This window comes from Equus caballus, chromosome 26 (genome assembly GCF_041296265.1).
Source record: "Equus caballus isolate H_3958 breed thoroughbred chromosome 26, TB-T2T, whole genome shotgun sequence".
In the NCBI taxonomy this organism is placed as follows: Eukaryota; Metazoa; Chordata; class Mammalia; order Perissodactyla; family Equidae; genus Equus; species Equus caballus.
The window spans coordinates 30,147,275-30,391,067 of record NC_091709.1 but is presented as its reverse complement, the minus strand read 5'-3'; the positions used below and the strand labels follow the sequence as shown (position 1 = coordinate 30,391,067).

Here is a 243,793-nt window from a genome sequence, read left to right as displayed (position 1 = left end):
AAGACTAAACTCTTGACACCTAATTTTAGTTCAGTGGAATCTGTTCTTCTCAAATTGATAATTTTTAAGTAAAGTATATGGGAATCATATGTACAATACATCAGCTGTGGACTGTCATATTGTCATCCAACCTAACTAATAACATCCCAGGAATTTGAGACTATTTGTATGTAGGGAAAAAATTTCTAAAAACACAAAAACATACTGTATAATAGTTTTATTTTTCTCATTTTACTATTTTTACATTTTATGCACAAATATTTTTTATCTGAGTAAAAATAGAAAATGACTGTCTTATGTAAAATTACAAAAAAAATAAAAACCACAAAGAAATACATAATTGTTATTATGACAGTATAAGTGTCTTTATTTAAAGAGTAAAAATGTATGCAAAAATCCTCCTCCCTTTTACAAAAGATTGAGAATATTTTTTTCTGGCAATAAGTGAAATATCACTGAAATATCAATATTTTTACATCCTCTAGATATGAAGACATTAAGTTAGTCACAGGTTGTTTTGCAATTATGAATTTTAAAACAATTTCTGTGCTATTTCAAAGATACACTAGTTCTTTTTAAAAGGCAGTAGCATAAAATGATGAATATGGAAAACAGCGGACCGCACCAAAAATATTTGGAGGCACAACTCTTTAAGAAATATACTTGAGTTTCACCATTAATCAAGGGAGAAAAACAACTAAACAATTCTTCCTAATTAATTGACATGGATTGATAAAAAATGAATGTGATAAGTCAACTTATGTGAAGATCAAGCACACATAGCAATTCTGCCTACTGTTTGATTTTCTGATGCCAACACAAATTTCCAAACTTCAGGCTAGCAAAATATGCATGAAAGTTGGCTCAATGAGAACCTTATGTGGAAAACAAGCTTCAAAAGAAAAATGAGTATTTTGTTTTGTACTTACACAGTACAAAAGATGACCAATACTTCTTCCTTTGAATTTACTGTAAATTCTCCTACAGAAAATTCATTCACAAAAAAGAGCAAAGAATGAGTAGCATGAAGTATATTACTCTTTCACCACACAAGTTATCTTTCAGTAAAAGAAAAGACTACTTGGCTTTCTGATGACTGTAACTTCAACAAGGACAATGGAAATAGTTTATATATAAGTTGAGGAAAGTAACAGAAGTTTCCCAAATCAACTGGGGAAATTAGTCTCACTACTTTACCTCTGTTATGGTGCTTAAAATGATGGCGAGAGGCAAAGATAAAAGAAACAGCACCTGGTCGTGTATGAGAACTGTCTCTGTTCAAATTACAAAGAGAAATAAAATAAAAACTACCAAAGAAAGAAAATGGATAGAACATGTTTTTTTAAAAAAAGCATCTGTGGAATGGTTAAAAGAGAAAAATAATAGTTAGATTTCAGAGATCTAAAAGAAATGTGGGTGTTACTTGCCGTAAAAATGTATATACATGTAATTAAGACATAAAGGAAGTCTGTCAACCTTGGCAAAAGTTTAACGTAAGTATCTCCCCAAAAACATTTTAAATCAAAGTCAACAATTCTAAGCTCTTGATAATATACTAGAAGAGTATACTCTGTTATTTTTTAAAACTATAAGCAACTTGAATACTCCCCAGGCCCTAAGAGGATGGTGCAAAACCTTCTTTTTAGCTATTTGTTATCTGAAACAAGAGTTTCTATATTTATTTCATATGCTATCCTACTCAAATATTCTTGTAATCACAGCGCCCAAATTAAACTAATAATATGTCAGTCTATTCTGTAAGTAGTTATAAATAGGTAAAAATGGAAGTTACAAATTTTATTCTTTTCGTGTATCTACTACACGGTCTTAAAGGACAATACAATATAAACAAACTACATTCCACGTGTAGTCCTCTAACACCGCACTTAAAATGATGATTTGAGGTTACCAGGAAAGGAGAGCAGAGATCCCTCCTCTCCCTGTTCCTAAGACCCTGCCTCCCGTGGTTCATCTCACACCACTACTCAGCATTCGGAGAGCCACTGCCAACGCCACCCTGCCTGCACCACCACGGCCCTTTCCTCCTCATTAGTCAAAAGCCTGAACTGAGCTCTTAGAAAGGTGTTTTGGGGGATGGATTTAGAGGAAATGATGAGGGAGAAGGTGCATAAAGTAATATTTGAGAATCAGTCTCTGCTGTAAAAGAATTAAAAGCTATTTGCCAATATCTCATATCATGATTTATGCATAATACCTTAAAACAAACAACAAAAAGAAAAAAGCAAGCAAGCAAGTGAGCAATCAAGCAAAAAAGAAAGACACTTCAAGCCATTTCTGCTTAGTGTTAGCTTGTGGTTAAGAGTTTCATATATATAGAATTATTTAATTTTTAAAGAGTTTTTCAAATGAGCTATTACCTTTTGAAGTAGCTTTCCTTTTCAATATCATTATGTCTTCCCAGGTATGTGTGTATATATAATAGTCAATTAGATACGTATATAGACATTTGTATATTCACACATACATAACATTCAAAAGGAAAAAATTAAATAAATGTGAAATTTTGTTTTAAAAGACTGCCTATACCAGAGGTCAAAATTTCCCTTTAAAACTATTTGCAAGTGATTTTCTAATGTAAAGTACTGCTGACTGATTTAAAGTCTTCATTTCATCAGAAGCACAATGATTATATACGCTGCTTTGCATAATAAACTGACACGATAGGGTAATTAAAAAAAAAAAAAAAAAAAAAGGAAGCCATACCAAACCAAACTAAAACCAAACTTGTTTTCTGGCTGAGGTAAACCTTTTCAGTTTTTTAAATCTCTGACAGGAAAAACAGAGATCATTTCAGAAATTTTCTAATAGTTTATTAGAATTAAATGCCTCTCAAAATAATTTAAATTCTTGTCCTGACATTACGAATACTCTGTACAGAAAGTCCTTAAAATTGGCTTGAGTTAAGCCAGACTTAAACCTGGATCTCCTTCTTCAGCACTGCTCTTCTGCCACTGACTTCTTACTGTCCTTTGCTTGCAAAGAGATAAATTACTTTAATAACTTGATACTCTTAGTTTAGTAATTTATTAATATTATAATTTTATTCGATATATTTTAGCTCTGCTTGATTAGATGAAACAGGCACACATCTTTAGCTGTGAGAAGCTCCATTTACTGGTTCTGTGTAAAGCAACATCTAAAGCAGCAGAGAGGGGAAACAGTTATATTTTCAAAAATACAGTAGTCCCCCCTTATCCGCAGTTCAGTTACCAGCGGTCAGTTGTAGTCTGAAAATATTAGATGAAAAATTCCAGAAATAATCAATTCATAAGTTTTAAATTGTGCGCTGTTCTGAGTAGCATGATGAAATCCCACGCCGTCCCACTCTGTCCCGCCCAGGACGTGAATCATGCCTGTGTCCAGCGCATCCACGCTGGACATGCTACCTGCTCATGATTGGTAGCGTCTAGACTATCGTGCTATTGCAGTGCTTGTGTTCATCACCCTTATTTTACTTAATAATGGCCCCAAAGTGCAAGAGCAGTGATGCCGGCAATTCGGATATACCACAGAGAAGTTATTGTTGTTAATCTCTTACCATGCCTAACTTATAAATTAAACTTCATCATAGGTTTGTATGTAGAGGAAAAAACATAGTACGACTAGGGTTCGGTGCTATCCTTGATGTTTCAGGCATCCACTGGGGGGCTTGGAACGCATCCTCTGTGTATAAGGAGGGACTACTGTAGTTAAGCCAGACTGTTTCCTGTAGAGACTTCATTTATTTTTCATCCTCAGATGCTACTGGTGATTTTTGGTAGGGCTAGACAATAATACTGACCAGTTTAGCTTTCCTGACTGTTAACAAACTATCCCACAATGAACCTGCCTTCACGCTGAAGACATTGTGGTGATCCTATAATATATACATATTCTAAAATATATGCTCAAAGTAAAAAGATCCAAATTCACAAGAGTATGAAATATTTATAAAAAATCATGCATCAGATTGTACAGTCTAGAAATAAAAGAAGATTCAAATTCAGTAATAAAGGTAAGAGCAATACTTGCTCTAATATTTAAGAAAGACCTCAAATTCCCAGAAGGTCCTGGGCTCAATTATCCTTTTCTGTTTGCAGAGAAGCAGTAGCCAGGGCTACGGCTGTGACCGGCTGAGCAATTCCATGGAGCTGCATCTTTGCAAGTTTCTTCTGTTCACATTCTGTGACCAAACGGTTCAACTCTGCTGCACTGTATCCAATAAGAGTCTTCAAGTCACAGACAAACTTGTACACAAATCTCTTGCCTTGAACTTTACAAATCATGTCCCCATCATAGTAATACCTTTAAAAAGAGAAAAAAATATTAGGACTGTATAAAAAAAATAAATCTGGGCTTCTTACAATATTTCACAGACTCTTCCATAAGCATAAGCCTAGTAGAGTATTGCATCTACCATGACAGCAATTAACATTGGAGTTATATAGAATATTTAATGTTACTACCCATAGAAACTTGAAGAAATTATTTACTAAAACTTTGATGCTCAGTACTTCAAAACTTTATATACTAAATTTTCAAAGCATATTTCCAAAAATTATGATAAAACACTGATTTAAAAACAAACATTATTAAAAAAAAAAAACCAAAAAACCCTGGGACCAGTAACAGAACCTAAGAACAAGGGCTTAGACAGAATGCCAAGATGCAAAATCTAGCATCTTGACTGTATTACCTTTGTGACCACAGGAAAGCCACATTTTCTCCAGCTTTTATTCCTCATCTATAAAATGAGGTTAAAAAAGTACTTACCCTCATAGAATTGTTAAGGATTAAAAGGATTATCTTTGACAAGTGCATGTAGCACACAATGACTGGCACATAGCCTCTATAAAATATAAGCTATGCTAATAACCCATATAACATGAAGAAGTTTTTAGTATACATATTCTATGGATTGTTGGAATGTCTACTTCTTTTCTGTCTTGCACAAAATCCTTTATTACGTCTTCACTTTTATCATTCTAATATGTAAAGACTTTCCTTTCAGGGGAATTCTCCAAACCCAATAGAGAGCCTCAAAAGTATTAAGCAAAAGGGCTAGAAGGGAGACAGGATACAGAAAAACAGGAACAGGACATCACAAAGAAACAATGCTCCCAAACCTACATAGGCCAATCTGGGGAAATCACTCTAGAAGTCACTCTAGAAGTTTACTGCTGCTTTCTATGGAGATGGAAATAGAGTTGCATTTATATTCACTTTGGAAAACAGACTTTATTTACCGCTATGCACTGCCAATTCCAATAAGAGGAAAAAAACCTAAGTCAAGACTTTTCTGGGCTGGCAGATTGTGAAGCCTTTATTTTAAAATTGCACCACCCATGTGCACCCATTTGACAATGAGGAATTACAAAAGGAACAACTATCTGCAAAAGCACAAGTGGTGTAAACCACCACATTTAACAGGACTTTATTAGAAAAGTCACTCGGTTTAATCAGGAGTCCGTTAAGGAAAAGATGAACACATATGCAAGAAATCACAACATCTTTCCCTAATTCCAGAGCAGCAAAAGTACAATAGTTACGTTCACTTCCCAGTAAGAGAGAACACAATGAACGTAGTCTTGTGTTTCTTTTTGTGCCAATTACATTAATCTAGAACTTAGACTTCAGCCCACAAACTACCAATCGCTTGTCATGCAGTTTAAAATGCTACTAGAATTTCAATTTCTTAAGAAATTTCTACATAATATGTAAGGCTGTAACAAATAGACACGATAAAAAAAGGAAAATGAAGATTTTATATTTCAAGGAGGAAAATGAAGTTGGTATAATCTGATGTTCTTTGGTGACAAGTGATAAAGAATACACACAGTAAGTTTTAACTTCACTTAATACTTCCTTCAATCTAATAAATGCATCCATACAACCAGATACAACAGCATTCATTGTATTTGTTCCTTCCTTAAAATGAAGAAGTAGAAACGTACACAATACCTGCATTTTCATGGATATGATTTCTTTTCTTCCCTCTTTTATTTGAAACTTGTATTTTTTTTAACCTTTTATCGTGAAATATATTACACAAACAGAAAGGACACAAAAGTGAACAGCTTAGTGATTTATTACAAAGTAAAATTTGCCTGTTAACTATGATTCAGGTCAGGAAACAGAACGCTGCCAGAGCCCCAGAATCCCTCCACAGCCCCTAATTGTCATCCCTCCCACGCTCTAAAAGGTAAACACAATCTTGTTTCATGATTGTAATATCACCGCTTTTATGTATATTCTTATCACCCAAACATGCAGACTTAAATGCCGTAATTTAGTTTTCCTGTTTTTGAACTTTATAAATGCACTCATACAGTATATCTTTTTTGGGGTCTGGATTCCTTCACTGAACATTATGTTTGTGAGGTTCACCTATATCAGAGCATTTTCATGGACACATATCATTTTCTTGCATACCACAATTTATTTATTCACTCTACTTTTGATAGATATTTGGGTCGTTTCTGGTTTTTAGATGTTACAAATGCTGGTTATGAGCATGAATGTGGACATATGCATACATTTTTATTTGGTAAATATTTAGGAGAGAAACTGCTGGGCTACAGGTTATAGTTTACATTTCTACCAAAAGAGCAGAGGCATTCCCACTGCTCCATATCCTCACCAACCTTTGGCACTGTCAACTATTTTCATTTTAGCCATTCTGGGGTGTGTGTTGTGCCATTTTATTGTGGTTTTAAATTGCATTTCCCTGGTTACTAATAAGGTTGTGTACTTTTGCATATATTCACTGGCCATTTGGATAAATCTCTAGTCTGAAGTGTGTATTTAAGTCTCTTACCTATTTTTCCTATATTTCTTATTGATTTGTAAGAGTTCTTCAGATATGCTAAATATGAGTCTTATGTCAGATATTTGTGACTTGCCTTTTACTCTCTTGATGATGGCTTCTGATGATCAGACGTTTTTACTTTAAATGTAGTCTGATTTACTGACTACTTCTGTTAGGGTTAGAACTTCTGATTCTGTTTAATACTTTTCCTCACCTACCAAAGCAATGGAGGTATTCCTAGATGCTTCCCTATTTTACTTCGCACATTTAGAGCTACAAGTTACATGGAACTGACTTTTAGTATGCTATGAGGAGAGGGTAAACTTTCACTTTTTCCCATAGGGATAGTCAATTGTCCCAGCAACAGTGAGTGAAAAGCAGGTCTTTTCCTCCTATGTCTTCTCCCCACTGCCATCTTTTAATCAGTGCTCTTATATTCTTGGTTCTATCTGGGCTATCTATTCTAATCCATGGTCTACTTGTCTATCCTAAGCAAATGGTACACTGTCTTATGGTTGTAGCTTTACAGCCAGTCTCAATATCCTGTGGAGCAAGTCTTTCCACTTCGTCAATCTTCAGGTGTCCTCGTTATCATGGTACTTTATATTCCTATTTAAATTTTACAATTATCTCATCAAGTTCTAAGAAAAAACTTATTCAGACAGTTACTGCATTGAAATTTACATCAATTTGGGGAGAACTGACAATTATTAATTCTAATAATTCATCTGTAATTTTGAGGGGTCTTCTATGTACATAATCATATCAACTGTCCAAAATGACAGTTTTAATTCTGATTATATGAAAAGGATCTTCAGACAGTTGGCCAAAGTGGGATTGATAAAGTGATAAGCTCATTGAAAATAAAACATTTTAGTTCCTTATGGAACCTAAGGAAAACAAAAGGTCATTCTGGAAAAGAAAAATAAGCATGGTAAACTATGTAGTAGTATTTACATGGCCACGATCCTGCAACAATGAATACTGATCTAACCAAATTTTCCATATAATTAAAGCAGGATGGGAAGAGAGTGTGTGTGTGTGTAGCGATGAGTAGGAAATCATAATCTCAGTGTGAAATTCATACACAATGTCCAAGTAAAACAGCAGTAGCAGTAAAAGTACGCTCTTTAGAAATACAGAGGTAAATTACAGGACTATTTTACTACAATCACTCTTCAAAAAAATAGACACAATTCCATGACATTCCTCTATGTCCTACTTCTTGATACTTAAATGCACATACTGAATTTCTGTCACTGCAGCAAGAATAATTTCTGATAGTAATTATTTCAAAAAAATTTCATGCTACTTATGGGAAATTACAAATAACTTTATTCTATTCCAATTCTACCAATGTAAAGGCTGGATATTCAGATTTATCAGATGGCAGGGGAAGAAAAAAGAGGGAATATGTCAACATTTTGCACCTAGTTATAAAAACAGACAATATCTGCATATTTATTAAAATTTACACTTACTCAATTCACCTATGCAAAGGACAGCATCTTTATTTGTTAAAAATGATAGAAACCTCAAAGATTAAACATGTTGGTTTTAAACAGAGTAGCATATGCTTTTATAATCAGATAAACACAATCCTAGAATACTCTTTTTAAAAAAAAGTCTACGTTCCTCAAAATTATTACCAAAGATCTTTTTAAAAAGTTATTTTTAACTTTTTTTTTTCCTGCCTTTTTTTTCTCCCCAAATTCCCCCAGTACATAGTTGCATATTTTCGTTGTGGATCCTTCTAGTTGCGGCACATGGGACCCCGCCTCAGCATGGCCTAATGAGTGGTGCTGTGTCCGCACCCAGGATCCAAACCAGCAAAATCCCAGGCCGTCAAAGGGGAGCACGCAAACTTAACCACTCGGCCACAGGGCTGGCCCTATTTTTAACATGTGTGGAAATTTTACTTTTTTATATATAAAGAAAACAACATCTTATGAACAAGTGAAGTATTTTAATATCATTACATAATAATGTTTACACTCAGAAGTCATTTTAAAGGCTTGGTATTAAAAAATAAATACATGCTTACCTTAACGCACGACTGAGTTTCTCATAGTTCATAGTAGGTTTATTCTTACGTTGTCCCCATTTCTGTGCAACCAGTTCAGGCTGATTGAGCTTAAACTCGCCTTCATCACCAACCCAAGAAATGCAGTCTCGAGCATCTTTGTCAGTAAGAAGTTCTAACAAAAACTGCCATAGTTGGATTTGGCCATTGTTTCCTAAATTGAGAAGAACAAATGACAAGCATTGACCACAGAGCTACAGATTAACAGAGGGCAAAAGACCACAAACAGGTTCTCTGCTTCACATCTCAGCCATGCTGAAAACACAAACATTTTTTTAAAAAATGCTATCTAAGCACTGCCAGAGAAATCCTCCATACTCACATTTTCATACATTGAAATAAAACAAAATATATATAGGGCTGGCCTGGTGGAATAGTGGTTGGGTTCCGTGTGCGCCATCTCAGCAGCCTGGGGTTTATGGGTTCAAATGTCGGGCATGGACCTACACCACTCATCAAGCAATGCTGTGGCGGCGAGCCACATACAAAATAGAGGAAGACTGGCACAGATGTTAGCTCATGGCCAATCATCCTCAAGCAAAAAAAAAAGAGGAGGATTGGCAGCAGATGTTGGCTTAGGGCCAATCTTCCTCACTGCCCCCAAAACACCACAATATATATATAATTTGACAAATTTTATAAATACCAAATGATAACACAAAAATACCTGTTCTGTTCCCAGGTGAACTTCTATCTTCTCCTGAAATCCTTGGAGCTCTTTGTATTTTAGCTGCCTTTGCACTACTATTTATAACTTTAAGGGTAGTTGGTGTAGCAGACTGCACTGATGCTGGAATAATTTGCACAGCTGCAAAGAAAGACAAGGGAAAAACATTTTCTTTCCAATATAAGCAGTGAAAAGATACTGAAAGACATAAAATGCAGTTAGTTTAATGCCCCTCTAATTAGAGGCCTCATTTCAAAAAAGCTTTAATCCACAACAGTTTTGAATGAAATTACAAGAAAAGTTCAGAGGATGAGGTATAATATTTGCATGATGGTTTGTGAATCTTAGTGAACAAGAGTTAGTCTCTTTATTTTGAAATAACTTGGTGGTGAATATACATTGACAGCTATAAAAACATCTACTTTTAAAATATTTGTTCATAAAAAATGGTTTATCAAATGTTGGAAAAAATGTGAACAAATGAGGACTCACATTCCACTAGTGATGAGAGTACAAACTCCTATCACCACTTTGAGGGCAGCTCTGGTAACACCTAGTAAGGCTGGAAAGGCAGAGACCTACGATACAACTGGAGAATCTCACCCAAATTCTTACAAACCCTCACTCATCAGTGTTCACAAAGTTTAAAAGATAACATACAGCAGTGAAGCAGTGAAAGTAAACGAAATCGAGCTGTAAGTTTCAACATGTGTAAGGTCTCCTAATAGTTAAACAAAAAAATTGTTGAACAAAAATTGTTAAATTATTAAACAAAAACTATTAAAAATTCACCCAAAAAGTTAAACATGTGCAAAACAATGCTATAAAGTGTTTATGGTTACACAATTGGTAAAAATATAAAATATGCATAGAATAATAAACATCAAATTCAGGATACTCATTTAAAATGGGATCTACAACAGGTAACCGTGATACATAAAGTTTTAATTCTTATGGTGTACACAGATGTTGGTTATACTTTATCTCATTGTGTATCTAAAACACTTCATGAAAAATTTAAAAGTTAGTCTTCCTTTTTACTACCTTGCAGTACTAAATAAAGAAAACACTTCTTATTGATAAATGGGCCACATATTATGGGCATGAATACTCACGTTGATCAATCGTAACTATCTCATTCATCTGTTGTTCTTGGCTTGCCAATACATCTGAAGAACACACACAAAAATTTTTGTTTTCATTTAAAACCAGAAATGCAAACCCCAATCCAGTAAAACTCAACTTAATAAACATGATCCTTTTAAAAGAAACTCTACAATTAAAACCAAACCAAACAACCAAACAAACAAAAAAGCAAAACATTAAACAATTGAAACTTAGTGGCATAATAACCTAAAAAATATCTGATAGTTACTTTATAAAGAAAAGATATTTTTAAGAGAAGAAACAGAGCTAAAGCTCCAATTTCTTTTACTCTTCAGAAAAGTTATTCAGAGAACCATGGTTTTCTAAATATAAATATCTGTATCTAAATCTATTTATCTATTTATAAAACCATGTAAAAAATGGAAATCTTCAGGATCAGCTCAAAGATGAGAATATACACCACACTGAAATTATTTAGATATTCATTCTTCACCAAAAAGGCTCCCTCAAGACGATCTGAGAGATCTCCATAATTTACTAATCTGTTCTAACAACTAACTTTTGAATTAAACTCCTTTAACTTTATAATGCTGCTTCTTAAAGATGGGTAAATTTTCAATAAAATTGTAGCTGTCCTAAAAGTCACAATTGAAGTAAATAATTTAACATGTCTACAAATATAGCTCTCACCCTAAGAGTTACACTGTAAAAAGTCCTAAAATAACCTTTTAGAGAGCATTCATTACTCATCTGCTGCTATTCCCTACTCAAATGCTCTTCTTTACCTCTTAAACAAGAGTAACAGTTCGCAGTGTATATGACTTCAGCCTACTTAGTGCCCATCATAAACTGGATGCTTCTCTCTTGAGAAGCAGTATCTGTGTACTGAGTGAGGCCTGGGCTCCCAACACAGTATACTTAGGTGCCATGCCATGATCCAGTTCCAGGTGCAGAGAGCTGGAAAGGGCTGGGAAACTAAAAAGAGGTCTGAATCCCACCCCTGAGATGGCAGCTTTCTTTGGGGGTCCCAAGTTTGGGGGTTTAAACAATTATATGGGATTAGACTCAGATCTGGATTCTGATCTCAGTACTTACCTACTGGCTGTGTGACTTTGGTAACTTATTCAACCAACTTGAACATTAATTTCTTCCATGTTTAAATGAGATATCCTCACCTACCACCTCATAAGGTTGTTATGAGGATTAAAGGAAAATGTTTTCAAGAAGCACAACGCCCGAAACATAGTTTAACTTTTCTGTAAATTGAAGATGCTACTGTTTTATCCAGATTCCCAGTTCTGAGCATTCTCCCCACCAAAGAGTTGCCTCTCTTGAAAAAAAATCCACGTCTTATGATTGTGGTAGATTTTCCCCAAAATTTTATAGAAGTACCTTGAAGAGGCAAAGAGCTTTTGAAATTGAAATTGCTCCATTTATGACTACAAATGAACCCAAGTGCCCTAGCCTAAAAAAAGGCAAAAGAGAGTCACCATCACCCAGCACAGGTGTTACCAACCTGGAGGATCAGCTTCTCAGCCCTGATTCTCAGAATGGAGTTTGGTCTCTTTCCTGGGAACACTCAAGATAGACGGTAGAACACAGAAAGACAGAGGTTTTCGAAAGCTTGGTGCAAGACCATATAGGCATTTTAAATATCACATTGCTCTGTAGCCTTCACATCCTAGCCATGCACAAGGGAAGCAGAGTCCTGAGAGGCAAAGCTCTGGGATACGGAGCCATTTTATGAAGAAACTTTAGACACTAAGGATATAGGGCAACTCTTTTTCCTAAAGAAAACCCTCAGCAAACTGAAAGCTTTGCATCTTTGGTGACAGAAGACATACTCACGCCAAGGGCATCATAGAGCTGGTAGTACACAAACACTGCCTAATTAGCCTCCCCATGTATTGCAAGACGTGGATGAAGTTTCAAGACGAGAGGAAGTGCAGGGAGGTAGCGGCTCAGGTGGGCAATCTAACACAAATATCTCAAGGAGCAGCTCTACCTGTTCTGAACTGCTTCTCCTTGATAGATCATTAAAGAGGAATAGATAACAGATGTTGGGTTAATAAGTGCCTTTCAGAGATACGCTGTAGACTTCACTCCACAGGAAGGGCCAGAGAACTGGACTGTGCCCAAAGGAGCCTGTTCTGAGAAGTGAAGCTTGTGAGTTATAGAAAGCCTGCCAGAAATAGCTTCACACGTCATCCTACCCATGCCCAAATTCTGAAGTGAGCGTTACATTCCCACACCATATGGGATTCCCTTGCTAGGGCAGAGCAAAGAACCAAGGCTGGATAAGCAAGGAATTCCCTGAGACTCCTATCTAAGGCTGTGGGGCTCTGCTATTTTGGAAAACACTACAATTCCAGAGCAGAGCTTTTCTGAAGAAGACCCATTCTACTGCAAGGAAATGGAAGGGTACATAGATTCCTCTGCCTCCTATCCGAAGAAAAGTCTCTCAACGAGCTTTCAAGTTTGAGAAGCACTAGGAGAAACAGAGACAACCACGACAAAGTGCTGACCTGGGAGAAACAGCAAAAACCATGAATTTGAGAAAAACTAAACTGTAGTCTCAGCACTGTCCTTGTTCTATTCTTAAGAGTTCCTACAAGAAAATGTTTCCGTAAACATGGCTGACATGTTCAGAACCTGAAACAATTCAGAATTTGCCTTACTCATCTGGAAAGCTCTGCAGAGAAGAAAGCCTGTAAAATCAAGGACAAATGTTCAACCAAAATACTCAACTTATTTAACTAATAAGAACTGAAACTGGAAATAAACCCTGTAAATGTAATGAATGTCCTGAGTCTTTCCGTGTCATACTTTTCTTCCCCCTAATATTTAAGAGAACCAATACAAGAGAGAAACTATAGATATAAACAGTGAAGGAAAGCCTCTCTCTAGAGCTCATTTCTTATTCAACAGCAGAGAACGCACCCTGGATGAAAACTCTAATTATTCTATGACTGTGAAGAGCTGTCCCCTTAATGGGCACATAGTAGAATGAAATGCTACCAGTTACATTTTCATCCGTAACTGTTGCAAAAACAGTGTCCTATTAACAAACTTGAATAATAAGCGATTTTGGCTAGCATTTCTGATCAGTAAAACAGTGTTAGGGAATGGGTTACTGCTAAGATATTTTAACAGACAGTCGCTGAAATATAACATGGGTTAAAATTCAAACAAAATAATCTACATTTATTTGAGCGCTTTTTGTTGGAGAGCCAAGTAGTTTCTAATTTCTATACATAGTAACTTAATCATAATAATAATGTCTACAGAGCAACATGGAAACATTTATAACCAGCAGCTTCCAATTCAAACTGGTGGGGTGCATACTTAGACTTCTCCTTTCTCCTTAAGACTCCATTCAATTAAAAGAGATTTAGTCTCACTAACAATGAAGAGAATGAAAGGGAAGCCATTTATGAATAATCTTAAATTTCTAAAAGATAAGCAGTAAACGGAAGAATTGATTGATGAAACAGAAGTCAACAATCAGACTATGTGAATAGAACTAAGTGTAGGGCATAGCATCTTATACTTAAGAACTTGGATTCTAGCGTTAGCCTGTGCTTAGAACCTGGCCCTGCCACTCCCTACCTCTGTGAGCTTGTGGGGCTCCCTAAGCCTCCATTTCCTATCTAAAAAATAAGGAAAGTAATGATGTGCCGCATTAGTACAGACATTGAATGAGATAACACATATCAAGCTCTCAACACAGTCTTATAGTTTATAGATGTTAATTATTGTTATTATCAATGAATGATTAAGATGAAAACAAAGCTATAAAGAAATAAACTTAAGTTATAATGTAAAGAAATATAATAAACTCCAATTTCATACATTTTCGAAGAAGCTCCAGATGACTCCAGAGAATTTCTCCCCGAGGTACCCGCTGAAAAAAATCTTCTTGGTTGAGACTACATAACTCTCTTCCCGAAATGTTGAGTGTGCTGAGGTCTATATCAGTCATACTGAATTCCTTCATTACCCAGACCACCCAGTGCAGCACTTGGTCTGTGGACCACTGTATGGGATCTAAAAAGAAAAATGTTACCGTCAGTCTTGTTCCATCTTAGCTATTACATACATTTACAGTTAACTTAATACACACGCACCCAGATAAGATCCAGACAGGTTTTTCTCCCCACAAGTGAAGTGAATAAACTCATTATACGAAGTAAAAAGATTTTTATGCTCTATTTTCTCCTGAGCTTCTTTTCAACTTCTTAATCCAAACTTTTGATGGATTCGCTTGGTTCCCTATCAGCTAGTCTGGAATTTTATCAAGAAAAACAAAACACAAAACTGCTCTCGAGTGGGCCAAATGGAAAATATGTGACTACCTTGGAGAGAACAAAGTAAATTATCCAACTTTAAAAAATTATTTTGTAGCAGTGTATGATTTGGTGCATTGAAAAAAATATAAGGGGTTTCTGGGGAGCTAGATTTATTCTCCAAAATGTGAACAATGTACTCTTTCCTCCTTTTTGCTTCTTGTAAAAAGCTGGTTACTCCTGCATTTACCCTTATGGTGGCACTTATAATACAACATGCTAATTGCCTATTTTCTCAGCTGTCTTCCCTCATAAGACATTAAGGTCCAAATAGAAGGGCCATGTCTTATAAACCACCCCATCTTCAGAGCCTACAACAGTGCCTTGTGCATACAGTTGTTGAATCTATAAAAGGGGAATCCAAATAATATCATTTCCTCATTTTTTATTATCTAATTGAATTCACAAATGCAAAAGAAAGCCAAAATGTATAAATATTTCATCGTTGTATCCCTGGCACCTAACAGTGCACTCTACCCATAGAAGTCTAATAAATACTAGCTGAATTGATTTTGGAGAACACGGAGAAGATGATCTATGGAGATGATCTATCCAGACAGTATTGGTAATATGCCCCCAAGATGCAAGCTGATATTCAGCAAGAAAATAAGTGGAAAAAATAATTTTAGGCTCTTATGAAGAGCCAATTTAGAGTAAAAATATAAGAATACAGGACTGACAGTCACATAATTTATTTTTTTCACAAAGAGGTTACAGGAGGAGGATTCTGAGAAGATGGCAGCAAAGATTTTTAATTTCTCTGAATGCACACATTAAAAAACTAGTGAGAGCAAAACCAAAAATCCATAAACATTTATCATAAAGCCAGGTGACAAGATATCCCCATGGAACCCAAAATATACATGAGTGAACACAAAGCAATAGCAGCACAAGACCTCCAGGGATCAGCATCTGTGCAGGAGAAAGCAAAGGGGAAGCAAAGGGACATCTGACCTACTCTCCATCCTGAGCACAGGAAAACCTGAGCACAGCCACGAAGTATTCACTGAGAGCACAACAGCCCACCCTGAAAGGTGCAGCTCAAAGCAGTTTTGAGCAGTCCGACAGCCGCTAAGTACAGAACTCCACGGTAAGGTGTAAGCGCCTGGAGCAGGGTAGCATCTGCGAGTTCTTCAGACTGAGCCCAGGATCACTTCAGGAGAGTGCAACACAATAAGGAGAAACTGGTGGGAGTGGAATCAAAATTGAGTAGCACAGGAACACCAAGGAGAAGGAAAGAGAAGGTCCAGATAAAAGTAAGGGAACCGACACGAACTGAGAAAGCAAGCGCCTCTATTTTTGAATACTATTTGCAAATAGCAGAAGAAGTGGTTCTGGAAAGTCAGAAAAGCTACCCTGAACCACACTTGCCTTTAAAAGTTCACATAAGTTCATTTTACATAGACATGAACAAAAAAGTATCAAGATCAAAAAAAGTTAGAGAAAAATACAATTAGTCTGATTCGTTTTCTTAATATCAGGACTCTGGCTTAACACAACTAATTGGCCAGGCATGTTGCTTCCTGCTTCTTTTCTCTAAGACCCTAGTAAAATGACAGTAAAGGAATCTTAAAAGATGTAAACTCATAGGACCACAATTTTAGAAATGAGAGAAATGGATGGGAAATTTCAACTAATTTTTGAAGACAATAAGCAGAGTGAAAATCAAGCAGAGTAGGAAAAGCCGTGACCCAAAAAATGACTACCCTCCTTGATAGTGAGAGCGTCCTTGCCTGCAGGACCTCCTTACTGGCTCAGACCGTGGTGGTTCCAGGTAGCAGGGGAGGTTTAAGTGGAAAATGAGGGGAGTGATTTGAAGTATGGTATGGTTAGAACCTCCAGGCTCCAGGGCCTCTCCCTCATTCTCAGGAGCCAATTGAATAGGAGCATCCCTACACATGAGGGGACATCAGGAGCACTGTAGATCAGGGAGAGACAGGAAGCAGATACTGAGAGAACAGATCCCAGTAATAAAGTCTACAAACTGAAGAGTGAGACCCTGTCCACGTCCCCTTTCCACCTCCTGAATGCAGCATTCACATACACGTCGACCCCGAATCCTCACCCAAGCTTCTACTCCCAACAGGCGTTTGGCCAATTCTTCAGGGAACTTGAAGAGAGTCAGGAAAAAGATCTATACATACTGACGCTTGAACATCTTTTAATGAAATGACCAATACCCCATTTTGCCAGTGTAGTGTCAACAAACTCCTTCCAGAACGTCAAACTAATTAGCTTTAAAATTATTCACTCTTAAATATGAAGAGATGGTCAATAATCAGATATTTGAGAGACTAAAAACAAACCACTGAACAAACACAAATAAACAGGAAAATAAAACCTGGAGGAAGAAAAATAATGCAGTAACAAACTGAAAAAAAAAAAAATTACTCCCTCCATCAACATACTTGGAGAAGTAAGAGAAAACATGATATCCATAATATAAGATCAGAATGCCATGGAAAACAAACAACCAAAAATAAAGAGTCCTTGTAAATCGAAAATAGAAATAAGATAGATTGTAATATAAAGACAAGAAAATTTGGCAAAAGTAGTACAAACAGATATAGAGATGAAAAACAGGGAGGAAAAGAAAAAAGATGTAGAGGATCAACCCAGGAGATTCAACAGGAATTCTAGAAAAAGAACACAGAAACACAGAAGGTAATTAACAAAACAACAGAGGAAAAATTCCCAGAACTAAAAGTTACAATTGTCTAGATCAGCACTGTCCAACAGAAATACAATGCAGGTCAACATGGAATTTTTAAAGTTTCTAATAGCTACATTAAAAAAGAGATGAAATTCATTTTCATAGTAATTTCATTTAACTTAATATGTCCGAATGTTATCATTTCAACATGTAATCAATATAAAAAAATTAAAAGATTTTACGTTTTTCTCTTTTTAAATTGGGTATGTGACATTTACACCACACCTCAATTCAGACCAGGCACATTTCAAGTGCTCACAGGGGACTCTTGGCTGCTGCACTGGGCAGTGCAGGGCTAGACTGAAATGCTACACTATAAACCATAAATCCAGAGCAAATGAAAAAGATGCCACTAAACCAAGATAAAGACCAGAGATAAAAAGATGATCTTAACAGCTTCCAGAAAGAAAAAGACAGAATATACAAAGGAACTAGAATCAGAATGCCCCCTGAACTTCTCTAAAACAAAATGGAACAGGGTCATCAAAATTTTGAGGAAAAATGATTTTTCAATTCAATTTTATACCAAAGCTATCAATCAGAGAGAGAAGAATAGAGACAATTTCAGATATGTAAAGTTTCTTCCCCTCCCAAAAAAGAAAAAAATCTATTTATTTCCTAGGTGCCCTTTCTCAAGAAACCTGTAAGACAGAATGAGAGAATAATGAGTAAATGGAAATAAACTAAGAAAAAGGAAAATAAGAGATCCAGGAAATAGGGGACCCAGCACTGGAGGGAAAGTCAAGGATGCCGTAGGATGACAGCTCTGCAGCAGATCTAGAAAAGATCCAATACAGAGATATTTGAGAACTTGCAAAAAACTAATGACAGGCATAAAACAGACTGACGGAAATGGGAGAGAGTAAGTCTTGGTATACACAGAAAACTACACAACTAAAAAACAAGTCAACCTGAACTTCAGGCAAACTAAAAGTTGTATAAATGAAAGCATGGTCACATAAGAAAGAAATTCTCATAATGTACACAATGATTAATGACTTAAAAGTTACATAACAATACTAACAAAATGGAGAAAGATAAGGTTTTATTTTGCTTTTGTAGGGTAGAGAAGTATAAGAGAACTAAACCTCATCTGCTGTAACAGGAAGTCAATAACGATTAAAAGCAGTAAAGCAAAAAGTGGCTGCAAGTGGGGAACAGGACCGAAGAAAGGAAAGTCATGTTAGAGAATCACTGTTTTCCCTAAGACTTACTTTAAACCAGACTTGAAAAATGAAAAATAAAAACAAATAATCTCAGCATATCCATGTTCTCCATATTATTATTTAATAAAGGACAGGAACAAATATTTTTACTTTAATTTTACTTTTCATCAGTTTTAACATTTCCTATAGCTCATCTCTTTGACCAGACTTCTAACTACTATAAATTCATTAATTTGAGTTTCATCTACAGTCGTTTAATGTGAAATAGTTAAAAAAAAACTAAAACCAAAGGTTTTATATATATATATATAAAATATGTATTATATATACATCATATAAACTATATATATATACATATATATATATATATATATGAAGAGGTAGTTGTAAGCCGTCAAGATATAAATTGATGTGGGTAAAGTGAACTTTAAGGAAATCCCCAACGCGGATCAATATTTCAGAGATTTAAAGTAGTATGACCAGTTAACCATTTCAATTTTGCACAGAATTAAAAAATTAGCAAATAATTACCCTTAGGTGCAGAAATAGAAATCTGAAACAATAGTTTCCTAAGAAAATATCAATCACTTTTAAAACTTTCTAGTAGGTAACAACTCATGACAATAACTCATCAATGATTTTTAAAAAGTCTTCCTATATCTAAATAAAACTCAAATGTCTTAAAAGAGCTTCATTCTAAGTAAATAACATTCTTGGTAGGAACTTTGAGTCAGAGTTTATCATCTTGCTATCTACAATTCACTTTTATATACTACTTTCCATAAAAGATTCTACTACTGAAGAATTCTTGTTGAAAGTCTAGCAAACTCTATAAAACATTATTTCAAACATTTTTATGTTTCTTTCCTCCTCAGAATTTCTCCTCTCAAGAGACAATTCCCAATTTGCTAACACTAAGGTCAAGTATACCATCCAGACTAGCTTCTGTATGTCAAAAATAAATAACTGAATATTTTCAACCATCCTATCTCTGAGTAATGGCTAGATCTCATCATCCTTCAAACTGGGCTCTTGTATCTTGTTATGCTCCAATTCACAACCCCTCTCTTTGCTTTTTTCATCTCCTTCTACTAGTTAGTTCCAGACCATTTATCTACAAATACACTCAGGTCACCACCAACTCTTGAAACCTCAATATTATTTATTCCCCCAGCCTCTTCTCACTTGCCTCCCCCGCAAAGTTAATAGTAAATCTTCTCCATTTCTATAATGTCTATTTATCTCTTATAATTCAGCTTTGTCTCTCCAATTCTACAGTTACTTTTATCTAAATCTACCAATGAGCCTCTGATCAGCAAACAGACACTTCTCAGTTGGCATTCTTTGACTTTCTCAGCAGCATCAAGACTCTTTCTCAATTTCAGTGACACTATATATGGCTCTCATTTTCCTTCTATCCCTTCAGCTATTCCACGTCTTCCTTCCTTCTCCTCAACTCTAAATGTTGACAAGGTCCAGGAACCAGTCTTTAATGCTGTATTCTTTCCCATCTGATCGCTCCATCAGAGACTGCATATACTTTTATGGCTTCAATATAAATTCAGTGTGACTGAGTCCCAGATAACATCTTTATCTCCAGTCCGAATCTTGTGCATCTGAAGCTACTTTCTGCTACCTCCAGCTGAATAAGTACTATCACTTTAAAATCAAGTACTATCAACACTTTCCCTTGAAAAATTTTCCCAATACCAGACCTTCCTACCCCCCCCACTAAGCTTTGGAAGGCACAGATGTCTTTCCTGTGCACCATGGAAGGCCCAGCATTTAACATGGTGCCTGGCAAATGAGGGTCACGAAATATGTAATGAAGATGTAACCAGTTCCTCTCAATGTTATGATTGCCCTAGTCACCCAAGCTCGAGAAGTTAGATCAATACTTGGATAGACCCTCTCTACCCGCATACAATCCATCAATCATCTCTTCCTTTCTACTCCCACAGAAATCGTCTAGTTTAGGCTAACCTAGACATTATTACCTAGTCACACCTAAACTACAATAATACACTCCTGTTTTCCCTTCACTCAGTCTCTATTTGCTCCAACTTATGCCATATACCACATATATTCACTTTGAATTGTCACTTCCATCAATCAAAAACAGTTCTATAATGCTACAGTAACTCCTTTACCCACTAAATCTTCTCACTACTCATGCATACACCCACTTCTCAGCTTTGCACCTATGCTTCCTGTCTGGAATGTGCTTCTCTGCCCAGCAGTGTCTTTGTTTACAATAAATCCTTTTCTAATTTTTCCCCAAGCCACTATGATTCCTTTGAGATTCTAATAGCATGTTTCCTCTATGCCAGTTACCGACAACTTAAAAACATGTTACCTTTATGGCAGTTATCTCTTTTCATCTATCTTCTTTCTCTTCAACTACACTGTGAACACCCTAAGGGTATAAATTTTTTTTTATACATGTCTTTGTATTCCTAGCACCCAGGACGGTATTTATCCATTATGTGTTATGGTCCAAAAGAAAAAAAATTAAAATACAGAAAATCAACATTCTTCCTAAAAATTCTACATTTAAAAAAGATTATAACTTATTCACCCCAGTGTCTTCTATGTTAAGCTTAATTCCTATTATTCTACCTAACATGTAATTATATATTTTATTACCCCAGTGTCTTCTATGTTAAGCTTAATTCTTATTATTCTACCTAACATGTAATTATGTATTTTATTACCATAGGGTATCCCAAGGCGTTCTTGCTCTTTCCTATAACCTTCCAGTGCGGCCGCCCATCTTGTCACTTGTTCTGAGGTTTCATCTGAAATGGTTGTGATGTGTTTTGTGCCATCAAGAGTTATCACTTGAGCTTCCTCAACAAGATGTGCTTCAGCTTCAGCATGGTGGGCATCTGGATCAATAACTACTTCAACTGTTTCCGCAGGTTTAACAATTTCAAGGATGTTTAGCTTTGGTTCAATTCCTTAACAGTGAAAAAAAAAAAATCTAAATGAAAACACAAAGTCACTAACAAATAAAATTTAGTTTATTTTATATGTTCTCAAATGGTAGAGCAAAACTCCATTTTAAATATGTTTAGCAATGTGTCTAGAGAATTTAACAGATTCCTATTAAATGATAAAAACAATTCAACAGAACTTTGCTAGATTAGATAACAGTGCTGTATCAATATTAATTTCCTGATTTTGATAACTATACTGTGGTCATGTAAAAGAACTGTTTTTAGAAAACAAACACTGATATATTTAGGCATGTCTGCAACTTATTCTTAAACAGGTCAAAAAAAATAATATGGGGGTGAGAGAGAGAAAGAATAAACAAATGTAATAAAAGTTAACATTTGAGGAATCTGGGCAAAGGGTATCCAGAAATTCTTTTACTACTCTTGCAACTCCTAAGTCAAAAGAATTTAAAAGCACCACCACACACACACACACCCCACCTACAAACATTAGGAAAACAGTGCTAATATGGAGTATAAATGCGTACCTACCCACCTTGAGAATCTTAAAGAGTACATCTAAGCAAATTAAAATTATTTACTGACTGCTTTTCTTTTTAAAGGACAAAGTACGTTTTAAAAATGAATAGACACTGAGTTTGTTAAATTCATAGCATTAAATTCTGATTTCCATTTTCAATTGAATGAAGAAAAATCCAAATCCTTAAGATATTCAAAATAGAATAAACTAGCCCCTTATGAAATAATCTCAGACACTTCTGCTAAAATGACAGCTCTAAGAAACTATCATACTACTTAACACCTACTGTTTCCTCATTGATTCTGTTACAATCTATATCAAAATTTAATCAAAGTGCACTTGAAAGAAAAAACAAAATTCAACTTCAATCTCTCATGAAAACCAGTATTACAAGAAAACGTACACTATCATTCATTAGATAGTGTAAACAGAAGTCACTTTTTTCAAATACACGAGAAAAAAAATCAGATTTTTTGAAAAACATTTTTCCTGAGATTTATCCCCTAATCCTCCACTTAAATTTCATCAAGTCGTTTCTTCTTAAACACATCTACATTGAGAGATCAGTAGGCTTTTAAAGATAAAAACAAAGATTTTCTTTCTTATTCCCAACAGTAGTCAATCCTGGGGAAATCAAGGATCAGAAGTAGAACACTACCGTTTTCATAGTCTGAAGAAAACTTTGGTTTGTGAAACATAATTGTAAGCAATATAATACGTTCAGAGATTAAAATTAGTCTAAAACTTTGGTCAAAAATCCCAACAAGCCACATTGAAAAAAACAAATTCAACACACCAAAAACGGTTTCTTAATTTTCCTTCTAACTTTTGTACTTACAGAAGACTAGTAAAATACTGTCATGGATGCGGCTGACTGCGTCACTCAGCATCCTTTGCAAATTCCTTTCTCTGTGCTAAACTGCAGACACTAGAATTCCTTGCAGCTAGAGTTGCAGATGTGATTTAGGCTCTAGAATCACTGGCATGAGCCTTCTATTTGGAAACGAATTAAGAGGGGACAAGCAGGCACATGGCATTCATTTTTTGGCTACTGTGGATCAGTGAAAAGGCGACACGGTTCCAAGCTGACAGCTATAGTGGTGGCTTCCAGATTTGGTGTTTTCCAGATCAGAGCAGGGCAGCAGCTTCCTTGGCAATCCAGTTCTGCAGTGTGGCAGAGGCATTCTGAGAAAGTCAATTAGAATCCCTACTTCCAGCCCTCTCTGTGATCCTGTTATTTACTAGCCTGCAATATATCCCCTTCCTGATTAAACTACGTAGAATGCTTCACCCTGACAGATAAAATAGTTAAAGCAAAAGAATTTGGCTATGACATCACATTAGATAACTTAGACAACCATCTAAAACGTATAAAATTGAATTCCCATATTACAAAAACAGGAGCTAAATTTTTAAATAACTACACCAAAGTAACTTACCTTGGTAAGAAATTACCTGTACACTAAGCTGTACAGTTCCATCTGTCTTTACTCCTTGGTCAAACAAACTTCGTTCTGGATCCAGCTAAACATGCATAAAATGAATAACAATATTTTAGCTCAATCATTGACTTAATATAAATGGATGTATCAAACAGGACTTAATTACAGAGACATACTAATTAAATTATCAGAACACATTGAATTATCCAAGTTGTCATGTCATTTACTTCTTTGCCAAAACTGAAAATATTTTAACCACTGTGGTAATAATTAAGGACAATATATATAACAGAATTGAAGTGGTGGTTTTCTCTAGCTCTGGAGTCTAATTTAGGATTTTAAATAATGCCAAAAGGCAACTGTTTATTCTGTATAAGTATTTAAAGCAGAAGATAATGCAATTTATGTGTCATCAATAAGCAAGGACGTTTAATGAAGACAATTTATATAAATTTATTAACATAATTCTTGCCATATCTCCCTTGTAACCAACGATACACATTTAAGATCAGGGTTAACTTTAAATCTCTGATCACAAAGTTAATAAAGTTAAAGGACTTATGACTTTACTACCTGACCTAACTATGAATATCTTTAATCATAATTCTATATCCTTTCCATATCAGTGCTTTATTCCTTCCTATCTCCTTACAGTGCATGCATTTCACACAATGGCAAATTGATGACAAAAAGTAATTTCAATCTCCAGACATTTTCTGTCACCAGTTTAAAAATAGGCTTCCATTGCAATTATCTTGAATAACGTATATCTCTGTGTGCCTGCATATCATACAGCTGGAGGTACAAAGCTCCTCCCACTCTCATTCCCAAGAATTCAGTCAATACTGTACTCACAGTGCAAACACATTTTCTAATATTAAAAATGGTGTACTTACAAAGCCTAAAATCTTAAGTGACCATGCATCTAACTTCAACAGGGACAAGAGAAACTGTGTAACCCAGCAGATAAGTCAAAGACGGCAGTTTCACTCCTTAACATAATAGTCTCTACTTGACATTTTGTTAAAAATTCCCTTCATATCGAGATTTCTCCCCTTTCTCGTAGATACTGGTATTATCCACTAGAAGCTATGGCAAGTGTAATTCTGAAAGTGAGCTCGCAGGAAGTGAGTACACCAGCAAGCTCAGTAAGAGCTGGCTCAAGGACAAAACTCAAGCATGGTATTTGATCTTGGGTCACACTCCTCAAAGAAGTGCACTCAGCTCTTCTTCCATCAGCCTTCAAGTCAGCATTCGTCTGAAAATGCAAAAGCATTACCACAAGCAACAAGCATTCTGACTCCAAATGTATATTTGCATTAACTGACATGGAGAACAGAAGTTGCTAGCCTCATATCCTTTTTGAGGAGAGGACAGTTGACAGGCAGGAATGCAAAATGCCTTGGATTCAAGGCTAGCTCTGAATTCTGCGATACTATGAATTATGCATATTTCCATTTATTGAGAACCTATGATAGGCTGGGTACTTTTCAGGTCATGCTTTCATTTTGGTTAGATCATGTATTATAAAAGCAGCAACAAATGTTAAGAGCTGAAAAACAAGTCAGAGACCAAGTCCAGATTCCTCTCTGTTTTATATATGAGAAAAAACAGGTAAAGTCCAGTGACACTGAGTTACTCAATACTGTACCAACTTTCCTAAAAGTCTGCCTCAAACGAGTGAAGAATTTTGGAGTCACACGGGCCTGGGTTCAAATTCCAAGGCACTCTTTTATAGCTATGCACTGGGCAAATCAAAATCTTTAAATCTCAGTTTCTGCATCTGCACAATGTGATTAAGAATATGTTGACTCAAAGACTGATGTGAAGATTAAATGAGATAATTTGAGAGTGCTCTGCAATTTTTTTTTCATTCAACGTAAACTGCCCACATAGCTCTAGTTCACTCATTTTTAATGGCTGCCTTGAATTTCAATCTACTGAATTTATTTATCTAACTCCCTGTTTTGAGAGCATTTGAGTTATTTTCACTTTCAGTCCAATAATGCAATGCACATCTGAGATGTATACCTTTGCTCACCCAAGTGAGTATTTCCATAAGAACAATTCATTGAGGTGGAACTGCTAGGTATTTCACATTCAACATTAAGAGACATTATTAAATGCTAGATTACCTTCCAAAAAGATTGTGCTAATTTATCCTCTCACTGCTGAGAGAAGAAAAACCTTAAATCCTAAAATTATAAGAGTATTAGACCTACTCACATTCTCTAGTTTTAGAAGAACAATTCTCCCCCACCCCCAACATTTACTAGACTCACTGAAAGGGAAAGATAAAAGTATAGTTAAATGGCAACTAAAATGCACAAATTTCATTAAAGCATTTCAACTTATTCTACATCAAAATCTTCTTTAAAAATAGTAGACATGATGATTTGAATTTTTTTTAAACTAAGGCGAAAGTTGTATAATATGTGGAATAGCTATCCCAAGGCAGGGAGGGGGAGAAGTAAAGAATAAAGCCAACGAAACAATCGAAAAGATGACACACTACACATTAGTGTAAGTTAGTATTAAAAAACGGGATAAAACTCTAGTCCTCACTCAGATGTTCAAGGACGGTCTGGAGAACTATCTGAGCAATCCCATCTGGCCTACTACCTTTATACACAAAAATACTACCTTTCTTGAAAGAACACTGTAAAACATGACTATAAACACGCTGCAAACATAATATAGGGTTACAATACCACCACAGGTAAAATCTTGCTACAATAAACTCCAAGAGTTATATACACCGGCATTTAAATTCTTATCTAAAATTTACTGCTGGAGCAAATAAAGATGGAAAGGAATGTAAAAATCATTTGGTTAAATGATACCTTTTTGCAGATGAGGAAACTGATGCACAAATAAGTTAAAAACTAGTTATAAATAGGGTGTGAGAACACACTTCTTCAGTCTCCAAGGTCAATTTGCTTCCCACTACTCTATGTCTAAGCTCTGATTCAAATTTATTTAAACTTCTCATTTTATATTTGTGAAAGTAAAAAAAAAAAAAAAAAACAATGTTTGATTTAGTACTCAATCTTTTAAATATAATTTTAAATGGAGGAAATTGTGCTGAAAGAATTCTTTTTATTTCTAAATGCCTAACTTTATAATAATACAGGTCAAATCTAGTTATAGAGACAAAGGCCAACAAAAAAACCTTTCTACTGCAGCCTTAAATGCTGAAATATAAATCCCCCCCCCCAAAAAATTACCTGAATATCTTGCAGGCAAATTTCATGAGCATCCAAAGAACACTGCAGTCTTGGTTCTAGTAGTTTCTTTAAATTGCCTATTGGCTCATTGATGTCTATGGCCTGGCTTACACATTCAGCTGGGGTGTAGGTTTGTTCTACAATGCTAAATGTTAAAGGATATAATGGTTAACAATTACATCTTTACCCTGGACATTACAGTAACAATAGGCTCAAAACAAAATTTAATACCGAAACACATTTCTGGTCTTTGAAACTCCTTTCTGTAATGATACTGTTCATAGTGGTAGGCTCATTAACAACTAGTGTTGCCAAACTGAATACTGAATTGCACAGTGAAATGCTAGCTCGAAATTTAAAGCACCCTTGCAAATATATCTCATTACACATATATGCATGTCTGTATGTATATATAAATATGCATATATAATACTTAAGGGGAAACATTTGCATTTATGTTATATTTTCAAGTTATTTTTAAGAATTTTAGGCCCAGAAGGAAAGATAAAAAGTCTCCTCAAAATGTGTATGCCATCTCTACTAGTTAATTTTTGTTCTCAACATAAACACAACTTAATAAATGTAAAGTATAAGCTATCAAAATATAAGACACATAAAATACTTTCCATTTAATTTAACCTGAAAACTATATATATAATCAACATAGCTCCACATTAAAAAAAAATTATAATCTTCCTTTACAACTCTCGTAGGGCTCTTTTGCATTGTTACTTCATACTATGAATTCTATGGAACCACAAGTTCCTTGAGGATAAAATCTTTGCTAAGAATTCTACATATCTTTTATAAATCCTTTTTTGGGGCAAAATAGAAGACAGACACCAAGTAATGTTTGCTGAACTGGTAAATCTGGAATTCAATTAAGTTTCATGACATATTTAAGTATGATTTAAATCTCATCTGCAGCTGTCAAAAACAGTGTATATTTAAAAATTTAAGTTTCATTTTCACATAAATTCTAAATATAATGCAATATATACATGATATTCAATGACTATATAGCCCAAATTCCTTCTAAAACTTTTAGAATTTATAAAATAGACCATTCCTGATTAAAAGCACAAGATTATTTTTTAAAAATAGTAAACTATTATTATTATCATTAGTTAAGGTAAAATAATTGGGTCTTTTGGCTAAGTAAGGATTTTTACCCAATTCTTCAGCTATAACACAGTGGGCTATATTTTCCTTTTTTTGTAACAATGATTCTTTAAAAGTTAGATGTCACTGTAAGACAGATTTTTAAAGATCTCTTTTACATGATCTCAACACTTAAGACATTTTAATATTTTGCCGCCACCATTTAAACCTTGGGAGACTTCCTACAAAAATCAGAATTACCAATATCTCTTGAAAAAATGTGGATGATCTCACATCACTGGACCTAAATTCCTACACAGCAACAATCTGCTACAGCTGGACAACAATACCTGCTCCCTTTACACAGCTACTCTCCAGGTCAACATGGTAACTATCAATCTCTTACACGGGACATGAAACACCAGCAAAAGTTTTCTGTAAGGGGCCAAACAGTAAAAACTTTAGGCTTTGTGGACCATTTGTGTTTGTGTGTATATAAAAATAAATATATGCACGTCAGGCTCCAACATGGCCCAAATGACCCTCAACTCCTCACATTTACCCCTTTTATAGTTCCCTCCCAAGTTGTACAAAGGTTGGACTGTATGACTAAAAGACTAAGGTGCAGAAGCAATGTGTTGCTTCTTAGATTAGGTCATTTAAAAAGACACTGTGGCTTCCATCGTGGTGAGCGCACTCTCTCAGGCTGTCTGCTTTAGGGGAAGCCAGCTGCCACACCAAGAGCAGGCTACAGAGAAGTCCACGTGGTGAGGAAGTGAGTGGTCCTGCCTCCAGTCTCAAGAGTGATCTTGGAAACTGATATGCTAACCCCTGTCTACTCTTCCGATGACAGGAGCCCAGACTGACAGCTTAACCGCAAGCTCATGAATATCTTGAGCCGGAACCTCCAGCTAAACTGCTCCCAGGTTCCCGATTCTGAGAAACTGTGCAATAATGAATGTTTGGTGCTTTAAGCTGCTTAGTTTTGAGGTAATTTGTTACATATATACATACATACATAAATGTATGCATATACACACACAGACAAATATATATAGATATATATGAAAATGAAGAGAGGCATGCAATCTTTTTATTGTTTCTTCTACTGGAAAAAATAGAATCGAACATGTTGAAAAACTGTATTAAAAATTTAAGGTCTCTCAGGCAGTCATGTCAAGACATTTTAGACCTTTTCTGTCTGGAAAATGTTCCTGTGCCAGGGCACGGTGGCAGAGGACAGGACAGAGGACAACTAAAATGGGGTTTGTCTTTTCAGCTAGAGCCAGACCTCTCCTCTGAGCAGAAGAGGTGGCAGGAGCAACACAGCCTGAGGGCAGAGAACCAACTGGCATAAAGTCTCAATCATGCAAGACGAGTAAGTTCTAAAGATCTGTTGTACAACACTGTGTCTATAGTTAACAATATTGTATTGTACACTTAAAAATTTGTTGAGGGTAGATCTCGTGTTAAGTATTCTTACCACAATAAAATAAAATTAAAAAAAAATTCAAGTTCTTAAATCTCAGTTGCACTCTCAACACTCAGCATCTTCTGCAACCTTAGCAATCTCGTCCATTCCCACCATAGCTGTTCTAAACCTGTTACTCTGTGGAAGTTCTCGACTACTCTTTAGTCCTTTTTACTTTCAGCACATGATCTCATTTCCTGCTTTACAGAGTAAAGTAGGACCATTAGCCATGACCTTCCTTGACCTTCTTGACTCCCAGATCTCTACTTTTACCCATATTCTCTCCTTGGATTCTGAACTCGTTTACCAGTGCCCTCCTTCCTTAATGGAGTAAGTAATATTCTATTACTATTCCAAGAACTAGCACCTTTCACTACTCATATGCTTACGACAGTGCACAAAATTATTCATATACCTGTGTGTCTCCTCAAATACAATGTGGCCTCTCCAAGGGCAAAGTTACTGTCTCATTTACTCATATACACCTGACAGTTACCAGTTCACAGCAGTTACTTATAGATATTTGTTAAATTTGTTCAGGTTGTAAATTAAACTCTTTCTGAAATAAAAGCAACCAGCATTGACAAAAGGAAAAAAGAATCCAATCGGGAGGAGGGCAACAAAAGGAGTAATAGGGTATTTGTGTACAGTGATGTATGGACTAGTCTTTGGGTGGTGAACATGATATAGTCTACACAGAAATCAAAATATACTGACATATACCTGAAATTTATGTAATGTTATAAACCAATGTTACCTCAATTAAAAAAAAAGAATATTACAATAGTGAAACAACTGGGGATTTTTAAATTATGGTAAAGCTATCTTATAGAATATTTTATACAACCAATAAAATGATTATAAAACTAAAAAAGAAAAAAGAAAATAACAAACCAAAAAAAAAAAAAATCCACAGGGCTGGCCCTGCGGCCAAGTGGTTAAGTTTAGCATGCTTCACTTCAGCGGCCCAGCTTCTGACCTCCACCACTCATCATTGGCCAAGTTGTGGCCGTGACCCACAAACAAGGAAGCCTGGCACAGATGTTAGCTCAGGGCAAATCTCCTCCTACCAAAAAAGAAGGATCCACAGTGTCCTAGGGGAAAATACCATCATAATCAATTGCTTGATCATTATCAGCTCTGCTTATTACTATCTTTAGTTTAAAACTATCTTCCCCTCCCAGCTATACCCATTACATCACAGGAAAAATGGAATATGTTATCCCCCAAAATGCTGAGGTCAGTTGAAATAAAAAAAAAAAAAACAGGCCCCAAAAGAACTCTGGCTTGACTCTTAAATTTTAATTAGGTGTGTTGATAATAATAAAAAGTGGTAAATTCAGAAAACACCAACCTCTCTTCTGTGCACTCTGGTTTCTCTGTTCCATCAATCTCAATTTCTATCAGCTCCTCCGCTTCTCTTTTAGTCATGGTTGAAGTATTTCAAAAGCTCAGCCCTGCAAGAGTTAAACGGTAAGACATTCTGAAACTATCTACATCAAGAGAAATACTACACAAGAAGTAGAGACCCTATTCAAAGAAATGCAGGGGGTAAGTAGAAGAGAAGGAAGTAATCCTCACATATAAAAGAAAATCCACAAATGATATTTATAAACTATTTTTTATTTAAATGGTGTTTATTAACTTGACATGGCTTCTTCATCATTCCCTTGGATTTACTGGGATGTTTTTTGGCCCAATCTCAGCCAATAAATTAACTCAAGTGACTTCAAAATCAAGTGAAAGGTATGTCACCTATATTACAGCAACTGTCTTAATAACGGATTTAAATCTGCAGCTTAAAAATCAACAAAAAGATGAACTACAATTGTTCAGCTAACAGCTGTACTTTGTCAGCAGAATTTACTGCACACCACTGTAGTGACAGTGTGATAGACATTAAAGTTAATCCTAGCTGCAGTTTGTGTTACAAATCACGTATCTTATAAATGCTAGTACAATGTTCTAAAAGAGTGAAATAACGTAACAAAATCATTATAGATATGCACATTATTTCCCTGATTACACACTGGAATTTTTTAATGATTTTTTTCAGATGTGGTTTTGTACATTTTACACGAACGATTACTTCAGTTTTTAATTCTCTGATGCAAAATGATTATCTGCTACATTAAACTACCATTGATTTTTGTACCATTGATATACTCTGTACCATTTGTACAAAAATACTGTAATTTAAAAAGTGCTAAGTAAGGCATACACTAGCTGCATATATTGGTATTTCTTTGTGGCCATTTCTGAGCTGTTAATGCTTCAAGTTCCAGGGTGTTACAACCTCCCTGTAGGTCAGTGAATTTGTCTTTGGACTCCATATATAGTCTCAGTTCAGAGGAGAGTTTCCTAAGTTTACCACCACATCTCAAAAAGCACTTCAAAGTGCCTTTGACTCTTTGACTTACATGGAACAGTCTTCTAAATTAAGTATTCTAATATTTGCAGAAGAGTCTGTGCTCCCACTTAAGATCTGACAAAATGAAGAATTCAAACATTCATTCCTATTAATAATAGCCATTATTTATTGAGTGCCAGGCACTGCATTCAAATGCTTTACGTAGAACAGCTTTATTTTGAGTCCACGCTCACATGAAAACTATCCAGAGGTTAGTGAGGCGAAACTGCCTGCGGCCCCACATTACACTTTACATGTACCAACTGAAGAACACATTATTCCAGGTGGGGTTGAGCCATGGTGTGTTGAAAGACTGGCTCTACATTGCATGTATATGCTAGTGTAACAGCCACCCCCATCTCTTACTTGGAAAACTGCAACAGCCTCCTCCTAAAATGTTTTCCTATCTGTGCCCTTGCCCCTGTGCTACAGTCTATTCTCAGTCAATATAACAAGTGTGATCCTTTTTGAAACTGAAGTTACACCATAGCACTCCTTTAATTGATACCAATCAGTAAAATCTAAAGACTTCACAACCGACATGATCTACTCCCCATCCCCCCTCATTATTGTTCTGACTCCCTTTCCCACCTCGGCCTCCTTGCCCATCCTTGCAGCTTCCTGCCCTGCGGCCTTTGCTCTTGCTGTTCTGCCTGCCTGGTACCTGCTTCCCCCAGAAGTCCTCCTGGCTGAATCCCTCACCTCCCTGAAGTCTCTGCTCAAATCTCATCTCAATGAAGCATGCCCTGCCCACCCCCATTTAATTCTGTAATCTGCCTCTTCTTTACCCCTTTATTCTTTCTTCTTGTCCATAGCACTGTCCTCTAACATACTATATCAGTAATTTACTATATTTATTGTCTTTCTTCCTCTACTGGACCATCATCAAAGTACAAAGAACAAAATTGTTTGAAAGTGGCCCCAGGAACTCAAGTTGGTTTGTCTGGACCAGGAACTTCCCCTAGCTTCTTGAAGTGGAAGGGGCTTTGCCAGGTCTCAACTTCTCAAGGGACCAAAGTCTCCATGGTAGGCACCATAACGATCCAGAACCTGTGAATATGTTAAATTACACAGCAAAGGGGAATTAAGACTACTAATCAGCTGAGCTTAAAACACACCGCTTATCTTGGCTCATCCAGGTGGGTCCAGTGAAATCACATGGGTCCTTGAAAGTGGAAAATCTGAAGAGATCTAGAGTGATTCAAAGGGAGAAGAACTAGCCAGCTATGACTGGTTTTGAAGATTAAGAAAAGGAGCCACAAGCTAAGGAATGCAGGAAGCCTCTAGAAGTTAGGAAAGAAAAAGAAACACTCTCTCCTAGAGCCTCAGAAGAAATGCAGCTCCGCCAACATCTGACTTTAGCTCAGAAAGACCCATTTCAGACTTCTGACTTCAAAAACTGTAAAATCAATTAATGTTTTTAAGCCACTAAATTTGTAGTAATTTGCTACAGTAGCACCGGGAGACTAATACAGGCTTCTTTCCCACTTTGTAAAGGAAAGGGCTGTAACCCTCCTCAGATCCAACATCTCCAACTGCTGGGGAGGTGGTTTTCTGACAACTTAGTCTATAAATAGCTAGCATCCAAAATCTAGACTGCCTGGTACAAAAATGGTCTGATTTTTCCCACATTATTAAGGTTGCTCTCACATCACTTAAGAAAATCGTAAATCACTCAAAATCATAAAACCTGTTCTGTACAGAAAAATGTGAGAAACAGAATAAGGTTTCTCAGCACACAAAATAAGTTTTTAACAGCACTTAAAAAGACCATTTATGTTCTATTTTCAGGGCCTCCAAGGAGGTCTACTCCCATCTCCACAACCAACTTTTTAAAACAGATTAGAAAACAAGTGAATTTCCTGGGAACTTTGGAAAAATAGAAAAGCATATGAGAAAGCAACCAGTGGCTGAGAAAAGACCCTAAAGGCTCATTAGTAGAGATGATACCTGTGACTCCCTCAACATAAGCACTAAAACAGGGAGTTGTTAAAAAGAAATTTATCCTGTGATCGTCCCAAAAAGTCAGAGATTAGTCCCTGGAATGTGCCAAATAAAGAAAAAAATGACCTGCATGTACTTTTGGAAAAAACCACGTTACTCAGAAAGTCTCTGAATTGATCTTCCTTTCTTTCTGTTCTCTAAATTTAGCCCAGAGAAGCAATGAAGACTTGGGAAATTGTCCAAATCTTTGATATCACTGCTGGAGTGGGTCTCAGCTCTTTTTCTGGAACCAATTCTCCAGGATTTTACATCAATACTTAAGAAAACGGAGAGCAAAGATTACTTGGAGCCTTTCCACCTAAAGGCTGCCCCCGACACCCTGGTTTCTCCTAGATTACACCTAACCTAGGGTTCAGAATGCTTCGCAAAATGAATACAAACTAAACTTAAATTTAACTAAAAATTCCAGGAAGGGGTACTGTTCTTTAAAATACAGTTATGTTTAACACTCTCTGTTGGAGCCGCAGATAAATCTGAGGATTATTTTTCTTCACTGAACACATTAGCAGCTTACAGTTTAGGACAATAAACGACAATAAATGAATAAAGGATAAACAAATATAAGTGTAATCTAGGAATCCCTGCCTGATCAACCGCACATTTTCTCAAGCTAAGATACTTTTTAACCCCTGAGGAAATTAAAAGACTTTTTTTTTTTTAAATAAAGTGAATAGTTAAAAAGTAAAGCACATGCATCTGCGTGTGCGTGTATACACAGAAAGTGAGAGAGAAAAAGCAAATGTAAAGAAAGGCTGGTGACCCCACCGGGTGAATAATTTCATGTTTTGTTTCGTTTTTTACAATTTTCTTGTAGACTTGAAGTTTTATAAATAAAAGCCGGAAGGAGGAGATTAAAGTCAACAGCTTTAATTTAGCATTCAGCCTCCACACGCTCTCGAGACTCGCCTTAATTTAACATCTAACTCATCACTGATTTTCTTACCTCTCATTACACACGGTCGTCTATGCAATCCAAGTAAAACTGACAGACGTCCCCTACTGTCAGAATACGTCTAAAAATAAACAAGCTTGGAGAGCCTGGACCAAACCCTAGGGGAGAGAGGTTACCCCTTAAAGTAGTGGCCGAAGAGCTGACCAGCCTCTTCTGAAGTTTAAGGACCACACGGGACCTAAGGGTGTTATCACTGCCCAGTTCTTCACTTCGCTATAGTGAACGCTTCTCAATCTTTGCTCCTCCCACGAATCAGACCTACTGCATTTCTAAATTACTACTCATCCTCTTGCAACGCAGTATTAGGCGGTGTCCTCCCTGCCGTTAACCTAATCGAGCTGGGATCCCCAAATAAAAGCACGCACAAACGGCTTATTTTCCAGTACACAAAAAACTAAAAAAGTTGGCAAGCTACATTAACCGGTCGTTTCCCCCTTGTCGTACTTCCTCGTTTTTAAAAGAAATCCAAGGGACACCATATATCTTAATAACTGGCTTTGATACAACTGTGCGATAATTCCAGAAGGACAACTGGACTGGAAGTGAGAGCGACCGCTGAGGTGGCAAGAAGATTGGTTTTGCATCTTGCTCTGAAATCCCGGGGGCGTCAGGATCACATCCCGACCGCGGCGACTGCGGACCCCGGAGAGTCGAGGCGGGGACAGTGCGCGAAGGGAGCGGCGAGAGGCGACTCAAGCAGCCCGGGCCCCAGGGGCGCGCGGCTTCCCAGCGCCCCGCGCCGCGCGCCCCCCGCCCCTCCCCTCGGCTCCCCGCACTGCCTCCCCCGCCCCTCCCCGCCCGGCTCCCTCAAGTCTCCACGAACGGAAATGGGAGTCACAGCGCCGGGGACCAGCGGAAACAAAACACAGAGGCGGCCGCGGGGGGGCCGCTGTGGGGGAGAAGGCCCCGGAACGAAGCCGGCCCCCGCGGGCCCGCGCTCCCCTCCTCCCCCGCGGCCGCACTCACCCGCTCCGGAATCGGCCCTGTCGCCCCCGCCCGCGCTCCAGAGCCGGCTGAGGAAAGCGGCGGCGCGGGCTCCACGTGCAGTGTCTCTTCCGGTAAGGCCTGTAGCTCCCGCGACTCGAAGTGTTGAAGCCCCTGGGCCCTTCCCGCGGAATCGGCGCGGAGAAACTCCAACCCCCCTCCCGCCTCCCAGGCACCCCCGGGTCCGGGACTACAACTCCCAGCAGGTTGCGCGAAACGAACGCCCGACGCAACGGGGGCTCACGAGGCACAAAGGAGCATAACGCCCCAATCCGCTTTGTTTTACACTCTGTCACTTTGCACCAACATACGCCTCAACAATCCCAAGGAACAGGACGCTAACTCCGGGCGGGGGTGAAGGGGGAGACTGAACTAGGGGTAAGGCCAGTCCTAGTGCGCATGCGTTCAAAACAAGGTTTCCGGGAGGGAAAAAGACAGTAGGTCAAGTTAGGCGAAGGAAAGATGGCGGAGGCGTCGACAGGAGACCCGGAAGGACTTACCCTCCACTTCCTCCTCCTGTTTGGTTTCTGTCTCACCTAGAGCCGTCCGGTCGCAGACTCTCTCCGAGACGCTTCCTGTCCGGTGAGTGTCGACCGACTGAAACGGCGACCCATAATGCATTGCGGGGTCGGGTAGGCGGGTGGGGGCGGAGCCAGGGCCGGAAGTAGAACCGTGGCAGCGGCGGTGGCTGTAGCAGCTCGGGACTGAGTGCAAGGTGACTGGGAGAGAGACTAGACTAGCTTGGTTGGCCTTTTGGGACTCCAGTTCTGGTTTTGTTCACGGGGCCTTAGCTCAGCCCTTGAGGAGGAGAGGGCGGCCCTGTGTCCCGGGCACCTTCACGGCCTGGCCCGGGTCACTGCTGCCCTCGGCGCTTCGGCCTTGAACTTGCGTAGACTCAATATAGATAGAGCCCTGGTAATACCCGCCCTGAGGGCACGCCGAGGTGGCGCGGGAGGCGGGGGTCCGAGGGTTCGTTGGCACGCAGCCCGGCTGGAGCAGCCCAAGGTCATGCCCGCGGGGCAGGTCTGCAGCCAGGCCTGTGCAACCGGGGCGCGCGGGAGGTTGTTCTGTTTCAAGGAGAACATGCACCAGAAGATGGAAAAGGGTGATCGTCATCTTAGAAGTTTGTAACCTACCTAAAAGTGTTGGTATTTCTATAACTCGGTTAGGCAGCCTCATTTTACACTCTTTCACTTCCTTGCACCATCATACATCTCAAAAACCCTGAGGAACAGGACGCCGACTGGGGGGCAGAGCAGGATAGGGGGTTGCTTGAACTGGGGGAGAGACCAGAGGGCACAAGCGGACACAGCAAAGTTTCCAGGAGGGAAAAAGCCTGGGCAGATTGTGGATTAACTTTAGGATTGTGCAGTGAACAGGCAGCGAAAGGACTGCCCTTTGGCTGGTGTGTCATCACTGCAAAGGGGAGAGCCATGCTGCCTGTCACCACAAGGCGTCTGCGCAGGCCGTACCCTCTTTTGCTGTTGTCTTCCCCTATCTTTCTTTTTATGTCAGATCCGTATCATAGGCTCTGGTGGCGCACCCCACAGTGTCACTCGAATAGAGCACTTATCAGAGTTGGTATTTTACACCTATTTGTGTAATCACGTGTGTTGTGCGGACTAGTGGACAGTCCACACTCACTAGATATTTAATCAGTGGGAAAAAAAATGAAAGAATAAAGGAAAAGGAACAAGCTTTGGTAGAGATTGTGTGTTCATATTTTAGACGAGTTGAGTTTGAGGGCCCTGAAAGATTTATGAAGGGCTGAAAGCTGTTGAGTGTATAGGTTGAGAGCTCAGGAAGAAGACCAAAATTAGAGACGTGATTTGGGGATCATTAATACTTAGGTGATGGAATTCCAAAAAATGAACATGGATTTTTCTCATGTCGCAGAAGGAATAACATGATTTTTGCAGTCCTTTAGACTTAGAGCAAATTAACTGTGAGAATATGAGCAATTTAATAACCTTTTTTAGACACAGTTTTATTAATTGTAAAGGAAGGATAAGAATGCTTTCTAATTCTTAACAATATTGCCATAAGGATATGAGAGAATATATATGGAAGTACTTTGCAAAATACCTACGGCTGAACAAATGTTAGGTGGTGACCTTATTGCTAAGTGTTAAGTGTGTCCTTAAGTTGCCAGAAGAGAAAAATATACATTGTGTTGCACAGCTTTAAAAATGTTTGTGTCCAGTCAAATTCTACTGTGTAACTTGGACCAGGTACTTAGCTCTAAGCCTCAGTTTCTGTATTTGTAAAATGGGAATGATAGTAGCAGTTTAAGGTCATTTGTTGTATGCTTGGAGTCTTTTCTCAAGTATTTTTCTCTAATGGGATGTGAGTGATATTTGTTGGCTTCTTTAATTTCTTCGCATAGTTTGCTTTCATCCTGGCAGGTGAAGGGTATTTTGTTGATTGTGGGATTTCTTGTGGTAGTTTTTATGTCCTTTTCCAGGGCTTCTCCTTGGCACTATTGACATTTTGGACCAGATAACTCTTTGGGTGTCTTCAGACATTGCCAAGTATCGGCAGGGGATACCCCCACCCCGTTTGAGAACCGCTGTGCTGCTCAACTGTCTTCTAGCTTAGTGCTTCCTGTAGTAAGGGGCCATTTTTTCCCCCAACCCTTGTAGATACTTCTAAGAATACAATAAAAATGAATTACTGGAAAAATTAGATTAAGGCCAAATAATGAAGACTCACAAAATAACTGTGATTGTTTATTATTCAGATAAAAATTACTCTGTCAAATTGCTGTAATTTGACTTAATTATAATTTAATTTAATCTAAATGCTTATTCCCAATTTTTGTGTTACTATAGACCAGTAACATAATTTGTATATTACTGCTGGTCCACAGACCACACTTTGAGCTGTAGTATTATAACTTAATAGAAGTCCAGTGTCAGTATGATGATGATTATTGTTATTGTTATTGTTAGGTAATTTGAGGGGGGTGCAGGTTGTGAGAATCGGTAAGCATGTCAGGTTTTTCACTTTATCTGTCAGGTTCAGAAATTTTACCAGGCTTTATTGAGGTGTGAATCTTACATCACCATTTCAACATCGGGTTTGTTACCTTTCTGTTTAATAGGCTCGGTGTTTCTTAATCTGAGGAAGTTTCTTCTAATTACTTATGGCCTCCTTTTCTATTCCTTTTCTTTTGGAATTCCTGTTTGCATATATTTGTTCTAATTTGGGGTGTTTTTTGCAGCCTTTCGAGACATTAAATGAGGTTTCAACTGAGATGATCCTCTACTTTATCTACGGAAATCTTTTAGTTAGAAAAATCATGTATTTTAGCTTCAGGAAGTCTAAGGACTTGGAATTTTTAATGTGTTTAAAATTCAGACTTTCATTTCCATGAATTTTATGTCACTAACTAGGTGGTACTGCTTGATTTTCCCTCTCTTGTTGGTGGCCTGCTGTGGCTGGTTGCTCTTTTTCCTTGGGGGTTCTTTTGGACCTAGATTTGGTTGTTAACGGTATTCATGAATGCCTGGAATCCTGCAGCTGTAACAGGCAGAGCAGTTTCTCCCCCTGTGGGCCTGTGAAATAGAAACCTCCAGGCTATCAATCATGGCTGAGGCAACTGTCTCCAGTCTCCCTGCCCAGCTCCCTTTTGACCTTTTGAAGGGGTCAGGGAAACCTGGCACATTAATTTGGGGGCCAGTGTCGTTCTTTTCCTGCTGTGGGTGGGCAATTTTCTAACATCCTAGCTCAGCTGTTTCCTCTGGTCCAAGACTAAGTTCACGGAGAAGAAACACCCCCTCCCAGATTTTGTGCTTTCTTGCTGCGTTAACCCTAGTGGAGCTGCACAGGGGCCTGGTTCTTCCTAACTATTCCTAGATCCCAGGGCCTTTTGGTTAAGAAGCAAAAAACTTGCAGTGGGGAGTGGAGACAGGAAGGGAGCTATGGTCAGGTGACTGTTCTTAGCATTCACTGAGCTCTGGTATGATTTAAGTTCTGTAGCAATTAGTAGAATTAGATTCCCACTATGTGATATATTTAGAGAGATGTTACAATTATATGTATGTTAAAGTATGTTAACATCCTGCCGCTTGTTTTCAGTACCAGAATCACCATGATTCTTCGGAGGCTTTTCAGGTTGTCCTCTGTCGTTCAGTCTGCAATCTCAGTCCATTTGAGGAGGAACATTGGTGTTACAGCAGTGGCGTTTAAGGAACTCGATCCTATACAGAAACTCTTCGTGGACAAGATTAGAGAATACAGAACTAAGAGACAGTAAGTGAATAGATAATAAAACATGGTGTAAATATAAATATTCAAAGTATGTAAGTTTTGAAATGGTAATAAAAAAAGTACTTGGTATTTGAAGGTGTCTAAGACCGTCACTGAGCTAATCCTTGACATTGAGGTTCATCAGGTGCTCCAAAAGAAGATAAGGATCTTGATTTTTTTTTTTTTTTAAGTCCCAAATTTTATCTTCCTTATATGGGTTCCAAGGGAGAATCCCATTAAATCTATTGTCATTTTTGGGGCCGGCCTGATGGCGCAGCGGTTAAGTTCGCACGTTCCGCTTTGGGAGCCCGGGGTTCGCCGTTCGGATCCCGGGTGCGGACATGGCACCGCTTGGCACACCATCCTGTGGTAGGCGTCCCACGTATAAAGTGGAGGAGGATGGGCTTGGATGTTCGCTCAGGGCCGGTCTTCCTCAGCAAAAAGAGGAAGATTGGCAGCAGTTAGCTCAGGGCTAATCTTCCTCAAAAAAATAAATAAGTAAATAAATCTATTGTCATTTTAGATATATCCTTATTATAATGTCATTTATTATAAACCAGTGTCAATTCATAGAAGTACATAGGACCTTGGAAATCATTTAGGAACTATATTTGAAAAAACTAACTCTCTTAGACATTGATTAGCCTAGGATCATAAAACTATTTGGGAGAAAAACACATAATCAAAATATTCTCACTCTCTATTTAGTACCCTTTCTGTGACATCATGATTTGGGGAAATGTATAAACAAAGCATTTGTTTCTTTAATGCTGTATCCGTAGGTATATATTTCTGAGAATATCAAAGGAGGAAAGACTCTGAAATGGCATAAAGCAAGTCCAGGAAAACGTGATTATAGAATCACAGAGTTTTGGACCTTAGCCATCATCAAGTTGAACCTTCAAATCTTTGGGAAAGTGGTGTACATCAATTCCTAGTTCCATTTTCTTTTATTTAGTTGTCTACTATGTGCAAAGCACTGGGCTATTAACAGTGGGCCACAAAGGAAGAAACCACACTGCATTTCCACAATACTCTTAAAATCTGATAGGGGTAGAAAGCTTGTAAACAAGTAAATATGATGTAAGGTAAAATGAGTTAGATGCTAATAAGCTAGTGACCGATTCAGTGTTTGAGGAGTTCATAGGAAGCAATGCTCCTTTGTAGCTGGAGGCATTTTGGAAGGTGGCTTGGAAGAGTGAATGTTTTGTCTTGGCTTTGAAGGCATTGTTTGAGGTCATTCATCCCACTTGAGAATCTCATGGACAGCTATGGATCATCATCCCAGTTTTTTTAAAAAGTGGAGAATTTACTCACAAGATTTTGCTTATAGCTTGGTTCTCAAACCCACAGAAGGCCATCAGTAGACACCCACACCCAGGGGTCTACCCCAGGTTATGACCAATGGGTGTGAAGGTTGGACAGATAAATGGGGTTGGAAGGAGGATGTGTTTTAGGAGGAAAGAATGGTGTGAGCTAGGGCATGAAAACTAGAAAGCACAAAGTATCTTTGGGAAATTGTGTCATGCTGTTTCCCAGGACTTTAGGGTGTATGAGGAGGGTAGGGAGCAGTAAGGATAGAATGGGATTAGAATGAGAGATTATGGAAGGCCTTGATTATAGACTGGGCACTTAAGATATGATGATAGGCATTTGTGATAAAGGTTTTTGAGCAGGATGGTGGGGTGGAACAAGATTACTCTGTATTGGGAGGGCAATTTTAATCACAGTGTGTTGGGAAAATTGGAATGAGAAGAGAGGGAACACAGACATGTTAGGAAAATATAATAATCAAGCATTGATTCATGAGAACCTTGTGTTTAGATCATTGGGAATATTAAAGTGACAGAGTCAAGACATTGAGAGACTAAGAACTGGTCTTTATTACCTGGTATAGAGGCAGAGGAGAGGGAACAGTTAAAGAACACTGAGACTTTTGAGACTGGGCAACTAACAAAAAAGGTTTTGTCATCACCAAAACTAAGGAGGGAGAGAGTGAAGGGATTAAAATGAAGACTTTGTTATGAAACTCTCACAGCAACCTTATAGATGTTATCTCTGGTTTATATATGAGAAAACCAAGGCTAAAAGGTTAGAATTTGCCTAAAATCACACTATTCAGTAAGCAGATGTGCAGAACTGGTTGAGGATTTTGAGTGTCTTCTATCTGGAGGTGCTGTGGCATCATCGTGTTTCACTTTAATTGTCCTTAAAAACCTGTGCAGTAGGGCCGGCCCGGTGGCGCAGCGGTTAAGTTCGCACATTCCACTTCTCTGCAGCCCGGGGTTCACCTGTTTGGATCCTGGGTGTGAACATGGCACTGCTTGGCAAACGCCATGCTGTGGTAGGCGTCCCACGTATAAAGTAGAGGAAGATGGGCATGAATGTTAGCTCAGGGCCAGTCTTCCTCAGCAAAAAGAGGAGGATTGGCAGTAGTTAGCTCAGGGATAATCTTCCTCAAAAAAAAAAAAAAACCTGTGCAATGCAAAGTTAATCCTTAGGTGTACCCTGAATCTTAGGAGTCTGTGGTTCATTCATTTGTGCGAACAGCGTAAAGTGTTCTGAGTATGCACTCGGGACTGGAATCCAGCTCTGCCACTTACTAGCGTTAGCTTTATGACCTTGGGCAGGTTATTTAACTCTCTACCTCAGTTTCCTTATGTAAAATGGGGTGATAACATGAGTACCTGTTTCATAGGATGTTATAAGATTAAGTGATTCAAGAAATTAGCATGCCTAGATTATTTTAAGTGAAATAAACAACTGTCCCTTGAGTGTCTACTGTGTTCTGGTCACCATGCTAGAGCCTGGGGATATAGTAATAAACGAGATGGGCTGGGAGACTTATATTCAGTTGAGAAGGTAGATGATTTCTGGCTCTGTTTGATCGTAAGAGTACATATTAAAGTTGTAACAGCCATCATCTGTCAGTAACCAGTATGTTGTTGAGACTGGCTAGATCTCCTCACAGCGGTTTCTAAAGCTTGTAGATCCCAGAGCTGGAAGACTGTCATTAAAGTATCTGGTTGAAGGCTCTGTCTAGAACTGTACTGTATATTTTAGTAGCTATTATCCACTCATGACTATTCAAATTCTAATTAATTACAATTAAGTATAAATAAAAATTTAGTTCCTTTGTCACCTTAGCCACATTTCTAGTGCATAATGGGCAGATATGGCTAGTGGCTACCATACCAGACAGCACAGATATAGAGCATTTCTGTCATCACAGAAAGTTCTACTGCACATGCTGATCTAGAATAAAATTGGGTCCATGACAAGAAACATCATAAGCAAGTTCTTAAGTTAGAGCTTCTCTGTATTCTTTGTGGAAATTCTTCAGTGTAAGTAAGACCCTATGCTTTTATCATAGGCGTATGTGAAAATATTATTACCCTTGATGGAATTTTCACTTGTAAATTTTTTGTTTATTGTTCATTGGTAGGCAGCCAGTAACATGACAAACACAGAAGAATTTGTGCAAAGAATTAATTAGATCTACTTGGCCCCATTGCTGGTCCATGATGCTATGTTTATCCTCCCAAAGCACAATTCTGATTTTGTCATTTTATGGCTCAGTAACTAAAATACGAACTCCTGGGCTTAACATTCCAGGCCTCCTCTGATCTGGGTCCTGCTGGCCTTTCCATCTAGACTTTTTAGTATTCCCCACATAGAGCCAGCCGATGCTTTTCCACCTCCACATCTCTGCTTTTTCAGTCTTAGAATGTCTGAAAATCTGACCCAAAGGCAAGATTTGTCACAAGTGCCACCTTTTTAAAATAAATTTTTCCTAATTAGCTCAGCCAAAGTGCTCTCTCAGTTTGAGTAGCTTTTTAAATATCTTTGAAGTTTATCACATAACTCTTACAGCATAAATATTTATAAACATGTTATTTCTTTCTTCAAAATGGCAAAACCTCTGAGGATAGGAAATAATTTGTTTCTTTGTTAGGTCCCTATTATCGAAACTTAAAGTCACTGAGCTCTTTTAAACACCATTTGGTGGTGGCTGATTTAAATCAGACAATAGTAGACAACACTTACTGAGTGCTCACTGTGTGCCAGGCATGATGCTAAGTGGTACATGTGCATTGTCTCTATAATTCTCTTAACACCGCCGTTAGGTAGGACCTTCAGTTTTAGACGTGGAAACTAGAGTTTAGAGGGGTTCATGCCTTGCTCTGGTTTATGCGGTTGCTGAATTGTAGAGCTAAGGTTCAAACAGGAGCAGGCATCGACTCCAGAGCCTACAGATTTAGCCATTATAATTTGTTGCAGCTTAGACCCTGAGAGATTCTGACTGAATAAGTATCCTTAATACTAACAAACCTTGAACATTAAAGGTTTGTTTGAAGTTGCCTCATTTATGTGAAACCTCATCATATTAAAATAGTTTGAATTGAAATTCAAGTGGAAATACTCATTTTCTTTCAGAAGTCTATTTTTCCTACGTGAATACCTTTAAAAGCTATTGAAGCTTGATAGTGAAAAGTAATTTTGTTTTTGTAAACTAGTGCATGAAATGAGTTTTTACTTGCTCATTTATACAACAGGACATCAGGAGGACCTGTTGATATTGGTCCAGAGTATCAGCAAGATCTGGAGAGGGAGCTTTTTAAGCTTAAGCAAATGTATGGTAAAGCAGACATGAACACGTTCCCTAACTTCAAATTTGAAGGTAAGTCCCTTTTAATTATGGATTCATTCTTGTGGGAAATCATTTTAAGTGAAGAATATTTATACTTAACTTGGATTGTTTAGAGGATTAAATGACAATTACATGTGAATTTTTTAGGACAGTGATGTGTGATGGGAAGCTGTGGGATCAGTGTTTGCCCTTGGTATAGGAGCTCACATAACATAGAGGTGAAATGGTAGGGGTCTGAAATCAAACTCCCTGATCTTTTTTGGGGGAGGTGAGGAAGATTGGCCCTGAGCTAACATTTGTGGCAGTCTTCCTCCATTTTGTATGTGGGTCACCACCACAGCATGGCTTGATGAGTGGATCTGAACCCGCAAACCCCTGGCGGCTGAAGCGGAGTGCACTGAACTTAACCACTATGCAACCAGGCTGGCCCCTCAAACTCCCTGATTTTGAATCCTGGCAATATCACTTACAAGCTGTGTGATCTTGAGTAGTTAACTGGTGCCTGTTTCCCACCTGATGTTTAGGGAGAATTATCATATCTTCCTCATATGGTTGTTACCGTTGAATGACTATATATGTAAGGTCAATTAATAGAAAGCCGGGCTCACAGTAAGTGCTGAGTAAATCTTTAGCAATTGTTAAATTTCCACATAGATGTTTAAAAATAGTAGATATTCACTAAAAAACAAAAATCAGAAGATTGATGAGTTAAATAATGAAACCTTCTGGATAATGCATTTTATTGCAGTATGTCTAAGCTTGAACCTTTTTTTCCTCTTCTTAGATCCCAAATTTGAAGTCTTCGACAAACCCCAGTCCTGAAGAAATAATGTAAAATTTCTCTGGTAATTTGTCCTAGAGTAGTTGTACTGCTGACTGGAAGTATCAGAATAAACATAAATTTCACAACTGTCAAATGTTGTTTTAATTCTGATTCCAAATAAGTCATTTGGTGATGTTGAGTGTATGCTTGAGTGTATTGAATTCTGTGGGTTAGCATTTTAGTTTTTGTTTTTTTGGTGAGGAAGATTGGCCCTGAGCTAACATCTGTACCACCAAAGTGGAGCATACAAACCTAACTGCTATGCCAGTGGGCCAACCCCAGGTTAGCCCTGTTTTTAAATCCTCCCATTTGATTATAACTAAGTGGGTGGAGGCCTTGGACAAATTGGGTACAACTTACCCCTAACCTGCCAGGCTCCTCTCAGTGTGCGGGGATATCCTTTTAGTTATGGAAACTTACTGCCTGAGGGGAGCCATCCTGACCTAGGAAATGTTTGCTGAGGAGGGATGTTACACGCACTCCCAGAATTTGAAGAAATGGTTTATAAATTCTTTATCATAGCTTTTTCAGGAAACTCAAGCGTAATTTTGAATATGTACAAAAACATCCATTGTGTTTTAACTTCCGTCTCCTCAAAAGGTAAATGCTTTTACCCCAGTAACCCAGGTCCCTCCTCCTCCCTTGCAGTTTATGATCAGGGTCTGTTACAGAGCTGTGCAGATAGAGGAGAGTTCTGTACAGGAACTTCCTTTAAGAGTCAGCTGTACAGTGGTGTTTTGCCCAAGTGTTGGAAGATCCAGCAGATAAGTGGCATAGCAGGCACATCAAAATTTCAGTAACTGTAGATGGCTTTCAAGGCAATTATTTCTTTAAAAAAGAAAAACAGCTGTGCCTTTTTATATCTGACAATATCTGACTTGTCTCAGTAAATACGGGTCTTAAACCTTTAAAGATTTTCTTTAAAAATGTGAAGTCAAAAAACACCCACCTTATTGGTTTAGCTCACTTCAAAAGAGGAGTAGATTTTCACTACGGCATGCATCCTAGCTGAAGTCAAACCTTCCGAGGAAGACCTTTTTCACAAGATCCACAACTATTTCCTAATGGTACAAGTATGATTAAACTAGTAAGATGTGTAGAGATGGACCTGGGGAGGGAAAAGTAGGAGGAGGAAACGGCCCAATTCTCTTCAAAAGAAGCCACGTGGAACTACTTTATTTAAGTAATTGTAGGCGTTGCAACAGTTCGATTTAATTGCGGCACTGCTTAAAGGTAATGGAAGAAGTCTGGCGCTCAGGTCCTTTCTCTGACCTCCCCTCAAACAGCTGTACTCCACCTGTGGCAGGCGGCAGCGAGACTGCCCTGCCCGGCCAGGGAGAGAAGGGACTGACGCTTTCAGTGCATGCTTCATCTTCCTTTCTCTTTCCCTCCCTCCTGCACTCAGAGTTCAGTTCAATTTTACCTTTCATAATCTCACACCTATTTTCTCATCTCGATTTTTTTTATCTGTCTCCCAACTGTTTGGAGTTTGCTGGAATATTCCGGTCTCTTCTATCATTATGTAGACAAAAGGATTCCATTTGTGACTGACTGCAAGAGTACTGCATTAATTACCCTACTCCCGTGCCCTACATCATGGGGCTATGCATTTATAGCTAAATTTTGGCCAGGGAAGTGCTCTCTTCTTTCCAGCTGAACGCTGCAGTGAATCCTTGAGTCGTGGATATTAACTAAGGCTTCACCTTCCTCTTTCTGATGAGACCACGCCAACTCTGCAAACTCCAGCCTGTATCTGTCACCTCATCCTACCAGTGCACTGCTCTCCTGCACTGGCCATTTGGGCCACCTTATATGTTTATTACAAATGACCTCAACCTTCTAGGCTTTTTGCTGTTTAAAATGGCGTTTTTCTCCCTTGCTTGGTGTTGTGGGCTGAATTGTGTTCCCCTAATATTCATACTTCAACACCCTAACCCCCAGAACCTCACAATGTGATGGTATTTGGTGATAGAACCTTTAAAGGGGGTTAAGTTAAAATGAGGCCGTTAAGGTGGGCCAGAACCCAGTCTGACTGGTGTCCTTATGAAAGAAGAAATTGGAGTTCAGGAAAGGTACAGAGAAGTGGAAAGTTACTTTAAGGGGCTGTTACTTATCTAGTGCTACCTTTAATAATAATAACCCAAGAGGGCTTCCGTTCTAGGCAATTTTTACTTATTTAAATCCATTTAGTGTAGGATTTTTTGTTCGTTTTTGGCTACTACTATTTCTCTGCCCTTGGTGTAGCAGATCTATAAGTGTGGCTCTCTCTGGTTAGGTGCTGTATGTATGAGTCTTGGGGACGGGGGGTGGTCTGTGAGCTGGGAGGTCTCCCCATTGTACACATTACCTTAAATGGGAGGTCCATTCTAACTCCATCTCTTCCACACTCCCCTCAGCTCCCACCTCAGTGGTACAGTCCACAGTCTCAGGTTTTAGATGTTTGCTCTCGGAAGACACTGGCCAGAAGGCTCAAGGCCAACTATTTTCAACGACGCCTACTTGACCACACGGGGCTCACACATCCTTGCCCTAAGAAATGGGAAAATAGGTGCTTCACTATTCCCCTGCTGTCTTCCTTGATATCTTTTTCCAGCTCTCTTTCACCATGCTCAAATAGTTTCTTGGCAAATGCCTTCAATTTTTGCAAGTGATTCTTTAAAATTCTCTTGCCTTGAGGATGAGTTGGGGAATAGAACTCATCACAGCTTTGACAAACTAATTCTCTTTCACAGTTTGGACAATTCATTCTCTCTCTCCCTTCCTCCCCACCCCCAATCTGTCCATACACACTTCTGTTTATATGGACTTTGTGTGGTGGGGTAGAGAGGAGAGGACTGGGGTAACAATTTAAGGGTAGAACCACTGTCTCTTCATGAACGTTGAGGGGGGTGTTTGAACCCAAATTATTTATGGTTTCTTTAGAAAGCAGAGTACTTGTGTTCAGTCATCAGCCAACAAAGAGTCCCAGTCAACATTCTATTACTTGAATATATCGTATCTTTGTGTATAAAACTTTTTCTCATTCTCTTTACTAAATGGTATCCTAAAACTTAGAAAAATAAAGTTTCTTGACCTATAGCAACTTCAATATAATTCACAATAGTTAAATATTCGGAAGGAAAGTGACTTTGAGAATGAAAAGCTAAATGGCAGGGGCAACTGTAGGAATCCAACTTAGAAACTTAGATCTTAGAAAATCTCAATTTTTACCCCATCTTGAGGAAACACTTATAAGTAGCACATTCAGTGTTGAAAACATCATAAAATGGAGCTTTAAAACAGTCTGCTCTCAATCTTAGGGACATTAAATAGGTCCTTTGTTGACACAACCATTCACTTGTTTTGAGAGCATTTTCCTAGTAGAGTATAAAGACATTTTATACTCTAACATGTCTTAACTAGTACCTTTTTTTCAAGCTTGGTCAAATAAAAATATGGCATGTATTTAAACGTAATAAACAAGATTAAATAGAAAATATCAACAAATAAAAGTTTACAGTTTACCTTGAAATTCTTGACCAGTTATTGCTACTAAAAGTGTCACAAACTATTGTAGAACAAGAAACAAAGGATAGAAAATTAAATTTTAAAACTTGAAAGCTGGAAAAATATTTTGAGATCTTTTTGAGAACTATGTGGAAATGGACACCTAATAACTAAAAGGAATAGATAGGATAAGAGAAAAATAATTTCTATCTAGCCTTAATTGAGGGAGCAATCATTTGTGTAACTTTGCATAATAAATGAACTAGATTGTGATAACATTGCAGAATACAATATTTTATTAATATTGTCGATGAAAATAACCCATAACCAATCTATAAATGAAAATTTGGGAGAGTTTATTCTGAGCTAAAATCTGAGGACCTTGGCCCAGGGCCTTTCTTCCCGAAGGAAGAAAGGGCACCAAAGAAGTGAGGTATACAGAGTGGTTATATACCCCCAAACAGGGTGTTTCATGTAGCATTGAAATGTCCCTCCCACAATAGTCACAAGATTGCCCTGTCGGCACAGCACTTGATGGACACAGCAGGTAGTGGGTCTCCTATCTCAAAGGGTGTAGCAGGAGGCAAGCCTATTGCCTCGAGCTGGGTGGTCGTGCAGGTGAGCTCAGCAATCAGTTCGTAGCCTAAAGAAAGATGCTTAATCCTTAAGGAGATGCCAACATAGGGAGGGGGAGGGAAGTCGCACCTTTATCTCAAGGGCCTTTGTTCTTGCCATAGGGAATGTCTAAAGCAGATATACAATGCATGCTCAACGGTCTCGGTCAGGCCCTTTTGGAAAGACAAGGTCAAGCCGAATTTGTTTATACCAAATGGCTTCCTCATATACTCCAATATATCCTATTACTTTGCCATTTTTATTTGTCAATATTTTTAGCTAAATCTATGGAGAAATCTTATCAATAAATATTCTTTAAATTGTCCTTTCACAAGTGCTCTTTTGATTTTTAAAAATTCATTCAGCATTTATCAGATACCAACTACACATTAGATACTGTTAAATGCTTTGGGGCTTATAAAGATGTATAAAACATGGTTCTTTTCTCAAAGCGCTTCCAGATTGGTAGTGACACCAGATATGTACATACAAAACTGTATGATAGAATAAAAACCAAGTGCCATAAAAAGATAAAGTGCTATGGAAATTCAGAGAAGAAAGAAACTTCTTCCAGCAGGAGGAATAGAGGAAAGCTTCATAGAGATGGTGGGCTTTGAGCTGCCCCTTAAAGAGTGAATAGAATTTACATATCTTGTAATTAGGAGAATCAGCATTCCAGTGGAGGGAGCATTATAAGTAAATGTATAGACAAAAAATGAGTTGTTGAGATAAAATGAGCTTAGTTCAGTTTGATGGATGCATAAGGCAACCAACGAGGAATAGTGGGACATGTGGCTGAACGGGTAGGTGCTGACAATATGACAAGATGTGTATGGGTTGTGGGGAGGCCTTGAATTCCAGGCTAAGGAGTTTAGACCTCTGTAATAGACTATGTAAAGGAAAAGAGTGAAAGGTTTTTTAGCAAGGGGAAAGGAGAAAATGGAGAAGGGAGTTGACATTGTTCAAGAGGGTAATCTGGCAGTAACTCACTGCTAGGGTTGGGGAAAGGACAGTCCAGAGGGCAAAGGGGCCTTTAGCACAGGAGAGATTGAAACTGAGAGAGGAAGGGCCCAGAAGACAAAGGTGTGATAGTAACAAAAACCTAAGATAAAAGGATTAAGGTAGTGACAATCATCAAATGTGCCAATGAAAGATGGAGTCAATGAATAAATGGGAGGTTAAAGATGGGGAGATTTAGAGGTAGAAAGAGTGGTAATGGTAGGGATAGAATTTAAATGTATTCATCATGGTTAGCTTTAATCTTTTGAAAAATAAGATTAGAGAGTTGGGCATCTGTGGAGGGGAAAGTGGATGAGAATGGGATGGGCCACCATGGTGTTTAAACTGGTTACAGGGGAAAGAGAAGAGGGAAAAATGGTACAGGCTGTGAGACTAGGGAGCGAGGGATGGGCCAGGGATTTCTGAGGATGAAGGGAAGGCGTGGTAGGAGAGAGGAATTTGAGAATTTAAAAGGAAGGAATGTTGAGGGCAGAGAGAAAACATCTCGTGTGAGACATCCTGGATCAGAGGGACCTGGGTCACATAGACCCCAATTCCTCACTTAGCTCTGAGAACTTGGGAGTCACTGACTCTTGGAGTCTGTTTCCCCTGGAAAATGATGACACTGCCCACTTTATAATATCATTGAGATAAGTGAGATTTTATATACCCTCACCCCATCCAGCCCCACCTCTGACTTATATAAAGTGTTCAATAAACAGTTTTGACTTTTTTCAGAGCATTTTTTTCAGCGTTTGAGAGGTTGGCAGGCATCCAGGCTGAGAGACGATGCGATTCTAATCTTCCACCACTAAAGAGCCAGGCTTGTGGCTACAGATGGTAAGAGGGTGTAGTTTCCTGGGTTTTATTGAACAACAATAGCTGGATGACTCTTCCTCTGCACCATTAAGTGGGGCTAAAAAACTGAACCAGTTCAGCAATTTTTATTAAAGTAGACTTTAATCAAACAAAACCACCTGTGAGATGAAGGAAGTTCTTTGCAAAGTTGTATTGAAAAGCAATCAATTGTTCCAGATTTAGTTAGGTTAAACCCCCAACTAAAAATAAATTAAATCTAGTTACAATAGTAACAATAATAATGAAAACAAAACTTGCTATTAAAGATTCTAGAGGCCCTAATCCTTACACAACACAATTTCACTGTAGGGAAATAAAATCAAAATGCCCCATAAATTATAGTGGGATTTTACCAATTGTTAGTGTTCAAGTCCCTTAAATAAAAAGCAAATAGAAACACAAGTCCAGACACAGGTGGATATGCTTTTAATAAGTGGAAAATGAGTGCTCAATGCCATATCTTTTGTGTAGGAGAAAGCATTCTTCACACAATGATTTCTATTTAGCCATATACAATATTTTAAGGTAATGTATAATAGATATTTGACACAAAGAAAGTGTTAACACTGCAAAAGATGAATCCTGCTGTGATAGCTTAGAAGCTTTTCATCTATTGGTAAAGCTAAGGCACTACGTATTTTCCTCACAATATGGCTTTGCATCATTTCAATTGAAGTAGCTGATCTTGTGTGCTGGCAGGTATGCCTGAAGAGGCATCTTTAAGACCCACATATCCCCTTGGCATTGGGCAATGCAAGAGGAAAGTATTCTTCAAACCAAAGCAAATCAAAGCACAGGCAACATTTAGCCTAATTTCTTACAAAAGCTTATAGATAGGTGTTTTTTTCAAGCTTCACCACCAGGAGTTGGGAAACCGTGTGGGCCAGATCCTGTCTGTGCCTGCTGTTTTTGTAAATGAAGTTCTACTGGAACACAAACATGCCATTTGTTTATTATTGTCTATGGCTGCTTTCATGCTACAATGGCAGAGTTGAGTGGTTCTAACAAGGACCGTATGGCTTAAAATATCAACTCTGGCCTTTATAGAAAATGTTTGAGGTTTGGTGAGAAGCACTGAATGCCACAGACAAGTTGGCCAGTCTGACAACAGGCTTCTTCCCAGTGATCTGCTGTCCAGCCACGTGGTAGACACTCGGTGAGTGTTTAATCCACTTGTTTATCCAGTGAATCCTGGGATTTGCTTTGCCTAGTTGGGCAAAAAGAGCCGACTCCTTTAAAAGCAGCTTAACCACGTTCAAAGTTGTCTAAGGTAGTGAGTGACTTTTTCATCCAGATTTGCCTAGAACTGGAAATGCACTAGCCAAATTTTGTTTTTAATATGAATTGAATAATCAGAATAAGTTATAGATGATTATGCTTTTAACACTGCCTAATTGCTCTTCCTATTAAGTAGATCATTGGAATTTTCACTCTGTAACACTAGTTGGAGGCTTTTGTGATTAATCAGTTGAGAAACCAGAAGATTAAACCCATTTTTCATTTCCATCACCATTTCTCCTGTGCCCTTTATGTCTCAAGGCGGGCACCAGGTGCAGGGAGCCACAGTGAGCTCTTTGATCTTATGTGACTTGTCAGACAACCACTTCTCCCCTCTGGATCCCTGGCTTTGTGATAAGCAGGATTGGCCAACCATTGGCCATAACGGCAAGGGACTCGGTCCAGCTCAGAATTTCACTGCACAAATTCTAGATTCCGAGAGATGTGCAGTTACCATCACACAGGGAAAGGTATCTCCAGTGTTACGGGTGTAAGCTCCAGGGGCGAGTTGTGACATCAAGGTCCCGCAAAGGGGTCTTAGGGGAAGGAAAGAGCAATAAGCGGTTCTGGGGGTAAAATAAGACACTTGGGTTTGAGTTTGACTCTCAAAATTATGTTTAATGAAGAAATCAGTGAGACACACCAGGTGAGTGAGCTCTGGTCATTAGGTGTTTTTCTTCATGTTGCTTTTGGTTCTTGGAAATGAAAGTAAACATGAAATGCAAATCCTTAGGGTTAAGACCCACTCAGCTACTCCCCTTCTGTGGATATATTAGTGAAAAATGAGCAGCAAAATAAGGATTATATTAGGGGAGAAAAGAGGATTCTGGTAGAAATGAGACTGAGGTTCTTTCTGCATCTGTCAGTATTTTCTGAACGCTCCAACCCAGACTCCTGCACAGAGGGGACAGGCACTTTATATTTTCATGCTCTGTGGGTTAATTTCACAATCAGTTTCATAGATTTTACTAATTTTCTCTAGAAGTTAGGATATTTAACATTTCACAAACCACAGAATATTACACAGTATTTTGATTCTTTTAACTTAGTCCAGACACAAAAAGCCAGACTGTATTTTAGGTGCTGACAGAACTATTTGTTTAAAATAACCATTTCAAGTGATTTAGTGGTCATAAAAATCATAGTGAAATACCAGTTTCATCTCCTTATGTACCTCTTTGCAAATGTAAGACAAAGCAGAGTTTTATAATCTTTTAATAACCTGTGCAACAACTGTGGTTTTGGTGTATCTCAAAGGTGGGATTCTTTTAAATTATAAATGATTTTGTGTGCTTGAAATCCTGGGAAAAGAAAGAAAAAGCAAGTTTAAGTAGAATATATTAATTCATATTTAAAGAAATATATATAAACCTTATGAGTATAAAGCTACATCCACTATGAGCATCTTACAGGTACAAACCAGCATATATTTAACTAAATCTATTTTATGGGGAATTAAATAATTAAATGCTAGGAGACAAGGTCTTTGAAACTTTGCCTAAAGAGTAAAGAAGGAGGAGTGGGAATCAGAGTAGGAGAAGGCTTATTCGCTAGGGGTTTGCTCCTGGCATCTAGTGGGCAGAGGTCAGGTGTGCCGCTAAACATTCTACAATGCTCGGGACAGGCCCCTACAACAAAGAATTATGCAAAATTGTAAGAATTCAATATGTAAGGATGATAAGAAATTGTCATTTCTTATATAAATTCTTGGAAATATAAGGAAATGTCAGCAGTGCCAAGGTAATGAAACCTTGCTCTAGGGCAAAACTAGAATTGGAGACTACCTCTCAGCTGATGAGGGCAACTGAGAGGAAGGCAAAGAAAAAGCAAAAAGCTTTTGTTCTTCCAACTCAGCCACAAAGTGTGTTACTGTTTGGTGGGATGAAATTATTTCATTCCCCACTCAAATAGTACTTTCCACAAATTGTAGGAACAAACGTGGAGTTACACATTGTTTGTCTGCTAATTAAATAATAGTATGATTTCAGTGTAGTAAACTACAAAATAAAGTGACTTCTGTGATAGAGTCTAGACTAGACAATTTTTTAAAAATCAATTTTTAAAAATTTTTTTTGGTGAGGAAGATTTGGCCCTGAGCTAACACCTGTTGCCAATCTTCCTCTATTTGGCATGTGGGACACCACCACAGCATGCCTTGACGAGCAGTAGGTAGGTCCACTCCTGGGATCCAGGCCCATGAACCCTGGCCACTGAAGTAGAGCGCATGAATTTAACTGCTACGCCACTGGGCTGGCCTCTAAAACAAATCAAATTTTGACAGAAAAAACTCTATGGAGCAGTAAGTGGGTCTTAAACCTAGTGTCCTTTAGAATTACTTAAGTGTTTAAAATACTGATGTCCACCCCCCGACCCCCACCCCAAGCTCTACTGAAAGGAAATCTAAGAGGATTCCTGCCACAGAGTACTAAGAAATTCAGAAAAGCAGCGCTCCATTTCTCAAGAAAGGGCTTAGACCTCTAAAAACATTGGAAACCTCCCTCTACATGCACCCCACCCCCCACATTCCTGAAAAATAATCCAGGTTGAATATCTATCCAAAGAGCTACAAAATCTGAGTGATGATAGTATTTACTGCTTCACTATACTTCTTACAAATACAAAAGTACATGAGTCTAAATGTCTAAATTATGCTCCCTAAACCATCTGAGATAGATAATTATTGCATGGCTTTAAGGATTTCTGAAACGCTCATTTCAACAACAGCAGAGGATATTCCACATCCCTAAATTCTCCAAGTGCTTGGAATAACCGAAGGAGAGTGCTGGAACCACGGATCTGCTAAAAGCGATCTGCTCGGACAAGCTGACGAGAATCAAGGTACCTGAGTCCCAGCTTGGCCACTGTGGTCCCTCGTGTTTTAATTTCCTCATCTATAAAATGGAGCTGATAATAATAGATGCACAGAACCTGACTAATAATAGAAAGCATCACAAGAGGAAAGAATGGTGTGGTAAGCCCCACTGCCCTACATCTGCTGAGCAGCTTTATCATGCCGTCCCAGACAGGATCGAAGCTAACGTGAACTGAGCTCCTTCTAAAGACCAGCAGCAGACACTAGTACAAAGTACATTAAAAGTGAAAATCCATCCTTTCCGTACAATTACTTCATTTCCCTGCCATATTCCCTAAACACGTCCGTTCTATAAATATGCTTTAAAAATACTCACATTTTCACTCATTGCAGTGGCTTTCGATGCAGAACTACTCTTCCTGTTTGTGGAATACAAAAGACAATATTTACTACATTATCACCTCCAATTCTGAAACACATATCCTGTTTTAGTTAATGTTGCCTCCATACATTTTCTCAGCAGGAAGATGAACATTCCTCTTAGCCAGGTAGAAAAAAAGCCAGCAATACTAACTGAATTTCTTATAGACAATATTCACAGGGAAAGCCACGCAACCAAGTTTCAGCATGTATGAAGCTCTGCATATTTAATTGTAGCCTAGGGCTAGAATACTAAATATTTTTGTGGAACATGCAAACCAGAGACTTAATTAACTTTTAATTTAATGTTTTGAAAGTTTGATGATTATAATCTCAAAAGTCACTTTTTCCATGGGAAAAAAGTTTCATGTGGTTCCAGTCATCTGTTATGGGCTGAACTGTGTCCCCCTCAAAAATTCATATGTTGAAGTCCCAACCACCAGTACCTCAGAATGTGACTGTATTTGGAGACAGGGTCTTTAAAGAAGTAATGAAATTAAAACAACGTCATTAGCGTGGGTCCTAATCCAATATGACCGGTGTCCTCATAAGAAGAGGAAATCTGGACACAAGCATAAAGGGAAGGTGATATGAAGACAGGGAGAAGATGCCTGCCATCTATAAGCCAAGGAGAGAGGCCTGGAACAGCCCCTTCTCTCACAGCCCTCAGAAGGAAGCAACCCTGCCATCACCTTGATCCTGGACTTCCGGCCTCCAGAGCTGTGAGAAAATAAATTTGTTGTTTAAGCCACCCAGTCTGTGGCACTTTGTTACGCCATTTTTAGCAAACTAATATGATAGCCAATTCTTTTTCCAACAAATTTTTAGGGCCATGGATTTGACAAATGGGAGGAGATACATCTAGGAATAAAGATATTACCTCCCAGATGACTGTCTGGGTTAACAGAGACACTGTGATTGGAGGGAAGAATAACTTCCCTTCCACAGTAACGCCAACCTTTCCCCACATGTAAGATGATGTCTCTCCTCTGCTCAAAACCCTCCAATTACTTTCCATCCTTCTCATTAAAAGTGGAAATCCTCACAATTGTCTGGAGTATGAGGTGGGGTAGCTATATTGTCACGCTACCCTGCTTTTCTGAACTCACCCCCTTTGCTACTGCTAGTCCTGATAACTCAGACCTCAGCCTGGACTTGTACTGGGATACTATGAGGCTCAGACACCAGTGTTGAGCAGCAAGTCTGGGAACAGGAAATCAATGGCAGCTAAGTCTTCAAAAGACTTAGATGACAAAGTATCTGAAGCCATGGCAGCTGAAAGTAGAAAGGAACGTCCATAGCCTCAAAGCTGGGTCTGCCATTTCCATACATTTCCGTAGATACACAGTCACAAATCAAGTGCACATAAAGTGGGGACTTTGGTGATGACATCCAGATTTCATGCACCTAAATTTCCTAATGACCCCTAAATTTCTAACTCTAGTTAAGATGTTTCCCCAAACTCCAGATTCATATATTCTGTTACTTACTGATTATCTCTACTTGGAAGCCTAATAGGCATCTCAAATATTAAAATTCCAAAGCCCTGCAGACCTCTCCACCTACCCCCACCACCATTCCCAAACCTACTCCTCCTGAAATCTTTCACACGTCAGTAAATGGTAACTGCATCCTTCTCATAACTTTGAAGCCATCTTTGATTTCTCTCTTCTCACAACCCATATCCAGTCAATCAGAAAACTGTTAAAAATACATCCAGAATCCTATCACTTCTCAACATCTCCAAGACTACCACTTTGGAACCAGCCACCATTTTCACTTGCCTAGATTATTGATTGGTTTCCTAACTGGTCTCTTTGCTTCCTCTACCTTTTGTCACCTTATAGTTTATTCTCAACAGAGCAGCCAATGTGAGCTTTAAAGAATTAAGTAAGATGATTCTACTCCTCTCAAAGTCCTCCAATGACCCCATCTTACTCAGAACCAAAGGCAAACTCCTCACAACTGCCTAGAAGAGGCTCTGTGTGATCTGCCCCTGATATCTTTGTGCACTCATCTCTTCCCTGTGTGTCCTCACTCTGTTCAGCCACACTGGTCCCCTTGATGTTCTTCAGATACTCCAGGCATGCTTGCCTCAAGACCTTTCCATTTGTTCTCTCCCCTCGGCTTGAACACTCTTCTCATGGATATCTGAATGACTTGCTCCCTCAGCTCCTTCAGGTCTTTCTCAAATGTCACCTCATCAGTGAGGCCCTCCCTAACCACCCTATTTAAAAGGACAATCACCACTCCTACTCTGTGCATTCTCTAGTCTCTCACCTGCTTAATTTTTCTCCATAATACCCATCACAATCTGACATACTGTAGAGTTTACGTCTGTGTTTACTTTCTACCTTTCTCTACCAGAATGTAAGCTCCATGAGGTACAGGGTTTTTTGGCCTGTTTTGTTCACTGCTGTATCATCAGTCCCTAGGACAGTGTTAGGCACAAAATCAGTGTTCAGTTAACTGTAAAAATGATGGTTAAGTAAAACTTTATTTGAAAATGTTCAATTTAGCAAAATATGGCAAATATATATTTTTTAAGTAATACTATGGAAATGCCCATGAAGTCAAATTAGTAACTATATTTCTTCTCTAGGTAATTAAACATCATCAACAAGGCATGAAGTGGGATGTATTTCTTGATGAACTTGAGTAACTTCCCATAGGATAAAACCTTTACAAATAACCCAACTTCTCACTTTTGACTTTAAACAGATAATTAACAGAAAATTAGCTGATATTGGGGGAAATTAGAGAGAAAGGCATGCATTTTAAGAAAATATACTTACTGGAAGGAGGTTTCTTCTACAAAAGAATAAGTATATATCATTAATGCAGTAGTTAATATGGTATGATACAGATTCATATAAAAGTGAGTTTTGGCTTAATTCCTCTTTCTCAATCTTGATTCTCACTCACCGACATTTGTACCTTGTAAATCAAGGGTTGGCAAACTTTTTCTGTAAATGACCACATGCCAAATATTTTAGGCTTTGTGGGCCAAGAGGTAAAATCAAGGACATTAGGTAGGTACTTATATAACAAGAGAGAAAACAAATTTGCAAACATTTTTATTGATAAAAATCAAAAGATAATAATAATCAAAGACTTGTAGTACAGGTCTACTAATTAGAAGAAGAGAATTCTTTTGCGGGGGATAGCATTTCTTTTAATTGGTGTTCTAAGTTCCTGTTCCCTATTATCAAACAAGATTGCAGATGTTCATCTGTAAAAACCGTTCTTAGCCTGTGGCCCATAGAAAAACAGGCGGCAGCCCAGCTTTGGTCCACGGGTCACAGTTTGCCAACACCTATCCGAAATGCAAGTCCAAGAAAATGGTTCTCGGATAAATCTTCTGCCAGAGGAAAATGGGAGTAACATTCGCAACTAGTGAACCACGAATATTCAAGTCAAATCTTTAATTAATTCAGTATTTTAAAAAAGATTTGTTTACCAAGTCTTCATTAAAAATACTCAGGTATTCTTTGCAAGTATAGATAAACATGACAAGAATTTTATCTGTCTGGGCTTTCACTGGTGACCAGCAGGGGGCCTCAGCCCAATTCCATTCATAAAAGTACACGGGAGGAGACTGGAAGGTTGGAGCGCCATGCGAAAGAACAGCTGTTAATTCACAGAGCAGTTATTCTTCACTACTGTAGGGAACATCCTTGAAACCATGTTCGTGGAAACATTTTATGACATTTAATACCTATTTATAGAAAGCCCTTTAAATTTGTCTTATTTTGGTATAAAATATTTTTTAAACCTAAATTCCAAAATTAATGTTCACTGTAAAACAGAAAGTCTAAAATCTGTTTGTCCTGTAAGTTTATTTATTATTTCATTACAAAATTCTGCTTTATACACTATTCCAAAGGGCCTTGATAGAGTTCTGCAGCTTATGAGCTCTCAGATAATTTTAAAAACTGAGAGTGAAGAAATGCATTAAGAGAATAAAACAGATTATTTTTTACTCTCACTCATTTAGATCAAACCTATTGCATCACCACATGGGGGTCTGGAGTTACAAGAGGTCTAAATTTGAAGAACTAAAAGTCTCGTTTAGAAGCAACTCTAATGCAATAGGATTGTAGTTTTTACAGAACAATTCTTTTCTAAATACAGTTGTGCTAAATTTGACATTCAACATTTCACTGTTCTACACTGAAAAAACATTTCACAGATTTATTTCAATGAGATTTCTTATAAATCTTATAAATCTTGAGAGACACAACCCCTAACTTAAAAGGGTCTTAAATATATGTCAATATGCTATAAATACCCGTCCACGGTGAATATCTCAGAACCACTGCACTGTGCCACTCAGGGTCCCCCTCACTTATCCTGTGGTGTTTCCCGGAATGCTGCAATGAGGCAGCTCTACCTTTCCTCCCTATGTTTGCAGGTGCTTCATGACTTCCCTCATGTCATCTTGGACATTTTCTGTTGCAGAAAAATCACTGAAAAATATTCTCCAGAGTTTCTTACAACTCCTGAAGAGAAGTGGTGCCTCATAAGAAAACTCTGTATCTACAGGGAGTTGTCTAAAAAAGAAGGGTGAAACTCACTTACTTGAAAAATAGCCTTTCCTCTGAGCATAGCACACGCCAAGGCCACAGACGGAAATCACTAAGGCCACAACTACTACGGCTGCTATGATGCCACTTATGTTGAGATCATCTGGAATGCAAAATAAAATATGCAAGAATTCATGTCAGCAGATGCACAGATGCGGTCATTAAATTGAGAAAGTTCAAAAAAGCTCCCCTTTGCAGTTATATCACAAACGTGGATGGTTTCATGCTTTTGAAGCCAGTTCAACTAATGTCCTTCCAGGACATGGTTCAAAATAGATTGAGAATATTAACAGAACTAAGTTTTGCAAGAAACTTAAATTTTAAAAAGTCCTATGATCCGGAAATAAAATGTATGGTACTGTCCTACATTCATTTGGAGATGTGATAATTCATACAGTTAAATATCAAGTTGAAAGTGACCTTTGAAGTTCAACCAGTTCAAGTACTACTACCACACCCCCCCAAATTTTACTTAAAATTCTTCTATAACATCATCTGTGTCAATTTCACAGATATGGAAAACTCATTCAGCCCCAAAGAAAGCTCATGCCATTGCTGTTCTATAAAACTATCAGAAACATCTTCCTTCTTGAATTTAAATGGGCTTGTGTGTGTGTGTAATACACACATCTACATACTCACATACATATAAGCCATTAAACTGTCATCTCATTAAGGTAAAAGTGAATTAAACCCCCTCCCCAAGGCTTTTTCTTGTTGCTATTGAGTCATCTCTCCTCAAACCTAATACAAATGGATCTTTTTTTTTTTGAGGAAGATTAGCCCTGAGCTAACTGCTGCTAATCCTCCTCATTTTGCTGAGGAAGATTGGCCCTGAGCTAACATCCATGCCCATCTTCCTCTACTTTCTATGTGGGATGCCTACCACAGCTGGCATGCTAAGCAGTGCCATGTCTGCACCCGGGATCCGAACTGGTGAACCCCGGGCCACCGAAGTGGAATATGTGAACTTAACCACTGTGCCACTGGGCTGGCCCCCAAATGGACTTTTTGGACCCAAGTTTGAAATCACTACCATGTTCCCAACTTGGGAAGTTTTTTCGGCTACTGATTCTGTTGCCCAAAAGTTAGATTATTAACCTTCCAAGGTTAACATTTCTGCAGTTGAGAACTGCATCAAAAATACTCTCGTTTGGGGCCAGTCCCATGGCCAAGTGGTTAAGTTTTCGCGCTCCACTTCAGTGGCCCAAGGTTCTGCCGGTTTAGATTCTTGGCGCCGACATGGCACTGCTCATCAGGCCATGCTGAGGCGGCATCCCACATGCCACAACTAGAAGGACCCACAACTTAAATATGCAACTATGTACTGGGGGGCTTTGGGGAGAGAAAGGAAAAATAAAATCTTTAAAAAAAAATTGTTTGAGTCATTAATAAAATGAGGAACATGACCTTGTTAGGAAGAAAACTATGTAACAGGCTATGAGACACCTCTTTTCACATGATGCAATTTATTAGCATGCTCTGGGTGACGATGTATGGTGAATCTATCTAAACATTTAATTTGGGTCACTTTTCTCCCTCTTGTCCAAAAGGATTTCAGGAGCCACACTCTTCTGTCATCTAGATACTTCATCTGTATTGATTAACACGTAAATTACCTGCACTTCCTCTATTTTGTATGTGGGATGATGCCACAGCATGGCTTACTGAGTGGTGTGTAGGTCCGTGCCCAGGATCCAAACCAGAACCCCAGGCCACTGAAGCGGGAAGTGAGCACTACGCCACCAGGCAGGCCCCAATGACCTGCCCTTTTTAAAGGAGCCATTCCTCAAAGGGTTCTTGTTTTTCAAAGCAGGTGTTAATTAGCATATGCTTAAATAACTTGGAGAAAATATTAGGTGGCATTTTCTCAACAGTAATTTTAGATATTTTAAAGCAGCGCTCATTTTAAGATTTTTAAAGAAATATTATTTGTCTGCTTATCAGAAAACTTTCTGGTCTTAGAATCCTTTCCTAATGCTAAATGTTATTAATTTTCTCAGATACCTCTGAAATGTTAACTAATTTTTTTAAAAAGAAACTGGATAAATCTTTTGAAAGGCTAAGTAACTTGACCAGAGCAGGCAACGTTGATCATCGGTTGGTATAAACTCAGTTCATATTTGTTTGGGCATTGAGAGGTCAATGAGATCCAGCTATTTTTTTTTTTTTCACTTGGATAAAATATAGCAGAGAGGGAAAAAATCCACAATAATCAAATCTAAGGCAAAATTAAATTAATAACTAAATGAAACTCCTGAGACCAAACGGTGCCTACTATTTTCTTTGTAGTAGTCAATGAATTTGACATCTACAAAGGGTTCAACCTAAGAGCTGTTATCTGACAAAAACTGTCCTGTGCTTTGTCAATGAATCTGACATCTATGAAGGATTCAACGTAAAGGCAAATTCTGACATAAAACTTTCTTATCCTGTAAGTGCTAAGTCATAGCATAAATTTTATTTTATTTTATTTTCTTCAATGAAATGGAAGATAGAAGACTTGTGAGTTGGAGGTAAGTTGTTTTCATCTCATTTGCAATTGACTGTAAGATACGGAGCAAATCATATAACCACCTTATGCCTCACTAAAGAGAAAATGCAACAACATGTAAGAAAATATTTTGTATTCTTTCTTTGGGAAAAAAAAAAAAAAGAAAGGCCACCATAAAAGGAAGATGTCATTATTCTAATTGAGAGAAAGGAACCAAACGGCTAAAATGCTAAGTGTGAGTGGGGTCTTCGGGAGTTTACAATGAGGCAGCTTGTGAATAATTAGCAAATCCAGGATTTACCGTCTATACTTCTATAATGACTTCTCAGAACAGTTAATAGATGCTGCTTTTCGTTACAAATTATTAGTGATGATTCACAAAGAAAACTGGACAAGAGATTTCATGAATTCTTATGTATTTCAAAAGATGTAAATTCCAAACCAAGGGTATGAAACACCTGGGATCAACAGATGGGCATTAAACAAACTAATTTTAACTTTTAAGCTAACTTACACCAGAAAGAGTAGATATGTGAAAATCATTTTCAAAATGAAATTCAAAACACAAACTATTAAATTTTATCTGTTATGTATTTATTTACTGCTTGCTAGGAAAAATGTAACTAGTATGTCAAATCCATGACGTCACGGATATTATTTCTTAAGATGATGTTAAATTAGGCATTGAAATTAAACATGTCCATTTAAAAAAATAGTAATAGTGCAGGTTACAGTAAAAACCATGAGGCTAATGGGGCTGGCCCAGTGGTGCAGCGGTTAAGTTCACACGTTCCGCTTCAGCAGCCCAGGGTTCGCTGGTTCGGATCCCAGGTGCGGACACACGCACCACTTGTCAAGCCATGCTGTGGCAGGCATCCCACAAAAAATAGAGGAAGATGGGCATGGATGTTAGCTCAGGCCTAATCTTCTTCAAAGGTAAAAAAATTAAAACTAAATAATTAAAAAAAGAAGAAAAGAAAACCATGAGGCTAGTATGTGAATGAAGTTAAGAAAACACCATATGAAGGCATTAATTTTAAAACATGTTTTGATGAATTTTTCTAATGATAACTCCAAAAAAGCACTGAGAAGGATATTTTTTGATATTTTAAGTAAATGTTTATGTTTGACTATAAATGTCAACACTTGAATGAATTTGGTGGATAATTTGCATCCCTGAATTTAAAAAAGGCCTGAAATTCCTTTCTGAGAGAATTGGATGACGACGTAAGGAGATGGAAAGACATTCCATGTACATGGATTGGAAGAATAAACATAGTTAAAATGTCCGTTCTACCTAAAGCAATCTACAGATTCAATGCCATCCCAATCAGAATCCCAATGACATTCTTTACAGAATTAGAACAAAGAATCCTAAAATTCATATGGGGCAACAAAAGACCCCGAATTGCTAAAGCAATCCTGAGAAAAAAGAACAAAATGGGAGGCATCACAATCCCTGACTTTAAAACATACTACAAAGCTACAATAATCAAAACAGCATGGTACGGGTACAAAAACAGGTGCACAGATCAATGGAACAAAATTGAAAGCCCAGAAATAAAACCACACATCTATGGACAGCTTATCTTTGACAAAGGAGCTGAGGGCATACAATGGAGAAAAGAAAGTCTCTTCAACAAATGGTGCTGGGAAAACTGGAAAGCCACATGTAAAAGAATGAAAATTGACCATTCTTTTTCACCATTCACCAAAATAAACTCAAAATGGATTAAAGACCTAAAGGTGAGACCTGAAACCATAAGGCTTCTGGAAGAAAACGTAGGCAGTACACTCTTTGACATCAGTATTAAAAGGATCTTTTCAGACACCATGCCTTCTCAGAGAAGGGAAACAATAGAAAGAATAAACAAATGGGACTTCATCAGATTAAAGAGCTTCTTCAAGGCAAATGAAAACAGGATTGAAACAAAAAAACAACCCACTAACTGGGAAAAAATATTTGCAAGTCATATATCTGACAAAGGCTTAATATCCTTAATATATAAAGAACTCTCACAATTCAATCACAAAACATCAAACAACCCAATCAAAAAATGGGCTGGAGACATGAACAGACATTTCTCCAAAGAAGATATACTGATGGCCAATAGGCACATGAAAAGATGCTCATCATCGCTGATCATCAGGGAAATGCAAATCAAAACTACACTAAGATATCACCTTACACCCGTTAGAATGACAAAAAATATCTAAAACTAATAGCAACAAATATTGGAGAGGTTGCGGAGAAAAAGGAACCCTCATACACTGCTGGTGGGAATGCAAACTGGTGCAGCCACTATGGAAAACAGTATGGAGATTCCTCAAAAAACTAAAAGTAGAACTACCATACGATCCAGCCATCCCACTACTGGGTATTTATCCAAAGAGCCTGAAGTCAGCAATCCCAAAAGTCCTGTGCACCCCAATGTTTATTGCAGCACTGTTTACAATAGCCAAGACGTGGAAGCAACCTAAGTGCCCATCAACAGACGAATGGATAAAGAAGATGTGGTACATATATACAATGGAATACTACTCAGCTGCAAAACAGAACAAAATCATTCCATTTGCAATAACATGGATGGACCTTGAGAGAATTATGTTAAGTGAAATAAGCCAGCAAGAGAAAGATAATCTGTGTATGACTCCACTCATATGAGGAATTTAAAACTATGGACCAAGAACAGTTTAGTGGATACCAGGGGAAAGGTGGGGTGGGGGGTGGGCACAAAGGGTGAAGTGGTGCACCTACAACATGACTGACAAACATTAATGTACAATTGAAATTTCACAAGATTGTAACCTATCAATAACTCAATTAAAAAAAAAAAAAGGCCTGAAATTCAAAATTACTTGTGGAAATTCGACTATACTATTGAACATCTTATACTTTAGGATATCCTGACGTCTAATAAGATTGTATTTTCTTAAAAAATAATGCTAAGAGTTTAACTGTACCTAAACAATACAAATTAGTGTGCACATAGCTGCATATCTCTAAGTGCACTGAAAAATGAATTTCTGACGCCAGAAAGCTGAGGACAAGCTTCTGAACCCAGGAGAGCCCTCAGTATTCTGCTTCAGGGTATGGTCCTCCTGAGTGATATTTAAGCCCTTGGGTACCATCTCTAGCTATCCCTCTGTATCACACAACCATTTTCAAAACACACAGTTTTCACACAAGGAAGAAAAAACAAACTATTAAAAATAAAATGAGGGGCCAGCTCGGTGGTGCAGCAATTGAGTTTACACATTCCGCTTTGGTGGCCCGGGGTTCGCAGGTTCGGATCCCAGGTGCGGACATGGCACCGCTTGTCAAGCCATGCTGTGGCAGGCGTCCCACATATAAAGTAGAGGAAGATGGGCACAGATGTTAGCTCAGGGCCAGTCTTCCTCAGCAAAAAGAGGAGGATTGGTGGCAGATGTTAGCTCAGGGCTAATCTTCCTCAAAAAATAAAATAAAACAAAATGAAAAAGAAAATTTGCTCTGAAACACATAAACTGAAAAGATTCTTGAGCACTAATTTTATTGGATTCTAAGAAGCTTATTTGTGAAATATAATATATGGCAGCTATGTTCTACAGCAAATTGGACCCATAACTATATTCAACATTTTTTTGAGAGCCTACTCTGAGATAAGTGTAAGCACAGTGTTTCAGGGGATTGAAAAAATTATCAACAACGGATAACAACAACTAAAATAGCTACCACTTATATACTCTTCACAATACACCAGTGTCATTCTAACATTCTCAAATATTGATTATTTTAATCTTCCTAAAGACCCTATGAAGCTGGCACATTACCACTTCCATTTTGGGGACACTGAGGCACAGAGGCTAAATAATTTGCCAAAGAGTATGTAACCAGAAGTGGAGGAGCCAGAATTTGAACCCCCATACTGAATCCTTGACCCTGAGCAACTTACAAGACTCTTAACATTTGTTTGAAAGAAAGATGGCTTTGATGTGCATATTTTATAAACAATTATCTGAAAAATTTAAAAATTTGTAAAATACGATGCTAACTATTCTCGGCTTGTTTGGGAGATGGATTAAAAACAGCATCTTTACCCTTTGCAATACATTATGTCAAGGTAATTTTAAACATGCCGTCCCGTTTATCCTTCAAATCACTCAGCCCTCTCTCACCCCTTGTTCCTCTACCCCAAATACCGGCATGCTCTAATTGCAAACCATTTGTTCGTCCCAATATTTCATTCTTACCTACTTGCATTCGTTTCCCAGGACACTTGCGATGTCCAACAGAATTACGGGCTTCACAGGAGTATTCTCCGCTGTCCATTTTTGAAACAGTATTAAATTGCTATTTGTGGAAGAAAAATATGTATATTTTTAAGCAATAAATCTACAAGTAGACTCCTAAAAGAATCATGTCTGTTGCATTTTAGCATTAAATTGGTCTTTCCTTTTTAATGACTTAGGACTTTTTATCTTCATTGTGAATTCAAAAATCTGTCACGCTTTTCAGGAGTCGATAGCTAGGCTTCCTTTTAATTTGACAGAGAAAGACTTAAATATATATGGAGAATTATCTTTTTTTGTGTGATACTGAGAAAGTAGTATGGTCAGGCAGGCCGTGGGCATTTTTGAAAGCTTATAGAACACGGCATTATCAACTATTCTTGGTATTTCTAATTCCTAGGAAATGCCATTTGTAAATGAAGGCCTCCTTGGCCTTAAATGGCTAATGCAATTTTCTGTCTCAGTGAGTTCACTGTAGCAGCCAACAATGAACCCTTCCTTTAAAGAGCCAGAGCTACTACCAGGAAGAAGCTTAGGGCCTGGGAAGATCTTACTCAATTTATAGGATTATAAATTCTATCAGTTACAAAATATTTGAAAGTTCTGAAAAGATGAAGTCTAACCCTTGCTCCTTCTACTCCCTGCCAAAGCAACTGAAAGCTAAGACTTTCATATAACAGGCCTCATAATTGTTAATAGTAGTTTTATCCCCTTGGAGAATTTGTGGAAGGAAGGAAAGAAGGAAGGAAAGAGGGAAGGAGGGATGGATGGAGGATGGAAGGAAGGAAGGAACGAACAAACAAATGAAGGAGAGAAGGAGGGCTGGATTTATGAATGGAGGATGAAAGGAAAGAAGAAAGGAAGGAAGGAAGGAAGGAAGGATGGAAGGATGGATGGATGGATGGATAGAGGAAGGAAGGAAGGAGGAAAAGGGGGATGGATGGAGGATGGAAGGAACGAAGAAAGGAAGGAGGGATGGATGGATGAATGGAGGATGAAAGGGAGGGAGGGAATGCAGTGGGTCCTGGATACCTTAAAGGATCAGTGCTGAGGGTGACAGGTATGCTCAGAATCATTCTTTCACTACCCCCCTGTCATACCCTCAATACAGCAGTGGTCACTGCCGACAGCATCCATGAGGCCATGAACCTCTAAGGAGCACCTCCTTATGGTCATGAATCCTCCCTCACTTTTCATTACTTACTGCCTACATCCCCCTTCTTTCTGTATACTTCAACATCGTAGGATAGAAAGGTTTTCCTTGTGTATTTTTCACTTTACGGAATCATCTGTCACTGTCCCCAGAGCCAGACTACTTAAAAAATATTCACCATGAACTCAAGGCCAAGGTTATGTATAAACAACAAGTTAGACTAAAAGCAAAAATGATCTTCCGGCACATTATAACTGGTAATTAAAAGGAAGTCATTGTCATCCATACACTGGAGTCTTTTTTCGTTGCTTATTTCTCAGAAAATAAACCATCCTAGTTCTGCCCTTGTGCATCCCCTTGACATCACAAGATATTTCAAGGGCTGAGGTTAACTGAGGAAATGAATCCCTATCATTTCAGACTTGCCTTGGGGCTTTTATCACCTGCTCTGAGAAAAAATAAATTTGAAAAGTAAATATAGCCAAGTGTGACGGCAGGTTTTCTGCCCAATTTCTCAGTGTAAAATCACTTGGACCTGGTGACTGAGCTTGGTGACGGTGGAACGTGGCCTTCCTCAAGGAGCAGCCACTCCTATTGGTAAGCTTTATGATTTACCAGAGGATCTAGTTTTTAACATTGTTGTGTGCTTGTAGATTGAAGGAATGAAAAGAAACATTATACCCTCCTTTTAAAATTCATAAAAATTATTATTATTCACACACCTTTCAGATTTTTTTATAAGAGTTGTTGTAGTGATTCTGCATTATTGGAAATCAGACATTTTTAAACTGACATGTTATATTACTTTGATTGAAAAAAAAGCTTAATGATCTTCCTTTATACTTCCACCTCTACCCTGAAAAGTCACAGATGAAGAAGTAAAAATACTTTGATTTTTAAATGTCATTAACTTTAAAGAGCTTATTTATAGGTTCCCTTCAGTATTCCTAGAAAGGCTTGTCAATCAGGCTATTTTAAGGGGAAAACAATCAGAAAATCTGGATCTACCTAAAGTAATGGATACTCAAGGCACAGAGTCAATTGCTGATCATCTAGTCACGGAAGAGCTCAATGACACAGACATCCTATCACAGGGTGGCGATTGTCACTATTCTGACACGGCTGGCACTGGGGTCAGGGCATCCTCAAGAGAGCTTTTGTGCATTTCTCTGATATTGTAAATATAAAGGTTTGAGGTTTTTTAAAGATTTCAATTTATTTAAAATAAAAATTAAAAAAAGCAGTTTACCCATTTCTCCCACCCCTCCCCACCTCACAATATAAATGTGAGACTCCTCTTAGTACCTTCCCAGGCCAGGAAGGCAGCTGTAGTGAACTGCCTGATCATCGTCATGTATCAGACTTGGCCAGTGTGCAAACCTTTGTGTGCTCAGCCCCCTGGTTCTCTGTATTGTCTTCCCATCTCCTACAGCAGCCTTTTCCATCACTTCTCCGTGCATGTACTGCCATCTTTCCTGCTGCCCCCTTCTCTCCACTTAACAAGTAGTGGTATCAGTCCTCATTTCTCATCATTTTAGTTCTAATAATTTTTTTCCTCCAAATGCAGGACAGTCATTAGCCCATGCCTGAAATGACTTACCAGAGTTCCAGATTTTGTATTCATTGAGTATGAGCTGTTGGTGCTTTGGGAGCCAACTTTTGAATTCCCTACCAAACGGATGCCATCCTTAAACCACGTGTATTCAGGAGCTGGATTCCCTTCTTTGTCTTGACATCGTAGCTCTACCACAGTTCCACTCAGAGCAGAATGGGGTACTTCACATGATGGAACTGCTGGAGCCACTGAAGGATGGAAGTCAAACAGGATTGGTTATTTGTAAGCTAAACAGGGATTTTAATAGCCAGGTAAAGATGGACTTATTGGACACCTGTGATAGAGACTGGCTACTTGCTCAGGAGATCCATTTCCTTTCTTCATGAGCGTACTACTAGAGCACATTTGCCAGCCCCCTTGTAGCCAGATGGGGTCATAGGCATAAATTCCGGTCGACAGAATGTGGGTAAAAGTGATATACGCCATTTCCAGGCCTGACTCATAAAAGCCTCCTGCATGAGTCTCATTCATTCACACCCCTTGCCACTTCCTCCTACCAAGCAAGTGTCAACACCCACGGTGACCTCAGAAAGCCACGTACTGAAGATGCCAAACTTACATTAGGTTGGGTTTCTAATGATTTTGTGAAGTAAAGCAATATTGCTCCACCACTACCATCTCTGCCTCAACTATTCAGACTTTGTTTACATGAGAAAGAATCTTCTATCATGTTAAGCCACCCACTGAGAGTTCCGAGCTTTTCTGTTACAACAGCAAGCATTCCTCCATCAGCTCCTACAACAGCTATTCTTTTTCAGATAAAAAATCTTTACTTTTGGGGCTGGCCCGGTGGCCGAGTGGTTAAGTTCGCGCACTCCGCTGCAGGCGGCCCAGTGTTTCGTTGGTTCGAATCCTGGGCGCGGACATGGCACTGCTCATCAGACCACGCTGAGGCAGTGTCACACATGCCTAGAAGGACCCACAACGAAGAATACACAACTATGTACCGGGGGGCTTTGGGGAGAAAAAGGAAAAAATAAAAAAAATCTTTAAAAAAAAAAATCTTTACTTTGTTCTTCACCAATGGTTTTAATGTTTTATTACTAACTGTATTCAAAAGAAGTCAAATCTGAACACATTTTTCAGGCCCAGTATTCAAACTAAAATCTCATTATGCCTAGAACTGGTCAAGTTAGAGAATACCTGAGTTAGGGTTATTCTGGTCCCAGGAATTTGTAAAGTAAATCACACTTTACCAGGTGACTTGAATCCAGGAAAACCCAGAATTCCAAGTGGTAGGGAGAATTCCAAGATGGTCTCCCAAGTTCCCCAGCCCTGGTGTATACACACTTTCTCTCAGTTATTCAATCAAACACTAACGAAGGTAACTACTCTGAAGGGATTTTGGAGACATAATTGAGGTCCCAAATCCATTGTCTTTAAGGATAAGGAGATTACACAGATGAGTCTGACTTATCACATGACTCTTTTAAAAGTAGTTTTCTCACATAGATACGGAGAACAGACTGGTGGTTACCAGAGAGGAAGAGAGTTGGGAGTAGAGGTAACGGAGTAAAGGGGCACATATGTACGGTGACATACGGAAACTAGACTTTCGGTGGTGAACAAAAAGCTATCCATACAGAAGTCAAAATATAATGATGTACAGCTGAAATTTATGTTATAAACCGATGTGACCTCAATAAAAATTTTAAAGTGTTAGCTTGAGGTTGGGGGGGGTGATGAGAGGCTAGGAAATAAGAGAACTTTCTGAGGTGACGGAAATGTTCTGTATCTTGTTTTAGTGATGGTTACATAGGTACATACAACTGTCAAGACTCATTGAACTGAACATTTTTGATCTGTACATTTTATTGTATGTAAAAAAAAAAAGAAAAAGCATGTGAAAAGATATGTACTTTTTAAATTCACAGTGTCACAGAGGCGGCCCTCAGAGGCAACGAATGAATTAGAAGAGTTACTAATATTGTTGATACAGAATGAATTTTTAAAATGTGTACCACTTAGTCTAATGATGATTCAAGCAGTTTGTTTAGAGATAAAAGGAAAAACTTCAGAGATATAAAGGAAAAGTAGAGTGAGTACAATGCAGAGATTTTACTAGTCATGGTCGGCTTAATGTATTCAAATTTACAAACCATTTTCATAATATAAAAATGAGTAATGGATCACTTAATAAAATCTATTAAAAAATTTAAAAATAAAATAAAAGTAGTTTTCTCTGGTTGGTCACAGAAGGGAAAATCAGAGATTCAAAGCACAAGATGGATTTGACAGGCTTTTCTTGGATCGCAGATGGAGAGAGCCACATGGCAAGGAATGGGGTGGCTCTAGGAGTTGAATGTGGTCCTTACTTCATAGCCAGCATGGAATGGTGACCTCAGTTCTACCACCACATAGAACTGAAATGTGCCAACAACAAGAATGAGCTTGGCAGTGGGTTTTTCCCCAGAGGCTCCAGACAAGATCTCAGCCCAGCTGACACCTTGGTTTCAGCCCTGTGATATCCTGGGCAGAGAACCCAGCCATGTCGGGCTGGACTTCTGATCTACAGAACCGTGAGGTAATAAACAGGTGATGTTTTAAGCTGCTAACTTTGTGATCATTTGTTAGGTAGCAAAAAAAGACTAATACAATAGCTGAATCTCCTGCAAGTTTTTCTGAATTAAATTTCTTCCATGTTAGTGCGTCACTAGTATTTTAGAAAGAGCCTGGACTATATAGAAAAATGAAGAGGAGTTATTTTATTCTCTTTGCTTCGTAGTTTATACTAACACCTATGGAGAAGAAAAGATCATGTTCCTCCACTAATTGTCATCATGAGCTGTTAATATCCATCAGTGATTCTCATAGTAACTAAATATATTGGCTTTCAAGTTAACCCCATCAGGATCCAAATCCTAGTCCAGACACTTCCCTGCTATGTAGCCTCGGGAAAATGCTGTAGCTTCTATTTCTTCATCTGTAAAAATCAGGTTGTCTGTGAAGATTTAAAATTACGTATGTGAAAGAGCCTAACACATAGTAGCTGCACAACAAATGCTAATACTTTCTTCATCAAATAAATTCTAATACTTCCCCTGGCCTACTTTTTTGTTTTATTCCTTTTCCATCATCTCATGCTATACTGTTTTATATGGTAGCAGGAATACTACATATGCTGCATGCTATTAAAAATAAACTCTTGGGGAAAATGCTCCTATGTACAGTGTAGGACCATTAAGATTTGCCCCAATCTTAAATGAAAAGAGATTTTGTCATAATGAATTAGTAGTAGCAAAATTTCAGCAGCCAATGAGGTGAAGGGGAGAAATAGCCGAGACCTTGCAGGAAAGGTGGTGAGGGTGGTCTCCGTCACTTTACCCACTGGGGCCCTGAGTTGCCTCACTGTCCCAGGGCGGGGTGATGGGGATCAGGGTGGGGAACGGTCATTACACATATACAACCACATCACCTAGTACTTCTAGAGTGACCGTATCCTCTTCCAGATTTTGGCCTTGCTCAGATGGGGCGCTAACTTCACAACGATATTTCCCAGCATCATTTCTTGTAACATTTTTGATCCGTATACTGAAATCTATCATCTCAGCTCGTTCTTTAAAATCACCTTGTAGAAAAAGAAGACAATGATGTTAATCATAATACAAATAACTTTCTCTACACTACCTTCCTCGTCACTTCATTCAATAACAAATGCATTTATTTTCCTATTAATAAACTCAATTAAAAAACAAAAGTTGTATATGGGTGCTGCTATTTCAAATTTCTTTTTTTTAGAACATACTGTTCACAAAACAACATTCAGTTCCATATTCCCATATTTTATTTTAAAGAATTCAACCCCCTTCCTGCCTCAGCCCTTTCTAGTCTGCTTATAAAAATATTCCCATCTTCAAAAGATACTGGAAAGCCCAGTTTAATTAGCCAGAACAGTAACTTTAAATATGGTGGCGCAAATGATACTGCCACAAAAGAAAAGATGAAGGGGTCTTAAAAACGTTCTTTTGGTTAGTTTTTGATAGTTATATGTACAGAATTAAAATAGTTTTTTGTATAACATTAGGTGCCAGATTGGCATTGTAGAAAATTCAAGTAAAGACAGCTATGCAGAGGGATATTTTAAATTTTCTATGAACTTTAAATACTTATTCACTTGTTTAATTCTTTAAAATTAAAGTAATACATAGTATTTTAAAATAATACATTCATTATACATGTTAAATTATATCTCCAACTTTTAAAGGATTTATAATGTAAGATTTCAAGCATACACAAAATTAGAGAGTATAGTAAAATGAACCTCAACATACTCATCACCCAGCTATAACAGTTATCAATGCATGGCCTATCTTACATCATCTGTACCTCTAACCACTGGATAATTTTGAATCAGATCCCAGACATCATAGCCTTTCGTCTATCATTATCAGCACTTTAAATTAAAAGCTCATTACCTATTCAACAGGAAGAATAGGGAGTAGAAAGAAATGTATAACAAATAAAAAATAAAAAAAGAAAGCACTGGCTAAAGGTAGTTGTATTTTCCATCCCATGAAGTCTTAACTCCCCAAGCTTCTCAGTGATGGCCCAGCTTTCCAGATGGAGACATGGAAATAAGGTGACGTTATTAAAACTGAGCAGTGACCCTCCATCCCAATCCCTCACCATCTTTTCTTCCTTTCTCTCAAGATTTTAATCTAGTAGGCCAGAAGGAACATTTGCACTTTACATCCTTTAAGACTGAGTTGAGAAACGAAGGGTCCAGGGCCTCAGTGGAGCTCACCTACTTCCGTTCTCTGTCCTCTGTTTCTGTGATTGCTGTGCTCTAGGTCTCAGTTACCGCTGGTTTCATCTCACACTTAGAAAAACACGGTTTTAGTAATCAGCCATGTCCTGTTCTCATTTGTAAATTAAAGGATCCAGGCTGTACTTGTGTTCTCTTGCTCTCACCTCATCAAGTCTACAGCTTCTTACCTTGAAGAGCCTGTTGATAGTAGACAAAGGAGACACTCCGCCCCAGTTTCTTCCACTCTAATCTGGAGGAAATGGTCTTCTTTGGATATTTACAGGCTAAAATAACCTCTAGGAACAATAATAAAAATAATTGGTCTTCTAATTGTCCCTATGAATTTATATTTTACTTAATTAAAAAGTTTTAAACATCCTTAAGTTATTCCTTTATATTTCCATTCACTCATCCATTCGTTCATAAATTACCTCAATAGGTACCATGTTGGCTTAACCCAAAGATGAATTAAAAGCATTATAACTCTTCCACATAATAATTGTGTGACACTATGCTACTTTTCCTAGTTCTTGAGCCTCAAGTTATCATCTGTAAAATGAGATAGTATCTCATAGAGTTGTTGTGAGTCTTCAAATACAATAACACAGGCAAAGCACATATGCTTGGCCATAGTAAGTACTTTAAAAATAGCAGCTATGATTAATTATCTTATTCTTCCCAGTCTCAGTGTTCAAGGAGTTTACAGTCTGGTAGAAGAGGTAAATGAGATAATATAATTTCAGTCCAAGGTGATGTGTGCCAGGTGGAGGTAGGCAGAGGGTGTTTCATACTTAGTGCCTAAGAAAGGCCCTTAGTCCAGCCCTGACCTTGCTGTGGAACCCAAAAATGTTCCCTCAACATGCTACATTCTCACTCAGATCCCTTCTTTGCTAACCCTCTCTATGAATACATTACTACAAACCCAATGTGGTGTTCAAATAAATCATTGATTCCTACCCCTTAACTCTATCCAGATAAATTATTAAAAGATTTAACCTTAACATCAAGTTTAACTGTCTCAATGGAGCTAGCTAAGGTCACTTAATTACAGGAAATTTACTGCAGTTACATCACTAAAGAATTCCTGGTCCCTCCGAAGGAACCCCTCTTGTAATTGTCCAAACAAGATGACTGAGGGGGGAAAATCCAGTGTCTGTTGGCCTGCTGCTTCTAGTTGCCAAAGGGAAGCCCCCAGTTCTAAATATTTTAAAAGTATGTTTCAGCCAGGCTCTCAAGAGTATCAACTTCATATTTCTGAGACTTTGTTTTTCTCCACAATGCATATTGTTTGACCTAAAAAGCACAGTATCTTTGACTAGCATAGAAATTATGTTAAAATCCTTTCCATACCTCTGATTTTGATGTTAAGCAGATTTAATGTCATTTTTAAAAAGAATTCAGGATATTAGATGGTATGGTAGATTAGAGAGCAATACTTATAATATTATCCTAGATTTTACTAAAAATATACATAGTCATAGACAAAAAGCCTATATGAATATGTATGAAAATATTAACCCAGTGATCCTTTCTGTGTGATCAAATTATGATTTTTCTTTTGTTATATGTAGTTTCTAATTTTTTTTTAGTTCCACAGATAATGCTATAAATACAGAAACAGAATAAAAGATAACGGAAAATAAAAGTAGGACAGAAAAAAGGAAGGCAAGGAAAAAAAAAGAAACAAAAGTTGTTTTCAAGGATGTCTAAAGTTTTTAAAGCAGGTTTTAAGAGACATCATTTTATAGACGTGTTTACAATTATGCTCCAAAGATAAATGTGTGCTGAGGGACTTGTCTGAGGAAACATGGTTCTGTTCTGTTGATTAAGGAGAATGGGTGGTGACCTTCCGGAGTCTTGAGTTTTAGATAGGTTTCCTTCCCGTATTTTGTGGAGTTTCCAACAATTAAACACACACCCACACTCACATTTAGCCCACACTCCTAGGTCTTCAGAATAAATTTATATTCAAATAATCACATTGTTTCATACAATTAACTAGACACACACGCGCCTGCGCCCCTTTTGGTGAATTTTTCCTGATTTCTGTACTCATTGCTCTGAAAAATCTCCGGAGAAATTATATTTGAAAATGTAACCAATGGTTTTTCCAATTGTCGTGACTGCACTCCAGCCTCCCTCTCATTGACTATGTAAAATGTGGAGAAATGTTCCAGCCAAATCGTCCGAAATATATTGAGTACTGACTGTGTGTCTGGCATTGCTCTAGAGCTATATCAGTGAGCAAGACAAAGACCCTGCCCTTTGGGATCTTACAATTTGCAGAGGGAGTCAGGCACACAAGAAACATCATAAAGTGAGTTATGTAGAACTCTGGGAGGCGATGAGCACTATGGAAACAAGAGTAGGGCAAAGTATAGGAGGTTTGGGAGTGCTGGAGGATGGGGGTGCAATTTTAAATAATACAGTAGTCAGAGTTCACTTCATTTAGAAGGTAACATTTGACCAAAGACTTAAAAGAGGGAAATAGAATTCCCTAGAATTTGAATTTAGCATTCGACTTTAGAATTCGCCATGTGGTTCTCTGGGAGAGTTCCAAGGGAATTGCCACTGCCTAGATCCTAAGGTGCTCACACCTTGACCTCTAGAACTGTGAGAAACAGTAAGCCTCCTGCACTTACAGGGTCAACTCTGAGGATACGGAACCAAGTGAAGTTAGAAGCTAACTACCAGGGACTCTCCACACTCTTTTCAGCCAAAATTTGACACTCCTGGCCAGCATGATCCTGCATCTAGCCCTCAGGGTTATTATGCCATAATACAGTAGTTTATAGCACAAGCTTTGGAGTTAGACAGCTGCCATTTACCAGGTGTGTGATACTGGGTGAATTACTTAACTTTTTTTGAACATTATATTCACACCTGTAAAATGAAAAAAAAAAAAGGGAAACCAGTACTCATCTCACAAAGTTGTTGTAAAGATTAAATGAGATAATGTATTTATATACTTGGGTGCACATGGTACTTTGTATATAGTACATGCTCCATAAATAGTCATTATTACTTTCACCCACGAGGACCTTCTCTTAGTTGCAGTTGTAAGCTTGCCTTGACATGATAGAAATTCACACTTCATATATCACAAATTTACCTAAAAATCACACAACTTTGAACTAAAATGTTACCTCTGTTTGAGACAGCAAAGAATATAATATAGATATAAATCATATTTTCTCAAAACAAGGCATATTAAAACAGAGAAATGCACTAAATTTTTCTATTAAAATGATTATTTCACTGCCAAAAATGTTTCACTTGGATTTATAAAAGATAATTGTTTGTCTAGAAAAAGTATTAGCAATAACTATTTTTGCCTGTAGCAAAATAGTCACTTTAGGAATCACGTAGATAGAATCACTGTAAATTTTAAGTTTTTAGGATTCTGAATTGTTGACTCTCTTTTGATTTTACTCCCCGTGCTCAAGTTAAAAATCATCAAAATATACATAACACAAAAAGAAAATTGATACAACCAAAGTAGTTCTGAAGAATCATCAGAAATTATTTCTGTGGAGAAAAGCATGCTATCAAACTCTGATTTATAGCTTTCAGGGTTGGACACTCTCTGCATAAAGCTGCTCATATTATTTATAAGCCTGGCAGAGCTGCCCTCATTTCAGCCTCATTCTGCTTTTGACATCACTATGGGAAGTGATGGAAAACAGCAGTACTGAAAAGAAGGAATTAATTCACGATTTGTTGACATCAGACAGACAAGAGACAAAAAATTGAATGAACTAGGTAGAACACACATACACATATACACAAATCATAAAATATTTTAGACTTTAACTAAAATTAAGTTACTGCATAAAATATCCTAAAATTAAAATATTCAAGAAGATAGAAATTTATCTTTGCTTTATAGAGAAGCAAGTTGGAATGATTGGGGCACACACAAAATAGAATCAAAATGCAACTCTTAATTAAAAGGAGAAGCAAAACAAAAAAATAGAAAATACTTATTTGAGAGTAAGATTAACATTTGATTGTAATAAATTATAGAAGGATTTTCCACATTAAAAATAAAACATGCGTTAAAAGTCATGTAAATGGTATAGGGTTTTAGTTTGGAGTGATGGAAATGTTTTGAAACTAGACAGAGGAGGTGGTTGCACGGTATTGTGAATATACGAAATGCCACTGAATTGTTCACTTTAATATGGTGGATTTTATGTTATGTGAGTTTCACCTCAATAAATTTTTTAAAAAGTAATGTAAGACTAAAGAACATAACATTGGCATCCTAATTCAGATATCATGGCATAGGGCCTGGGGGAAGGGATGTGTATCCATGGAAACCAGCTGGACCCCATCATAAGAACCTCCAGGAAAGTAACAAGTAGGAGAAATTAAATTCACTTCTTTTGTTCTTCAGGGACATCCTGACCCTTCTTTTCCTCTCACTGTGCTCACTCTTCCGGCCTTTCCCGTCACCTTATTGGCATCTCATCCAGCCTGTTAACCCTCGCTATAAGAGCTCCATAATCCTGAATTGCCCCCAATCATTAATTTCCTCTTCTCACCTCTCCCCACTTAAAACTAATCATGATAAAGAGTGTTTTCTTACCTTAATCATGTAAAATATTAGGACTTAAAAGAAGCTGATTAACCTAAATAGTTACTTAAGTGATTTGTTTTTAAGTGATTTGTTGTTTTTGAATGACGGGCTGATTTTCTATTATAGCATATTTTTACTGAGCAAGTGTGTATAACACTATGCGCCAGGTATTATTGAAAGAACTGGTGAAATACTTATTTATTTCATTCCCCCCACCCCAGTCGTCTTCTTTATTCTTTTTCTCCTTTCTTCAAACCCATCTCTCTCCAACTCCAGAACTTAAGATATTCTTGAAGAAGAGAGATCAGACATTTGGGACTTGCCTTAAATGTTTGCAATCTCTGGCCTAAACAAGCATCGCATTTAAGACATTGTAATTCTTCTGGTTGCCTGGTAATATTATTGTGTTCTAGATAAAAGATCCTTCAGAAAAGTAGTAGATGGTCAATATTTGAAGTAAGCTTATAAAAGCCCTTATAAATTTTTTTTTGGTTATTAGATCCTTTTCAAAAAATGTTAATTGTAGTAAAATACACATAACTTAAAATTTACCGTCTTAACTTTTAACTGTACCATACACTAGTGTTAAGTATATTCACGTTGTTGTGAAACTAATCTCTTGAACTTTTTCATCTTGTAAAACTGAAACTTTACCCCCATTAAATATCAAATCCCCCTGATAAATATATTTTGTTGTTGATGTTTTGGTGTTCTTTCCCTTATAAATATTTTTAGGAAGCCATAAAATGGCACCCCCAAATGGGCTATATGAACGTCATCTTAAATACGTAGAGTGGGGTTTGCAGTGTTCCTTTCCATTTACCATATCTAGCTGGCTGCAAACTTTGCAAGATCTCCATCTCCCAGTTTCATAAACTAGATTTGCTTTGTTGCAGATAATTTACTTAATAAGAGACCTGTGTACATCAGGTCTTTCATTGAATGTCCCCAAATTTCTGCTGAGGAGGTAAAGAAAGAGTTCTCAAGGTGCAAACAGAAGGGAGCAGCATTTCAGGCTAAGGAATTAGTGAGAGCCAGAGGCTCTTGACAAATAGAAAGATAACATAACCCACCATCCTCGTGAGTCATTTAAATACTATAACCCATGAAAATCAGTAAGGCACTCTACCTTGATACTCTATTGCTGTGACTACTTGCTGGTCTTTGGGGGCAGAGAATCCATAGGCCTTATGATCTGAAAGATTAAAACAGAGAGGACAATTAAAACAGTACAAAAGGTCATTTTTAAATATTTGAAAGGGATGCAATATTAAAGAATATTGGCCTAAAGTATGGTGACAGTTTTACACAATTCATAGCAAATGTTTTAAAATATCAAAATAAAAAACCCAAGCCAAACCATATAAGTTTCTTCTATTTTCTGTACTTTGGTTTTGGCCTTTAAGCATTTCCTAAAGCAGAACCCATGAATCTATTAGGGCCCCACTACAGATAACACACTCTGAGACGGCTGATGGTGAAACAAGAGCTTAAGTCCTCAATTCAGCTTAATATGCAATCTACTATCACAGGCTATTGTCCTCCAAATAAAAGCTAATTATTGTTAGTGCCTTATTCAAGGGTATAAATTGCTTTCAGAACTTAGCCCTGACTATACCTATATCATACAGAAATGAGTCATTATGATTATTGTGGCTAACGTGATCTGATAGTTACATGGTGATGATGATGATAATGATGGTGACATCATCATCATTCCCATAAACTTATATAGAAAGTTTCATTTAAAAATTGAATCAGTGTGTTCTGCTTCAGCGGCCCCAGTTTGGTTCCCTGGTGTGGAACCACACCACTTGTCTGTCAGTAGCCATGCTGTGGCAGTGGCTCACATAGAAGATCTAGAAGGACTTAAACTTGAATATACAACTATGCACTGGGGCTTTGGGGAAGGGAAAAAAAAAAGAGGAAGATTGGCAATAGATGTTAGCTCAGAGTGAATCTTTCCCAGCAATAAATAAATAAATAAACAAACAAATAAATAAATGCAGGTGCATTGACTTAAAAAAGTACTTGTATATATTTAAAAAAAATTTATAAAATTCAATATTCAAAACAATCTGGTGTGGTAGGCATTATTTGGATTTAAACAAGAAAGTAACAGAATCAGGAATTAAAACTTTCCAATTCAATCTTTGATATGTATCACTTTGTGATACTTCATTTTACAGAGTCATTCTTAGAGTTCAGTTTAATGACCATGTTTAAAAATAATGTAAATCACTTCCTATCAGTATACAACTCTGAAATATAAACGCTACAAGGGCAATCTTTTGCCTATTGTATTCTCCGACATGGCTCGAACACCTAGAACAGTGCCTGGCGTAAAGCAAGGTATAATAAATATTTGTTGAACAAATGAATGAGACCACTCCTTGCTGTATACTAATGAGAAGAATCCAGTAAATGGAGTCAGATCAAACTGCTACTAATGAAGAGTTCCTGAAGGCAAGCAATTCTTTTGGCGAGACATTATAAATATATAATATTGGATTGATATTGATTATATCAAAATCAGAATAATGCAAAGCATTCTTGCTGGTCATCTTGAGTAAACAATTTAGGCAAAACAATTCAAGCGCCGTCCTTCATTATTCACCCAAGAAATCATATATGAAATAACCTAAGACCAAGTTAAACTGATCATAACAATCTACAGGTTATTTCTTGAAGACACATTTCTACAATTTACTAGAAAGGCTATTTCTTTGCTCACACTACCATCGTCTTTATATGATTTACTGACCCTGTTTTCACCAAGACAAAAATGGCCTCTCTGTTGCCATATTCAATGGACACTTTTCAGTCTTTATCTTATTTAATCTCTCTATGACATCTGACTCTGTAGACTTTCGTGGATTCTGTGATATAACTCTCTTCTAGTCTTCATAAGGTCTCCCCCTGGGTTCTTCTTCTCCTTGTTCTGTCCATCCATCCATCCACCTAGAAACTGCTTTTCTGACTCAATTAACTCCTTTCTATATAATCCTTTATACTCTCATTGACTCAACTATCATTTAATTTGCTAAAAAGTTCTAAATTTGTTCCTCCAGCTCTAATCTCTCTCCTGAGATTAAATTGATAGACTCCTCTTTCTGCTGGGTATATAAATATATCTCCATTTCCTATGAGCACCACACACTCATGGTAAAACTGAACTCTGCTTACCCCCAAACTTGGTTTTCTTTGTACAATTCCCATCATAGTGAAAGGTACTACAATCCACATGATCACTCTTGCCAGAAAATCAGGCACTGCCCGAGAAGTAGCCATCCTCGTCTACTTAATAACTCATCATTTTCCAACTACTGACAGAATTCTGTGCCATCCACAACAATGTTCTGTAGTATTTGCCCTTTCCCCTCCTTGTCCTCCCCTACCGTCATGTAGCCAAGTGTTCTTTGCCTCAGGGAGGGGATGTGGGTAGCCAAAACCAGAGAGAAAAGCAGAGCACTTCCTGACTTTCCATATTTAGAAACCCGGTCATGCAGGAAATGGAAAGGACTCATAGCTTAGGCAAACATTTGAGAGAAACCATCATGAGTAAAATATACCTTTTCCCCAGACTTAGGGTAGAGAAGAGGAAGTGAGTTGGAGAACATGAAACTTAGTGGGCTCTTGAGAAAGAACAACAATAGTTAACATTTATTAAGAACTTAGGTATTAGGCAATATTCCCAGTACTTAACAAGTATTTAACTCTCACAACAATTCTCTGTGGTAGGGTACCATTTTTATCTACATTTTTCAGTTGGGGAAACTGAGGCACAGAGAGGGTAAGAAACTTGGCCAAGGTTATACAAGTAGCCAGTGGTGGAGCTGGGATTTGAACTCATCTAGTCTATACCCAAAGCTTACATTGTTTACTACTGTACTGTGTTGGGCCCCACATCACATTCCCACCAAGCTGCACTATGAGGAAGGACTGCAGATTAACAAAGATGCCAGGTGCAAAGGCCCACTGGTCTAAGGAAGATGGGATAGGTTGAGAAATTGGTGGCTAAAATGAAGGCAAAAGACTGGCTCTGAAGCATAACAACAAGGTAGAAGCTAAGAAACTGTGATTAGAGAAGTAGGACCCCAAGGTAATCTCAGAAGGAAGGCTCTAGACAAGAGTTTTTCAATGTTGACACAATTGATGTTTGGGACTCGATCATTCTTTGTTGTGAGAGGCTGTCCTGTGCATTGTAGGATGCTTTGCAGTATCCTTGGCTTCTATCCACTAGATGCTAATAGCATCCCCACCGTATCCTCCCCTCACCAAAGTCATGACAACCAAAAATGTTTCTAGATATTGCCAAATGTCCCTGAGGGTAGGAGTGGGGAACTCATACCTGGTTGAGAACCACTGCTCTAGACTTACAGCTAGGCTGGTTTGGAGAGCCAGGAATAGAAATAAACAAACTACAGGAGAGCAAAGAACCATGAGTTCAAGGATTTTGAGAGTTCCTATGAGATCAGAATTTCTTAACCATGAAATAATTTATTACATTTCATGGAAGAAGAGAAAAATCCTTCATATGACATGGGATTTTTAAAAATTTATTCATCTATATGTACATTGACATGTAAATTAGTCTTCCACTGTGCCAGACTTTATCACTCCTAAGGAATACAAGCTATTCTGGATAATTTTTTTTCCTTTCTGTCTCCCTAGACAGAAAATCTAATTGTGACATTAAAAATCTGAAAACTCGGGGGCTGGCCCCATGGCAGAGTGGTTCGTTTGGCATACTTTGCTTCAACGGCCTGGGTTCGTGGGTTCGGACCCCAAGTGCAGACCTACACGAGTCATCAGCCATGCTGTGTCAGCAACCCATATACAAGATAGAGGAAGACTGGCACAGATGTTAGCTCAGGGCTAATCTTCCTTAAGCAAAAAAAGAGAAAAGTTGGCAGCAGATGTTAACTCAGGGCAAGTCTTCCTCAGCAAAAAAAATTCTATAGGACTCAAATGTCTAACATTGTTAGCTTCTCTGTCTAACATCGTTCAACTGTTTAGGTTCTATATCTTTAAATCATGAACATCTTCATTTGGGAAATTGGCAGACCTGGTGTCCACGTGAATAATGTAAGACTGAACTGATTCTTTTATTGACAGCTGTAAAAATATTTATATAATACAGTGACCCATGTGGCTCAGTCATAGAGAGGTGTCAAGGCCACCAAAGGATAATTTTAAAATAACTCTTTTGTTTGTATATTTCAAAAACCACAAAAGGGTCCAAGTAATTTTTTTAAACATTCATTTTCCCTTTTCCATACTCTTCTGTCACACACCAGAGTATGTCCCATATTCCTCTGAACCCCATCCCCACCCCTCATGCCTTTCTTTTCCAGCTCCTCCTCATCTTCTTCCCCAACTTTATTTTGTAGAGTCCAAAGGTAGGGCCAGATCTTCAGAGAGCAGAGGTAGGGAAGAGACTAAGCTGACTAAGCCAGAATCCTCTTAAGCGGAGCTGGAGAAAAGACAGGCCCTCGTATGTCCTTGTGCATTACACCTACATTTAAATGACACAATTGCTGAGCGTTTGCCAACGATTCTGATTCTAAACCATGACTCTGTGAAACCTTCAAAGCACACTTTGAAAAAGTCTCTTTTCTCCTTTAGCAATGTGTAAATTAGTGCCCGCAGAGAAGTTGTGATTATGACTGGTGTTTCTTGTGATTTTTGAACTATTTTAGTACACTTTTTAGACAAAACAATGAAGACACATACTCCCTAGAAACGAGTTAAGGGGAAAATCTGGGCAAAATAGGAAAAGATAATCTTTGTTCCCTCCACATCATCATATCTTTGAACTTTTCAAACACCACACCGCCTACTGAAAATGTTTATTTTCTTCAGGATGCTGGGGCCATCTTTCGTTTGAGGCAAGCATTAACGTAATCTGAAACTGGAAAATTTAGGACTTGGTTGAATCATTTCCCCTTTTCTCAATTTCAGATTTCTACTTGCTAAAACTTTTCTTGAGAAAGATTTCTTAAATTTTCAAAAATCACTTTAAAATGTTCCATGGAAAATAACAGCCATTATCTGCAGGAATTTTATTATTTTCCTCATAACTTTTATATGTATATATCTGAATAGAAAAAAAAGTCAATTCAGAAAATATAAATTCGCAAAAGTATGAAGGTAAAAAAATTATAAATAGAATTAATTTTAATAAATTAGTAAGTCAGTAGTATTCCCTGGTAGCTGAATATTTATTCTTGTGATTTTAAGCACCTTCTCCTTCTGGCTTTGTTGCTTCCTCTAATTCGGTTTACTTCGAGGTTTGCTTTTGATTAAGGAAAAAAATTTAAAATGTGTGGTGACTTATGATGAACTTATTTAAACAGAAAATTCTGAATCTTAAAAAAAAAATTATTTATTGTAAGATTTATACCTTGTTTCAGCCTTTCTAGTCTTGGAATTCAGTTTTATTGTTTTTTTTAACTTGCACCCAGTAACTCTTCTTATGAAAACAAAATGTTGGATTTTGTATCAACATTTCCCTAACAGATGTTAGGAATAGTCCCTGTTGGCTGCTTTCTTGAACTGATTTTTATTTTTTGGTCACTTTTCCAGAACAAGTTAAATAGAAAAATAAACAAAAAATTGTGTGTGTAGGTCCACTGGTTGAGGTCAACGATTGTTTCAAAGTTAGCTACAAAACAGCTTTAACAGTTATGGATGTGTTCCAAAATCGCTGGCAGAAGTTCATAAAATGAGGTTAAGAGATAATTATTTCCACAACTACTAACAACTCCAAATCAAGTAATTCCTAGTCAGGCGACATCTTTTGTGTTTCTTTTCTCCCCAATTGTAAGAAGAAAAGCTCTTATATTGTCTTTCATTCTTCTATAATAACCTGGTTGGACTAAGAATAAATACTTACGTTATACTACCACAATTTTAAAATTTACTTTAAAAGTGCTATTTAAATTAACACTGTTAGTTGAAAACATGATTAGGAAAATTGACATGTTATAGAGGTTTTTTGTCTGTTTTAAGGGTACTTTACAGAGAGTACCATGCATAAAAGCAAGTTATAAAATCTGCAGATATAAATTATTTTAAAAGTTTTCAAGAATAAAAATTAATAGCCATGTGGTTTTGATAATCACTGATATCTAATTATTATACTAACAAATATAAAAAAGATGTGTAGGGCTAGCAGTAACAAATAAAATAATACCATCCAATATTTACTATTAATAAATATTTATATGGATAGGAAATAACCCAATGAGGTAAGAATTAGGAGATGGATGATATGCTCATCTATCTCACTGTCATTCAACCATAGTAGGTCTAGAGAGTAGGGAGGGGGAAGGGGAAAAGGAAAGAGGAGGGAAGAGGGACAGAGAAGTGGGGAGGAAGGGAGAGGGAGAGACAGACAAAGAAACAGACAGATATGCCCTTCTAGTCTCTCAAATTGGACATCCTGGCCCTTCCTCTTAATGAGACATTGATATCCTATTTTTAGAGAAAGAGAAGCCACACCAAAATGCAAGAGGAAGTAAAAGATGTGCTTGACTTTAGAGCTCCCCGTGGCTGATGTCCTGGTGAGTTAATGATGACCTAAAGAATTTAAGGATGATTTTGACTATGAATAAATTTTCCCCTTAAGAACCTAGCATCTAAGTAAGATGTGACACCACTGTGTTAATATCCTCATTTGACAGATGCGACTATTGAGAGAGGTTAAGTAGCTTGCTCAAAGTCACAACGCTAGAAACCAGGGAAGCCAAGATGTGCATCTACATCTAGTTAGTCTGGCTCCACAGACACCCCCGGCCCCCACTCCACATTTTCAAATCACCACAGGGCTTTGTGAGAAAGCAGTACCAAACACAATACTGTCAGACACTCTGCAGATGGCTTCACATCCATTTTCAATCTTTAGGCTTGTAAAAGTATTATTCGGACCGTATGTAACAAACCACCATTTTAACAGAGAAAGTGTTAATGGGCAAATGTTTATGGTGAATGAACTAATTTGAATAAACTTTGTATATTTATTATCTACTGCACAAAAATTTTGTGCCCCCTCCCCTTTTCTGTTTTTTTACTCATTTGAGTACAAGAAGTATGACTGGTGTTTCAGAACTGAGTATAAACTTGTTTTCATATAAGTTATATGCATTAGGAAATTTAGGGAAAATTTCAGGGCATTCTGTTACCCAAACAATTGAACAATTAAATTTTTCAGGTGATATTAAAGTAAATCAATTTTCGTATGGTAAAATAAATTCTTAAAACTTTCAAAGAAATGTCCTTCAAGCACATCTTCAAATGTTTAATGGTGGCCAATGGCATCAGAAAGCCATCAATGGCTGAATTTCTCATCAAATACTCCCCACTAGGACATGAAAGAAGCCATTTTAGGATTCTGAGATCTTTCTTCGATATGCTCCAAGTGACAATCGAGCCAAACACAATTTGTTAACCAATGGCATTAACCATAGATTTTAGATGCATGACAACAGTTGACTCAAATCCAGTAGACTCTCAAGACAAGAGGAAAAACATCATCTTCAAAATTGATGTCAATAAGAATCACATACTTAATGGAAGGCATGGTTCTTGACCATTCTATGCTATAATTGACTCTCCCTAAGATTAAGGTGCCAGGAAATGATGGCCCTAAAACTTTATTAGTGTAAAATAAGAAATAGTTACTAAAGATGTCAAATATCAAAATAGAACACATGGTGTAATGACAAAGAGCATTAAAATGGGAGAGGCGAAGAGTAACAAACTTGACTCTCTCTCCTCACTAATTGACCCATGTGGTCTGGGTTGGGTCTCTGGCACATCCTTATAGCAGAGCTGGTGCATCAGGTTTTGAGAGCTTGATGACATTTTAATTTACAATTATTCATTGCCATTTAATCTAAAATTGTAGTTCCTAACTCCTAAACTTCAATATGGTATTTCAAGATTAAAAGTCCAGAACCACCAAAAGTATTTGAGTTAACATTTCTCAGCAGAAATGAACATGCTAATATAATTGTCACATAAATAATTTTTTTAAAAAAACTGGATTGTTTATCTTTTTATTGTCTAGTCATAAAGGGTCTTTTTCTTTTTTTTTTTAAAGATTTTATTTTGTTCCTTTTTCTCCCCAAAGCCCCCCGGTACATAGCTGTATATTCTTAGTTGTGGGTCCTTCTAGTTGTGGCATGTGGGATGCTGCCTCAGCGTGGCTTGATGTCCGCGCCCAGGATTTGAACCGACGGAAACACTGGGCCACCACAGCGGAGCGTGGGAACTTAACCACTTGACCACATAAATAATTTTTGAGAACAGGTATTGTAAATCATTTCTCCAGAGTTTTGGTCAGCTCTGGGCAAACAGTTAAAACCAAGTTTCTGAATCTGGGTTCTGAACTCTGGTTCTGAATCACCAAGGTACGCAAATCTGGGAATCGCTGCACAAAATGTCCAAACAGCTGATACACACACAGAATACTTAGTGGCTGTTTGGATCAGGACATAGTGAAATGGTTATTCTGCGGTCATCTGATACTTATAGATCCACTTAAGTAACATATGTGAGAAGACAGCACTCTACCATCTACTGACCTCTCTCTACCCCCAACCCTAGTTTCTTTATATATTCAGAGTTTTATTTCTCTGCCTTGCTGAGTGAATCTCAGGAATCACTACAACAGTTCAATGCATCAAATGTTTTCATTTTTTAAAACCACGAAAATGCAGTTATGAATACAAATGGTGTTTTATAGGGATTCACATAAAAAGTATCAAAAAGATTCTCTAATATCACCAATCTGTTAAGTTTATAATCTGCAAATGAAGTTATCTTTGCATTTCTCAAACGAAGACAGAGCACTACTGTTTTAGATCGTTTCCTGAATTAGAAGATTTATAAAATAGAATGAGTAGGCACATAAAGGGAGGCAGACTGACCACGACTTTAAGGAGGCTCAAGCTTTGGGGCCCTCACTTGCATGGGCACCTCCCAAGGCCCTGGGGATGAGGTGGCGAGAGCCTAGCAATGTGTGCACATTTGGTACAATTTGCAAGAATGAGACTTTTTTTGTATAATTTTTCTTAATGATGGCTCTAGCAATCCATCCCTGAACACAATCATGGGCTTTTCCTTATTACTGAGTTTATTTAGCTTTCTAGATTTGATCACCCACAACAAAGAAAGTGGTCTCTACAGTCTGTTTTCTGATAGCTCAACCTTTCAAATACTAAAGATTTTATATGACCAACCACTGAGCACACACTCTCTCTCAAACTTCAATTCTTAAAATATGAGAGTTGTATGAATTTTACTTTTCAACTCTCCTGCTGGATGATGATTCAAAAAACTTTAGCCCTTACGTTTCATACGTGTGTTATTAATTCAACTCTATTACCATAAAATACTTCCAGAAGAGATTTGAGAATGAATCTTGGCTTATTGTTGCTTCATGTTTCCTTTGATTAGTCTTCAGGAAGCCAAAGGAACAAGAAGCATTTATTTTGAAGGGTAGAGCATGGAAACAATGGTTTGGCATTGCTTAACTGTCATATTTTATAACTGTCAGGCAAGATTGCTCAGAATTAGTTACCCTGATTTCTCAGGTACCCTGCATCCAGGAACAATAATTTCCCTTTTCTTTTGATCAAGACAGTTCTCCAGGGGCCGGCCCCGTGGCCGAGTGGTTAAGTTCGTGCGCTCTGCTGCAGGCGGTCCAGTGTTTCGTCAGTTGGAATCCTGGGCGCGGACATGGCACTGCTCATCCAGCCACGCTGAGGCAGCGTCCCACATGCCACAACTAGAAGGACCCACAACTAAGAATATACAACTATGTACCGGGGGGCTTTGGGGAGAAAAAGGAACAAAATAAAATCTTTAAAAAAAAAAAAAGACAGTTCTCTGACTCACTCTTTTATTTCAAAACTAGTCCTACACATCCAGCTGTGAGCTAACACCAAAATGCACTTCTCAGGGTCAATCAACTAGAACAGCAAAAGAAATGGTCTAATGAACATCTGTGTTATGGACTGAATGTTTATGCCTCAAGAGTCATATGTTGAAATGCCAACTCCCAATGTGATGGTATTAGGAGGTGGGGCTTTTGGGAGGTGATTAACTCATGAAGATGGAGCCCTAAGGAATGGGATTAGTGGATTAGTGCCCTATAAAACAGACTCCAAAGAGCTCTCTCGTCCTCTTCACCATGCAAGGACACACTGAGAAACTGGTCGTCTGCAACCAGGAAGCCGGCTCTCACCAGCCACTGAAACTGCCTTGATCTCTGACTTCCAGCCTCTGGAACTGTGAGAAATAAATGTTTGCTGTTTGAACCACCAAGTCTATGGTATTTTTGTTATAGCAGTCTGAACTGACTAAGACAAACTACGTACATTCAAATCAGTGGGGCCCTCAGAGCTGCATCTTAGAATGGTCAGGAAATAAATATGTGCTATTAGAGATGCAATTTTTGAAACTTATTCAGATCAAGTATCATAAAGATGGACAAAGGTATTTGTGTCTAAATATGGTATGCAAGAGTCTAATGGTTATAACATAACTTAGGCAAAATGCCTGTTTGATATCCTACGTAGCATGGGATACTAGGTTTGGGACAGAATCAATCAGATATTTTGAAACTATGTAGAGTCAGTCTTAGCATTTCAGTTTTTGATGAGGCGGTATCAGAACTGACTTCTCACCCATTGGGATGAACAGCTCAATGGCATTGCAGCACCACCGCTGCCATTTTCAACAGCTTGCTTTTTGACTATCATCTAAAATCAAACAAAAAGCAACATTAAAGTCCAGATGGGTGAGGAAAGGGTATTCAGTTATAACTGAGACCTAACTCTTTGTCACAGATGGGAATAGAATCTTTCTAATCAAAAGACACCGACACCTCCTTAACGAAGTCTACACTGATCGCCTTATTCAATATCACAACCCCACCTTCATCTGACCTTTTCCCTTCTAAATTCCTGATTCCCTTAATCTTACGTTGATTTTTTCCTTTTTCCATAGCAGTTATCCATCTTTTAACCCACTATATAAAATACTTATGCATTGAGGGCACAGGCCTTTATCTTCTTTACCTACATTCCAGGGGCCATGAGTAATGCTTGGTATATAGTCGATACTCAATAAATATTCGCCAAATGAATGGAGATTGTTAATTTATGAAGAAAATGAAAATGGAATATAAAGAGCTATGCTTAATATTTTAAGTGAAGGGATGAGCTGCACAAGATTAAACAACAAAGAGTTTTGAAGCAGCCAATCTGAAACTAAAAACATTGAGTCTATCAAAACATCACTGTGTAGAATCAATTTTCACATTTTTCGGCAACAAAAAATTCAACATATGAGTATACTTGATGCTAAAAATAATGAATCAACTCCTAAAATATCTTTCTGAGTAGTTACCTAAAATGTGATTTTAAATGCTGTAAATCACTGTTATTTATTTTTTTTTTAGGTATGCTCTTTTGGTGAGGAAGATTGGCCCCAAGCTAACATCGGTTGCCAATTTTCCTCTTTTTTTCCCTCCCCAAAGCCCCAGTACATGGTTGTATATCCTAGTTGTAAGTCATTCTAGTTCTTCCATGTGGGATGCCACCACAGCATGGCCTGATGAACGGTGTGTAGGTCCACATGCAGGATCTGAACTGGAGAAGCCCAGGCCACCAAAGTGGAGTGCTCAAACTAACCCACTCAGCCACGGGGCTGGCCCCTAAATCACTGTTCTTATTCTAAAAATTTCTTTGCAATTTAAAAGTAAAAATAAATTTAATAAAAAATTCTAATTTTAATAACACAATGTAAAAAGTTTTATTTTTTAAACTAAAATTATTTTCTTCTAAAAGTTTTGACATATAATTTAAAAATAGCATTATGGTGGTTAATTTTGTGTCAACTTGCCTGGGCCACATTGCCCAGCTTTGTGGTCAAACATTATTCTAGATGTTTCTGTGAGGGTATTTTTGGATGAGATTAACATGTAAGCTGGCGGACTTTGAGTAAAGCAGATTGCTCTCCATAACATGGGTGAGCCTCACCCAATCAGTAGAAGTCCTGAACAGAACAAAAGACTGACCTCCCCAGGGCAAGAGGGAATTCTGCTAGCAGACAGCCTTCAGACCTGAACAGCAGCATCGGCTCTTCCTGAGTCTCCAGCTTACTGGCTCACTCTGCAGATTTTGGACTTGCCTGCCTTCTTAATTGCATGAGCCAATTCCTTAAAGTAAATCTTTATATATATCTATACACACACACACACACACACACACACACATCCTATTGATTCTGTTTCTCTGGAGAACTCTAATACAAGCATCATAATGAATAACAGGAATAAATTAATTTGGGGCTGTCTAATATAAGTGTGCTGTGTATCTCAGGAACTCCTTTTGGAAGTTCAGCAATACACTATAATTTTAAAAAATGTTCCATAGTCGATTATGTTCTGAGAAAGCTCATCTAGAGCAACCTTACATAGTCAATCACTCCCCTTTAAACCTTAACAAACACCCTTCTCAGAGCCACGTCTATATGCTCAAGGACAAGGACAAGTTTACCTAGTCTTCCTTATCCTTTTACACAGTCTTCACTTGGAGACAAGGTGTGAGCAAGAGTGGGAGCTCTGTCTCTTCTTGATTGAAATTCTTTCCAATTTTCAAGACCTCTCTTAAGTCTCAGCACCTCTAGGAAGTTCTCCTGTGAAAGCCCTAAGTAACACTTGACTGCTCATGGAACTTTCCTTTCCAATGCACTTTGAGAAATTTAAATATCACTTTATGATCTGTCACGTTTGGTGGGTCTTGTGACACCACTCCTTCCTGGTTCTTTTCTCTGATACTCCCTTCCTGTCTCCTCTCAATCAGATTGGCCATTGACTTTTAGCATGTTATAGAATGGTCAGGGTTCCACAGTCAAAAAGGTTTGAGAAACAGGTTTAACAAGTTAAAGTTCTCTATTGCAGGATTTATTAGAGCCTTTAACAGGAAGGAGCATTATGACTCTCCAAGTGGGAAATACAGTTTAGAGCATGAAACACCGGGGAAGAATAAGAGAGAAAAAGTCCAAGAGGAAATCATGTAGAATGAGAAGAGGCAATCAGAGAAAGAAGAGAAACTAAGACAGAATGATGTCACAGAAGGCAAGGATGGGCAGACTTTCAAGGAGGGAGTATCGACAATGTTTGATGTTCCAGGGTGGTCAAGTAAGGTTTTCACTTACAGTAAGCCGAGAATTTAGGAACTAGTAAATTATTGGTGATACAATGATAGCGATTTCAGAAGCATGGGAAATGGGCAGTTTGCAGTGGGCTGAATGGTCAGTAAAAAAATGGAGAAAATAAATATAAACCACCAGTTCAAGAAGTTTGGCTACAGAATCATGGTGGGTTTTTTCCTTCTCGAAATTGTAGAAACTTGAATATGTCAATAGCCTGTGATGAGAGAGCTAGTAATGAAAATAAGTTGAAGAAATACGAGATAGGGGATGGCCGCTGAAGCAAAGGACCCAAGGAGACTAAAGAATAGCATCATGAGCACAGGTCAGGCATTAGCTTTTGACACGAGAGACTCCTCTCCCTTTGATTCAGGAGGGAAATAGCTAAGGATGAATATAGATGTGGATAAGCTTGTAATTCATCTGCCTCACTCCTACATGACTTAGCTTCTTAAAATACAACCTGATCCTATTTACCTTCCTTCAGAGCTTCCCCTTGCCTTCAGGATGAATTCCAAATTCCTTCAAATGGCCTCTCAGAACTGGCTCTTGTCTTTCCAGTCTCCCCCTCAATCACTGCCCCCCAAAAACCCTACGTTCAAGTCACCCACCATAGGGCTCCCACTCCCCTGGGCTCCTTGCACTCTCCATTCTCTCTGCCTGGAATCCCCTCCCTCCAACACTCCCCTGACAAATGGTGAACTTCTAGTTATAGGTCAACACCCACTCAAATGTCAGGAAAGGTAAAGCCTTTTCTGGCCCCTTCTGTCCTTCTCTGCATAGTCATCCCTTCCTCTAACTAACACAGCTCTTTTTATAAGTATTTTTTTTAATTACAAACTATCTTTTGCATATCTGATTCTTCCAATGGATAGTGTTAGGAACATGACATTAGGAACCGTTTGACACATATTTGTATCTACATCATGCTTAACGCACCATAGGAGATAACTAAATGTCTGTTGTCAACAAGACTGAACATGTTTTGTCTTCAAATCAGATGTATAAACTTCTTTTGCTATATTTTATACATAGTGTAGACCATATTTATATGTAATATAAAATATGTTTTAAATATAGTATAAACTATATGTTTTTAATCAAGCACAACACCTGCCATATTAGACCCACAGATAATACTAACTAGTTGAATTAAAATAAAGTATTAAGCTTTAGTTATATTTCAACATTTCTTTGATAATATTAAAAGTTTATAGCCTCTTTGCATGAAAATCTAAAAGTAATTTTGACACTGCATAACTCTAAACTATGCTCACCTTAAACCATATATGAAAGAAAAAGGCACTTAAACGTATTTTAATGAAATGTGCATACACATGCATACAGTTATTCTGCAGTGCATTCTGTAGAGTCATTATATTTTAACATTGTTTCCCATTTAATTTTCTTCTCTCATATTACTAAAAATGGGCCTTGGAAAGGGAAAAACTGGTTCCCTAAAAATAAAATATGTAATGAATTTCCTGTCTTTGACTGCCACAAACTGAAGAATTTAGTGCAATAATGAAATACCTGTAATTTCCATTCATTTATTTTAATTCATTCATTTTCAACACTATCAGAATCTCTTTTTATAATGTTTTTGATGCCTCCTTTACTATTCTGAAACAAAATTTATACATAATACAATATTTTATATATTTATATGTATATATACGTAGAATTTGGAGAATTAAATATAATGTTCCTCTAATTTTTTATTTTTTAAAGATTGGCACCTGAGCTAACAACTGTTGCCGATCTTTCTTTTTTTCTCTTCTCCCCAAAGCCCCCCAGTACATAGTTGCACATTTTAGTCTTGGGCTCTTCTAGTTGTGGCATGTGGGACGCTGCCTCAACGTGGCATGAGGAGTGGTGCCATGTCTGCGCCCAGGATCTGAACCAGCGAAACCCTGGACCGAGAAGCAGAGTGCGTAAACCCAACCACTTGGCCACGGGGCCGGCCCCCAATGTTCCTTTAATATTAAAGAGAAATAAAAGGAAAATAATTTATGGCAAAATAATATTTTAATTCATAAATACTTGTACATAAGTACACTAGAAGAAAGAGTGAAGAAATCAGATATTAATCTACACTTAAAATGTTAACAACATTATTTATAATAGCCAAGATACGGAGACAACCTAAGTGCCTATTAATAAATGAATAGAAAAGAAACTGTGGTATATACACACAATGGAATATTATTCAGCCATAAAAAAGAATGAAATCGTGCCATCTGTGACAACATGGATGGACCTCGAGGGCCTTATGCTAAGAGAAATAAGTCAGATAGAGAAAGCCAAATACAGTATGATCTCTCTTATATACGGAATCTAAAAAAAAAATTTAAAAAAAACAAGCTCAGAGAGTTATAAAGTTCACATTTATATGAATATGCGATGGGACTTGGGAAAGTCATGAAGGATGAAAGATGAGGGACACGGGGAAATTCTTTATTCTGCAACATTGTCGGCACACATGTTTATCAGCCTGGTCCCTGCCCAGCAAATGGACAGCACCCCACCCATCACTAACTCAATCAAATAGGTCGCTCAGAACTCAGTAATATCCCTCCTGTTGGTAGTTCCTGACAGAACTCCTTGAACACATTCTCAGCTAACAGAAACTTGAAACTTTTGTTTTATAAACTCAGCGTGTTCTCCACACAGACAGCTGATGTAACAAAACTATATAGTTAATTTTTAAGAGTAAAACCTATGATCTATCTTATGTTCCATTGGTGGTAATTGTTCTCACAAAAAAACTACAAAAGAGGTATTGGAGAGGACACAGGATTTATTCAAGACCTTTTTTGTTTGGAAGCGTTTCAATCCTATTATTCTCTATTTTACCTCTTTTGATTTTGAATTATTCACTGCTCCAAATCAAAGCCCAATATAATTCTTCCTACTCACAATATGCTGTATTGCAAAGGATAACATTTTCAGCTAAGAAAGATTTGTCTAATTTTGATAAGTTTAACAGAGATAATTGTTGTCTCTTAAGTGTCCTTATCTGTCAAGAATAGTATGCCTAAAGGTATTTTATTTTTTCAGGCACGTACTACCACACTTTAAATTATCTTAAAGCTGGCTGCTAAATCTTTAATAAAAATCTTTGAGAAGACAAACATATTGTGAAGTCATAACCCAGTTTTCTCCACCTTCAAAGATATAACACAGAGACTCATATTAATTAAGCTATAAGTGCCTGAAACCTAATTAAGAATCCTGGACTCAACATCTTGAGAGTCCCAAATACTTTCCCACTGATCCTGTTCCCATGGAAACTAAAGTCAGGAAGTAGTAAAAGACAAAAGAAATTACAAAACGGTACCAAACAAATTAGCCAGAAAAGTTATCCTTTATTTCAAAATAAAGGAAAAAACATCCTTGTATCCTACTATCAGATAGCGCATAGCAATTGAAAAAAACACATATACAAAATTTAGGAAATGCATGATATATAAAAATATTTATTTTTGCTTAAGACAACACTAGTATTTTTCTTTTAATATTAACTTTTAGAAAAAAGGCCAGAAAATTATGGGGACGTTTTCTATTTCCCTTTTAAATGATCTGTGATGCTGTCGGGGTGACTAAATTCAACAACACATCTCTGACAATAGTGGATGTGCTCATGTTTGGATACTTTTCCCATTTCGTTCAACAGTATTTTCAGATCATGAGATATTTATTACAGGCTTATGGCTTACCCTTCAGGTTAACTCTGCTTTGAATTCAATTCCAGTTGTGAATGCGCAAGACATTCATAAATGTTGAGATGACCACACTGCAAATACGCTAAATGTCAGAAAGTATTTTACGTACACATTAAGATATTTAAACGGTTGACCACATTCTAAACAGAACATTCAAATTATTTTCTTATTATGACAGAAGAAATTAGTCATCCTTGCAGTGTCCCTGCCCGATACTGTACGCTAATGCTAAATCTATATATAATGATACACAGGCCCCCTCTCACTCTCCCTGTGAACTTTTATGCTAAAGTAACACTAGAAAAGAGTACCTTCATTTCCCCTAAAATCTCCCCAGCCTTCTACCTTTTCTTCCACTTTCCAGTAAGGCTATTGTCTCCCATAGAGGAAAAAATGGGATTGGGAGCCAGCAGTTCGAACTTCTTCAAGTCCTCCCTCTGAGTATGCTTAAAAATATTCCAATTCTGTTTCTCATTTTAAAAACTGTGATAAAAATAGTTCTAGGTACCGCACAGGGATGTTCACATGAGAATTAAGTAATATAATTCCTGGGAAAGTATTCTGTCAATCATAAAGCTCCATTCAAATGCTAATTTTGTTTTTTCTTTACTTTTTAATCCCTCAGGTTGCCTTACTTCACTCTGATCTTTCTCTTCAGCTTCCTGGGCTCCAGATAACAACTGATTTGGCAAAATTCCTCCCTGCTCCCTGGATGCTGGTTCTCTTTGTTGCCTATTATTTCCCAGAGTGCTTTTTCTTCATTGTCTCCGCTCTTTTATATTCTTTAACTGGACATGTTCTTCAGTGTTCAATCCTTTGCCCCCCACTAATCTACCCCCATGTAGCCTTCCAGAGTGAGAATGTTTTTCTTCCACTGTGAATCTACTTTTCCATTTTTAGAACATTCACTTAAATTCAAGGGACAGATATAGAGGATTTACACTTCTTATCCTCTTTCCAATGGTTTGTAGAGACATTTTTAGTTGGATATTTTGTTGCTTCCTGAAATGGAGAAAATAATCATTCCTTTTCAATGTAAATACCGTTTCTCTGGTTCTTGACGTTTACAACACTTGGAAGTATTGTTTTGATTTCTCTGATGTCCCCCATATTTAATCGACCACTAAATCTAATCAATTTCTATTTTCAAAGTCTTCTGGATTTAACTCTTCCTAAACAATTTTGACAGCTGCCACCTAAATCCTAGACCCTATTACCTAATATTTGGGCTATCCTCACCTCTCCTCCTAAGTTTATCCTATATGTAGTGGGGTCAAAATTATTGTTTACCTCAAATACCGTTTTTTGGTATATTGCTTCACTCTTCAAAACTTCCAGCAACTTCCTGTTGCTTACTGCATCGAACAGAAATTTTAAACATAATGTACAATCAACGCCATGAATACCAAGCCATTTTTGGAGCCTATTTCTTTCTCCTTTTCAAAACAAACTCTGTGTTCTAACTAATAAGAACTCTAAAAGAGGCAGTTTAGAACTGAAACGTGTTCACAACTCCATATAAAATAATTTTATCATCACAGGCTAAGTATGGTACATTTTTTTCCCATTCAAAAACAGAAAATGTTAAATTATAAAGAACAGTAATCATCATTAAATCAAACCCCCTCATTTTACAAACAAGGAAAATAAGAGCTGAACAAAAAGTAGTTTTCTAAAGCCATATCATTATTAAGAGCAGAACTGACACAATCTCAGTGCTTCAGATCTCAAGCTCCATTTTATTTCTGTCATACTTTTTGCTTCTTTGTGAACAAACTTGCCTTTTATGGTTTAAAGTTTAAGGCGGACCTTTGAACATCTAGTACAGGCATTTCATATGGACATTTAACCTATGAATTCAATAACGGGCCACTGTCAAATACACATCAGAAATATAATTTATAAAATTAATCAATTTAAAAAGTGAAGGCGATTCTGCCCACCATCCCAATCAGTGTAAACAGGTCCCTGAGTCACCCTGTCAGGGAAGATGTAATTGATATTCTTTCAGGTAAAAGATGGGAATCCATTGTCCTCTGAAAAGAAACATTTATATTCACCACACTCACTGGTGACATAACTTTGCTCTACAAAAGAAGTATTTCTGTATCCCACTTCCAAAATTATTTGTCCTTTTATTTTCTAATAATTAGGAATAAATTTCCTCAGACATTCTAGCTCATATGATGACAAAGGCTCGTCTTGACTGGTCTCATCATTATTCAGCAGATTTTGGGATCTCACCGCTTAAGATTAAATAATTGAATGTGTAAAATGGTAAAAGCGAGAGAAAGATGATTTGTCTGTTCAAATAATTAGGACTCTAAATATAAATTCTATTAGAGAGCTGTAATGCAATCTTGCTTCCCCTCTAAGAGGTGACGGAATGGGAGGTGAAGCGAAATTCCTTCCTCTTTTAGCATCTCCATTCTCTTGCTCATGAATTCATAGTGTATTTGGGGCAAGGATTCTCTGGCATAGAAATAGCTTCTGACATAAATGACTACCTTGATAGCGTGCAGAAGCTGCTGACACAGGTTTTAGACTACTTCTAAATGCCTTTATTTCTTCCATTCTTCCCCCACAACCAGAGTCTTCTTTAGAGAATCCTTAAAGCTTTGGGGTCTTCAGGGTTGAAGGAACCATGGGAAATTAAATCACACAAAGAATTCATTTGGAACTTGATATTAAATTATTAATGACATGGATTTGAACATTAAGTGGATATTTTAGAAAGTATGAACAATTGTGAAACGTACTTGAGCTGATATGTCAAAAGCTGGATATGCCCTTACCCTGTAAGAAGGCTGCAAGTTTTCTCTTTGGTTGTTTACAAGAGCCAGAGGGTTGACAAGAAAGGCTTGATTGAATGAGGCTCCATTCAATAAGTGCAAAAGAAAAATTTTAGGGGCCAGCCTGGTGGTGTAGTGGTTAAGTGCACACGTTCTGCTTCGGCGGCATGGAATTCGCCGGTTCAGATCCCGGGTGCAGACGTGGCACGGCATGGCGAGCCATGCTGTGGCAGGCTTCCCACATATAAAGTAGAGGAACATGGGCACGGATGTTAGCTCAGGGCCAGTCTTCCTCAGCAAAAAGAGGAGGATTAGCAGCAGTTAGCTCAGGGCTAATCTTCCTTGGAAACAAACAAACAAACAAAAACACATACACAAAAAAGAAATTTTAAATTTTTAGCAATTTAATGAACTCTTTTTCACATTTACCTTTTCCTGCTATCAGTCTACGAATGTGATGTGCATTCATCTAATGGGTACTTTCACATTTTAGGGAATAAAATATTAAAGTCCCTTTCAAAAGAAATGAACTGAAACGTCCACGCTACATCATGAAGAAAAATGTAACTGTTACGCTGTGGATTTACTAATGGACTTTGCTGTTTAACCCAGGATCTTGGAGTTGCAGTTAATGACAGGGTGTTTGTTTGTTTTAAGGCATTCTATTTTTCTGTTAGTGTGAGACAGACTAAACAGATTAAAAAGGGGGCTATTCAAATGGCATTTGGGTTTCTTACACCAACCACCCTAGCTAAGGCGTAGAGTTTGAGAGAACAGATATTATTTCAAATAGACTCACTTTGGTCTATATATTCTCTCTTTAAGCCAGTTGACTCTAAGGTGGAATGTACAAGAAAACCCAGAGGGATCAAGACAAGAAATATTAAAATTTCTATATATTTAGCACATTCTTCTCTTTTTTCTGTTTCTATAGGTTTAAATAGTTTTTTATGAAAAAATTTTCAAATATACACAAATGTAGAGAGAACAGAACAATAAACCCCATATATTCATTATCTGGATTCAACAACTATAAAGATTTGGCTACATTGAATTCATCTATCCATTTTGTTGTTGAGGAATTTTAAAGCAAATCATATACGTCAAACAATTTTCTTTATTATCTTAGTACGTATCAATACAAATTAAAGACAAATATCTATATCAGAACTAATAAAATTACAAATAATTTCTTAGTAATAAATAAATAATAATAAATAAATAAATAATTCCTTAATATCCAGCCATAGTCAAGCTCCCCTGATGTCGTATTTGAATCAGGATCTGCATCTCAGCATTACATCTGCTTCTTAGATTTTTTGTCTTGTTTTTTTTTTAATCCAGAGCTAACCTGCCCTTTCCTCCCTTCCCGTTTTATTTTTTCATTTTGTGCCATTGACTTGTTGTAGCAACCTGGTCAGTTATTCTGTAAAATAACCACCTTCTGAGTTTGTCTGGGTGCAGCCTTGTGGTGTCATTTATTCTGTGCCTCTACTTCCTGTGAAAAGAAGTTAGCTTGCCAAGAGGCTTGATTCAATGTGAAGGTCAATGTGTTCTTCTTTTTTTTTGGAGGGCTGGGCAAGAATACTACATGGGGAATACTATGTGCTTCCTATTGTCCCACACAACGTTTGGTTGTCCTGCTTTTAATGATGCTAAGATTAATCAGTGGTTTCAGATGATAACAGACTAATCCTTCCATTGTAAAGTTCCCCAGCAACATTTTCTCTAAGGTTTTTACCCATTAATAATCATATCCTGAACCAATTACACGTTGCAAGATGATGATTATTAGATTCTATTATTTTTTCCATTATCTTTGCACATTTATTCACTTGAATTCTATGCAGAAATTTTCCTTATCAATTAAGGCTATGTGATTACACATACAAACATAACGGAAAGCAAGTTAAAGGCTTAATTCTTTATGTTGATTGCCAAATATCAGAGTAAGAGCAATTGACTTAGCAGGTTCTAATGGTGACCAAAGACTGGTGACCAGTATTTTATTTTATTTTATTGACTTTCTCTCTCTTTTTAGTATCTGCATAATTAATACATTTAAAAAATATGTTCAATATCTTTACATCAATTGCATCCAATAATTTTTCATTTTTGATTCTCAAATTTCCTCCAATTTGGCCAAAGGGAGGCTTTTAATGCTGATTCCTGTCATTCAGATACAAACCCATTATCTTTGAGAGCTAATGTGCTTTCTGGTACAACAAAATGTCCCAGGCTCATCTGACATATGCCCAACCCTAAACATGGGATCAGATGTTCCTCCTAAGATCCCTACTCACTGCTAGTGTGAACGGTATTTAGAGATCAGAATCTGTATGCTCACTTTTATGGGGTTGTAGGATAGATTATATTATTATACCCAACTACAGTCATGCACTGCATAATGACATTTCGGTCAATGACAGACCATATATACAACGGTGGTACCTATAAGATTAGTACCATATGGCCTAGGTGTGTAGTAGACTATACCATCTAGGTTTGTATAAGTACAATCTATGATGTTTGGACAACGATGAAATCACCTAACAATACATTTCTCAGAACGTGATCCCATTGTTAAGCGATGCAGGACTGTACTCATTCCCTTCCCACTTATAATCACATGATTTCCAGGGTATCCTGGCAGGCGGAATAGACTTCCCCACCCCAGGTCCAGGTTTGGCCATGAGATGTGCTTTGACCAGTGGACATATACCATGTTGAGTGGAAGCTTTAAGAGCTGTTACATAGTTTAGTTGTGCCTCTTGCGTTTCCCTTGGCCACAAAGACTGTCCCAAACAGGGCCAGCTCCTTCAGCCTTGGGGCCTGGAATGAGAAGACATGTAGAACAGAAATTTGGCAGCTGACCTGGAGCCACCAAAATGGAATTCAAGCAAAAGATAACGTTATGATGATAAACTACTGAGATTTTTTAAGGTTATTTGTTACTTGATTAAAGCTGACTGATACAGCTTGTGATTTTATCTAGGCCTTTTTTAGTGGACAGAGATAGGAAATATATAGTTTGGGAAAGAAAAAAGCATCATGAGTTAATACTGATATTTCCATTTTGAACATAACATTATAGGACTTTAACTTAACTTTTTTTAAACATTATACCTGTATCTCTTTTTTCCTATGCTAAAAATCTTCATATCTATATTAACATAATTACCGATTTGCATTATTCTGTAATATGAAGTAGTTTCAAAATAAAACTGCTATTTTAAATTACTTTAGTTTAAAATATATTTGCAACTTTAATTAAAATATATTCCACTATTCAGTGGAATATTATGTTCTAAGCTCAAGATTAGAATAATTTTTTCCTCTGTGTGATTACATCACTGATTTGATATATGGTAGGTTCATTTCTTTCCATTTGTTTTTAATTTTTAGACAGGCTGTTCTAGTGAATTTTATCCTTTAAACAGAAGCTTTAAGTTTTCAAAATCAAATCTATGTAATAAGTTATCAAGAGAAATCTGTTCCATTCCTGTCCCTTCCTCCCATTGTGAATAGTTTCATTTAACCTCCCAGTGTTTGTTTCTTACACAAATTGTCGCTTGCTACATTATACTGTTCCGCATCATGCTTCTTTCACTTGATATATCCATACACGGAGATCGCCCTCATTCTTTTTTAGGGCTACATGGCATACTACTCTGTTATTAATTCAGCCAATCCCCTACTGATGGGTATTTGATTGTTTTCAATCTTTTTTATAATATATAATTTTGAAATAAATAATACTGTGCATAAATCACATCCTGTTTTTGCAAGTTCAGCTTTGGAACAGGCTCTCAGGAGTAGGGTTGATGAGTCAAAGGGTAGATAGGTAATTTTTCCGCATATTGCTGAACTCCCCTTCATGGCAGATATATTCAGATATACACACCCCATCAGCACTGTCTGAGAGCACCTGTTTCCATCCAACTTCAATAACAGAGCGTGCCGATAAGTTATGTGTTTTTGCTAATCTGGTAGGGGAGAGATGTTATTTTTGTGGTGGTTTAATTTGTATTTCCAGTTGTGTTGAACAGAGCTTCATATTTGAAGAACCATTTAAATTTTTCTTCTGAGAACTCTCTGGGGCTTTTACATGTGTGTGCGTCATTTTTCTACTTTGTTCTTTATATTTTTATTTTCTTTCCATTTTTAGGGGCTCTTTGTATATCAGTGACAATCCTCTTTGGGTGAGACCTAAATTGCAAATATCTTCCCCCAATGAGTCCTTTATTTTTCGATTTGTTTATAGTGTTTTATTTCTCCCATGCAGATGCTCTTTTGAGCACTCATGCTTTCCTTTTTTTGTCACTGGGGGGGTGAGGTATGGTTTTATTTATTTATTTACTTACATTTAGATCTCTGATCCATTCGGAATTTATCCTCATGTACACTGTCAGGTTCAGATCCATTTTCCCTCAAATGGCTACCCAATTGTTGTAATAATATTTATTAAGCTTTCTCTATGGTTTGAGATGCTACCATTTTATAGATAGATCCATATAGTATATAGAGATTATCTATCTACCTACTTACCTATCTATCTATCTATCTTCTGTCTGTCTATCTATATTAAATTTCCAAATGAACTTGGGCCAATTTCTGGACTTTGTATTCTGTTCTACTGGTCTGTTGGTCCATTCATGTACCAATCCCACAGTGTTTTATTATGGAGCCTTTATCAAATGCTGTAATGTAGGGCTACCACCACCTCATTTCTGCCCAGGGGTATTATTACTTATTTATTTTTCCATTATCTCCTTTGTTTGATATTTATTTTCTGATTCATAATTAATGTAATATATTGACATAGAAATACACGTATATAATTTATAACCAAAAACTTATGTTGGGGCATATGCTCTTTTTAAAAGAAGTAGGATATGTAATCAGAAAAGTTTGAAGACCAGTGCTCCAGACAGTGATTTTTTAACGTTCCGGCATCCTCAGAGCTGTTTCTGGGGAAGTAGCACAACAGAGCTGAGATTCTTAAGATGTATCTAATCTTGGCATTTGCCTAATGCTGAACTTGGAGATGATACCCTTGGACCAGACAATGAGTCACCTGGATTCTGGGGAAATTTTTTCAGTACTAATGAGCAGGCGTCAAGATCCCACAAGAAGTCATAATTGCTGGACAGAAATGCCTAGGAAAACCATCTTTGGTTTGGAAATAAAGCTCACTTTATTAGGGCCCTGTCCTCTCTCCTCTCTCTTAATAAACTTTGTCCTACTGTGGTACATGGATTGCTAATGTATCAATTGAGTGGCAAAGAGACTGGACCATGAGGGGAATGTCTGGAATCCTCTGCTCCAGAGAGTACTCTGATAACGCTCTAACATCTTACGTTGTCTTTTATCTCAGGCAAATGTGAGGAGGTATTGTTTGATTCCTCTGAGGTTTTTTGGGGGGGAGGACGGAGTGTTTTCCCATGTTAGAATTTTCTCCAGAGTTGGTACTTTTTTTTTTTTGAGGAAGATTAGCCCTGAGCTAACATTCACCACCAACTGTCCTCTTTTTCCTGAGGAAGATTGACCCTCAGCTAACATCTGTGCCCATCTTCCTCTATTTTATATGTGGGACGCCTGCCACAGCATGCATGATAAGCGATGCATAAGTCCGTGCCCAGCATCCAAACTGGTGAACCCCGGAGCACAGGAACTTAACAGCCATGTCATCCCCAATTCCTCTGAGTTTTTAATTCATGCTTACTCGTTCAAGAGCGATTTACGTGTTTTTACAATACAAGGAGACATCAGGCAATCAGCAAAATTTCTAAAAGGCTGAACAGTCTCTAGATTTCCTTGTAACTCTAAACTCCAGGGAGACCATGGTTAAAAAAGGGGAGGAGGGAAGTCTAGCAGCAGTAACATTATGCATTTATTAGGGACTATTAATTTTACATGTGTCCTTGGATTTTTATTATTAAAAAGTTAAGTAATTTTTATGAAGCTAAGAAACAAACATTAAAATCCATTACTTACTCTATTTAACTAATTATTAAAGAACTACTATGTGCCAGGCACTACGCTAGGTGCTAGGGACACAAGGATGTGTTGTTTCTGCCCTCAACAAACTCACAATCCAGAGAGATGTACGTGTGAAAAATGCAAACAGTATAGCCCAGCCAATGCCATAAAAGACCCAGGAAGATATCAAAAGCACCAGGATTATAATCTGTGGTAGACTTCAGCTTTGAGAAGTGGACGAGCGGGAAAGGCTTAGGAGAAGAAGGAGGGGATTTTGGACTTAGACCTTCACGGAGGAATTGCGTTCGGCCACGTGCAGAACATTTCAACAATGAGGACAACAACAACAGAGAAGATGGAGGTTGAGAAGGAGCAACATTGTATCTAGGTAAAATGGTGAAGACGTTCACTCTTTTGCATGCGCACACACACACACGCTTATGACACAGAAGAACCTGACATGTTCTGGGTCCAAAAGCATTATATGAAACCAAAGTATAAGGGTCCCATGGCTCCAATCAGCTTATGCAGATTTTTATCATATTTTTACAACATAGCTGGCTGCATGTTTAGATCATTGGACAAACAGACACTTGAGTTATTGTTTATTCCATTGTGGCCATTCTACTTCTGATTAGAATCCATTCCTATTTTAGAGCATTCTTTAGACATGAACACAATTCTCCCTTTTAAAATTTAGCACTTTCCCAGTAGTTCAACATGTTCTCTTTTTATTTGCGGTCACTACTATTCCTTTGGTCTCCTTTAAAAATAGACCAGCTTGCACTTGTCTGTAAATCCTAGCTGGTCCTAATGTCCCTGTCTTCTCTGAGTGTTGGCTCTTACGCTCTTCTTTGGACTTTTTCATTGGTCTCAGTTGGAATTTTTCCCTGCCTAGATTTGTTCTCTGGTTTGGGAGTTTATTTCCCTCCATTTTATTATACCACTTTGCTTCACTACTTACTTTTGGTGGTTTGAACTAGAAAGTCGCCCCTTAATGCCTTTTGGCATAGGGTCTTAGAGGCCTTGGCAAGATGTTGTCATGAGTCCTATTTGTGAGACCTAGCTTTCAGTTGTGGCTTAATTACTAGTAAAAATAAATGTTTGTAGGGAGGTGCAGAATACTATGTATAATATGATCTGATTTGTTGGAAGGGGTGGGACAGTAAGCACAGTAAATTTTGATGTTTATTCTTAAAGAAACAATACAGGTAGCTTCATATGCTGGAACTATATTTTTCCCCTCAATTTTTCTGGAACTATATGAAACTTAAGAATGAGAAGGCAAAATGGATTAAGGGGCACACATGTATGGGGACGGATGGAAACTAGACTTTGTGGTGAACACGATGCAGTCTATGCAGAAGCCAAAATATAATGAAGCACATCTGAAATTTACACAATGTTGTAAACCAATGTGACCTCAATAAAATAATTTTTAAAAAAAGAGTGGGCTACCTGTGAGGAGTGGAATAGAAGTCAGGAGGGCTGGAAAGGAGACTTATTTTTTCATTTTATAACCTTTCTGTGCAGTTTGAATTTACCATCTACATATATTATTTTTAAACATGTAAGTGAAGGCATTTTAACAATGATCTATTTCTGCCTTTGATTCTGTCCACAATAAAGTATTTACCAAGTTTTTACAGTGTGAGCAAAGCTAAAATTAAAAACAGCAGGTGACTGTTTGGACAAAATGAGAGCGAGCACACTAGAAACGCCTCACAGAGAGAAGAAAGACCAGGCTGGGCTTCTACACTCTTCACAGATATAACAAGAAGTATGTCCCAAACTGCCCCTGTGAGAAATTTCAAAAACTAAAACAAAACAGAAAATCCAACAAAACAAATAAAAACTTGATGGCAGTGACCTAAGAAATCAAAAAGAGAGAAGGAAAAAACTCTTCCATTAAGAATGAAAACTCCATAAATAAACAAACAAATAAATAAACAAGAACGAAAACTCCTGTCCGTTAGGCTCACAAGGATTCTTGCTCAGGACTTCTTGAGCCAAGATAGCGGAGAGCTAAGCGTGTAGCTCTGGAGATACTTTCATGGCACTAGGTCCAACACAGCTCTTTGCTTCTCTGCTTATAAAATGCAGGAACAATTCAACTGCAGAGCATTTCCCATTCACTCACTGGCCTCAAGACCCAGAGAGTGGGGTTTTGTGGTTCTGTCAGCAGGCATTCGTTTGAGCACACGCATTCTCTCATTCTCTCTCTCACACATACACACACACTCACACTTAGTAACACAGAAGGCCACTCTTCTCTCCATCAAATCAAATCCAATTACTCCCCTAAGGGTGGCAACACAAGGAAGCTCTGGAAACACTTAAAACAATACTGAAGGAAGACAAACCCAGGGGGTGGGAAAAAAGAGTAATATTGAAAGAAGATAAATAGTAACCAAAAGAGCTATTGTTTTACGTTTATATGTTGGGAGTTGAACAGAAAACTGGAAACACTTGCAGCTTACATGATTAAAAAAAAAATCCTTTAGGGTCCGGCCCTGTGGCCTAGTGATTAAACTTCCTTGTGCTCCACTTTAGTGGCCCAGGTTGGCGGGTTTGGTTCCCAGGCACGGACCTACTCCACTCATCAGCCACACTGTGGAGGCATCACATACACAAAATAGAGGAAGATTGGCACTGATGTTAGCGCAGGGCTAATCTTCCTCAACAACAAAAAAAGAAAAAAGAAAAGAAGGAAGGAAGGAAGGAAAGAAGGAAAACAAAATCCTTAAAAACCAGAGTAATTTTTCTCAAATCTCTGATTAAATTTAATTAACTACATTTCAAATATAGAACAATTTTCTGTAGGTGTATGAATATGTTTAATTACATATGTCTGTGTATATATATATACTTCAATAAAATATATAAGGAAGTGATTGCCTGGACCACTCCAATTGCATCTAACTGGTCTCCCCACTTCAACTTTGCACCCACCCCATTCTGCCTATTCCCCATTCTCCATCCACTGTGTTCTCTTTTTAAAATGCAAATCTGATTGATAGTCAGTGTTTAAAAGCCTTCAATGACTGCTCCTTGCCTTTAGGATAAATTCAAAATTTATATTTCCCACAAGGCTCTCCACCACCTGGTGGCTGCCTTTTGCCCTCCCCTATCCTCCGCGCTCTGACCATAGGAACTTCTTCCATCCCTTCATGCTCTTCCTGCTTGTTCTTGCCCAAGTACATCTGTGCACGCTGTTCCCTCCATCTGAAATGGTCTCCTCCATCCTCTGTATTTGCCTACTAGCACATCCTTTTCATATAGATGGATAGACATAGATGTATGTATATTTTGTAACAAAACTTTAAAAAGCACATTTTAAAATAAATTCTTAATGTACTAAAAGTAAATAAAACAGTCTATTTAAACTACTATAATACTTATAAAACAACCTATTATTTGTCTTTGGATGTGACTCTTGCAAATGTGGAAAATCCATTTTAAGTGATCATATGAATGTTTAACTCCACTGCCCCCCAATTTTAACAGTACCAGTTTTCTAAGTGTGTTATACATGTGAACACATTTAATTATCTTTAAACATCTATGAAGTAAGTACTATTATCGGGATTATCACCATAACATGGTGTAACATGGGTAAACTGACACATGCAGAAGTCAAAGAACTTGTATAAGGTCACACAGCTAGTACGTGAGCACAGAGTTCAGCATCAAAGTACATGTTCTTTATCACAACACTATGCAATCTGAAACACAATCAATAAAAAGTACAGTTCTATATCACTATGAATTATAGTTTAAAGGTAAAAGTTATGGTTGCCCCATGGGATCTAGAACGTTCTTGGCCAGAACACTGATTACACTGTTGCTGTGCACATCCTACCTTTGGTTGGTGTGGTAGGCAGAATAAAGACCCCCAAAGATGTCCACATATTAATCCCAGGAACCTATAAACATATTACCTTACATGGTAAATAGGAATCAAGGTTGTAGACGGAATTAAAGTTGGTAACCAGCTGACCTTGAGATGGGTAGATTATCCTGGATAATGGAGGTGAGTCCTATATGATTACAAGTGTCCTTATAAGTGGAAGAGGGAGTTAGAAGAGAGAGAGCCAGAGATAAGGTAGCCAGGCATTGTTGGCTTTGAATCTGGAGTAATGGGGCAGTGGCTCGCCTCTAAAAGCTGAAAAAGACATGAAACAGATTCTCTGCTAGAACTTCCAGAAGGAACACTGCCCTTCCTATACCTTGATTTTAGCCCAGTGAGACCTATTTCAGACTTCTGGCCTCTAGAACTTTAAGATAATAAATCTGTGTTGTATTAAATTTGAGTTAATTTGTTACTGCAGCAATAGGAAACTAATACAGTTAGGTTGTTTTTCTAAGTTCTGGCCTTGTTAAGAGTAACACCTTCCAAGAAACAGTGCCCAGTTTTAAGTTTTCTCTTTCTGCTTTTGCCAAAGAAAGCACTTGACTCAGATTCTGATTCCACTTTCTCATCCTCACCCTCATCTTTCTCAAAATATCAATCTGGCAATACATCAATCAGCTATGCTGGAGTATGGACTCAGCAGGGCTGTCATTATATTGCTGTGGGATGAAAAGAAATGTTATTTTAAATAAGGGCCTTTAAACATTTCTGCCGGCCTGACTTCAATAAACAGCTCTTGCCTCTATAGTCCAAAACATCTTCTCCACCAAAAAGGCCCACAGGAGGAAACCAATGTGATGGAACTGTGGGTAGAGCAAACACATAAACTCACATGGGCTCTTCTCATTAAACTGCTCGTGTGGAAGGATAAATGAGTGTTCTCAGTCATAGGAAACTCACTGTTCTCTTTATGCTGACGTTTTTGTTTTTGACTTTTTCCTTCTTAAGGTAATTTCTGTCACAGTCTTCAAATGGTTATCAGGTCTACCAGCAAGGCCAATTTGACCTTTATGCTCAGCAGATAACTGAGACCATACCAGGATGTAACCAGTTCTTTTCATCAAATTGATTATGATACTTTGTTTTAACAATGTTTACACAGGGCAGAATTCCTGCCTCTGGTTACCTGGAGTGCCGCTTTGGGTTAGAGGCAGAAACTTGTGATTCTGCAGAAGCTCCAGAACTCCTCCACAGCCCTTATCAGTTGATGAGAGATGACAGACTCAGATCAAGTTGCCTGGCTTGGGTTCCAGTCCAGATCTGAGGACCAGCTCCTACCAGCCATGTAGTGTCAAGAACAGCACACCACTCTCATTCACATCCAACTCCTTGGTTTAAATGTCACCTCAGAGAAATCTGACACTTCATTTACTTACAATAAGTTAGGGCTTCAAGATTTATATTACAATCATTAATGCTATCCATACATATCTACCTACTCTACTTCATCCCCTTCCACCTAATTGATAGGTAAATATTTACACCTACTATTAACCAAGCACTTTGCTCAGCAGTGGACATCCAATGGTGAGCAAACATCAATTCTAGAGGGAAAGAAAAATATAATTCAACTAAACACACACATAAATGTCCACATATCAACAGGTACACTGAAATCATAGTTTAAATAATGCCACCAACAAAAGGCAATCCTCCAGACTATTAAGAAAGAAATAAAGAATGTTGATAAATGGAAATAAAACGAAAGAATGAAATAATCGGGGCAAAAGAGCGGTACAGTTACACTTGAGATGAATATTAAGAAGATGAGTATGTAACTAGAGCATAAGAAATCCACCATCTTTTCTTGAATGAAGACAGCAAGAAGGGTTAAGCACGCAGATAGAAAAATAAGGAGATAAGTGAAGGCAAGTTATCTATGGAACAAACTCTCAGATCTTCAAATCCAAGTTCCATCTCTTTCCAGCCTAGGTAAGTGAGCTCAGACACGTAATTTAGCTTTCCTGAGCTTTGTGGTCACTATCTGCAAGCTGAAGATATGTTCTGTTTTGTGTATTTGTTGAGAACTTAGAAAGAGAGAAAATACAAGAAAGTCCTTAGAACAGTGTCTGATACATACACAAGCCTTCAATACACTGGTTTTGGATCTGAACATGAAATTTGAGTGGATAAATCACAAATAGGACAGTGGAGTGAAACTTAGCCTTGAAGAACATTCTTGTTTTTCAACAACACCCTAATAGCAATAAGCATACCTAATGTCCAGACCTCGGTTGCCAACACCATTCTCCAAAAAAAGGAACCAGGGCTCCTCAGAGATATGGCTGATTCTAGGACTAGAGCCGGAAACATGCAAGATCAGTTTGGAGCATTTTATAGTGCCAAAAAGTAAGGAAGCACTGAAAACAAACAACAAAATCAGACACACACACATATATAAAATGATGGGGATATGTCAATGGGACAGAGGAACCACTGAAAGAAAGCCCAATGGTCAAAGCTGGAACAATCTGTGCAGTAAACTAAATAAAATAGTATTGGACTATAATCCAAAGTATAAAATAAATATCCATTAGCCCATACTGTTATAAAAATGGATGGATGAATGAATGAATGATTGGGGAGGGAGAGACAGACACAGCTCCTAAGCAGAAGAATTCCAAATAATTTATAGAGATACTACACCTTCCAGGAGCTGGAACATAACTCTTCTTCCTTAAGTGTGGTTTGGACATAGTGACTTCCTTCCAAAAAATACAGAATGAAAAGGGGAAAGAAAGGATAACCTGTGGAGAAACCTGCCATACATTACTTCAGCCAGGCGATGAAGATTAACATCAACAGTGATGGGTCATGTTCACAGTAGGTCCCCTTAACATGATGTGATGAAAATAGCCCTTTACACCTCTGTGATCTTCCTCTCAACAAATCCATAAGCCCAATCTAGTTGGAAGAAAAACATCAGAGAAATACCAATGGAGGGTATTCTACAAAATGCTTCATCAGTACTCCTCAAACCCGCCAAGGTAATAGAAGACAAGAGAAGTCTGAGAAACTGTCACAGTCTAAGAGGAGTGACGACTAAGTGTAATGTGGTGTCCTGGATGGGATCCTAAACAGAAAAGGACATGAGGTAAGAATGAAGGAGGGGCTGGCCCCGTGGCTGAGTGGTTAAGTTCGCGCGCTCTGCTGCAGGCGGCCCAGTGTTTCGTTGGTTCGAATCCTGGGCGCGGACATGGCACTGCTCATCAGACCACACTGAGGCAGCGTCCCACATGCCACAACTAGAAGAACCCACAACGAAGAATGCACAACTATGTACCGGGGGGCTTTGGGGAGAAAAAGGAAAAAAATAAAAAAAAAAATCTTTAAAAAAAATAAAAAAAGAATGAAGGAAATATGAATAAAGTGTAGATTTGACTTAATAATAACGTATCAATATTGCTTCATCAATATTGGTTCATTGGTGACAAATGTATCATACTAATGTAAAATATTAACAATAGGGGAAAGTGGGCATGGTGTATATAGGAACCCTCTATACCATCCTCACAATTTTTCTTTAAATTAAACTATTCTAAAATCAAAAAGTTTATTTAAAAAAAGAAAAGAAAATGTTCTTGCACTGCTAGACCTTTTGGCATACCAGAAACAATATAGAAAAGATCCATACACTCTTCCAAATTAATCCCCCATAGGAGTCAGAGTTAGAAGCGTGTTACATTTACCCAAAGCTCAAAGAAGAGGTTCTTCTGCTCGTTCATTGTAGCCTCAGTTTACCTCTTGGTTGTTTCTTGGCTACAATTTCAAATTTAGGGTGTATTGTTTCTATTTTGATTACTGAAAAGGAATAGCAGAGTGAGACCATATTCTCTGTTTTTAATTAGTGACAATTAAAAGGTCAGACTACACTAAGGTCAGACTTTTGTATTTGAAATTTAGGATTATCAATGGAATACACAACTTTCCTGGGAGTTTTGCTACAATTCCTCCAGCCTGCTCTTTTGTTGCCTTTCAGCACTAGTGTATTTTTTTCCCCTGTGTTGGACATGATACCAAATGATATTTCAAAACTGCATAATGGTTTTATTGTGAAACCTTGCCTTCTTGGTTTGATTTTCTATAATATAGGTCAGCAATGCCCCCTCACTGAGACAACTCGCACCTTCCTCCCCCACCAAGGGACAAAGCTCACATCACGTTGAGCTGAGCAATACTCACTTCGGCAATGAGAGCGTGAGAAAAAGTCACTGGATTATAGTATTAGGCACTCATCTGGCTATTTTAAGTATTTTATTATAAGAACTTGAACAGCAACAATAATGACCCACACAATTTAAAAAAAGGAAAGAAAAACGAAAAAAAAAGGAAAACCGAAAGAAAAAGGACTTCATTGCTTAAATGCTTAAGTTCTATTGTAATTTCCTCCATTTTCCTAAAAAGTTAACTCGAAGAAAAGAAAATAATAGGACACGTCCTCAGGATTTTAAATCTCCTAAGTCCAGAATCCGTGAAAATCCTGTTTAGAACCATCCCGTGAAATTGGCTTTAGGACGACGTCGTTGTCGTCGTCCCCGCTACTCGATCATTCAGCTTCTGCATCTTTCTAGCAATTATCCCGTCGGACGTCCCCTGAGGACACAGCAGCTGGCTAGAGTCCTCAGACCAGACTTCTCTAACTGAATGTAGATGTGCAGGTGGAGAGGATAAAAGTAATTCTGCCTCAGCAGCCGCGAATTCCCCCCATCCCCCGCCCCACAAGTGCACTGCATATTGTCGGCACAACTGGGACCCTCAGAAGCCAAGAAAACTCTTAACACGGCCCCTCCTCTGGTACTTAGAGTGTGGCCGGCGCCTGCCTCCGAGTGATGCCATCTTGGGATCTCAGCATCTTATAAGTAGTTAGTGAGTTCTGCATTCTGTTCACGTCCCTGTGTCTTTGAAAACTTAACCCAACTTTGCAAGAAGATGAGAACCTACTGGTGTGGACCCTTAATTGTCTCTAACTAGAATTGACAAAATCAGACGCTCTTTCCAATAAACCAAAGACACCAGCCTCCCGCCCTCGAGCCTGCCCGCACCCGGGTTCGCTGGGTGCCAGGTCCAAAGCCCCGCGGCAGACCCTCAGCCCAGAGACCCTCAGACAGCCCTGCACGAGCGCCGCGTCCAGGGGCTGGAGGTCAGGGAGCTGGTCCCAGTAGGAGTGAGCGGGAGGGTGGAGGTACTCCAGCAACTTACAGCCCAGGGCGACCACCAGGTAGCGCAGCAGTAGCAGCAGGAGGCGGTGGCGGCTTCTCCTCGCCATCTTCCCAGGGTCTCGAGGGTCCCGGCGGCTGGAGCGCCGGAGGCCAGGCGGGGTCCCCTGAACTTCTGGGGCGGGAGAGGAGAGACTCGTGCAGGGGAGGGGAAGGGCGGGGCGGGGCGGACTCTGATGGGGTGTCAGTTTCCCCTTCCAGGGGCGGCTTCTCAGCTGGCAGCCTGGAGGCAGGTCTGGCCTAGCCGGGGGCTTGAGGGGGGATTTGGGTTGTTCTTTTTTGCTGGGGGGGGGGGGGGGGGTTCGGAGGTAAGAGGGGGCGGGTCGTGGTAGCCGGATGAGATGTCAGCTGGGTCCTAACGAGTGGGCAGCAGAAGGCGAGCAGCGGAAGGGAAGCCCCGGCTGGGCGTCCCCCCGCCCCCGCGCCGTTGGGATTGATCGGCTTTGTGTCTGGTCGGGCGCGGGGGCTGCCAGCTGTCCCCACGGCGAGGAGCCCCGGGCGGGAGGCGCGGGCCGCTGGGAGGGGTGGGGGGGGGGGCGCTGTGGAGGGGGGAACTCCGCTTGCCTTGCTCCAACTCCTCGCTTCCCCTCCTTGGCACAAAACTTCTTTCTGGGTTTTCAGTCAAGGGGTGGAGATTTTTGGAAAATTTCTGGCCAGCGGGCGAAGCTGCGGGGGAGGCGCTCTGGGGAGATGGGGTTCGCCGGTTCCGTCTTGGACGCAAAGGGGAAAAAAAAGCAATCAAGACTTGTGCTGGAAGGCGGGTCTCCCGATTTTAGCAATCGCCTTGGCCCTTCCTCAGTGTAAGCTTTTTGCTCCTTGGAGAGCTGAGGTGTGTTTTGTGTTCTTTGCTTTTCACGTGTCGGAGTTGGAAGTTCATCTCACGGTGTGAAATATTTATCATGTTTCTTTCCAGTTACATAACTGCCGCCTGTGGAGTTTTCCACATGTTAAAACTCTACAGCTGCCCTTTGTCAGGTTTATTTTTGGTCTACTGTGCTTTTAAAAGGGAAACCCATTATGAACGCTCTGTTGCGTGCTTTAAAATTGACTCGCACTTATATCGCACACACTGCAAAGGCTAAACAGGCCATTTTTATATTTGCTCCTGGGGACCAAAAACGGCTGGTGCGTTCAAGAGTATTGACAGGTCTGGAAAAAGGCCATTTCCAAGAGAATGAATTATTATACATCTCTCCCTCTTTTTTTAAAGATAGAATAATGGATAAAGTTCTGTATAGAAGGCTTCAATTTAGTGGCGTGCAAAAGAATAATTTAGCTAGCTCAGTGGACAAAGGAGATCAGAGTTTAGATATGCAGAGCTATGGGGAATGGGACATCCCTGCGGTTTCCTTGGTGACAGTGATGGAAGCTTAATACCTATGGTGGGGAGAGGGGCAGAGGAAGCTGGGAGCCCAGAAAGAAACTCAAAATGGCAAAAATGTTATAGTTCATACTCCAGTCGAGCAGGGAGAAGGGACACAGATATAACAAGAGGCTTATGTGCCAGTTTTTCTGGGCTCTGGCAAGAAAGGTTTAATTTTCAAAAGAAAAGTTGTTGGCATCTCTTTTCTCATCCTTGCCACAATATATGTCTTTTCTGATCCTCCGTAAAGAAACACACAAAAAAGGCATTTTTTAAAAATTACTCTATGTCATCCTGTGGGAATAATTGATTCACTCAGTTATTTATTTGTCAACCAGTCAATGCATTTGTCAAATAGCTACAATGTGCCGGCTGCTGGTGGACAACGATGAACACGATCAAGTGTCTGCGGTTAATGAGCTCACAGTCTTGAGGAGAGGGAGAGTGAGTCCCATGTGGAAAGACCTCTAATACCATGTGGTAATGGGAGGACAGAAAATAATCACGGCAGTTTTTTGTTGAGTGCTTCCTCAGTGCTGGAATCTGAATTGTGCAATAACTAACCCCCAACAACTCTGTAAGGGAGAAAATGTTATCTATCATTCCCACTTTACAGATGAGAAAACTAGGCTGAGAGATGCTAAATAGCTTGTTTGAGGTCAAGGATAAGGGGATGTTCCTGTGTTGGGGGTGGGTGCAAGGCTGGCTTTATTAGGCATTGAAAAATGAGTCAAAGTTTGAAAGGAAGGAAATAAAGGAAAGTCATTCTAGGTACAGCAAAGAGCATGATCAAAAGCTGGGAGATATAAATTATGGCTTGTTTAGGAAAAGTAACTTTCCACAGTGCTACAGTACATATCGAGTTGGTGCAGGGGAAGTGACAGAAACTGAAAAGGGGGTTGGATTGTGAGGGTCATTTCACTGTCAAACTATGAACTCCAACCTTATTCTGTAGATAAAGAGCTTTTTGAAAACACTAGGGTATGATATGAAAAAATACATAGTTTAGAACTGTGCAGTCCAGTATGGTAGTCTCTGGAGCCATGTGGCTATATAAATTTGAATTCTGTTAAATTGGCAATTTAATTCTCCAGTCACATTAGCTGCATTTGAAGTTCTCAATTGCCACATGGGAGTGCCTACCCTACTGGGCAAGGCAGATATAGAGCATTTCTATCATCACAGAAAGTTCTACAAAACGTTGTTGCCTTAGAATGATGACTCATTTGGAAATGTAGAGAATGGATTAGAGATAAGAGAATCAGAATATTAGACAAGTCTGAAAACTATTGCAATGTTCTGAGAAAGAGATGAAGCATGAAGTAAATGATCACAGAAGGATAAGTGAAGAAGCAGGTAGAGTCAAATGAATTTCCCAAATGTGGTTGGCAGGATTATATCATCAATTAGAGGTAGAGATGAGGAAGGGGAGAGGTTGTAGGTAACTGAGATTGCTAGCCTGGGTGGATGTGTGTGATGATTAGAAGATCATCACTAATGAAATGAAAAACATAGGGAGCATGCATAGTTCCAGCAGGTTTGGGATGAGTTGACTGAGAGTTGTCAGCTGAGATGACCAGCAGACTGTTAGAAAGATTGGGCTAGAGCTCAGGAAACCCTCAGAATTGACTAAAGAAATAAATGTAAACATCCTCAACATCTCCTAGAACAGTGGTCTCCAAGATTGTTTGCTCCTCAGAATCCCCTAGAGATCCTTAAATGTGATTCTGTGTTTAAAATTATGTTAAAATTGTGAGTCTCAGAAGTTTCAATATCAGGGCCACCTGGGAAGCTGTATTCCTAATAAGCACCCTGGTTGACTCAGATGTAATTAGTTTATGGACTATTTGAAGACCTTTCTAGAAGATAGGAGAAGCCATGAGAGTGAATGAATGAGATCAATCAGAAAAAGAAGTGAATATTTATCTAGAGATAAATCTCAGGAAATAAATCCAATAAGAGGTAGGAAGAAGACCAACGCAAAAAAAGTGAATCTAGACACAGACCTTACACTTTTCACAAAACTTAACTCAAAATGGATCATAGACCTAAATGTAAAACACAAAACTATAGAACTCCTAGAAGATAACATACAAGAAAATCTAGGTGATCTTAGTTTTGGTGATGATTTTTTAGATACACCAAAGGCATGATCCACGAAAGAAAGAATTGGTAAACTGGACTTCATTAAAATTGAAAACTTCTGCTCTGTGAAGGACAATTTCAAGAGAATTAAAGGACAAGCCACAGAGTAAGGGAAAATATTTGCAAAAAACATGTCTGATAAAAGACCGTTATCCAAAATATATAAAGAACCCTTAAAACTCAACAATAAGAAAATAAACCTGATTTTAAAATGGGCCAAAGACCTTAACAGACACTACACCAAAGAAGATATACAAATGGCAAATAAGCATATGAAAAGATGCTCCACATCGTATGTCATCAGGGAAATGCAAATTAAAACAACACTGAGATGCCACTACACACCTATTAGAATGATCAAAATCCAGAACACCACCAACAACAACATCACCAAATGCTGGTGAGGATGTGGAGCAAAAGGAACTCTCATTCCTTGCTGAGGGGAATGCAGAATGGTACAGCTACTTTGGAAGATGGTTTGGCAGTTTCTTACAAAACTAAACATACTCTTAGACTATATGATCTCTTTCTACCCTCAGCACTTCTGACACTAAATGTATGGATTTTTTTTTTCTCTCACCCAACCAATTCTTCCAGTTTCCAGACACCGAGTAGGTATTTTACAATTGAATTCAATTCTGATGCTAACTACCCAGAATTAGTGCATCCCTCACAGGTTAAGGGCTTAGTCCTACAACTCTGCCTTTGTTTCAGACACCACTCACAAGTATTAGGGACCCAGGTTACCCACACTTCTGTCCGACTTGGCTACAAAGTTGGAGGTGCCCACAACTCCCTCCTTAGGCTTGATAATTTGCTAGAATGGCTCACAGAATTCAGGCGAACACTTTACTTACTGTTACTTGTTTATTATAAAGGATATGACTAACAGCTAGATGAAGAGGTGCATAGGGTGAGGTCTGGAAGGGTCCTGAGCACAGGAGCTTCTGTCCCCATGGAGTTGGGGTGTGCCACCATTGCAGCATATGGATACACCCACCAACCGGGAAGGTGTCTGAACCCCATAGTTTAGGGGGTTTTATGGAGGCTTCATTAGGTAGGCATGATTGATGAAATCATTGGTCATTGGTGATTGATTCAACCTCCAGCCTCTCTCTTGCCTTCCTGAAGGGAGGTGGAGGGTTTGGAGGGGGTGGGGCTGAAAGTTTCAATCCTCTAATCGTACCTTGGTGTTTCTGGTGACCAGCACCAACCTGCAGCTATCCAGGGGCCCTCAGCCACCAGTCATTTCATTAGCATGCAAAAGACATTCATCACTCTGTAGATTCCAGGGGTCTTAGTAGCTCCTGGGTCATGAACCTGGGACTAAGACCAAATATTATAAAAAAACATGATCCTACTACCCCATCAGTGAAGAAATTGCAAGGATTTCAGGAACTCTGTGCAAGGATGCAGGGATGAAGACCAAATATATATCTCTTATGATATCACAATATCATACCTTATAATCCAGAAATCATGATTCTTGGTATTTACCCAAAGGAGTCAAAAACTTATGTTCACATAAAAACCTGCTCACAGATTTTAACAGCAACTTTATTCATAATTGCCAAAACTTGGAACCAACCAATGTCCTTCAGTAGGTGAATAGATAAATAAATTGTGGTACATCTCAAAGATGGATATTCAGAGATGAACATAAATGAAGCCATGAAAAGACTTGGAGGAACCTTAAATGCACATTACTAACTGAAAGAAGCCAATCTGAAAAGGCTGCATACTGTGTGATTCCAACTATATGACATTCTGGAAAAGTCAACACTAGGGAGGCGGTAAAAAGGATCAGTGGTTGCCAGGATTAGGGGAGAGGGAGGAAAGAATAGGCAGGGCACAGAGGATTTTTAGGGCAGTGAAACTGCTCTGTTTGCTACTACAATGGTAGATACATGTCTATACATTTGTCCAAACCCACAGAATGTGCAACACGAAGAGTGAATTCAATGGTAAACTGTGGACTCTGGACGATAATGTGTCAATGTAGGTCTATCAGTTGTAACAACTGAACCAATCTGGGGGGGATGCTGATAACGAGGAAAGCCGTGCATGGGTGGGGACAGGGAGAATATGGGAAATCTCTGTACCTTCTGCTTAATTTTACTATCAACCTAAAACTGCTCTAAAAAATAAAGTCTACTAACTAAATTAAAGCAAACCAACGAAAGAGAAGACCTTGAGAAAAAACACAAAGCAGTCAAAAAAGTATGAGAGGAACCAGGAGAGAATCAAGAGTCAAAGGTGGAGGTGTTTACACTGTCAAATGCTAAAAAGAGGATTGAGAATTGTCTCCTGCATTTAGTAATTATGAGAGCATTGACCACGTGGAAAATAGACAAAGCAAGTCTCCAAAACTTGTGGAAAACATTTACGGACTTGTGTTCTATATGTAATAAAATACAAAATTAATGCACAAGATGAAAACAAATAATGACCTGATTACAAACAGCAGCAGCAGGATGCTGAAAGGACTAGCAATAGTTAATACTGCTTCATTAATGATATGGAGAGTTCGTTTCATTATTGTTCTGCTTATAAGAATCCCCACCTCAGGGAGCATGGGGCAACTTGTAGGGAGGAATGAGGAGAAAATACCATGGGGGTCCCTCTAGACTCTGCTCCATTCTCCGTGAGCCTACTGCCCCTCCCCGACCCCCATGTGTCATAATCACCTTCACTGACACTATAAGCAGTTTTGTCAGGTGAACATAAATGGGGACTTGGTGTTTTAGGACATCTCACCATTTTTCATTCTTTCCACTTACTCTAATTCTCCCCCCACCCCCGCTTTTTCTCCCAGAATCCCCCTAGTACATAGTTGTATATTTTAGCTGTGGGTCCTTCTAACTGTGGCATGTGGGACGCCGCCTCAGTGTGACCTGATGAGCAGTGCCATGTCCACGCCCAGGATCCGAACCAGTGAAATCCTGGCCCGCCAAAGCGAAGTGCACTAACTTAACCACTTGGCCATGGGGCCAGCCCCATACTTACTCTAATTCTGAATTCAAAGTAACGTTGAGGAGGTGTTGAGGCACATTTCCTAAAACAAGCAATGAAGCGAAGGGCTGGGTTTAAATTGACTGACTTCTCACAACATCTCAGATTTGGTATTTCTGTGTTGGATGGGTTATTTTTCCTCATGGGTGTGGAGATGGTGCTGGAAAGTGCGCCCACACTCTGCAATTTAGAGAAAAGAGAAAAAAGTCTGCCGTTTCCAAAACCACGTAAATTCCCAAGTGTCTCTCATATAAATTTTAAACTCCTTGGATAGAATTTAAGGTCTTTAACTAATGAGATCCTCGTGACTTATCCCTCATCATTGCCTCCTCAGATCATTTTCTGGAATAAGTCTGATTTCAACATTCCATTCTGATATACCCACAGCACACTCATGGTTTGTGCTCAAACCGCAGCCCATTCAAGCTAAGTAAGCATATTCGGAGAAGCCCACAGTGTCTCCAGCACGTAGCCTTCGTTACTCTCCCAAAGTGACATCTTTCTTCAGGTACATCATAACAAAACAGTGCTCAAAACCTTGTTCTGAGAAGAAAACAAAGGCAAAAACTCCCTAGCCTCACTTGGTTCTAACTGCTACAACCAGGAACATTCTTTCTTTCATATTCTTTGCTCCTAAATGACTTAACATCACTAAGGTGGTCCTACCTGCCTTTTAAGTGAAATTTACCAACGATTAGTAAATTAGTTATTAATGCTTTCTTTTTTTTTTTTAAAGCACATTTATCATCAACTCAATGGTTGGTTTCTTCATTGAATGATAATTAGCAATTTCATAGGGAATTAGGTAGTATGAAAATGATTTTTTAAATGGAATTTCCTTGGAGGAGAAGCTGGCATTTAACAAACATTTTGCAGAGTCAAACAAAGGATGGACAGGCATCAATTAGTCTATAAGCATGGAATCATAAGAACTAACACTTGGGGAAAATTTAGAGGTAATTTCCAACTTCATCCCATCCCTACATTCTCCCCTCCCTCACTTCACAGTTAATAATGATGAGGCCCAATGTGGCGAAGTGATTTAATCAAGATCACACAGCAAGATAAGAAAAGAGCCAGGCCAGGAATGAACACTAGTTAGGTCTTTCCTGTGTAGTCCCCAAAACAGCATTGTGCCCTCTGCATTGGCTGGGAACAGATTTGCTTTTTCAGATATGACTTGATCCAAGTTATACGTTATTTTCCCCCAGAGATCCCTTGCCTAGGACAACTACACTTAATGTACATCCTTAATTAAAGAGTGACTGAGGGGAGTAAGAACTCTGCATTGGGTTACAGGGAGCTCTGCAGTCTAACTCAACATCTTGGATCTGGGGCAATACAGCCCAGATGAGAGAATAAGGAAAGAATTTGGGAAAGATTCAGTGATTCTTCCCTTTGGTCGCTGCTCTCCAGAACCTTCCTAAAGATAGTGATGATGATATTGTTAACATTATTAAGTACTATATGTCTGACACTGTGCAAAGCACTTTATAGGCATCATCTAACAATCAACTATGTGGGGAGGTAGCTATTATTATCTTACAAATAAGAGCAAAGGCTTAGAAAAGTTAAGTCCCTGATCCAGGACTAGGCAACTAGGAAATAATTGAGCCAGATTTAAGCCCAGGTTTGTCTGACTTCTAAGACCCTTAACCACTAAGGTATCTGAAAAGATAGACTCCAAAGGAATGCATTGCTCTCTTCTAGGGAGAAGAAAAACCCATCTTGATTGTTGTCACTTGAACTCTGTAATGATAATGTCATCTTCATTTGTTTGATACTTGATATTTGAAAGCCATTTCATGTATATTTTCTCTTTGGATCTCTGCAACAACCCAATGAGGGAGCTGGGGAAAGGTATGATTATGCTTATTATTATTTTTTTATTTTTATTTTTTTGGTGAAAGGAATTTTTTAATAACATTTTCTGGTTTTCTTCTCAGATTTTCTACTTTTTAGATCAATATTTGATAGTTTATAGTTTCCCAAAAAGCATCCCAATTCATCAAGGATTTTCCAATTTTTTACGTACTTTTTTGCATGTTAATCTCATACTTTTTCTAATCTTCTCCTGTCTGTGGTTTTGTATATCTGTGTTTTCTCTGCTTTTTCCCTAAGTTAGACTATCCAGGAATGTGTCATTCTATTGTAGCTATTTTTCTAAAGAATCAGCTATTGAATTTACTTATTCATTTTCCTGTTTTTAAAATTACCAGTAAATATTAGCTTTTAATAAGTATTAATGGATTTAAATTATTTGCCCCTTGAAGAGATTTATTTTGTTGTTCTTTTTAAAAATGTCTTGATTGGGATACTTGGTTCATTTATTTTCATTTCTTTTTGTTCAATAATAAGATAATTTACAATGGTGGATTTTTCTCAGAATTGTGTTTTGGCTCTATTCCATTAAATTTTACATGTAGCATTGCCATTATTGATTTCTTTTTTTTTTAATTGAGTTAATGATAGGTTACAATCTTGTGAAATTTCAGTTGTACATTAATGTTTGTCATTCGTGTTGTAGGTGCGCCACTTCACCCTTTGTGCCCACCCCTCACCCCACCTTTCCCCTGGTAGTCACTAATCTGTTCTCTTTGTCCACATTTTTAAATTCCTCATATGAGTGGAGTCATACAGAGATTATCCTTCTCTAACTGGCTTATTTCACTTAACATAATTCCCTCAAGGTCCATCCATGTTATTGCAAATGGAATGATTTTGTTCTGTTTTGCAGCTGAGTAGTATTCCATTGTATATATACATACCACATCTTCTTTATCCATTCATCTGTTGATGGGCACTTAGGTTGCTTCCATGTCTTGGCTATTGTGAATAATGCTGCAGTGAACATTGGGGTACATAAGACTTTTGGAATTGCTGACTTCAAGCTCTTTGGATAGATACCCAGTAGTGGGATAGCTGTGTTGTATGGTAGTTCTATTTTTAATTTTTTGAGGAATCTCCATACTGTTTTCCGTAGTGGCTGCACCAGTTTGCATTCCCACCAGCAGTGTATGAGGGTTCCTTTTTCTCCACAACTTCTCCAACATTTGTTACTATTAGATTTAGATATTTTTGTCATTCTAACGGGTGTAAGGTGATATCTTAGTGTAGTTTTGATTTGCATTTCCCTGATGATCAGCGATGATGAGCATCTTTACATGTGCCTATTGGCCATCAGTATATCTTCTTTGGGGAAATGTCTGTTCATGTCTCCGGCCCAATTTTTGATCGGGTTGTTTGATTTTTTGTTGTTGAGTTCTGAGAGTTCTTTGTATATTATGGATATTAAGCCTTTGTCAGATATATGACTTGCAAATATTTTTTCCCAGTTAGTGGGTTGTTTTTTTGTTTCAATCCTGTTTTCATTTGCCTTGAAGAAGCTCTTTAGTCTGATGAAGTCCCATTTGTTTATTCTTTCTATTGTTTCCCTTCTCTGAGAAGACATGGTGTCCAAAAAGATCCTTTTAATACTCATGTCAAAGAGTGTACTGCCTACATTTTCTTCTAGAAGCCTTATGGTTTCAGGTCTCACCTTTAGGTCTTTGATCCATTTTGAGTTTATTTTGGTGAATGGTGAAAAAGAATGGTCAATTTTCATTCTTTTACATATGGCTTTCCAGTTTTCCCAGCACCATTTGTTGAAGAGACTTTCTTTTCTCCATTGTATGCCCTCAGCTCTTTTGTTGAAGATAAGCTGTCCATAGATGTGTGGTTTTATTTCTGGGCTTTCAATTCAGTTCCATTGATCTGTGCACCTGTTTTTGTACCAGTACCATGCTGTTTTGATTACTGTAGCTTTGTAGTATGTTTTGAAGTCAGGGATTGTGATGCCTCCTGTTTTGTTCTTTTTTCTCAGGATTGCTTTAGCAATTAGGGGTCTTTTCTTGCCCCATATAAATTTTAGGATTCTTTGTTCTAATTCCGTAAAGAATGTCACTGGGATTCTGATTGGGATGGCGTTGAATCTGTAGATTGCTTTAGGTAGAACGGACATTTTAACTATGTTTATTCTTCCAATCCATGTACATGGAACGTCTTTCCATCTCCTTATGTCATCATCCAATTCTCTCAGAAAGACCTTGTAATTTTCATTATACAGGTCTTTCACTTCCTTAGTTAAATTCACCCTGAGGTATTTTATTCTTTTTGTTGTGATTGTGAATGGTATTGTGTTCTTGAGTTCTTTTTCTGTTAGTTCGTTATTAGAATATAGAAATGCTACTGATTTACGCAAATTGATTTTATACCCTGCAACTTTGCTGTAGTTGTTGATTACTTCTAGGAGTTTTCCAATGGAATCTTTGGGGTTTTCTATATATAAGATCATGTCGTCTGCAAACAACGAGAGTTTCACTTCTTCCCTCCCTATTTGGATTCCTTTTATTCCTTTATCTTGCCTGATTCCTCTGGCCAGGACCTCCAGTACTATGTTAAATAAGAGTGGTGATAGAGGGCATCCTTGTCTCGTTCCTGTGTTCAGGGGGATGGCGCTCAGATTTTGCCCATTGAGTATGATGTTGGCTGTGGGTTTGTCATATATGGCCTTTATTATGTTGAGGTAGTTCCCTTCTATGCCCATTTTGTTCAGAGCTTTTATCATAAATGGCTGTTGGATCTTGTCAAATGCTTTCTCAGCATCTATTGAGATGATCATGTGGTTTTTATTCCTCAGTTTGTTGATGTGGTGTATCACGTTGATTGATTTGTGGATGTTGAACCATCCTTGTGTCCCTGGTATGAAGCCCACCTGATCATGATGTATGATCCTTTTGATGAATTGCTGAATTCTGGTTGCCAAAATTTTGTTTAGAATTTTTGCATCTACGTTCATCAGTGATATTGGCCTGTAGTTCTCTTTTTTCGTGGTGTCCTTGTCAGGCTTTGGTATCAGCGTGATGTTGGCCTCATAGAATGTGTTAGGAAGTGTTCCATCCTCCCTAATTTTTTGGAATAGCTTGAAAAGGATAGGTATTAAATCCTCTCTGAAAGTTTGGTAGAATTCCCCAGGGAAGCCATCTGGTCCTGGGGTTTTATTCTTTGGGATGTTTTTGATTGCTGTTTCAATCTCTTTCTTTGTGATTGGTCTGTTCAAATTGTCTGCTTCTTCTTGAGTGAGCTTTGGGAGATTGTAGGAGTCCAAGAATTTATCCATTTTCTCTAGGTTATCCATTCTGTTAGCATAGAGTTTTTCGTAGTATTCTCTTATAATCTGTTGTATTTCTGCAGAGTCTGTTGTTTGATTATGCTTATTTTAACAGCCCTATTTATAACTGACAGTAAGGACCTAGTAAACTCCACATGCCAAGCCAATAAAGAGTCTCATTTCTGTAGGATCGATATTCAGTTTCTCTGAGTGACCAGCCTGGGTATGAAGCAGCCTGAGGATATGGGAAGCATGCTATTGGGAGTCAGACTGGCTGTGATAGGGTCCTATCTCTCTCTGGTTCTTAAATGAGACTTAGAGACTTAGTAATCTGCACTCATTCACACAGTTGGTGACCCCAAACCATCCGTCTCCAAAGATCCTGCTATTTCCCAGTCCCTTGCTTCAATTATTTCCCATGTTCTCTGACTCCTTAGTCTACATCTCTCTAGCTCAGCTCTTTCCCTTGAACTCCAAATCAAGAGTTCCTTGTTTTTAGAACATCTCTACCTAGACGTGCCACTCAAAATCAATTAAAATTGATTTTAAAATTTTAAAATTAAAATCAAGTCTAAAGTTGAACTGACCTCATCTTCTCTCCACCCAACCTCATTCTTCTTCCACTTTTTTACCTCTTTCCTCTTCCCTCCTTTCTGTCTTCCATTACCCAAGATGAAATAAGCACCTACTATAGGCCAACCACTGTGCTCATGGCGGGGGACACAAATCTCATGGAGATGTAGGTGGGGGAGACAGACAGCAATCAGGCAAAGCAAACAGGCACGTAAGGGAAGCTGATTAATAAAGGGTTTGCCTAGTTGGGAGGTCAGGGAGGGAAGGCTTCTCTGAGGGAGTGACAGCCTGAAATCTGAAAGAAGTAGGGGAAGACGGGTGAAAAGAGCAGTCTGTGAAAAGGGAACATCATGTGCAAAGACTTTGTGACAAGTACTAGAGAAAGGAAGCTGGCAGGTGGGAATGTAGCACAATGATGGGGAGGGAGACGGATGCAGACCGTGGAGTGCCTCTGCTTAAAACTTTCAATGGCTTCCAGCAGCTTTTAGAACAAAAGCAGAATATACAACAGGGCTTCATTCCCTTTTCTCATCATGATCCCACAGGGCCTTTGCATACACAGTTCCTTCTTTGCACTTGGATCTTCATTCGTTTTTTTTCCTTGAGTATTATCTAGCATTTATTGAATATTTGCATATTAGTCATTATGCTAAGCCCTTTTCATCTTACCAAATTTAATCTTCATAACAATCATGTTAAATAAGGAAAACTGTATTTCCATTTTACAAATGAGGTCATTGAGGCAGAGAGATTGCGTGACAGGCCCAGAATCACAACGGTTTGTGGCTGGTAGAATGAGGTTTGGAACAGCATCTGGCTGACTCCAGACTCAGTGTGCTTAACTGTTACATGTGCTGCTCCCCGTTTATCCCCATCTCATTTGGTCAATGCTGACTCATCTTTCTGTCTCTGCCCAACTGCCACTTCCTTAGGAAACTCCCCTGCCCTTCCTGGCTGGATCGAGTTCTGCTATTACAAGCTCTCATTACCCCCTTCCTTTCTGGCATCACAGCTGGGATTTTACTCTCAATTGATCACAATCAGTAGGCTGTGGATTCCATGCAGGCAGGGTCCATCTAGTTTGTGGCTCCTTATTTTATTCTCTTTGCCTAACAAAGTGCTTGTCAGTTAGTAAATGCTCAATAAATATTTGGGTACTGGATGAATATATAGATCCATACATGTTTGACAAGAGTGTGATTGTTCTGTAGGTTTTTCTAACCTAATGTCTTAGTTGAGGCTGCTAGAACAAAGTACCTTAGACTGGGTGGTGTATAAACAACAGAAATTTGCTTCTCACAGTTCTGGAGGCTAAAAGTCTGAGATCAGGTGCCAGCATGATTGGGTTCCAGTGAGGGCCTCTTCTGGGTTGCAGAGAGCCGACTTCTCATTGGATCCTCACAGAGGGGAAAGAGAGCTAGCTAGCTCTCTGGCCTCTTCTGACAAGGGCATTAATCTGATTTACGAGTGCTCCACTATCATGACCTAATCGCCTCCCAAAGGCCCCACCAATATCATCACATTGGGGCTTAGGGTTTCAATACATGAATTTTGAGGGGACACAAACATTCAGTCCATAACATCCAACAGTGTCTTATTTAAGTTAACAGTACTTCTAAGCTTCAGTATCTCTATACAGCAATCTCATTGCTAAATGCTCTATTTTCATTGTCTCTTTTGATTCTGCATATGAAGGAACTGATAGTTGGGATGAGGTCCAATAAATTGACCCAGAACACCCAGCTGGTCAATTGCAGAACAAGACATGGTTCCAGGGCTGTCTATGTCTAAAGCCTTTGCTCTACAACACCGCCATGTTACCTCCACTCTTATAACCATCTTTCCAAGTCAATCACCTTGTGCAACATCGCTCATTGCATTTACTCTAGGGGTATAATAACATCTCAATATTTTATCTACTTTTAGGTGGTTTTGATTTTTTAACATTATAAAGAATGCTATGATCACATCCTTATACATTTGTACTCTTGTCTGATTATTTCCTCAGAGTAGTCTGTGAGTATAAAAATCAGACAACTTTTGAAGTTTTGATTCATATAGCCAATTGGCAACAGTAATACTTAAGTCTTTAGTAGTGGATTCGAATACCCACCTATTTGCCAAGGGAGTATTTCTGCCATTGTACCAACAAAGAAAAACATAACTTAAAAATATTTTTTACATTTTGGTTAACTTGCTTTGGAGTACAGAAACAAAAGATGGAATCCACTGTAGCCCTTTTTCCTTGGGCCTCGTCCTCAAGGCGTTCTTTGGAAGTACAGAATTTAGTATGTACTCCAACTTAAGGCAGATAAACAGGAGTACATGTAGCAAAAACAGGCTGCTTATGATGTATTTGATGTTTATTATGTATCCTGAACACATTTTTCTCTAATGTATCTGTATAAACCTTCCATATTTTTCATAATTAAATCCTTAATGCCAATGAAATTCTATACCTAAAATAACTTTTCTTACCAGCATCTCAACTGAGTTCTTGCAGCTTTAAGATCTTTGGGAAGGTGTTAGAGACCATGAATAAACTTGATCTACCTTGCTAGAGCAAAAATTGGATGGGATGGACATGGAACAGAATGACGTCTTTTCATTCCCAAACATTTAGGAATTCCACTGTGTTCTTGGATGTGTCCCCTTTAAACCAGGTGGATAGTTTTAATCTTTCCGGAATGCTCTTTTTGGCCATGATGAAAAGTAGCTGACTGGAAGAGCAGCAGAAGATTAACATTTAGTTTCACAAGTGATAACGCTGTGACAACATTCTGTCCACCGCACAAGCCAAGACTTATGTTTCTCTAGAGAGGTCAAGGAAAGGCATATTTTCTCATGATAACCTTTAAAACCCTCCCACTGTTTCGCTAAATTTTAAGTCTTGCCTCGTGCCTTACAGATTGTGAGTGCTGCTAGGAATTGGGACAGTTTTCAGAAGTATTTTTTTCCTGGAAGTGTAATATTATAAAGAAGGCCGGGCTGTTGATTCCTTGAAGTGTTAGGAATCGTTGCAGGAACAGAAGTTCAAATGCTTGTCTGCTGGCTTGGAGCCAGTGAACACAATGGTGGGGAACAGTAGAGACTTTGAAAATGCCCCGCGGGGTGGATGCTGTTTAACCAGCAGGATGCGGGGGTTAGAGCCCATGGCGGAAATGGCCATCCTTGTCATTCCTTCCTAGGACAAGGCTAAACATCCTGGAGTTCTGAAACTCTAAAGTGGAGATACATTGGCCATTCCAGAAACAACATTTGTTTTCCTAGAGAAACTCTTAGATAAGCCACATAGCACCTCTGGAACTTCCCTTCCTCATATATAGAAAAAGGAACTGAGGTATGTGATTTTAAAGGCATTTGCAACTATAAAACTAGACTGCTTTTGTGTTTCAGTCTTCAAATTCAAAAACGAAGAATAAGCAAGTCTTCTAATAAAAATACCATATCGTGTTGCTGCTGCATAGTTGTCAATATGATAAGAAACCTCAACTCAGCTATTCCAGATTTTTTCTTTCTCCTCCTGCCTCCTAGTCACTGAACACCCCTGCACCTCCCCCCCACCATGCACAAACACAGACTTTCCCTCTTACTCATTGTTTAAAGTACGGTCATGTGTTGCAGCATAACGATGTTTCAGTTAAAGATGGGCCATGTATATGATGTAAGTCCCATAAGATTAGTACCATATAGCCTAGGTGTGAATTAGGCTATACCATCTAGATTTGTGTAAGTACACTCTATGATGTTCACATATGACAAAATCACCTCAGCATTTCTCAGAATGTATCCCTGTCATTAAGTGACACATGACTGTACACTTAATTTTTATCCTAGGAAGTCAAGAATGTTAGACCAGAAAGAGATATGGGGGATAGAAGAAAGAGATGCTTTGATTGTGGCATTTGAGTTAGGGTTTATAAGACCATCTGTCTCTTTTCTTCTCTCTTCTGGTTTTCCTCTTATCGCTTTTCTCTTTTCTTCACTCCCTTCCTTTCTTCATTCAAGAATTCCAATATGTTGACTGAGATTCTTAATTAAGAAGAAGCTACGGGTATTTTGCCAAATCTTTCTGCAGTACTTTTCAATGAGGAGACTTTGGCTTTTGGCCTAACTTGACCACAGTCTTTGTCAATAGTTTAGAATCAAAGAGAAGTTTGCTTCCTGCTGACAGGACCCCTCTTGAAAAACCAAAAAATAAAGTCTCAGCTGGTACTTGGACCAGTTCTAACAGGTCCAACTTTTTTTCCCCTCATCTCCTGCTAGTAAAGGAAAAAGTGATGGGAATAATAATGGAAGCTTTGTGGTACTGGAAATCTCTCTAGTTTTAACCTCAAAGTTTTAGTTAAGTGTAACATGTTTTATGTAAGAAAATGTCATTATTTTTTAAATGATACACACTGAAAAATTGGGGTGAAATCTCATAATATGTGTAATTTATATTAAAATACTTTAGAAAAACATGGAAGAAGCAAAATGCAGCAAATTGTTAACCTAGGTGGTAGGTATATGGCATTTGTTATACTATTTTTTCTTCTTTTCTGTATGACTGAAACATTTCATACACATTTCAAAATTTCATCCATAAAACAAAAGTTAATTAAAAAATTATTCTCATCTTCATAAATAAGGAAGCAAAGTGTATTGAATTAATTCAGTATCCTCACCCCCCGCCCCCATGCTAACTTGCTGGCTCTTCAAAACACTAGTAAAATAGATAGAATCTCTTTGCTGCATTACTGCATCCAGCTAGTTTGGGGCAATTTTGGAGGGTCAGGACCCAGCTTGTATCTTCTCTTCAGGGCATGTCAAATTTGATGGGAAGAGACAGGCAAGTGTTATGACCAAGGAATGAAGAATAAGGCATCCTTTCAAAAGGCCGGCCAGACTGGTCAGGAATTTTTTTTTAAATTTGAGTTGTTTCCACTTTTTTACTATTATGAATAATGCTGCTATAAACATTCATGTCCAATTTTTTGTGTGAATGTATGTTTTCATTTCTCTTGGTATATGCCTAGGAGTTGAATTGCTAGGTGATATTGAGGGGAAATTCCTCTTTCTACCCTTCTTGTGTTCTTACAACTAGACTAATAACAAAGTTGACAAAAGACCAGATTAATAAGAGAAAAACCTGGCTCAATACATATGTACTGGTGATCACAGAGGAACGATGCTCTGAGAGTGAACAAAGCAGACAGTATGTTTGTCTTTCACACAAAGAAACAATACATTTGTGAAGAATGACAGGACGAAGAAACTTAGATTTGAGGTACATAAGTAGTGAGGAATTTAAGCAGAGTTTAGACTTGAGGTAGTAAATTAGCAAGGTTTGTTGATGTGGCTTCTCGGCCCTGAATCCCCTAGCTCTGGTGATAAGGATGGCCCTGGGAGAGGACCTTTCACATGGGAGATTTATTTCCTGCTTTTAGAGGGAACAGACAGGAGGCTCGGAATGCCCTTTTTTGCTTCTCAAGTAACTTTAATTCAAAATAATCAATGTGCTATTGTGGGATATATTGGGGTGGGCTGTCCTGGGCCCCAACAGTTATATGATAATTTTATGTTCATCATCATTTTTAGTAACTACCAGCCTGTTTTCCAAAGCAGCTGTACCACTTTATATTTCCACCAGCAGTGTTTGAGGGTTCCAATACCTCCCCATCCTCACCAACACTTGTTAATGTCTGCCTTTTTAATTATAGCCAAACTAATGAGTATGAAGTAATATTTCATTTGGTTTGGATGTGCATTTTCCTGGTGGTTAATGATGTTGAGCATCTTCTCATTGCTTTTCATGCTTGTTGTCCATTTGTATATCTTCTTTGGAGAAATGGCTATTCAAATCCTTTTCCTGTTTTAAAATTGGGTTAGTTGGCTTTTTTTGTTGTTGAGTTGTGTTCTTTATATATTCTGGATCCAAGTCCCTTGTCAGATATATGATTTGCAAATTTATTCCCCCATTCTGTGGGTGTCTTTTCACTTTCTTTCTGGAGCATAAAATTTTTTATTTTGATATAGTCCAATTTATCTATTTTTTCTTTCATTACTTATGTTTTTTATGTCTTATCTAAGAAACTACTGTGTAACTCAAGGTCAAGAAGATTTACTCCTCTATCTTCTTCTAAGAATTTTATTGTTTTGGCTCTTAAATTTAGGTGTATAATCTATTTTGAGTTAATTTTTGATATGCTGTGAGGTAGAAGTATAACTTTTGTGTATCTTGACTGGTATGAGAATTATATCTCAGTAAATATGCATGTGTATATCCAGTTTTCCTGGCACCATTTATTGAGAAAATTATCCTTTCCCTGTTGTGTCTTGGCGCATTTTTCAAAAATCAATTGACCACAAATATAGGAGTTTGTTTCTGAACTCTTAACTTATCCTGCCATTCTATTATGTCTACCCTTATGCCAGTGCCATGTTGTCTTGATTGCTATAGCTTTGTAGTAAGTTTTGAAATCAGGAAGTTATGAGTCCTCCGACTTTGTTCTTCTTTTTCAAGACTTTTGTTACTCTGGGTTCCTTGCAATTCTGTATGAATTTTAGAATTACCTTGTTAGTTTCCTCAAAAGCTAGCTGGGGTTTTGGTAGGGATTATATTGCATTTGTGAATCAATTTGGGGAGTACTATCATCTTAGCAATATTAAGTCTTCTGATCCATGAATATGGGATGTCTTTCCATTTATTTAGGTCTTTAATTACTTTCAACGATGTTGGGTAGTTTTCAGTGTACTAGTCTTGCACTTCTTTTGCTAAATTTATACCTAAGTAATTTATTCTTTTTGATTGTAAATGGAATTGTTTTCTTAACTTTATTTTCAGAATTTTCATTGCTAGTGTGTAGAAATACAATTGATTTTTGTATATTGGTCTTGTATCCTGTAAACTTTTGTACCCTTTTACTAGTCCTAAAACTTTTTTAATGGACTCCTTAGGATTTTCTATATACAAGATCATGTCATTTACAAATAGAGATAGTTTTACTTCTTCCTTTCCAATCTAGATGCTTTTTCTTTTTCTTGCCTAATTGCCCTTATGTAACCTCCAGTACAATGTTAAATAGAAGTGTAAAGGCTGGGCATCCTTTTCTTTCTTGTTCCCGGTTTAAGGGAAAGTACTCAGTCTTTCACCATTGTGTATAATACTAGCTGTGGATGAAAGAGTATTGAATTTTGTCAAAGGCCTTTTCTACATCTATTGAGATTCTCATGTGGTCTTTTTGTCCTTTATTCTATTATATAGTGCGTTATATTGGTTGATATTCGTATATTAAACTACCCTTGAATTCCTGGGATAAATCCCATTTGGTTGTGGTATATATTGCTGGATTCAGTTCACTAGTATTTTGTTGAAGATTTTTTGCATCTATATTCATATGGGATATTGATCTGTAGTTTTTTTCGTTGTGATATCTTTTTCTGGTTTTGGTATCGAAGTAATTCTGGCCTCATAAAATAAGTTGGAAAGTGTTCTTGCATTTTCTATCTTTTGGAAGAATTTGCAAATAATTAGTATTAATTCCCCTTCGAACGTTTGGCAAACTTTACCCGTAAAATCATCTGAACCAGGTCTTCTATTGGTGGGAAGTTTTTTGAGTCACTTTTGGTAGTTTGTGTCTTTCTAGGGATTTGTCCATTTTATCTAAGTTTTCTAATTTGTTGGCATACAGTTGTTCACAGCTTTCCTTATAATCTATTATATTGCTATAAAGTTAGTAGCAATGTGCCCTCTTTCATTCTTGATTTTAGTAGTTTGTGTTTTTCCCTCTTTTTTCTTGGCCAGTCTAGCTGGTCTGTCAATTTTGTTTATCTTGTCAAAAAACCAACTTCTGGCTTCATTAATTTTCTCTTCTCTATTTCAGTAATATCTGTTCTAATCTTTATTATTTCTTCCTTCTGCTAGCTTTGGGTTTAGTTTGCTCTTCTTATTTGAGTAGGTATAAAGTTAGCTATTGATTTGATATGTTTTTTCTTTTCTTTCTTTTTTTTGTGTGTGAGGAAGATTGGCCTTGAGCTAACATCTGTTGCCAATCTTCCTCTTTTTGCTTGAGGAAGATTGTTGCTGAGCTAACATCTGTGCTAGTCTTCCTCTATTTTATGTGAGATGCTGCCACAGCATGGCTTGACGAGCAGTGCTAGGTCCACGCAAGGGATCCAAACCTATGAACCCTGGGCTGCAGAAGTTGAGCGTGTGAACTTAACCACTATGCCACTGGGCCAGGCCCTGAAATATTTTCTAATGTAAGCATATGCAGCTATAAATTTAGGAAGGAATGTGCACTGTTTTGGGCCTGAGGAAGATTTAATAATTTGATAGAAATCTACCAGTAAGACTGAAATACAATTTTACTTGGATGCCTCTGCTTAGCCTCTGATTCTATGACAGAGAAGCATCCAAAATGCACAAGTTAAATACATAAACTCCACCAAGCTTTTGTTTCAGTAGTGACAATTATTCAAAGAGTTCATATAATTTTTAATTTTCAAGGGTGATTTATTTGATGACAATTGTGAAGCATTCTCAAACCTGTCAAATGTAGAAGTTCCACAGTCTGAGAAATTGTTGCTGGCATCTGCAAGCATGGCAGAAATTTAATAAACTGTCGCCAAACCATTTGCTTGTTTGAATGCCAAGGTTTCCTTCCCCACATCACATGCAGTGTCCTGCTGCCAACAGTTATCAAAATACTCCCACAGTTGTCACAGAGAGAATTGTTCAGGGAGTTGCTATTTCTTTATTCTCGTTGTCCCTATGTTTCATTGCCTTTGCCACTTCTACTTGGAGATCTATTTGAATAACCTGGATAATTTCAGTATGGAGCAGTTAGATATTAAATAATGGATTGAAAAATAAGAATATCTGAGATACAGCTATAGATGTAAAGATATAGAGCGTAGCAAGATTGGGAAGGATGACTTTCATGCCTCATTCTCTAAATGTTCCTAATGTTTGAATTTTTATGGAGAGACTATGCTGTTTGTGGAATGTAAAACAACAATAGTAAATATAAAAACAGTTGAGAGGGAATCTAGAGGAAAACACTAAGAAAAGTCTAGTTAGGTCAACTCATTCTAATCAAAGATATGCAACTGTGTGGAACAAGCCTTCATAATAAGATTTAGAGATAAAATCCAGCCCTTTGAACCAAAGATTGACGAGAAGTTAAAATTATTGGCTCTGAGTTTGCATTTTCTTCAATGACTCCAACAGATAAATGCCAGACTCTAACAGATAAATGCCAGGCCAGGTTAAAAAATCTCTTGCATATGAAACAGGAAAGGTGGAAGATTAGAGGGTGTGGCCTTGGACCTCAGTCACAAATTCAAAGATGTGTGAAAGTGTAGCCTTTTACCACTATGATGATATTCACAATTATCGTCTGGAATAAACATCTCTTTGCTTTGTTTTTTGTGTTAATGACTTTGATGAACACTTTGGCAGCACCAACCAATATTTCAAATGCTTCCCAAGCAGTCCCCCTGCTAGGAACCTGAAATACTTATACCAGGGCATAAATCTGAGGTAGAAAGACGTTCACTGCAGCAAAATATTTCCAATATCCTAAGTGTACATCGAAGACAGTATGGTTCAGTGAATTATGGTCCAACTTGCCCAAGGTCCCAGGGCTAAGAAGCAGAGATGTGGGATCTAACTTGGGCTTTGATTCCTTCCTGAGTTAGTCAGTGTATGTATGTGGCTTTTGGTGCTCCCCAGGCCAGATCAAGACGAGATGATGGCGAGAGGAGGGGGGACAGGCAAGCGTCATAGCCAAGGGATAAGGAATAAGATGGGGGAAGGCAAGAGTTTAAAACAACAATAAAAAGTGGAAAAAAGGTTATGTATACTTGAGGAAGAGGGTTCTGGAGGAAGTATTTTGTTTCACCAAAAAAGCATTACTTCAGCCAATTTTCACCCTTCCCATTCCTTGCCAGGAGCCATGAACCCCCATTCTAAAAAACTCTAAGCGAGTTTGTAGATAGTCTGATAGGCTTTCTTGCTCTGAAATAGGATGTGGGAACTGAAGGAGGAGCTTACTTCTGGAGACTATCTCTGTCCCTTTTCATCAAAGAAAGTCCATATTAACATGTGTTTGAGGGATTAGGGCATCTTTGAAACCCTAAACAAATGGGAGGAGAATTCTTGCAGTGTTCACAAAGCTATGAGATGAAGGATCTGGTGTGGCTACTGCTCCGTGGGATGATTCAGAGCATTTTAAGGAGTGCATGCCAATTTCAGGAGTCCTGGCATTTTCTGCATGCCCGGTTGTTTCCAATTATCTCAGATGTTACACTAGCATTTGTATGACCTTGAGCCAAATACCAGCTTCTCTGTAACTCATCTTCTCTAACTATTAAATGGGCGTGGGGTGGAGTATGTGTGTGCGTGTCTAATAAATTATCTTTACTATCCCTTCAACTTGTGATTTAATTTATAGTTTTTAAGACTTACTGAATCGTTAGTTTTTAAATAAACATTATTTGGTATTTATTAATGAGGGTTAGAAACAAAAAATACAATCTTAACACAATTTATTCACAATCACGTATACATATATAGTAAAATGAAACACAAAATATTGCCTACAAGAAAGTGTATACCTTGGTAATCTGTATCTTTGTCCTTGTCTCTTTACTATTAGGAAAGAAGTGATAAGATTTTCTTGTGCTGTAAGAAAGGAAGGGATGGTTTAAGGAGGAGTGGTAGGGAAAGGAGTGGACTATGTGTACATTTTTATATTCAACTGCATTTCATTTCTCCAGAAACCCACTACACACACACACGCACACACACACTCCCGCCACCCAAGCCCATTAAGGGGTTGGTAAGAATTGATATCGAAGTGAAGGTCCCATTTGGCCCCATGGTATCACACTAATAGAAAGAAAAGCCACGGGTTCCCCTGCTTTTTCCTTTCTTCTTATTTCTGAGGTGTAGCATGTCTGTCCTCACCTGTCAGGCCAGGTGCAAGTGAAGGGTGTTGAGCACTGACGTGAGCCAACTGATAGAAACGTATGTGTGTGTGTTTATTATATAGGAAATGTAAAATGCATGGCAAGTGCTTCTTTAATTATTTGATTTCCTAAATGCCACTTACTTCATACACTTCCAATTCCAGGGAGCCTTGTTGACCGAGACCCCCAGCTGCTGAGCTCTGAAACCCATGGCCATCTTTGCTCTGAGGCCACACCTCTTGCTTCCCACCCACTATTCCCAGCCAAAGACCGAGCATGGTGGGGATATTAAGGCAGCCACTTCTGGGAGACTGGGACCCCGCTGATGGTGGCCTTTGGCTCAAGAACCTCCCTTTTCCCACGGCCTTGACGAAGATTCTTTAGGCTGTGTGGACAGTCAAGAATGCCTCCACTCTCTCTTCCTTTCTTCTCTGCTTCCCGTGGGCTCAGCCTATTTGGCTCCTTCCCCTGTTCTCTCACGGAGAGTTCCCTTAATAAAACCCTTGCATATTTAACTCTATCTTGGCATCTCTTCCTCAGGGCACCCTGGACTAATACAAACTAATTAAAAACACAGCTTTGCAAGGCAAAGAACCATGTGATTGATATGTTGCATTTTGGGTCCAAAAGGGGGGAAATAAGGATATATATTTGGGTTAGCTCAGAGAGGCATCAAGAACTCTCGAGGATACACAAGAAATTAGTAACAGTGGTATCCCATGTGAGGTTTGGGTAAGAATTTGTAAATGGGGCAAAGAGCCCAGAGGGAAACTTTTCACCGTTTCCCTCCTAATTGTTTTTTTCCTGATTTTCTAAGCGAGGAAATGTAAAATAATTTGAAGATGTAGTCAAATATTTAAGTTAAAAAAAATATGAGTTTGAGAAAAAAGAAAGCATAGGCTTTGGACATCTGAGTTTGAGTCCCAGCTCATCTTTGTAATCTTGGGAAAGTTACTGTACTATTGGATTCTCGATTTCGTCCTTGAAGAATTCTATACCCTCATTCACTGGCTCCCTGCAGAAGGAGTCAACTTCCCGCCTGCAGCCAATGGGACTTGCCGGAACCTGGGGGCTGTGAGGCTGAGGACTAGATGAGTCTGACCAGAAGCTTTAAAGAGCCAGTGCAAGGAGTAGCCCTTGCTCTCTTTCCCTCCCCCACAGAAGAACAAGTTCCAGGTAGGAGCCTCTTCCACAGCGTGGATTCTAGAATAAAGTTGCTGAGTCACAGCTGGCCCGTAGCTGCTGCCACTGACAGGCGTGCGATGGGAGCAACGCAAACTTTTGTGATTGAAAACACTGCGATTATTCCCCCAACTTTTTATTTTGAAAAATTTCAGAATGAAGTTGAAAGGGGAGTACAATCAACACCTCCCTTAGCTTCACCAGTTGTGAACATTTTGCCACATTTACTTAATTTCTCTTGCTCCCTCTCTGGATAGAGAGCCACTATTTTTATTGAACCATTTGAGAGTTAATTATAGGCATAATGAGACTGCATCCCTAAATATTTCAACATTATATCCTGAGAACAAGGACTTTCTCCTATATGACTACAATACTATTATCATATCCAGGAAATACAGCTTTGATAAGATAATATTATTTAGTATACAGTTCATGTGCAAATTTCTGTCATAATAATGTCCTTTGTAATTTTTTTTTTTTCTGATCCCAGATCCACGTGGGAAACATACGCAGCTATTAGTTGTATGTCTCTTTAGTCTCCTTTAATTTAGAACAGTTTCCTGACTTTTTTTGGTCCATCTTTCATGAAACTGATATAGTTGAAGAGTTCAGGCCAGTTGCTTTGCCAAATGTATAATTTTCTAGATATATCTGATTTCTCTGCCTCATAATTCTTAAGATTCAGGTTAAATGTTTATGGTAGGAATACTACATGGGTGACGTTGTTTATATTACAACTGGGAGGCACAAATAATGTCAGATTATCCCATATTGGGGATGGTAAATTTGACCCTGTGTTAAGGTGGTATCCATCAGATGTCTCCAGTGAAACTTTTCCTTTATCCTTTTGTGTTTTGTCAGTAATTTGTGGGGTGATACTCAGGTACGATGTGAATATCTTGATCGCCGAAAAACTTTTGCCATTAGTTTTGGTATTCATAGATGATCCCTTCCAGAATCAATTATTACATTAGTAGCTGAAGAATGGTGATTTTCCCCAGTCTATTACTACCACTCCATTCCCCTACTCTATGTATTATCTGGCATTCTTTTCGAAAGAAGACTTCTCCACTCTTCACTTTCAGTTATTTTGATATGTTGAGTATCACTATGGACTCATGGATTTTTTAACATATATAATGTTATAGTCCTTGATCATTATTCTTTTTGCTATTTAAACTCTTAAACTTGTACAATGGGAGTCCACTTCAAGCTGGATCCTATGTCCTTATAATGCATTTCTGTTGTCTTTGAGTATCTTCTTGCTTTCTGGCACAATAAGATGCTTCAGGCTACCTTAGATATTTACTGCCATAGACCTGATTATTTTTATTTGGGAGAGAGATTGAGAGGGTGTGAGACTAAAATTTGGGAAGAAGGTTGATAAAGAAGGAAGCAAGAAAGGAGATTTATTTTTTATTTTTTATTTTTTTGGGGAAGATTAGCCCTGAGCTAACTACTGCCAATCCTCCTCTTTTTGCTGAGGAAGATTGGCCCTGAGCTAACATCGATGCTCATCTTCCTCTAGTTTATACGTGGGATGCCTACCACAGCATGGCTTTTGCCAAGCAGTTCCATGTCCGCACCCGGGGACTGAACCAGCGAACCCCAGGCCACTGAGAAGCAGAACGTGCACACTTAACCGCTGCACCACAGGGCCGGCCCCAAGAAAGGAGATTTGGAGTAAAGAAATATTTGGGGGAATTCTTGGGCAGAGATCTACCTTGGGTAGGTCCCTCAAGCTCTTCAAACCTGAATTTCCTTCCCTGGAAAATGAAGATTGTGATGCCTGTTGCATGAGTAGGTTGTGAGAATTAATAAACCTGATTGATTGCATAAGTTCAATATGACTGGCATATGCTTAATATTTATTGGACAGTATCATTACTAACATCCTTCCAACCAAGTTAATTTCTGTGATACTTATGACTTGGAATTACTGCTCCCAATGAGATTTATGATTAAACACCCTTAAATTTATGTTCCAAGGCTTTGTTTAAATATTGCTCTAAAATGTTCTGAAAGCAACTAGATGGGGTTAAATGGGGACAGACTCTAAAAGACCGGTGAAACAAAGAGCTTTCAAGGAAATAATTGTATGCACATCTAAGGAGGAAGCAAAAGATACACACCATACATACACATCACACATATATGTATATGTATGTATATTTCATGGTTTGCATTAGATCTTTTTTTTATTAAGATTATGATAGTTCACAACCTTGTGAAAATTCAGTTGTACACTATTGTTAGTCACGTTGTAGGCACACCACTTGACCCTTTGTGCCCTCCCCCAACCCCCCCTGCATTAGGATCTTAAATGTGAGGTGGCCTAGTGAAATGTAGACTGGGGTTAAATCCAAACTAGGCCACTAAGGTACACGTCTCATTTTAAAAGTGAAGATAATTAAGTTTTCCTGTGTAGTTGTGAATGTAAAATTTGGGCCAAGGAGACAGTCGGCTTATCATAGCATTTGTTCCTTAGCAGGTACTTCCACCTGGTGGTGGTGTATTCCCATTGCAAGTCAAAGAGCTTAGGGGGAAAAGGCCGTGGGCGGAATTTGTAAATTTACACAACCTGAGTAAAGCCACAGCATTAAACAACTCTGAATAAAAGCCTTTTCCATACTTCACCTATGGAATGCTTACTACTGTAGGGGAGGAAGACATTTCCTCTTCCCAAATGTGGGTTTGTCTGGCCGGAGAACAAATTAAATTCACATGAGACAGAACAGCAAGAGAAAATTAAACAAAGCTTTATGAGGAACCATGGTCCGGGGCCTTTCTTCCCGAAGGAAGAAAGGACACCGAAGAAGTGGGGTGCACAGAGTGGTTATATACCCCCAAACAGGGTGTTTCACATAGGATTGAAATGTCCCTCCCACAATAGTCACAAGATTGCCCTGTCGGCACAGTGCTTGATGGACGCGGCAGGTAGTGGTCTGCTGTCTCAGAGGGCGTAGCAGGAGGCAAGTCGATTGTCTGGAGCTGGGCGGTCACAGGTGAGCGCAGCAATCAGTTCCTAGCCTAAAGAAAGATGCTTAATCCTTAAAGAAATGCCAACTTTGGGAGGGGGAGGGAAGTTAGTTACAGGAGGTTACCAGAGAAGCACAATAAAATGCAGACTTAAGTCCTTTCCTTTGGTATTGACTAAGAGTTTCTAGAGAGAAGGTCATCGCCTTTCTTCTTCCTGGTACAGAAAGGGAGGCACCTTTTACAGATAGAGATTTACCTTACAAATGTAAACGTGTCCTGACAAAGGGCAAGTTCCATTCCTCCTTCCCTGTCCCAGTTTATCAAAAGCAATCAGCCTCAAATAATCCTGATGCCAAAGAGACATATCTTGGGGGGGCCAATTTCAGGTCCCCACACTACAATAGCAATAACATCCTGGTACACAAAGGAATTAGACATAGCTCTGGAATTTTTTGCAAGGACATTCATTCATTCATTCAACGAATATCTCCTGAGAGCCTACTGTGTGCCTGGCACTGTTCTGGGCCCTCGGGATCCATCAGCGAACAACAGACAAAAATTCAGTCCCAGGATGCCTTTACTATGCTCTCTCTTTATACTATATAAACGAATCTAGATAATTTGTAAAGAGCCCTACGGATTACAAAGTTCCCTCCAAGGTCAACAGGACGTATTTCTAGGTCCATATTAATATGACCAATTAAATGGGGAACTTGGGCGCAGACCCACTCCAGCAGACCTAAGAACCCATCCTTGCAAAACCGAGAGTTAAGCCACGATCTAGACCACGTCGTTGGCACGGTCAGCCGGGCTCACCCTGAAAACAAAAGTGAACAGAAGCCGTCTTTCCCTATTTTTCTCCCCAAGATACTCTTTGCGTGAAGTACGGGCTTCGCGCAGCCGCCTGGGCTCGAATTCGCGGAGCGGGATGCGTGTGTCGCACTCTGCCCCTCCAGGAGAGATGCTTGTTTCCCTGCGGAGCCCACGAGGTGCCCTCCGGTTCACCCCCCGCGTCCCCGGAAGATGTGGCTGCTCGGGGACGCCGCCCCTCCAGCCACTAACCCTCAGCGAGGCGCCAAGGCGCCCCCTGGCGGCGGCGCGCATCCCGAGCGCAGGGTCCGGAACGGACCTGTGCCACGGAACCCAGCGCGCGGGCTCGGTTTCCGGGAAGGAGGACGGAGAAGGACCTGCGCGCGGCGGTTCCTGCGGCCGCGAGGGAGGCCATGGCCGCGGCGGCTTGGGGGCTGCGGCTCTGTTGGGCCGCCCCCGGTGGCGGGCCCGGCTGGAGTGAGTTTCAGGGGCCGTGGGGATGGGGAGCGAGGCCTCGAGGATGGTGTCTGTCCAGATTGGGTCCGAGGCGGGGCCTGGGAGGTCCCGTGGGGCCGAAGGCGGAGGAGGGTCCCCCAGTGCCCCCGGGGCGGCCGCCCCTTCCCGGCCTGGGGGACCGATCTGGGGGCGCGGGGGTCGGGGAGGAGCGGGGGACGCCTCTGGGAAGGAGCCCGCGTCCAGGTGCAGAGATGTTCCCATCTTCCCATTGGAATACCCGTCCTTGCCAAATCCTCTGATTTGGGGTGTGAAATAAGCTCGCCTTTCTCGCCCTGGATATTGGTAGTTTTGACGTGGGACCCGCAGTCTCCTGGAGCTTTCTTGTCCTCCCCAAGACATTGCCCAGCGACGACTCTGCTCACCTTCCCAGTGACTGTTCTAGTTTTGACCCCACTTCCTGGTTATTTTTTGCCCCTTGTTGGAAAGCACAGAGTGGAATATGGCAGAGGAAATCGATGGGAAATAGGGATCTGATGGTGAAAGAGCAAAGTTGAAGTAACGGTGCAGATCTGGGACAGCCGCAGTTTCCTTCCGTTGGCGTTTTAATGGTTAATATGAGAATGCGTTATTTTAAGTTTGGAGAATGACTTTTAAAGTTCTTTTCCTCCTGTTCTTTCCTTGTGGGAGGATGATGATGCGGGAGTGGAACAGGATGGGATCGGCAGTATGTTACTCATTTTTTCAGTCCTATTTGTTGTGACTTCTACACAGGATTTATAGCAACATCGCCAGCTTCTCAGCTGTCACCGACCGAACTGATAGAAATGCGGAATGATGTCTTTAATAAAGAGAAAAACAGGCAGTTATCATTAACGCCCCGCACGGAGAAGATCGAAGTTAAACACGTTGGGAAAACTGACCCCGGCACTGTCTTTGTGATGAATAAAAACGTTTCAACTCCCTATAGTTGTGCCATGCGTAAGTAACAAATCGGGACGCTGTTTTGACTGTTGTACACAAGTTGTGCAGGAGAACAGGGGCAGAGGAGACAAGGCGCTGTGATCGCTTCCTGAACTTGGCAGAAATTCTCCGTTATCGGGCATCTTACTGTGTGTTCACTGGGTCTTGCAAGCTTGGCCCTGTAAAGCACAGGTTGTTCTGGGACTTGCCTGAATCTGGCTAAGTTGTGGGTTCTCTGTTTCTGGTAGGAGCAGCCGACCTGAAAGCATCGTTACCAGTGTGCTCGCTGGTAGGCCGCAGTCTGCTGTAATGGGAGCAGTCAGCGTGCAGGATTTAAAGGATTTGGGGACAAAGGGATGGCTCTGGCACAGATGCCCAGCTTTTTGGGACCTCTTTTCCTTTCTAGGTCTTTCTAGCCTAACTGAAATCATTTCTCTGCTTTTCACTTGCCTCTTTGTGCGTGTGTTGTGTTTTTGTTTACATTTACGCGTACATGTGGTAAATGTGTGAGTGGAAATGTACAATGGGGTGAATGTGATTTGGGCAAAAATGTTTGTTTTGTTCCTATCTTGAGAGAGATAACTGCACCCCGTGTGTGATTTGGTGTGGAAATGAAGCGAACAGGGCCTCTCTGTATTATTTGTGATCAAAATGCTTTTATGGTTGCTTTGATAGAACTGGTAACATTTAAATTTAGAAAGACCTCCAAATAGATATGTACACCCTCGTGCTCACTCGTATGTATGAGTAGCTGCATTGTTTAAACTTCTGGAAAACTCAGTAATGGTTCCATTTAAGAAGTTAACAACTTTGGTCATCAGCTTCAGCTGGCCTATAGAATGTACACGCTCAGTCTTCCTTTACTCTAGCACTTGAATTAGTGCTTACGATAATTGTTTACTTATTTGTTTTGTAAGCATTTCTTGACCCTCTGCCATATGATAGGTGTTAGGGTTACAGAGGAAGATAAGACAAAGCTCAGGCCCTTCGGGAGCTTTATACACATTACGTGTAGAGTTGAAGCTTCTGAACCACCCTCAGCATGACCCCCGCCCCGAGACTTGCTCATGATTCACTCAACTTTTATTGAATACCTACTGTATTTCAGGCTTTGTAGTAGGCTCTGGATATACATATGAAATACACATGGTCCCTGCCTTGCTGTAACTTATGTAGTCGCTGATAATTAGACCCTGTAGTTCACTTCTGTGAGTAGCTGTGTAATTGAAAAACCACTAATCATGGTTGGAGGTGCATTCTGGGATCGTAGAACAGATGAGCTGATTGGCTTATATGTGAATTCTTCTAATGATTAAAAACTGGTAGCTACAGTATTTAACTTGAAGAGTCCCCATGGGAAAGTAAGAGATGGTTTGGGAGGAAGACCACGAACCCATCTAGAACAGATTTACTGTGGGTGTATATTTTCCATTTTCTTCTAAGTTGTGTGTACATATATCCAAATATGTCTATGATACTGCTCTCTGAATATTTAAATGTAGCTCTTGGAAATTGTTTTATTACTTAATAATTGACAAATTAATTTCAAATTAGACTTAGCCCTAATGATTTTTGTAAATGGTTTGGGTAACTTTGTTAATAATCAGCAATACGTTAGGAGTGTTGGGAATTATTTTTTTTACTGGTTACAGATGTAATATGTAGTACTTTTTCTCCTAAAAAAAGACAGCTTGCAGAATGTTGCCTTTCTAATGTTTTATTTCTTCATGTATCATTTAAACATGTAACCTTTTTCACTTTGAGTTTCGTTTGGTTTAGACTTTCAATCTCTTTGAAATTCCTAGATTTGAGTGAGTGGTACTGCAGGAAGTCCATTCTGGCTCTCGTGGACGGGCAGCCTTGGGACATGTATAAGCCTTTGACCAAGTCCTGTGAGATTCAGTTCCTTACCTTCAAAGATCGTGATCCAGGAGAAGTGAATAAGGTATTTCTGTCTTTACGTTCTCCTCCCCCAACTCCAGCTTTCTTTTCCTCCTTTTTATTAAAATCTGTTGTCTTCGGAGTATGAAATGTGTAGATATGGCCAACGTCAATTGTCGTACGGTGCTAGAGGGGCAATGTTTTACTTGTTAAGTTAGGCATTTTCATAGTCCAAAAACCACCAGCGGCATCCATTTCTCTGTATTTTGGTTTGAGAAGTTATGTGACTTCTACATTCATATCTTTGTTCACCTTACGTTTATTGATCACTGTCTATATTGTGGGTGATTTCATTCCCACTGCTGCTGCTTGAATTCTGCCTTTGACCATCTTCTCTGGATTATTTCAATCACTTTTCAACTCTGTCTTCCACCCCCCCTTTTTTAATACTGAAGTCTTCCATAGTCACTTGCCCCTCACGAACTTGCCTACCTGATAACTGTTCACATAACCTTCCAGACCCTGCATGATCTGACCCCAGGCTGCCTTTCGAGCTTCACCTCCTACTGCATCTTTCCACTTCCTCTTTGCTCCGGCCGCGCTAGTGGACTTGGTCACTGATGGTTTATGCTGTGTTATCCTCCTTGCTTTTGTTGATGCTCGTCCTTCAACTCTGAGTATTTTCTTTCCTCCTATTAAAATCCTTCTTATCTTTCATAGTTCAATTAAAATGCCGTATGCTCTGTGGAACCTTTTCGGTTTCTTTTGGTTGGAATGAATCCCTGTTTTCTTTAGGGCTTCACAACACTTGGCTGGTGTCTCTAGATAGAATATTTTAGTTTTGCCTTGTACTATGAATTGTTGAATGCATTGGATTCTTGGCTCTGTGAAGACAGGGATCATGTCCCTTATTGAACCCAGTCCTTGACTTACATACAGTAAGTGTTTAATAAATATTTGTTGAAATGAAATACTTAAACAAGAAAATGATAGACTTGATATAGTCGTAGCTAACATTGAGTATTTATTCTGTATCCAGACACTGTCTTAAAGTGGTTTACAGGTATTAACTCAGTTAATCCTCATAGAAATCCCATAAAATAGGTGCTAGTATCCCCATTTTCCAGATAAATAAACCGAGGCAAAAAGAGGTTCAGAAGCTTGACTCAACTGGTTACTGGTTTAGGAAGAGGTGGAGGCTGGATTTAAACGTAGGCATTCTGACTCTGGAGTGCGATAGACATTGAAAACATTTAAGTAGATGAAGAAGTACATTTTGCTACTTGCCTCCGAGGCCTAGGTTTGGATTTATTTTTAGTGCGTGCTATGTAGTTTTATAGAATACATTCTGGAGCAGTCTCTGCCACTTGTCAACCAAGTGAGCCCACTCTTTTAGCCCTCCGATGTGGAGAAGAGCTTATGAAGGTCAAGTGCTCAGTTATAGTAGGGCCAGTACAGGGCATAAGATGGGCAGGTATGGTGCAGGACGTCTGTTTCTCTTTATGACTCTGATAAGGTCATTGCATGGATACCCGTGTAAGGCGTGTCCATGGTTAAAAATGTGCTAATAAATTGAAAGCCCAGTTAATGGTGAAGTTGCTTTGCTATAAATAAGAATAATTTGAGTGATGTATGTGGATGTATGTGATGTTAGGTATGGGATAGCAGTATAAATAACCCTTAAAAGTTGAGTTTGTCCTCCATATTTATATATGATATAAACAGCTATATATTAATATATTTATTTTACTTTAGCACAAGTTTGTTAACAAGTTAACTTTGTCCTGGTTAAAAATAAAGTTGCTACCAGATAGTAAAACTATCTATTGGTTGATAAACATTATAGTGTCTGATACCTTGCACAGAAACATTGCTGACAACACAGAGTTGGTGTTTCATTTCATGGGTTTTACTTGGTAGGGTTAATGTCGTGGCCTGGTGGTAACTATTACTATGCGCTGAGGATGGAGAGATATTTGAGAAATATTTCCTAAGTCAAAAGGCAACCTAACTTTTAATGTTCAAGAAACTTCAGTGAATCTTGGTGTGTATTATGTTTGTGTGCATTTTATTTTTCTAGGCTTATTGGCGTTCTTGTGCCATGATGATGGGCTGTGTGATAGAGAGGGCATTCAAAGATGAATATGTGGTCAGTTTGGTCAGAGCTCCAGAAGTTCCTGGTAATGTATACATATTAATATATATATATGTCTATATACATCATGTTTAAATATATATATGTACTTTTTGTAATTCTTGAATATTTTGGTACCTATTTTTGATGTATAGAGTTCGTTTCTAATCTAATCTAAATTACCACGATCCATAAATTCCACTTATTATGTATGGGTAACAGAATCCATTGTATTTGACTATTAGAGGTCAATACTTAGAATTAGAGGAGAATGTTTCTCTTGAATGTGAGTTTCATGTAAATTCATTGTGTCACTGTTTATTTCTTACCACTTTAAGCTTTTATTTCCAAATTGAATGTGTGGAGGAGGAGGAAGTGGGAGTATAAATAGACTTCTGGAGAAAGCTATACTTAGTAGCATTTCACCAGAAATAACCATGATTCTGGAGAGGGACACCATTTTGGGGAAATGGAATTACTTTTTGTAATTTTGCTAAAACTAAGATTTTCAACAATATATGTGGTAGGATCACATTTGTATTTTTTTGTAAAAGGTAAGGGTATATACACCAAAAATATTTGAAAAGCTCAATAAATGATTCTAAGAACAAACAACGGAAATAAGGATATGTAGGAGATACTAAAAAAGAAATTCAACATTTCATATCCATTTAGTCATTCATTTCCTTATTAAATATCTTGTTCTTTTGGAATTTTTATATCTAGTAACTATTTGAAATCTCTATAGTAACAATATTTCCAAAGAAAATTTGAAGAGTTCAAAAATACTAGTGATTTTGGGTTAACAAAAGGTGAGTTAATTTTTTGGATGGGGAAGGTTGGTAGAGCTCTAGCAAGCAGCTGGGATGACAGCTACAGTTTTATAATTTGTGGAGTTAGGACAGGTTACTAACCCTTCATTTTATGGTCAAAATATTCATTTGTTGCGAGTTAGTCACTTTCTACTTGAACAGATTTGATGTGGCTTTTTGTTTTGCTTGTATTTCCAGTAATAGCTGGAGCCTTCTGCTATGATGTAGTTTTGGATAAGAGACTTGATGAGTGGGTGCCAACAAAAGTAAGTACACTCTTTGTAGTGTTAATTTTAGGGTCTGTGCCTTTCTTTGTTAGAATGATTCCTGTGTTAGTATTCTTGATTGATACTGCACGTTGAGGAAATTTAAAAGAATCTCCGTCTATCTGTCTGTCTCTTTATCTATCTTTCTTGTTGCTTTTTCAGTATATTTAAGATAGAGGCATATGAATGAGGGTATTCACAACAGTGTGGTCAGTTGTATGGAAACTTTACGTCCTGCTTGAACTTTTCTTGAAGTACTTTCTTCCTTGTACTGTTCCTTAATTAGTGGTCAAGATGCCCAGAATATAAAATATAGAAGCTTAACTGTCTCAGTTGATGTTGGGGTGGGGGCCCTGGAGCCTAACTCCTTCGATCCCCAGAGCACAATTTGAAAACCAGTGCCCTAAACCATTTTATCCTGTTGCATACTGTGAGATCTCACTATATACAAGGGTTACTTTGAGAGAGGGGGCGGGGAGTCGTTTGTGAATTAAAGAATCAGACTTTGACAAAGCTAACCCAGATAGCCACAAACTAGATAGCAACAAACTAGACTCTTTATGAATGTTCTGCCTTCATAATGAGGGTGCTCCTTGCTGGTTTAGGACGTGAGTAGCCACAGGAGCTTGGCCGACAAGGATGATCTAGATCAGGTGCTCTGTAGATAGGGGGTGCTGACAGCTTTCACAAGTCAAGCCTAGCGACTTAGACTGGGGAGAATAGGCAAATGCCTAATTCTTAATTAAGCAAAACTGTATTTTCTACAGACCGGAAGTCTGGAGATCAGAAAAGGGGAGGTGGTATAGCATACCATTTTATCAGTTCCACCATGTATGCTTTTCTCATGTTTTAATATCTCTGAAAACAAAGGTGTCTTACAGTAGATAGGATCTTATGATTGGTAGTATTTTTTCCTTAGTGGTACATCTTTTGTTGTTGGTGCCATCGAGTCGATTCTGACTTCTAGCGACCCTGTGGACAGCAGAGCAGAACCCTGCCTGGTCTTTCTGTGCCATCCTCTCACCTTCCTGCAGTATATCAGACAATACTCTCCTGCTGTTCATAGAGTTTTCATGGCCAATTTTTTTCAGAAGTAGGTGGCCAGGTACTTCCTCCTAGTCTGTCTTAGTCTGGAAGCTCCGCTGAAACCTGTACACCATGGGTGACCCGGCTGGTAAATACTGGTAGCCTAGCTTTCAGCATCACAGCAACATGCTGCTGCCACAGTCTGACAACTGACAGATGGGTGGTGTGGTTCCCTGACTAGAGATGAACCTGGGCTGTGGCGGTGAGACCACCGAGTCTTAACCACTAGACCACCAGGGCTTTGCTAGTGGTACATCTCAGATTTAGTGAAATAAAAAAGCAAAAATTTTGGAGTCAGGACACATCCAGGTTTAAATTCTGGCTTGAGAAGTTATTTCTTGTATAATCCTGCCCATATTGCTTAATATTGAGAGGAAGAGAAGAGGGAGACAGGAAGGAAGGAAGAAAGAGAGAGAGGGAAGAGAGAGAGAGAGCTGAGGAGGAGGGCCAGGGAAAGAGTTGGAACTGTTCTTCATGGTCTCCGGACTCGTGTCAATGTAATTTCTTCTTTTTCAAATATGTCCCCAAATTTAAGAAGAGATTTTTAACTTGATTGGGGGAGTTAATTAAAAACTAATGAGATCGAGATTTAACTCTCATTATCTATGAAACTTGCTGTCTCCTTTTCCTTTTTTTAAAGATAAAACTTTAAAAAAGAGATTTACTAGCTAATTGAAGGCACTGTGGTTGGGTGGATGGCTTAGAGAAAGTGGAGAAGAGTTAGATTCAAGTATCAGCTATATTAAACCATGAATGTAGATTTGCTGTGCAGTAAATTATCCCTTTAAGAATGGAGAAGTGTCATTTCATGCAAAAAAGTGTAATAGGAAATTTATGGAAAGAATTTTATTACAAAAATTATTTGCGTAATAGTGCTTGATCCTTTCTGTATTAGTAATGATTTATAGTATGAAAACTCAATTATTTTTATTAAAAAATTTCATAAGCATTGTTAATGTGTATTATTAATCAATTATTTTAGTTGTGTAAAATTGACATTTTCATTAAACAGAAACTTATGTTGGATATATGCTATGTTTGGACAGGGCCAATGATGACATTACGTTCCTAGTGAAATTTTCTGAATCACATAAACAATAGTTTTTTCCCCATGCATTTAATAAACTTAGTTTTATTCATAGTGTAAACAAATTTTTGTATCTTACTGTTTGTTTTTTAGCGTTTCTACTTGTTGCATCATCATTTTAATAAACATTTATGAGGTTGTATAATTTGAGTGAAATGTTTATTAACATTTCTTTGTAGGATTATCTTTAATAATTATTATTCAAACAGGCTTATATCTTATAATTACAGGTAAATTACAAGTTTTATAGTTTGTAGAGTTGGGAGAAATTGCTAACCCTACATTTTATGGTCCAAATATTTAATTGTTGCAAATTAGTAACTTTGCTAAGAAATTTGCTCTTGCTTTTTGTTTTAGTTGGATTTGTAATATTAAGCATACAGTTTTATCTTATCTGCCTTATGGAGAAATACTTTTAAATAAATTGTTGCAAAAATTTAATACTTTCATTTTTAAGGAGAACCTGCGTTCCTTCACAAAAGATGCTCGTGCTTTAATTTATAAAGATCTTCCGTTTGAACCTCTGGAAGTTGACGCAAAAGTAGCATTAGAAATATTTCAACACAACAAGTAAGTGTTGGCTTCTTTTAAAGCAAGATTGAACCTCCCAAAGTTATATGTAATGAAGAAAATTCAACTCCTGAGAATTTTTATCTAGGACACCATTTTATTTTTAGCTCTAAGATCTCTCCTTCTGCACTAGCCTGTTTACTTTTGTTCATGTCATTTCCCTGAGAAAAAGTCCATCCCCGCCCCTTCACCCTCTGCGCCCCCCGCATAGTTTTCTCACCGTTTTACCTCTCTGTGTCTTCGGCCAGTCTTCTTTATATCAACGTAATTGTGTTTCCCCTTTTTCCTTACACTGTGGAGTGATAGCATACGTTAAGAAACTATTATTTTGTGCATTTGGCAGCCTTTCCTTCTACTCCTTCCACTCTTTAAATGAAAAAGGTAAGAGAGAAAACGCCAGGGGTTTGGAGGGAGCTAAGCGCTGAGTAAAATGTTTACACAGCCAGGCCTTAGTCTTCTGCATGGGAATTATCCATTTGATGGATTTTCTTTGCCAACATTTTAGCTGCTGCCTGGCTTCTCAGTTCCCTTTCTCAGAAAACTATCAGTTTACCTTATTTTACAAATTGTAAGACCATAAGCTAAATTTTAATATTAATGTAATTGAAATTAGAACTAATTAGAAAGGGAAATCTGTGTTCCAAAAATTAAAAAAAAAGCATAGGTACTAGATTCTGATGCCAAAATATGCACCTGCAAATTGTTAAAGGTTATAGATTGCAATTTCTTTAAGTATTTATAAATTGAGGCACAAATTCTCATGGGGATAATTTATAATATTTAGCATATCCTGGAACCAGTGTACTTAGAAAGTAGTAGGAATATACTCCTTTAACTGAACTAGAGTGCAAATAGTTCTATAGAACCAGACCACCATTAATTCTACAAGAAAATTCCTTGGATTATCAGAACATAGCAAGTCACCTCCTGTGCCAAAATTCTAGGGTCATGCTGTTCAATAGAAATATAATGTGAGCCATCTATATAACTAAATTTTCTAGTAGCTACATTAACAAAAGTTAAAAGAAAAGGTGAAATTAATTTTAATAAGACATTTTATTTAAACAACATATCTAAAATGTTATTTCAACATGTGGTCAATATTTAAAAAAGTAATGATATTTTCTATTCTCTTTTTCATACTGAATCTTCAGAATCTACTGTGTGTTTTCCATGTCAGACACTTTTCAGTGAGGACTGATTGCATTTAAGTGCTCCATAGCTACCATACTGGACAGTGTACTGCAGACTTTCATTCCACATTCACTGAGATGTCCCTTTTCCCACTGAAATGTCAAAGTCTAGTAGAGGCTTCTAGAACTTGGGTAACTCAATTGAATGTGTGGGGGAAGGTGGGGATAGTTCTGGGGCAAGTTTGAGGGAACAGAGAGTTTTGGATGGTTGAAGGTGGATCAGTGATTGACCTTTCTGCTGCAGGGGGAACTTTCAGTTACTTTGGCTCCCAGGGGACAGGAGCATCTCTTAGAGGTGGGTCAAGAGAGACAAGTATTCAAGGGAAAATCGGCCCCCTCACTAATGCATGGGGGGCTCTAGGAGAAGGGATGTGGCAGTAAGTGGATGTTTTTGCATAAACGAATCCTTCCCAACCTTGCACCACTTACAGGTAATACTTGTTTGGCACTCTGGGGTCAATAGACAAAGCTCTTGGTAGTAAGTCGTAAAGTCATGATTTAAACCTGGGCTGTGCAGTTCCATTTGTGCTATTAGCTATACTCACAGAATTGTGTAGATTTGAGAGAGATTTAGGCATTGGAATTGACATGACTTGGTAATAGATTGGATGGAAGGCTGTTGTGGGAGAAGCAGGAATCAAGGAAATCTCTGAAGTTTTTCACCTGGACACGTGGGTAGGTGGTGGCATCATTTACTAAGCTAGGAAATTCAGAAATAAGAAAAAGTTTGGTGGGAAAAGAGGGGATAAGCTTTTGTTTAGTTTGACAATTTGGGAGTCTAAGTTGCTTGTGGAACACCCTAGTGGATGTGCGGAAGGGTTTTGGATATACAGTTTTGGGCTCAGAAGAGGTATGTGAATTAGAAGCAGAGATGTGAAAGATATAGATGTGGAAGTGATAATTAAAGCTGTGCCGGTCAAGCAGCTCGCCCAGGGAGGATGCTCAGAGTGGAAGTCTAGGACAGCACCCCCGAAGGGCAGAGAAAGACAAGAGTGGCCAGAGAGTTAAAATAGCATGCAGTAGGGAATGCCACAAAAGCTGGTGGGAAAGGGCACTTTGAGAACTGGAGGTGAGCAATGGAAATAGGGACTGAAAGTGTCCATTAGGCTTGCACCAAGGAGGTCCCTGTGGGTTAGGTGAGAACAGTTGGGTGGGGTCGTGAGGCTGTGGCAGATTGAAGGAGGTGAGGAGTGAATGGGAGGTGACGAAGGAGAGGCTCCAAGTGCAGACCCTTCTTTAAACAACTCTGGCTGACGAGGAAGAGAAAGGGAATGTGTCTTTAAACACCTTTTTGTATATTTAGAATTCAACTTTTTTTTTCTTTGCTGCTTTTTAGGTACAAAATAGATTTCATAGAAGAGAAGGCATCTCAGAACCCTGAGAGAATAGTCAAGCTACACAGGTGTGTAAAAATAAAAATATTGGATTCTATGCTAATTTATAGGAAGGCTTAGCTTTATTGTTACCTGAGTGTAGTGTACGACTGAAAAAGATGAATTTGTACCTTGTTATTCTTATTACCTTATTTTCTCCTGCTTTGTTCCTCGTTTTGATATGGTGGTAATTGGAAGCTTTAAATTATCTTCAGGAACAGTTGTGGTTTCTGTTCCTCATTTTACTGTTTGTTATTTTTATTTCTGCATTTCATGAGTTGAAAACCATTGTTTAAAAATAATTTTTAAGAGTCAATTTTGAAATTGGGCAAAATATTCATTGCTGCGAATTGAGTATAATTCATGTATACAGAAATATGAATACTGACTAATTCGTTACTGCCTGCGTTTACATATAAGTGAGTTATATCTGAATGTGCTTTCTGACACAGGGAGCAGAGGTAGGACAATGCGTTATGCAGATATGACTTCGTGGCCTGTCTCTCTCTTCTCAACTTCATGTTTCCTTGACTCAGACTTAACTTTTTTCCCCAGAAAGCTGCTCTTTGGACACAATCTGTCCTCCATGCTGAATTCTAAACTCTGCTGCAGTGGGTTATTGTAAAGGTGTTGGTTATCAGTGTGGACATTGGATGCACTCGACAGCATGATGTGTTCAGTGATCTTAGACGTCTTTCACACTATATCAATGCTAATTAAGAAAATGGTTCACTTGATTTTAATTTTCAAGTTTTAGCCTCTTCACTTGAGACCGTTATGCGGGGGCTATTAGAGACTGAACTGATCCATGTAGGGATGTAGATTAGGGACTACGTGGGGACATATGTCAGGGATGTAGCAGCAAAGAGAACGAATAGATTTTTTTCCCACACTATTGTAAATGATTCGATTTTGAGGTTTTATTTATTTTTCAAATCAAATTAGATTTGGTGACTTCGTTGATGTCAGTGAGGGCCCTCTTATTCCAAGAACGAGTATTTGTTTCCAGTATGAAGTGTCAGCGGTTCACAATCTTCAAGCCACCCAGTCGAGTCTTGTACGAAGATTCCAGGGTCTCTCTTTACCTGTTCACTTAAGAGTAAGTAAAGCTTAAAGTTTCAGGGCATCCAGTTTGGGTGTGGGTATGATTCTGGTCTTGATTTTATACCGATTTGAAGGATATATGTTTTAATTTTCATTAAGTCGTGTGACAGTAATATTTTGTAAAACTCAGGTTTGTGATTAAAAACAATTTTTCCCAGGGTGTAAACAGATAATTCACAAAAGAGACATTAGTTGAAAAAATTAAATCAAATTGAGATAGCATTTTTAATTTTTCAAATTAGTTTAGTGGAGAGTGCATTGAGGAGTGTTGGAGTGCATGTTGATAAGCCCTTCTGGAATGCCTTCTGGCCTTACATTTGGCATGTTGTTCTCCCTAATTTTGATCATCCTTTCATCAAAAGAAAAAATGACAAAGCCTGTCATTTTCCATATTTCCACCCCTTGCTAATCCTTTCTTTTTTTAATTAAACTTTTGATTTTGAGATAATTGTAGATTTACAAGAAGTTACAGGGTATAACACAGAGAGATCCGTAGTATCTTTTCCAGTTTCAGCAATGGTAACATCTTCCCAATTGTAGTACAATATTACAACCAGAGTATGGACATCAACCCAGTGAAGATACAGAACAATTCCTTCACAAGGATCCCTCATGTTGGCTTTTTATAGCCACACTCACTCACACCCGCTCCCCTCTGACCTACCCCCACCTCCTTACCCCTGACAACTACTAATGTGTTTTCCATTTCTATACTTTTGTCATCTCAAGAATGTTATATGGATGGGATCATACACTATGTAATCTTTGGGATTGTTTTTTTTCACTTAGCATAATTCTCTGGAGATTCATCCAAGTTGTTGCATGTGTCAGTATATCAGTAGTTCCTTCCTTTTTTTTGCTGAGGAACATTAGCCCTGAGCTATCTGTTGCCAGTCTTCCCCCAGCTCCTTTTTTTTTTTTGCTTGAGGAAGATTAGCCCTGACCTAACCCCTCTGCCAGTTGTCCTCCACTTTATATGTGGGTCGCTGCCACAGCATGGCTGACAAGTGGTGTCGTTCCTCGCCTCGGATCTGAACCTGCGAACCTGGGCCACTGAAGCAGAGTGTGCCCAACTCAACCACTATGCCACGGGGCTGGCCCCATAGTTCCTTCCTTTTTATTGCTGAGTGTTATTTCTTGGTGTGGATATACCATGGTTTACTTAACCATTCACTTGTTAAAGGATATTTGGGTTGTTTTAGTTTTTTGGCTGTTATGAGTAAAGCTGCTATGAACATTTGTGTACAGGTTTTTGTGAATATATGTTTTCGTTTCTCTTGGATAAATGCCCGGGGATTCAAATTGCTAGGTCAAATAGTAAGCACGTTTGGTTTTTTAAGAAACTACCAAACTGAGTTCTATTTTACATTCCCACCAGCAACGTGGGAGTAATTAGTTTTTCTAATCCTTGCCAGCATTTGGTGTTGTCACTATTTTTTATGTTAGCCATTCTGATAGGTTTGTAGTGACTTCTCATTGTAGTTTTAATTTGCATTTCCCTATTGGCCAATTGTTTGAACATCTTTTCTTGTGCTTGTCACCTGTGTATCTTGGTGAAATGTCTGTTCATGTCTTCTGCCCATGTTCTGATTGGATTGTTTACTTTTTTACTGTTGAATTTTGAGAGTTTTTTTATAGTCTAGATGCAAGTCTTTTGTTAAATACATAGTTTGCAAATATTTTCTCTGTCTGTTGCCTGTCTTTTCATCCGCTTAACAGGCTTTTGCAGATCAGCAGTTTTTAATTTTGATGAGGTCCAGTTTATCAGTTTTTGCCTCTATAGATCATACTTTTGGTGTCAATTCTAAGAGTTCTTTGCCTAGCCCTAAATGCTAAAAATTTTCTCCTGTTATTTTTCCTTGAAGTTTTATAGTTTTATTTTTACATTGTGGTCCATTTTGAGTTAAATTTTGTATAAACTGTGAGATTTAGGTTGAGACGTTTTTTTTTTTTTGCCTGTGCATGTCAAATTGCTCCAGTAGCATTGTTGAAAAGGCTGTCCTTCCTCTGTTAATTGCCTTTGCACCCTTGTTAAACATCAGTTGGTCATATTTGTGTGAGTCTATTTCTGGGTTCTCTATTCTGTTCCATTGATTTATGTGTCTGTTCCCCTGCCAATATCACACAGTCTTGATTACTGTAGCTATAAATAGTTCTTGAAATCAGATAGAATAATTCCTTCCATGTTATTATTTTTAAAAAAAATTGTTTTAGCTATTCTAGGTCCTTTGCTTTTCCATTTAATTTTAGGGTAATCTTTTCTATATCAACAAATCTTGTTGGGAATTTGATAGGAATTTTATTAAACCTGTATATCAATTTGGAGAGAATGAACATCTTTAACATGTTGAGTCTTCTAATCTATGAACACAGTGTATCTTTTCATTTATTTGAATCTTCTTTCATCTCTTTCATGAGCATTTTGTAATTTTTAGCATATGTGTCCTTTACATGTCTGATTTTTCTCCACATACCTGTTTCCTTTCCTAGCTTTCTCCATTTCAGTAAGTAGCACCATCATCTGCCTCGATGGTTGAGGTAATCCTTGATTCTTTTTCCCTCACGGCCATCCCCATCCCATCCATCAGCAAGTCCTTTCAACTCTTAACTCTAAAACATGTCACAAATCCATCCACGGCATAGCATCTCGTCTACTACTACTTCCCTCATTCAACTCCCTCTTTCACTCCCCTCCCTTGCTTTCATTCTTGCCCCCCACAGCACATTCTCTACTTAGTAGCCAAAATGATCTTTTTAATACACAAATCAGATCATGTAATTCTTCTGTCCCAAAATTTCCGATGGCTTTTTGTAAACAAACCCCAACCCTTGACCCTTCTCCCAAAGCCCTACATTATCTGGCCCCTTCCTACCTCTCTGACTTCATCTCGTACTGCTTTCTCCATCACCCATTATATTCCAGCCATATCTTAAGGTCTCTGCACTACCTGTTCATTCTACCTGCGTCAGGTATAGTTTTCCCTTCAAACATACCCTGCTGCTCTTTCTCCCGAAGGGTTTGTGTGTGCATATTTAGTAATTTTGCTTTTTATTTTAGGGTTTACGAGCTCATTCAGTGTGAAATAGTCAATGGCCCGCCCATATCCCTCAGTATCACCTTCAGCTGACTTAATAAAATTGCTTTTTTTTTTGAGGAAGATTAGCCCTGAGCTAACTACTGCCAGTCCTCCTCTTTTTTTTTTTTGCTGAGGAATCCTGGCCCTGAGCTAACATCTGTGTCCATCTTCCTCTACTTTATATGTGGGATGCCTACCGCAGCATGGGGTGCCAAGCGGTGCCAAGTCTGCACCCGGGATCCAAACTGGCGAACTCCAGGCCACTGAGAAGTGGAACATGCGAACTTAACCGCTGCGCCACCGGGCCAGCCCCTAATAAAGTTGTTATTGTCATTATGCGCTTCACACAGTTTTCCTTTAGGCATTATGATAATCCTCTGCTATATAAGATTGTTAGAGATTAAGGAAATTGGTTCTATAATTTTACTTTTGTCTTCATTCGTACTTGTTCTTTAGAGTAATTTTCTAAATCGTTTAGGTCTGTCATTTCAGTGTGAAGGTGTCACAGTTGGTTCTTAATGAACTTCCTGTGATTACTTAGGATTTGAGGATTTGGTTATTTAAGGCAAAAACTGAAATCTACGAGAAAGTGGGGTAGGTTTTTGCTTCTCATTAGAAGGAATGCTTTCTACGATGGTAATGATTAAGGACAAAAGAGGAAGAATGCATATTCAGTACTTGTCTTTTTTCCTTAAATACCAAACAAGGCAGCTGTTCCACAGAGTACCTTTTTCTCCTACTCTAATCCACTTTGTAACCACTTAGCCTCATTAGTACTGCCTAGCTTTTTATGTATTTGTTTTGGTTAAGAACTATATAAAGACTCAGCCTCTTTTATTTTAACCTTACTGCTGTATTTAATTGATAGTAAATCTTTTCTTTTCAAGGCACATTTTACGATATGGGATAAGTTATTGGAAAGATCTCGGAAAATGGTAAGTGTTTTTGACAGCTAATGAGTACTCGTTTATGAAGAAATTTTCATTGAAATTAAGCAACACCAGAAAAAAAAAGAGAGAAAGAAAGGAAGAAAAAGAGTAAATAAGTTGTCTCAATAGCTAAAGCAATGTTGTGGTTGTTGACCCCAGTAGTATTTTGGCAAGAGAAAAGTTGTAATTTGGCACTTCTCTTTGTTATTTGTTAATATCTTGGAAATGATACTGTAGAACTTGAAGAGAAATAAGAGTATTGCTATATAGTAGTAATAGTCCCTAATGGTTGTAATGATGGTAATTAAATCTTATGATGATTTTTTTGTAAACTTAATGAACATTTAAAGATTAAGACTTGTCAGATATATTTTAAAGCTGTCTTGACTCTTGACAGATTAAATCTGCAAATGTCCTGAAAAACCAAATTTTGAGTGCTGGTGTAGTTTATTTTCTGTCATTAGCATTTAGGTTTCACAAGTAGAAATGATTAGATTTCTTGACCACGACTATTCCTGGTCTCTCTTTCATAGGCCACATGTTCCTCTTTTACTTACATTATCTGATAACTATCCTGTGTAATCTGGCCTCACAAACCCTTGCTAGTTGCAATAAGGTTAGTTACTACGTACATTACCTCACAGTTACAATTTCTTTTTTGTGGTGAGAAATTGTAAAATCTACTCTGATAGCAACTTTCAGATATACAATACAGTATTATTAACTCAAACTTATTTTCAAGTCTGTTTATTTCTTCATGACAGTTCTTCTGTCTAGGCTCCGTTTCCTGTTCTCCTTTTGTCAATTTATGTCCTACTCATTCTTCAATACCTCGCCCAAGTCTTAGCTTCTCCATGAAACATTCTCAGTAATCTCTGAACAAATATCCATTCCTATAATTTCTGTTTGATTATGTACCTCCTCATATTGTTTTCTGATTGTTTTTGCTAGTACATTTACATTCGATCTGTTAATCCATTCAGGGTTTGTTGTATATGTGTAACCCAAAATTTTACCCAACATTTGGCACATTTGGGGGTTACCCAATAAATATTTATTGATTATTTTTCATGATGATGCATAAACCTAGTCTTTATTAATGAATTTACAGATAGAATTTATTGTTTAGGCACTTAGCCATAATGTTCTTATGTAAAGGTTATGTCATTTTCTTTTTCTCATGAGATGAAAGTATTTTTGAATGGATAGGATAACTTTGTCTCTTTGCTTGGTCACAATAATCATTTTAGATTAAGAAACTAGAGAAGAAATGAAGTAAAGACAATAACCTAGAGAATCTATTAGAAATCAGTGAGTCACTCTTTTTGTAACATTTTTTTCTAGTTCAGTTTCCTTCTTCCACTATCCATTTCGCTTGTCCAAAGGGAGTAGGTTAAACCTGGTTCATTGATTCAGCTAACACAGACTTACTGAGTGTTTGTTCTATGCCAGGAACTTTAGGTACAAATACGAGCAAAACCTACTTGCTGCCCTCAGGGAAGTTACTTTAAGGGATAACTGGACTTATAAGCAGACAGCTCAAATGTGCGTGTGGGGCTCTGGCACACAGGAGAGAAGGGCCCAAACCAAGCTGGGGGGTTGGTTAAGGAAAGTTCCCAGGAATTGGTATTTCTTAAGTTGGTTTTAATAAAAATAGGCCAGGCAGATAAATTGCTTGGGGATGGATTGGGGGTTATCTCAGAGGAAGCTGTTTGCCTAGAGGTGTGGAGGAGTGGAGAGCATGGTGAATGTAAGATGAATGTGAATGTGCAGTCACATACAGTGTGGCTGATGAATCCAAATAAGTTTGTTGTAAATAGAATATGAGGGGCTTGTCTTCCATCATGTGGAATTTGCATTCCCCTCCTGAAGGTGATTGGAGGTAACTGGAGAATTTGAACAAGGAAATGACCTGTTGGTAAGCTATTCCTGTTTAAAAGCTCATTCTGTGGGCAGCGTGGAAGATAGCTGCAACTTAAACCAGCAGTCCTACTAGGGGGATTGCCAGTGGTGAGATCCTCCAGTTCAGGTATGGCATGGGGGATGGCTGTGAGAGTTACTTAGGCAGAATTAACCGCACTGTTGATTGAATATGCAGGTCAAGAACTGTGGATTCTCTAATGCCGAGTTTGGGCAGCTGAGCAGAACCCTTCACTGAATAGATAATGCAGGAGGTGGGGCAGGTTTTGGGGTGGTGAGGAATACAGTTGAGCTGTGTTTGTTTGATGTGTTCTGAGTGACCTAGCATAGAAATATGGACATACAGATACCTATTTCTACTAAACCTGTAATATGCTATGTTCAAAATGGATTTCTCTCTCCCAACACCATAGACTGATTTAAAATAGCTTGTTGCAGCACCGCTGGTATTCTTCTTGTATTAATGATTTCATTTTATAAATGAAAAATAAAATGACGAACTTGAGAAGCCTAGATATATGCCTCAGATTGTATTTTTAATGTAATTGTTGTACTTTACTTGACAATTTCTATTGAGAACTTGGCCTTCTAAGTTTTCTTCTCTTTCTACTTAACTTTCTGTACTAATTATTATTGAAGGAGAAGACAGAGGGTCATTATAAGAGAAGGACTGTGGAATGATTTTAAATGGCGGGTGACGGGTAAAGTTGAAAGTGTTTATTAGAAAAGTAAAGCTATTCATGTTTTTACAGGTAACTGAAGATCAAACTAAACCTACAGAGGAAAGTACATCTCCCTAGTAACTTCCTGAAATTTAAATATGTATAGTGAATTAAAATAAAAGTTTTCTATGAAATGTTTGTATGTGCTTATAAAGATTAACTCTCTTTTCCTCCCTAGGATTTATACTGATGTTTACTTTTTCTGTTCTCTAAAGGATAAAACAACTTAGGTTGTTCACAATAAAAATTTCACCCAGAAACAGCCCTCTCCTCCTTTCTCCCCGGATGTAATACTTTGGTGTGTTTTCTCGTTTCAATTCTTTTTTCAATATGTATAAACATATATGTACAAATGCAAATGTAATCTTTTAAAAACATAAATAGGATGGTACTAGTTGTTTCCATTTTTCCCTATTTTAAACAGTACAGTAAACATCCTTGTGCAAAATGGCAAGTGTTTTCTGGATAGACAGATTAACTTAGTATTTGCTCATTTAACTATTTCCTACACACTGGTCATTGTACTGAGCCTTTCACATGGAACTTCTTATTTAATCCTCACAGCAACCAGTTGAGAAGGAGTTTCCATTTTATAAAGGAGGAAACTGAGAGAGCAGGGAACTGACAAATAGCAGAACTGGAATTCGGACCCAGGTAGTTTCACTCACATGCTCTTATGGACTCTGCACTGCCCCCCATGTAAGTAATTTTGTAGGAATAGATATCTGGTAGGGAATTACTGACAGATGCTCCCAGATCCTTGCCTCCAAAGGGGTTTGCCAAATGACAGTCTCAACAGCAGTGTCTGAGTGCCCGTTGCCCAGGCCTTGGGCAAGTCTTGATTACCGGTCTGGTAAAAATATGTTGCCAAAAAATTTCTTCCCATCCCAGTCTCAGCACTTTGCTTTCCATGCTTGGTGCACAGGTTTCATCTGAAGATCTTATTTCTTCCCTGGGTAGAATCTACTTTTTCCTAGAGTCCAAATCTTCCTCTTTCTTGATTAACTTTCTCATTGTATTGGAGTCCGTAGTAGGTTCCAGCCTAAAAAAAAGTGTCTGAGAGGTGAGCGCTTGCATGTCTAAAGTGGCTTTGTTTTGCAACAGACATTTGATCAACGATTTGGCTAGGTATAGAATTCTAGATTAAAAATAATTTCCTATCAAGACTTTGAAAGCAACTCAGTCATCTTCTGGCATCTGATGTTGCTAATGAGGAGTCTGATAGCAGTCTGATTTTGTTGCTTTTTATGTAATCTCTTCTCTGCAACCCTGCCTTTCTCTTCACCTCCCCTGCTGCCCACCTTCCTCCCTCGGACACTTTTAGGACCTTAATACTCTTGGTGTCAAAGTGCTAAAATTTCATATCTGTACCTAGATCTTTAATCAGTTATTCTCCTTGGTACTTTTAAGTTTAACATCCCTTTTGAGCTCTAGGAAATTTTTCTTTTTCTTTTTTTAAATCTTATTCCATTTTCCTTTCTCTGTTTTTGTAACACCTTTTAGTTGCATTTTGGGTCTTCTGTATTGGTCTTCTGTATTTTTCTCTTCTCATTTTTCTTGCATTTATATTCTCACCTTTTCAATTAAACTTTTCTTTCTGTTTCTTTTAAATTTTTTTTTTTAAAGATTGGCACCTGAACCAACAACTGTTGCCAATCTTCTTTTTTTTTCTTCTTTTTCTCCCCAGATCCCCCCAGTATATAATTGTATATTTTAGTTGTGGGTCCTTCTAGTCGTGGCATGTGGGATGAAGCCTCAGCATGGCCTGATGAGCAGTGCCATATCCACACCCAGGATCTGAACCAGCGAAATCCTGGGCCACCGAACTTAACCACATGTTCATGTTTATCAGATACGGTGTATCTCCGTGAATCTTTCTGAAGATACTAATAGAGTTATATTCATTCATTTGTTCATTCATTCATTTATTCCCTAGTCCCTGAGTTATCTCCTTCCTCTAGTGGCAGATCTTTTGCTGATATCAGTCTTTCATGTTTCAGACTTTTTTTCAAATTAGTGATTAGAAAAAAGTGATTGTTAGTCATTATGGTTGAAAATGTGCTGTCAGGAGATTTGAGTGGCAGCTCTGTTTTATGGGTGGGGTTTGGCTTCTCTGAGGAACACTAGGTGAGGCTGGCTGTTTTGATGGAGATTTTCTAACTGCTAGAATGAAGAGATCTTCAGTCTTGGCAACTGATTTCTATACTGACTGCCCTCGTTCTTCCCAGATAGCTCTTTTACTTATTTTATGAGATACCACCAATATTTTACCTGGGGCCAGATACCTGGATTCAGGTATTCCAAATATTATATATGGTTTGTATATGGACCTTTAATAAACACCTTTCCTTTTGGCCCCTCTCTGCCTTCTGCCGTCTCTGAGCTTCTCCAGGCCCAGGTGGGAGGTGGGCTCCCTTCTGATGGACTCCTTCCACGAGTTCTAGGCAGCGCCAGCCTCGACTGCTGCATTAGTCATTCACTTTCCATCTTTTAGAAACTGATAAAATTTCTTGTTTGCTGCTCATTTCCTCTCCGATTCCTTTGTTGTTTGTGGGTTTATACTTTGAAATGTTTTTTCTTTAAAAAATGATTAAGTATTTTGGGCATACAGAAAATAATTTAACAAATCCCTATTTGAGTGGACATCTTTCATGCTTTTTGGGCACCTAGCACTGCATGAACACCCAGTTTGGCGACTTCCCACTTTGTGGATCTTATCTCACCAAGAGTGAAACTTAATTTCCTAACTTTCCCTGCAGCTAAGGCTCAGACAGGTGTCCCTGGCTCACCAATTAGACACACCTGTGTGAAACTGGGAAGCACCGCTGTGAAGACATAGTGGAACGTGAGATCCATTTTGTTGAGGGGAGTGGTGACATGTGGCTTTCAAGGCAACAGTGGCAGAGGTCCCATGTCCTGGTGCAAGGTGTGGGGCTGTGCTCAGCAGTTTTTCCCCTGCAGCTGCTCTCTGGTGTAATAAGGGGGATTTTTCCAAGCCGTGCACTCTGATCTCAGCCTGAGACTTGTTAGCCATTCCTTTTTTTACTTAAACTAGCTAGAGCAGATCCTGTTGTTTGCAACCAAGAATGTAGACATATAGCCACTACCAAAATTTAACCATTGTTAACCTTTCCCTTATTTACTTCAGATCCCCCATTTTTTTTTTGTGAGGAAGATTGGCCATGAGCTAACATCTGTTGCCAATCTTTCTTTTTTTTTCACATGAGGAAGATTGCTGCTGAGCTAACATCTGTGCCAATCTTCCTCTCTTTTGTATGTGGGATGCCGCCACAGCATAGCTTGATGAGTGGTGTGTAGGTCCGATCCCTGCATCTGAACCTTCGAACCTCAGGCCGCCAAACCGGGAGTGTGCAAACCTAACCACTAAGCCATTAGGCTGGCCCCACCTTTTGTTTTTAAATAAGAACAAGCTACCTATCCATTGAAAGTCTTCCTCACGTCATTTCCTTCCAAGAAGAACTACTATCCTGTTTTTGCATATCTTTACCCTTTATGATTTACAATGTATTCTCTAGGTTTTAAAACTAAACATAATTGGGTTTATGCATATTATTTTGCAATTTGCTGTTATTGCTCAGCCTTAGATTTTCACATTTAGCATGTTGATACATGTAGAGCCTAGTCTATGTGCAGAGCTGGTTTATACATGTAGGGCTATGGAGTACTCCATACACCATATACCGTATGATTAGTCCTGTGATTCATTTGTTTTCATCGATGACCAGTGAGGATGGTATTGACTTTTTAGTATTAGAAACAGTACTGCAGAAAATAGTCTTGTGTATGTTTCCTTCTGTACACATTTGACAGTATGTCTAGAATATGTACTTAGAAGTGGAGCCTGCACCTTCAACTTCACTAAATGTCACCACAATCGTTGTACTAGATTACTCCCTATCAGCAGTGGGATAGATCCTGTTTCTCCACTCCCTCAAAAATGTTTATCATTGTGAGACATTCAAATATTTGCTCGCTTGGATATGTGTGATCCTATCTCATTTAATTTGTTTAATACTGAGTATATAGCGACAGTGAGCATCTCGTCATTTGTTTATTATCCAATAAGGTTTCTTCTGTGAGTTACCAGTTTACAAACTTTGTGCATTTTTTTATGGGGTCTTTGGTCCTTTTATATTAATAGGAGTTCTTTAAATATTCAGAAAGTTAAACCTTTGTCACTGCAAATATCTTCTCTGTCTTGGCCCTTTGTTTATGCTGTCTTTAATCTTAATGTCAGAATTATCCATCTTTTCCTTTATGATTTATATTTGTTTTAAGGAATTTAAGAAAGCCTTTCCTGACTTGAAGTTATAAGGTATATATATGTATATATGATATTGCTTTTCATATCCAATTGAATGATGTATTCGAAGTTTAAGTTTGCAGATAGAGTGAAGGACGGGATCTTATTTTGAACCATCCCCTCCCCCCATGGGTAGTCAGTTATCTGGAACATTTATTTTCTCCCTACTCTTAGTGGTTATACTACACTGTCAGATATCTGATTCCTTTAAATGCTGGGGTCAGCTTCATTGGTCCATTTGTCTATCCCTGCACCACTGTCACACGGTTTTAATTACTATAGCTTTATAACATGTTTTAATGTCTGGTATGATGAGTCCTTATTTTTCTTTTTCAAAATTGTCATGGTTATTGTAGGATCAGCTTGTCAACTTCTGAGCAACTTGTCTTAAAATTTGTTTTTCTGACACTGATATTTCTACATGAGGTTTCTAGGTTAGTGGTAAATATTTTTCCATTCCTTTCAACTTTTCATGTCATTACGTTTTAGGTGTTCTCTTTAAAAAAGCATAGGAATCTTTTTTTTTCTTAAACCTGTTCTCTTCGAATGATTGTGGATTTGATAATTTTTCATTGTAATTAAATCAGTATTTGCTCATTATATTTTGAGACTGTTTTGTTAGCACTATGTGTTCTGGTTTGAGGTTTTTATAACTTGCTGGTTAATTGTTCTTTTTATCATTAAATACAGATCATCTCTAGCCCTAAAAGTGGTTTTTTTCCATCTTAATCTGGTTTCCTTAATCTATTTTTCCTTTAATCTGGTTCTGTCATTACATTGTTTTTGTTAGTATTTAGCTGGTATCTGTTTTTCTGTCCCTTTACTTTCAACTTTTTTTATGTCATTATATTTTAAGTCTACCTTTTGTAAACAGCATAAAACTGTTATTTTCTTTTTAATCTAGTCTTGGAACTATGGCCTTTTATAATAGATAAGTTTTAATTTATATACAATCTACTGTGATTACCATTTCTTTGCATTTTTTTCTCCTTTCTTGCCATATATTGGATTGATCCAATCTTCCTTATTTTCTCTTCCTTTTTGCTTTCTATTTTAGAAGTTACACATTCTGTTTCTATTCCTTCAGTATATAATATTCCATTTATAGGCGAACCATTATTTATTCGGTCCCCTGTTGATGATTGATTTTTAATTTTTGCTATTAAAATGTTTTAATTAGTCACCTTGTATATATGATTCTACATGTGTTCTAGTGGATCTGTAATATAAATTCTTATAGGTGATCCCATAGATTAAAGAGTATGTGTATTTTAAGTTTTGATAAATATGGTAACATCCTTTTAAAGATAAATTTATCCAATAAGCAGATTTTAGATTTGTACGTGGTTAAATATATTAAAAGAAAGGAAAATATTTGAGTCTACTACTGCAAGTTTATTTCTAAGAGATCTCAAAGTTGGGTACTGTTATGTCAGGCTGCCTGTAGGGAGAAAAATACCAAGGACAAATTTTCATATATATATTTTCAATAACGGAATTTCTTCAAATGGATATGGAGTCTGCTTTCGTGATCTGCAGAATTTAGGAAAAGCCAAATTGACGTTTGAGCTGTCTATAATGAGTCCATGCAGGTCAACCTGAAAAACAGTCCCTCAAATCTGGACACACATTTGCCAGGTACAGATAGTCTCCAACATCAGAACAAGCTGTATTTCCAAAGGCAGTGGAGACTTGGATGCATTTCCCCATTCCACTTAAGCAACTGTGAGCAAGGCCCTTAGCACAGTGGAATACAGAAAAGTTTAAAATGATTCTTTCTTTCCTACAGGAGCTCATGATCTAGAAGAGAGGACAACACGTACACAAATAACAAACGCGGGGCACAACATGCAGTACTTTTATAGGAGGGCTACAAACTGTACTTTGGGAGGACCAAGGAGAAAGATCACTTCTGGGTACAATCCTTTTCAGAGGTCTGTTCCTATGTGCTGAGCATGGGTGAAGGGATGAGAAATAGTTGAGCTGTCAGCATTCAGGAAAGGGTCTGATTTTCATAAGTGGAGACTGGGTATAATGATTGTTAAAGCTTTGGCAGCACAGGGGTGAGAGGGTGAAAAGGATGGCAGTGGCATTTCGAGACTGTTTCATTAATCAACCTAGGAACTGGCACCCAATCCCTTCTCACTGACCTTTCCTTACTGCTGTTCCAAGCAGCAGCTGATAGTTTGGGCCTAGAGAGGGCAGGCCGTTGGTTGTTTGCAGCTGGTGGTAGAACACAGGGCAGCTGGTTTCAGTGGGCGACTTTCAAGTCAGGAGGATTTTATTGAGATGGTTAGGGTGTTTTTGGTGGGGAGGGATGATGGGACTTCAAATTTAATTGCTGCTTATTTCCCAAAGATGTCAATGACAGAGCATCTCATCACTCAGCCCTGTTGCAGAACCTCTCTACACAGCGTGAACAGTGTGGAAACACAGTAGCTCTGTGTGTTGCGGTTCTGCTGAGCACCATTCCCAGCTGAGCACCATTCCCAGCTGCCACATCAGCAGTAGCACTGGGTATAAACCACTCGTTCTCAAAGCTGGTTTATGAACCACTTGCATCTGATCTCCTGGTTAGCCTGGTAAAAGGAAGTTTCCTCGGCTCCATTACAGAATCAGCAGCTTTCGGAGTGGGAGCCTGGGAACCTGCACCTTGACAAGTTTCCCAAGTGAGAGTCACTGCCCCAGCTCTTCAGTTACATGTAGAACTTTCCAGTCATTTGTTGGCTGTCATGAACCCTTTTTTTACGAAAAGTCACCTCTTTGAGCCTGTCAGTATAGTTAAAGTGAAATGTTCACTGTCTTTAAACTTATTTCTGTTTTTACAATTGGACTTGGAAGAATAGTGGTGTGATTAAGTCAGTAAACATTTGAGTGGGATACGAATATGCAAGATGGTGGATCAGCCCTCAAGAGTATCACGTCCTGTAGTGCAGTCATTCCCACACCAAGCTCATTATGATACAGTGCCCTGAGTGCTAGTGAACTGGGGAATCTCTGAGCACTGCAGAGAAGGGTGTGAGAGTGACCAAAGAGAGAGGAGACATCATTGGGATGACATTTGAGAAATGCACCTCAAAAAAATCCATAACTTAAGTGCTTAGGAATATATGTGTTAGCCAGGTGAAGAGTAATACTGGAACACTTAGATTTGTTAAAACACGATAGTAACAGAAAAAACCCTTTATGTGAACATTATTTCTTTATCCTTATTGCTGTGAGAGAATTTGAAATCCAAAGTGGAAAGCTGAACCCTTATGAGCAAGTTTTACCTGTTGGTTTCACCGTTTTCTAGTCATTATTAGTGGAGAACCACATAATGGGTCAGCTTTTTTAAAGTCAGCTTAATATTTATGGACTCTTTTTATTAATCTTCTTCAAGTTCCTTTTTCCTCTTCAAGTGCTCCTACTTTCTTTGAGGTACTGGTCCTCTTATTTTCAGAAAAATTCGAATATTCCATGTTTTCTATATATTCTTTGATCCCCAGACTTCACTTTACCACCCTTATTCTAGTTTTTATTCCTTTATTCTTTAGCTGCTGGATCTATCTAGTTGCTGACAGTGACTAGGAAAGGCCTGGTTTTTAACTCGGCAAGTTTCTGGGGAAGTGGGTCAGAACCTAGACAATCCTCTTGTCATTCGTTAATTTTTTTTTTTTAAAGAAACCATGTCCAGCATAACTTAGTACTTCATTCCATTCAGTATTCTACGGACAAAATTGGGTTCCTTTTACCTTCTCCATCTATCACAGAACCCACTTTCACTTCAACCACTCCTAGTTTGTCACTTCAAAACACACACACACACACACACACACATTCCTTGCTACTTACCCCTTCCTCCAATCCAAACACACACCTAGTCTTACTCACATTCCAAGAGTTTTTTAAATGACTGAATATCTTGGTAGGAGGACTCCATCTAAGACCAGGAGATCAGGAACTAGAGCCTAGGAGGGTTGGGCATCAGAAAACCCAGCACCCTGCAGTATCTAGGTTCTCTGGGTTGTCATCATGGGACTGTTAGATTGGAGCTATTCTGTCTTTGGAAAGATCTGCTATGGTAGATCATTTGATTTAGATGACTGAAATTTACGAGTTTTAATACTAGTGTTTATTTAACACTTAATACATAATAGCATTGTGCTCTTTACATGCACTCTTTCCTTTAATCCTACCATCCTTATCAAATATATTCATTATTTTACTGATGAGGAAACTGAAGCTTAGAGAGATTAAGTAACTTGCCTAAGTTTCATGTAGTGTAGTCTAGTGCTCTTCAAATAAGGCATTTCACAGCACGGTTTTTCTTAAACTGCCTTTTTCATGTTCACAGCCTTTCATTATAACAGCAGGAAGATTAGTTTATTCCAGGCCTAACATTTTGGGACTTTGTGGCTCTAGGCAGCAAGCAGAGTTTGAAGAACTGGGATTCAAAACAAGGACTCCTCTTGTAGATAAACACTGAAGATAAAATGAATAGTCTGAAGAAATACCCTTGAATGTGATGTACCTACATGGGGGCTCCCGGGAGCCAAATGTTCATTCCAAGGGTTAAGAGGAGAAATTTATCTTGGCAGCACACACAACTTGAACAGAAACGGAGACCAGGCCAAGGGGTTGCCCTCTGATGAGAATACTGTGTCCTAGGAGTCAGGAATGTTCCCCTTAGTATTCTCATAATTTTTCCCATTGTCTTTTTTCGTGTAAATAACTTCCGAAATTACAGTTTGTACTTTGCAAAAGAAAAAAGGCCATAACAAAAAATTATTTTAAATCAACTAAAGACTAAAGAGATTTATTTGGTTACAGTGTATAATTGTTCAACAAAATGTTGAAAAGAGTTGCTAATGCAAGCATACATTAAATGTGCTAACAATTACAATTGGCTATTTATTTGTAAGTGATATAGTTAATTATGGAGAAAAACTTCCTAGAAATCCAAACCTTAAAAATTCTGCAAATCAAATCATTAGCTTTTCTCTTCTCTAACAAAGTGAGAGGACTGGTTCTTGGATTAATTTCACTGTGACATTAACGTAGCACTTTATATTTTACAAAATAGTTCTCTATCTCATGTAAGCCTCACACCAACCTTGTAAAGTACTAGCCCCATTCTGTGGATGAAGAAACAGACTTAGAGAGGAAAAGTGGATTCTCTGACCCCACGACATTATATTATGTGGCTAAGCTATTGAACTTGAACCTAGGTTTAGGACTTAAATTTCAAATATGAAATTTTTTGATTAAATCTTTGTCTCTTGTAGGGAAAAAAATGGGTTAGCTCTCAAACATCATTTACCATGCTGTTAAAAATCTTTCATTTTTAAGAAACAAATTCACTGCCATAGCCTTTGAATTCCCCCTTAATATTCAAATAAAAGTATTAATTTTAAACTAAAGTTGTCTAAATAGAAAATTGTTACATGGGGGGAAATACCAATTTCTAAATCTTTTAAAAAAATATTGCCCAACAATCCATCATGTAACTGGAGGACAGTAGTCCTAATTTTTAACTATAAAGATATTCTAGAAACTTCAGAATATGTTTAGTCCATATTTCTTCCGGTTGAATTATTAAAAGTGCTTATGAACAGTTATAATGAACAAACCATAACTTTGAATTAAAAGTGACACGAATACATTTTCCATTAAAGGTAAAAACAAAGATTTGGGCTTGAAGATTAAAGTAAAAATGTTTGCATTCAGAATACTGCTGATAAATCTTTTAAATGACCTTACACTTAAAACTTAATTTAAGGCAGAACATCCCAGTGACCAGATTATGATTAACAAATTAAAAAAATAATAAAGCCTGAAGTCTAAGTTTATCCAACAGGGTGACTCATGCTTCTTTGTCATCCTCCCACGGCAGCAATCTGTTCCATGTGAATGCTAGTAACAGGCATCATACCCTGTTAATGCTAACATGTAGGAGTCAGTCCGAGGTAAAAACCCCTATCACGATTAGCATTAACAGCATACGGCCCACAGCAAGCCTCCAGCATTCAGAGGATGAGGCATAAAGAATTTAAACCACAGATTTCCCCTTCCTGGTTTGCGCCACCTGCAAGAGAGAGAGAAATGGTTGTATATGCACAGGCAGTTATAAGGTTGGAGTGACAGAATATAAATCTGAAAGCAAAAGTCCTCTTTGTTTTCTTTTTAAAGGAAAGAGCTCATTAAATCCTAGGAAGGAATTGGTTGAAAAGGAAGATACATTGGCAATTAGATACTTTCACCTTTACGTGTATTGGAAGACTATTTTTAAATTTATGTTTTAAATTCTATTCTGTAGTTTTGAATTATTTACACATATGTGTCATTTTCTTTAAAACAAAAACAGAACCACTCTTCAGTCCCTAAATGCTAAAATGCAAAGGGGGAATCTTGAGTTCTGACACACTGCTATCTTCTGATTTACATCTCATCTGGGAACTAGACAACTTAAGTGAAAGGTCAAAATAGTCATAATAGTATTTTATGATTTATGAAAATTAAAATTGAGTTAGCCTGTTTTACAAAGGTTGAGTTTTGGCTAGATTTTCATTCTGTAATAAATAGTTGAGGTTTCACCTTTATTTCTTTAGGAGATATGACACAGGCAACGGAGCTCTCACCCACAGATGAATCCATCATGAAATGTCCCCATCTGCTATTTAGAGATTCTCTGGGGAGAGCATTACCCAGTGGCTTTGGTTTTGATCTACATAAAGGAAGTATGACTTAAACTGGGTCTCAAACTACTTGTCTTCAGCAAGGAGTGGATTGAAAAAAGAAAAAGATGAATTTGCTACTTCCGGTTAGAGTCTGATTTTACTCTCTCAGATAAAGTGACATTTCTCCCACAAGCTTCTGGTTTCGGTGTTACTACAGCAGAACCTAGAAGTTAGACTATCATTGAAGTGTGTGGTCTCCTTCAGTACAAAAGGGGAATCACCTTCTCTTTTATTTAATCATGAAACCAGCTAGATGTAAAATTGTGATTAAGTTCAAAAGAAGTGTATAAAGTTAAAAATTCCCCAATGAATATGTTTTGACAGGGCAGAATATGGTGGTTTGGAAATTTCCAGACCAAGGAAATATATCATTCTTACTGATAGCGATTTTTTTTTTTTAACTTTGCTGTTTCCTGAGATGAATTAGTTCAGTGATGAAAAGCTTTAAATTAAATGATGTCAATTCAGCATTTTAGTTCATGTTACAGATTTTCAGTCAATAAAGATTATGAAAACAAAGGGTTTTTTTCCCTTTCACAGTCCCTTGGACACAATAAATGCTCAATAAATACACAATTATATCCTATTGTTTGTTCCTCCTCAATCAATATACTTCAACCTTATCTTAAAGAGCTATGTCTAATTCATGTTTAAGGTGAACTGCGCGCATACAGTTTACCCATAAATTTTACTCCTGTTCTTTAAAGGTGACATCTGATCACAGGTACTAAAAGAAATACATTTAATATAATAATTGGACTTTTTATCTTTCATCTTTTTTCACAAATTGCCCAATTAGAGTGCTTAGAAAAGTGACAAATGTGCTTAGAAAAATGACAAATATCCTATACTATATTAAAAATTCTAACAGCTTTTATGTCTTTATTGGTTCACACTCTAAAGGTATGCTGAAATAAAAATCGTCACACAGGTACCCTTTCGTTCTCAATGCTCAAACAGAAACTGTGCCACCGTGTTATCTAGACAAGACTTCTCGGGCATGATGAATTCCATGATGAGTTCCTAAAACTGCGGAGAAGAGCAGTTTATCTAAACATACTGCACAATATGAAATCTCACTTAAAACATAATGAGAGGTGAACACCATTAACCCTGATAAACAGAATGAAGGAGAAAATATCCCAGAATAGCTTTTTAAAAAGTATACTCAGTAGACTTTTAGACATTAGGGTGACTAGACAATCATTCACCCATTTGTGTGGAAGCTGTGCTCACTTCCAGTGTTTTGACTGGGCTTGCAAGGAGGACCCCAGCTAACCAACAAGAGGACTGCTAGTGCGTCTGAGTGGAAATTAGTGATCAAGACAATAAAGCCTAGTCTATCCAAGGCATTGGGCAGAGGAAGATGTCATGAGGTAATAAGAAATGAAGTGGCTCTTTCTGGAATCAGGATAGCCAACCAGCTGGTAGAGTGGCAGAAGAATTAGGCACAAGTACAGACCCAGCCATCAACAGTGACAGCTGCTAACGATTTGATAAGAATGTAACAAGCATAATTTGCAATACAAGAGAAATTTATATGGATGATACCATATAAATTAGAGTGGGGATCTTGACTAGGGTAGTTGTAAAGACATCCTTCAAACCTCCTCATTCCGCAATACATTTAGGCCCACAACACGAAATATCCATTGTCAATATAAGCTTTACTATATAGCACAGTTCTTTTTAGTAGCTGAGTTCCAAGTTAAATCTGGTACTTGAAAGAATTTGTTACTCAGTAATTGAGTGTCAAAACCTTTCCTTCTCACCTTGGATAAAAATTACCAAGATGAAGCACTAGATATATACTAGATAAATAATAATACCAGCTATCTTTCATTGTATGGCAGCCCTATTCTTCCTCTGGTAGTGAGGACTAAACTGAAGGCAGCATTCTGCGAAAATTTCCCTTAAATTATGCTTTTCTGAAGGATGATTTTTTTTTGAAGGGGACCATATGATTTCAATATATCCTTTTATTCTTATTGATTTGCTATGAAAGATGGTATCGGTTATATATTCAGAGCAAAATATGTCCTAAGTTTGCCACTGAGTATCTCTTCATATATGAATCATAAGTTATATCCTTCCACAATTTTCTATATTCTATATTTTCTTATTTTGCTGCTTACTCTCAGTACTAGCCACTTAATATCTGCATACTGCAAGAACTGCATGCCATAAAGTTTTCTTTAAAAAAGAGTCACAATGGTTGAATTTCACAACCAAGCCATCATGAGATACCCTGACTTTATTCATCCTGAAATGTACAAATATTTGGAAACTATTAATTTGTTGTTACAAAGTGAATGGACACCTATTTCTACTCAAAGTCGTCATCCTATATTGATACAGCAATACAAATTCCTGGCCCAAAGCCATTTTAATTAGGTGAAAAGTAATGTAATTATGCTTTTGAAAATGAAGATGATTAAGTTTAGATGATTTCTTTTAAGTGTTTTCCCATTTTTATTTAATTTTCTTATGTACCCATCAAAAAAATAATCATTAAAATGGACTTCAATGTTGATTCCTATTTGGATCCATTCACTAAATGTAACTAGTGCATAATTGCATAAGAAAGCTAGTAGCTGGCTTTTCCACTGGAACTTATTCTGATTCCCTATATCCTGGTCTTGGTTTAGGTCATGAGAGTAAGCAGTGACAATGAACACAGGGATGTACAAATCAACATCCTGAGACAATTTGGACCTGTCATAGTTAATCTTTGGAATAACAGTTCCTTGATTACCTTTTGACCCAAGATCAAAAGATGAAGGTGGCTGCAAACATGATGCCCCAAGGACCTGCCCCTCTAAAAACTCTGCATCTTCCCTTCTCTTCCACTCAGTCAGAATTTCTTACCATTAGAACCATCTCCTTTGGGTGGGGGAACCAAGGTGGCAGGTGAGGTTTCAGGTAAGCTGTTCTTGAAACACAAATAAATTATCTGGAGAAGGAAGGAAAGGATGGGGTTGAAGCCTCTCTCATTGACATTTCAACTTAGACTGGTTTATTAGGTAAGTTAGCTGGTCGTCTCTGAAAGCAGACATGAAGGACTGAGGAGAGAGGACCCAGGGTGGGTAAATTTTAATGGGGATAAAGAGAGATTTAGAGGAAAGATGAGGATGTGCCCAAAATAGGGTGAGAGCTCATCCTTTTCATGTCCAGCATAAAACAGCCACAAATTAAGTATTTAAAACAGCATGCCCTGAATTTTAGTTTCGTTCTCTGTATTTGAACCTCTCTACATGGTATAAAATGTCATAAAAAGTGTTTAATTTCTCAGTAATTCTTCATAAAGACCTTTAATATTCTGTGACAAAAAGGAACATTCAAGGGACTGGCTTTCTAAAGTGTGTTTATTTCTATGAAGTTTTTTATCACATTTTCTGTAGAGTATTATTCTGTGTTACATCTCAGTAACTGATTTTACAGTTAAGTCAACTCCTGTGCTGTCAGGAAATGGGGCAAAGAGAAATATGTTTCCTCTTGAATTCACATGAGTTCCATCATCAAAAAGGGATTGATGGGGTGACCTGCTACTGACTGAGGCCAAAACTAATGGGTTACGTCTTCAGAAGCATACAAATGCATCTTCTACAAGTAAAATAGATTGTTCCGTAGGAATAACCCATATCCTGACCTCTTGGTGAAGAATAAGAAACTTTTCATAGCATTAACCTTACATTTAAGAAAAATTCCCTGTATAAGCCATTGCTGGGAAAAAAATTAGGAACTCACTATGTCATGATATTGTCTTTCATTTACTTCCACAAAAATCTAATATCCCTTCTCTTGATCTAATTAAGAATTCTTTAATGAAAATACCTACTATTTCTAAATTAAGAGCTCCTTATTGAAAAGACTGGTTTGCACATGAAACAGCTCTAATACACATGTTTCTATATTTTGAAATTCAGAAAATAGGTGTTTTCAAAGATATATGCCAGGAATGATATTAACACATAAAACTCAACATAACATGCTTTTGAACTGTCTCAAAAGACAGACAATGTGGACATCACAGGATCAGATGGCAACATTATATTGAGTGACCATTTAATTGTGAACTCACAAATGAGAAAGAATATTAGCCTTGGAGGATTATTCTGCTTTTCCCAATTTTAAAACCAGGAAGTTTTTACTGAACCGACTTGTGGAACTTATTTACAAGCGAAGTAATCTTCCCAATAGTTTTATTATGGACGGTGATTAATACCTTCACTTTTCAGATAAGGATGTGGAAAAAACAGGTTAGAAATATTTCCCCCAGAGTCATTCTGCAGAGTAAGCAGGAGAAGTAGGCGGAGAGCAGCCCGCGTCCAGCTCCCGCTCCTGGACCAGCTCATTGTGGAAGGGGCGCTTTCTCAACACTTGGACCTCACACTGGCTCAGCTTCAGGCCCCAAACTTTGGGGCAATGCTATCAGACAAACATGGATAACAAACAAGGGGTGGAAGGGGACAGCTCAGCGGGGAGGTGCATTCTATTGCTTTAAATCATGGCCGTTCATTCTTATTTCATATTTACACAAAAGGTTTTCCAGGTGCCCAATAACTTAAAACTTTTACTGTTATACTTCCATAAGAGAATTTGAATAATAGTTTTATCTTTCTCGTTTATAATTTATTTGTAATATTCTTCCTCCCCCCCGCCGCCCCCACACCTCACCTTGGTAAAAAGGAAACGTGATGGCAGTTGTCAACTCTAGGGTGCTTTGTTATCCTTTAAGAGTCACCTCTTCTAGGAGATGACCTCTGTGTACTTGAGTTCACAGTGTTTATTCTCAACACTGAATTTCAATAAAATGCCTCCTTTGGAACTTACTGTGTGTGCTCTTTGTTGGCTATATGTACAGGGTCCCATATGTCTGGCATCAGAGGAAAAATCCTCTCTTCTATTTCTACCAGCCACAGTTCATATATTTCTATTTCTGCACACCATAATAGTTCCAAGCAAGGAAGAATTTGTGTACTGAGAACTATGTTAGACAAACTGTGCAAGTTCTGGGAACAAGAGGTTTCATTTTGCCTGTTTAAAACTGAGTTTTCTTACGATGCCACATGTATGGGATACCCTGTGTTACAAGGCAAAGACCATACTGTTTCTTTGTACACCCCACAGCATTTCACTCCATGCCGTAACACAGCAAATGAGGCTTATGTTTGGTATTCCTCAAGATGTCATCTCTAGACATAACTTCATACATACTCTTAGGCTCCAGCAGACCTACTTCCAATCGCTCCTCAACTATGGAGTTGCCCGCCTTGCCTTCTCTCTCCCTCTCAGATAGCAAACTCCTGGAGGCGGGGTTCTCTTCTGCTCCTGGTGTGACCCTCCGTCTCTGCCTCCCCGAAGGTGGTTAGTCCTCTCTCCATCCTCTGTCAGAGCACGCCTCACAATGCACAGTGGTTTCTTCCTGTGTCTCTCCTCTAGTGTGGAGATGTACCTGGGGGCAGAGACCAGCCGGGTCTCACCTCAGTGCTTGCTAATAGCTGACACTTAGTAAACGCTCTGAATACTTGCTCGAGACACTCCAGAGGCATTTCCATCTGCGCAACTGGCTTGGATTTGGCACTGCAGTGTTTCAGTAAGATTTAAATAATATGCAGATTCTTGGAGAATTATTGTAGCAGCATCTTATAGATGTGGAAATATATTAATGAGGTTTGTTGGTATTCCAGATTAGTAATGGACAATTTACATCTAGGGGATCCCAGGCTTGGACCTCAGTCCACAAAGTATAATCATTATAGGATAAAGCTGGAGAATATGAGCAGAAATAATCATCTGAAGCTGTGGATAAAAACTAGGTTCCATTCCTGTTTTTTAAAACCACATTTGGATGTCATAATCCTGTATTTTCACTGTGTAGGAGCACGTCCTTATGCTTAGAAGATACATGCCAAAGCATTTAGAGGTAAGATGCCAGGTCTGTGTATAGATACAGACAAAGAGCGAGCGATGGATAGGGACAGAGAGAAATAAAGCAAATGTGACAAATGTTAAGAATCAGTGAATCTAAGGGAAAGGTCCAAGGGTGTTATTGTTCTGTAGTTTTCAACTTGCCTGGGTTCCATTCCCAACCCCAGCAATGTTACTAGCTGTGTGATACTTGGCAATTTGAACTCGTTAAGTCTTAGCTGCTTCTCTAAAAATGGAGATAATGATAGAAGCTACTCAAAAGGTCTCCGTGAAGATGGAGCGATACAACGAATGTAAAGCATTTTAGTGGAGGGTAGGCTCATAATCAGGGCTCAGTGGATGGTAGCCAGGTACTCACATCAGTATGAATACTTGCTGAGTACCTGTAAGTATCTGTACATCTGTCACATGTTGCACTTGTCGTTTTAAAAGTACAAGTCCAGATGCATTTACTACTGTATAATTGAGTCATTATATAAATTAGAGGTTATCGAAAAACAGTACAAGGCAAATCAAAATAATTCTTTGACATCCTAATTGCTAAGTCATGAGTCATGGCTAACAGGTGCACCAAAATATTTCCTTGGAAATAATTTTCTAACATGTTTATTAGTTTTTCTTTGGGTTAAGGAGAAAAATGCATTTTGAAACTGTTCAAACTCTTTAAAACCAAACTTTTTACTGTGTCAAGAATTTTGAGGCTTCTTGGTACATAGATACTCTACTTTCTCAGACTGTTTTCATATCTCACTTTCCAAATTGGTTTCTTGAAATGTACAAGATCATAAATGTATGCATAAACATAAGTGAATCTATAGTGCAAACACTTATACAGGGCACCCCCGGGGCCAGGCACTAGTTTGACTGTTTGACATACACTAACTCACTGATTCCTCATAATGACCTTAGGAATGAGTATTGTCATCCTCCCCATTTACGTCCGGGGGTACGGAGGCTCAGACAGGTGAAGTGACTGGCCCAAGGTTATTCAACAGTGGGTAGGCACCAGCGTCCATGCTCTGAACCACTACGCTGGCCTGCCTTATGGTGGACAAGCAACAAGAAGGCACACAGCATTTTGTTAAGACAGCCAGGAACCTATACTGTGTGTAGAACATTCTCATTTATGGAGAAATGGCACAAACGTCACTGGATGTCATTTCCCCTTATCCAAACATCAGCTTCACAATTTCATTAAATCAGCTGTTTGATATTCTTCACTCATCTTTCCTCCCGCCAGTGCCTTAACCCCATCTACCCACACACGGGTACTATTTGCAGAATTAGCACAGGTATTCACAGTCTGTCGTGAACCACACCACTTGATCGATGTTGAGCCTCATTTTCTGGTGAGTGTGACATCGCGTGTAAGGGTGAGAATTGTGCCTTTTGTTCAAAGCGTTCTTCTACATTGCTGAGAGTCTTGGAGTTGTGAGTGAGGATGCTGAACTGCTCAGACACGTGATGTGCTAATCTGAGGATATATGTGCTTTTGGGAGGTTTTGCTCGAGGTCATGAATATTGTAAACCCAAAGACAGGATTGATGGACAGAGCTTAAGTGTTTCATGGCAGGTGAGAATTACACAGCAGTGATCACATTAAAAGTGTTGTATTTCCTTAAGAGTCTGAGATAAAAGGGATATATGATTATATAAGAAAGATGTGGTTAGTCAAAAGGTGGGAAAAAGAGAGGCTTTTAAAATTTTAGTATTTTTCCTTGAGAAAAACTGTTTCACAATTTTCTTATTCTATCCAATTTCAGCAAATGTGACAGTTTTGAAGCCAGTAAGATCGGTGAAAGACAAACACACATTCTCCAGTCAATTATACTCGTACTTACTTTCTCTGACTCCCTTTGGACATAGAGGAGATGAATTCACTGAGTCCAGCCATGTCTTAGAACATACAAGAAAGTGAAGTGAAGTGGTAGTCACGCTGGAATCATAGAATTTCATCAGTTTAAGGGACTTTACAAATGACTCAGACCCAGTCACCCATTTTAGAGATGAGAACAATGAGGCACATTTGCACAGAGTTGGGACTAGAAACCTGCCATGGTTCTCAGGCTGGTGCTCTTTCCACAATACCAGGCATCTGCGCTGCGGGCTGGAGGCCTCACATCAAAGCAATAAAGCTGTTAAAATCAATAGCTTCAGTTATGATTCATAGCGAATGACTCACAAAAACGAAGATGATGCCAACTAGTCAAGGACAGAGGTGCTCAGTCTAGGTGCAAGGTAAAGAGGCCACACACCACTCTCCACCGTTCCAGTGATTTAGTCTACTGGGTTTAGAATAGGAATTATGAACGTCCACCCCCAGGCAGCTCCTGGCAGAGATTCAAGGAAGCGTGGAGCCGCTAACATGAATGCAAAATTGTGTGTGAGGATGTATGCTTTTTCTTTTTTAAATTTCTGGGAAACGGAAACACATACATAACTTCCATTAAATTTGAGGTAGGAAAAAAGAAGTTTAAGCCTTTTTTTTTTAAAGAATTTAAACTTAAAGGTTTTTAAGAATTACTGTAAAATGAAAAACCTCCTTTAAATTGAATGGTAGATCTTAGTCATGGCATAAAATAGCTGATGAAAAAACTTTTCAAAAGTTAAAACCTAGGGCTTTTTTGGGTGGATTTTTTGATTCACAGAAGACTGGATGAGATATGAAGAAAGATGAAGGCTGCTAATTTTCCATGTTTGCCATTGTAAAGAATGGCAAAATTCACAGCACAATCTAACTAGTTTAAGTATTTATGTTACTGTAATGGAAATGATATCAAATTGCCTAGCAAGTTCTCTTGGCCTTTCCTCTTGCTTTTAAGATTCACGAGGGTAGGGCCGTGCCCGTCTTGCTCACTTGTGCGTCCTCTCCAGCATCTAGCGTAGTATCTGGTACAGATAGAATGTGATGATGGCCTTCCCATAAAGAGAGCATGGCACTCAGGGATTTTGTTTTTTTTTTTAAAGACCAACAAGTTATGCATTTTATACATGATTACTCAGGTAAAAACAAGAGTGGAAATTTGTGCAAATGCCACCCTGTTCTGCCTTGAAACAGTGTAGGGCTCAGCCAGCGCTCACGCTTCTCTTTCTTAATATGCGTGGTTAGGAAGCTTGGTCCTGTGCCAGGGTGAGCTGACCTACCGTGTGAGGGAACTCGGTTATTACAGGCCATTACCGAGGAGTCCACGCAGCAGAAGGGATTACCAAATGTGCTCCGGTCCTCTGAGAGAAATCAGGGAGGCAGCAAACCGTGATGGCAATGAGCCTGAACTGCGTCAAAGGCCCGCGGTCTGCACCCCCCATCCCACATCCCACATCCGTGCCTAAAAGCAGGCTTTATGCTAAGGACCTAGTGACCTTAAGAGAGAAAACACAAATTGTCTGAGCCACAAGTCCTCATGGGCAAATGGGGATACCACCACCTACCCTGCCAGTTTCCTATCATTGTGACTATCAAATTAGACAATAAGCAGAAAATTGCCTTGACAACTTTATAGCTTATATTACTGTTCACATAGATAAGCAATTAAATACTTTATATGTACCCATTTTTTAAAAGCTCAGTCCTATGGTTTTTAAAAGTTCAGCTGCTCTTGTTCACTTAGATTATTCTTTATGTTAAAGCCATATATAAAAGAGGCACTACTTCAGAGAGATGAGTGGAGATGAAAAGGAATAACGATGGCTTTGAAATAGCTACATAAGGTCATGTAGAAAGTCTGTCTCCACTTGACCTCATCTACTTGATGCAAGATATAAACTAAATTATGAGCATCATTAGATACCCCTGGCCTCTTCAAATCACACGGGATCCTGGATCTGCTGTGTGATGTTGGAGAGTAGCTTCACCTCCCCCGGCCTCGGTTCCCTCACTTTTAAGATTGGATTCTCTGCTTATATCTTCATCAGCTGTCAACTTCAGTAATTCCACGTTAAATTTTATTCATCATCAGCCCAATATGCCTGCTTTAGATGATATAAAATTCAAAAGACCTGGTCTGCGTTTGGGAGCTGTAAACTGTGGAGGGCAGACACCCACAGAGGTTTTTGAGAATAAAGAAAACCAACGTGCTGGGCCAGAACGCACCCCGGCACGAAGGGAGCAAAGGAACACAGCAGCTCCCCGAACCGTCGCTCAGTCCTCACGTCTATTAAATGAAGACGTTGATCATCTAATAAGTTACGATTCTTTTATAAAATTAAGCCCTATTATTACTTTTCAAAAGAAAACAGAAAAGACACGTGTCTTGAAGGCCGTCCCTTCTGACCCACCCTGTCCCTCGAGTGTGTTTGGCACACTCGCCTGGCCGCTGCCATAGCTAAGCGCGTCCAGGGCCGTGTCACAGGTAAGGACACTGCGGAGAGGCTGTGCCAGGCCTTCAGCGCCTCTCCTTCCCTTTGCCGCTTTCCCCCAGGGATCCATCCCCACCGACCCCGGGTCCCGGGAGGGCCCGCGGACGGCGCCCCCCGACGGGTGCTCGGTGCCACGTGCGCGCCGCCCCCGCCCCTGTCGCCGGCGGGGGGACGGTGGCCCCGCCGCCGCGCCCGGGCTCGTCGGAGAGCAGGACGGGCGGGCGGAGGCCGAGGGCAAAGTCGGCGTACCTGCGGGCGGCGCGGCCTCCGGTCCCTCCGGCGCCGCGCGGCTGGGCTCCTCCGCGGTCCGCGATCCCGGCTGCAGGCGGCCCGACGTGGCCGGCCGCGCACAGGAAGCCCGCGCCTGCGAACCGGCGACCCTTTTATAACCCACTTGTGACTCATAACCGACCAGGCGCCTTTTCTGTAAAACCCCCCGCCTCGCCCCCCTCCCGCCTGTTCTTGGAACCTACAGCTTGAAAAACTTTTTTTTTCTTTTTAAAGGAAAAGTCGAAAAAGCCCAGCGCCCCGAGGATTGGTGTTTTCCCCTTTCCCTTTCTCGTGGGTCATTGTGTGTGTGTGTGTGTGTGTTTCGCTCCACACACGCCGTGTACTTTCCTGCCCCCGCGCTGCCAGGCTCGGGCTCCAACCTTTGTTCTGCATGAAAAGGAAACGCATTCAAATGACGACGGCCTCAGACGTGTCGCCCGGGCGCTCCGGCGGCCCGAGGGGAAGTTGCTACTTGTTGCAACTGGGTCGTGGGGGTGTCTTGACAAAATCCATGCAGATGAGAAAGAAAACGGAGCCGGAGAGCAGCAGGGGGAAGGCTTTCCCTCCCCCACGGAATCAGCTGGAGGCAAGCGGGTCCCTAACGGAGGAAGAAACGGTCAAGTGACTCCTCCACGTGACCCCTCCCCTCAGTCCCCTTCAGGAGTCAGTGTTTGGTGTGAGATGTGCACCTCGGATTTGAGGGCATTCGCGCCTTGCCTCTTACTCACATTTATCCTTGGGGATGCTAGCATACGGGTCTTGAATCTTCTTTAATTCTGGCCTCACTATCATTCCCTCCTCACTCCCTTCCCACGCCCCAGGATGTCTTCCTGGAGCGTATAGACTTCAGTCGTTTTAATTTTGGTCTCATCGCCTCCCTCTTTTCTCTCCCCCATCCTGCCAAAAGGGGAGCATTTTCCTGGAGCAGGTCCTTTGACACATTGGATGGAAATGAATAAAATAGGTCTAAAACATAGCATGCGTCTACTACAAGCCTAGTCGAGTAACTCATTCTTGAACCTCAGCTCAATGAACCTGCAGGCCTTGAGGAAGAAGGAAGAAATGAGGGGGCGGAAGGAGGAGGAGGGAAGTCAGGAATGGACTTAGCCTCATCACCGTGTGACTCATGCCTTTTTCTAGATAAGACAGGGCAACTGCTGGTTTCCAGCTCATCTCATATACTTGGATCTCCATCTCAAGGGCAGAAGACATTTTAGAATAGTCTGTATTAAGCCCATGTCAGAAAAGTAGTTTCTAGAACCCCTGAATGCATGTCAGAGCACATAGTCCTTAGTCTGTAGACGGCCCATGTTGGTTAAAGAACTTGGGAGCATTTTAAAGGTCTATTTTTAAGGCTTATATTTTTCCTCTTCTTATAATTCAAAAAAGAATGACCATCATGATAACAAGTAACATTTATAAAGCATTTACCATGTGCCAGGCCCAGGTCTAAAACCCCTTACATATATTAACTCTTTCAGTCCACACTCTGATCATTAGGGGGAGGGACACCGAGGCAGAGAGAGATTAAACTCTCACCCACGTCATAGTAAGAAGTCAAACTGGGATTCAAACCCAGTTCCGCCCCCAGGCCTATGGCTCCATGATCCACTCTCGCTGCTTGCTGGATCCATGTCACATCCGGGAGCTGGAGAAGAGCAATGCAGCGTGCAGCGGGGGAAGGAATCATGACCTCTACCAGGGCGGGTCATACCCCTCTGCTGGTTATAGACCCCTGCAAAGCCTTTCCAATTTCCCTTCTCTCATATTAGGCCCTAGTTGGGGACACCCATTGATGGTGGACAGATAAATGGTTTTTTGGAGTCAAAGTAACTTGCATTTTATACTAGTTCTAGTAGTGGGACCTAGGGGTTAAGCTCGCCGTGCCTCAGTTTCTTCATCTGTAGAATGAGGATAATAATATCTTCCATTAGGGATTTTTTTTTTTTTTTTTTTTGAGGAAGGTTAGCCCTGAGCTAACATCTCTTGCAAATCCTCCTCTTTTTGCTGAGGAAGACTGGCCCTGAGCTAACATCCATGCCCATCTTTCTCTACTTTATATGTGGGATGCCTGCCACAGCATGGCTTGATAAGCAGTGCATAGGTGCACACCCGGGATCCAAACCGGTGAAGCCTGGGCCGCCAAAGCAGAAGATGGGAACTTAACCACTGCACCACTGGGCCAGGCCCCCTTAGGGATTTCTATGGAGTGAATTTTGTCCCCCTGAATTCATATGTTGAAATCCTAACCCCTAATGGGTCTGTATTAAGAAATAGGGCCTATGATGAGGTGATAAAGGTTAAAGGAGGTCATCAGAGTGGGGCCTTAATCTGACAGTTCTGGTGCCCTTATAAGAAGAGGAAGAGACTCTAGAACTCTCTCTTTCCACATTTGCACACAGAAGAGGTCATGTGAGCACATATGGTGGTTGCCACAGCCAGGAAGATAGTCCTCACAGAAACCAAATCCTGCTCAACCTTGATCTTGGACTTTCCAACCTACAGAACTGTGAGAAAATAGTTACTTAGGTGACCCATCTATGCCGTTTTGTTATGGCAGCCTTATCGGAACAAGATAGGGATATAGGATGATGGATACAAACGCTTGCTCTGAATGAAATCTTGAGAGAGTAAGGGCCATTTGCTGGCGCAGGTATTGTCCCATGGATATTGTTACTGATTGAATTCCATCTCCCCCAGATTCACATGTTGAAGTCCCAGCCCCTAGTCCCTTAGATTGTGACCTTATTTGGAAATAGGGTCACGGCAGATGTAATTAGACAAGATGAACTCATACTGGAGTAGAGTGGGTCTCTAATCCAATATGGCTGGTGTCCTTATTAAAACAAAAAGCCATGTGTGCGGGAAGAGACATGCATAGAGGGAAGCTGATGTGAAGAGACGCCGGCCATCTATCTGCTGGGGGCAGAGGCATGAACCAGATCCTTCCATCACAACCCTCAGAAGAAACCAACCCTGTGGATACATTGATTTTGGACTTCTAGCCTCAAGAACTGTGAGACAATAAGTTTCTGTTGCTTCAACTATCTGGTTGGTGGTACTTTGCTATGGCAGCCCTGGCCAGCTAATCCAGGGCTGATTTGGCCTTAGCCCTCCTCATGACTCCTCACGCCCACGAGTGGCCGAGCAGGTCAGACCAGTGACCTCCCAAGGAAGACTGCTACTTCTTGATATTACGTATTATAGACACGATGACTAGACTGTGGCAACAACACACTACATACCAATGAAGAAGTCTCACTAAACACATCACAAGTTCATGAAATTCTGCGGAAATCACAATAATCACAGGGAATGATGAGGAACCAGCCTACAATGTCTCTCCTTAAACAACTAATCATGGAAAAAATAATTCCTGGAGGTTTAGAACTAATCCCGTCTTGAAGCTCAGCCCTTTGGAAGAATATAAGAGAGAGACATTTCCCAGAGCGGCTAAGGCTCTTTAGATGGTGAATGAAGAAACAGATTGAGATTTCAAGCTTGACCAGCTTATTTCATGTAGCTCAAGGTCTCAGTTCACTCTTTCCTCTGTTGGACAATAAAATGAAAATAATTCATTACTCCGTGAACTTTCGGACGCTCTCTGTCCCTGGGGGTGAAGCGGGTTGAATGGGCCTCCTCTAGACTCCATCAGTGGTGTAACCATAATTAATGCCCGAGGCAAAAAATGTTGCTTCCATAAGATGTTAAACTTAATAAATAGCGTTTGTTTTTATTTTTCGTACACAAAGCATCAGAAGTTTTTTTTTCCCTGCTATGATTTAATTTTTATTCCTTTCACTGTTTATAACATCTTGCAAGCTCAAATCTGAAGTCAATGTCTTTCTCACCCACATTTCCTTGGAAATGGGTTACTGGTTTAGAATGTTACTCGACACTCTTAAATACTGGGAGACTTTTTTCCTTTAGAGGATAAAGGAGTGGCCTTTTTTTTTAAAAAAAATCTCCTTTTGCAAAAGAGGTGAAGTTTACAAATTACAGAGAATTAACCTTTCAACTTTATCTTTGCCATTCACTCCCTCCCAAAGTACGGTGGAACGAAGTGAAACTTCTGTATACGAGAGTCGTGTTTATTGCAATGAGTTACAGCTTCCGATTAGCTCTGCTCTAAGTGTCTAATCATATATATGCACCAGTTTGTCTCAGGAGAATCCTTTTGTCTGTATATACAATGCCTTCTATCTATAGATAACTAATTTCATAACTTTAATGTTTAAACCTTTTGGTAATGAAAATTTTTTGCTCTTGGCCCACTTCTTCTTTTTTTGTGTTTTGGGAAGCCAGGCTGTCAAAGTCTGTTGGAAAATTTCACATAATGGAGGAAGAGTTAGGGTCGTGAGACTGAACTGAGATTCTGAAAATACTTTGGTTCATGAACACTGTGGGGACCTGTTCTGCTTCCCTGTCTACGGTCACCACATGTAGAGAAAATTCCTCTGCCACCCACCGGGACTCACTTCGCTGAGCATCTGACCTCAGCCCGGTTCTTATCTCTACTGGCCTGGCCGGTGTTCTTAGCTTCAGTTGGTGAATTGATGAGTCACTCGTAGTAAATTACTCTCCACTCTGTTTTCTTTTTTTTATTTCCTCCCTGAAATGACCAGGGAGACTTCTCTGAGCACCGGCGCTGTTTTTGGGTTGTTTCTGCCTGAAGACCAACATGTATAAACAAGGCACCTAAAATCATTGTGCAAACTCAGTGCTCCTCTGATGTGGCTCACTGTCTTAGTCAGCTGGGGCTGCCATAACTGCCATGCTATGCATACCATAGACTGGGGGCTTGAACAACAGACACCGATTTCTTATAGTTCTGGAGGCTGGCAAGTTCAAGATCAGGGTGCCAGCCAATTTGGTTCCTGGCGGGACTCTTCCTGACTTGTGGACGGCTGCTTTCTTGCTGTGTCCTCACATGGCCCTTCCCCAGTGCATGTACCTGGAGAAAGAGAGAGCGAGATCTCTCTTCCTCTTCTTATAAGACCACCAATCCTGTCACATTCGGATCCTACCCTTATGACCTCCTTTAACCTTAATTCTCTCTTAAAAGCCCTCTCTCCAAATACAATCACTTTGGTGATTCAGTCTTCAACATATGAATTTTGAGGGGACAGAATTCGTTCCCTGGTGTTCCATCTCTGACCCTCCAAAATTCATATCTTTCTCTCATGCAAAATATATTCATTCTATCCCAATAGCCCCAAAAGTCTTAATTCATTCCAGCATCAACTCTTAAGTCTAAAGTCCAAAGTCTCATCTAAATATTGCTGGATTCCGGTATAGATGAGAGTTAAGGTAAGACTCATCTTGAGGCAAAATACCTCTCCAACTGTGAACCTGTGAAACCAGACAAGTTATGTGCTTCTGAAATACAATGATGGGGCTGGCATAGGACAGACATTCCCACTGCCAGCGGGAGAAAGAGGAGAGAAGGAGGGGGTCGCAAGCAAGCCCAGAACTTAGGAAAGCAAATTCTGCTAGAGCTTAAGGCTCAAGAATAATCCTCTGTGGTTCAATGCTCTGCCTTCCAGGTCCACTGGGGTGGTAGTGTCACCCCTTTGGCTCTGGGTGGGGGCCCTACCTCCGAAGCTCTGTGGGGCAGAGGTCCTGCCCCCAAGGCTCTGGGCGACCTTGCCTCCAAGGCTCTGTCAGCAGTTCAGCCCCCAAGGCTTCAGGCAGAGGCCGTGATGATCTCTGAATTGCCTTTGGGGTCATTTTCCTCTCTTCTTGAAAGAGTAGTCAAATGGCTCTATTGTCCTGTCCTCTCAAATCCAATGAGTGCAATGGCCTTCCTTCATTTCATCCCATCTCTGTCCTTTTCAGTTCAGACTAGCAGTGCTTTTGCTTGTACAGTCCCTTTAACTTTTTACCAAATGATAGTTCAGCCACATCCTTGGTATTCTGTTCAGAATGGCTTTCTCATTTTTGCAATGTGGATAGGCTGAGAATTTTCCAAATCCTTAAGTTTTGCTTCTTTTATGCTTACAATTCCTTCTTCAGTTCATCTCTCTCCTTTCACATTTCTCTCTGAGCAGTCAGGAGGAACAAGCCACTCCTTCAACACTTTGCTTAGAAGATGGAAGCTTTCTCTTTGGCTCTCCTGTTTTTTTTCTGAGCCCTCACTAGAATTGCCCTTTATGTCCATATTTCTTGCATATACCTCAAAACTCTGCCAGCATCTACCCATTACCCTATTCCAAAGCTCTTTCTACATTTTTAAGTATTTGTTACAGTGGCACCCTTCTTCATGGCATAGAAATCTGCATTGGTCTGCTAGGGCTGCCCTAACAAAATACTATAGACTAGGGGCTTAAACAACAAAAATTTATGTCTCATAGCCCTGGAAGCTGGGAAGTCCAAGATCAAGGTGCCAGGCAATTCCATTCCTGCTTCCTGGCTTACAGATGGTCATCTTCTTGCTTTCTCATCACATGGTCTTTCCTTGGTGTGTGCACATGGAGATATCTCTCCCTCTTTCTCTCTCCTTCTAAGGTCACTGATTCTATCAGATGAGGATCCCACCCTTATGATTTCATTTAACCTTAGTTACTTCCTAAAGGCCCATCTCCAAATACCATCACACTGGAGGCTGGAGCTTCAACCTAGGAATTTTGAGGGGACACAGTTCAGTCCATAGCATTCACTGACCATGATAATGGTGTTTGTTTCTCTCCTTGTATTCTTGCATATAAACAGAATAATCCCAGTTTTCTCTTTACAGATTTTTTTCAAATTATTTAAATATCCTCACTGGTGCTTCTGCATCCTCTTCTGCAGCTCCAGGCCTGTTTTAAGAACAGTACTCTAATGTTCATTCTGTTGAGTATAATTTAAGAATGACCCCAGTGCTGGGCTTAGGAAATGGGAAAAAGTGGATCCAAGAAAGAAGCATGAATCGCGAGAGTAAACTGTGGAAACCAGAGCTAGTCTTGAGCTGCAAGGTTATCATTGGCGGAGACAAATGGGTTATAGAAATAATATAGAAATACCCAAAAAGTGACTTAGCATTCCTATATTTAATAGGAAACACACACACACAATTCAATGTGTTCTAGGCTCAATTATCTCTGAAATAGCAACGAAATCCTTTCTAATGATTTCTATTACTAAATAAATGTAATAGGAAGACCTTATTTTCCCTCATACTATATTCACCCAAGCCTCAAAGGACTGTGCAGCTAAAATTGTCCCTTTTGTAGAAGTTACCAGTATCTTTGATATTAGAGAATGAAACTTTAGTCATGCTGATTCCTACCTTACTTTTAAATAGAGCTTTCTGTTGGAGTTCCGTATATTTGTCCTTCCAAAAAGCCTTCCCTGATTTCTCCAGCCTTCACAGTCTAAACTTTTTGTCCCAACTCTTACGACACTGATACTCAGATTCTCTATTAGTAGCTTTTGTATTTAATGCTGCATCACTTGATTTCATTATTTAGCTGCATTATCGGTATTTGTTTTTGTCTTAAGGATGAAAATGTAACATCTTCAAGAAGTGGATTCATGTTTTACTTACTGAATTGCTATTTCTCATAATACTTGGCCTAGTGCTTAATGTTAAGCACAAAGTGGTTAATTAACAAGTCCTGAATTAAATTAACTTTGCTAGGAGACAGGAGGTCAACAGAAGGATAGCAAGTGTATATATTTGAAAGTATTCTAAACAGGAGTACACTTTGGAGTCAACCAATTGAAGATCAGCAGACGCTAATCAAGCATTTAGAATATACTAAAGTATTTAGTCTATTTCTGTATATGTGTACTAATAAAATTGCATTGACTCATGAATGCCCTTACTTGAAGAATAACAGAAACTAATTTTCAAGAATAACAGAAATTAATTTTCAAGTGAAATTGCTCAGGGCTTTTGATTTATGTGGGCAAATTTATTTCTCTTTAGTCTTTTTCATCTCAGTCATTGGGGCCACCATCCACTTTGTTGCTCCAGCACCCTTGATCTCTTGCTTTCTCTTGCTCCACATATTCCGTTCATTAAAAGTTCTATAGACTCTACCTCTAAACCGTAGTCTGACCCCACCTACTTCTGTCCATCTCTGCTGCTACCACCCGAGAGCAAGCCACCGTCCTCTTTACTCAGTCAACTGTCTTGCTTCCCTTTTCCCCCTCCTGTAATGCACACATAGCCAGGGTGGTCCTTTAAAAATCTCAGTCAGATGTGACATCTTTACTTAAAACTCTGCAATAGCTTGCCATTGCACTCAGACAAAATTCCAGACTTCCAGCCTGGTCTGCAAAGTCCTTTAGCATCTGGGGCCCACTCAGCCCTTGGATCTTTTCTCCTATGCATTTCCCATTCTTATTCTATTTCAGCCACAGTGGCCTTATCTTTATTCCTGGAACTTCGTTGAGCCTGCCTCTATCTGACCACTGTGCTTCTTCTGAATTCATGTTCTCTAAGCAATAAGAGGGAAGTTTCTGAGAAGATAAGGAAACAACACTGTGGGATGGACTCTTCTGCTCACCCCGGTCCTCGAGGGGAATAAACGTCACTGTTCCCAGTACGGTGGAACTGCCCCCAGTGGTTAAGCTGGGTGAGAGATCCACATGACTTCCCTCAAATGGTAATTTAAACATTTTAGTGTATCTTTACCTATTATTTGGCTTCTTTGTGAGGACATCGTGACCCAAAGAAGGTCAAGGATGAGTAAAGAGAGAGATCTGAGGAATGTAGCCTGATAGAGATCGGGATCTTGTTCTACGACACATGCCTTCTACCTCAAAGCAGGGTCAGCAAATACCCCCGGTGCTGGATAGTCAGTTCCTCAGTCCCAGGTCGTTGCTGTTCCCAGCACTGGTCTTCTGCTCTAAGAATTAACACAGTTTACATAGTAGGAGTATATCTGAAGACCCCCAGAATCCTTGATGCTCAGAGATGTAAACTGTGTTTCCCTTGGGATAATCTAGTTTTCACGAAGTGATCATTTCTTCAGAGTTTGGTGCCCAAAGTGTCCAGTGTCTTGAGTACTTGTCTCCTAGGTTTTGGCAAGATAATACAGATCTTCCTCAACTTATGATGGGGTTACATTCCAATAAACCCATTGTAAGTTGAAAATGTCATAAGTTGACGATGCATTTAACACACCTAGCCTATTGAACATCATAGCGTAGCCTAGCCTACCTTTAACATGTTCAGAACACTTAAGTTAGCCTGCAGTTGGGCAAAATCATCTGACAAAAAGCCTGTTTCATAATACTGTTGAATGTCTCATGTAATTTATTGAATAGTGTACTCAAAGTGAAAAACAGAATGGTTGTCTGGGTATAGAATGGTTGTAAGTGTATGGATTGTTTACCCTAAAGATCATGTGGCTGACTGAGAGCTGTGGCTCGATGCCACTGCCCAGCATCATGAGGGAGGATCACACCACATATCACTATCCTGAGGAAAGATCAAAAGTCAAAATTTGAATTATAGGTTCTACTGAATGTGTATCACTTTTGCACCATCGCAAAGTCAAAAATCGTAAATTGAACTGTTGTAAGTTGAGGACTGCCTGCAGATCTAATGGTAGCATTCTCTCAATGCATTTCAAGCAGTGCATGAGTCAGAGTTCTCAAGAGAAACAGAATCAATGTGATATTTGTAAGTGTCTATGTATGTGTTTATGTAAATGTACATATATGTATGAAAGTTTATATTTATTGTAAGGAACTAGCTCATGTGATTCTGGAGGTTGGCAAGTCCAAAGTTTGCAGCGTAGGCCAGCAGGCTGGAGACCCAGGGAAGAGTTGATGTTGCAGTTCAAGTGCAAAGGCAGTCTGCTGGCAGAATTCCCTTTTCCTCTGGGCGAGGTCAATAAGGCCTTCAACTGATTGGATGAGGCCCACCCACATTATGGAGTGTAATCTGCTTTACTCAATGTCTACTAATTTAAATGTTAATTTCATCAAAAAAAAAATACCTTGACAGAAACATCTAGAATATTCTTTCACCAAATATGTGGGTACTGTGGCCTAGCCAAGTTGACACATAATATTAATCATCAAAAGTGGTTTGGAGGCTGGCCCAGTGGTATAGTGGTTAAGTTCGCCTACTCTGCTTCTGCAGCCTGGGGTTTGCCAATTTGGATCCTGGGCGTGGACCTACACACTGCTCTTCAAGCCGTACTGTGACATCATCCCACATAGGAGAACTAGAAGGATTTACAACTATGATATACTATTATGCACTGGGGCTTTGGGGAGGAAAAAAGTGGTTTGGGTTCAGAGAAGATGTTCCTTCTCACTTCCTAATTCAAACACAAGTCCCCAAGGAACTGGCTCTGGGAGAGTCCCCTAAGTGTGTCTGTGCTCAAATGGAGGGTTACAGATTCTGGTAGGGAAGGTCTTTGATGTTCCCCACACCATACACCAACACCACAGGGCTAGAATGTCTTCAGAAGGCAATGGCACAAAAAAGTCTAAAGTGAGGTAAATCCTCAGCTGGGCGGCTAACTGGAGAGGCACTGCCTCCCACAAGCTGCTCATGTCTGGGATGTCACTGTGGTGATGTCACCTTGTGAGGACAGTTTATAGCAGGACTCCTATCCCCACCAGGTACCTCTGAGGACTCAGGGAGCAACCTATCCATGAAGGTGCCCCACAGAGGTCCACCCCTCCCACTCCCATCTATGTTGTCATAGTTACATATTTTAGAGCAAAAGTTTATTACTATATATATATTTCATAGGGAAAAATTACGATTTCACTATGGGGTGCCTCATGGTGTGCTTGGACTTATCATTTCCCTGGAGCTATCAGCAAGGAGTGGCATGATGTTCGGGAACTTGACAAAATTTGCTTTTCATTCTTGCACAGGGACCATGCTAATTTTCTCTGTTTCATTCCAATTTTAGTATCTGTGCTGCTGAAGCGAGCACAAGAGTCTATTACTTTAAAAGGTTTTATTTAACATTGTAATCTTTCTCTCTCAATATATATGTAATATATATGTGTATAATATATACATACACACAGTCAGACTAAATGCTACGTTGATGATAAACAAGAGAAGCTTAAGAAAAGAACTAGTAATTACAAAATGATCTTAGTCTGCTCTCCATGTGAAGAAATAATTATTCTTTGTCTTTTATATATTTTCAGATAGCAAAAGTTTCATTCAGCTTTACCTTATGAATTCTTTCAATTCTCGAGCACCTGTTAACGTGGTGCTTCTGTGTTGCCCCTTATCATGCTCCTGGCTTGTGTTAAGTTAAGCAACAAGGACTCTTTATTTCAGGAAATACTAAAGTTGTTGATGATTATAATTTATTATCTGTTCTGTTTATTTTAAAATACTGCACCGTCACTTTTGTCCGTGAAATAGCTAAGGCTATATTTTTATTTTGTTAGTAGGATCTATTTTCTCTAACAATTTTTGATATTGCCTTCCTGAGATCAGATGCTAAATTCAGAAAAATAAAAGTGTCAGGTGTCTTTGACACCCAATTCATCCTCGATGCTTCCCAGATGTTTCTAGGGAGCACTAAAGGTTTGGTCCCTCATTTTGTAAAAGGAGGATACTGTAAATATTGAAATATATTTGGTATGCTCCATATTTTAAAATTATCTAAACAATATTATATGAGCTAGTTTATGGTTTAGAGACAAACATTGAAAGGTAGAGAATTAAAAAAGGTACATAGAAAGTATGCATATAAATATGATTCAGTGATGTATACCTTTTTTTAGGGTGGGTAGAAATATGCTCCTACTCATGTGCAAGAACTGACACAAAGATCCAACAGAGTCGTAAGAAAATTTCATTTCTAGATTAAAATATACTTGTCCATTAGTGACTTTCGTGGCTCCTAGTTTAGGGGTAAAATTGAAACGTCCTAAACATTTATCAGTGTGTTTACCATTTATAAAACACTTTCTAATACATAATTATGCTTTACCATGGTCTGAGTAGAAATAATATAGGCCCATATACTCATATATTACCCCAATAGAGGACTTCACTTTTCTCCATTCTGTATTCTTCAGTTACTGTAATCAGTTAACCCAAGCCACTCAGTGATCTGGCTTCTGCTTCCCCTTCACTCTGCTAGAAGGCCTCTGCCATAAGCTACAGGCTAATGATTGTGTCTTCTGAAAGAGACATCCAAGAAATGCTGACTTAGAATCATAGAGTTAGGGGCTATACTAAGACTCTACATGTCAGAATTTACAGGAATGTTTCAATCCATAAGCAAATACATTGCTGATAGTAAGTGGACTGCTAACCCAAGATCAACAGAAAAGATGACTTCCAGAAGTAGACTGCCAACCTATGGCCATTGGAAAAATTATTATTAACATAAGATAAATGAAACTGATGAGAAAAATCGCCTGTCTAGTTTATAAGATTTGGCCATTTTTCTTGGTAATCTAAATTTGCCGTCTTAACTCTTAAAGTCCTTTGTTCTCTTCTTTTTCTTGTTTCTCCAACCATTAAGTGATCACTCTTGCTGCATTTACATGCTGTCTTTACCACTATTCTTGAAATCGTGTTCACAAATTATCCTGAGAAATGACATAAAATAGTTCAAGAAGTTCTACCCGCATTGGGTGAATTTGTAGAAAATAGAAGATCCAACCTCATATTCAGAAAAGATGTGTATAGATTAATTTATAAATAACTCTGATCCCCAGAAGGAATAATATTGTGTATAAACACTAATATAATCTTTCAGGGAGTTAATATCTTGGGACCATGAATCTACTGGACAAGTGTCCAAGGATGAACAAGAGCATGCTGGACAAGTTAAATCTTTTTTTTTTTTTTTAAAGACTTTATTCTATTTTTATTTATTTATTTTTTTGTTGAGGAAGATTCACCCTGAGCTAACATCTGTGCCAATCTTCCTCTTATTTTGTCTGTGGCCCACCACCACAGCATGGCTGCTGCTGAGTGGCATAGGTCTGTGCCCAGGAACCAAACATGGGCCGCCAAAATGGAGTGCACAGAACTTAACCACTAGGCCACAGGCCCCACCCTGACTTTATTTTTTTAAGAGAAGCTTTAGGGTCACAGCAAAATTGAGAGGAAGGTACAGAGGTTTCACATATAATCCCTGCCTCCACGTATGCGTATCCTGCCCCGTTATCAATGTACCCCCACCAGAGCAGTACATTTGCTAGAATTGATGAACCTGCATTGATAGGTCATACTCACCCCAAATCCATAGTTTACCTTAGAGTTCACTCTTGGTGTTGTACATTGTATGGGTTTGGACAAATGATAATGACATGTATCCATCATTATAGTATCATACAGACTAGTTTCAGTGTCCTAAAAATTCTCTGTATTCTGCCTTTTCATCCCTTACCCTCCTCCCAAGCCCTGGCAACCACTGATCTTTTTACTGTCTTCATAGTTTTGACTTTTTCAGAATGTCATATAGTTGGAATCATAAAGTATGTAGCCTTTTCAGATTGGCTTCTTTCACTTAGTAATATGAATTTAAGTTTCCTCCATGTATTTTCATGGCTTGATAGCTCATGTCTTTTAAGTGCTGGATAATATTCCATTGTCTAGATGTACCACAGTTTATCTATTCACCTACTGAAGGACATCTTGGTTGCTTCCAAGTTTTGGCAACTACAAAGAAAGTTCCTACAAATATCCATGTACAGGTTTTTGTGTAGACATAAATTTTCAGCTCCTTTGGGTAAATACCAAGGAGTGTGATTGCTGGATTATACCATAAGAGTATGTTTGGTTTTGTAAGAAACTGCCAAGCTGTCTTCCAAAGTGGCTATACCACTTTGCATTCTCACCAGCAATAAAGGAGAGTCCCTTTTGCCCCACGTCCTCGCCAGCATTTGGTGGTGTTGGTGTTGTCCGTGTTCTGGATTTTGGTCATTCTAATTGGTATGTATCGGTATTTCGTTGTTTTAATCTGCATTTCCATGAAGACATATGATGTGGAGCATCTTTTCACATGCTTACTTGCCATCTATACATCTTCTCTGATGAGGGATCTGTTAGGGTCTTTGGTCCATTTTTTAAAAACTTCTTTTTTAAAGATTGTCACCTGAGCTTACAACTGTTGCCAATCTTCTTTTTGTTTTTCCCCTCCTTCTTCTCCCCAAAGCTCCCTAGTACATAATTGTGTATTCTAGTTGTGAGTGCCTCTGGCTGTGGTATGTGGGACACCACCTCAGCATGGCCTGGTGAGTGAGTGCCATGTCCACACCCAGGATCTGAACCGGCAAACCCTGGGCCGCCGAAGCGGAGTGTATGAACTTAGCCACTTGGCCACGGGGTCGGCCCCTGGTCTTTGGTCTGTTTTTTAATCAGGGTGTTTATTTTCTGATTGTTGAGTTTTAATAGTTCTTTGTATATTTTGAGTAACAGTCTTTCATCAGATACGTCTTTTACAAATATTTTCTCCCAGTCTGTGACTTGTCTTCTCATGCTCTTGACATTGTCTTTCACAGAGCAGAAGTTTTTAATTTTAGTAAAGTTCATCTTATCAATTATTTTTTCATGGATCGTGCCTTTGGTGTTGTATCTAAAAAGTCATACCAAGGATCATCTAGATTTTCTCCTATATTATCTTCTAGCAGTATTATATACATAACACGTAATTAGACTTTACCATCATCTGAGTCCTTATATCGTTTTGCATTTTACATTTAAGTCTAGGATCCACCTTGAGTTACCTTTTGTGCGTGTTGCATATTCTGAAACTTGAAAAAATCTGTTATACAACAGGCAAATTTAGCTCTAGAAATGGCTGTGTAATTAGTTACCTGTGTAAGTAACTGTGGGATTTCTGGGGGTATAAGTAGCCCAGTACCATGAGGGTCATAAAATCACTTTTTGTCTCATCCCAGTGAGAGAAGCTGCAGTGCCCACTTCCTGCTGCTGCTGACTACCTGTTCAGTTTTACTGCTCCTGTCTCTCTAGGTTGTGTGAATATGGGTTCTGGATGCAGTGTGGGTTTTTCTGTTGTTGTTCTTATTCTCTTCTCCATTACTGCATTACTGTCTTCTGTAACAAAACTTTTGCTTTAATTTGCGGGAGTGTTAAGTGCCTTCATTTGCTCTCATCAAAATTATCTAATGGAACAGGTTCCAAGCATTGTGGTTGACCACAATTGATTGCTTTATGCACTAGGCTGTACTTAGTTTCCATGGAGCAAATAGGTTAATAGCATCAAACCTGCTGGATTAGTGTTCACAGGGGAGAATTCATGGGCCCATGGGCAGTAGCAGATGGGAAGGTTTCTTGTTGCCATTCACATGGCAACCTGATAGGGCTAGATGTTAGATTCTGGGAGAGTGGCATTGATCCCGGGCTGTGAGCCTTTAAGTATCATGACTAGGGAAACACTTGACTTTCTCTTGATGTGATCAGGGACCAGAGTCCCATCCTTGTGGTTGCAGCTAGACAATATAGCAAACTGGGGACAGAATTCATCACATTAGCCTTCATAGATGGGGAAGCAGGAACCTCTTTCCTGGTGTGTTCTGGGTGGGGCAGTTTGATAAAGAGATTATGGCCCCCTCAAAGATGTCCTCATCCTAATCCCTGAAACTGTGAATATGTTATGTTACATGGCAAATGAGGTTTAAGGTTGTAGATGGAATTAAGTTTGCTAATCAACTGACCTTAAAATTAGGAGATTATTTTGGATAATTCAAGTGGGCCCAATGTGATTACAAGGGTCATTTAAATGTGGAAGAGGGAAGCAGAAAAGTTAGTGTCAGAGTAATGCGATGTGAGAAAGACACAACTGGCCATTGTTGGCTTTGGAGATAGAAGGGGACCATAAACCAAGGGATATGGGCAACTTCTAGAAGCTGGAAATGACAAGAAAACAGATTCTCCACTAGAGCCTTTAAAAAGAACACAGCTCTACTGACCCATTTTAGAATTCTGCCTTCCAGAACTGTAAATTCATAAATCTATGTGGTTTTAGGCCATGAAGTTTGTGGGAATCTGTTACAGCAGCAGAGGAAAGCGATACAGATGGAGTTACTGACGTCTAAACCTCCTGCTTGACCAGGCTTGATTGCCGTAGGTGGCTGCGTTGTAGCCACTTGTCACAGAGCTTTGCAGGGGCCAACTCCTTCTTCCTGCAGGTGACCATTCTTGGACAAGTCAACCCTTATCATTAACTCTTACCTCTTACTAATACTTCTAATTCAAATTTAGGACTACACAATGTTACTTAACTTTGATGTTACCTGCATTTCTTCTTTCTCACGTCGAATATCCTGGCTCCAAACAGCATCAACATTACTGTGTTTGCTTTATCCTACTACACACGGACGCACACCAGAATGTATAACACCAATACTACTGCTGAATATTGATGCTGAAATAGTGCTACTGGAAACAGTGTAATACTTCATAATTTTTTTTTCAGTTCTCTTTGTCCTTGGAGTATAGCCCACAGGGGATGTGTAGTCCAATTATTTTGTTTTAAAGTAATTTCTCCCCGTTTGCTATGTTGTTATTAACGCACAATTAATAATTTACTTTTAATGTTTAGGTATTGCCTTTTATTTATTTTATTTATTAAACATTAATGTTTAATGTTTAATTTACTTTTAATGTTTAGGTATTGCCTTTTTATTTTGAGCTATTTTTGTTTTATGTATTTTCATACTCATTTGCATGGTTTCAAACTCAGATTTATAAAACAAGGTGTGTTTTGAGAACACTTCTTTCCCTGTCTTTTCTGTGTTTTTTCTTTCCTTTGCTTAAAAATATATTTTTATTTGGGGTGCTGGCCCCGTGGCCGAGTGGTTAAGTTCGCGCGCTCTGCTGCAGGCGGCCCAGTGTTTCATCGGTTCGAATCCTGGGCGCGGACATGGCACTGCTCATCAACCACGCTGAGGCAGGGTCCCACATGCCACAACTGGAAGGACCCACAACTAAGAATGTATAACTATGTACCGGGGGGCTTTGGGGAGAAAAAGGAAAAAATGAAATCTTTAAAATATATATATATATTTTTATTTATTTATTTTTTTAAGATTTTATTTTTCTTTTTCTCCCCAAAGCCCCCTGGTACATAGCTGTGTATCTTTAGTTGTGGGTCCCACTAGCTGTGACATGTGGGATGCCACCTCAGCATGGCTTGATGAGCGGTGCCATGTCCGTGCCCAGGATTCGAGCTGGAGACACCTCGGCCGCCAAAGCAGAGTGCACGAACTTAACCACTCGGCCATGGGGCTGGCCGCTATTTTTATTTTTTATTTTTTTTAATATTGCCAACTGAGCTAACAACGTTGCTGATCTTTTTTTTTCTCCTTCTTTTTCTCCCCAAATCCCCCCAGTATATAGTTGTATATATATATATTTTTATTTTGTTGTGAGTCCATCTAGTTGTGGTATGTGGGATGCCGCCTCAACATGGCCTAATGAGTGGTGCCATGTCTGCGCCCAGGATCCAAACCAGTGAAACCCTGGACCACCAAAGTGGAGTGCATGAACTTAACTATTTGGCTGTGGGGCTGGCCCCAATTTTTGTTTTTTAGTAAGGATTTAAAAATTGGATTTTTTGTTTTATTGCTGAGGAAAATTTGCCCTGAGCTAACATCTATTGCCAATCTTCCTCTTTTTGTACATGAGCCACTGCCACAGCATGGCCACTGACAGATGAGTGGTGTCTGGGACCAAAACTGGGCCACTGAAGCAGAGCATGCTGAACTTAACCACTAGGCCATCAGGGCTGGCTCATCAATTTTTTGAATATATGCATATATAGCTCATCCTCCTTTTCTTAGATAAATGTTAGTATGCTATTTTTTTCTGCATCCTGTTTTTCTTAATTTACAATGTATCTTGGATATCACACCATAGCAGAAGATAGAGATAGTCTTTATTCCCTAGTACAGATGCCTAATTGTCTTAGTCAGTTCAAGCTGCTATGACAAAATACCATAGACTGGTTGGGCAAGCAACAGAAATTTACTTCTTCCATTGTTTCTGGAAGTCCAAGATCAAAGTGCCGGGAGATCCAGTGTTGGATAAGGGCCCTTTCTTAGTTTACAGACAGCTGTCTTCTCGTTGTGACAGCTGTCTGCAAACCATGTGTCCTCACACGGCAGAGAGAGGAAGCAAACTCTCTCCTGTCTCTTTTTATAAGGACACTAATCTCATCATGAGGGCTCCACCCTCATGACCTAATTACCTCCTAAAGCTCCCATCTCCAAATACAATCACATTGGGGATTAGGGTTTCAACATACAAGTTTTGGGGGAACACAAGCATTTAGTCTGTAGCAATAGTCCTCCAATGTGGTCCTCATATTGATGGACATTTGAGTGGTTTTCAATTTTTTACAATTATAAATAGTGCTATAATGAATACTCTTGTCTTATGTCATTTGGTATTTTACCAATTTTATGAGGGTTCCACCAGAGAAACAGAGCCAGTAGGATATTTATTGTGAGGAATTGGCTTAAGTGATTGTTGAGATGGCTAGGTCAGTCTGAAATCCACAGCAGGCTGTCAGAAAGGGAAGGCTGGAAATCTTGGGCACAAGCTTAAGCTGCTGTCCACAAGAGGAATTTCTTCTTCTTCCTCTCCTCCCCCTCTTCCTCCTCCTCCTCCTCCTCCTCCTTCTTCAGGGAAGCCTCTGCTCTTAAGGTCTTCTAACCGAATGATTTGGGCCCACTCAAATTATCTAGAGTACTCTTTTTTATTTAAAGTAAACTGCTTATGGACTTTAACCACGTTTGCAAAATACCTGCACAGAAACATCTAGATTAGTGTTTGAGTGAATAACTGGGGACGATAGTCTAGCCAAGTGGACACATAAAACTGACAGTCACACCAATGTGTCTTTTGGATAGATTTTTAGATGTGGAATTTCTGTGTCAAAGGATAAATGTGTATGTAATTTTTCTTGAGGTTGCCAAATTCCTTTCCAGAGGGATTGTACCATTTTGCATGTTTACTACCAATGTATGAGAATGCCTGTACCCTCACAGCCTCGCCAAGAAGATATATTCAGGATTTTTCTCAATTGGAAAGGTAAGAAATGTTACCTCACTGTAGTCTTATTTTGCATTATCTCTTATTATATATGAAGTTGGGCTCTGTGGTAGGTTGGGTTACTGTTCTTAATCATCCCTACTTCTTTCTGGCATATAACCATGTAGTTCACTAGAGTGGGTGTGGTATATTTTCTTGCCTGCTATGGACTGAATGTTTCTGCCCCTAAATTCATATGCTGAAGCTCTAATCCTCAGTGTGATAGTATTTAGAGGTGGGCGCTGTGGGAAGTAATTAGGTCATGAGGATGGAGACCTCATGAATGGGATTAGTGCCCTTATAAGAAGAGACACAAAAGAGCTCTCTCTTCACTGTGTGAAGATACAGCAAGAAGACAGCCATCTACAAGCCAGGAAGAGGGTCCTCACTGGAACCTGACCATGCTGGCACTCTGATCTTAGACTTCCAGCCTCCAGAATTGTGAGAAATACATATTTGTTGTTTAAGTCTCCCAGTCTATGGTATTCTCTTATAGCAGCCCGAATAGACTAAGACACTCCCCCAATATTTTCCAACCTTTGGACGATGAAGTGTTAGTGGATGGATGCATGTAAAGGCCTTAAATGTGCTTGCACAATTTGGCTTGGCCTCTTGTATGTCAGTGATCTGTCATGAGAAGAGCATCCACTGTGCAGACTTTGGTCCAAGGTGAAGATGGAGATACATGGAATTGAACTGAACCTAGCCTTTAGCCTTGAGCCTGGAACTTAGAGCCTGAACTTGAGGATAGAATCCAACATAGTCCAGCAGATATGTAGCCAACTCACAGACCTATAAGTCGGGAACGTGTGGTTATTATTTTTTTTTTTTTGAGGAAGATTAGCCCTGAGCTAACTGCTGCCAATCCTCCACTTTTCGCTGGGGAAGACTGGCCCTGATCTAACATCCGTGCCCATCTTCCTCTATATGTGGGATGCCTACCACAGCATGGCGTGCCAAGTGGTGCCATGTCCACACCTGGGATCCGAATCAGCGAACCCCGGGCCACCGAAGTGGAACATGCACACCTAACCTCTGGGCCGGCCCCTGGTTATTATTTTAAGGCGTTGTTATTTGAGATGCAGCACTATGGCTGCCATGACTGTTTAATACAAGCATATTTCCATTAGTTTATGTCTGTTTTTGTTCCTTTGAGGAGCGTTTTATAAGATTTGAACTATTGTCATATAGTACTTAAAAAATTCTCTTCTGTATTTGTTCTGTCCTCTTTTTAAAAAAATAATGTTTTTTCATTCTTTCTTTCGTTTAACAACATTTACAGGCAATTTTCTTGGTGCTGAGAATACAGTGGCAAACGAGACTCTCATGCATCTTAACTCTAGTCGTGTTTTCCTTCACTAGGCTAATTTGAAGTTGTGTATTTTATTGGTCTGAAGAACCAATTCCTGTATTTATTTTCCAAGATCTGTTGATCTGTTTTCTCTTCCATGATTCATTTCTTTCTTCTTTTAACTTTATGCTTTTCTTCCTTCTATTTTATTTTGGCTTATTTTATTGTTGTTTTTCTAATTCCTGAAGTTGAATTTTAATACTTTTTTCTCTTTCTTTCTTTCCTTTCTTTCTTTCTTTCCTTCCTTCCTTCCTTCCTTCCTTCCTTCCTTCCTTCCTTCTTTCTTTCTTTCTTTCTTTCTTTCTTTCTTTCTTTTCTTTCGTCTCTCTCTCTCTCTCTCTTCCTTCCTATAAATAAACTTAAAACTAAAAATACTTCTTTGAGTACCAACCTGGCACAATTTCATTAGTTTTTATATTGTCCTGATTTTCTTAATTTCTAATTAGTGGATAATTAGAGTTTAGATTTCTTCAATTCAAACACTTTATAAAAGAATTAAACTTTTCTAGGTGGTTAGCTTTTGTTGTGTGTGATTTGTTTTATAATAGTCTGTTGTATTTTTAGGTAGAAATTTTTTCTCAAACATCTTGGAGGGAAGGTATTTTCAATCATGGCACTGTGAAGAGGTTGGGCATTAGAAATCAACCAAAGGCAGATAACAAATTGAGTAGCATTTATTCTTGAAAAACTAGTAGAACTTCAGGGAAGAACAGTAGGAGTGTGGCCTTTTGCACTGTGACTACACTCATTCCCTCCACTCAAACTCGATTGGCAAGAATGATAGTTTTATAATCATAGGGCTGATGATGATTACTGACAGCTTTGCTGCGGAGGTGGTGAACTCAGTTTGAGTGGGGGGTGAAAATACTTGGCTTTGTTGTTTAAAAGGGATGGATATGGTTGGGAGCAAATGGAGAAAAGCTATAGATTTGCAAGTCTGACAATGTGGTCCTGGTTGGGGTGAATAGTGGGCCAGTCAGAAATTTAATGGGGGAGATCTTGGTAATTAGAGATCTATGCAAAGGCTGAGATAATCTCTTCATACATTCTTGGCTGGCTAGAAAACTATATGTGCTTGGAGGAGACCTGAGAGAGCCTGGTGAAAGGTGAAAGCCAAGGAAGACTTGAGAATTGGCTGTAACTTTGAATGCATTTCCCAAGAAACACAAAAATCAATTGACAGAGGTGGAAGCCCTCTGAGACTAAGATATTTGAGCTTAACCTCTGCCCAAATCATTGGCTTATCCCTAAGCTATGAACATAAAAGGGAGACCTTTAGGAAAATAGGCTAAAAAACAAAAATAAGAATTAAAAACTGGGTACAGCATCAGTGATTCCACACTTTAAGTCCAAGTAAGTTACTAAAAAGAGTTTTTAAAAAACTCTACAACCCTAAGAAAAATAAAACAGAATCAAAAATTATCTAAAAAATGTTCCTTTTTATTTTCATCTTTTATTTTTTGGTGAGGAAGATTGGCCCTGAGCTAATGTCTGTTGCCAATCTTCCTCTTTTTGCTTGAGGAAGGTTGTCACTGAGCTAATATCTGTGCCAATATTCCTCTATTTTGTATGTGGGATGTCACCACAGCATGGCTTGACGAGCAATGTGTAGGTCCATGGCTGGAGTCTGAACCTGTGAATCCCGGGTTGCTGAAGCAGAGCATGTGAACTTAACCACTATGCCTCTGGGCCAGCCCCTAAAAATGTTCATTTTTAAAACAAAAATTACTAAACATGAAAGAAACAGGAAAATATAACCCATACTCATTAAAAAAAAAGGCAGTCAATAGAAACTGCTCAAAGGAAGCCCAGATGATAGACAAAAACTTCAAAGCAGCTATTACAAATATGTTTAAAGAATTAAAGAAAATTATGTTCAAATAATGAAAGGAAAATGTGATGAGGATCAGTTTACACACAGGGAATATAAATAGAGAACTAGAAGGTATAAAAAAAGAACCGAATGTAAATTCTAGAGTTGAAAAAATACAAAAACTGAAATGAAAAATTTGTCAGACAGACTTGACAGCAGATTTGAAAGGGCAGAGAAAAAAATAAGAGACTTGAAAGATCAGTGGAAATAATTCAATCTGAAAAATGTAGAGAAAAAAGATTGAAGAAAAAGAAAACTTTATGACAACACAAAGTATACAACACATGTAATAGGAATCTCAGAAGGAGAAGAGAGTGAGAAATGAATAGAAAAAATATTTGAGGAAATAATGGCTCAAATTGATGAAAAACATTTACCTACATATCTAAGAATCTCAGTGAATCTAACCAGTATAAACATAAAGAGAACTACAGTTAGAGATATCATAGTCTCATTATGGAAAGCCAAAAATAAAGAGAAATATTGAAAGCAGCAAGAGAAAAACAACTCAGCACACACTACTATATGAAAAATATAGTAGTCAATAGTTGACTTCTCATCAGAAACAATGGAGACCCAAAGGCAATAAAATGGCATAATCAAAGTTCTGGGGAAAAACAAACCTTCCAATAGCCAACAAAACTATTGTTCAAAAATGAAAGTGAGATAAAGACCTTCTCAGATCAAGAAAAATGGGAGAGAATTCATTGCTAGCAGTCTTTCATGACAAGACATACTAAAGGAAGTGCTCCAGAAAGGGAGAAAATGACACCAGATATAACTCAGATCCATAGGAGAGATGAAGACAATGGGAAATGTTAAATATGTAGGTACATATAAAAGACTGCATATATCTATTTTCTTTCTATTTTTTCTTAATTTTCTCAAAAAACATAAGAATTTTTAAATCAATAATTAATTATAACCCCATATTGTTGAGTAAATATTTTATATGAAAATGTATACATTTGAAAAAATGTATATTTGGCAATATATAATATGTTTGATAATAATAGTTAAGAAGGAGGTAATAAAGCAATATTGGAGCAAATTTACTTTATTTACCCTAGAGGCAATTGTAGCAGCCAGCTGCCATGAGTGTGGGAATGGTGGCTCTATTCTACATGCAGTCCTTTTCATTTCATTTCATTATCTGGAAGCCAATAATGACCTTGCTACTCACTTAAAATAAACATTTACCAAGCACATCATTTAAAAAGTCAAATACAGAGAGACTTATGCTTAAACATCAATCCTTTGTCCCATTCCTTTCACTCCCACTTCTGCTTCCCAAGAGCAGAGTTTTACCCCGTTTTTCCAGGTGATTTCAACCATATTTCTAAATGACGTGTTTTATTACAGTCACTTACTTGATTATATTTAGACATTTTAGCTCACTTACACCACAACTCCCCCTTTCCTTGCTTCTCAGTGTGGTTCTATCATCCCCTTTGATTTCTATATTGGCTACCATTGTACCCCTTTATTACTTGTTACATTAGAATCATGCCTCTCTTTGTAAGACGAAGATATCTCAAAGAGAGAGAGCTTTCTTTCAAGTCTCCTTTCCCCTTAATCTTTCAACTTCTTTCATCTACATTTTTACGTTTACACTATAATGATTGATGACATTTACTTTCTGTTTTGCAACCATGATTGAATCTTTTATGTCTGCTTACAGATTGATGCTACAAGTTGAAACTCGATAGCCAGTATTTACATTATTAGTGTACATTATTAGAGATAGTAGAGTTCTCTCCTTGAACAGCATTGTCTTCACCATAGCCTCATTTCCCAACTGTCTCAATCTCTCCATCATATTGTCTATTCTGTCAAACTTTATGTTTCCTAGAGACATTTCCTCCATGTTCCCAATCCAGTATGGACTAGGTGTGCATGACTTGCCGCACAGTTGTCATCCTGACACCTTTCTCATTACTCTCTCAGCTTAGAGCCATCGTTTGCTGGATCACATGTCCTTTCCTTTCCTGTGTATGTCCCCACTTTGTGTATTCCATTCTCTCCTAACTTCCTAAGAGTGCATGGATAGATTCATGTATTAGTTTGTAATTCATGTAAATGTTTGTAAATGTATCTTACCCTCAAGCTTGCATGCTGATTTGGGAGGGTGTAGGAATCTAGGATGAGAATCATTTTCCTCTAGAGCAGGGGTCAGCAAACTTCTGTTAAAGGCCAGATAGTAACTACTTTAGGCTGTGCGGGCGATGTGGTCTCTGTCGTAACTACTCAACTCTGCCCCTGTAGCATAAAAGAAGGTACAGACAAGAGCTCGGTGAATGAGCCTGGCTGTGTTCAAGTGAAACTTCATTTTCAAAAGAGGCAGCAGGCTGGATTTGGCCCGTGGGATGTAGTTTGTGAATTCCTGCTTTAGAACTTTGAAGATGTGTTTTGTATTCCAGCATCTAGCACTGCTAAGGAGAAGTCTAATGATAGACTGATTCTTGTTTGTGTGTGGCTTCCTTTTTTTCCCCCCTAATTGGGAATATTTAGAATCTTTATTTCTTGCATTCTAAAATTTCAAAATAATGTGTACAAATGTGGGTCTTTATTTCTGGGCATAGGGAGAGATATTTTAGTCTTAAAATTTGAGTCCTTCTTCAGCCCTGGGAAATTCTCTACTTTTACTTTATACCTGTGTCTGTTCTGTTGTCTCTGATCTTTTCATCTGGAACCTTTATTGGTCTGATGATGGGCCACTTGGATGAATCCTCTTTGTGTCGAATCTCTTCTCTCATTTTTTTTGGGGGGGAGGTGTTTGTCTTATTTTTTGAGAAGTTTCCTCAACTATATCTCTCAAAACCTGTATTGATGTTTGTTTTTTGGCAGTAACATTTTGCAATGTCACTTTCTTGCTCTCTGACCTTCTCCCCTCCTCACCCCTCTTTGTGGTCAGAGTAGATTTACCATGAAGCAGGAGATACCACACTTGAGTTCCAGAAACTGTAGAGTATTTGAAGTAGGGAAGGTAAAGCTAGGTTACAATCAGCAAGCCGTTCTGTGAAAGCTTTTCTGGCTAAATAGATCTCGAAAGACAGGGATTGGAATCTCTATGATTCCATAATTTAAACCGTGACATATTTTTCATGTATAAATATTCCTTTTTGCACTAATTTTTATGTTTCTAATTTGGTGTTTTTAAAAAGACCCCCAGTATTGATTAAGCTTTAGGTTACACAAAAACCTAGATTTTCATCTTATTTGAATTTCTCTGAGGGTACTAATTAGCATCTTTCTAAGTTCTTTTCTGATTTTTATCTGTTTCCTTGAGGTAATTTTTTGGTTAATATGTTATATTTTTTCCCCACAAATGTCTAGTGATCCTTGGTTTTCCATTAGTATTTAAAAGTGAGAAAATAGAAAAGTTGACTACAAGGTCTGTGAACATCGGTGGGACCTAGCAACTGGCAAGTTTTCTTTCAGGGCACCTGGAGGGGGTTGTCTCTGAGGTGCTCATCTGCAGCTGCCTCAGTTCTCTCCAGGGAGTTCACCCAGTTTTTAAAGAGACTTCCCTGGGGCTGACCGGTGGCACAGCAGTTAAATGCGCACATTCCGCTTTGGAGGCCCAGGGTTTGCTGGTTTGGATCCCTGGTGCGGACATGGCACCACTTGGCAAGCCATGTTATGGTGGGCATCCCAAGTATAAAGTAGAGGAAGATGGGCACAGACGTTAGCTCAGGGCCAGTCTTCCTCAGCAAAAAGAGGAGGATTGGCAGCAGATGTTAGCTCAGGGCTGATCTTCCTCAAAAAAAAAAAAAAAAACATTAAAGAGATTTCCCCTTCTTTTCTTCCTTAGGGAGAAACACCTGGCTGTGAGGAGAGGATGCACTGTTTCTTCTGTAGCCTCCTGTTTTGGGGCTCACGCCTCACATCTGCCACCTGCCATCCCAATTACAGTATGGTATTTCCAAGTCTTACCGGCAGACCAGGTGGGTTCCTTCCATTGGTGCGGCCTCTTTGGGTGTGTTTCAGGCTGCACCTTCCTCAGTTCTGCAGCATCAAGAGCTATTTTTCCTCATTTTTCGTGTCTTCCAGAAATTTATTGGAATCCTTTATTTACTGATAGTTACCCTCCTGTTCTCTCAGCTGTGGGTTTACTATGCTGTAATCTGGCCTTGGGAGATGGAGGAAATTAACGTCTACTCAACCGCACCTTGAACTTGGAGCCCTGTGGTACTTTAACTTCCTCACCCACCAACTTATAGCGTAATAGTGGCTCAGTGTTTGCTGCCTATGCTTTTAGGCGTTTTCCAGGATTTCTTTTGAAAAAAACTGACTTTTTGAGCGAAACCCTCATTCGTGTATATCTGGTTTTGGAGGACATTTAGCTCTCAAGTTTCAGTATCCATTTTATCTCCTTTACATCTTTGAGAAACTCTTCAATGTTTCTGTCCGAATCTTCCTGGCTTTCCTGTATCGCTATATTTATTCATGTTTTTATATTCTGTAATTTCAAAGGGATTTGTGGGGGGAGGAGAAAAAATGTGTGTGCTTAGTCAACTATCATCAAATGGAAGCCAGAACTTTCAAATTTTCTTTTTTTTTGAGGAAGATTAGCCCTGAGCTAACATCTGCCACCAATCCTCCTCTTTTTTGCTGAGGAAGACTGGCCCTGAGCTCACATCTGTGCCCATCTTCCTCTACTTTATATGTGGGACACCTACCACAGCATGGCTTGCCAATCGGTGCCATGTCCGCACCTGGGATCCAAACCGGTGAACCCCGGGCCACCAAGGCGGAACATGTGCACTTAACCTCTGTGCCACTGGACCGGCCCCCAGAACTTTCAAATTTTTAAATGATATAATTCAATGACATGTTTCCTTTGAATAAAATCCTCATAGTCTATAAATCAGAAAACTTTCAGAAAAAGCAGTCTAAAAATATAATTATGCATATACACATTTACAGAAGCTTCTAATTAACTTCTCTTGAAACATATTCTATCCTGAAGACATAATCTAAAACTTCTTATCAATTATGTCCTACTTTTGACTTATTTTCTTCTCACCACCTATTCTTATCTAGCTCTTCCTCTTTTGGTTGCATATTTAACTCCTTGATATTGTACGATTCAAACCCTTCCCCTCTTTATTTGCAATTTCACTATACTTTTAATTCTTTTCTTGTGTGACTCTTCTACCAAAGACCATTGATATTTTAGGTTAACCAGAATCCACTGAAAATTATAAGAAATATTCTGTGTATTATGTTATTTAAACTGAAAGGAGAATGCAGTGTTTTGCTGAGTACCCTCAGATCTGTGTACATCCATGAATTAATACAATAAGAGATTTTTTGAATGCATACAATGTGCTAGACATATTTTAGGCTCTAAAAATCACCAAGTGACTGGTGACCAAGACAGAAAAATCCCTGACCTCATGATGTTTGCATTCTAGTGGAAGACAGACAATAAACAAGATAAATAAGTGAAAGATATGTGTATTAGGGTTTTCCAGAGAACTGAATCAATAGGATGTGTGTGTGTCTGTGTGTGTATATATATATATATATACACACACACACAGATACATATATATGAAGATTTGTCATAAGGAATTGGCTCATGCAATTATGGAGGCGGGGAAGTCCCAGTTCTGCAGGGGGAGTCAGCAAGCTGGAGACCCGGGAGAGCTGATGGCTTAGTTGCAGGCTGGGTGCTAAGGCCCGAGAACCAGGAGAACCAAAGGTATAGTTCTAGTCCAGAAGCTGGCGGACTTGAGACACAAGATGAGTCTATGCTTCAGTTTGAGTTCTAAGGCAGGAAAAAGCCAATGTCCCAGTTCAAAGGCAGTCAGGGAGAAGGAGCTGCATGTTGTGTGGGAGGATCATCCTTTTGTTTTATTCAGGCCTTCAAGTGATTAGACAAGACCCACCCACACTAGGGAGGACAATTTTCTTTACTCAGTCTATTAAAATGTTCATTTTCAGGGCTGGCCCTGTGGCTGAGTGGTTAAATTCACACACTCCACTTCAGCAGCCCAGGGTTTCACCGGTGCGGATCCTGGGCATTGACCTAGCACTGCTCATCAAGCCATGCTGAGGTGGCATCCCATGTAGCAGAATCAGAAGGACCTACAACTAGAATATACAACTACGTATTGGGGGGCTTTGTGGAGAAGAGGGGGGAAAAATAAGATTGGCAACAAATGTTAGTTCAGGTGCAATCTTTAAAATAAAATAAAATAAAATGTTCATCTTGAGAATGAAAACAAATTAGAGGTGGAACTGACCATGAGGCTTAGAACATATTCTACACATGCAGTTGTAATTACGCTTGAGGAACTTAACTATAGTATCTTGGAGATTCATAATGGAAGACTACAACAGAAATTTGACTGTGGAAAGGCCCTGGAATTGTCTCTGTCTAAAGCATTCAAGTCAATGATGGCCTGTGACCTGCAGCATCTCTTGAAGTGAAGGGAAACCACACTAGGTTGGTTATAGATCAAGTCCACAGTGTATCAGGCACAGACCCAAGGACTCTGAAAACCCTAAACCTGGATAACCAACCGTGTGGCTTTGGGCGGCCATACCTGTCAGTAAGGCACAAGGCATGGAAGAAACCCCAAGTTGGTACTGGTTTCAGGGGTTGTATCGACTCCATTTATTTGAATGTGCAGGAGCTCCTTTTAAATAGCAAACCGGGAAGCTATGCACACGTTGAAGAATTGGTGGATGTGTCTCCTGGGGGCTTATTAACACCTGCAGAAGACTGCTCAAGTAACCCTTGCCAGATGGAGGTGTTTGCAATCCGTCACCTACTGGAGGTTATTACTGCAAATGCAGTGCCTTAAACATGGGGACATATTGTGAAGTGAGTGTCAATCCGTGTTCCTCTAATCCATGCCTTGTGCACAATGGAGACTTTGTTTGCCAGTGTAGAGGATTATATACTGGTCAGAGGTGTCAGTTTAGTCCATGCTGCAAAAATGAACCCTGTAAAAATAGTGGAACGTGTTTGGACAGTTTAGATGGTGCTGTTTGTTACTGTGATTTAGGTGTTAGGGGAGAGAGGTGTCAGAGTGACATTGACGAATGTGCTGGAAACCCCTGCTGTGACAGGCCTCTTTGTGAGACTGTGCATGGCTCCTATCACTGTAACTGCAGCCGTGAGTACAGAGGAAAAAGCTGTGAGGACGCCACTCCCAATCAATGTGTCGACTCCATGGAATGCTGCATTGGCTGAAGGAATAGGAATTAGTGTTTTTATAACGGGGATATTTTTACTGGTGGTGGTGTTTGTTGTTTGTCTCAAGATGATTAATTGAACGAAGAAATACCAGGCTGAACCTGAAGACGAACACGTGGGACCATCCAGAGCTTTCTTGCAAAGACCGTATTTTGATTCAAAGCCAAATAAGATCATTTTCTCAGACATACCGCTACAGGTGTCTGTCCGTCCTATTTTCTACACCGCAAGCATCCCAAGTGACTCTAGGAACAATCTTGACTGAAATTCCTTTGAAGGATCTGTTATGCCAGAGCATCCTGAATTCAGTAACTTTCTGTGCATGGACACAAGAATGCAGTGTCCATCTGCAGTGTAGCCCAAACTTGCCTTCTTATTGTCCTTTGAACTCTCCTTCTGACAGTGCCTCGATACAGAAATGTAACTGAGACTCCAAATAGGGTACTAAAGTCGTGGATCTTGGTTCTCGCCTCTCCAAGAAACCTCTAGAGGAAAGCTCTTCTCAAACCTGCAGTGCCCAGGAAATCCTGTTTGAAGTACAATCCCTTAGCTCCTTTCAGTCTGAATCGTGTGATGACAGTGGGTATCACTGGGATGCATTGGATTGGGTATCAAGTTCCCTCTGACAGATATACAAGAATTCCCTAATTATGAGATTCTGGATGAGCAGATCCCTCTGTACTCAACAGATCCAAATGCCATCAATACACACTATTACCTGGAGGTTACAACATTGAAACCACCACCAGAAGACTTGTCTACACCTGACAAACTACCACCATTACCTTCAGGATTCAGTGATCTGTTTGAATCCATAGACCCTCATAGAGACAAGCCCAGTGTAGGTAGTTTGGGTTCTTCATTGAGAAACTGGCCGAAGTTCAACTTGAATGAGCAGCTGACCCATAAATATGTCTGAACCTCAAAAAACAAGTGCTGGTGAGAATGGTAGTTGTAGAGAACCATATGCCCCTTGCCCTCCAGGGTATCAAAGAAACTTTGAAGCCCCCACTTTGGAAAACATGCCCATGTCTGTGTATGCTTCCACAGTTTCTTCTTCTGGCGTGTCAGCATGCTGTGGAGTCTGAGTCATGATGAATGACCTTGAGAGTACAGACGATGGCCACTTTGAAGAGGTGACGAGTCCTCCACTACATTTGCAACAACATACGAAAGTCTGATGCTCAACACCCCCTCCCCAACCCCCAGCAAAGTGCTTGGGCTTTAATGAACCTAGAGATTATATAGATAATCTTCTGCACTGTTCTTTGCAGCAACGCTTAAGTTGCCCCCCCCACCCCCCACCCCCCCCCGGAGACCTAAAATGGGCGTGGCTGCACTGAATCACATGCTTTTGACATTTCCAGTTTCCTAACTTCCTATAATTGGATGAGATTCATGCTGGTTGTGCCATTTCTGAACAGCTTTTTGTATTTACACTTTGTGTTAAAATAATGAAACAAAAATCAGGTCTACCATCTTGTTAGCATGATTCATGTGTTTATACAGATATGATTATTTTAATTTTCCTGTATGTTTTGGTAAAGTTTATGTACAGATTTGATTTTTCATAATTTTAACTAGATTTTCAGGATACTTTATGCATTTGCTTTTGACTGAATTTTGGTGATATTGGTGTCATTACCTAGCACTCTTATTTTTTAATATAGCCAGGGTTTCACTATATGTTCTTTTCTACTGAAGTATGACATTTCATTAATACATTTCAATATAGTCATTCATTTCTAGCTGAACATAGGTTGAAGAAAGATCTAATAACTTAGATATGTCTTAAATAGATTGCTGTACTTTAGAATTATAAACCTTTTCTTTGTTGGAAAGTGGAATGGGGACCTTCTGCATACCTGTTTAGAATCCAAACCACAGTGACACAGTTGTCTATAGTGTCTGTATATTTGTGATTCAATGGTTTTATAAAGCTTTTTACTGAAAACTGCCACTAGCCGGTCTTTCTTACTGACAATAAGTTATCAATAAATTTTTTTTAAGCAAGTCCTCCTCTTTTTGCTGAGGAAGCCTGGCCCTAAGCTAACATCCGTGCCCGTCTTCCTCTGCTTTATATGTGGGACGCCTACCACAGCATGACTTTTGCCAAGCGGTGCCATGTCCACACCTGGGATCCGAACCGGTGAACTCCGGGCCACCGAGAAGTGGAACATGTGAAATTAACTGCTGTGCCACCGGGCTGGCCCTGAATAAAATTTTTAAAAATTTTAATCTCATCCAGAAATATCCTCACAGGCACATTCAGAAGAATGTTTGACCAAATATCTGGGCACCCCAAGGTCCAGTCAAGTTGACACATTAAATTGACCATTACAATATGGTATATTAGATGGAATGCGTCCGTCATGTTGAGGAACAGCAAGGAGGCTGGTGTGTCTGGAGTGGAATGAACATGGGGGAGAAGGAGAAGATGAAGCCAGAGAGGTAATGGAGGCCAGATATCCTCGAGCTTGGTAGGCCATTTGGCTATTACTTGGAGTGGGAGCCAACAGGGGTTATCTGAGGAAAGAAGTGACTTGATCTAAGTTTTAAGAGTCTCGCTGGCTACAGTACGGGGAACTGACTGAAGGAAGCAGTGATGAAAGCAAGGAGTTCAGTTGGGATGCCTATAGTGGGTTGAATGGTACCCCCCTTTTCTCCCCTGCAAAATATGTCCTCATATTAATCTCCAGAATTTGTGAATGTCACCGAATTTGGAAAAAGTGTCTTTATAGATATAATTATCTTGAGACAAGGAGATCATCCTGGATTATCCAGGTGGACCAAAAATCCAATGACAAATGTCCTTATGAGGGAACGACAGGGAGATTTGAGACAGACAGAAAAGAAGATGCAGACAGAAGAGGAGGAGGCAATGGAAGCATGGAATCAGAGATTGGAGTGATGCGGTCGCAAATGAAGGAATCTTTTTTTTTTAAAGATTGGCACCTGAGCTAACATCTGTTGCCAATCTTTTTTTTTCCCTTCTTCTTCTCCTCAAACCCCGCCCCTCCAGTACACAGTCGTATATTCTAGTTGCAAGTCCTTCTCGTTCTGTTATGTGGGGCACCGTCTCAGCATGGCTTGATGAGTGGTGCTATGTCCACGCCCAGGATCTGAACCGGTGAAACCCTGGGCTGCCAAAGCAGAGCGTGCAGATTTAACGACTCAGCCACGGGGCTGGCCCCTTAATGAAGAAATCTTGACAGCCTCCAGAAGCTGGAAAAAGCAGGGAAACATTCTCCCCTTGAACCTCCAAAGAGAGTATAGCCTTGCCCATAGCTTGATTTCAGGCTCCTGGCCTTCAGAACTGCTAGACAATAAATTTCCATTGTTTTAAGCCACCCAGCTTGTGGTGATTTGGTTCAGCAGCTACAGGAAATGAATACAAGTCCCTCGTGATAATCCTGGTGCCAGAGGTCTCTAGCTCAGCACTTTTCCATGAACTCTGGATCCTGACTGCCTGATGGCTGTCGCTGGATTACCCAACAAGCCGCTTAATCTCAACTTCAAGTAGAAAACATTATCCCTTCCTTCCTCAGATTCTGCTCCACTTCCTCAATTCCCTATTTCAGTTGATTGTACTTCATTCTACGTGGAGTTTGTTTGGCTCTGAGTAGTCTTATGTACTACATATTTTCAAGCAGAGTTAAGCATTTTCTTTCTTTTCTTTTCCCCATAGGACCTTGGCTATAGATCTATATGACATTTATGTTCTCTTACATGTCTCCTTCACTACACATTCTGGAGGGTAGGGTCTGTGTTTTATTTATTTATCTTGTGGTCTAAGAACCTGGCATATTTCCTGTTTAAAGCATATGCTTAATATGATTTGATGATTGACAAAATGAATACTCTATCTTCCTAGTCACTCACGCCAGAAGTCTTGGAGATGCTCTTGGTTCTTAATGCCTCATTAACCCCTCTATTGAATTGGCTACATAGTCCAATTCGCTTACCTTTCCAAATATCTTTTTTATCTGCCTCCCGCTCCCCATCCTCACTGCATCAACTTCGTTTTTATAACTGGTCACTTGTACCATTTCAAAGCCTCTTGCTTCCTCCAGTTCTATCCTTCTGTGGTCTATTCACCACATGGCCACAAGGATGAGGTTTCAAAGATGTACATTTTATCCTATCATTGCCTGTTAAAAGACCTTTGATGACTTTCAAAGACCTTATCTGACATACAAGGTTTTTAGTGATCTGGCCATTTTCCTGTATGTCCTTATAATACATCTGTGCTAAACTATTTGCTCTTCATTCATGTAAAAACATATATCAGTATCTTGATCACAGGGCTCTGGAGATAGGCCCTCAGAGCAGAGAGATTCATAAGACATGATTCCTGTCCTCTTTGAACTCCTAGTTGAATATTGGAGACAGTAATTTTAAATTTTATAACAGTTACACTAAAATAGGTTATAAGAGTAATATAAGCACTTGAAAAAAATATGTAACCCAGATTGAGTGAAGAAATTGTGAGACACAGCCTTCTGGTAGGGCGGATAGGAGACAACATATGGGCTGTCTGGAAGGATAAGTAGAAATTGGTCAGCTAAAGAAAGAAAGGTAGTTGTTTTTTTTTTTTCAGTTAGAGGGAACTACTTTTGCAAGGTGAGAAAGTGTCTTGTTAGGGAAAATGTTTCTGTGAGCCTGTACATATGAGTTGGGTAGTGATAAGACTGCAATTCACGGAAAGGGCTAGATCAGGAACCATCTTGTTTCCTAGGTTAAGGCATTTGAATTTTATGTTCAGGGCAGTCAAAAATTATTGAAAGATGTAAGTGTGTAAGGGGCATGATCATAACTGTGTTCTAGGGAAATAATTCTCTGAGGGATCTAATTAATTAATTGATGCCTGACCATATTGGTCAGGGAGAAGGATGAGTCAAGGTTTCTGGTTTTGGAGAAGAGAAAAACCCAGGGAATATGTGAAGAGGATCTTGAGGGGAAGATGATCACAGTGAACTAAGATGCTTATTGGACATCCAAGTGGAGATAAGAGTGAAAAATGAGCTATAATAGTCTGGAGCCCAGAACATTAAGTTTGGTTTCAGATATATATTTTGGAGTCACTGGCATATGGATGTTAGTTGGTGCCATGGAGATTATATAATATCAGTTGGGAAAAGCATTATTGTGAGAAGAGAAGAGATGAGAGGAGAGGCCTGCTCAAAAGTCTGAGAACCCCAATACTTGTGAGATGACTGAAGGAAGAGGACAAAGTAGAGAGGCAAGAAAGTTAGGAGGGAAACCACCAAACAGTCTTAAAAACCAACTGAGGAGGGAATTTGGTGACACAGGGATACGTTCTACAGAGTTATGTGTGGCAGGGAAGTCAAATAACATGAAAATTAATAAAATTTTTATTTGAATCTGGAACAAGGTCTTTGATGTTGGTAAGAGTAGTGTCAGGAGCGAGGTGAGGATCGAAACTGGCTTACAGCAGAAGCTTGAAGAGCAGATAAGTGTTTACAAATTAGGGACGTAAGAGCAGACAACTCTTTCAAGTAGGAAGTAGTTTGGCATTGAAGGGAATGACGTAAGGTTGTGGCTACAAGAAGTAAGAGGGCTAAGGAGCAGGACTTTTCAAACAGAAAAAGGGATGAGAATATTTATATGCTGAAGGAAAAGAGCTAGAGAGAGGGGGAGAGTAGAGATACAGTCAAGAAGGAGTAATTAATTTAGTAATATCCCTAAAGACATTGGGGAAGAATCAGAATCAGAACTCAGTGAAAAACAACCAGAATTTTCCAGGGAAAATAACAACTAAAGAATAGGGAGATAGCAGCTTAAAAGACCTAGATAGGAGCACTACAGGTAGTTGAAATAAAGATAAATCTAATTTATTTTGTTAAAATCTGAGAAAAAATGTAAACATTTTCTCCTAAAAGTGAAAATATAGGATGCAAAAATGTTAAACTAATAGCAGGGGTACATCATAATGTATTTCGAATTCTCTATAGAGTACATTATGCTCACCATCCAAAGACTAATTACAATCCATCCCCACACACCTGTGCCTGATTACCCCGTTTCCCCTCCTCCCACCCCCCTTCCCTCCTGGTAACCACCAGTCCAATCTCTGTTGCTATGTGTTTGTCATAAAAAGTAATATTAATAACAACTGAGAAGTAGTGATAGTAAGGGTGGGGATTAAACATGTTCTAAGCCAAATAAGATAGCTTAAAAGATCGCGACTAACTCCCACTGAGTCTTAAGTTCTCGATTTAACTGTCATTTTCTCCATAAAATGTTCTCCGAACATCGCTGTAAGGCAGAATCTCTTCTGTGCTTCCATAGCATCTTCTGCTTTCTCATAATTGCCCTGAGTTATAAACACCTTTTCATTTGCTTATATTTCAACTAGATTTTAAGCTACATATAGATTTTAGGCTCATCATATTTTGCTGTTTGATTTTCAAAACCAATCACAGTAGTTGGCATAGAATAAGGACTCAACATGCATAGATTTTCCTTGACTTATGTCTCAACAAACCCACCATAAGTTGAAAATATCATACATTGAAAATGCATTTAATATACTTAACCTACCAAACATCACAGCCTAGCCTAGCCTGACTTAAACATGCTCAGCACACTTGCATTAGCCTACAGTTGGGCGAAATCATCTGACCCAAAGTCTATTTTGTAATAAATTGTTGAATATCCATGTAATTTATTGAATGCTGGACTGAAAGTGAAGAACAGAATGGCTGGGTGGGTACAGAATGGGTGTGTATGGTTGTTTACCCTCCCCATCACGTGGCTGTCTGGGAGCTGCCGCTGTCCAGCATCGGGAGAGAGGATTGCACCACATATCGCGGGCCAGAGAAAAGATCAAAATTCAAAATTTAAAGTATAGTTTCCACTGAATGTGTATTGCTTTTGCACTACCGTAAAATCTAAAAATCACAAGTTGAACCATCATAAGTTGGGGACTACCTGTATTTGTTGACTGAATATATGAGTTTCACTCTTTTTTTTTCAGCTGAGGAAGATTCGCCCTGAGCTAACATCTATTGCCAATCTTCCTCTATTTGTATGTGGGTCACCACTGCAGCATGGCTGACGAGTAGTGTAGGTCTGCGCCCAGGATCCAAACCCATGAACCAGGTCTGCTGAAGTGGAACGTGCCAAACTTAACCACTATGCCACAGGGCCAGCCCCTGAGTTTCACTCTTGATTCTGAAATTTGGATTTATAGATTAAAAAACTAAAGGGGCCAGCCCAGGGGCCGAGTGGTTAAGTTCATGCACTCTGCTTCGGTGGCCTAGGGTTTTGCCAGTTTGAATCCTGGGTGCAGACATGGCACTGCTCGTCAAGCCATGCTGAGGCAGCATCCCACTTGCCACAACTAGAAGGACCCACAACTAGAAATATACAACTATATACTCGGGGGGCTTTGGGGAGAAAAAAGAAAAATAAAAAAAATCTAAAAAAACCCTTTAAAAACATAAACATTGCTATAAATAGAATTTTTTAAAATAGGACTTTTTCCCTATATGTTAGAAACTAGCATAGATAGCTGAATCATGTGGTGAAGAATAACAAGAAATGATTAAAAACAGCGTTAAAGGATAGAATTAATATGAAATATACAAATTATAACAATTTTTATAAATGAGTTAAGCTCTATTAAAAGAACAACATTTTCATATAGGATTTTAAAAAGTCAACAAGGTAATGTTAAAACAAAAAGATATCATTCAAACAAAATCACCTAAAAAGTTAAAGGAATGAGCAAAGCTTGATGCAAACACTAAGAAAGGTGGCATTCAAAGCAAAACCATTATCAATGTCTATTGATAAAGGGTAAAATTCACATTTTCCATCCTTTTTCATCTATCTCTACCCCTTTATGTATGTGTGCATTTAGTTAGTGAGTCACTGCTGTTGTGTTTTAAATCATATTCCAGACATCTTATTCTTTCACTAACAACCACTTAAATAATGTAGATATCATGATCAAATTTTGTATCCCATATACAGAGAAATATTCGTAGGACATTAAAACAAGACTAATATTAGAGCACAAACTCAATGTGTTAAAAAAAAGCTGAAGTTTTAGGGTACACAACCCCTGAACACAATGTAGGAAAAGAGAAATAGCATAAGTTTCATTTAAAGACCCAAACACTTGGAAATAAAAAGGTTATCCTAAAGAACTTCAAGATCTAAGGAAAACAAAATTGCAATGACTGGATATTTAGAGCAGAGCGACAGCCAGAATAGCAAGGTTGTACTGAAGAATTTTAAAATTGTTTTATTTTATTTTATTTGTTAGATAAGAAAAAATAAAGATTAAATAGACTGAGCATTAGTATAAGAAGTTAAAAGAGGGCACAACAAGGAATCTAAGAACATCAGTAGGATAGAACTAAAAAGAATAAAGCAGAAAATTATGAATTTAAAAACAAATTCTAGTATATGCATTCAAAACAATTCATTAAGGGATCAGTTATTAGGCAAACTTCAACCAAAACAACAAATACAATAACAGCAGCAGGAGAGAGAGCGACAGAGACACATTATAAATGAAAATGGTTGTAATCACTCATACATATTTCATTGTTATAGAAGTAATAATTCTTTCCCAAGTCATTTATAAACATAATGCATTTCAATTAAAGTTGTAAAAAGTTTTTGGGGGATAGATTTGACAAAATGATTCTAAAGTCATCTATAAAACTAATGTTTTATAAAGTTAAAAAACAAGTAAAATAAACAGTGTTTGATTAAACATGCTGGTAGGTAAAAATTGTTTTAAAAATTAAGGAAATAAGAAACACAAAATTGAGGATAGTGGTTAGCTCCAGGTGTGTGTGTGGGAAGGGGAGGAAGAATAGAACGGAGAGGACATAGGCAGATGCAAATTAATGTTACTCTTTTCATTCTTGGGCTGAGTGATGGATTAATGGATATCCTTTTCATTACTAAACAACAAATGAATAAACGCTAAATAAATAAATAAAGTAAAGTACATCTGTTCCAGTAACTATGATTGACCAAGAATTACGATTAATCTAATTTCAAGAGCTTAAACCTCATTTCGAAAACTTGATTAGAGAGAATAGCTAAGAAAATTTTAAATAGGTGAAGAATATGTGTGTGTGTATGTGTGTGGGGAGAGAAGGCATTAAGGAATAGGACTTAAACTTCATGATATTAAAACATATTGTAAAGCTATGGAAATAAAAACAGCGGATTTCTGGTCCAGGAATACACAGTCAATCTAAAAAAATAGAGTAGAAAGTCCAGGAATAGACGTGTGTGTGTTCGTGCATACTAATTATGATCAATGATGTATTGAAGCATGCATAGCATAGTGAACATGGCTTAGTTAGTTCTCAATAGGTATTTTTATTTTCTTCATTAAGTTGATATTTCAAATCAATGTAAAATAGAATAAATCACTTAAAAATGATCTTGAGACAGTTGCTAAAAATTCAGAAAAAGATTAAGGTCCATCTTTTGCTTCTATAACAACGAAAATAAATTCCAGTTGGATTAAAGAAAACATAAAGATACTGGAAAACAATATGAGTGAATATTTATATAATTGGGAAGAATGTGAAAGGCTTTCTAAGTGTAATATCAAAGAAATAAACTAAAAGACTTTTGAATTTTGCCTCTTGCAATATCTTGGAGCCCTCCCTCTCCTAGGTCTTTGTGGGTACTTGCCTTCAGGAAATCTCCCCCAGCCTGATTTCCGTCCCCTCTTCAAAGAGATTTGTTTTTTCTGTGTGGATGTATGAATAATGTTTGATTTGTCCTTGAAATTCAATCAATTAAAAAGGATAGTTATGAGTGAGCCATAGTCTGCAACAGATGGACCTGCAACACATGTGCTCTTTAACTTGCCATATTCAGTTCTTTCTTAATTTTAGAAACACTTTTCTGTATTATATCTTTGAATATTTTTAGTAGAAGTATTTTGCTGGATTTAGGAGGACTGGCAAATAGCACCCATCTCTTTCCCTCCCATGTTTGAAAGCAAGAAAGAAGTAAGACCCAGGAGACAGATCGATGGAGTTGAATACATTATCTTTATTATTGTAAAGCTGGAAACTATGACTTGAGAGCTGAGGCCAAGTGGATTTATGAGATTCCTCCTGAATTAGACAAGTTTACTCACCTTGTCTCATGCCCCTCTGACACCCTCTAACAGGCTCGGAGATGCAGAGCAGACTGTACCTCTCCACAAACAGGCAGATCAGACTCAAGGGCCAAAATGGGATCCATCCATTTCCAGTCCTTTATTCCTAACTCACCCATCAGATAAGTCACTCTGTCCCTGGGGAAAATGTAATGAAAGGACAGAGTTAAGATGAAGAAGTTGTTCCGTATTTTTTCCTCATAGAGAACTGAGTAGAGCTTCTCTCCTCTCCATAGAGAGAGGAATGGGGGAGAAGGGGATGGGCAAAGATTCTTTGCTCGACCAAACTTTAGTCAGGCTCCTGAACCTTCTCGAACTAGGTCCATCTGTGCCCTTCCTTGTAAAAATCCAGTTTCAGCAAGAACCCTGCTATGTCGGTTTAACCAGAACATCCCACCCTCGATATCTGATCACCTTCGATGTTTGATGAGGTTCCTCACCCCTCACCATCCCCTGGGACGTTGATTACCCTGGCCTGTCTTCAGCAGAGAATCCTGTCAGATTGGTTTAGCCAGAAACTCCTGTGACCCCTGATGTTTCCTTTTAGTAAGTTTCCACCCACTGACCCCCACCCTGCTCCTTGGTTATAAATCCCCATCTGCCCAAGCTGTATTTGGAGTTGAGCCCAATCTCTCTCCCCTGCGGTAAAATCCCATTGCAGTGGTCCCTATGTCTGTTGCAATGGTCCTTAATAAAGTCTGCCCTCCATCTTTAACAAGTGTCATTGAATATTTTTCTCATTAACAGGGCTACCCCAGCATTATTTTGGGTGCTTTCTGCTTCAGACATCAATTATACCAGACTATCTTTACCTAGATTCCATCATCATCACTTTTTCTCTGATTGCTTTCATCTCTGTCTTTTTCATCTGTCTTCAGTGTGACTATCTTCATCTTTCCTCCATGTCAATTATTCAGTCTGTAGCCATGTGTGTTGTTTCCTGTTTTTTGATTTATTCATTAGGTGTTTGATAATATTCGTTAGGCCCTCAAATTGTTTCATTAACCCTGCAATCTTCTCATGTCATTCTTCTTTTTTTTTTCCTTTAAAATCTATGGGGCTGGCCTCATGGCCAAGTGGTTAAAGTTCTGGGCCCTCTGCTTCAGCGGCCCACGCTCATTGGTTCTGATCTCAGGTACAGATCTACTTCACTCATCAGCCATGCTGTGGTGGCATCCCACATACAAAGTAGAGGAAAACTGGCACAGATGTCAGCTCAGGGCTAATCTTTCTCAAGCAAAAAAGAGAAAATAAAAGAAAGAAAAAAAAAGAAAAAAGGAGGACTGGCAACGGATGTTAGCTCAGGGCAAACTTCCTCACAAAAAAACAACAAAAAAACCTATTTTTGAGCATTTTTATTAATGTTTTAATTAATTTGAAGCACTTGTAGGGAATTTTTTTCACCTTAGGTTATATATATATTTTTCTTGTTTTCTTTTTCTTTTGAGGAAGATTAGTCCTGAGCTAACTACTGCTAGCCCTCCTCTTTTTTGCTGAGGAAGCCTGGCCCTGAGCTAACGTCCTGCCCATTTTCCTCTACTTTATATGTGGGACGCCTACCACAGCATGGCTTTTGCCAAGTGGTGCCATGTCTGCATCCGGGATTCGAACCGCCGAGAAGCTGAACATGCGCACTTAACCGCTGCGCTACCAGGCCGGACCCTTTTCTTGTTTTCTACTTGTCAGTTTCTTCCCTCTATCCCTCAATTCTTCCTTCCTTCCTTCCTCCTTTCCTTCCTTCTTTATTTCCTTCCTTCCTTCTTCTGTGTAGCTTACATGTTTGCCAGGACATTCCTTTTTCTAGCTTACCCATGCTTGGGTAGCTCTGCCTCCAAATTAAATTTTATTTAGTCTGATAGAGTATGGGAGAATTCTTACTTCCCTTTCCACTGTACCTTTGATATGTTTACTTCCTCCACTGGTCCACAGTTTGACTGCTGGATTTTTGATGATTCATCTACTTTTTGTAGCACCACAGCACAGGCTGGTAGGAAGAGCTCAGCTAACGGGGTGTGCTGCCATTACCGGAAGTCCTGAGCTCTGCTGTCACTTCCCAGATTGCCTAAACTGGTGGAGCCACTCCAGGATCCACTCTACTTGGTTGGGGGTTGTATCTCATTCCTGGGGGAGAATATCTGTGCATTTCAGGTGGGACCCCCAATTTGATATATGTAACTCTGGATCTTGTTTCTTGATAATTTTTCACCAGTTTCTCTCTAGAGATCATTTGTAGTGTCCCTGAGTCAGAAGAGGGGAAAGAGGATACCTTCGCCTGTCTGCATTTAGCTCCTTTTAGATGTGGTGTGTGGTCAGCAGAATATCCCCTCTCTCCCCTAAAGACAGCTGTATCCTAATCCCTAGAACAGAGAATATGTTATGTTACATGGCAAAGGGGACTTTGCAGATGTAATTAAGTTTACAGACCTAGGACAGGAAGATTAGCCTGGATTGTCCTAGCCAGGTGGGTCCAATCTAATCACATGAGCCCTTGAAAGCAGAGTACAGGAGGCAGAAGAGATGCAGCAGAAGGAGAACTCAGAGACAGTCAAAGCATGAGCAACCCAATGGGAAGTTGCTGGTTTGAAGATGAAGGGGGCAACATGATGAGGAATTCAGGCGGCCTTAGGGAGCTGAGAGGGGCTCATAGTTGACAGCCAGCAAGCAAACAGGGACTTCCCCTCTGCAGCCCAGATAACTGAGCTCTGTCAACAGTCTGAAGGAACTTGGAAACACTCTCCGTCGGAGCTTCCAGAGATGAGTCCAGCTTGCCAACATCTCAATCTCAGTCTGTGAAACTCGGGCCAGAGGAACCAGCTGAGCTCACCAGACTCTTGACCTACAGACCTAAGAGATGATAAATTTGTGTTAAGTGGCTAAATTTGTGGTAATTTGTCATGGCAGCTATAGAAAATGAACACATGGCGATATTAGAAATATTGTGATTCTGATGGCTGACTAGTCTGTGATCAGGCTGTGAGGGGGTAAGGGTAGGACTCACCATGCTATGGTGCCTGATTCTGCTTCGGGTTCTTCTTCTTGGGCACCTGTTTTTGGAAATTGATGTATTTAGACCCTGCTTTTTTTTTCTGAATGCTATTGGCGAACTTATTTTGTTAATTTTGAAGTATATGTGCTTTAATTCACGGAGTATTGGAGGAGAGAGAGTCAGTATAGCTTCGTTCAGCCATCTGAATCCTGAAATCTCTTGTTCACCAAATCATCAGAAATGAGAGTGGAAGAACATTCCATGACTCAAAACACATTAGTAAAAATAAGGGTTATTTGAAAATAAAATAATTATACATATGTATGTGTGTGTGATTAATTTTATGTGTCAAAGTGACTGGGCATGAGGTGCCTAGGTATTTGTTTAAGATTGTTTCTGAGTGTGTCTGTGGTGGTGTTTCCAGAAGACATTTGAATTCACCGATTGAGCAAAGCAGGTTGCCCTCTCGAATTTGGGTGGGCATCATTCAATCTGTTGAGGGCCTAAATAGGATGAAAGGTGGGGTAAGGGATAATTCACTTTCTCTGCCTGACTGTATGAGCTGGGACATCAGTCTTATTCTGCCCTTGGACTGGGGCTTACACCATTGGTTATCCTGCTTCTCAGGCCTTTGGACTTGGACTGGAACTACACCATTGGCTTCTCTGGGTCTCCAGACTGCAGATGACAGACTGTGGGACTTAGCCTTCAACAGTCACATGAGCCAATTCCTTACGATCAATCTCTATCTACCTACCTATCTATCTATCTATCTATCTATCCATCTATCCGTCTGTCTATCTCCTATTGGTTCTGTTTCTCTGGAGAACCCTAACTAATACAGTGTGCGTACATGTATATATATATATGCATACACACACATATGACATGATATACTTTCAGTTTATCCATATATTAAAGATGAAAATATGTTATAAAATATTTTTTAATCTTCTTGCTGGAAAGGAAAAGTATAAAAGGCAATATCACTTTAACTTTGAAGAGAATATCAATAGTCATCCCAAACACTCAGCGTGGTGACAGGAATGAAAATTGGAATACGAGAATGAATTTCCCGAAAAGATCTAGAATTTATTGTTTCAGTCTCTTAGTTTTTTCATTCCACAAAAATTTGCTAGGCACCCATCTTGTGTCAGATGCAGTACTAGATGTTGAGGAGCCAATGATGAGCAAGGTAGACGTTATCCCCACCTTTTTGGAGCATTTATGACAGCCCAGGAAAGCAGAATTTGGTCCAATTATATCAGTAAGGATGGAAGTGTATTGATATGAATACAGGCATTCTTCTGACGACTGGGCTGTACCAGTGTTCCTGCTTTAGGGTGTACTGGGAAATGCCAGTCGCTAAACAAATGTCATGAAGTAGAGTATATGAGCATCTATGGGAATGTGCAATGGAGGTCTGAACCAAATCAATAGCAAAATGAAGATTTCGTTAAGGAAATCTGTAAGATTCTTGGTGATTAGAAGCTAACCAGTAGACAAGGGAGACCCAGAGACCCTGCCAGGCAGAGGCAGCAGCAAGCTTGAAATTCTAGGACGTATAGAAACCATGGTAAGGTGGTATGACTGGTAGATGTTTTGTATGATGGGAGGAAGGGAGTGCAGTGAGGTTGGTCTAATTTCTGGACAAAAGATCAGCAGCTACAAGGTAATACCATTTTGTCAGTTTTGATCAACTGCCATAACACCTTGGGGATTTGGGAGGTAAAGGTGATTTTTATTTTTCTAGTTTTACTGAGATATAATTGACATATAACATAGGGAAAGTTTAAGATGTACAATGTGGTAATTTTGTGTATGTATACATTTTAAATGATTACTATGATAAGATTAGTTAACACACCCATCACCTCATATAGTGACAATTTTTTTTGTATGGTGAGAACTTAAAATCTGCTCTCTTAGCAACTTGCAAATATACAATAGAGTCTTGTTAACTATAGTCAGCATGCTGCACATTAAATCCCCAGGATTTATTCATCTGATAACTGGAAGTTGGCACCTTTTGACAACCGTCACCCATTTCCCCTACCCCCTACCCTTTGCCTCTGGCAACCACCAAACTGTTCTCTGTTTCTATGAGTTTAGTGTTTTAGACCACATATAAGTGAGATCATACAGTATTTGTCTTTCTCTGTTTGACTTATTCCACTTAGTGTAATGCCCTCAAGTTTCATGCAAGTTTCCTTTTTTATGGCTGAATAATATTCCTAAACATGTATATATTTCTTTCTTTATCCATTCATCCTTGATAGCACTTATCTCTTGTTTTTTTTATAATAGCCATTCTATCGAGTGTGAAGTGACATCTCCTTGTGGTTTTGATTTGCATTTCCCTGATGATGGGTTATGTTGGGCACCTCTTCACGTACTTGATTAAGCCTGATTTTTACACATAATCTTCACTAGACATGTTTTATCCACACTCAATAGAATGGAAAAGTTCAGGGAAAATGATGCTAAGATGAGTCTCTGGATCACTTGCTATCATCATGTTGTGTGAAGACTCTCTTATCTTTTCTTTGATGGACTGCAGAATGTGGTTGCTAATGACCCCATATTCCTTTATTCACTCATTTCTCCATTCTTTCATCAAACATTTATTGAACACCTTGTTTGTCCCCTTTTGTTTGTTCTCAATTCTTGGGTACAGAACTGTTAGTTTTTTATCACTGCCTGACAAACTGCCACAAACTTAGTGGCTTAAAACAAAACAAATTTATTATCTCACAGTTCTGTAGGTCAGAAGTCTGACCCAGATCTCACTGGGCTAAAATCAAGGTGTTGGTAGGGCTGTATTCCTTCCTTGAGGTTCTAGGGAACAATCCCTTCCCTTGCTTTTTCCAGCTTCTGGAGACTGCCCCTGTTTTTTGGCTTGGGGGACCCCTTTCCATATTCAAAGCCAACAACATAGCATCTCTCTGAGCCTGCTTCCCTTGTCACATCTCCTCTGATTCCCTTCTGTTTCCCTCTTCTACTTTTAAGAACCCTAGTGATGACATTGAGCCTACCCAGATAATCTAGGAAATCTCTGTTTTAAAGTGAGCTGATTAGCAGCCTAATTCCATCTGCAATCTTAATTCCCTTTGCCATGTAAAACATGACATATTCACAGGTTCTAGAGATTAGAACATGGACATCTTTGGGGGCCATTATTCCATCTGACACATGACCCCTTGGAATCTACTTCTTGTTTTTCTTATTAGATGACATAAAACCCTGATTTCTTCTTTTTTTTCTCTAGGCACTCCTCTCTCTAGAGGACTTGGTCTCTTGTCTGTGGTCCCCTCCCTCTTCTCCCCATCCCTTCTGTATCTCAGGCACTTCTATACCCATCAGCCTAGCTGATTCCAAGGCATGACATTTTCTGGCCTGCCTTCCCCATCATCTATTATCAACCACAGTTTTGAATTCTAGGCATATCTTATCCTTTGTCTTTGGGCAAGTTGCCCTGTCAACTTTTTCCTAATGTTGACTGTTCTACCATTAAAATGTAGAGAGCTAATCATTGTGAGTGACTGTAATGAGCCCTCCTATGGTTTCCATTTGTGAGAAAGGACAGATATTGCCCTTCTGCTTGGTGTTAAGGAGTAATAGCTGCTGTTCTTAAAATTTCAATGCTGGCTCATTTGTTGCTTTATTTTTCAGTTAGCTTTACCACAGTGAGAACAATGTTAGAGATGGATTATGAAGAAGGATTTATAGAGCTGGAGAGTGTGAGAGGCAGTGCACATTATCATTTTAAATTTTTACGAGGTGCAAAGTACTTAGAATCAAGGAGACTTTCTATTTGCACTTAGAGAAAAAGATAGAGAAAAAATTATTAAGAGAAAATGCTAGTCAAGTCAGTCATTAATTACGTGAAAACAGTGAAGAAGCTTTTAGCTTACACTTATAAACAGGAAAAATTAGGGGAGAATTTCACAGCCAGTCACAAAAGCCTATTGAGTTCATGGCTGAAGAAGGTTTCAGTGGTATGGGAATATTTTGTTACACAATTTAAGTATTTTATTTAATTCTATTAGAAATCTGGATTTACGATAAATGGGGAAAATGACCTGAAGGCATACCAATGATACCAACTTTCTGAAATGGCAACCTGAACAATTTGGTTATATTCTATTTTAATTACAGATAATGCTCATTTTCCTTTAGATTTTATTCAATAGGCAAAGCAATGTTCATTCCTACAAATTAAGTAGTTTGTTGTGGACGAAAATTAAACCTACCTAGAAATGTTTAAATCTTCTTACTACAATAAACTAATTTCAAGTTTCTCTAAAATATATAATTATGTTTCAATGAAAACTGATAAATGAGGAAAAATGATATAATAATATATACTTTCATGGCTTTTGAAAATTTTCCATCCTTTAAAAACATGTTGGGATATCAGCAAGAGCCATGTATATACCATAACAAGTACTAGATGAAAAAAGTAGACCTGATTTTATCTCTATGATTATTCTCAGGTGCAATTATGTAACTCTAAGACCAAGGCCAGGTTCATAGCCAGATGAAGTAGAAGGCTAGAAAGACCTTAATGGACTTTCAGTTCATTTTGACAATAAACAGCAATTTAGGAAAGAGTTAAGTTAAACCTTGAAAGTGAAATAAATGTCTAAACATGACCTCTCAGAAACCTACCCACTAACCCTTATCCGTCCAATAAACGAATTCTGTCTGGTGATGATAGCTGGTGTTTGATGTCGGTCAACATTTGAAATCCTGAGGGTGCCAGAGAGTAGCTAAAGAAGTCTATGTTGTCAATTTTGTTTTTTTTTTCCTAAGGATCAAAACTGAATTATAGATTTATGATGAGCTCTCTTAGGCATTCAGGTGAATTTGGTTTTGCTTGGCTGGTTCAGTTTACCGGACGGAATTGCAAGTGGTAACACAACATGGTTTAAAAGCGTTTGAGTAAATGAGTCACTTCAGCAATTCTTGGTGCTCCCGAAGTTCCAAATCAGCCATCTGCAAAGTAATTGGCTTGTAACATTGGCAACGAATTTGATTAGTAAATATTTACTTATCTGATAGGTCTAACGTGCTTCTTTATAAGTGTAATATATGAGGAAGAGAAAGATTTTTATTCAGAACCTTCTCTACCCAATTTGAAACATGCTCGAACTTTCTGAGCCCTAAGGCTGAGAACTGCTGAAAGTGGTCATTGAACATATCCCCTGGACTCATGTCATAGGTCTTACAGTTATCAGAAACGTGGGAGCAGAGAACAAATGAGACATGCTATGAAATATAAAAAAAAAATGAATGAAAAAGACAGTTCTTTATTTCTTAAAATAGTGACAGAATTGACTTAAAGAGCTGATATTTAAGAAGGAACATGAGCACAGCGGAGAGGGGATTTTTTATGTGTTGTGTGTGTTATGTTGCAGTAATGAGAAGAATCTAAATCACATTTCCTGTAATGTCCCAAGACTGAATGTTATATATTTGACTTTAAAGGAAGCACATGTTGAGAAAAAGAAACCAACGTGTATTCTATACTAAGGAATGGGAGAGTTGAGACTTTGAGACGTGCTTCAGAGAACAATGTGGGTGGGGAGTTTTTAAAATAAATTATCCACTTGCAACGTATTCAGAAAATTTTGATCAAGACAGTCCTTTGATTTTAGTAACACATGGGATTTCACACTTTCTCTGAGCAATTTAGGTTTCCTTCCCAGAATCTTTTAACTGCTTAGCTTGAATTGTCTCATGTCATAAACTGGCAAATTTGTGGGCTCAAATATAAAATGATTCTTAAAAATAAAGTAGAAAAATGATTTTAGTGACAAAAATTTTTGGTAAGATTTGAAAAATTTAATTCAACGTAATACTCAGTAGAAGAGAAAAGACTTCTGAGGCAGGGAAAATGGATTCCAGGGCACGTGGCTGGGATTGTGAGTTAAAGTCCTTTTATAGGAGAAGATGGATAATTGGAGATTGAATTTTAAAATTAATTAATCAAATTGCCTCCTATTTATGTAATTAAAAATTAAAGTATAGCAAATTATATTCACTTTAGTAGGTATTTAGAGAACAACATAAGACAGAAGTAATCATCTCTAAAAAATGAATTAATATCAACACAAAATCAAAATCATAGAATTTAATGGATCTTATGCTTGGAAACCTATCATTACTTGCCAATTTAAAGAATCTAAAGCATAGGATTATATATTGGTTATCTTCTAATTAACATTTACAAATTTAGTTAGTATAAATCAAAGCTTTATTAGATAAAAACCTGTTAGTGTAGAATATTATAGTTTAACTGAGATAATTGGACACTTTGGATAATTCTGTTTCTTCATACCTCTCTTTTCCTAAAATTCCACTGAAAGGAAAATACTTCCATGAGTAGCAGGCAGTTATATTCTTAACTTAAATATTTACTTTGAAGGCGTAAAGATACTTGCACACCTATGTTCATTCCAGCATTATACACAATAGCCAAGACTTGGAAGCAACCTAGGTGCCCATCAAGGGACGAATGGATAAAGAAGATGTGGTATTTGTACACGATGGACTACTACTCAGCCATAAGAAATGATGAAATCCAGCCATTTGTGACAACATGGATGGACCTTGAGGGTATTATGCTGAGTGAAATAAGTCAGAGGGAGAAAGTCAAATACTGTATGATCTCACTCATAAGTAGAAGATATAAACAACAACAAACAAACACATAGCAATGTAGATTGGATTGGTGGTTACCATAGGGGAAGTGGGGGAGGGCAAAAGGGGTGATTAGGCTCACGTGGGAGGGGATGGACTATAATTAGGTTTTGGGTGGTGAACATGATGTAATCTACACAGAATTCTAAATACATTATGATGTACATCTGAAAGCTATATAGTGTTATAACCCAATGTTATTGTGATTAAAAAAAATTATCAACTAAAAAAAAAGAACAAACTACGTAAACTTCTAGGAGAAAGGCATATCATGGCTTAAATATTTTGTACCAATCAGGTTTGCATGCTATCACTTTTGGAATGTTAATATGGTTCCATTTGATCAAATAACTTAAATGACACACAGCTCTAAAAAAAAATTTTATTTTAGGAAAGAAGATTTGAATTTTAGGCATAAACAAGCTTTGAAAGCACTTGATCTTACAACAACTGGTTATGAGTCAATGTGCATTTTTGACAAAGAAATCCCTTCAAATAAATTGACTTTTTAAAAACTGAAATAATCATGGTTACAGATAAACCCACCCCCACTTCAAACATAAAAAGCAACCTGTCTAGACACAGTTGCTTGGACAGTTACAGTTTGATTTTAGAATTCCTGGAATACAGTAATAACACCTACTGTTTGCTGGGCAACTACTTTAGGCCAGACACTTTTCCAGAAACTTCATGATTTCTCACTAAATTCTCAAAAGGTCATGGGGCAATTATCTTCATATTACAGATAAAAAAAATGGGGACTCAGAGGTTAGATGACTCATCTCAGATTGTACTGGAAGTGGCAGAGGCTGAGTTGGAATATAAGTCTGTCTTTTTCTGAAGCCTTTGTTTTTTTGCCTCAGCTTTTAGCTGCCTGGCCCAAGGCCAAAGATAGCATTGGCTTTAGGATGACGAATTATTCCGGTTTTCCCAAGAAAGAGGCATTCCTGAAATGTGGGTCTTTCAGTTGTAAGCTTGAGAAAGTCTTGGGCAAAGTCAGGCTAGTGGGTCACTTTATCTGTTGGCAGGTTCTTATGGCTCCTGGATAGTCAGCAAGGCCATACTGCTTTATTGGAAGCCTCCGACTCCTGTTAAATTATCTGTACTGGTGAGGCCATTTCTCTAACCAGTAAGATAAAACTCAAAGAGCTGCCTCCTGGAATAGCTGGATAACTGTGCTGGCCAGCTCTTGACACATGGGGAGATTTGAGCCTGCTATTTATGGATCAATCTCAATGTTTAGCATAACTTTAGAACTCTTAGATAAAATATTTAAAACATTTTGTCATAGTCCAGGACTCTATAAAGTTAAAGGGAAGATTAATCAAAGATGTCTTTTCATCCTTTGTCTCTAATGCATGCAGAATCAGAGCGTTCTCTGATGAAAATACTTTCTTAACATAGTATGTTACTTATAAGTCTTTTTCTTTTTGGTTCAATCTAGTCTTTTACCTTGTGAGTATTCTCACATCTTTTTCATCTGAATTTTTTTTCAGCAGGATTGTAAGTTTCTTGATGGATGAATACATGTCTTTATGTCAGCATGATAAGTAAGACCACTGACTCTGATGACAGATTGCTAATTTCTATCTGTTGACCATGAGCAAATTACCTAACTTTCCTGTACCTGGTTCCTGCATCTTTAATATAAAGACAATAATAGTTCTTACTATACAGGGCTATAGTAGCGATTGAGTTATTTTATGTAAGGATTTATAATAATACCTGGCACAAAAAGTGCTAGGTAAGTGCTAGCTGTATTATCATGTTTACTTTTAGAGGTCTTGGGTGATGGTGTGCTGTTCTTTGCCTTGGGGGCATTCAATGTCATAGCTGATGACTTGGCCATAATATCTGGCATCTTGAGTGTACACTGAAAGTCTTCCAGCCATTTTTTACTAAGAGTTAGGAATTTGTTATTATTTTATCTTTTTCATGTACTAGTTAATCCCATGGTGGAATCAAGAATATAGTGATTCTCATCAGAATTCAGAGAGGTAGCCGTCTTGAATTTAAGGCTAGAATGTTCTTTCTTCTGTATAAGCTGAGGAAAATTTCTCTGGCCATCCTTTTTTTTTTTTAATTATTTCATTGAGGTCACATTGATTTATAACCTTATGTAAATTTCAGGTGTACATCATTATATTTCAGCTTCTGTGTAGACTGCATCATGCTCATCTCCAATAGTCTAGTTTCCAACCATCGAATAAATATGCGTCCCTTTACCCTTTTCACCCTGCCCTCACACCTTCCCCTATGGTAACCACCAGTCTGTTCTCTGTATCTATGTGTTTGTTTGTTTATCTTCTACATACAAGTGAAATCATACCGTGTTTGCCTTTCTCTAGTCATTCTTATCGTTCGATTTATTTTCCATGTAAGTTACAAATGATTCATAAATGTTGAAACTGGTTTTGTTAAAGAGAAAATGCTTCCTGATTATTCAAAATATACCACTCACGCTTATCATTTACGCACACCATTTTAATCTAGTGGGCTAGGATCTCTAAAACAGTATGAGATTGCAAAGCAACGAGGCTTGGCAGTGGGCTGAGAAAATCTACCTGCTTGCGCGAGCGCTTCCATTAAAATGTAAATTTCAAGTGAAGGAAGCTACACTGTTGCAATGTTGCTGTCCAGAGACTGACACACACTTTAGCATATACGCCTTTTAAATACCATGTAATTTTTAAGTATGTTCCACTGCTGTCTGCTGTATCCACTATATTGCGATGTGGTTCAGAACACTTATTGACATAGTGAGTCATTCTACTCTTGGTTAATCAAGAGAAGTTGCAATTGATTTAAGGAGGAATGACATGGTAGTATGTATAAAAAGCAGCTGGTTTTTAGTAGCAATTGAAGCATGTAGACATAAGAACAGTAAATAGAGGCACAGATTTGAAGCAATTTATATGGATTCTGATGGCATGACTTCTTTCGTGTTTACCTTATAATTCAACGTCATCTAACATAATATCAACAATTATTTATTAAATTTTAATAAGTACCAAGCGTTATGCTAAGTCAATTAATAATAATTATTGTTTGAATTCAAAGGCAGTGATCAAGTTTTTGAAGTATGACTGAAAGTGTAAAATACTGACAGAAATTCCTAAAGGTATTTATTTTGGTTGAATGTTTATTTCATATGTTCTGTTACCAATAGAACAACACTTCTAGGAATCACCAAGGCAATTCCATGTGAAGGTGTTGTAATGGGGAAGATCAACGTATATTTACTGAACTTAGAACATCACTTTTTTTAAGAGGCTTCTGATTCTCTAAGCTAATTTCCAAATATTTCCCAGGTTATTCTTTTAAAAGTGATGCAATGATCTTTGAAAATGCAGAAAGTCTTTCTGTAGTGTTAACATCAGAATATTTCAGGCCAGGATTTCAGACATTTAAGTTTTGGGGGTGCTCCTAAGAGAGGAATACTTAAGTAAGGCTGAGATTTATGGGAAGAGTAGCACAAGCCAGAAGCTGACTCAGTGACAAGGTCCACCTTCCTTCCTTGCTTGTCTTACATTCCTCTCTCCTAGCTACAGTTTTTCTGTGCCTGGTATTCCTTTATTCCTTAAGTGATAGGGAGCAAGTGCCCGGGAGGTGATTACAAGAGTCACTAAATGGCCGGGAGAGTAAATTGGAAATTTGGTGCCAGTTAACTCAGCTTTCTGCAAACCACACCTTAAATAACTATCAGTAAGTAGTATTTGGTAATACATAAATTTGTATCTCTTCCTGGGAACTGGGGGAGGGCTTCTCCTGTTCAATAAAGCCTATCTGGAACATAGATATGATGCTTGGGGATGAGGCAGCCATTTTGTGGCCATAATGATATTAAAAATTTTGAGAGAAAAAATTACATATGTAATTTTTCTGCTTAGAATTTTGCTGCTGTGCAAGTGCAAATTATACAATATAACTACAGGCAGGGTCACCAGCTCTGAGACAAGCCAGTTGATAGTTACCTGAAGCAGGCAGTTGTCAGTAGCTCAAATTCTGAAGCAAAATATGATGGCTTACACATTATTCATGTATGAGTGTTTACAGACTTTCATTTCCCTCTGCCTGCCAAGAGGATTCTAGTTTCTTTGGGTCCATCATGCCCCGTTCTGCATCCTTTGAGGGGGGCTGCCTTGACAGAAGAATTCTTTTTGGCTCTTATGATGCAGAACAAGAAGGAAAGGATGAGGACAGAAAGGACAACAGTCTTGCAGCTGGCAGACGAGGAAAAGTTTCTTTTTTCCATTGTTTTAGGGACTGTGTATAAAAGAGATATGTGAGCAGCTGTGGCATGTGAGGAAAGCGGAGATGAGGTTCGAAAACCCCACGTGTGGCAGGTACTGAGGGTTTGGCGATCTGACACTCTAGCCTCTGCATCCCTTGCCTTTCTGTAGCGCAGAGACTGGAAAACAATGTGCTCAATCTCTCCAGTGCCCTTGCAGGCAGGAGTGGCCATGGACATGATCCTGGCCAGCGTGATATGGGCTGAAGTGTATGGGGAGGTGAAATTCATATTTCGGAATAAAGCCTTGCTGGAAGAAAGCTCTTGATCCTTTTCTTTTTTATCCCTCCAGAACTTGGAAATGTAGTGATGGAAGTCACTTGCCAAGGGTGGCAAGATGGGGAGAAAGAAGGAGCAACATGGAGGGTCTCCTGCACTGAAACCGGATTGCCTACCTCTGGACATTGTGATGTGAAAAAAAAGAGAAAAACCTTATGTATCAGATAAGGTCCTGGCAGCGGTGGACCAAAAGGCTTTAGAAAATAATTTAATGAAGAGACCAGTTATAGAGGTGTGAGCAAGGATAAGGGAACTGGTTTAGTCAAGTTTCTCCAGAGAAGTAGAACCAATAGCCTCCCTTCCTTTCTCTCTCCCTCTCTTCCTTCCTTCCTTCCTTTCCTCCTTCTTTTCCTTTCTTCTTTCTCTCTGTCTCTCTTTCTTGGAATTTGCTTATGTGATTATGGAGCCTGGCACGTCCAAAATCCGCAGCCAACGTCCCAATTTGAGTCAGAAGGCTGGCTGGCTGCTACAGAGCAAAGAAGAGATGATGTCCAGCTTCACAAGCCATCAGGCAGGAGAATTCTCTTTTATTCGGGGACAGTCAGCCTTTTTGTTTTATTCAGGCCTTCAACTGATTGGATGAGGCCCACCTATATTAGGTAGTCTACTCACCTTAGGTAGTCTGAGTAGATTTACTCAGTCTACCAATTTAAATGATGATCTCGTCCAAAGCCACCTCCATAGACACACTCAGAATAATGTTTGACAAAATATCTGGACACCTTATGGCCCAATGAAGTTGATACATAAAATTAACCATCATAAGAACTAATAAGAGATGGTGCCGCACCCAGGGACTTGAAATGATGGGCATTCTGACAGGTTAAGGGAGGGAACAGTCTTCCCTAGGGCCAGCAAGAATTTGAGTCAGAGAAGAGGTACTGCCTCATATGACCTGTGGCTACAAAAGAAAGTAACTCTGCCAGAAATATAGTTACGCAAGTAAGGGGGTGGAGATTATGGGGAATAAATATGTAATCTTTTCTCTTCCCGCCTAAGCCAGAGGGCAGAAGGGCTTGGGTGCTGCTGGTGGTTAAGGTCAGCCTCCTGGGACATAGGACAGGGCAGAGATTGGTGAAGGTAAGTGGGGAGATTGAGGTTAACCAGCACACTTTAATAATTTAAGCCATTCTGTAAATAACTTCATTAAGTTAATCTTAAATTTTATTTTAACTTTATTGTTCAAATTTTAAAAAATAATTAAAAGTAATTTAACTATTTTAATTTAACTCTTTCATTAAGTTAATTTTAAAAAGTCAATGTAAGGTGATCAAGCTGCTCAATCAAATGTAATCCTAACTGATAGAGAAGGTGACAAATGAGTGATTTTAATTGCTGCATTTTGCATCCTTGACTGAAACACTATTCAGATTGGACCATATAGATGATGACTTTATATATATTTCCCAATTAAGGCCCACTCTAGTGCAGCTTACCACGAACATTTGGTTTACTTTATTATTTAAGTATTAAATGGTTTCATATGTTTCTCAATAAATTTTCTCCCTGGAATAATACAAATAATAAATAAAAAAGTTGCATGTGGTTTTTGAGAATGGAAAATGAGTGTCTCCACATTCCTGCTGCAGGAATGTTGAACAAATATTTAAACAATATTGATTTGAAGGGGAACCAAATTACAAGTCTCGTTTGTTCTGACACTGGGTCTAAGGTTCTAGCTAATTCCCACTTTATGGATTCAAGTGTTTCCAACAGTGGAAGAGAGAGCTTGGGCTTGCGATGGGGGGACATGTGATGCAGCTATTGCTGGTGTTTTCCTAGAGCTAAGGCAGTAATTCAGTTCATTTCTGCAGGAATCTTCACATGGGGCAGTATCTGGATTGTTCAGGACTCCAGCTGACTCCTTTGGGGCCTGGAGTTTGGCTCAGGAAGCAGAAGGCAGCTCTGTTTAAATGATACAGAACTTTTGGGGTTGGGGATGCTGGCTGATGTGCTCTTGGAGAAGAAAGACTGTGTTTTCAATGACACCACCAACTAGTTTATCTGATAGGTGGGCAAATAAATCAGTCATGAACTCATAATTCCTACTTGAAAGCAGACATGGCTAAGTGCTTATCTGGCTCTGCTATGACTAAAGTTGAATGTCTTTAAACATGTGGGTGTGGCAGCCCTGGATGCAAACAAGCCAAAGATCTGTATTACACAGAGAAAATAACAATGCCGGTGATCCAAACTTGGCAGCATTGCAAACTGTGGTTAAGTAGCACTGACTCATAGGAGCTGTGGTCATTTCCAAGCAGCCAAAACAATTGGACGGAGGGGCAGGAATCCCACAGTGTGTGATGGTCACCTAAATTGGAATGGCATGACCCCTTGAGTGCTTTAGACCTCTCTCAGATTTACTAATATGTGGTCCTTTGAGATGTTGAGGCTCAGGAGCACAAGGGGCCCATATGCTGAAGAGCGTAGGTTTCCATAACACATGTAATATTGGCGTGGGTCTAGATGCTGAGGACTGGGTGTTCTGTTAAGCATAGTATAGCGCTTGGGGGTCCTTAGTTTCTACATCCTTCTCAGTGAAGTGGTTGGTGGATAGTGTTCTTTGGAGGAGAAAAGGAGATGATGGAATTTTGACTCTTTGTAGTTACTACAAATTTTATGGCTCGTTGGAGTTTTTTGTCAAGTTGTATTTTCCTTTTCATTGTGTTGTATTATTCATTTACTTTTGAGTAGTTAGCGTGAAAATCCAGTCCTTTTTGTCTGGGTATGAAAAACATGATTTTTGTGCTAATTATTCAGAGCTTTAGGTTGGCATTATATGTATAGTCCATATAAGGCATATATGTCTCATTGCTCCATCTCAACACTAAAGCAATGTCTAGAAGTAACTGAAAAGCAAATTAATTCCTTTTAGTGCAATCTGTTGAGAACACAAAGAGCATATATCCATAATGTCCAGCGAAATATCTTGAAAAATTTTTTCCCCATATTTTGGTTATCTATTTCTGTGTAACAAACCACCCCCAAATTTAGTGGCTTAACATCAATAACTGGGTTGATGAGATTGCCCGGGTGGTAGTTCCGTTCTTGTGCTGTCGGCTGGTGCTCTAGTCTTTTAGAAGGTCATTAGGGCTGGAACACCCAAGATGGCTCATTCACATGGCTGGACTTGGAGTTGGCTGTCAGCTGAGAGCTCAACTGAGATTGTCAGTCAGCGTCTCAGTTCTCTTCAGTGTGGCCACTCTATGAGGTATAGGCTTCTCACAGCATGGCAGCCTGGTTCTCAGAGGGAGTGTTCTAAGTGTGTGGAAGAGGCCACTGCAGATCTTTTGGCTCAGGCTTGGAAGTTATATGGTACCATTACTGTCACATTCTATTGGCCAAAGCAAGTCACAGATTCAAAGGAATTCAAGAAGATGCTCCCTCTTGAAGGGCATAGTGGCAATGTTTGTGGCCATCTTTAATCCACTCCAGCCTGTCTGTCTCAATTTCTCACACACATGCTGGCTGCTCCTGAATCTTTCTGTCTCCCACTCCCAACTCTGTCCAGACCTGCCCTCCTCCACTTCTGTCTCTCAGGTTATTTCTCTCATATCCCGCCACTTCTTTCAATCCACACAATTCATCCCTCTAGTACATCTTTGCCCTTTCAGGTGTAAACCCAGCTTGTCTTTTTAGTTTAACCAGCATTTCTTCCTTACTCATTTCCTTGATTTTCATAAGAAATTTTTAATTTTTTAGGATTGTTAAGAGCATAATGCTTCTTAATGGGAGGAAGCAAGAGCAGATGTGATTTTTAATTTTATTCCTGTTGTGTGTATGTTTAAGTGACCCACAGCACAATGGGAATTGATTTTGGTTTTCCTGGCAAATGACACCGGTTGACTTTTAGAATGTGACATAAGAGGAGGGCTAGCAGAGAAGACGACCGATTCAGGACTGAGTCCCAAATATTGCCTGAGGTACATCATGATGGGATTGACATGATGGTGCTTATTTGGTACCATGTTATTTTGAGGAGCAATGTTGCTGGTCCTAGGGAAATCCTGAAGAGTGTAATTGTGACTTGAGACTTCTTAGGAGTAGATCCCTTGCAGAAGTTAGTTTCTGAAGACAATGAACTTTAAGCAAATATACCTTTCATCAGGTCTGTCCCTAATATTGTCTCCAGAACAAGAGTGCAATTGAGGCCCACAAACCATATGTCTAAATTATTTAAAAAATTGTCACTTAAATGAATAATCTGTTAAAAAAATTGTTTTGTCTTCCTCTCTTGACAAATGCACGTTATATTGACCTGGGAGGCCAGGTGCAAATTTGTAATTCTCACACTTCTCAGAGTTCCGTCCTAAAATGTGGCATCTTGGCATTTTTGAGAGCTGGTCCTCATCCAGGTCAAGGGAAAGACTGCTTTTAGCCACGGGCGTGCAAAAATTCAATCTATTTTTTTCCCACAGATACAGCAGCCAGAGTTCTACCTGCACTTTTCTTCTTGTTGCAGAAGTCCATGAAAGAGTGGGACTGTTGGGGGTTAGATCAGAGTGTAAATGGATGGAAAGCACTGAGGTTAGTGAGAGATTGGATGGAGCTGAGGCTGGCTGTGGACCTCTGCCAGGAGGGAATTAGGGGACTGAGCCAGCGTGGAGGCACTGGGTTGGGCCACGTGACCTTGATAGCACAGGGCTCTTGTCCAGTGAGAACACCTTAAGGCAGGTGGCCACCCTGGGACTTTAGGATTCAGAATTTTGGAACAGCCTTGTGATTATAGATTACCCATGTGTAAGCTACTCACAAAATCCAAAATACTGAAGGAGTTTAAGAAGCTTTTCAGACAGTCCTTTCTGTGCAGAGATTAAAGGAAGAAGAAGGTTCCATACCGGATGTCCTGAACCATCTTTCAGTCTTGACCTGATTCAGCTTCCTTGGAAGTGTTTTCTGTGCATGGGTAATTGTTGATAGCTGGTACTTTCTGAGTCATGGGTTAGTGTGGATTTTCATCATCAGATACACCTTTTCAACCAATGTTTAGAATGTTTCCTAGGCATTTTTGTGATTACATAATGGTGAGAATTTACCTTCTTTCGCTGCTGCATGATTGGTGTTCTGGGGAAGGTTGGTGTTGGCTCCATCTTGATGTATCAATGCTGGCTCTTTGGAGAGAACCATGAGTGCC

General features: G+C 38.8%; 4 protein-coding genes, 1 long non-coding RNA gene and 2 other non-coding genes across 19 annotated transcripts; 2 read left to right on the top strand and 5 right to left on the bottom strand.

Annotated features, from left to right (window-relative positions):
* Positions 1-202: 202 nt before the first annotated feature.
* Positions 203-36,592, bottom strand: GABPA (GA binding protein transcription factor subunit alpha). 3 transcript variants are annotated; one of them, XM_005606108.4, is made up of 10 exons: positions 36,462-36,592; positions 30,966-31,068; positions 27,040-27,184; positions 23,810-23,894; positions 21,605-21,850; positions 14,518-14,712; positions 10,674-10,727; positions 9,559-9,699; positions 8,853-9,045; positions 203-4,305 (listed from the first exon to the last, which is right to left on the bottom strand). In XM_005606108.4, exons 2-10 carry the CDS (start codon positions 31,040-31,042, stop codon positions 4,077-4,079), a joined length of 1,365 nt encoding a protein of 454 aa, XP_005606165.2. In that variant the 5' UTR covers positions 31,043-31,068; positions 36,462-36,592; the 3' UTR covers positions 203-4,076. The 3 variants fall into 3 exon arrangements, with proteins under 3 accessions (XP_005606165.2, XP_014591809.1, XP_014591810.1); XM_014736323.3 differs by lacking the exon at positions 36,462-36,592 and adding an exon at positions 35,944-36,356; XM_014736324.3 differs by lacking the exon at positions 36,462-36,592 and adding an exon at positions 34,969-35,272.
* ATP5PF (ATP synthase peripheral stalk subunit F6) lies at positions 35,720-45,780 on the top strand. 6 transcript variants are annotated; one of them, XM_070252094.1, is made up of 5 exons: positions 35,869-36,035; positions 36,502-36,543; positions 40,042-40,215; positions 44,769-44,893; positions 45,648-45,780. In XM_070252094.1, the coding sequence occupies exons 3-5, from the start codon at positions 40,055-40,057 to the stop codon at positions 45,683-45,685; spliced, it is 324 nt and encodes a 107-aa protein (XP_070108195.1). In that variant the 5' UTR covers positions 35,869-36,035; positions 36,502-36,543; positions 40,042-40,054; the 3' UTR covers positions 45,686-45,780. The 6 variants fall into 6 exon arrangements, 5 of the variants coding, with proteins under 5 accessions (XP_005606166.1, XP_070108195.1, XP_001500049.1 ...); XM_005606109.4 differs by lacking the exon at positions 36,502-36,543 and having other exon boundaries at positions 35,720-36,035; XR_011432783.1 differs by lacking the exon at positions 44,769-44,893 and having other exon boundaries at positions 35,790-36,035.
* A 7,739-nt stretch (positions 45,781-53,519) lies between these two features.
* JAM2 (junctional adhesion molecule 2) lies at positions 53,520-116,227 on the bottom strand. 3 transcript variants are annotated; one of them, XM_014736322.3, is made up of 11 exons: positions 116,022-116,227; positions 115,441-115,572; positions 80,733-80,798; positions 75,210-75,317; positions 73,690-73,842; positions 70,260-70,462; positions 67,468-67,567; positions 60,736-60,843; positions 58,950-58,965; positions 56,111-56,153; positions 53,520-54,223 (listed from the first exon to the last, which is right to left on the bottom strand). In XM_014736322.3, the coding sequence occupies exons 2-11, from the start codon at positions 115,505-115,507 to the stop codon at positions 54,191-54,193; spliced, it is 897 nt and encodes a 298-aa protein (XP_014591808.1). In that variant the 5' UTR covers positions 115,508-115,572; positions 116,022-116,227; the 3' UTR covers positions 53,520-54,190. The 3 variants fall into 3 exon arrangements, 2 of the variants coding, with proteins under 2 accessions (XP_014591808.1, XP_070108194.1); XR_011432781.1 differs by lacking the exon at positions 116,022-116,227 and having other exon boundaries at positions 58,950-59,120; positions 115,441-115,953; XM_070252093.1 differs by lacking the exon at positions 58,950-58,965 and having other exon boundaries at positions 116,022-116,164.
* A 26,356-nt stretch (positions 116,228-142,583) lies between these two features.
* LOC138920853 (uncharacterized) lies at positions 142,584-143,854 on the bottom strand. Its single transcript, XR_011432780.1, has 2 exons — positions 143,636-143,854; positions 142,584-142,870 (listed from the first exon to the last, which is right to left on the bottom strand). It is a non-coding gene; the product is annotated as an uncharacterized lncRNA (long non-coding RNA).
* A 58-nt stretch (positions 143,855-143,912) lies between these two features.
* MRPL39 (mitochondrial ribosomal protein L39) lies at positions 143,913-163,333 on the top strand. Of its 4 annotated transcripts, none has more exons than XM_023629962.2 (11): positions 143,921-144,106; positions 144,857-145,063; positions 146,851-146,990; positions 149,007-149,106; positions 150,071-150,138; positions 152,769-152,881; positions 155,411-155,476; positions 156,393-156,546; positions 160,516-160,563; positions 162,430-162,475; positions 163,230-163,333. In XM_023629962.2, the coding sequence occupies exons 1-10, from the start codon at positions 144,043-144,045 to the stop codon at positions 162,454-162,456; spliced, it is 987 nt and encodes a 328-aa protein (XP_023485730.1). In that variant the 5' UTR covers positions 143,921-144,042; the 3' UTR covers positions 162,457-162,475; positions 163,230-163,333. The 4 variants fall into 4 exon arrangements, with proteins under 4 accessions (XP_001496737.5, XP_023485730.1, XP_023485731.1 ...); XM_023629963.2 differs by lacking the exon at positions 162,430-162,475 and adding an exon at positions 161,808-161,868; XM_001496687.7 differs by lacking the exon at positions 162,430-162,475 and having other exon boundaries at positions 143,913-144,106.
* A 10,105-nt stretch (positions 163,334-173,438) lies between these two features.
* Positions 173,439-173,503, bottom strand: MIR155 (microRNA mir-155). Its single transcript, NR_033055.1, has one exon. It is a non-coding gene; the product is annotated as a microRNA mir-155 (primary transcript).
* Positions 173,504-195,583: 22,080 nt separating this feature from the next.
* On the bottom strand, positions 195,584-195,691 carry LOC111770870 (U6 spliceosomal RNA). Its single transcript, XR_002804304.1, has one exon. It is a non-coding gene; the product is annotated as a U6 spliceosomal RNA (small nuclear RNA).
* Between the last annotated feature and the right edge of the window lie 48,102 nt (positions 195,692-243,793).

Coding starts and splice junctions, on each gene's coding strand:
- GABPA (XM_005606108.4), bottom strand. CDS start 31,042: ATGACTAAAAGAGAAGCGGAGGAGCTGATAGAAATTGAGATTGATGGA. Junction 23,895..27,039: donor TTTGCCTGCAAGATATTCAG/GTAATTTTTTGG, acceptor ATGCATGTTTAG/CTGGATCCAGAACGAAGTTT. Junction 9,046..9,558: donor TTCACCTGGGAACAGAACAG/GTATTTTTGTGT, acceptor TTCTCAATTTAG/GAAACAATGGCCAAATCCAA.
- ATP5PF (XM_005606109.4), top strand. CDS start 40,055: ATGATTCTTCGGAGGCTTTTCAGGTTGTCCTCTGTCGTTCAGTCTGCA. Junction 40,216..44,768: donor GAATACAGAACTAAGAGACA/GTAAGTGAATAG, acceptor TTTATACAACAG/GACATCAGGAGGACCTGTTG. Junction 44,894..45,647: donor CCCTAACTTCAAATTTGAAG/GTAAGTCCCTTT, acceptor TCCTCTTCTTAG/ATCCCAAATTTGAAGTCTTC.
- JAM2 (XM_014736322.3), bottom strand. CDS start 115,507: ATGGCGAGGAGAAGCCGCCACCGCCTCCTGCTGCTACTGCTGCGCTAC. Junction 60,844..67,467: donor TGGGAAACGAATGCAAGTAG/GTAAGAATGAAA, acceptor TTTGCATTCCAG/ATGATCTCAACATAAGTGGC. Junction 54,224..56,110: donor CCACTGCAATGAGTGAAAAT/GTGAGTATTTTT, acceptor TTCTTTTCCCAG/GATTTCAAGCACACAAAATC.
- MRPL39 (XM_001496687.7), top strand. CDS start 144,043: ATGGCCGCGGCGGCTTGGGGGCTGCGGCTCTGTTGGGCCGCCCCCGGT. Junction 150,139..152,768: donor ATGAGTGGGTGCCAACAAAA/GTAAGTACACTC, acceptor TTCATTTTTAAG/GAGAACCTGCGTTCCTTCAC. Junction 160,564..163,229: donor TGGAAAGATCTCGGAAAATG/GTAAGTGTTTTT, acceptor ATGTTTTTACAG/GTAACTGAAGATCAAACTAA.